The 288,358-nt window shown below is 44.2% G+C and overlaps 1 protein-coding gene and 3 long non-coding RNA genes across 9 annotated transcripts; 2 read left to right on the forward strand and 2 right to left on the reverse strand.

Moving 5' to 3' along the window:
- Positions 1–353: 353 nt before the first annotated feature.
- Positions 354–174,230, reverse strand: ADAMTS9 (ADAM metallopeptidase with thrombospondin type 1 motif 9). Of its 5 annotated transcripts, none has more exons than XM_077325060.1 (40): positions 173,922–174,229; positions 172,367–172,776; positions 167,479–167,641; positions 138,476–138,762; positions 136,959–137,042; positions 136,650–136,774; positions 134,103–134,143; positions 133,882–133,987; positions 127,623–127,769; positions 126,664–126,805; positions 123,764–123,868; positions 111,092–111,237; positions 105,780–105,961; positions 103,940–104,076; positions 100,488–100,605; positions 99,841–99,936; positions 90,114–90,277; positions 89,849–89,978; positions 88,185–88,311; positions 81,164–81,374; positions 79,763–79,927; positions 79,178–79,342; positions 76,837–76,956; positions 75,219–75,323; positions 74,917–75,084; positions 71,685–71,975; positions 70,383–70,544; positions 67,998–68,174; positions 41,595–41,762; positions 32,540–32,713; positions 24,114–24,284; positions 19,294–19,488; positions 17,943–18,075; positions 15,926–16,020; positions 14,736–14,830; positions 14,500–14,633; positions 13,294–13,385; positions 10,524–10,628; positions 8,590–8,684; positions 354–6,157 (listed from the first exon to the last, which is right to left on the reverse strand). In XM_077325060.1, exons 1-39 carry the CDS (start codon positions 174,025–174,027, stop codon positions 8,595–8,597), a joined length of 5,832 nt encoding a protein of 1,943 aa, XP_077181175.1. In that variant the 5' UTR covers positions 174,028–174,229; the 3' UTR covers positions 354–6,157; positions 8,590–8,594. The 5 variants fall into 5 exon arrangements, 3 of the variants coding, with proteins under 3 accessions (XP_077181175.1, XP_077181174.1, XP_077181176.1); XM_077325059.1 differs by having other exon boundaries at positions 123,764–123,871; XM_077325061.1 differs by lacking the exon at positions 41,595–41,762 and having other exon boundaries at positions 123,764–123,871; positions 173,922–174,230.
- On the forward strand, positions 27,853–55,136 carry LOC143831738 (uncharacterized). 2 transcript variants are annotated; one of them, XR_013228951.1, is made up of 5 exons: positions 27,853–28,077; positions 32,571–32,730; positions 49,114–49,251; positions 52,093–52,171; positions 54,535–55,136. It is a non-coding gene; the product is annotated as an uncharacterized LOC143831738 (long non-coding RNA). The 2 variants fall into 2 exon arrangements; XR_013228950.1 differs by having other exon boundaries at positions 27,859–28,077; positions 52,118–52,171.
- Positions 170,506–187,750, forward strand: LOC143831739 (uncharacterized). Its single transcript, XR_013228952.1, has 2 exons — positions 170,506–171,093; positions 186,537–187,750. It is a non-coding gene; the product is annotated as an uncharacterized LOC143831739 (long non-coding RNA).
- A 49,952-nt stretch (positions 187,751–237,702) lies between these two features.
- LOC143834544 (uncharacterized) lies at positions 237,703–265,021 on the reverse strand. Its single transcript, XR_013229808.1, has 3 exons — positions 264,850–265,021; positions 253,770–253,904; positions 237,703–237,909 (listed from the first exon to the last, which is right to left on the reverse strand). It is a non-coding gene; the product is annotated as an uncharacterized LOC143834544 (long non-coding RNA).
- Positions 265,022–288,358: the final 23,337 nt, after the last annotated feature.

Consider the following 288,358-nt stretch of genomic DNA (forward strand, 5'->3'; position numbering starts at 1 on the left):
ATGCCTTACTACTCTGCAGGAATGCCTGAACTCCTGTGGTTTCAAATCGCTTCCTAAGTGCCAGGAACAAATATGCCACTTATTTATCACTGATCATGACTAATCAATGAGCCATTCACCAAACTTTGCTGGGTGGGGTGACTGCACAACAGAATTTAACACAAGCCCAGCTTTCATATCACAGGTATAAATAAAATTAAGCATGTGTGACGTCTCTTACAGCCCAATGGCACTGCAGGATAGTCTGAATTCTCTCCTTGTTTTGCCTCATCAATTCCAGGTATGTGTACCTTCTGTGTGCAAGTGACCACTAGTGACCAATAAACGATTGGCAAGCATATATCTATAGCACATTCCTTTAAAAGACTTTTTTTTATTAACCCCATGAGTTGTCTTTAGGATAGCACATAGGTAATGATAAAGGATGTTGGAAAACAAAAAGGACCACACAAACCTTTAAGAAAAAGACTTTTTTCGTCTTCCTTTTGTAGAACGCAAAAGAAAGCAAGCAAAATAACAAAAGTGCAGTCAAAAGAAAGTATCAATTTTCATAAGAAAATAACGGCATTGGTACAAGAGAACAATGAATATATTTACTTTACAAAAATTGTTTAATCACTCTGTGGTCCTCCTTTTTGAAGTCACCCTAACAATTAGTATCTACCAGCCATTTCCTTACATTTTGTTTCTTCGCCCGAAATCTTTTTGTACGAACGATAACCGCTATGATACTATATGATGTAAAGGAATGTGTAGATTTTAAAAAATAATATTTCTTCGTATAAATACTCAGTCACTTCATAATTGAAAATAAAAAAGCAGATTGCAATTTCCTAAGCATCAATTAAGCACCATCGTTTCTGTCCTAATGCTTATAGTAGTGCAATTTTCCCTTTCCCCCTACAGATGATTTTTAAGGAATGAGTAGTAATTGTTTTGTTGAAATGTCTGCACCTTTGACTGCATCATAACAGTTTCTTAAACAGAATGTACTTTGAAATGGTATTTTTGGCATTTTCTCAAACAAACAAAAAAGTATGTAATCTTTAAAAAACAACAACATAGGAACATTCAGATCGCCTGAGATTTGTAGTCGGTTCATGCAAAATCTATGCCGAGAAGTCAATGTTTTCCCCGGTGGAGCCAAATGAAGTGCAACATAATCTGAATGGCAGAAATCCAAAAGTTGCAGCTAAGCAAAAATGTTATGAGTAAGGATGAATGTATGAAGTTGTCTTAAGATGGAGACCACTGGTCTATCCAGGTCGAGTTGTGCTGGCAGCACTTTTCCTAAATCTTCAGAAATGGTCTTGAGACCCTTTAAACTCAAGATGCCAGGGATTAGACTCAGAACTTTCTGCATGTAAATCTCACGTATTACCCCTGAACTACTTCTTTCTCCATAAACAGACTGCCACAAATGAAAACTGCCCTATACTGAGTTGCCCAGCAGCAGGACTGGCCAATATTGTATTTTTTGACTAGAGGCAAGTTTCTAAAATCTCAGACAAAGATCATTTCCAGATCGTTTTAAATGGGAAATGGCAGGACCTGAAATGCTGTACCATGGAGCCATGAGTCCCTGCTTCACATATGCATGGAATGTTCCACCACCAAGACAAATTCTATGTTTCTTCCTTGGTGGCAAGTGGAATTGTGCAGAGGACATGAGCACTGGCAAAACCTAAGGTAACCAGCCTATGTTTGAATCCCTATAAAGTCAAGCATAGCATAACCTGATTGTTCTGATGATTTGGGGGAGGGGGAATGACAGCTGGCAGTAGATAGGTGTGTATAGCTTGTTCATTGCAGAGGCTACTCCTGATTTATGACTGGGTCAGCTAGACTCAACAAAGAAAACAAAATTGCACTTACCTGTAAATGATGTTCATCAAGTGGTCATCTGTGCAGCACACAAGCGACTATGCATGCACAGGCCTACCATGGAGATAACTCTATAACCTCAAGTGCTCCCTGCTTCCTCCCAGAGCTGACACTTCTGGGCCAAACTGGCCATGTAAATGGAGAGAGGCAGTGGTCTTCTCTCAGTCTTCCTACTGCTGTTATGAAGATCTGAACCTGAACACACAACAGCCACTGGCAAGGAAGGAGGGAGGGATGTGTGCCTGCACAGAAGACCACTTACAGAACATCAGTTATGGCTAAGTGCAAGAATATTTATGGCTTCTCTGCAGTCTCACAGGGAAGAATAGTAAACATACATAAAAAAGAAGAAAAGCTGTGTATAAATCAATTAGGAAAATGGAACTGATTAGTAAGTACGAAGCTTATAAGGTTTTTTTTTTTAAGTTTTCCTAATTGATTTATATCATGCTGTTATAACACAGCTTTTCTTCTTTCCTTCCCTTTCAGACGTCCATAGTGTCCTGAGAATATAATATAATTTTATGTAAAGAAGCTAACTGTATATAACAATTCAATTATCTCTTGTATTTTATGTATGCCATTTTTATTTCATTCCTGTTCACTGCAGTAACGCCTAAACATGTCTCATCAGTGGAGGCACTGGTATGTATGGATGCATGCACTGATTTTATTAAGGTTATGCTATAAGCTTTGGGTTTTTAACTTTCATACTAGTACTAAATTTTAAAATTGTGTTCTACCCTACAGAGGCTTAAATTATTTCCCCTTATTTTGACATTTTAAGGTTCTCGGCTCCAGACAACACAACAGCCAAGTTTTATTTATTTTATTTAAGGTGGTATGGAATCTCTCTCCCTTTGCAAGGGCATTTGGCTCTCAGTCATTCAGAGCAGGGCCTCTATTCACGCTACCCACATCTCAGGAAAGCAGAACATCACAACAGATGCTCTGAGCAGGGAACGTTCAATAGATTCTGCGTAGTCCATAAATTCCCATTCCCTAAGGACAGTTTTCCACCAATGGGGCCAGCCATCTGTGGACTTGTTGACTTCCCTTCTAAATGCCAAGTGCACTCGTTTCTGCACCATAACAGCTCCGGGGCCTGGTTCTCTGGCGGATGCCTTCCAAGTCTCCCGGCAAAGGGAATTCCTTATGCCTTCCCCCCACTGCACATACACTACAAGGTCATCTCCAAGGGCAAGCAGAGAGAGTGCAGGTCATCACCATTGCCCCTTTATCATGAGCCAGTCAGCTGCCTCTGAGGATGAAGAAGTAGAGGAATTAGAAGCTGCACCAGTGGAATGCCCATCTGAGCAGCTAGATTTACAGGCAGAAGCCTCAGTGGATGAGGATTGTTCTCTCTGGCAGGAGACAATGAGACAAAAAACAGTTTGTTTCTCATCTCCAGGGTCTCTTGAGCCAGCAGAGTGTCGTAGACGAAAGGTAAGATTTACAGCTCAGGAAAGACGCTGGAGCACCATGCTATTGGCACAGCATGGCTTGATCTTGACTCCTGACACTGAGTTGGTGCAGGACCAAGGACTCAAAGAATGAAGAATACCAGGGTTTCAGCAATTAAGATATTAAAAGCAGAAAAGTGGCTGAGCTATTTGTGGGAGCAACCTTTGCAAACCACCACTCTGTCCTCCAAGTCTCTTGGTAAAACTGAGCAGTGTCTGTGTCTTGTTACTAATTGTGTTTATTTTTCAAGGAGAGAAGTGGATAAAACATAATGGACTGGTTAGTCATGCAGACAACTTCCCCTTCTCAGTCTCTTCTCTGACAGGGCTAATAGGCAGCTTTCAGTGATGCTTATTCTGGGTTTTCCTGCTTTGGTGTGCCTGAAAATAGGAGGAGCTGGTCCTGATGCTGAGGAGACTGGTAGCTGTATTGTGTATAAATTGGGCCCCATGTCTCAGGGCTTGCTTGAGGTAGCTACAAGGAGGGGGGCAATTAGGCTCAAAGATCTGGTAGTGAGTTTGTTCTTCCTCATCTGCTCTATAGTAGCATCTATTTGGCTTCTGAACAGGTCTTTGCCTTCAAAAGGCATGTTCTCCACCTTCACTTTGGTATCTAACAGAAGGGCTAATGCACAAAGTGAGGCTTGAAGGGTTTTTGGGTCTAGTCAGTTCCAAGGTCTTGACTTGTATCTCTAATAGTTGGTCATCTGATAATGGAGGGGGGCAGCAACTGAGGGCAAAGGTCTCCCGCATCTCGAAAAGAGCTCCATTGGAACTGGTGAACTGGTCAGGGGGGACCAGCATTGAGGCAGAAATATGCTTAGACTTCTTCCTCCTCTTTGCCAGTGGATCTGAAGTTGCTCTTCATACTGCGGATGACTTCACTCCCAAAGTGGTCATTGGATCCAACAAAGTCGAGATCTGCACATATGCAACAGAAGGCACTCGGGCCGCTTTCTCTAGAAGAGGGTGGCATTTTTGGTTGGGAGAGATTGCACTCCCAAAGTCTCAGTGTGTGACTCCCTCAGGCACAGCATCCACGAGCTGTGATCTTCAGCCTGGGCTGTCTTCATGCCACAGTCTGCAACTGGATTGCAGAACATGCAAAAAGACACCTACAACAGCATTCACTAGGCTGAGTTCAATAGCACAGATTCTCTCATCATGGAAGTAAAGAGAAGACTGTTTCCCCTTCCCAGTCACGTGGCTGGCTTGGGCTGGAAGAGTTGGCTCTGTGAGGAAGGGGGGGAGCACTCCATCTCCAACCTTCAAGGAAAGCATGTCAAATTCACAATTGAATCCCTTTTTCTAGATGGATCTCATTGGCAACCCTAACCAGCTAGATTAGCCCTGCATTAGGGCTAGGATTTTTGGGAAGAGTGAAATCTTTGTCTCTCTCTTTTTAAAAGTCCATTTAGTCCTTGTTCTTGGACGCATACACCCAAACAGGAGACCAAGGTGAACATTCACACTGAGCACAAATATCAGCTTTTGACATTAGTCTTTAAAATAACATTTGTATGTTTGCCAAATTTTGTTTCAGCTCTCGTTCCCCTATATGTAATTTTGTGATTCCATCTTGAATTGAGCAGCTGCTCTTATGAATGGAATGAGGGAGACAGAACTGAAAGCCTTGCTAACAGAAACATTTGTTTTAAATGACAGAATTCATTGTTGGAGATAATGTATGTTTAACCTTAAGGTTAATGGATAAGCCTAGCACAGTTTGACGACCACCTGTCATATACTAATTGCATCAGAATCTTTCTTACTTTAGGGAACCCTTATTAAGTTTATCTGTGCTTCAGAAACTTCCCTGTACATTTGTAGAGGATGCTGGGACATGTTCTTGCTCCTAGACAGAATATACCCTAGAACTCCCCTATGGCTACACATGGCAAAGGAAGAAATATGACTGAAAATACCCCTGAGATTGCACACGGCAGGCTGCGTTCTCATTTCATCTGAGGAATCCCTGGTATCTTGGGGAAAGTGTTTTTAAAATGTGACTAGTTTAAAGAGAATGTTGGAGTTTGCCTTCAATTCACCCAATCAACTTTTGTTCCCTTTGGATTGCCCCATGGGATGTGGCAAAGGATTTGGCTTTTCAAGCCTATGTGATAATAATAAATACATTATGTTAGCACCAGACCAGTGGCTGTTAACACCGGCCAAAAGAGGTCAGATGGCATTACAAAACAACTAAGTCACAACGATTGTTAAAAGCCATGCCATAATGTATGTTCACGGAGTCCTTGTGTAGCACAGATTGCTTTGCTGTTGGCTTTTTCATTGTAAAAAAAACACACGCGTAATAATCACATTCTTTTCTTCACAAGGAATTAGCCTCGAAATGCCAAAAATACCCCAAGGAAAATCCATAGCACCTTGTAATGATCAGTGCATCTGCTAACCGGAAGAGAAATTACTGAAGGAAAGTAAACCATTGGGTACAGTGACAATAAAAGTATCACTTTTGTCATAATGCTACATATAATGTAGAGTACGTAAAATGCAGTGGTTTGACTGCAGAGTTAAAAACTTTTTTAAAAAAAATTAAAAAACAGGATAAGCAGCCTTAATATAAACATTTTACGTACAAAAATATTAAATCAAAAAATAAATAATTCAAAACATAAATATTATACTTTAAAAAATTAAGAATATACAATATATATACACACACCCACGCACATATGCACACACACGCTCAGACATACACACAGTGAAAGGAGTACGAAAGTGGAAGGCAGAGGTATTGCTTAATCATCCTTCATCCATCTTGCTTCACCTCCTGGCATTTAGAGAACCTGGGAATAAAATAAAATGAACAGCTCTTGGTTTGGGTTTCCAGTGCCATTAATATTGCTTTCCCCTGGACATTTCACTCTGGAGTGGCATCTGAACCAGGGGATTTTTTTTTTTTTAACCATCAACTCCTAATTCATCCACTCTCTGGGTTTCCCCTTGCTTTGCAGCGGTCCTTCCAAGCCCGGTTCCATACAAACTTTTGTAAAAGATCACAGTCAACATGGGGTTATATGTCACATGGGTGAGCCTGTGCATTTTTGCAGGTCCCGCTCAGATTGGCAACGTTTTCCTTGCTCAGACTATTGCCCATTTTCTCCCACCACTAGAACAGTACTCAACTTAAAAACACTGGCAACTGTTTTTCCCAGCTTTAATTTTTTTTAAAAAAAAGCAGAACCTTTTCATTGTGAAGATAAATCTTTCCCTTTATACCTCCACAATGAAATGAAACTTACTTGTTATAAAATGAAAGAGAGGATTTCAGACAACCTGGTAGATATATAAGTATAATAAATAAATAGATAGATAGATAGATAGATAGATAGATAGATAGATAGATAGATAGATAGATAGATAGATAGTTATAACGCTATAGCACTATGTCAACTGCCTGAAATAGCCCTCTGGTGGTGGTGGTGGTGATGGGGATGGTGGCTTCAGGGGTCCAAGACCATGAAAGCATGGGGGAAACAGCCACATGGATGCTCTGTTGCCAATGCACATTCATCTGTATTTGCTCTGGCAATGACAGCCACACCAAAAACTTACTGCCAAAAATATACAAGGACAGCCTCGTTTTGCATTTCAAGCCCACATATGCAGGAATGGGCAGCCACCCCCTCCTCTGCCTGGTAACCTTACATTGTTTGCTTAGGTATGTGGTTACCATTGGAACAATCGTGCCCCCAAGACCAAGTCCTGCTCATTATGTTCAGGTGACTGCCCTCGGATTCCATATAACTGACACTGCTGCATGGGCATGAATCAAAGCCGTGCGTGGGGATGTCAGTTATTCCCAGGAATTTCTTTGTGTTCCCATCATACTGAGAACTGCCACAACCTCATCATGTAGCCCCACACATCTTCTGATTCACACTTGGCTGTCTCCATCCTGTTGCATGCATGCCAGAACTAATGCACAGTGGGAATTCAGTGATGCAACAGCAATGGAAAGGACCTGATTAAACCTCCACCAAGAATCCAGCACATGACAAAGGGGGCAATGGAGGGTTACAACAGCTTCCTTCGGAGCGCAGCAGTTTTTCTGCTGCTAAACACCTGCGCTCAGAGCCAACTGCATTTTTACAGGCAGTTACTGTCACTCTGTGCAAAGGTCCAGGTATGTCACTGGATTAGGGCTGGAACCATTAAGCCCAGCTGTAGGAGCTCAGTTGCCAGCACAAGGCACAGCCTGGCCAGCACACAAAGCAACAATTGCAGGAGTGTCCCAGCCCTAGCAGCCTCTGAAAGAGCTGATGGAAAGGTCACCTGACTCTCCTTTTCCTCCTTGGTCTAATTTTTATCCTGCCTCTCTCGAACCAGTCATCTTGGGGCTGTGTACCATCTTAAAAACATATATCATTATCATTGTCACAAACAGTAAAACCACATAGTACTCAATAAATATAACTTTAAAGCCATATTAAAAATTGGTTCTGATCAACAACCGAATTATTTGTACTAGCCCCATCGGAGAGTTGGGAAGAGAGGGGGAGAAGGGGATGAGGGAGCCCAACTTGAGTGTACTGAGAGGTTTTCCATTGGCCTCAACTGCAGTCTTGGCGCAAGATCTCCATCTCGCAGTCCCTGTGAAACTCAGTGAGAACTCATTCCACCAAGCAGGGGCCAGGACCGAGAAGGCCCTGGCCCTGGCTGAGGCCAAGCATACTTCCTTCCGGAAAAAGGAAATATTAACCACTATTTGAGACTGTGATAAAACAGGGACTTCAGAAACAGGAAAGGAATAGGTAAAAGTCACTTGAGAAAATATGTTCTCCTGATGCCCCAGAGACTACCTGCATTGCTTCTTGCAGCAAATGAATATCATATACAGTGCTTCTTGTAGCCAAAAAAAGGAACTATGTTTGGGATCTTCAGTATTGATGCTTGTATGTGACTGAGACCATTGCTTTATCTTCCCTGTATCAATCTAGTTCAGTATATCTGCTGTAGAGGCCAGCTACCAAGCACATTAAGGTTCCCCGTCATGTAGATCAGGGGTAGTCAACCTGTGGTCCTCCAGATGTTCATGGACTACAATTTCCATGAGCCCCTGCCCCTCGGAAGGATGGAAGGCTGAGTCAACCTTGAGCCGGCTGCTGGGATTGAATCCCAGCCTCATGGGCAGAGTTTTCAGACAGCATGTCACTGCCTTACCACTCTGCGCATTCAGTACTTTCCTAGTAATACATTTGTACCAAGGAGAACTTACCATTGCTACAACACGTGGACATCGAGGCCAGTTCCAGATGATGGAGTACATTTCCCACAGTAACCACCACATTTCCCTATTACTTTGGTACCATCCTAAGGATAAAATACAAAGAGAATTTCAGAAAGGAGCTACATCCTTTGAAATGCTATCAATCTTGACCCAAGGATAACAACGGAAGATATATGTGGTTCTAACATATTTTGCAACAAGAAAAAAACAGTTTTCTGATGTTGATTTTCTTTTGACATTTCTCATAAACTGACCCCGAAATATTTTAAAACGATGAGCACAAATTAAATATTCTGAGCATTTCCCCTATATTTCAACTGATATCAAAAGTTTAGCTCATTAACCATATTTAATGTATGCTGGAACCACAACAAAAGTCATCTGTACGTCCTGTGAGTCTCACGGCTATGCTGACTTAGTATGTTTTTTTTTTAATATTTTGATTCTGCTCAAAAGGAAGAAAATATATCAAAGCTGTACCAAATGGAATGCAAGATTTCGCTGTACACTTCGGTGCTGTCAAGTTGTGGCGTACGAATCTTTTGAGCTTGATACTATTGATCTGTGATGCCCTGACCACCTCTTATAAACACCCTAGCTATGTTGCGATATCGAAACTTCAAGAGCTGTGCTTCAAAGGGGATCTACATAGAGCGGGTGTCCTACATTGATTGCTTCTTCCCTTTTGTTTTAATTTGGTCAGATGGGACTTTCTTGGCCTTTGTGCTGAACACTGCTCTCCGCTGCTTCAGATTTACTGGAAGAACTTCCCTTCTGCACTCTCACTTCTAAAATAAGCCAGGTTGGTGTAGTGGAGTGACAGTTTCTAATCTGGAAAACCCACTCCTCCACATGCAGCCGGCTGGGCGACCTGAGGCCAGTCACAGTCCTTTCAGAAATCTCTTAGCCCCTCTTATCTCACAGGGTGTCTGTTGTGGGGAGAGGAAGGGAAGGTGATTGGAAGCCGCTTTGAGACTCTCCTTTTTCTTCTTTATATTTGTATTAATTTTTTCCCACTTGCCTTGGCTTCTCTGTTTCACTTTTTAAAGCCTGAGATCATTCAAAAGCAGCTCCAGCACAGCCCCTGTACTCTTGGAATTCTGCCTGGAGCCCAACGTGTGGCTCAGAAGTTGGATTTCTGACATCATTAGGCCCAATTCTCACATTCATCTCTGACCTGCTTCAAATGGCTCTGAGAACTTGAGTCAGTATGAAACAGTGCATCCCTGGTCAGATGAGAAGCTTTTGAGCAAGCTGTGATGAGGGAACGGCTGATCCAACTTCCTGCTTATTAGTGAAATTCACTAAATGGTATTTGTCAGGTGACTGTTCCTCATCTTAGCCAACTCCTGTGGATTCCTGTCCAGTGGAGCAAAAATCATAAAGCTTTCTGCGCTCTGAAAAGTATTATGGAAAAAATGGGCTTTGTATAATTAATGTGTCTTAAATAAAGGCTTCTAGTACACATTGCAACTGGTTTCACGGAGAATTGGTGGCGGTGGTGGGAAGCTAGACATTTACGCATAAGGAGGCAATGGAAAGGGTAATCTCTTCACTACTTTATTATGCTCAATAGAACCACTAGAGCAGACTCCCTACTGCATATTTCCTGAGGACTCAGACAACTAATTAAAGAAGTGTCTGCACCACTGTGCTCAGTGTTTTTAGCTTCACGGTTAAGCAGACCCACTAATTAATTGCAATAATACAGATCAAGTTGAATTTACTCCAATCCACAGCTCCAAATCCACCAATTACGGACCTTGCTTTGCAGATCAGATGCCTTACATCAAGCTTCAAGAGGTGGTTCTGCCCCCGCCTCTCCCCATTCTTAATTTTAAAAAATACTGTTTATAAGATGCAAGGAGGTGTTAGCAGGTATAAGCATTGCATTTAGATTGAACATAATAACTTCCTCTTACTGGTGATTTTATAATTTCTGAAATGGCATAATTCCCTTGGGAAAGCCATCTTGCGGTTTGCGTTACGGAGAGGCCAGTTCCAGAAAGGTTGAGGCTAAAGCGTCCCTAAATAAAGAAAGGGAAAGGAAACAAATTTGATCACAAACGCCTCCTGAACTGACTGCTAACTAACAAAGTGCACTCTTGCTACAAAAGTGTGCATCGAATTCTGAATGGTGTTAACGCTACACCCACCTCCCCCCATGTACCCACAAGCCTTGGTGTCATTATTCTAACAAGATCTCCCTGGCAATGTTTTCAATTGTTCCAAGCCCTCATAGCGATTAGCACATACTGTACAAATCACAGCAGGTGTGAGATTAAGCTCCTTTCCGGCAAAAGGCTGCTTTGCTGCAGATAGCCAGCGGAGGGCATTCTTGCCCTTTGCCTTGTAAGTTCCATTTTTTAAATATGTTCTGCTAGTGCTGGAGAAAGTCAAACATAGCTGGTACCCATATTGGAATCACTGAAGAAACAGTGGGCCTTTCTTCTCTTCTTCTTAACCTAGAGCAGGCATTCATTTTTAAAAAAATTATTCTATAACTAGTAATCAAGCACGCTGTAAAAAAAAATACAGCGGGCGCTAGGCAAGGGCGCTAGGCTTTGCGCCTCCCGACGCATCAGGCCGCCGGCAAGGGAGCAATTGCGAGCCGCGCTCTGCGCGGCTCGCAGTTGCTTCCTTGTCAGCAGGGCGGGAATCGACTGGGAACCACCAGTTCAATCCAGTCTGCTAGAAGCCAGCCCCCATGGACACAATCTTGCTTCACTCCCTCTGCTGTTGTCTCTGCCCAGAAGGCAGAGCAACAAAAAATAATCTAGCAGACGATGCATGCCCTTTATGTTTTCCCAAACTGTGGAGAGTAGGGGTGCTGCAAATTTCACCACTTGTGTGTTGAAGGGGGATCAATAGGATGCAACCAAATCACCCAACTTCTTTGACTTGTGCCAAACAACCACAAAACCAACTGAACAGGTTTGTATCAGGCTGTTTGCAAAACTGCACATGCACAAAGAAAATGCAGATTCAACCCAATAGACAGTCGTTAGCACTGCTAGGGACCATGTAAACAAACACCGAAGAACAGTATTTCATTAACCCACAGCATTTATTTATGACTGATTTATATGATTTGTTACTGATTTAATTTTCTATTTAAACAGCAGCCTGCTTGGTGGAGAACTTGGGCAGCAAGGATGGGGGGGGGGGGGGAGGAGTTGTAGGGCTGTATGAATCACAGAATCATAGAGTTGGAAGGGACCTCCAGGGTCATCTAGTCCCACCCCCTGCAGCATGCAGGAAATTCAGAACGTCCATGTGCAAAAACCATCAATTGTGCTGTACTGTACTGTACGTTTGTTTATTTATTCATTTAGATACTGCCCCTCTCAGTAAAATTGTCTCAGGGCAGTTTACACATAAAAATTCTATATACTAATCCAGTATAGTCAGTCAATTACAACTAAAACAATTTTAAAAATTATGAAGGGATACAGCAAAGCAATATGACAAATGACCACGAACGGGTCATCAAGCAAGTTGAGCTGATCACAGAAAAATCGCAACCAGCAAACACAGTGCCAGTGAAACTTCAGGAAGCCTTACGCAATATGTGTGGCTTGCCACATGGTTTCAAAAGAGGCCTAGGGGAGCAACAAGAGAGTGGCAGTCATGGAGAAGACAGCCAGGTGGGATGGGAGGCCGGTGAAGATAGGCAGGACAATGCTCTATCTCAAATCCACTGCCTGAGTTGGTCTCGTTGACTCTGATATGGAGAAAACAATCCCTTCACGGTGCAATACGGCAAAAGACTGTACTAAGGAATACAACTAAAAGATTTCATACTATAAACTGAAGGGTGTTTATCATAACCACAGGAATAATATGGTTGTGTAATGGGACAACTGAAAACCCAATGTCATCAGCCAGCACAGACCAGATTTCCCCACCTGAAGGAAATGACTGAAACCCAAAATTACTCGGTGAGCCAACTTGGTGTGTGGTTAGGGTTGGGCGCTTCGGCATCCGAAGCAGCCAGTCTCTCCCGGCGCAGCGAGCACTGAGCCGCGGGGGAGAGGGGAGGCATGGGTGTCTTTGCGCCTGCATGTATGTGCCCGCCGGCGTTCTGACAACTGCATCTCCCCTCCCCTCCCCCCTGGGGCATGGTGCTGTTGCGCCGGGAGAGACTAGTCGCTTCGAGTGCCGAAGCATCCAACCCTAGTTAGGAGCACGGACTTCTAATCTGGCAAGCTGGGTTTGATTCCTTGCTTCTCCTCTACAGGCAGTCAGCTGGGTGACCTTGGGCTCGCCACAGCACTGATAAGGCTGTTTTGACCAAGCAGTAATCTCAGGGCTGTCTCAGCCTCACCCACCTCACAGGGTGTCTGTTGTGGGGAGAGGAAAGGGAAGGAGGCTGTAAGCCGCTTTGAGACTCCTTTGGGGAGAGAAACGCGGCATATAAGAACCAACTCTTCTTCCTTCTTTTACTCGTCCCCTCTCAGTCTCAGCTTGGACTAGCAAGTTCAGCTTGACTTATCCACAACGTGCACAACCGGTGTTTCTACTAACAAAGCCACACCATCTCAGTTAAGGAAATGTACGGCATGTCACAACTGTCTCTAGCGACTGGACACTGTTGTCCCCGTTTCGACAGGTGTCTAACAAAGGGCAACCACACCAAGTGAGATGTTTGCGTGCATGGCTCTGTCCCTTGCAGAGTTATTGTTGAGGTACCTGTGGGCACTTGGCTGCGCTGTAGCAATCCCCAGCAGTGGCGAAAGGCACAGGTCGTCCCTCGAGCGTCTGTGCAAACTGTAGATCAGTTGCTGTGAAAAATATTTGGCGAAAAGCAAAGAGGTAGGGGGAATGGAGCGTTGGAGGAAGGAAAAAGAAAAAGAAAAAAACCCACATTTGATCATTATTAACTACAGTGTGCTTGCTTTCATGCATTAATCTTGCGAATCCAGTGGGATCCTCGCTGAATAATCATGTTGTCAATTACATGTGCCACTCGGCAAGAAATGTAAACAGGTAGGCTTATTAAAGTAACGATTCTGGGGGGGGGGGCTTTCAGCCTTCAAAACAGAGGCATTCTAAAGAGGCAGGGGCACCAATCTTTTAAGTACAATTTCACACCGAGGAAATATGCTCCGGATCACAGACACAGCTGATATTTCCCCTACCTCCCGCCGGCTTCTTTTTTTTTTCCCTTCCCTTTGCCTTACGTTTTGCATCAGGTTTGACATTTTAGGATTATCCTGGGAGAGATCTGAAGAGCAGGATGACATTAAGAAAGGCTTCTCCTAAAATTTGGTTTTGAGAATGGCAGCAGCGAGCGTTGACTTTGGTCCCAACAGTGTTTAAAGAACGGCAGGCTACGGAAAGGCCTCCCCTTTGGCCTTACCCAAAACTCATTTCCACCCTTTCCCCACAGGGACTGTAGGCCCAGCTCGGGATGAAACAAAAAAACAAGCCATGACATCATTGCTAAAGGGTGAAATCTGCCTTGGACTGCTGCAGCCTGACCTCCGTTCATTCCAGTGGGTCTTGAATCTGAAAGGAGCTCTGAGAGTGTATCCTGCTACTGTACAAAATGGAGTCAAATACGAGGCAGAACGTACACAGCAGCATGCTTTGAATGCGGGGTGGGTAATGAATCTCCCTGGAGACACGGCCAACTGAATGTGCAGTAGGGTGGAAGAATTCAGAGCCACGAGACCTTTCTACCCCCGCCTTGCCGGAACTGAATAATAAAGTACTCATTATTGTGATTTTAAATGGCCCTACTTTTCAAGTGCAGGGCAGTGGAACATAAAATTTTAACCCAGGCAGTGCAGGGACATGGCTCGCTAGACCAGCTTAGTTTTAAATAAATAATAGGATGAGAACAAACAAACAAAAAAAGAGACCAACTAATGATAAAGCCTTGCTGTTACTCACTTATTATTTGCATAGCGTTCAGGTCCAGCCTTACTCTGCTGAAGGCGGAAAACCCAGCTGCTGTGTAGTCTTTCCTACACTGGCAGTCTTCTCTCCTGCTCCCGTTATACGGGCATTCGGTCGGGTTGTGTAATCTGAATCAAAAGAAAATCCCTTTTTCTACTCATGGCAGGAAATGAGACACCAGGAACAGAAAGCTGAGGAGCATCAAACAGGGGACGGATGGTGGTTCTTACCTGTAGCTGTAGACTTCAGAGAAGTTCTCCGCTTCGCCGTTTGCGAGAGTCACGTATTCTTTAGGCCTGTCAGATTCCATGCCAGAACAATATATCTAGGGGAAACAGGGACGCAATTTCATCACTAAGCCACTGGATTAGAAAAGCAGGAGAAGGAGCATGCCAACAAGGCAGACGTCACAGCACTACCGGATTACCTGTCAGGCAGGTTCTCAAAACAAAGCAAAGCAAAGAATCGTGGCATCACAAACTAGTTTCAAGATGCGTGCCCCCAATTAAAACACAAGGAATTAATAAGTGCCAATAAAAAGAATGTCGGTTCTTCTTCTCTAGAAAGTCTTCTTGTGGAAATGTATTCATTTCTTACATGTCTCTACCGCCCTCCCTTGAAATCAGACACCCTATTGGACAAGACTGCTTCCATCTCAATATTGCTTGAGTATTCAGCAAGAACTTTCCATTTCTGATGGAAATACACAGCTGAGGCGGTGCAGAAGGGGTGATCTGTGATGTAATCAGGCCTCCCTTTCCTTTGATTAAAAAACTCTTTTTGGCCAGAGTTCTTAAGCATGACAGTCAGTACACTAAAAAGAATAAAATACGTAACGCAATAAAATATTTCAATATTTCCAGTGCTATTTTCACTATCACTACCATGATAGTGCCTCAAAAAAATCATTGTTGTCAAAAATCTGGCAACTGATTTATTATTGGATTGGTACCTGCTCAAAGAAAAGACACAGCCCAGGATCCGTCAGGAAGCTGATAACTGATCTACGTAGGCATGAGCCAAACAGGACAGTCCACTGATCATAAAACGATCTATAGATCATGAGACGATCTACAGTCTCTGTGGCCAACGACTCACAAGAGCAGATGATGCAACAATGGGTTTTTGACAAAATCTCCCCTCAGTTCTGCAGTTAGCAAAAGTCAGCTGAGCATGGAAGCATATCTGTGATTAGGGTATTTTAGAACTTTAAGTAGGAGGGAAGGGCTGGAGAGGGGAAATCCCTATTGCAGAAAGAGAACATATGTGCCTTGAGCATGACAGTGTACTAACACGATCCAGATCCCTTGCCCTTTTCTCAGAACTTTTGGGTAGCTCACAATCAAGCCCTCAAGCTTTCTTGAAGTTCTGGAATGGTATAACCTGCATTACAAAGATGTACAAGGTGGTTCAAACACACCTTTAAAAGCCTTCCTTTGACTTTAAGGTAATAGTCCCCATCTTCATGGATGCCTTTGAGAGTTTTTACGTCCTTGCAGCTTGTTGGTAGTTCACCTAAATCAGAGAAATGTTAGTAACCAAGTAGCAATGGAATTAGTGTGATGGACTGTGGTTTAAAATCAAAAACACAAAGCTGGTTTTGCCCAATTAAATGTATTGTTTCATTTGTTCTATGTCTCTAAAGCCTGCAAACTTCCTGGCTGGGGGCTATATGGAAAATCCCTCCTCCCACCCATAACAACAACAACAACAACAACAACAGAAGGCAAAAGTCTGCTCCAAAGAATTAAATGCAAGCCTAGATAATACCACCAAATCGGAGCTGAATTTAATACCTATCTAGCCTGTCTAATTAGCTAAAATAATCATGCTTCTTTACTCAGTAATAACCCACCATCTATGAGTCCTGTCTTGGTATATATTTTATAATATATACAATTCTTCCTAGTTTCTGTTCTGGGGATATCATGCTTTCCTTCTGCAGTATTTTGTTACAAAAACGTGGATGTTTTACTAGCTTGTAGGTCTGTCATTTAAAGCAGGGATAGTCAACCTGTGGTCCTCCAGATGTTCATGGACTACAATTCCCATGAGCCCCTGCCAGCATTTGCTGGCAGGGGCTCATGGGAATTGTAGTTCATGAACATCTGGAGGACCACAGGTTGACTACCCCTGATTTAGAGCCTCTTGTGGCGTAGAATGGTAAGCAGCAGAAATAATGTCTGAAGCGATGTCCATGATGCTGGGAGTTCGATCCCAGCAGCTGGCTCAAGGTTGACTCAGCCTTCCATTCTTATGAGGTCAGTAAAACGAGTACCCAGCTTGCTGGGGTGTAAAACGGTAATGACTGGGGAAGGGAATGGCAATCCACCCTGTATTGACTCTGCCATGAAAACACTAGAGGGTGTCACCCCAAGGGTCAGACATGAGCTGGTACTTGCACAGAAGATACCTTTACCTTTAGGTCTGTCATTATATGTATGGACTGCCTAATGCCACCTTCCAAAGGTGGGAACTGTCACCATTCATCTTGATGCCCCATGAACACAGGAAGAGAAGCTCGACATTGCAGAAGTGGGTTCCTTCTCAAACTAGCATCACTTCAGATCCTAGAAGAGGCAATGCTGGCACAAGATGAAGCCATGCTACAAACTCCTCTTCAGTGACTTCTGAAGCTCTTTCATGATGGAAGAACAAGCTGTGTAGCAATGGCTCTTGCACTACGAAGGGACTATTAGTGCTGTGTGGTATATAGTTGTGGAAATCAAAGCCAGAGTGACTAAGTGTAGTGTTATGGCTAAGAATGTTGGATTAGGAACTGGAAAGCTCTGCTACGACTCCCCCATGTGCCATGAAATTCATCACTGGATGACCTTAGGCCACTAACTCTCATTCACCCTGACTTACAGGTTGAGGTTTTTGTTTTTTTTTAAGAATAAAATGGCGGACAGGAGATAATATATACTTCCCTAAGCTCCTTGGTGGAAGGGGAGGACAACACAAAACACCAAATAAATAAATAAATCCAACGCAGTGCCTGAAACTTCATTAGCTAGTGAAGATATGTCCTTTCTTACACCTGCACCAGAAACTGGTATATATAGGCTGGTCCTCACATGTGCCTCTTCAACAGAGAAGCCCTTTTCTGGACTATACTAAAATACAAATACAGGGGGAAAGGTAGTGAACCTCACCAAGGTTACCCCTGCAACAGTGCCATGAGAGTTTCGGAATCTTTTCCTTAACAACAATCAGATTTCTGTGTGCTCCCCTCTCCCAGCTCTAGGCATCTCCTCTGCTTCAGCCAAACACAGCAGCACCTATTTCACATGAGACAGCTCTCCCCTGGGAATGTGGCATTCCCCCCTCCTCCCACTATAGGGGAACAGAATGGCTGCTGTTAGTTAGGGGCTAGTGCTAAGGCTGCACTAAAGGGAACGTTTCAGCTATTTCCGGCCATTTGGAAAGCCCCTTACATTCGTGAATATTGTGGCACGTTCTTCTCTCTTCAGGTTTCAGATCATCAAGGCATAAATCGCTTGCCTGGTCATCGTTCGTAAGGCACTGAACTGACCGGTGCATTACTCCAACTCCACAAGTCACTGAGCACTAAAATCACAAGAAGAAAAAAACACTAGCGTCAGTTTCATCCCTGGGAAAGAGAGAGATACTTCGTACATATTTTGTATGTTTGGGCAAAGGTTAACAGTGGCTCCCGAAAACATAACCAAGAAAGTAGTGCTTGTATTAAATTTTGAAATGATTAAAAATATTATAATAATAACCGGGGGTGGGGAGAGAAGGGGGTGTTTTTCAAGTGGCATGCTGATTCTAGTATGCAGGGCTGAAAATGGCATATTATCAGCAATATCTGCCAACAGAAATATCTGTAAGGCACATCTCTGTGGCTACCTATGCTCAGGCAATCCAGTGTGCCGTTGAAAAGAAGAGACCAATGGAGGAATGCTAATACCATGTTCCTGCAGAGAACCCCCAAAGTAAACTTCATTATCAGGGACTGCATGAAATCAGGACAGGTATTGGGGTGCGATGCTCTGCACAATGTCCAAGGACATAATATACAGTCAGCAGACTCAAGCATATCTTAATGCTATGTTTTTTTTTTGGGGGGGGGGTGATTAAGGGATCAATTAGAGCTGTCCATACATTTAAAAGTTTCAGAAGGCTATGGACCTCTGCTGTCTCAGTTACCAGTCCCGTGACATCCTTTAACCCAAAGCCAGTGTGGTGTAGTTAATAGTGGTTTCGGATCTGGGAAGTCTGGGTCTAAATAGCCACTCTGCTATGAAGCTTGCTGGGTGACAGTGGGCCAATTGTTGTCTCATCCTCTTCATCAAGTTTCTTCTAACGTTGACACGGGAAAGATTTTTACTTTTGTATCCAAGCTACACAATCCATTGGACACAACAAGATGAGGCCCTGTTGAACCCTGGACAACTCGCGGAGGTCCTCACACCATAAAAGGAAGAGTTAAATGAAAGGGAAAGGGGCCTTGTAAATTGAATTTGGGTTGTGCACCAGGAAACTTCCAAGCTCCTAGAAGCAGAGTTGGCATGCATTCACATGAAATTTGATCATCCCTAGTTAAACCTCCCTGTTCTTCCTTCATCAGTTGTCCAAGGGGCCATATTGGAGTAGTATGGAGATGATGGGTTATTAGGAAAAGGAAGCATTTCTTTCTCTTTCTCTGTTTGCACAGGAAATACTCTTCTGCCATATCTGGCTGTTGTAACTCTCAGGATAGGTCAGGCTGCATTAATTTTTTTAAAAAAACCAAATAATAAAAAAGAAGTACTAGAAACATACACTTCCCCAATTTCCAACTCTCCACATTGCCAAAACTGGACATTCACCCAGGTAGCATGAGTCTACATTTGGTGGCTGTATGCCAGGGCAGTTGATAGTGTTCTGATAACCATACTCATAATGGTCCTTCCCAGTATAAATCTCACTGCAGGAGACCAGCCGTTGCCTGTAGCCTTTTCCGCACGTCACGGAACACTGTGAATAAATTTAAAAAGAGTGCTTTTCGTAATATTATACATAGATGAAAACATTATTTTATTATCCACCAGCTCCAGGTTTGTGAAATTTTATGGACAGCAGGTGTTTTGGTAGGATTTGGGAATTATACAGCTCCATGTTTCCCCATTATCTTTTTCCTGATCTTAAACACTTTCATCTTCCATCAGTTAAGAACTTATGGCAACAGATAAACCGCCACGCTGACTGGGCTGTCAATTATGAACTGTATTCGTGGTTAATTAAAAAAAAAATCTGTGCCTTCTCCCATCTCTGTGTGGGCAATGAAGCGAGTGAGAATGGAAGGATGTAGCACACGGGTTAGACAGCTGTTCAGAGCTCCCTTTCTTTCTTCGTTACATTGTGCATCACTATGATACCTTTAGAGCCTCTTGTGGCGCAGGGTGGTAAGGCAGCCAACATGCTGTCTGAAGCTCTGACCATGAGGCTGGGACTTCAATCCCAGCAGCCGGCTCAAGGTTGACTCAGCCTTCCATCCTTCCGAGGTCGGTAAAGTGAGTACCCAGCTTGCTGGGGGGTAAAACGGTAATGACTGGGGAAGGGAATGGCAAACCACCCCGTATTGAGTCTGCCATGAAAACGCTAGAGGGCGTCACCCCAAGAGTTAGACATGACTCGGTGCTTCGCACAGGGGATACCTTTTCCTTTATGATACCTTACTGTATGCTCCATATTGACCAGCATGGGTGGAAGACATAGAAGTAGCAGCAGCCCTGGAGCCTTCTCTCAATTTAGATTTATGAAAACCTCAAGTCAGTTTCAGAAACTAGGACAGCTGTTCCAAAAGGGAACACATAAGGATCATAAAAGGGATCACATATGTAGGATTCTGCTGTGCATGGCTGCTGGCCTAGGCCACCAAGTCCAATGGATGCCAACTATTCAGGCATAAACATAAGACAGAATTTTGAAATACATCATGTTTTTAATTGTAAAGGCAGTAATAGTGAGGCAAGAGGGACCGACTTGTAATGAAATAAGCATGGTACTTGATTAGGAGCAAGAGAGAGACTGGCATTACAAATTCATTAAACGTCACAGCATCACCACTTCAGACTGTATCTTACAACCTAGTTAGTACCCCTCACTTTGTCATTGCTCATTTCCCTTCCCTTGTTAAAGTCACCTTTCCTGTCAAAATAATGAATGAAGCACCAGAAATATATTTCTTTTCCTTCCCAACTCTCACAAATAGTTCCAAGAGGAAGGGAGGACGATACATCTTTGACACACTGTGCCCTCCCCCCAACTAGTTCCCCAGTTCTCTTGGACACAGCCGGAGCAAGGTAATGTGACAAGGAAATGTGACAAAGTGACAGAATGCTGTGGACTGGCTAGTATGCATAGACAGAAGATGGGTTGGAACCAAAATGTTATTTTCTTCTGATGGGAGGCACATCTGTCAGTGGAATGGACATTTTCTAGCCCCCTCCTCCCCCATGAACAACCCACTGACCTTCCTGAAATGCTATTCTAGGGAGATAGGGGAGCTCCAAGAACAGCATGAGATCTTGAAGACTGAAGATCTGCAATCAAAGATACCGCCTGGGGTTGGGAGTAGCGTTGCAATTCCAGTTTGGGGAGCCCCTGGAGATTTGAGGGTGGAGCCTGGGGAGGACAGGGACTTGGTCCAGTGCTATAGAATCCCTCTCTAAACCATTCATTTTCTCTAGGCTAATTGATCTTTGAGTCACTATGGTGGGGGAGTGCGGAATGAAACCGGGCTCGCCAGATTATTTATTTATTATATTATATACTATATGTTTATTGTTTATTTATTATATTAGACGTCCGCACACCCAGCCATTACACCAAGATGGCTCTAGTGAGGTCTAGTGATGTCAGCAGCTCTCAGAACTTCTGGGAAAGGCTGCATAACCCCTGGGGAGTTCTTGCATAATGCCTGGGTCTCCTGGAACCAGGGTTGGGAATTCTCATCCTATGGTTTCCTGCCAGCATAAAATCAGGGCATATTGGCTACGCACCCTGGCCACACAGCCAGGAAAACCCACCAACAACCAACTGATGGGTTCATTCCTCACAAAGAAACAGAATCAAAATGGAGGTATTCATGTTGAATCAGATAGCCTTTTGTAATTTTGTCTTTGCCAGCGTTTCTGGTAAAGGGCCAGAAGCCAACAGAAGGGCAAGGCCAAAGGCCAAACCAGGCAGCAGTATCTTTCTATGCCTCCCTAACTGAACAGACTCTTATATTTCTGCCATCTGTCGTTTGCTTATTTACTTTCCCCCCCTTGCTGCCCTTTCCCCTACTCTTCCACAAATAAATTTACAATTAGAATAATTTAGAGGGACAAAAAAACATTATGCAAAAAAGACCACCTTCTGGGGGGGGGGACAATTTATTTTGGGAACTCTAGCAGCATTAATTAGTACAGAAACTTAGCTAGTTTCTCCTTTTCCATATTTAAGGCCCACAGCACTCATCTCCTGCCTGTAATCCAGAACTGCGGCATAAAGAAAGCGAGAGAAGCCGTGTAAATTTCAAACATTCATCTGGCTCTTCTCCGTTCCCTTTCTTGCTACCATATATCTGCAAGCATTTTCTGTTTGTGATTCAGCTCCACTCTGCTCTTTAATTCCCCCTGTTTTGCTAGGTCAGCAAAAGCGCTGTCACTGCAGCTCTTTCAGGTGTGAAATGCTCCTTCTTATGATGCAGAAGGGACAGGCCTGGATCAGACGGTTTCCTTCTATGCTCATGGCGACAATGGAAAGTAGCAGTTTTCTATTGACAAGTATGTTCAGTGTTGTGGGACAGGGCTGCCTACACAAATTGGCTCCAAAAGAATGAACCCAAGCCTCATATTTACACGGGGAACTGGATATTTTTAGTTGGCAACTAGTTTGTTTTATTTTGAAGTTGTTATTGTTTGCTTAAAAACACACACACACTAATTTTCCAGAATAGCTGAACCAGTCACAAGCACGCAATGCATGCAACTTTACTGCAACCTTTCTTCCAGCTCCCCTTCCATGTGCCCCATCCATGGGCACCTCAATCTGACAACCAACTTTCTTGGTTGCATAATACTGAGTACAATGCAGTTCTCTGTCAAAAGACAGAGAAAGGGTAAAAACAGATAGCAGAAAGGGATGGCTTGCAGGTGCCCACCAGTTATTCACTTTATTTTCCCATGGTCATCCTGAACTCTTGTACCTTTTTGGTGTTTGCTGCACTTCTAGGCAGAGTTAAATGTCTCCAAGTGTGCAAAAATCTGTGACTTTGCTTAGGATTGTTCAGCTATTTTCAATACATTAATGCTTAACTAATGTCGACTACTGCTTTTCAGTGTAATTGTTTTATAATGCAAACTTTTTTTGTTTCTGAAACTATATTTCCTGATTGACTTGTTTCTTCTGGGATGCTTTTGCCTTTCAGAGGGACTGCCAGACTGTCAAGGTTAAACAGCCAGGAGCATTATATACCTGTTTTGTTCAATTTGCATTGGCCGGCAGGTAGCTGGGTGGTTAATTACATCTCTTGAAGCCCTGAAAGGTGTGCAACGACAGTATTGCCTCTCGTGTAGAGCTGCTTGGGCACAAAGACTATTGAGTCAGTAGCCCTACTTAGTCTGGCTACAAGAGAAGACCCTTTCTACCATCACACCATGACACAGCAATGATGGGATGTTTCCCTGGGATGCCGTTTCAGAGATGTGGTATCACAGTCTACAGCAGCCCTTCTGAACCTTTTTACCACTGAAAACCCCCTAAAACATTCTTCAGGTTTCAAGAAACACCAGAAGTGGCACGATCGTGTAGAATGTGGTTGGGAAGAATAGCTATGTACACACCCACCAGAGCCCTTTCCCTTCCTACCACCTTCAGGACTGTCACTGGCCATTTTGGGAGGGGTGGGTGGGTCAACATAACCATATGTGGTCAATATTATTTGATAAATGTTTATCAAATTAAAAAAAAATATGTTAAAAAAACTCCCACCCACTTGGGAAACCTTTCCAGGGTCGCTAGGAAACCCCAGAATTTCATGAAACCCTGGTTGTGAAAGCCTGGTCTATAGGTATCCCTACAGTTGTTGAAAAGGGTCATTTGGGGGGGATGTCATTAATAAAAATTTAGTTACGGAGGGTCTTTGACAATAGGTCTCATTAGCTTGCAGTTATGTTTTTAAAACCTGTGACATTCAGGTTTTATGTTGCTTTTAAATGCATTATAACAAATTCCAGTTTGACTTCTAAAGGCCTGCTTGGCTTGGGCTGTGGACTCCACAGAGTGTCTCCCAACCTGTTAACATCAGTGGATGTCTATGAACCAAGTTTCAAAAGCAAGGAAATGGGCAGAGGCATTTTCAGGAGCTGCTCCGCAATCATAGAATTCCTTCCTGTCACGGGTTAACTGGGAGCCTGTTTCCCATCGCCAAACCCTTTCATCCACTTCTCTTTCCATTTCCCCCCCAAGTTACATTCCCTACCACAAGTTCATTTACTGTCAAAGAAAGAAATCCACCACCAACAAACGATTTACTCCAAGAAAATAAGAGGAAGTAGTATATAAATCAACTAGCAGACCTTATCCTTTTCATTAAATCTCCAGGAGACACGTACCTCCGACCAGTCCCCTGTAATCCAGATGTACTCGCACGGTGGTAAGTTGCAGCTCTCGGCATCAGGAGGCCTGCTGCTTGGATCACAGTGGAGCCCATCCGCTTCTTGTCTGTTTCGATCAAGGCAGGTCACTTTGCGGTATCTGGACCCGTCACCACATGTTTTGCTGCACTGTTAAGAGAAAGAGGGTGGTTGGTGGCCACCTGGAGGCATTTACGTGGGTGGAGGAATGAAAGAAAGGGTTTAATGAGGGGACACATTACGCTTTTTAGAGAGATGCTTCTGTATACTGGCAACTTATTTTTGAAGTGGCACTTATTTTCCACTGATCTGCCTCTTAACCAGGATTGGGATGGGGATTTATACTGAAACCAGTTGTAGGGTGACAGAAAACGGAGCATGAGATAACTGAATGACGCCTAAACTAAGCATGCAGCTAAGTGGTAAGCAAATCATAGAATCATGGAGTTGGAAGGGACCTCCTGGGTCATCTATGCAGGACACTCACAACCCTATCGCTCATCCACTGTAACCTGCCACCCCCTTGAACCTTCACAGAATCAGCCTCTCCGTCAGATGGCTATCCAGCCTCTGTTTAAATATTTCCAAAGATGGAGAACCCACCACCTCCTGAGGAAGCCTGTTCCAGTGAGAAATGATGTTATTATTACTGTATGTCTGTATATTAAGAGACGTTCTCCTATCGCTCTAGGTTTAATGTGCGACCAGCAACACAAATTATAACAAATAATTATCACATTATTTTAGATTTCCGCTGAAATCCTATATAAACTTCCTGGGGTGTAAGTGCAATTGAATCCAGTGGTGCTTACTTCCATATAAATATAGATATGACTGAGGTGTCAGTTCCCTCATGACACCTAAGGAGGCCACAAAATGTAGTCCTTCCTGAAGGGACAAGTTACATATAATGCTGGAGCTTTATAACTGGACCCCAAGATGCACAATTTGGCTCTCCAAAAACAGTTGTGGAATAGGGGTGGGGAAAGGAGACACCTGGTCTGGTTCATGGCTGCTGCATGGGGAAATTGGAAATGGTCCTCCTTCCCATACCTTCTTTCAGTTGCCTGACGAAAGAAAAAACTAATATCCACAAGATGTCTCCCCCCGCCCCCATCAACCACTTGAGGTAATGCTATAGAAGGAATTTTTTGACTGGAGAAATGGAAGAGAGAGAGTTTATATACCCCTTAAATAGGGCCCAGCCCTGATCTTTATTTCCCTATGGCTACATTTTAGGACAGTGGTTCTCAACCTGGGGGTCATGACCCCTTTGGGGGTCGATCAACCCTGTTCCCAGCAGCAGTGGACTCAGCGACCCCAAATGGGTCGTGGCATTAGGAAGGTTGAGAACCACTGTTTTAGGACAAGATTACCTGCATCAGATTCCAACCGAAAATAGAAATGGGATATTCAAACACCATAGTCTCGCTATCTGTATCCCAGGCACGTCTAACCAAGTTAATACCTCTGTATTTTAATGATCACTAAATTATCCCATAATGTGAGAGCTTGCAATTATTATTAATTATGATATTAAGCTAGCTGGGCAATTCAGTTTTACCCGTGTACTGTACTATATTAACTGTCAAAGTAAAAACGGCGTGGATTATAGAAATGAGATAGTATGCAGGAATTTGCCAGACTTCGAGCAAAATGCAGGCAGAAGAGATTTCCTTCTTTCCTGTGACCTCCAAGGCCTTTCCCCCACAGCATCCCTCAGCCTGGAATGTAGTACGGAGTCTGGAAATGAGCAGCGTTTAAAGTGAATGTACATCCTAGTCAATGTGGGTTTTCTGATTTCTCGATACAGAAAGTACAATGCACTATCTAATGAAAACAACTGATGCTGGATCACAAGCTGTTTCCTAAGTATGTTGAGCCGTGTGAAAAGTCTGCAAGGAAATTGTGAAGGTGTTACGGAGCAGCTGTTGGCCTCAATTGCAGAATTCCCAGCCTGAGCTTGGGAGTCGGTGCTTTCGGTAGCAATGTTGTTATACACTTTCATTTAGAGACAGAAGAAGGAGGATCACGGCAATGGCACCATCAAATTTTAGTTGCAGTGTTCATATGAGCTGCATTTTCTCTCCAAGTTTCACTTGGTTTGCCATTCACCAGAAGATTTCCAGTGATGCAGCCGGTTGCGCCTCACATCGGTGCAGGAAAGTCCACAAACACCGTCACGATCCTGATATGTGAAGTCACAGCTGAACACATTTCCAGTGATGTTACTGCCCAGAGCATGGTTAGGATTGGGGTTGTGTGCTTTGGCTCGGTTTGACCGCCTCGGTGATCACCGAAGCCCGAAGCGGCATGTAGGAGGCCAGTGCCGCTGCACAGAGAGGAGGGTCGGTGGTGTACCAGTCAGAAGCCGCGTGCAGCTGCTGTTTGGTGCGCTGCTGCCGCCCCTCCTCTCTGTGCCACGACGCTGCTGCCTTGGGCTTCAGTGATTGACGAGGCAGCCGAACCAAGCCAAAGCGCACAACCCTAGTTAGGATCCTTCCTGGAAGCTGGCAAGGGATTGGGAGTGGGATTTTCTAAGGGAAAGAGAAAGGCCCAAGCCATGTTGCCAATGCCACACAGGAAGGGATGTCATTACACTAGAGATTTCTACCATAGATTTTGTATCCAAATGCCAGAGTGTCGCCCAGAAGTCACTAGTGTGGTGATGTCACTTCCTGTGAAATGCCTGCAATGTGGCCGTTGTCTTCCTTTCTCTACTGATAAGTCCCTTGACCAGGGGTAGTCAAACTGCGGCCTTCCAGATGTCCATGGACTACATTTCCCAGGAGCCCCTGCCAGCATTTGCTGGCAAGGGCTCCTGGGAAATGTAGTCCATGGAAATCTGGAGGGCCGCAGTTTGACTACCCCTGCCCTTGACAGTCATCTGATCCCTGATGGGGGAACAGGGCCTGGTGGAGTGGGAACCCCACTTCCACTGGGGGATCTGGCAATCCTAAATATGTTCTCCCCACCCAAACAAAAGGGGTAGGGAAGTATATATGGGAGTATATTTCAAGGAAGTGAGATCCAAATAGTTGAAGGCTTTAAAAGTAAAGAGTAGCACCTTGGATTGAGTCTGGTGATACACACATATACACAGTAAGTACAGCTCTTTTGGTCAAGGCAAGAACTGGTTCCTACAGGAACACCCTATTAGCAGCAGACATCTCCCCTGAAAAAAAAAGTCAGTGGAAATGGGACTTTGGATTCAATGCCATTTCCAGACCAACTCCAAGAACAGTCTCATCCAGAAATGAAGCAAAATAAGCTCATCTGAATTTTACCAGGACTGTGAACAAGAGCAGGGAAAACTGAATCAGGAAGAGACAAACATTTAGGCACTAATGAGAGCATAACCCTGATTCCAACAAGCCTTTTGTGTCAGATTGGATTTACTACCCGCTGGCTTAATTCAGCCTGTACTTAATAAATTACAGGCAAACTATTTTTATTTGCAAGCAAGGTAGCGTTCCCTCCCCTTTTGCAGACCATCAGCCAAACCAAAAAAGAATGGCTGTCTTATCTATATCTATAAAGGACCTGGAATTCAAAAGTCTGGATTTTCATTTAATTAGTGATGATTTATGGGGAAGTAGATAATCAGGCTTTAAAAACAATTTTTAAAAGACATTCCTTGCACTCTGTTCCATCACATGTTAGAGATTTGGGGAGGGGGGGAGAGTGCAATGATCGTACAAATACGCCCACACCCAGCATAGGGGGGGAGCCTGGAAAGTTTTTGAAAACCAGCGTGACCCATCAAACTTTCACCTCCCACAAAAGGGTTGGCAATGTGTGTGGGGGGGAGGGGTATCTAATGCTTTCCAGTTGTAGAAAGCTAAAGCAAAAAATGGTGAGAAACAGCCAGAGAGAAAGGCAGAGAGAGAGAGAGAAAGGCAGGGCAGGAGCTGTGGCTTTGCAAACTAATTACTCCAATTTGGTAAGTCCAAAAAACACATGTTATTTGATGACCTACTTTTTGAAAAAGGGCTTGCAAATGAATTACCTGAATTAGTTCTGATGCGTTGTATTTACAGCATGTTTCCCTACAGGACCTCTGCTGAAGACTGATGATGCAAAGTCAAAACTTTGTTTGTTCCTTGCCTTCTACAGAAAGACGGTTCTGAGCTGCTGCCTCTTACTGTAGCCCTGCTTTGAGTCATGATGTTTCACAACTGTCGAAATAATATCTGTTTCCGGAAGGGTTTCTATTAATCCTCCCTTATCTTTATATGTAACTGTAGCTTCTCTGGATTTTAAGCTAACAGAAAGCAAAGAGAATTTCCCTTTCGAAATTCTCCCCTAGGTCCACAATATGCTCTGTGTGTGTGTGTGTGTGTGTGTGTGTGTGTGTTTGTGTGTGGGGGGGTTATGCTGGGGGCTTCCGATTGCATTAATGCAACATGTTGCGGCAAGTCAAGGGCGAGATCATTGTGTGATAGAAGATTAAAAGGAGTCCGTGGAGGCGGCTGCCTCAGCCTTGAGTATGCTTTCTGCTGTCTGTGGGTTGGGCTCAGAATCTGGAGAACCAGGCACTGTGCTTGTTTTTTTATACGGTTCACTCCCCTCCGTTAACACTGAACTCTATGATTCTATGAAGCTCATCTCAAGTGAAGGCGATGAGAGAAAAGGGCACGGTCACAAAACAGTGCCCGAGATGCTAAGCATGAAGTTGTAGCCTTCACAAACTTATATGGGGCGGGGGGAGGCATCAGGCAAAGGATCCAACAGCCTCCGCTCAAAACTGTGCTATGGCTTTGGTGGGTCACACTTACAAAAGGTATACTTTTTGTCATCTGTTGCTTATTTTGAGATGTACGAGGCATGAAACGAGAACCAGCACACACCTCCTGCTCACCATCCTGCATACATGCAATCCAGACCCCGTTTCAGTAAAGACTCACACATAGAAGACACACAAGTATGATCTATCTGGGGAGGAGTTTACAAAACACGAAATGGGCAACAGGTCGAGAGCACAGAAAGTGTAGTTTTTCCCCCCACAGCCTCCTTCCCTGAACTAGCTGATGTTGACTGATTTGCTGTGAAACCTTGACTGGGAGGGAGAAGGGGGTCAATATTAATCATGCCAGACCTTGTGAAACCACAATGCTGAGAACTGTTGGATATGTCATTATGTTTGCATTATCCTTATTATTAGAAATAGGGTTCTTTTTTTTTCTTTAAAAAGGCCTACAAAGAAAAGTAGCTCTACACTGGTTTTGAGAATGGCCTTTGTGTCGTTCCCCCTCCCCTACTTACCTACATTTTATAACTACACGGTCCTTTTATGTAACCTATCCGTGGGAATTAATGTATATAGGAGGGGGAGTGGCACTGCGGTGACAAATCTCACAGCAAAGTCTGCCCCCAACATTCCTGTGTTTGCTTCTTGTAAGTGTATGCCTTACCTTTGCTAGATCGCGAGAAGCCTGACAAAACCTGGATATGAAAATGCAGGGGGCTTGATCACAGGGAGAGCCTTGATCACAGCCCCTTCTAACGTATACGAAGATTAGGACCACTGCACACTTTCAAGTGAACACGTATACATTAGGGATGGACCCTACTGCCTTAATGCCACTTGCTAAACATGGTCAGTTTCAATACAGGCACCCTACGTATGTAATGGAGTACACTGAAGAAAAAGTGATAATCATTTTTTTTTGCAGTTGAGAGTAGCTGCCCGCTTCATACATAGATCAAACATTGCCAATAAAAAAATTTTGCTTCTGAAAAAAGGGGCATTTATATCCTGCTTTTCACTACGCAAAGGAGTCTCAGAGCGGCTTACAATCGCCTTCCCTTTCCTCTCCCCACAACAGACACCCTGTGAGGGAGGTGAGGCTGAGATAGCTCTGATAGAGACTGCTCTGTGAGAACAGTCTCAAACAGGATTGCGTCTAGCTCAAGGTTGCCAGCTGGCTGCATGTGGGGGAGGAGTAGGGAATCAAACCTGGTTCTCCAGATTAAAGGCTGCCGCTCTAATCCACTGCACGATGCTGGCTCTCTCAACAAACAGACTTCCTGATTTGATTTGTGGATCAGGTCGCCAACGTTAATCGTTTTTGGATGCATCCCCGTGTTTCCTTCAGAACTTAATGTTGAGCATTTGCCCGAACAACCGTTCTGATGATCTAACTGGCACTTGTCCCTGGCTATGAGTCCATCTTATATGCCCTCCTGCCAACTGAAATGCCCTGATGCAGGATTTAGCAACAAGCAGAGCCAATAACCAACCCAACAATCCCCAAGTTGCCTCCTAACAATCATGTTTACTGCTTATGGGGTATTTTCGGTTGTCAAATACACCTCTATTGTGATCCTTCTTAGCTTACAGCATCTAATGTTTGGGAAATAATATGCTGCAAATTCAGGCATTTTTCAAAGCATAGCCCTTATTGCAGCTAGACTTGATGTACAGGCATGGAAATACAGAAGGTTTATGGAGAACAAGAGCAGCCACAGTGTTTGGGGAGAACACAGAAGGAGATGTTATTATATATGCCCTGTTGGTGATTAATACATTCAGTGCTATTGCCCCTTCTTCCTATCCCAACTTTTTAAATATATATTTATTATGTTTCTAATAAGCACTGTAGAAGTGCTGTTGTTGTTGTTAGTTGCGAAGTCGTGTCCGACCCATCGCGACCCCATGGACAATGATCCTCTAGGCCTTCCTGTCCTCTACCATTCCCTAGAGTCCATTTAAGTTTGCACCAACTGCTTCAGTGACTCCATCCAGCCACCCCATTCTCTGTCGTCCCCTTCTTCTTTTGCCCTCAATCCCTCCCAGCATTAGGCTCTTCTCCAGGGAATCCTTCCTCCTCATGAGGTGGCCAAAGTATCTGAGTTTCATCTTCAGGATCTGGCCTTCTAAAGAGCAGTCAGGGCTGATCTCCTCTAGGACTGACCGGTTTGTTCACCTTGCAGTCCAAGGGACTCGCAAGAGTCTTCTCCAGCATCAGAGTTCAAAAGAGTAAATTCTTTGACGCTCAGCCTTCCTTATGGTCCAACTTTCACAGCCATACATTGCAACTGGGAAGACCATAGCCTTGACTAGACGCACTAGACGTTGGCAGGGTGATGTCTCTGCTTTTTAGGATGCTGTCTAGATTTGCCATAGCTTTCCTCCCCAGGAGTAAGCGTCTTTTAATTTCTTTGCTGCAGTCCCCATCTGCAGTGATCTTGGAGCTCTCTGTAGAAGTGTACAGAGATACTAATTCTACTGGAACTGAAGACAAACACCAGAGCCTTAAACAGGGCTTTTGTAGTGGGAACTATAGTTATTCAATCATTGCAAGCCATGGCCTGGTACCTTGGGTTGGGGACCACTGCTATAAATGATATCATCCTGCTCATGATGTCAGTGAGGTTGTGTTTTTTAAAAGATTATCTGCAGCCGCAAAAGGAGCTTCCCTGCCCTGGCCAGGGGTTTGACAAGCTTACTGAGCAGTCACAAGTGTCCTAAAATGCAATGCTACTGCAAATTCTTATGCCCTTATAGTGTGCTTGGTAATAAAGCACAAATTCACATGCACGAGAACCTCTCATACTGACACGCATTACTTAATCCTCACCAACTTTCAACCCTTTTCTCTTCAAGCTGAGAATGTTTTCTGTGTTCCCCCTTTTCAAAGGGGATGAGTTCTTGTGAAAAGACCGTGCAGAAGCTCACAGGTGCTATGAGACTTTAGGACTGGCTCAGAAAGGCGTGTCTTCTCTGATACAGATACGTGCTGTGCAGTTCTCATGTAATAAATATGAATATGCTTCAGGAGAGCTCACAGGGCCTTCGAACAGTAATACAAGATGCTGACTTACCTTCCCTGAGAAAAATAGTAATAGGTATCAGGCTAATGTTTGATTCTGGTGACTGATTCTGAGATTAATTTCCCTCCCCCAAAATGTGCACCATCATTCACAGTTCGTCATAAGCAGGTAAACCTGCTACAGAGTATAAATCTGACTTAGTCTTCTGCATTTTTTACATTATACTTGCATGTACGAAGCATTAGGAACGCCTGTATTTCCAAAAGTATTACGTCTAAAGGCCAATTCACATGACCTGATTAGATCTGAGCTAATCCGAGGAAGTGAAATGGCTGCGCAAATGCATCTCCTTTGAAACAATCTACAGCTCGCCCCACATTTGCAGAACGCTTGCTCATCCAACACTTAGTAGCTTGTCAAAGGAATGGGAAGCGAAGGCTGAGTTGAATTGTGAACACTGTGCTTCCTGGCAACAGCATAGTTTGAGCTGACCAGCTATTCCATCCATCACTGTGGGCTTCACAACGCCCCCTCCCCGACCCAACAAATCATACAATAGCAAAGAGCTTCAAGAACCCGTTTCCTCTAATGTAATCTGTGCTCCCAGACACGCACTGTTATCTACGTACCTCTTGCCAATCTTCTGTTTCCCATTTGTAGATGGCGCATTCAGTCATTTGGCATTCTTGTTCCGAAGCTGGTCTGCTGAGCTGGGCACATTCGCTTTCCCTAATTGTTTTGTGACTGCCAAGGTGGCAGAAGACGCTTCTCTGCTGAATCCCTCTCCCGCAGGATACCGAGCACTGACGAAATATAAAAAGTAAGTGTCAAGTATCTATTTTTTTTTTATGGTGGGTACAAAAAAATATCTCTCTATTCTATGGCAACTGATTTCAAGTTAGAGGAAGAATACTAAGAAAGGTCCCCGTCGCTGTCTGCTGGAAATTCAGCAACACTACTGACCAGCAGTTTTGAGCAGGGCACAAAATGCAAACCAGATGCATATTTAGCTCTCCCCAAAACTGGGATGCATCCAAATATTTATATTTGGTCCCCATTTAATTCACTTGAGTCATTTTACCGGTTTCACCCTTTTCCACCATCTTAAGGTAAAGGTAAAGGTATCCCCTGTGCAAGCACCGGGTCATGTCTGACCTTTGGGGTGACGCCCTCCAGCGTTTTCATGGCAGACTCAATACAGGGTGGTTTGCCATTCCCTTCCCCAGTCATTACCATTTACCCCCCAGCAAGCTGGGTACTCATTTTACCGACCTCGGAAGGATGGAAGGCTGAGTCAACCTTGAGCCGGCTGCTGGGATCCAACTCCCAGCCTCATGGGCAGAGCTTCAGACTGCATGTCTGCTGCCTTACCATTCTGCGCCACAAGAGGCTCTTTTCCACCATCTTAACACACCCCAAATTACTTTTATAACTCCCAGTCATAACACTGTGCAGGACTGGGTGCAACCACAACTATATTTCTAAAGCTTGAGCCTTAGTGTAAGAAAATGAAACAACTGGCAATGAGCTATCTTTAGTGGTGCCTGGAACCTATTGACTGAGAATGCCACTCTAGTCTGCTTCTGGATGGGAAAGTCCTTGCTTTTGAGCCACAGAATTCCCTCTCTTTCCCTCTAAGTGGAATTCTTGTGCCACGGAATTTTTTCCAAGGGAAAAGAGACACCCTGACCTGGGTGGATTCTGCACACAATAGATAATGCACTTTAGAAGTAGATTTTCCTGTTCCGCATAGAAAAATCCAGCTGCCAAAGCATATTGAAAATGCATTATCCTATGGGTGCGGACTCTGCCCTGGACGCCCTGACCGGGGTAGCCTCACTCAGCCCTATCTTGCCAAAATTCAGAAAATAAGCAGCGTGGTCCCTGGTTAGTAATTGCATGAGAGACCCCAAGGGAATCCAGTGTTGTGAGGCAGAGACAGGCAATGGCCAACCAACTCCCAAAGCCTTGAAAACCCCACAGAGTTACTATGAATCACCTGTGCCCCCCCTCCAAAGTTCTACAGGACACCCACCCACACAATATTTTGCATACACAATGTGCTTCCAGCTGTAGAATTCCAGCAGATTTAGTCAAGGTACACCTATATGTACAGAACTCCTCATACATATAAATACCATCCAGCCTAACTTCACAAAACAGCAACATTTTCATGCTTTGTGGTAAATGACATTTCATGGTCATTTGCGTAAAGTTTTTCATGGGATTATGAATGCCACAGTCAGCTTCAAGTAACCATCTTTGCTGTGGTGGGGAAGAAAGCCTCTGATCTGGAGAAGTTCAGAAGCAACAAAAGGTTAGACAGATGTTGCTATTCCTGCGGAATAACAAAGCCTTGCTCTTCAAAGGCTGCCACAGGTGAACCAATAGGATCACTGCCTTATAAGATTCCCGGGAATTCTGCCTCTTTCCTCCCGAAGGAAGGATATAGATTCTCCCAGGGATGGCCAAACTGTGGCTCTCCAGCTATCCATGGACTACAATTCGCATGAGCCCCTGCCATGGGAATTGTAGTCCATGGACAGGTGGAGAGCCCCAGTTTGGACACCCCTGCCAGCAACTGGTATATGTCCAATTATCCAGCTAGCAATCTGCCTGCTCTCCCCCCCCCCCCCCCACTTTCCCATTTAACTGACTCTGGATTTTCTTATTTTTAGGGACATATTCTGCCTAATGCTAATCTCACTGAAGCCAAGCTAAACATTGTTCCAAGCTAAAAGCCAACAAATCCCAACAATAATTTGTCTAGAGACCCTTGTTTTTACAGCCTCATTAAAACAATTAAGTAGAACTTGATAGTGATAATGTTGGCAGGCCAAAACACTCTTACATGTAAGTCCCACTGAGGTCTTTTATTCATGGGTAATGGGCTGAAGAGTTGTCGACAACATACCGAAAAGTACACATGCAGCCCAATTATATCCAATCGTTATGCAAAAACAAAGTCTTCTTGGTTCAACGGCATTTACTTCCTAGTAAGAGTGCATAGGATTGCTCTGCCCTCGTGTGCCAACAGATGATATATGGCTCATCAGTACCTCTTAAATTGCAGCTTAAGCACGTGTAGAAGGGGATAATTACTTTTACAGAGGAAAAGGCTTTAAAGTCAAGATGGCGCGACGTCTTTTAGCTGACATTTAGCAAGATTGAAGGTAATAGTTTGATAGGCCTCGTTAATGCGGGAGCTATTAAGCACCCATTTATAATCTATTAATGTAATATCTATAAATGCTCTTGAATTTATAGGGCATCTGAAACACAGGCACCGTGGGTAGTATTCTGCCGTTTGAGAGTATTACTTTGACAGCTCTTGGGATCCTGAGAGGAATTAGCAACAAGTTTATAAGTCCCATGATGTCATCACATTTATCGGAGCAAGTCTCAGGCCACAGCTGACAGGGCAGACCTGTTGAGTTTTCAAGGCAAGAGCTGTTCAGAGATGCTTTGCTATTGCAACCCTGAACTTCCTTGGTGTTCCCCCACCCAAATACTGGCCAGGCCGACCCTTCTTAGCTTCTGAGATCTAATGAGATTGGGAAAGCCTGGGCTATCCAGGACAGGGCAATTATTGGTTTCTTGCAAATTACCCTTCTTTTTTTTATGTTCTTACATTCATAACTTTCATTGTGTGTGGATTTATTGTGAAAAAAGATCATTTACTTGGGTTGGGGACCCAACACTTAGCTTCAGCCACAACACAAAACAGGATTTCTCCGGCACTGCAGCTCTTATCGTCTGTGTGCCCCATAAAGGGAGCAGGCTCCAAGAACAGCCGATTAGGGACATTCCTTAGGTTATAAATATTTATGAAAGGCCAGTTTTGTGTAACTTGGAAAAGTGGAGCACAATGCAGCTAGAATTCTGTGCTGGGTGATGCAAATACTTCCCATATGGTGTGGTGCTTTCCCTTGTGTGATTAATAACACTTGTTTATTCTCATGGGATGATGGAGGGGTGGATTCAAAGAACGAGGGATGTACCACGAAACACTAAACTGCAGCTTATTTTGAAAAGGATTTTAGCCCTTGTTTGTGATCTACAAGTGTTTTATATTTGCTGTGATAATACACAGTGATACATTGTGGCTGAAGCTAAGTGAAATCAAAGAAAACATCCTTATTAGTCCTGCCAGGAAGACAGTAATAACGCCTTCAAGACAGATGTCGGAATGCACCATGGCTATGTCCAAGGCTTTTTCTGGCAGGAGAGATCCAAAGGTGTGGCTAATGCGGTGTAGTGGTTTGAGTTTTACACTAGGAGAAGAACAAGTTCCAATACCCACTTGACCATGGAAATATGCAGGATGTCCTTGGGTTAGTCACATACTGTGAACCTAACCAACCCCATAGGGCTGTTGGGAGAAGAAAATGGAGAAGAAAATAACGTAAGCTGCTTTGGGTCCCCATTGGGGAGAAAGGCGAGGTATAAATATCAGATAGCTCAGAATTCATGTAAATTGCTCCCTTTCCTGAAAGCAGAAAAGGGCAGGAATGATCAGGGCCACCAAACATGGGTTGGGAAATTCCTGTAGATTTGGTGGTGAAGCCTGGGAAGGGCTGGGTTTGGAGGATTCAGAAGGATATAAAGTCTGGAGACCAGCTGTAATTCCCCAGGGTTCTGGCCCCACTTGAAAGTTGCCAACCCTACATACCTCTCCCTGTATAAATAGTTGAAAACCAGCTTTTGGAGAAAATGGTGGCAAGAAGTTTTGATATTGAAGATGACGGCTGACGTTACATAGATGAGGCAACAGATTCTATACGCCTACATTCTTCTGCATCTCTCTAAAGATGTCACTATTCTCTGAAAACTAATTGTGGCCACTTCAATTCAGGGATCCTCTTATGTTTTGTGGTGGGGAGCTACTGGCTGTTTTGTACCCCTGTCCCCCAGAAGTACTTTCTTTTAATTAATCAATGGGAATTAAAGGAGGACTAGATGTAAGGTTGGTTCGTTATACTGGAGATTAAATCATGAAACTCTCACTGCGTAATTCTCAATGATATATAATTTGAAATTGAGTAAACGTTCCAATTTATGTCTGAACACATTCAACCCCCTTCCCTAAAGAGAATCAAGCTTCTGGCGTTGTAAGAGCCCATAAACAAACTGAAACACTAGGCAGGGGTAGTGAAACTGTGGCCATCCAGATGTCCATTGACAACAATTCCAATGAGAATTGTAGTCCATGGACATCTGGAAGGTCGCAGTTTCACTACCCCTGCACTCGAGGCTATCACTGAGTCCAGTTCACTTAGAAAGTGAAGAGCCGTTAACTGGCATGATGCAATAATCAAAAGGATTCTGTGGTTGACTTAAAGCAAGAAGCAGGCTGCTTTTGGATAAAGCCCCAAGACAGATACTCATTCAACGGATGAAGAATGGTGGGCCGCAAACACAGCACTAGCAATCTGACTACAGAATATGAATGAGCAAATGGCAGCTCCAGTGACAAATGAAAGCTAGATTATCTGTCCCGCGATTCTGAAGGCATCAGGCAGAGTTTTTGAAAACAGGGAGGAATATAAATCCATAAACAAACAAAAAACAAACAAACAGAGGAAGCTGGTCTTTCCAAGCAAGTCTTTGGCAGCTTCTCCTTCCCTTTAAAGTGGCATTATTGTCTGTGTGATGTGAAGGAAGCCTGAGACCTGGCCTACCCCCATAGAAAGAATGATATCTTATGTCTGGACATACTAACAGCTGATGGGGTAGAGTAGACCTAGCCTTGGAGGTCCACCTAATAGCAGTTAGTCTGCCTCTTCCATTCCTTCAAATTTTAAAGTGTCCTTATATTCTATGGGGGGGGGGTGTTGCTTTCTGCTCATGTATATCCTACTGCATACGCTTAGTTATGCATGCTTAATCCCACGGGTGTCAATGGGTCTAGGCATAATCAACCAGCTGCAGGAATGCAATTGTAGTCTTTAATTGCCAAGTCATAACAGATTATCATGGGGTATAAATCATACTATATCCTTATTAACTGGGATTTCTTTTCAAATTGGACCCAATCATGTGAGATAATTTTTAGATATTTTAAAATGTCTGCTTGTATATATGCTCAGGCATCTGACAGACTATTATGCATTAGCCAGCATGATTTTATTAGGTACAAAAATTGTTTTCAGAAGATTAAAAAGAGGCACAAATCTTCAGTAAAGCCTCTGACCAAGAATGGTATGCTATTCAATAGTCTCTGAATAGTTAAGAACAAGATCCCGGGCTTTAAAAACTGAACTCTGTAATCTGCTTAACATATATGAATGTTGCTGAACTTCCATTCTATAACCAAGTGAGAAATTAGGGAGAAATGTAATAACATTTTCAAGTACAGCTGAACTCAACACATTTTAAAATGTATTGTGGGTGTGTGATCTGGTTCACTTCAAAAGCCAGACTATCTATCTATCTATCTATCTATCTATCTATCTATCTATCTATCTATCTATCTATCTATCTATCTATCTATCTATCTATCTATCTATCTATCTATCTATCTATCTATCTATCTATCTATCTATCCATCCATCCATCCATCCATCCATCCATCCATCCATCCATCCATCCATCCATCCATCCATCCATCCATCCATCCATCCATCCATCTATCCATCTATCCATCCATCCATCCATCCATCCATCCATCCATCCATCCATCCATCCATCCATCCATCTATCATCGACCACCACTCCCAAAGGCTTGTGGCGGTTTACATATGCCCCACTAAAAACCCCATTAAAACCCATTATAACCCCATTAAAAGGACTATAACAGCAACAATCAACAGTAAGGAAATATGGCAGAACCCTCAACCCCCCCCCCCCCATTCATCTACTAGAGGGAGGCGAGGGGAGAGACAAATCAGATGGTTTCCGTTGTTGGCACTCGTAAAGTCCTGTCAATCATATTTATCCAGCCTTTGCTACAAACAGCAGAGAACAGCGTGCATGGTTTACTTCCCCCATTCTGTTCCCTGTGAAGTAGGTCTTTAGCAGCGTCTCCCAGATCTGAGACTGGCACTTTTTACCATAGCTGGCTCATTCCTGCCTTCAACATCATTAGGAGGAACTACGTCTTAAATTGGACAATATTATGACTGAATGTAGGAAGAGCTCTGCTGGATCAGACCAGTTGTCCATTTAATCCAGCATTATGTTTTACACAGGGGCAAGCCAGTTGCCCTGGAGAGCCAAAAAACAGGGCATAAAGGCTGAAACCTTCCCCTGATATCACATCTTAGCACTGGTATTCAGCGATCTGCTGCCTTTGTAGATGGCACTTCCCTTTAGTCACCATGACCATTAGCCATGGATATCCTCCACAAATCAGTCTAACCTGCTTTTAAAGCCATCTATGCTTGTGGCCATCACTACATGAAATAGCAATAAATTCAAAAACTCATTACTTGTTGAGTAAAGAACTATTTCCTCTTGTCTCTTCTGAACCTAACGCTCAATAACTGCATTGGGTGTCCCCAAGTTTTAGTATTACAGGAAAAAGAGGAAAAAGCTTCCTCTGCCACTTTCTCTACTCTCTCTCTCTTATTTCATAATCCACTATGACAGTTCCTGACAGTTAGAGCGGTTTCTCAGTGGAACAGGCTTCCTCAGGAGGTGGTGGGTTCTCCATCTTTGGAAATTTTTGAATAGAGGCTGGATAGCCATCTGAAAAAGAGGCTGATTCTGTGAAGGCTCAAGTGGGTGGCTGGTTACAGTGGATGAGCAATAGGGCTGTGAATATCCAGCATAGTTCAAGGGGTTGGACTAGATGACCCATGAGGTCCCTTCCAACTCTATTGTTCTATGATTCTATGATTCACTATCATGTGTCTCCTTAGCTATCCTCTGTCCTAACTTGACAAGTCTCAACTTCTTTAGCCTCTCCTCAAATGAAGGACGATCAGGCCCCTTAATCATCTCAGTTGCCCTCTTCTGCGCTTTATCCAGCTCTGCAAAACCGTCCTGGAGAGACAGCAAACTAAACCATACAGAGTATTCCAAACAAAGTCTCCTGCTTTCTGCTTTGACTGGCTTCAGCAAGATTGGAAGAGGAAACCAAGGCACTTCCATTCTCACAGAAACTGGGCCCAAGGCAATTTTGCTTTCATGCTGCCCTTCATCCCCATAGCCCAAAGTCAATGGAGCTGTCAAGAAAGACTCAGAGGAGCTGAGAAAATCCTATTAGGCGCTGGCAGCTGACCAAAAGCTGCCAACTGACATTCTTGGCTTAGCTGAATCAGTGTCCAAATAACACTCTCTTCGGCGCACCTTCCTTATCCTCTCTGCCTTTGCCAGGTCTCCACCTGTGCTCTGCCTCTGTGTAATCCGTAGCCCACTGAAGCTTCCCTCAGCGATGGATAAGGAAGCCCAGCTATTCAGCTCAAATCGGGTGGCTTATGTGCAGAACCACACCTGACTGCATTCTAGGCTGTTGCCTAGCAACCACAGGTCCTGATTTCCTCTCGCTAAATTCCAATTATAAAACGAGGGCACCATATTAGCCAGAGAGGCCCTAACTTTCAAATAATAACTGGGATGGCCCAGGTATGGATAAATGAGAGACTGGAGGGGATTATGGAGCCGTGAGACTGGTCTGGCTGAAGCATACACATCTCTTTACTTCACAAAACCATTTCTCATAACTCCTCTTTATGCCCTCGGGCGTGTGTACCTTCAGAGACTCACTTCCCGCTTTTCAGTAACATATTTACCCAAGAGGAAGGTGACCCTGAAAGTAAGATGATCCCTCTAAAAAAATAATATACAAAAAGAGGTTTTTAAATTACTATACACAACTGTATCTTATATGTGAATTTAATATGGGCCTCTTCCACATGTGGAGAAAAACCCTAGTTTTTCATTCAGGTAAAGACAGTATCCAATTATCAGATTTTTGATGCAAGGGTAGATTATAAAATAAACATACTTATGGGAGGTATTAAATGAAAAATTAAAAGACAGATTTCCAAGTTTCTGCCATGACTAATGTATGAATCTTCATATGCCACAAGGTAGGAGTCCTTGTTTACCTTTTGACTGATGCAGCTCTGTCAGACTAGAAATGGCCGTGCAAAGAAGACTTGTGACACAGTCTTGTATGATTTTGTTTGTCTAACTTGGTCTGAACAACTGTAACAATAAACTTTGATTTTCACACAGACTCATACGAACATGGTCAGAGAGGCTCTAGCCATATGCACGCCATACGCCTTGAAATGCACAAACACTCAGTGAGGACAGCCATCTTAGCTTATTGCTCCAAAAACCAGAAAAGGAGTTTTACTGAAGTAAGAGCTTTCCTGGGCAGTTAGCCATATTAAAAAGTGTCAGAAGACTTGTATTTTAACCTCCCAGCAATTAATTGGGGAAACAACACAAACAGTAACATGTAGCTCAACAAACACAGCAAAATTATTCACAATGCTGATCCATCTAGCTGAATACTATTGGCTTTGCCTACAATAGTTCTCCAGAGCCTCAAGCGGAGGCCGTCCCCAGCCCTCTTACCTGCTACCTGTTTGCCCTAGAGATAGTAGTAATAGAACCTGGAAGTTTCTGTTTGGCCAGCACACGTGCTCCCGTTGGTCTGTACCATTATGTGACTAACCAGATGTTTAATACTCATAGTGCTTGGTTGAAAGATAGGATGTCACATCTTACCTGTCCCCAGTCTCCTGTTTTCCACTTTGGGCACCTGCCACCTCTACATTTTTTTTGCCCATTTGGTTTATCCAGATGCTTACAAAGATCATTTTCCAAATGCTTCCCATCCTTCGACAAGCAATAAACATCTCGGTACCTCTGCCCCCGGCCACAAGAGACAGAACACTGTAACGTAAAAGTAAAGACACTTGTATCTTATATCGCTACACCCTTATACACATTTAGAGAAAAGTACACGATACTGCATTTTGGCAGTGCAAAGATGAAAAATAAACCATATGGCATAATTTCACCAGAAGAGGCGGAAAAGAACATGGTGGGCATTGCCTAGGATGATCGTCACCATCAACAGCTGTGTCCCAAACTCTACCTCACTCATCTTCCATCAGTTTTCAAATAAACGTTTAATAAGGTATGAAGCAGAAAAGAAGAAACAAATCCACCGGTACAGATTTAGTGCAAAGAAATTCTTCAAAGATGCTGTATTTTTAGACTCCTTTTGAATTGGATGTTTTGACTAAAAATGTCAAAATTTTCACTTTTTCTCATTTATGAGGGCATAAAATTATGAGTGCCTTGGAAAAATATATAGGGCTAACTTTTTTTGCAGTTTCATACTATAACAAAACTAGGGAGCAAAGCCTGTCTAATTATTATGAAGTAGGTTTCAAATGAACAAAGTAATATTACATAACACACTGTGTAATTTGCAGCAGACCCAGACCTCTAAATTGGAAACTAGACTTGGTAAATTCCTGACTTTCTTGCTTGCTTATTTATATCTCAACCCAGCTAGCTTGAGGCAGTTTATATCCTTATCCATGGTGCCTATATATATATGTGTGAAACTGGCCTCAGGGAGGAGCGAGTCCAGCTGCCCGAGTTAAAATAGGGCTGCACCCTGATTGGCCCTGCCCCTGCAGCTCCCGCCTTTCTCATCCCTTGCCTCACAGACACGCCTGGCTGCTTGAACCAGTGCATCTGCAAGTCCCCGCACTTGCCGGGCTCTATGTAAACAGCCATGGTGGCAGGGGGGGGGAAGGGCTGCCAAGTGCACCCGCCGCCTCGCAGACGTGGCAGGCTCACTTGGAGGGCTGCGAGAAAGCCCGCGTGGAGGGAGGGGAGGGGGGCCTTCCCTTCCCTGCCGCCTGCTAAGTGTTGCCGCCGCCTCCCACAGGCAGCAGCCACACTTGGCGTGCCGTAGGGAAGCCTACGTGGTGGAGGGGGGGAGGGGGAGAGCCCTTCCCTTTCCTGAGACCTGCCAAGTGCCGCCGCCTCGCATAGGTGGCCACGCTTGGAGGGCCATGGGAAAGCCCCCACAAAGGAGGGGGGGAGTCATTCCCTTCCCTGCAGCCCCCCAACTGCGCCCATCACCTCCCAGAGGCGGCAGGCGCGCTTGGAGAGACGCAGGGACGCAGCAGGCATCAGCGGAGGGGAAGGGGGAGCCCCTTTCAAAGTCTGTTCTTATGAACGGGCTTTGCAGCTAGTTAAAATATAAAATCATTAAAAAGCAATTTACACACAATTGATACAATTAGGTGGCTGAAATAATTAATACCTTACTGTCCCCCACTACTCTTCAACTCTTCAGCTCATAGTTGTAATGTCTGAATAGATATCCCTAGGCAATGTTGGCCTAGGAGGGTTACCGATTTCAAAAAGAAGGGTGGGGGAACCCGATCTTAATATCCCGGTTTCCAGCCTGGCCTTAACCAAATGCCTGGTGGAAGAGCTCCGTCTTGCAGGCCCTGTGGAACCCAGAGAGCTCCGACAGGGCTCTCAGCTCTTCCGGGAGCTCATTCCACCATTTTGGCCCTGGCCCCAGTTGAGGCCAGGCACACTTCCCGGGGACCCAGGACAACCCGCAGATTCATACCCACAGAGCGAAGAACCTTGCAAGGAGCATAAGGAGATAAGTGGTCCCACAGTTAAGTAGGACCCAGGGAAGGACCATGTCTTGGTGGTAGAACATCTTAGTTGACTGCAGAAGGTCCTATGTTCAATCAGCAACACCCCCCAGTAATAAGATTAGGTGGAATATAAAGCAAAAGACCTCTGAGTCCCTTGAGAGCTGCTGTCAGTTAGAGCAGACAATACTGACACTGATAGACCAGTGAATCGATTCAGCTAAGGCAGCTTCATGAGTTCAAGTGATATGAATTGGTAGAACATATAGTGCAATATAGTTAAGCATATCCCCAGGGAGTCTAAGTGACTGTCCCTAGTTTCAATTGAAATGTACAAAATCAGGATTCTTCTGGGGGCACAATTGTGGGCAATCTTCTATTTTAATACAAAACAAGAAAGCACTTCCTTTGTAAATGCCTAGTTTTTCTGCTTTGGCCCAGATTCTCAACTATCATTTAGATTTATCTAGACATGCTCTTCTTAAAATGTTGCTTTCCTTCCAACTGTGAGTGGTGAATCATTACAGGCCTAGTGTTCCTCGGTAATTCTCCTCCAGCTCCCATGTGGCCAGAATATGCGGTCCATGTGCCTGGCCATCTACAGCTGAGTTTCTTATCTGACCATCACAGAAGGCCAACAGAAGTATGTATTTAACCTAATCTTTTGAATCTTGAAACATTTAAAGATATAGCACTATGGGCCCAGATGCTAAGCCCCAAATTGCCAGAGCACAATTTTTTTTAAAGAAACCATTTTATAAATTTATTTATATTTCTGTCACCTCCCCTCAGTTTCCTGCTCAAGGCAGCTTACAATAAAAATACCCACAGTATTAACAACAAGCCATTCGAAACATAAGCAGCACAAAAGCTGCATAAAACAAGCAGATGCTGGTAAGACAAAAGCTTCGAAGACAAGCAGATGCTGCTAAGACAAAAGCTGGTAAGACAAAAGCCTCAGTAGAAAGATATGATTTGTCCTGGCACCTAAAGGAGAATAAAGTAGGCACTAGGTGAGCCTCAAGGTGTTCCAAAGGTGAGGTGCCACCACAGAAAATGCCCTGTCTCTAGTGGCCACATGCCCCATCTCTGAAGATGTGAGCATGACTTGAAAGGCAGCTCTTAACTGGAGGGTTAGCTACTGTCCTTCAGGTATTATGCCCTCAAGCTGTTTAAGGTAAGGTTGGCACTGAATCTAGTCTAACTCCATAATCGTTCAAGCCAATTAAAACTAAAACACCTTTTACTAGGAAGAAAGAAAGAGCCTGGGCAACTATGGAGTCATGAGTTGATTCTGTAGTAGAAACTACTCACTGTCAATGCAGGAACCCAAAGAGGGGTGAGGGAGAAAAGGCAGCAGATGATGTTTGCCCTGGGTTTTCCTTAATGGCTACCTAGTAAGAAACTTATATTCTGATTACTGTGCCATATAGACTGGTCCTTTTGCAATTTTCCAACAGCTTCCAATAAGGGTGGCCTTTTGTTCCCTCTTTGCTTATTGTGCGTCAGTGGCCAACAAATCTTGCCAAACAATAATGCTTCATTGGCAGTCACTGAAGTTGGGGGAAGTGTGTATATGTGTATTTTTAAGTAGAGCTGGAAACAGAGATAAAATTACAGAACAAACATTTTCCATTATTGGTATCTACAGATGAAGGTTTGAAAACCTTCAGCAACGGTGACCAAACAGTGCTGGAATATCTAAATAGTAATGCGGCGGAGTAGAAGGCACAATGGACTTCATGAGCAATTCATGTCATCAAACCAGTTGCTTAATTAATTCAACTGTTTTTCAGTCAAGATGAATCAGTTGATAGGCTGGTAGAGGACTGGCACAACCAGCTCTCTGAAGCCATCAACGAGATCGCTCCCCGATGTCTTCTCTGCTCCCAACCCAAGTTGGCTCCTTGGTATGCCCAGGAGATGTGTGAGCAGGAACAGTGACTAGTGTGAATTTGGTGGAAAACTCATGATGAAGTTGCAAGAACGTCTTATAAGACGCTTATGAATGCTTATGAGATGACAGTGAAAGCCACAAAGAATGAATACTTCATGGACTCTATTGTCTTCCCTAACTCTTGCCCAGCACAATGCTTCAAAATGAATCAATGATTAACGTTGCTTATGAGTGGACCAGAAAACTAGCCACTAGCTGTGAGGCATTTGTGAGTTTTTGTGGAGAGAAAATCTTGTTGCTTCATCAGGATTTTCTGACCAAGATTGATGAAGTTGGGGGACTGGAGGCCCCTTGGCTGCCCCAAGGTCCTACCTTGGACTACTTCAGTCCACTTTTCTTAGCTGATGTGGACAGAGCTCTGGCAGCTGTTCAGCCCATCACTTGTGCTCTGGACCTGCGCCCCTCTTGGTTGGTGAAAGCCAGAGATGAGAGGGTGCAGACCTCACTTCAGGACATTATTAACTTATCCCTGACAACTGGGACATTCCCAGAGAAGTTAAAGGAGGCAGAGGTGAGGCCTCCTTTGAAAAGACCAATGCTGGATAAAACCATCCCAGCCAACTACCATCCAGTTTCGCATTTGCCTTACCTGGGAAAAGTAGTTGAATGGGCAGTTGCAGAACAGATACAGAGCTTTCTGGAGGAAGCATCACCCCTTGACCTTCCCAATCCAGCTTGAGGCCTGGTCACAGAGTGGAGACAGCTTTGGTCGCCATGACAGATTATTTCCAGAGGAAACTGGACATAGATGGGTTCGTGATTTACACCTCACACTGATGTTCAACAAGGTAAACCATGGGCTACTCACCCAGAGCTCAGCTAGTATGGGGCTATGGGACACTACCTTGAAGTGGCTATGGTACTTTCTCCAAGGTCTACATCACCCCTCACCCAGTTAATTCAGAGTTTTGAGCTTGAATGTCACCCATATGCAGATGACATCCAGATATACCTGTTAATGGATGGCCATCCATCTACACCCCCGAGTGTATTGGCCAGCTATCCAGAGGTGATGATAGATGGGCTGAAGTGGACCCAGCTGAAATTAAATCCAACTAAAATAAAGGTCCTCTGGCTGGGCCAGCAAGCCCCAGATGGGGCACTACAATTGCCAGCTCCTGACGGGGTCCAATTGACAGCTGCAACCACATTTGGGAGTCCAGGCCACAAATACTGCATGCCAAGTGTTTTACCATCTCGGTCAGGCATGACAGTTAGCACCCTATCTGTCGACATCCGACATAGTCTCTGTGATCCATGCAATGATCACCTTCAGACTGGACTACTTCAGTTCACCCTATACAGGGCTACCCTTGCATCCAGAAACTTATTAGGCATGGGCGGTTCAACTCAAATAAGCCCAGAAGTACCAGAACTATTGGTGAATTTTGTACTTTTTTGGCTCATGCAAGCTGAACCACTCATTCTCTGCATTTGGACGGTCCAAATCAGGGTGGCCAAATAACAATTTGACCACAATTCAGCCATCAAAATGCCCCCCCCCCCCAATTCCTAGGTAGTGCCTGAGAAGGCAGGGGGAGAGCATGTGCCGATCAGTTAATGACAGGCACTTCGACAGCTCCATTTAAATGCCTTCAGAACTGAGGAGGCATTTAAATGAGCAGACGGGGTGCCTGTCATCAACAGCTGATAGGCATGCTGTTAAACTGTGATTAACTGCAAACTGATCAGCTGATGATGACAGGTGCCCAACCCACTCCATTTAAATGCCTTCCCAACTGAGGACGTATTTCAATTGAGTGGATGTGGTCCCTGTCATCAACAGCTGATTAATACACTGAACTTCATTAAAAGGAAGTAGCCAGCACACTGATCAGTGATGATGAAACCCCAAAACGTTTTGGAATCAGTTGCATCTGAAAAGGTGAAGAGGTATCTGTACGCTTCAGATATGGCTTTTTCATTTTTGGCACAATTTTTTTTTTGCACATGCCTACGTCAACTACTCCAAAATGCAGCTGCCTGACTCCTCATGGGAATGTGATGGAGACCGCACATTCGACCAGTTCAAGTTGAAGACTGGATCAGGCTTAAAGCCCTCAACAGACTGGGACCTTCATATCTACAGGACTGCGTTCTCCCCTATGCCTCTCAAAGGTGCCTTCAGCTCACAAAATCTGCTGAAGATCCCTGTCCCTAGAGAGGTAAAGATGGCCTCAACCAAAGCCAGGGCCTTTCCAACTCTGGCACCAGCCTGGTGGCACAACCTCCCAAGAAAGATCAGGGCCCTGCGGGACTTCAAACAAAAAACCTACCTGAAAGGAAGTTAGGAACTAAAAGGTTGGATGCAAGGACAATGTAAATCATAAAACGATATAAACATTTATTGTGTGCAACTTACAAAATTAAGAAATTAAATGCATACGCAACGTCCATAGGCTATTCATAGAAAAACATAATATGCACCATGCAATTTTGAACCTTAAACTTAAAACAGTTCTGCAGGACCTGCAAGAAGGAATTGTTCTGCCAAGCCTATGGTTGAGGCCTATAAAACACCAGTTTCTGGCCTTCCCACTCATGCTTTTAGCTACATTGGTAGATAAAATTATAACACTGTATGCCACTAAAGTATTTTACAGGCAATTTTACCATCTTCCTACCTCCTACTCTTGGGGAAGGCATATACTCCTAAGCAAATACAAGCTGGCACCAGTAATTATAACTGTAATAATTTTAATAATTTTAACAGTTATAACTTACTGTTTTTAGGACTGTGATTATGTTTTATCATTATAGATGTTGTAAACCACCTTGAGCCCATGAGGGAATGGCAGTATAAAAATGTAATACATAAATCTACCTTGCAGGAATCTGTTTTTCACAGGGGACATGACTCAGTAGCACAGAAGATCTCAGGCCTGCTGTGCCTTCAGAAGATCTGTCTCTGGTACCTCCAGTTAAAAAGTTTAGGTTGTACATTAAAGACCTTTTTGTACTTGAGAATCTGGAGAGTGGCCGTTCGTCGAAATATACAGCACTGACAGTCTGACTTAGTATAAAGCAGATTTCATGTAGCCATGTGAGTTAAAGACAAAGGAAACCCAGCCCCAAATGTACAATGTTGAAAATCTTATCAATATTGCCTTTTATAGTGCGGGTTGGCAGACTGTTATAGCCTGTTAATTACATGTGTAGCTAACAAGAAGAAGCTCAATAGATGTTTTTTTTTTTTTTTTACACTTGCCAGCTCCAAAGGTGGCCAAGCAGCCACAACATGACACTATAAGCCTAAGCAAAAAGGAAATCAGCAGGTAGGTTGGCTGCACGCTTTGTAGTAAAGCAATAAAATCCAACCTCCTTCTGCAGGTTCATTGAACTTTTTCAAATGTGACCACTTCTGGCATGCGGGCCTCTGAGTCATTCTGGTTTTCAGATTAGTCTCCACCAAAAGGTTGAGGAATCAAAAGGGGTCTGGACGCAAAACAAGAATGTAATATGACAGTTCTTTGCCGAATGGGCCCCTTACTCAGCATGATGCAGGGAGCAATTCCATTTGGATTTCTGCATTACATGTTACACAAGTCATTGCATGTTATATCACAAACACTGTCAGCTTAATTCCTTGGCACAAACACATTTCACTGTAGTTTAATCAAAGTAATGTGTTTTTTTTCCCTTTTCTTTTTAGAATGGAGTCAATGCAGGATGATGCAGGCAAGCAACATCTAACAGGCCTCAATGTCTCTTTCTCTGATGGACTGGGATGCTAATCAGTCCGAGGCTTTAAGATGCAGTAGGAAGGTTGTTTTATGCTAACCAGAAATTGGTAGGTACTGATGACTGAAGCTGGAATATCCGTAACCACTTTCTGGAGATTTAGACAACTGTCAGGCTAAGTGGATCCATTGTATTCATCATGCCAGTTTTGAAACAATTACAATAGGATTACTGTCAATCCTTCAGTCTTTTGTTCTTTGCAACGCTGGCATTTTCATTTTACCGCCACGTACCTCTTTTATAGAAACCCATCTATTTTCTAAAGGAAGCCTGCCCAAGTTGTGTGATAAAAAGGACCGCTATGACTATTACTGAAAGGTTGTCAGAAGAAATTTCCTCCTGGCCCTGCCACGGGAGCATTTTCACTGTTATCAGTTATTATTAAACAGCTGACACACTTCTAAAATAGCCACATAATATGAAATATGTGAAACCAGCAGCCTTATCTGTATGCATTACAGGAGATGTGCAAAATATTGCTAGATTTTCTGGGTGCATCCAGCGCTCTCTGCTCAGAATATAAGAGCCCCGCTGGATCAGACCAGCCCTCCGTCTAGCCCAGCATCCTGTTTTACTCAGTTGCCAAATAATTACCATGGAGGGCCAACAAACCGGCTACAGGAGCGAGGGCATAGGAAACAAGGCTTTCCCTTGATGCTACCTCTGCATATGGTGGTCCCTCGGACTCACCCTAGCAAGTAATTGCTGATTAATTCATTGACGGATTCTAAGTCCACAGGCAGTGAATTGCAGAATTTTATCGCTCTTAAGTCTACTGGTATTTCGACAACTTATTGCCCATCAACTTCTTTGAGTGCCCCAGAGTAATAACTGTCACCATCCCATGCACAATTTTATAAACCTCTTCTCATGTCTCCTCTTAACCACCTACCTTCGAAACTGAAAAGACTCATTCGCCTTCCATCACAGGAAAGGTGCTCCAATCCCTTCAATATTTTGGTTGCCCTCTTCCACAATTTCTCCATCTATACAGTGGCCAGAACTGTACCTAGATTTGTCAAATGGGGCTGTACCACAGCTCTATGCAAGGTCATTCCGATATCAGCTTAAAAATATATTGTTGTGATAACCCCCAGCATGTGTGTCCCCAGCCAATTTTTTCACCAAGCTATCCACTGTAACCCCATAATTCTATTGGGGAAATGGCATAAACCAGAATTGTCAGCATTTTACAATATACTGGGATGAGTGCAACACATAGAGCACAATGAATTCAGATGGAGTAGAAACCTAGATAGCTTACAGTACCATGCCAAGCAGAATTACACCCTTCTAAGTTCTTTCATTTCAGTGGGTTCAGAACTGTCTAACTGCTTAGGATGGCAATGAGGTTTGACCATAGTTAATGCAGGATCTGAAGAAAAGCCCTGACGAGTTTCTGTCTGTATATCAAGTCAAATCGTGAAGCCAAAAAAATAAAACAGACATGTAGAAGACTGGAAGGTAAACGTATTAAGGACTGAGTTATAATATTTATTATGTCCTTTGCCTTTTTGAGCACTGTATGCTTGGAATGACTCTATTCACCTTCAGAAATGTAGCATTTCAAGGGTAAGAGTTCATCTAATTGTACCTAAAGTGCTGACGCTTTCAATTTAAAAGAAGAAGAAGAAGAAGAGTTGGTTCTTATATGCCGCTTTTCCCTACCCGAAGGAGGCTCAAAGCGGCTTACAGTCGCCTTCCCATTCCTCCCCCCACAACAGACACCCTGTGGGGTGGGTGAGGCTGAGAGAGCCCTGATATCACTGCTCGGTCAGAACAGTTTTATCAGTGCCGTGGCGAGCCCAAGGTCACCCAGCTGGTTGCATGTGGGGGAGTGCAGAATCGAACCCGGCATGCCAGATTAGAAGTCCGCACTCCTAACCACTACACCAAACTGGTTTAAAGGTTTGGATCTTGTGATCTTGGAACATAACACTTGGTATGGAAGGGGACTCTGCCTTTTCCAGTAGTATCACCTAGAAACACTGTTCCTGAGTTGCAGTGGATTCTCAGGAACAGTACTGAACAAGATATTATGGTCTACACTGGCTGGTCTGATAAACTGTTCACCTTCCTTTGCAGACAGAAGTGCCCATGTGCTGGCACAAATAAATTGTAGTGCCCCAGCATCCCCACCCCCCAAAAAAAACACGTTATTGCTTTTTTAATATAATGGTGCCCATACCAATGCACAACAAAATAACATATTAATCAAGAAATCCTCCAAGCCCAAGTGAAAAACAAATCCTCGCAATTTACATAGAAGTAACTGTGCTGTTAACACTAATAAATACCTTTTAGGGAAAAGGCATGATCTGGGAACAAAGGACCAAGCCCTATGAGGAAAGGAGGAGGGACTGCCGGGAGCTCCCTTGCCTAGCGCCCGCTGTATTTCGCATACAGTGGGCTTGATTACTAGTAATTCTATAAATGGTTATTTCATTTAGCTTTTTACATATATATTCGGCTTTTCTACAAAGCTCAAAGTAAGTTCTAAAATAATCATATAAATAATACAATTGAAATAAAATCAGTATTAGAAAAAGAGTGAAGATATCACACTGCACTTACTAAAACCAATTGCCACAGTCGGCCACTTGCTCACTCCTAAAGATCCAGCAACTTGCTGGAGGATGCCTTTCCAAGTTCCTTGAGAACAGGCTATACATTTTAACTGTCCTCTAGGCAATAATTTCTAACATACCTATGGTCAACAAATTTAGTCCTGAAACCACCTCTGCATGCGAAAATCTTAAGATTCATAAAATATTTGTTTATTTAAAGAATTTTTAATTAATGTAAAAGTAAGTTTGCAAGATCATTCAACAAATGATACAATCTTCCTTGACCTTCCCTCCTCCCCCACCACATTAACTCTTGTCAACAGTTGACTTCAAGAATTGTTTTTGCAGCTGGAAACGACACATCGTGTTTGTGATTTCCATCAGTAACAACTCTATAGTGAGGTAAGCTTTGACCTTGGGCTTCTTGAATATACAGAGAAAGGACAGATCAGAGCACTCTTGTGGTTATGTGTGTTTGAAATACTTTAATAGCAGGAACAGAAGAATTTACCATCTCTTTCCAACACACAAAACGTCTCACAATATTATGAAGTTAGGCCTCCCAATTGAATTCACACCCTGAAGAATTACCGTTGATCTGTTCCTTATGCCATATAGTTTACAGAGACCTTGAGGTCAGGTTTCAGATCTGCTTGTTACTGCTGAATTCTGTGTAGCAAAAAGCCATTCATGATCACTGAATCTACTTGTGAAGTAGACTAAAATATCTGTATCCTAAGGAAAAGCTTCAGAACAACTGAATGGACCTCCTTGCCTAGGCGTTACTCCAACCATCCGAGCCTGGTTCCATCTATTGTGACCCCAAGCTCATTGGAGAGGGTAAAATGCCAGAGCATGTGCTTCAAATGGGTAGCTGTGTTGGTCTGAAGCAGCACAACAAAATACGAGTCCAATAGCACCTTTAAGACCAACAAAGCATGTAGAGTTAAATTATTTTGGTTAAATTATTTTAAAGTGATTAATTTTAACATTTTATTATAGTTATTGTATGGGGATTTTATTTCTGAAACTGTTGAAGGCCACTCTGAGACCATTTGGAGAGGAGCCGCCTAGAAGCTCAATAAATCACATTACAAAGCCAAGATAGAATAAAACCAGACTATCAGAGTACATGGGCAAGGCTGGGGGGGGGGGGTCAGATATTTGCTGATTATTTGCAATAGCACTATGGCTCAAGAGATAACAAATTGTATTTGGGCAAACAAGATGCAGATTCAAATATCTGTATAGCCACAAGGCTTACAGAGCAACCTCAGGCAAATTACTTTCTCTCTATCCAAATTACCCAGAGAGACGGATGTGAGCAGAATTGCCTAGCACAGTAAAGTATGATATATAGATTATTTAAAATTTTAAAAATATATGCACTGTGCCATTAATTTGTACAGCTGTTCCACTTAATATTTCTGGTAAAGCTTAGGAGGAGGAGCTGGTCTCATGGCTAAAGTGCCATTCAGCGCTTAACACCTAATCAGGGTCCCACCCCTGAGTGCCTCCTACTCCAACTGGCTTGCCTGTCTGTTCAGTGGCCAGTCAAACACCTTCTTGTCCACCACCCCCTCCTCCTTCCACTTCCCTCAGAGGCTGCAGATCCCTGCTGCATGAGAGCTGCCCCTGTCCTGTGACCTCCAGCCTGCAGCCTTTCCAGGTCCTTGGGGGAGGCAGAGGCCATCCACAGAGTTCTTCCACCCCCCACCCCCCAATCCAACACCCGTTGTATTCCTGAATGCAACAGGCTCTGTCTCTAGAAGGTTTTATAAAGTTCAAATTCAAATATGAATATCCAGAGTAAAACAAAAATAACCAAGGTTTTTTTTTTGGGGGGGGGGACAGTTATGAACAGTGCTGCCTGTGTCTACACAAGTTCGTAAAACTGGAGTAGTCATCCACTAAAGGACGTGTTATGTTATATCACAAGTGGCAGAGGCCAAGGTCTGCAAGTATTAGTTAGTTTAGCAATTTTACTCCACTTTCCTCCCCTACAGTGACCCGAAGTAATTTAAAACATTGTTCTTGTCTGCCCCCAGGTTAGGCTGGCAGAGTGACTGGTCCAAAGTCACCCACTGTAAAGTGGGGATTTGAACCGAAGTCTCTGAGATTCAAGCCCAACACTCTGTATTTTGCATATGGTATTATTAGAAACAGAGGACCTTATTTTTTTGGGGGGGGTCTCATTCCCCTACCTCATTTTTTCTTTCCCTTCCTTGGCTACAGCAAAAAAAAAGATATTTTTTCTAGCTTTTACATCTTTAAGCACAAATTTGTTTTATAGTATATTTTATTTCAAGGTACCCCCCCTTTCCCACAACAACAGAAACTAGATTATTACTTTATCACAGAGTAATCAGGATTCAGAAAAGAACCTAAATGCCACCCATATATACCTTAATCATTATGGAATCTCTTAATCAATGTATCAATATTCCCTCTTCCAAATCAGTGTTCTGCCATGTTAATAAGAAAGGAGGTACCTGCTTTGATGTAGCAGTGCTTTAATTCAAACTTATAGCTAAATGGAAATAAGCTTCTCTTCTTACATATCCATAGAGAGAGAGAGACTTTGCTCATGGCTTTCTATTCCCCTTTACAATTAAAACTCTTTTGCTTTGTTTTGAAAAAGTGAAACATGGGAATTTTACTACTGAGATAGTCTTATTGAAGCTGACATGTTTGTACATATTGTCAGTTTTCATCTGTTTAGATGCTGTGATTCCCCCTCCCTTTGTCTCTCTCTCTTGTCACAGAGTAGAAAACCGGCTTATTGGATGGGGAACGGGCAAAGGAGGAAAACACGAGACCAGGATTGAAGAACATGGAGAGATGCTAGAAGCATCTTGAAAATGCAAAGCACACTCTCATCCAGACCACTAGAAGACCTCTGCTAGTTTCATAATGTATAGAATCAATTGCCATACTTCCATGCAGCCAAGAAAGCTAATGAAGTCCACTGGAGCCACCAAATTCTTGCCTAAGGACCCCAACACTATGCCATGTTCCTTGTACAGAAGTCGTGATAATGGGATTCTTTTTTTAAAAAGTGGCCACTGTAACTTCAGTTGAAATCCATTAATTATAATATTGTGACATGCATGGGCTAAACTTAAAAAAAAAATCCCCTCTAAATCCATTTCATTTAACTAATACTAAGTAGAAAACATGTTCTGAATTTGTGGAACTAGACATAAAAAAATCCATCATGGCAGCTAACATTTAGTGACTAAAAAGTTAGTATTTGTGACTTTTTAGAAAAGGTAATCTTTCATTTATTCGTACACAAAACTTGCCCAGGCCTAAGGATTTAGGGAGATTCATTTATTAAGACTACAATAAAGCATGATTTAAGGTATGTGTGTTGGACTCCAAGACATGTAGGGATTCAGAAATGAAATAAGCAACACCCAATCCCTGGATCTTTGGAATGTGACTTGAAGGCTCCAGGTCCCTGGACTTTTAGCATGACAAGCTTCCCATGACCCATCTGCATCAAGAAGTCTGTTAATAGTCTCCAGCAGTTGAAATCTGTACATGCATGTGAAAGGCATATTTAAGTACCGCTCATTATAGCATTCTGCTATGTCTCGGTGGATAGTTGAAGCATGCCGAAATGTATCTAATACATATTAAAAACCCTGTACCTAACCATGGGGTACAATGAGCAGATTCAGGAGACATGCAAACCCTAACTGCTCAACCCAATTCAGTATAGGACAGTAGAGCAAGTAGGGGGAAGTAGATGAGCAAACGAACACTTAGGCTTGGATCAGCTCAGCAGTTCTGTGGAGTGAAGAACTTCTGGTCTGCACAACATTGACCTTCTTTCTTCCCCTTTTACACTATAGCTCAACATGCACTTGAATTGCTGCTCCTAAATGATGTGACCCCCCACCACCACCAAGAGCAGTGTTTCACAGGCTATTTTGGGCTACAATGGGAGGGGAGTGGTGAAAAACTGGATCTATGTGGGCAGAAATCCTTCCATCCATAGAAATACCACTGGATCCAAGCATTTTATTTCTGAACTTATATGGGTCTCCTATAGATCCAAGCAATAATTATACATACAATGCACAGACATTCATAAAATCAAATCCAAAACACAACTCAAGAAGCATAATTAGAAGGAAATAGATAAAACAGTCAAATTCCAGCGGGTAACTGTGTGGGTCTGAAGCAGGAGAACAAAGTTTGGGTCGAATGTGCTCCCACACAAGAGATTATCTGTAACATCAATAAAACCCGACTGGGGTGGTGGGAGGAGATGGCACGCGGTGCTTACCTGATTTGCCTTCTGTCCAATGAATGGCCAATCAGGTAGGCTGCCCCACCCCACCCCTGGCTGCATTCTCCTCCAACTTCTTCCATGTGGAAGAAGTCCCAGCCTGCTCTACTGGATTGACTGGCCAAAGGAAAGCCAGCCAGCAAGTGGGAGCTGGGAAGGACGGAGAGGTCCTCGGACTGCAGGCCCAGGTCAGGGGAGGAGAGAGGGAGGGAGCCCCCACCAGTGCTTGCCCCCACCCTGAGCAGCCCTGCCGCAGCCTCGCCAGGCCTCAGTGGGGCTGTCCGGCTATCGCACATTGTATTTTTTTCTGCAATGGGTTTTTCTGCTAGTACCTTGACTAATACTTGGCCTTAAAGGTGCCCCTGGACTAAAACTTTGTTCAGCTAAAATCAAAACAGCAATAATTAACCAAAAATGTAAGACTGACCACAGCGCAGTCCCTATAAGAATGTTTTACTTGATAAAGTCAATAGAGCCACTCCCTCTTTAAGGGAGGAAATTCCCTACTTCAGCTACTACAAAGCACTGACCTAATCTTTCATAGTGAGTACTTGACCAATAGATAAAACACGGAGCAGAGGTTTCGCTATTAGATCCTAATGAGGCCCTCATACTGAGGAAGTTGCTGTGTAGAGGACGCTATGTCCAGGTCATCAAGACTTAATATAAAGGAGTAAATTTTTTACTTACAGCGAGTCTAGAAATTGACAGGAAGACATGCAAATAAAAAAGTGCGAGTGATTCTTTGCTCTGACCAAAAACAAAGCCATCTCATTTTGCATCAGCAACCAAAGTTTCCAAGCAGTCTTCAATGGCAGTACAGGAGTCAGTACAGAGCACAGCACAGCCTTGGTATAGGTCAGTCATTTACATTAGAGAGTAACTGATTTGATGTCGTCAGTTCAGAAATTGATCAAGGCCTGAATAATAGCTTCCAAACTTTAGGCAGGGGTGTGAAATAAAAGTGGATCAAGAAGGGCTCCCAGAATGCTGGGGGGTAGAAGGCAATCTACCAGCAATTTATCGTATGGCATACAGCCAGGAGATCCTAAGTCTGTCTGGCAACCAGGCAAGAGACATTCAGAGATGGTTTGCCTGGGATTCCTTGAAGGTCACCTTGCAAGTGCTAGCCAGGACCAACCCTGCCACTGGCCAATAATCCTGCCACTAGATGTTTTCTTTTTTTTCTTTTCTTTATTTTTACAAAGACCACATAGTGCCTCTTTAACTTTTTCCTTAAATGTTACCAAAGAAAAATACTCAACAGCCTCCCAAGGCAGTTTGTTTTATTTCAGAATGACTTTTAAGTATCATCCCCCCACCGACTGTTTCATATAAATCTATCTGCCTGCAATTTGCATCAATTTTCATTTAGAATAGAATCATAGAATCATAGTTGGAAGGGGCCATACAGGCCATCTAGTCCAACCCCCTGCTCAACGCAGGATCAGCCCTAAGCATCCTAAAGCATCCAAGAAAAGTGTATATCCAACCTTTGCTTGAAGACTGCCATTGAGGGGGAGCTCACCACCTCCTTAGGCAGCCTATTCCACTGTTGAACTACTCTGACTGTGAAATTTGTCCCCCCTGATATCTAGCCTATATCGTTGTACTTGAAGTTTAAACCCATCAGTTTGTTCACGATTTACATCAGTTTGTTCACGATTTCTTAAGTTAACTGATGCTTCGCCTCAAACGAACCTAGTTTACACACCAATGTGGTTCCTATTCAGAGTGCTTCTTATGTGACTTTTGAAAAATAGGAAATTTGTGTTGTAATGCTAAATTTAGCTCCATAGATGTGTGCTCTTCAAATTCATGTTAATGATACGGGAGGACTTGTAAATTTAAAACATACTGCATTTTTCAGAACACTTTTCTTTCCCTCCCCTTAGCCCTTAACCTAATTTACTTTCCTGTTTCAAATCCCTTTCCAGCTTTTTTTCTGGATAGGAATCATTTTTATGCTAGAATTACTCTCTCTAAAAATGACTTGCTGACTCCAAAGCCAATGACAGGCTCTTTATAACTAACAATTTCATCTCATTTGTCCACAAGTGCTTTTTGCTGAACTGCTTAGCCTAAACTGCAGCTTACTACAGAACCCCTCTGGATGTTGTCGATACAGAAAGCATTATTAAAATTCATTTTCATGGCTCTTGTAGTACAGTCCCTAACAGAGTCACAGCCTTTTCCCTTCTCAACGAGGCAGCGGAGAATTCTAAAGTGTGGGCAACCCGCACTTCTCCCCCTGCTCCTTGGGTTGTCAATCAATGCAAGCCACCAATCCCTTCACAGCGATTGTTTTGGGGACTCAAACCTCCACCCTCCCTGAATCCCAAAATTATTTAAATAAAAATACACATCTGCATTGCTACAGGATCCCACAACAACAATAAAATATTTCCTTAGATCCCTTTATGGGATACTTTCTATAATGGCCTCTCTTTATGTTCAGGTAGAAGATTTGTAATAGGCTGGCCATGGTAAGTGGACCCCCATGATTGTGTGTTCTCAATAAAGATATAAAACTCAGAGCACAGATGCCAAGCTAATAGGGAGAGGGCTGCTTCATCACATGCTCCCCCCTTCTTTCCCCATTCATACCACTGCCAGAAAACACAAACAGGAATGTGTTTTAGCTGCTTGATCCCAGTATTACCGTGCACAATGAAGAGAACATTTTATTTGTACTGAAGACATGTCGTTTTGCAGTCCTGTAGCAATGTGGACCATGCCATTAAAAAAAACTGATCTAGAATTGGAGAGTGGAGGGTGGGTGCAAGGGCGGGCAAAATGCTCCAAAGACTGTCATGCCTTCCTCCCTTCAGACGGGCTCATCCCTGTTTGCACCCTGATTTGCAGTGCAACAAGAAAGGGAAATCTTCTTTTGCAATTTCCCTCATCATGGAGCAAACTCATGAAAACTCATGCCAACTCCTGCACAGCTGCGGGTTGCTACCGAGGTTATGTGGAAGCAGCACTAAAACCTGTGGGCAATGAGAGGCTGTGCAGAGGTAAATTCCTCATGCGGAAATGGTCAGGCTGTGATCATTTTCAGAAAAGGTGCTCATAAGCAAATAAAGAGCAACTTCTCCATACGTGCAGATATGCTGCTATTTTGGAAACAATTTAACATTAAATTGGAGGCAAACCTGCATTTGGATGACTTGATTTTTCAAAGTGGGTTTGTTTTCTTGATGCAACTTGTACTTCCTCACTAGAGCCCCTCCCCTATCCTGCACTGCTTTGAGTGGATCCTGTGACCCTGGAAGTCAAAGAGGGCTGCAACAACAGTTAGGAATGCAGGGAAAACTCCGTGTTCATTCCAAGAAGTGGTGGGATGATCCTGGCCAATAATATATACACATTTCAGAATTCACAGTACAATTATTCACCTTTGGGTTTTCTTTAACGAAACATGGTTGTTGGGAAGATAAAATTTTAAAAGAAGCATGCAGAGTGAGCTCCTTAAGAAAAAGGGTAGAACAAAAACCCCACTAGACAGGTAGTATTCTTTATGTCAACCAGCATCGTGGCCTGAAAATCTTTAAAATCTGTAAAAGGGAGGAAGTGCCAGTAAATTCCGAGTTCCAGACCTAGGCCTGTTTTGCTAAGGAGAACTAAGAGTTAAAAGAGTGACCCACAAAAACACACACTTCACAGGTTTCATCAAAACCGAAGTCAAATACACTTGGCAATTATGCCTTTCTTGCTTGAGGACTTGTTCTCTAATACATTTCAAAGTGGAAGAAAAACTGTGGTTATACAGCAAATTACTGCACACAAGTAACAGGGTTAGGCTGGAGACCGAGGAGGTCTCTGAAAGAAGGAAAGAGAAAATTGCCTAGTTCCTATGGGCATTTTAGTGCCGGAATGAAAACAGAGAAAGACCCAGAGCGATGTGGAAAGGATGTATAGTCAGTGCTTCCTGCCACTGATGTGATTGTATAAGAACAGAATTACCTAGGGAACACAGAAGTAACATTGGAGCGGATGAGAGTTACCTAGAGTACCCTTGACCCCATGCCTGGCTACTGGGGATGGGCAGCCCGCAGACTAACCCTTTCCAAGCATTTGTTTCACTCTGGCTTAACTCTGCCAACGTTCAGATATAGCAATAAACTGGAGTTTGTTCATAAAAGCTAGGATGAAGTTTGAGTCCAGTGGCACCTTTCAAACCAACCAAGTTTACACCTGGGAATCTGATGAAGTGTGAGTGCATACAACAGCTACCACCCAGAATTAAACTTGGTTGGTTTGAAAGGTGCCACTGGATTCAAACAGGCCTGGGCGGGCACAAATGATATATTGAGAGAAAACACCTGTAAAATGCAGCATCTGGATGGCCGTTTCAAGCATTTTTATCTGGCAGGAAGCCCGGATGAAAAGAAATTGCTTCCTGGTAAGTAAGTTTAGGATGGCAGCCCAAGTCCCTCAATAAATATTATTCCAAGGGCTGATGTGGGTTTTCCACATTCAAGGGTCACAGTTCCCAAATGGAAATTATGTTTAATTAGGTTCATTTTGGCCATCAGTTGCCACTTGGGTCTGCCAGGCTTCTGTGGAAAATATGCAATGTTATATCCATTAGCTGCCACTTCGCTTACGAATGTCTTTTTTTTTGCAGAGGTGTCTAGGAGCCAGACTCATTTTTTAATCTCCAAGGATCTGTACGTTAATTATCACATCTCTTAATTACTGTCACCACAAAGCCTTAATCCTAACCTGTTTTCATCGTTTCTTATTAATGCTAAGACAACCTAAAATGCCAATGAGTGTGCATGTGCGTGTGTGTGTGTGTGTGTGGTGATCTCTGTGTATGCAAAGATTTCACTGTAACTGGCTTTGGGCTCCTTTTTTTAGTTCCCCAGTTTTATTCTATTCATCTACAAACCTGGGGTCTCTTCCATCACTAAAGGTCTATTAATGTGATATGAATATTACACTAGTTTTGAGGAAAGCTAGCAGATGATGCTCAGATTACAGAAAGCGAGTAGGAAAGAAAGTGTTTGCATTTAGAAGAGTTGGTTCTTATATGCCACTTTTCTCTACCAAAAGGAATCTCAAAGCGGCTTACAATTGCCTTCCCTTTCCTCTCCCCACAACAGACACCCTGTGAGGGAGGTGAGGCTGAGAGAGCCCCGATATTATGCTTGGTGAGAACAGCTTTATCAGTGCTGTGGCAAGCCCAAGGTCACCCAGCTGGTTGCTTATGGGAGAGGAGCGGGGAATCAAACCTGGCTTGCCAGAAGTCCATCCTCCTAACCACTACACCAAGCTTTGTCTCTTAGTTGTCCTTGAGATCACCTTTCACTGTCCCTCCCATTCTTCCCTGGTTTAACCAGAAGGACTTCGTTTGCTCTAGAAAGCTGTAATTTGGCCTATCCCTAACAATGAGGATGGAGGTGGATCATTCCAAAGTTAGCTGAGTCCCTCCAGGAAAGGGGAGCAGGACTGAACAAGAGCTGTTGGGAGCAGTGCCTGGCAAGCGAAGAGATAATAAAAAAGAACGGGAGCTCAGTTTGTAGATGACAAGTATCACAACCAATTTCTAAGAGCCATGACAACCAGGCATCTGAGATTTATTGAGCTCATAACAAATTTCAGAAGAGATGAATAAATTGGCTATGCCTCTTGCAGATTAAGCTGTAATAGCAATGCAGACCATCATACGGACATGTTTAAGCTTCTTTTATGACTGCACTTTAGGGCTGCCTCACACATTAAAGGTTCTTGTACAGCAATCAAGTTCTGTGTCTTGGATTCTTGCAGAAGGAAAACTGTATGTACGTATGAACAAGTTGCAACTGACTTATGGTGACCCCAGGAAGGGATTTTGAGGTGAATGAGAAGCAGAGGTAGTTTGCCATTACCTTCCTCTGCAGAGGCTTCCTTGGTGGTCTCCCTTCCAAGTATTGAGCCTGCTTAGCTTCTAGGATCTGACAAGATCAGGCTATACCATGCTGCCTACCCTTTGACGGGGAAACCAGAGAAGCCAAAAAGGCGAAGAACACAACCTTCATCAACAAACGGACAGCCAGTCAACGCAATGTGGAGAGGAGGGAGGCACCTACAAGTATTTGTCTTGCATTTTACACTTAAGGCAAAGCGCACGCTGCAAACATCCCTGTGTATTTTCTTTCTGCTAGCCCAGGAAACGGATGTGACTGATGACAATATCAAAGGAAGAACCAGATGTACCACTCTGAGCTCCTAGGAGGAAGCATGGGCTTGCGTGGGCCTTCCTCCCTTTATTTTGTTTGTTATTGCACCATTAAAAGAATAAAGGGAAAAAAGTAACACAAAGCACTGATAGGCACATAGTTTCTTTGTGTATGAATGTATGTGCAGATATTACAAGACTCCCGTAAGCAAGATCGGCATTATTTTCATCCACTTTTTATGATGGAACCATTGAGGCTGAAGGATAGCAGTTTCTTTAAGGCCACTTTGTGAAGTCATAGAATAGTTTAGGGCTTACCTAATTTCCAGTTTAGCAGTTTCACAAGGCAATCCTCCTAAGTACACTGAAGACAACGGGCTTACAAGGGTGTAGCTCTGCATAGGACTGCACTGTTAGCCACTGTACTGAGCCAACTGTGTGCCACAAGACTGATTGCACCTCCTATGGGCCTGTATGATACATGTACACTTGTCTCCTGCTCCTGGGAAGGTAACAGCGTGTTAATTCCTCCTGTATTATCCACAATTATAATGTGGAATAATGGAATAGGCCGCCTAAGGAGGTGGTGAGCTCCCCCTCACTGGCAGTCTTCAAACAAAGGTTGGATACACACTTTTCTTGGATGCTTTAGGATGCTCTGGGCTGATCCTGCATTGAGCAGGGGGCTGGACTAGATGGCCTGTGTGGCCCCTTCCAACTCTATGATTCTATGATAACTGGAGAACTCATCTTTCTTCAGAAAGCTCTATGCCACCACCAGCAATCTAAATGGGGCAGACCTTGCCAAAGATAGCCGAGCCTCTCCAGTCCAGCCAGGAGAGGAGAAGGGAAGTAAACAACCACACTTGGGAGCAGGAGCAGCCAAGTTAAAAGGCAACAGAAATCAACAGGTTTACATTTGTTGGCAGTAATAGGCCCCCAAATGAAATGACCGGTGCCATTTCAGGAGCCATTTGTTGAGTTATAGTCTGGCTCATGACAAAGATCTGAAGAGGCACACAGGTGAACTAGTAGGTCCTCAAATATGCAGGCACCTTGACATTACCATGTCACACAAATGAATGAATTCCTGGAAGAAGATCTGAAGGGGAACTTTAACATGTTCCATTGGGGAAACCTCACTGAATCACATTGTAAACTATCTGTGATGACAGTGCAGTATAAAAACACCGAAGAAATCATTCTACAACGTGTCTGGATGATTACATTCTACTTTAATTTTGTTTTCCTCCGTCCAACATTCAGACATGGTAAATGTAATGAGACATTTATATAAAATTAAATAACAACAAGTTGAAAAATAAATACATTTCATTAACATAAATACATAAAGAAACCCATTCTGCTGAAAAACAAACGTTTCAGCCAACACTATACTCTTGTTTCAAAAGGGTCTGAAAACAATGACAGTAACACTCCATCTGGTACAGATGAAGTACAGACATCTACAGCAGAAAGCTGGTGATCTAAAATGGTCAGAAGAAAGTGTGGCAACATAAAACTAAAAGAAGGCTTCCCTCCACTACCTAGAATAGTAGCACATGGTATCAAAACGAGGTAGACAAACATTATTTGGTTGCACTTTTCAGGTCAAAGCAAGCAATTTTTGGTTTAAGCCTTTAAACATTTTTTTCCCCACCCATTCAGCCTCAATTGTATCATCACGATCCACTGACAGTGCAATCCTAAGCAAAACGGCTCCAGCCTACGCCCTGTGGAATCAATGGTTTTATGGTGGAGCAACTCAGCAAAGGATTACGTGATTAAACTCTCTTAGAGTTCAGTTGCATGTGGAATGCAGAGATCGGTCGTAAAGAGAAAACGCTATCGTGATACGCGAGAAAGTGGCTCAGCCCTGCAGACTTTTCTCAGGAGGGAAATTTTTCACATGGTAGGATGGCTGGAATTCGGCAAATACTCTGGTCACAAGACTCTGCACCGGGGAGTCACAGGCCATTAATGTGAAAAGAGACAAGGTTTACCACTCCCCTAGCTGTAAAGAATGAGACCAGAGCCTGACCTGGATTGGGATCTACTGCCCTTAGGGATCAGCTGTCAGTGAACAGTAGATCCAGATTTTAATCATTCCACTCTCCATCCCTGAACTGTGAGTGAGCAGGAGAAGAGGGTGGAGGCACTGGAAAGCTGGTGATCATCCCTGGAGAAGGGCAGGAGGACGTACAACTTTGGACACATCTCTTTCTACATCACAGAATCATGTCCAGTCTGTTGAAGCATCCCAATCTCCATTATGTACATTATTTATTAAATGTTATGAACTACTGAAATTATGTTTAACCAGATCATAGCAGACAGGTTTTTATAAAACCACAGAACTTGATTTAGAAAGCCATCTGATTTAACTGTTTTGCACTAAAAAATTTATCTCTAACTTGCGGTTGCAAAATAAACTGCAGATTCAACGTGGGTTCATTCTACACATTAAAAAAGACACTGTAGTTTAAAACTTGATCCCCCCCCCACTTCTTTTTTTGCAAAGCTTCCAATTATTTTTAACCACCTGGGATGGTACCAACACCTGGTATCATTGCTTCATAAGGAATACTAGATTAAACCCTTAAGATTTGGGTTTAGTAGCACCTGAAGAGACCAACAAGATTTTCTGGTCATTAGCTTGCAAAGGTCAGAGTTCCCTTCATCAGACAGGAGTAGGAATAAAAACCACTCTCCTGTCTGATGAAGGTAGCTTTCACTCTCGAAAGATTATGTTGGTCTTGTAAGGTGCTACTGGACTCAAATCTGTTCTACTGCAGATCAACATGGCTACCCGCTGAAACTGGATTTAACCCTATATTTTCAGTCCAGAGGGTAAGACAGTGAGGAGCAACTGCACAGTCAAGGACAATCAAGCATGGAAGAGACTGGTCCAGAAGAACTCTAGGGCAGCTGTCCCCAATCCCCGGTCCAGGGACCGGGACCGGTCCGTGGATCAGTCGGTGCCAGGCCGCGGCTACTCCTTGTCCTCCTCCCCGGCTGCTGCCTCAGGGGCTGCCCTGCCACTCTGCCGCCGGCTCACCTTTGGTGCTCTCTGGCAGCCGCCATGGCTGGTGCGCCCCCTAAGTGTGCCACTGCGCAGCTGCTGCTGGCAGCACCCCCAAGTGGGCGGTGGGAAGTCAGGGGCACCGGCGGGAAAGCAAGTGGAGCAGGGGCTCAACCAGCAGCGGCAACGTCCCTCGGAAAAAGACTGCCCCCCCCCCCCCCGGGCCTCAGTAAAATTGTCAAGCGTTGACCAGTCCTCGGTGATAAAAAGGTTGGGAACCACTGCTCTAGGGTAAACTGGCTGGAATGTATCTATTGTCGATAATCTCAGTGGTTAACACACACGTGCACACCCAGATGCATGCAAATACAATAGCCTTTCTGCCCCTTGTCCCCTTTGATTCATGGAAATCTTCCAAGGAAGCGTATTGACATGTTAGCAGCAAAGTTCCAGGACATAATTTGGAGAGAAAACCAGATGCAGGAGATGCCTAGCTACGTTCCTAGCACGCACGGTTTTTAGCACCAACTTCTCCCTCAGCTGAGAAAGGGATACATTAGCACCTCAGAAGAAGTATTTTACAGCACTGTCCCTTGTAATGATAAAGCACCATGTAGATATTACTGAAACAGATGTACGGTTATTACAGTTTGCTGAGGTATGGAATTAAAACGGTCCAAGACGTGCCTCGAAGGCTAAACACAAAGCACCACGCCAGCCGTTGGACTACGGAGACAATGTATGCATAAGGAAATGCCTGTATTGGTCGAAGAGTCCTCTCTTAATAAAGTGCTTTAGCGACGAATTAAGAACTTCTAAGAGATACTGAGAAAACAATGTTATTTGGAAGCTGATTTGTGAGAGTTTTAAATGGACATGTTGCTGGTTTTCATTCTGGCCACTGTGGTCCGATGAAATATTTGATGAGGCTATTTGAAAGTTCTCTCTAGATCAGGGGTAGTCAGCTTGTGGTACTCCAGATGTTCACGAACTACAATTCCCATGAGCCCCTGCCAGCAAATGCTGGCAGGAGCTCATGGGAATTGTAGTCCATGGACATCTGGAGGACCACAGGTTGACTACCCCTGCTCTAGATCACTCCTGCCCTGCTGTTTGCCATTTGCGTACCCAGTGATTACTGAAAAGTTTTGCAAGATGAAACAGCCTGCCTGGAACTGGTATGTCTTGGGTGGATCTTACAGAAAGAGGGCAGCAGCAGCCAAGATAAGATACCTCCCCTTTCGTCTCCATAAATATCAGAATGAAGAGTCACTACAGAAAGAAAAAAGAGATTTCTTTCTCCGGGCCAATGTACGAAGAACAGGGGCAGACATGCTGAGATCCATGGATTGCCCCAGAACATTGAGGTCCTCTTTAGTGTTCAGCCGCTTTGGCATACAGCTACGTAGCCAGGATATAATGCACTGGGAGGGCACATGTGCCGCTATGACTTTGGTTGAGGTTTGGCTGTGATAAAAGCTGCTTGCAAGTGAAGCCATTGGAAGTTCAAGGAGGTGAGAGCAAGTGGTCGGATTTCAGAGCATCTGTGCAACCTTACTGGAATGAAGGGGCCTTTGATGCTCTTACAAGGCCTACGGATTCACAGGGCATGGATGCTTTAAAGTAGGAATACACTGCTGGTATTTTACAGGTGTGCTGTGTGTTGCATCAATACGGAGCCACCCGCAAGAATGCCTGAATTTCCAGAGACTGCGTTAATGGAGTCTCTCCCGGCAATAGCGACCAATGGAAAATTGTTTGATTGGCGTCTGTCTGTTTAGCTAGCAATGACCTTGTGACTGGGAAAGGTTTCAGACCTTTTATCTTTGTGCTGGCCGCAGACAGCTGCACTCAGCAAACAGCTGGACATGTTTCTCCCCTGCGACCAAAAGCACCTGCGGTAGCAAGCAATACTTCTCAATGAAAAGCATCCAGCTATCATGTGGTTGTTAAAAGGGCACTGTGAACACAATCCCACTTGTGGTCTTTGCTGATAACGCGCATCAGTCCAGTACATACTTAGACGAGATGTTTCTCTCCAAATTTCAGGAAAACTAATGTCCTGCCTATCATCATTTCCCGTGTTCCTTCAGGCAGAAGCATTTATGTCATTCCTTTTCATAATTTAAAAAAACAAACAAACAAACCCAGGATGCTCTCCTATGTTACCTAGGTACATGAGTGTGTACTAAATTCTGAAATAGCTACAGAGACATGGCAAGACAGATGGAGGCAGCTTAGCACTGGAATTCTCTCATAACTATAGTACTTTTATAGAGGACTTGCAATAGCTGTTTTTAAAAAATGAAGATTAAATGGTCCTTTTTAAGAGAGAGAGAGAGAAAAAAAAAGCTTTTCAGAAACTGAATGCTGAAATGATTCGTGTTTGCTTGCAAAGGGTTCCGTCAGAATGGAGATCTGCCGTGTGCAGCACTGGCGACCGGCTCATGAAAGGAACAAACTTTGCTCTCAAGCAGGAAGTGCCTTTTTAAAGCGAACGGATTTCCTAGCTGAAGCCCTTCCTGAATGTCTGTTTCATTGGCAATGCATCTGTTTCATTGGCAATGCATCCATGTTCGTTTTAAGTGCAGTTTTCTTTTTTAAAAAAACAAACACCCGTCCGCGCCCCCCCCCCCCCCAATACTAGCACCGCGACTTTAAGGACACTCGCTCCGTTCCTAGGAAATATCCGCAAAACGATTATCCCCCGCCCCAGCACAGAAGTATGTTATGGTCGTACCGAACTCCAAGGGCCCGTGTTCCAGGCGGCCTCGCGGGGGCAGTCCTGCATATTGCACTGTTCGCGGTCTGGCGGCTTGTCGAGGATCTCGCAGCTCAGATCGGTAAATCTTTCCCCGTTGGGAAGCTGGCACACGACCAGTCTCGTTCTGGTTCCCCCGCCACACGGTTTGGTACACTGCAAAAAAGGCAGGAGATGCGGATCACATCAGCAATGACTGGGCTTGCTTACACGATGGCTCCTTTTCTTCCGTGATCCGACAGAGTCGATTGGGGCGGCTTTAAGGGGTGGTTCAAGTGAACACGTGAAGCTCCCTTCTACTGAATCAGACCGCTGGTCCATCAAGGTCAGTGCTGTCTACTCAAGACCGGCAGTGGCTCTCCAGGGTCTTGGGCAGAGGTCTTTCCCATCACCTGCCAAGTGGTCCTTCGAACTGGAGGTGTCTGTATCTGAACCTGGGACCTCCTACATGCCAAGCAGATGCTCAACGACTGAGCCACAAGCCCCTTCCCTTTGATCCGTATGCACCAAAAACTAGGGGGGGGGGGGGGGACGGATGCATTTATTTATTTAATTTATATCCCACCACTCTTCCTAAGGAGGACCGCAATTCTACTCTCCTCCATTTTATCTTCGTAGAATAGGTTGATAATGTGACCCTCAGCCAGTCCCACCTAAGAAGCTTCCAGGGTAGAGTGGGGATTCAAACTGGGTCTCCCTGAGTCTAGTCCAACATGCTATCTACAAAACACAGGCAATCCTGTTGGTATGTTCCCCCCCCCGCAAAAAAAAAGGGGCTTTGATTCGATTGCAGGGACATAAATTGTTTTCATACCCCCCCCCCCGCCACAGGAGGGGGGACTGGAAGATGTATGAGGAATCGTCACATTTGTAAGATCTGTGAGAGAATTAGTGTCCACATTGGTGCTCATTAAAAATTCTAAAGGAAGATGAGTCCTAGATTAGGAGCATGGGGGATATAATAAGAAATTTCCATAAGGCTATGTCCTCTGAGGCTATTCTTGCATTGTGGAGAATTTTCTCCAGGCCAGGTTGGATTCTGGAGATTTTTGGTGGGGGGGGGGAGGAAATCACTTGAGCATGCAGGGGGTTGGACTAGATGACCCTGGAGGACCTTCCAACTCTACGATTCTATGACTCTATGATTCTAAAAGTTTCCATGGGAAATGTACAGAAAGATGCTACAAAGAAAGGGCTTTGTCCCCTCCCTTAGTTTCAAAATCCTTCCAATGCTTAAATCAAAGTGCTATCACATTTGCAATGACAGGAGAATTACCGAGTAGGATAATAGGAGATTTGGATAGCTGATGCTCTGATCACAGGGGTTCTCCTGTAGGGCTTTTAGCTGGCTCAGTTGTTGATTGCACTCACAGTCCTTGATCAAAAGCTCCACAGGTGCTCTTCGCACACTCCTGGAACTCTCTGCGACCTCCTCCACTCACTGCCATGAGGGTGCTTTTGTCTACACAGCAGTCCACCCACCGGCACCTGAATCCTCTGCAGATGGCAAAGTGATTCATCCCCCAAATGAAAGCGTTCACTTATTAAAATACATGAACAGACATCAAGCAATTGTAACGGTTTTAAATTAGACATCAGACATTTAGGCCTCTTTGCTGCTGTTTCCCAAACAAGTCCTGTCCTTCACAAAGCGTCACCTATGGAAACAGACGCTTTCTCCCACCCACAATCCCAGTGCTTTTGCTACTCCTGAAGACTGCGATCTTTTTTAAAGGAAGAGATGAAGGACATCCACATGCAGCAGAATGTTAAATAGCATTCTGTTTCACAACAGAAATAAATAAATGTTATACCCACTGGTTCTTATATGCCATTTTTCTCTACCAAGGGAGTCTTCAAAGTGGCTTCCAATTGCCTTCCCTTTCTTCTCCCCACAATATATACCCTTGTGAGGTGGGTGAGGCTGAGAGAGCCCTGATCTTACTGAAGAAGAAGAGTTGGTTCTTATATGCTGCTTTTCTCTACCCGAAGGAGGCTCAAAGCAGCTTACATTCGTCTTCCCGTTCCTCTCCCCACAACAGACACCCTGTGAGGTGGGCGAGGCTGAGAGAGCCCTGATATCACTGCTCGGTCAGAACAGTTTTATCAGTGCTGTGGCGAGCCCAAGGTCACCCAGCTGGCTGCATGTGGGGGAGCGCAGATTCAAACCCAGTTCACCAGATTAGAAGTCCGCACTCCTAACCACTACACCAAGCTGTGTAAACCGCCCCGAGATGGTATGTCCGAGAGGGGAAATATATAAACCCTTAAATTAATAAAAATAAATAATGTGTCTGTTATTAAAATAACAATCATAACAGTGATTTTTCAAAAAGAAGATGAAGTAGGTAACATTTTCCTTACCTCACCCCAGCTGCCATAGGCCCACTGAGGGCAAGGCCCCGATTCACACGATCTCTGCTCATCTGGTTTTGCCCTTCCATCACAATTACTGGCAGTGTATCCATTTTCATCCTGGCACACCACAACCCGCCGCTGAAATCCCCCGGCACATGTACTGGAACACTATAAAACATGATTATCAAAGGCTAAGAAAACTCACTGGGTCAACATTTCTAGGTACGGCATGTCTTCCATTTCATTCTCTTGCTTAAAACCCCCACCCCTCTCGTCTCCCACCTCCTGTCTCAGCTGTTTCTTCTGTCAACTCTCCCATTAGCAGCTGCGATGGCATGTTAAAAATACAAATATATCTTAAATGTAATAGGGTTCAAATATTTATCTAAAGACAGAGAGGGATCTGAAAGGGACTAAGAATGATCAGGCAAGATATTAAAGCAGGATGTCCTCAACCTTTTCCAGCCTGTGAGCTCGACAAAACAGTCACCACAGTCCTTTAGTCTAGCTAGAGGAACAAAACATATAATAATTTTGACTCAAAACAAAATCAAACAAGTTTCTAGCTTTTCTTTGGGGGGGAGGTGAATCAAACCTGGGGGCATGCAGAAGAATCCCTTCAAACGCACAGCGGTGAGAATGATGGTTGGACAAGACCCTGCAACAGCTGGTGACAATGGACTAGATCAGTGGTCCCCAACCCCCGGGTCCGGGGACCGGTACCGGTCCATGGATCAGTCGATACCAGGCTGCGGCTCCTCTTCATCCTCCTCCCTGGCTGCTGCCTAGGTGGCTGTCCTACCACTCTGCCACTGGCTCACCTTTGGTGCTCTCCAACAACCACCATGGCTGGGGCTCCCCCTCGGCATGACACTGCGTAGCTGCTGCTGGCAGCACCCCCCAGTGGGTGGTGGGAAGTCAGGGGTGCTGGCGGGAAAGCAACTGGAGCAGGGGCTCAGGCAGCGGCGGCGACGTCCCTTGGCAAAAGTCCATACCCCACCCCCCCGGGCCTCAGTAAAATCATCAAGCATTGACTGGTCCCCGGTGGTAAAAAGGTTGGGGACCACTGGACTAGATGACCCAGGAAGTCCCTTTCAACTCTTATTATTCTGTGATTCTATGAGAGCAGCATTGTTTCTTTCTTAGGTTGTTATCCTTTTAGCCTTGCTGACTCCCTTCAAACCCCAGATCCCTGAAATTATGAAAAAGCACGCAAGCTTACTTATGGTGTCTTGGTAAGTGGGCAGGATAGGTACAGCATATAGCCAATTCACAGTGCTATTCAATATATCGTCATCAGCTACTTACTGCTCCCCACGGCCCAGTTCTCCACTGACTGCCTCCGTGACCGTGTCCACGGCCTTGGTTTCGGTTCAAGTTTCCACCTTGGTTGTTCTTCTGACGATAATCAGGATAAGGGAAGGGATGGATTGGCCTACTGTAGTCAGGGTTGATCTGCTGGCAGGATGGCATAGAGCAATCTTGCTCCGTTGCAGGGATGTCCTCAGGATCACACTCGCTGCTTTCAACAATCTGGTCATTGTAATCGATGCAGACGACCTGCCGAGTCACTTTACCTTGCCCGCAGGTGACGGAGCACTGTATTAGCAGCAGAGAGAAAGGGAGGTTTCACCCTTAGAGATGAGATACAGGTTTTAAAAACCATACGAAACTGCCTGTTTGTGGGGAACCAGTGTGGCTTCACAATGTGACTATCACGCGCCTTTTGAATTCAAAGAGTTAGGAGAGCAGAGGGCGACATTCCACACTGCAGCATATGCCTTGGGGTCTCAAAGACACAATGCAGCTGCAAGTTCCTTGAAAGTGCAAGGGGGCCTGACTTAGATAGGGACTGCTTAGTGCAGTGGCTCTCAACCTGGGGGTTGGGATACCAGGGGGAGTCACCACCACTGTTGCCCCTCTTCCTTCAGGTCCCTGGGCTCGGCCGCCAGCCGATCCAGCAGCGCCTCCAGTGCGGCGCAGTCTCCTGCCAGACACTCCAAGTGGCGGCGCAGCTCAGTGGCTTTGGGCTCCAGGTGGCGAAGCTCCTGCAGCTGTGCGCCCATCCTCCCCAGGCGCGCCCACTGGCCACGGAGTGCATCCCACTTTGGCGTCGCCTCCCCGCGGGAAAAAAAACTATTTATATACCATCGTTCTTCACGCCAGTTTGGTTTTAATTTCTGTGAAAGAACACTTGCATGATTTTATGGCTGGGGGTCACCACCACATGAGGTACTGTATTAAAGGGTCGCGGCATTAGGAACGTAGAGAACCACTGTATGCGGGAGCTCCTGTCTCTTCTACTCACCAGTTTCCCAAGCTAAAACTGCACCAAAAGAGGGGGGGGGGTTGTTTGTAATTATGCCTCATTGTGCTGTTCTGGCTTGAAAAAATGGTGCAGAGGGAGAATGCAGCTCTCCTCCTCCCCTTGCCACTAACAAACGTGATGATGGGAATTCCATAAATGCGATTTGGATTGTAACTGCAGTACAACAGTAAGATAATGCTTTCCCCCGACATGAAATGGCTCGGTGAAGCCCAACAAGGGAAACAATACAGGTACATACACTGGTATCTGTATGTTTTCCCAGTGTAGTAAACTGCAGATCTATGGGGGTCATTTTTGCATTAGGAAAACATTGTGTGTGTGTGTGTGGCGGGGGGGGGGGGGAGCTTAACCTTATTAACCACACTATCAGCTCTCTATGTAGGAAACACCTGAGTGTCTCCCTCCTTGGATTGCTCTGAGAAGCCATTGGCCCAGAAAGTCCAAATTTGAATGAAATTTAAAGGAAAGAAATCCCATAACAGTCAATGAGCAGGTTCTAATGTGGTGAGCTGGATTTGATTCCCTGGTCCTCCACATGCTGGGTGACCTTGGGCTAGTCACAGTCCTGCTAAAAACTGTTCTCACAGAGCAGTTTCTCTCAGAACTCTCTCAGCCTCACCTACCTCACAAGGTGTCTGTTATGGGGAGAGGAAGGGATGGAGATTATAAGCCACACAGACTCCTTTGGGCAATGAAAAGCAGGGTATACAAACTAACTCTTTTTCTACTGGGAAACAGTGTCTCCTCTCTCCACATGCCCCCATGGTGCTTTTGTGCCCCCTCTACAGGTTCTATATCTTTGGTCTCAAATTTGCTTTGCTGTGATGGTCTTGGGAAGATTGCAGTAAGACCAAGGTGGTATCCATATGGAAAGGGAAAGTCTACATCTTCCCAGTCCCACCCACATTATTTTCCCTGCTGCAATTGCCTTTGATGGCTACCCCAAAGTGTTACTCCCTTCTCTGATTGCAAATGGCAAACCTCACATGACTTATTCATGAGTAAACATTCCAAGGGGAGAGGCTTTTCCTGGGCACCCTGAGTCCCAGAGGGCCAGCCGGGTGGTTGTTTCTGAGGCTGCTGTAGCCCCCCACCTCCAGAAGGCATGCAGAGATTGTCCCAGCTCCCCCCATGTTCTCTGAATTGAAAGAGGCCAGGGCAACTTACTGACATACTCTGAGGCCAGCTCCTCTTCCAACCAGCAAACCTCTGAAACCAGCAGGAAACTGGAGGTGAAAAGCTGACTCCTTATTAAGCCCTCCTTGGCTAAAGGATGACTAGTGATTGGGGCTACACTACCAGGGTGAACCATTCCTGGATGAGGTCCATCACTCATGAGTAAACTTTCTCAGGTCAGAGGCATTTCCTCGGCAACCTGGATCTCGGGGGTTGGCAGGAGGCTGTTTCTGCTGCAGCCCCCCTCCCCCACCCCCAGAAGGCTCTCAGAGGCTGCCCCAGCTCCCTGACCCATGTCCTTCAAGTTGAAAATGGCCAGTAGGCCAGGGCAACTTACTGGCAAAAGGGGATGCTGTGAGGCTGGCTCCTCTTCCACCCAGCAAACTTCTGAAAGCAGCAAGAAGTTGGAGGTGGAGAGTCGATTCCTTGTTAAAGCCCTTCCTGGCTGAGGACTCCATCCTGATAGGGGCTAAACTACCAGGGCGAGCCATTCCTGGGTGAGGGCCAATCAGGTAGTGGCAGGAACTGACAAGAAGTTGGAGGTGGAGAGCTGATTCCTTATTAAGCCCTTCCTGGCTGAGGGCTCCATCCTGATTGGGGCTGAACTACCAGGACGGGCCATTCCTGGATGAGGGCCAATCAGGTAGTGGGTGACTTGTCAGTTTGGGTTTTATTAGGTTTACTGATGATATCCATGTTTGTCTCCCCATGGGGACCCAAAGAGGCTTACATTGTTCTCCTCTCCTCCATTTTACCCACACAACAACCTTGCAACGTAGGTTATGTTAAAGTGTATGACTAGCCCGAGAGCATTCAATGAACTTCTAGAATAGGATTTTAAATGATCGTAGATCGTAGTCCAACATTATAACCACTGCACCACGGTGGCTCAGTGTGTGAAATGACCCTAAGACAGGGACGATGATTCTGAATTTCCTTGATTTCCTTCAAACGAGTGAGTGTGATAAATGGGATATAACAAGGAACAAGAGGGACAATTGGGAGACATTTAATTTAAACAAGGAAGTTGCTTACAGAGCTCCATTCCATGGCCTTCCACCGTCCACATGGCGTTACAGTGCACACTTCCGTCGCTGATGGCTTTGGAAGTTGAAAGCAGGCAGCCTCGTCAGCCACAGAGCCCTGATCATCCCGACAGCTGACATATCTCATCCTGGTGCCTTTCCCACACGTAGTTGAACACTAGGAAAGATTGACAAGAATGCTGATGGGAAAGATGACCCATAAGAACATCACACTGCAGACATATGGCTGCAGGGTTCACCAAGGGAACCCAAATGACCCCTGGCACCATACAGCTGACCAGGTTCACGTACTGGAGTCCAGGATCCAAATCTCCACTGCGTTCTGTGGCTTCCAGGCATGCTTTCTTTTGTTTCTGGATTGCTTGGGTGAAGACGGCAGGGTGCTGTTTCACAGTCCTGTTTCACAAATGAGAATACACGTTTTGTTTTGTATTGTTTTTAAAGGTAAATTGAAGAGTATCTGCAACAGTGTTATTAGGAAATATTGTGTGGGACTCCACCTGTCTTTAAATTGCTTGTTTACTATAAATGGTTACTTGAAGCTTAAAGGTAGATGTTCCCAATGCATTTTTGCAAATGTAAAAGGCGGCAGAAGAAGAGTTGGTTCTTATATGCCACTTTTCTCTACCAGGAGGAGCCTCAAAGTGGCTTACAATCACCAATTCCTCTCCCCACAACAGGGGCCCTGTGAAGTAGGTGGCACTGATAAAGCCCTGATGTTACTGCTCTGTAAGGACAGCACTATCCGCGAGCCCAAGGTCACCCAGCAGGTTGCATGTGGAGAAGCAGTGAATCAAACCTAGCTTGCCCGATTAGAAGCCACTGCTCTTAACCATTACACCAAGCCGGCTTTCCAAAAGGGCAACGTTTTTTTAATCCACTTGCCTCTCGTCATTTCCCAGAAAGAATTGCAAGGCCTTACAGATCCATGCACGCCAGCTGACTATCTCTTGTTTCTACCAGTTACTGTACAAAAGATGACACACAGAGACCTGCAAAGAACAATGTGGTTTCTCATATGGACAAGACAAGACAGCAATAGGGAAGAGGTACTACTCTGAAGACAGGACAGCATCCATATGATTTAGTCCCTCATTGCTTCAAAACAGAAGCGCTTTTCTTAGAAGCATCTTCTTTTCATATACCTCCCCAGGTTTAATCAGATCTGCCCTGTACCTGGTTCAATACATTTTTTCCTATCAAGACTGCAGTCCAAGAATGTTTGCACACTTTGTGAACAGGTATGCCGAGGGACAGAAACTAGCGCAGAGGCATGAAGCCTGTTACAGGCAAGGGGAGTAGACGCACAGTGGAGATGGAAGGAAGAACTAAAGACACGGACTCAGCCCAGCACAAGTCACATGGTCTACATCTTTCCTCTAGAACTTAGTTCATAGTAGAGGGAGGAAAATCAGCACATCAGCAAACAGGTTATATGAAAAGCCTGCTCCCATATACGGTTGTCATTTGGGTCTGAGCATCAGGCAAAAAGAAATGTAAAATCTACCTGTGAAGATGCTGCTGTGCTAGCCAAAAAAAAAGAGGAAGAGACATTATTATTATTATTATTATTATTAGATTTATAGCCCGCCACTCCCTTGCGGCTCGTGGGGTTTGTGCTTGGTCAGACATCCTGGGAGCAAGCCAAGCCCCAAGTCATGCTAGGAAATCAGGGGCTCGCCCTGTTCCTAGCTGGAGGCTGTGCAGGACTGGGAGGTGATGGTGGGCATAAACCATGCTCATCACCCTCTCCCACACTGACAGCTTCAGTGCCCGAGGGCTTTGATGGTTTCCAACTATGGTGAGTAAAGTTGCTTACTTCCATGGTAGGATCTGAAGCGCTTCTCCACCCCCTCCTATTATTATATGAATAGAGAATGCTGTACGTTTTCTGCCTCAGCACACCTACCTGTGTGTCCGTGGGCTTGGTGGCAGCGTTGCACTCGTTGTCATCTACCACAGAGACATAGGCGCCGACCACACATTTCACTGCTCTCATCTGGTAGCCCTGCCCACATATCGCAGTGCACTGCAACATGGATCGAAAAGGAAATAAAGGAAACAGAGGTGTATCTTTACTGCGAACAGAAGAATATCCATTTGATACCAGCTTAACTCTCATAATATTCCCCACCACCATCCTCAAGAATCTTGGGAACTGTAGTCTAGCGAGGGTGCCAACAATGTGACATTAGAGAACTATCACCTGAGGAAACTTGCAAATACTGCTTTTCTTAAAATCTGGCACTCTTCATGTATTGCCTTCAAATATGCATGTATTCTGCAGGTTATACTGTCAAATGTCTTTGTTCAGTCAGAGGTCACACAACCAGAGGAGAACATGACTGTGACAGGAAGACATGATCGGTTGAACAGAAACATGTTTGGTTGGGGCAGGTTTGTCTTACTTGCTTTCAAGGTATGATTCAATTGTAGGATTTGCTAAAGTAGACATTGAAAGAGATGAACAAAACCCATAAGAGGTCTTGATAATAAAAAGTCCCGATCCACACAAAGTGTGTTTTTAAATACAAAAAAAGGGCTAAGTCAGTTCTAACTACTGGATACAATGTGAAGTCTATGAAAGATGAAGCTCCTGCAGGGAGTGAGGGATAGTAGTGCTTCTCTTTTGATGCTTGCTAACGCCACTTTCCAAGTATAATACAATGCTCAGGCTTGCTCCCTCTTTATTCCCTCTCTTCCAGTATCTCTTCTTGGCCTTGCATCTAGAACTCAGATCTCTCCAGCCTATCTGGAAACCACTTAAATTCAAACACTAGCTGAGGCCTGGGGAGAACGCAGGCCTTGAGTCAGGAGACGTTCCACTAAGTCTAAACGAATGCTTATGTGGTTAATAGCCTAAGTCAAGGGTGGCTAAACTGTGGCTCTCCTGATGCCCATGGACTGCAGAGGCTTATGGGAGTTGTAGTCCAAGGACATCTGGAAAGACACAGTTTGGCCACCTCTCTCTTCCTATCTAATAACGAAACTAGCAAAATTATACTATGTTCTCTTTAATGGGCAACATCTCCCACCACAGGTCTTTATGAACAGAAGCTCAGTCAGAAAACAGTTGTAAGACTGATGAAAAACTCCCTTCCGCTTCCAGTGCTTCTTCTCAACAGGTTATCTACCTGAAGGACATTGCGCTGCCTTCTTTTGATGGCATTCAGCTGATCCTTACTGACTCGTTAAAAGCCTTGGGGTTATATTGGACCCAAAGTTATTACTGGAGAAGCAGGTTAATGCGCCTGCAAATAAAGCTTTCTTCCAACTCAGCCTAGCCTGAAAGATGACCTGTGACCCTGACTTGGCTGATCTGTCCACCTGCATCATGCCACTGCAATACTGAGACTAGACTACTGTAGCAGAGACACTGGTCTCCCCACAAAATCAAGTTGAAAATGCCAATTAGTGCAAAATGCCACACTTCAGCTATTATCAGTACACATATTACCCTGGTCCTGCAGGTATTCCTCTGGTTGCCCATCAGTTACTAGGCTCAAATTAAGGAACTAGCTATCACACCCAAATCCCTTTGCAGCTTTGGACCCTCATAATTGCAAGACCACCTGTGCCCTGATGCTCCACCACAACAGCCTCACTCATCAGAGCAGTGCCTTCTGCAGGTGCCAACCTGCAAAGGGGCAAAATCAACAACTGCTGTACGTGTATCTTCTCTGTTGTGGCCCCTGCTCTAGGGAACAGCCTGCCTGAGGGGGTCAGGAAGGATCTGACTCTCCTGGCTTTCCATAAACCGTGCAACATTGAATCATTCAAGAGGATTTTTCAACACAGGAACTAATGCAGCAAGAAAAACAAACAAACAAACAAACACACAACTTGAATTCTATATTGATGTTTGAAATTCAGGGATATTGGGAATGTTGAGATTTTTGTGACCAAGATACCCGAAACAAAAATAACTAATTTTTTTTGCACATGCCTACACAGGAGAAAAGGAGGGGTGATTTCAGCCTTCTCCCTGTGTAGTTTGCCTGATAAAAACAAAGACCCACAGCTGTTTGAGACTGAGAACATAGCACAAGGAGAAAAGGGCTTAAACCTCTCCTGCCCTCGTGGTACCAACTTAAAACCCTTCCCGATTTTCAGAGAAAAATAAACAGCAGGAGCTCTGTTCAAGGAACTCCCACTGTCACTTCTGTTTGAGCCCTCCGTACTGAAGCTTACTTGGCAAAATTTAACCACATTAGCAGTGAAAAGAAAAGGGAAAAAATGGATTCAAATACCTGGCCCCAGGGTCCCACTTGCCACGCAGCACATGCCTGTTGCTGACAAGCCTGCATGGAATCAGGTTTTGAGTCAGGATTGCAAAGCCTGTCGCTTATACGTTCGCCTCCAAACTGGCACCAAATCTGCCGGTGTTTGTGCCCCTTTCCGCAAGTTACCAAGCACTGGAAGAGGAAATTAGAAACTTTAGGCCCCTGGAAGCAGCTATTACCAAGTGTTGCAGGTTAAGAGTGTAACATTCTCCAAAAACGTTAACAAGGCGAAAAAGGTTCACATGCGAGGATTAACATTTTGGGTCCCTGGAATTCAGTATCACAGCCACAGGGGACCATGGCATAACAATCATCCACATGGCAGTATGGCAACTTGGGAAGTTAGCACCAGAGAACCCACATCACTATTAAAACACAATAGAAAAGAAGGTCTGTTAGGAATGGGGAAAGGAAAGAGGGAAAGAGGAACAAATGATTTTAGCATGATCCTTTTACTCATGATGTTCCCATGTGGCCCCCACTGTACTACAAGTTCCCTACTGTCAAAAATCGACTGTGCTACTTATCATTTTAATGTAGGAAGAGCCTTACTTCTGACCAATCACCAGTTCTCCACTGTGGACACGAAAGTTCGTTGCAGCGCTGAACGGTCACCTTCTCCTGCTGGCTGCATTTACTGTCTTCCAGAACGTCGTTGAAGGTGTTCATGCAGACGGCCCGGCGCCTCTTTGTGCCACCTCCGCAGCTCTTTGAACACTTTTAGGAAGGAAAACAGAGCCAATAAAGAGAAGAAATGCCCACTTCCCAGCTCTGCAGATCATCTGGTTTCAACCTTGCAAGTGTCAGTGAATGTCCAAAGGGGCATGGAACACTGACTCCTGAAAAACCCAGTTATAAGGAATGCCTCCCTAAGACTCTAAGCAACTATCAAATAAGAGCATTTCTATGCATTCTTGTAAGTCAGCCTTTCTCAGGGTTTTTTTTTTACCATTACCCTGAAATATTCTTTAGATGTTAAGATGTTAAGAAACGACAGACAGGGCACTATGCTGGAGAATATGGTTGGGAAGCCTAGCTGCGTACATGCCTCCCCCCCCCCCCGGTTGATTACCTCTGTCTGAATGTACACAAAGGCCCCATATTTGTGGGACTGCCTCTCTCCCTATATGCCACTGCAATAACTTTGTTCACATGAGCAAGGGCTTCTGCAGGTGCACCCCCTGCAAAGAAGAAATATCAACAACTGCTTGTACATTCTCTGTTATTGTTCTGGAATGGCCTGCCTGAGGATGTCAGCAAAGTTCCTACATTTGTAGCAGTTTCCAAACTACGCAAAATTATTTTTACAAATGTAACTGGACTATACCATACCAAACATGTTTTAATGAAGGGATAGGAACTGTAGACTACACTTATATTACATACTATCTGTGGTTGTGTGGATGATCCTACTATATAATTTCCACATTATTTAACATGACACATTAATAGTTGTGCTTTGTTTCAGGTCTGTTTAAGGTATTTGCAATCCTAATCACTGGCAGTCTTCAAGCAAAGGTTGGATACACACTTTTCTTGGATTCTTTAGGATGCTTAGGGCTGATCCTGCGTTGAGCAGGGGGTTGGACTAGATGGCCTGTATGGCCCCTTCCAACTCTATGATTCTATAATCCTATTGCACTGCTTACAGGATATCTCATTTTCTGGACCTTATTGACTTATATTGTCCTTATTGATTTACACTTCTGAAGAAGTGTACAGTGACTTGGGAAACCTCATACCCTGCCATAAATTTTGTGTAAGCTGCTACTGGACTCTTACTCTTCTCTATTGTGGCTTATACTATGTAATAATCCACTGTAGGTATCAGTGAGAAAGGCGGACTAAAAATAATGCGAATAATGAAAAGCTTTGGCACATAATTTCAATCGTTTTCAGCTATTTTCCCACTGCTGTGCCCAGCTGTATTCGTCCCGCAAACCTTTGCCTTACTTCTGTCCAAGCTGAGTAACGCCATCCGCCAGCATGGCATTCTGCTGAACATTTCTCCCTCGAGCTTGGCTTGGGGATGCTGCTGCAGTAGCGGTCGTCAAATTTCTCTATTTTCCCTTCCAACTTGTTGTACTTTGCGCAGGAAATCTCCAACATTTGGTATCCCAGCCCACATTGCGCAGTGCACTCGCTCTTTCTGGCAATATGCCACCTAAGCACAACCAAACCAGGGGGACTCATTAGCAGAGCCGACCAGTTGTAGGTGCAAAACAAAGCTGGCAAAGATTGTTATGAAGGAGTCCAAATTGGAAAACAAAAGCAGTAAGGAGGAACAAAGCCTTTTACTCTCGTGTGAAATACTATACTACTTAATTTACGATCCCCCCTTTCCAAATGTTAGCTGTTTATTACATTTGGCAACTTGCTCTTTCCTTTTACAGAACTCAAGTATTAAAAAAAACAAACCCTGGGAGAGTCAAGGTTGTTGCTGATGGTCATGCAAAATGTGCAGTTCTGTCTATGGAGTATAGAGTTCCGTTCTAGACAGACTGGCATGGCTCCCTATCTAGTTAGGGCCCTGGGAGCAGGTGCTCCTTCGGTGCCTTTCTATTGTCAGGTTTACCCTGTAAGGGTCCCCCACTTTTTCTGCAACAGCCTTCCACAAGAGGCTTCTTGGGCACCTTCAGCCCCCTGCCCCTATTTTTCAGAGGGCCTTCTTTAATTAAGTGATTGCGGACGGTCTTCATTCTTGCATTTTTACCATTCTGAAAGTTGAAATAGAGCTGCCACAGTGCAGGTCACTGATTATTCATAGGATCTCATGAGATTTCTTTCTTTTTCTTTTTCTTTTACAGTTTTTACACCCCAGCCCCAATAGTTGCATGGCATTTTAATTTTGTGAAATGCCCAAATGACATAATAAAACACCATCTATACTTTAAAATAAATAAATAAAAGCAGGTATGCATCTCTCTTCAAAGGCAACACTCAACAAAAACAAGGGCATCTACACATTTAGGAGAGCCAGTGTGATGTAGTGGTTAGGGTGTCAGACTAGGGTCTGGGAGACCCAGGTTTGAATTCCCACTCCTTCATGGAAGCTTGACGGGCAACCCTTGGACCAGTCATTCTCAGAGATTGTGGCTGCTGTGAGGATAACATGGATCTGGGGTGGCACTCAAAGCAAGTATAATGATCTCAATATATGAAAAATAGAGCCTCTTGTGGCGCAGAGTGGTAAGGCAGCAGACACGCAGTCTGAAGCACTGACCATGAGGCTGGGAGTTCAATCCCAGCAGCCGGCTCAAGGTTGACTCAGCCTTCCATCCTTACGAGGTCAGTAAAATGAGTACCCAGCTTGCTGGGGGGTAAACGGTCATGACTGGGGAAGGCACTGGCAAACCACCCCGTATTGAGTCTGCCATGAAAACACTAGAGGGCATCACCCCAAGGGTCAGACATGATCTGGTGCTTGCACACGGGATACCTTTACCTTTACCTTTTTATATGAAAAATGAACATGACTTTTTGGACAAGGTGCTAAGTTCAACACACGTGAAACAATCAAAAAAACATTTTCTGTTCATCAGCTAGCTTTTAAAAGGCTAGAAGCAAGCTCTGACCCTGTTTCTTACTCTTCAACATGACATCACTTGGGGGGGATATTGTATACGTGAATTGCCTTGAGCATGTTTTATTTACAAAGGGCAGAATTATGTGAGCAATTTTTCACAAAAAAATCTTTATATTTGTGGTTTTCCTAGATAGCATCCCCACTTGACTGTCCCCCTCCAGATCTTACACTGGCTAAATTTAGTTATTCACTTCATTCATACCACACCTCTCTTTCCTATGGGGATCCAAAGTGGTGCACATCATTCCCCACAATTATGTTAGGTTGAGAGTCAAGATTGCCAAGCAGGCTTCCCTGGCAGAGTAGAAATTCAAACCTGGGTCCCCCAGACCTTAATAAGAAACCCAAATGTTGAGCAGTGAATGCATATTAAAATTAAAAGATTTATTATTACATGCCCCCTAGGAAGATTAAAACATTAAAGCATAAGACATTGTCTGTGCAATATTTCACATACAGTCTCAGTGGTTGCACATGGTATGAACATGGACCAAACATGTTTTAAACCCAGGTCTTCATCAGTGGTCAAATAAGCTATATGCACACATATAATAATATAGTATTACAATGAGACCTGGTTGGTGGCATAAGAATCGCAATGAAAAATCAATGTAGATCATTTTCTTTTTGTTTACACATGAGGATGCACGCTCAGGATTGAAACTTGGCCCTGAACAGAATGGTGATTCATGATTACTTTGATTTTTGATTGTGAGCTCCACGTCTGAAATTATTTGACCACTGATGAAGACCCTGTGGGTTGAAACGTTTTTGCTTGATGGTCATTGAGGCTATATGTGCAATAATGCACAGACTGTAACATTATGTTTTATTGTTGATTTTAATCTTAATCTGCACTTAATAATAAATGTTTGTATTTTAATATGTATTTGCTGCTCAAGCTTTAGGTCTCTGAATTGTTTTCTCAGGTTGGGTTTTGGTTCCTTTTGTTTTTCATCTTCCCAGAACCTAGCCCAGGGGTGACCAAACAGTGGCTCCCCCAGATGTCCATGGACTACAATTACCATGAGCCCCTGCCAGCAGGAATATTAGGTTGAAAGTCTATGACTGGCCCAAGGTTGCCAAGCAGAGTGGAAATTCAAAGCTGGGTCTCCCAGATACTAGTTAGCAACTCAAAGGTTGAGCAGCGAATATATATTTGGGAAAACACCTCTTCCCTTATATGCATCCCGATTTGAATCATGCATGCCTGATGACATTCGACCTGCCCTCCAACAGCTGCATTGGTTGCCAGTGGAGTTCCAGGGCAGGCTCAAAGTGTTGGTACTAACTTTTAAAGCCTTATACAGTCCAGGCCCCATGCAACTGAGTGACTGCCTCTCCCAATATGTCCCCCAAAGTAGCGATCCCCAACCTGTGGGCTGCGGACCACATGTGGTCCTTCGACTAATTGGAGGTGGGCCCCGAAGGACGCCTTCTCTCCCCCCCAGCCCTTTACAACACACTTCATTGTCGTGGCATGTCTGTATCTTATTTTGAAGGGATGTTTAAACATTACCATAGCGATCAGAGAGCGTTAGGGCAGTGGTTGAGAGTAGAGGAGTAAACTACCCCCCCCCCCACCGGGCCTTAGTAAAAGGCGTTGAGTGGTCCCTGGTGATAAAAAGGTTGGGGATCACTGCCCCAAAGAGCATTAAGCTCTGCAAACACAAACTAGATGGTGATCCTTAGCCCTAAAGAGGCATGCCTGTCCTTGACCAGAGCCAGGGCCTATTGGTCTTGGCTCCAGCCCAGTGGAATGAGCTGCCAGATGACATCCAGACCCTGATAAAGCTGTCAAAGTTCTGCGGGACCTGTAAACCAGCACTCATCCACTATGGTTGAGGCCATGGTGGCTTTGAGTAATGTAGGCCTTTTTCCTTTCCTCTACTTTTCCTCTCTATGCTTCCCCCCTCCCCTTGGGTCATACTTTATTATTGTAAGGGGTAAACTGGCTTGCTGGACTGTGATGGTTGGTGAGAGGTGGAGCACTATCAGAATTCGGTTGTGTTTTATTATGCTTTTATAGTGTTTTACTCTGTTTAAATATTATATGATGCTTTAGCTGCTGTTGTAAACTGTCCTGAAAGCTTTTTTCTGGCACATATGAGATGCACTCTCTATGCAGAGTAAAACAATAGCCGAGAGTGGTGTTCCTAGATATTACATACTTTAGGTGGTGGTGTTCCAAAAAGAAACACTATAGCCAGTATTTGTTGGGGCTACACCTCACAGATTTCCCTTGACCAGCCAGCTATACTTCATCATTGGTTTCAGATAAGAGTGCATTATTTAATATTATTGACCACTGAGAAAGACCCTGTAGGGTCGAAACGCATTTGGTCTGTTCGTGTGCAATTAGATCTGTATAGTTTTTATACAGTTCCTGCATTGTTTTTAACCCAATATTGGGGCACTTTAATAATTGTTAACATTTTATATTGTTTTATAGCTCAACTTTCAAATTCCTGATCCTGTAAACTGTCCTGAGCCTGCCCCATGGAAATGGCTGGTATATAAATTAAATTCTAAATAAACTGCATTCAATGTTTATTATCTGGGTAGACAGTTACTGGGGAGAGAGACTAATACGTGCGTGCTGACGCTAACAAAATGTTTTCAAGTTATCTTCAAATAGCCCCCGCCCCCCCAAAAAAAATCATAGAAGAAACAAAACAGGGACAGCAATTTAGCAGAGACAAGTACCACAAAAAAAAGAGAATGTCCTGGTAAATAGGGGCATTTGGAATGTATGCAATTCTGGTTGCCAGATGGATGCACATCTAAGTGGAAAAGGAGTGTGTGTGTGGGGGGGAGAGTACACTTTGGAAGTGTGATATTTATTTTATGGATCTGCAGTGCTCTGAAACAAGATGCATCATTTATGTTCTGAAGGGCTGTGATGTTCTTTAAAGAAGGAAGAAGGGAAAACCCTTAAAATAGGGAACCCTATTATCCCTTCAAATGGAAGGCATCTGGCATCCCTCAGCATAAGTGTTATGTAAACTAATAGTAAAGGTATTTGGAAACAGTTTCCACTCAATTGCAAGCTGTTCAAACTGCAACAGATTTGTAAACTTCTGAGTTCTATGTTAGGCAGACTAAGAACATTTTGTCTGTTCTTATAATAGCCAGGACTGAGAGCCAGTCTAGATGGCAACTTTCCACCCCAGTTGATTTTCTTTGGGCAAGTTGTGGGGAAAAGTCTTGAAAATTAGGACCAATCAACTGCAAGGTTTTGGTGAGGAATAGCTGACCATTCTGAGATGTCTGGTGCAAGAGCTTATGAGATGAAGGGAAATTTCTCTTATGTGTCAGGCTCAAACAACACTTGGTGGCATTCTGGTTAAACCCAGGTCTGGGTGACACTGTGAAGGCACAGTCATTTGTACTGGCAATACCATATCCACATGGGGGTTTGAGGCACATTTTCCTTCCATCAACCATCTTCTTCCCTGCATTTTCCCTGTCATGCCATTGGAAAGGGGCTTTTCAAATTTTTTTTATTGCTTTAGCCTTATAGCAATTACTCATTATACAAAAAACCCCACAAAATCTTTCTGGTGGATGGGTGACAAGCGGCTGATGTATGGATAATAGTGTCCATGTGGGTGGTAACTTAAGATACATTAACGTTGCTATCTAGATGGGCTGCTAAGGTGCTTGTTCTTTCTGAAAAAGCTGTAGTAAAGCAGGTTTGTCTATGCCAGAGCTGCTCCGTCCTTTGGGATTCATACTTGTTCCCTACTACAGAAGTTTTGAGGTCGCTTGGTTTGTGCTACCAGGATATTCTTTTCCAGCCACATATGAGATTGATTTCCAAGAATCTGTTTCTTTGTTATAGAACTAAGTGTAGGGGAAGAGAATAAAAGAGACTTTAAATATTGTATAAGATTAATTAAATGTTCCAATAAAACATTATCATCTGTTAGCCTGCAAGGCCAGTGTGAGATGCTGGATAATCCCTCTAGGCCTGAGGGGGGGGACTCCATCATCACCCCACTCCATAAATGGTGGAGTACAAGGCGGGGGGAGGGGATCACCCATGACATATTATTTTTATTTGAAGTCGGTGAAATGCCTCTAAAGACAAAGTTGTATTCACTCAAACGATCTAGTATGAAAAAGTTTTGAGGATTTATTTTACAGTTTTCTACCAGAAAAATGAGGAAATTTGGGGAATGTTGGGGAAAAATTTCTATTAGATTTTTTTTTCTTTTGGAACGAATATGTCTTATGATAACACAGTGTGCAACAGTATGCAACTCTCTCACCGTAGCAATGGATGCATTTGTTGTTTAACGTCCTTAAAATGTATGGAATTTTAACATGCTAAATTATAAATGAGGCACTTTTGCGTTCAAGAGGCAAAACAGGTTTAGATTTGCTGGGAACTTAAGCACTGTATATATTTCACTATGCCGGTATTTGTTCACCTTCCCAAAAATACCCAGCTCCATCACCACCAACAAAACCTGCCTGGTTCCCAGCTGTTATCAAAGACTTCAACATTTCTAGAAATTTTTATCCGTAACCCCCTTCTTTTAATTTTCCAGTACCCCAACCCTGCCTATAATACCAAGAGAAGAACCATAAACATAACCATTGCCTACTGGTACCTTGAAACAACTTCATATTATGCAGGAGTTTCTGTCTTTTTGATGCTTAAAAGCAGCTGGTGTATTTTTGTGCCCCACGACCACAGCGCTAACAGATGCATAGACCTCATGGGTCATCTAGTCCAACCCCCCTGCACTATGCAGGACACTCATATCCCTATCGCTCATCCACTGTAACTTGCCACCCTCTTGAACCTTCACAGAATCAGCCTCTCTGTCAGATGGCTATCCAGCCTCTTTTTAAAAGTTTTCCAAAGATGGAGAACCCAACATCTCCCAAGGAAGCCTGTTCCACCAGTGAAGCTTCTGTGGCAGAGTGGGGATTCAAACCTGGGTCTCCCAGATCCTAATCCACCACTCCAACCACTACGCTACACTGGCTCTCAACCACAGTGGGGAGGGGGGGGGGGAAGAATGGTACAATACAGCTCAAAAATCACCATATGACCATTTCCCTCTACACATATTCTTGCTAACCTCCATTTTCTTGTTGCTCAAAGAAGAACATTTCCCTGAAACTTTGTGTTAATTTCCTGAGATGTGAAGAAGAGAGAGAACAGAGAGTCACTGTACTTAAGCCAAGTTTCCCTTGGTCAGACCATGACAGCAGAACTGGCCTCCCTACAGGCCAAATGGAATCCATATCCACTTAATTGTACACTTTGATGATTTTTAGCACGTGGCATAAAACCAGAAGTATAAAACCCAGAGAAAAGTCAAGCCTAAACTATACAAGGCAAGATGTAGAGATGAATGAATATGGGAGCACCTTAATTCACAGTTTGTGTTACACTGCTCAGTCACTGGATCAGGTTGGGGAATTCCCACACATCTTTGGTCAGACACCATGAGTTGATCAGATTCTCGGGTACAAATAAGTTTCCTCTTTCGTTCTCCTAAAGGGGGGAAAAACAATAAAGACAGTAGGATGGAGGTTTAGCAAAGTGGGACTTCACATTGTTTCTCCTCTAACCACTAAAAATGCTATTCTTTGGATCATGTGACATGCATGGGCTAAAGTCATGTGGGACAGTGACTAGAAATTGGGCAGGTTGGAGTGAAAATGCTGGCTAGATCCAGCATTTGGTTACATCTCCACTGATCATGTTGGCCTTGCTTTCTGGCTAGGACTTTTGTTTATGGTTCTCAGTAATCAAGGGATCCTGCTGGGGTTAAAAATAAAAAGCATTGTGTGACCACAAAAGCATTGTGAGAACCACATCTGCCAATACTCTGAGCCACATTGACTTCCATCACCAGCATGACCTCTGCATCTAAAGGAGGGCGGCAGCTTACCCCTTTCTCCAGCAGTAGGTGTTTCAAGCTAGGACCCAACTATCAGCCACAAGCTCAGCCAGGCAAGGTACTACATGGTGCAGGTACTACATTGGGGAATAGTAAGAAGAGCCATAGGTGGCATATCCAAGAGTCACATGTGGGGCCCAAGCTACTGAGTGAGTTACTGTTGCAATAAGGATTAAAAAGGATGTTATGATTCCCTCCCTCCCTCCCTCTCTCTCTCTCTCTCTCTTTTTCTTTCTTTCTTTCTACATTTATATACCGCCCTCCCCTAAGGCTTTGGATGTTAAGAAGAGCAGGAAGTATTTGGGTCTCCTGTTCTTTGATATTGTATAGAATGTTTGGAACCCATCTTCCACTGCTGCTTTGTATCTGAATTGTGGTCCCTAATCTTAAAATAGCTTGAAAGTCTGATTCCCTGGACAGAAATATAACTTCTAGTGCTCTGGAGCAGGAGCCCTTGGGTACCTGGGGAATCTGGACACTGTGCCAGGGATACAGCCACAACATGGCTGCACCACCTTACCTTTAGCCACACAGTGAAGACCCTTGTGCTGTGGAGGCAGCTGCTGCCAAAGTAATGATTTAAAAAAAAATCACAGTCAGTCAAGTCTCCAATGACCAGTCAGAAGCCTTGTTGGTCCAAAGTCCCAGCTGGTCCCGCTGACTTTCTAAAAATACTCAATGGGCACCAGGAAAGGTGCTGGAGGAACCATGGCGCCCATGGGCACTAAGCTGGCGACCCCTGCTCTAAAGCTAGGTCCCTTGTGCTGCATGTTTCCTATCTCAATGGAAGCTGTTCCTTGTGTGCTTCCTTCCAAATGCATAGAAGCAAAACTGGAGGGCACATTTTTTGTTGGCTGCCTTTATGCCTTGAGCAGAGGTAGGAAAGGAGCCGGAATGGTCAGCCATGAGCTCCTGGTCACTTTGCCTAATATTCTAAGCATGGGCTCAGCATTATTGAGTGGCTTAGAAGACATCATTCCATTGCGACAAATCTTGGGAAACCACAACACTTTCATTACATCAGAAGCTAAACACAAGAGAAAAGAAACACATTTGTCATCACCGCCGGAATCCAAGCCAAGCCAATAAATAAAGAGAATGATGCAAGAAACCCTAAAAGCCACATACCTTGGCACACTTTACTGCAGGGCTGCCAAGGGCCATAGATATTCCAATAAAACTGCTGAGGTTTATCTTCAATGGGGATATTGAATGTGTATCGAACATCAGGGTTATATAAATTGCCCACTGATAAAACCTGAAAGGAGGAATTACGGGAAAGCATCAAACAAATTGCGGACCTCAACTGCTTTCTCTACCCCCCACCTCCCAAATCAAAATAAGCACAGTGGGATCCGAAATATTTGCTTTAAAAAAAAAAAGTATTTTTAACCTGAAGAACTATTTCTTGATCGATACGGTATGTAGAATTGATTCGTTCGATGTAAGAGTCCGAGCCACTGTATTCTATCACGGCATTCCCAACTTTGATTTCCTTTTTAAACATGCTGACAACATAGTCTCCATTTAGTATGTAGCCTTCGTTACCTGACAACGCTGTGTGGAGGGAAGGAAACAAACAGACAAACAGAATCAATGTAATTTGCTCACACAGGCCAGATGTGATGCCATCTTTATTGAAAAACATTCTAGAGCCAATTTATCTAATGTTAAATGAGTTCAGGAACACAGCCTCCAAACACAGAGGCTTACAAAACAGAATAATACCGGAGGGGCAAAGGGATCCCATGGAGAACCTATCAATATACCTAAAATCAGTCAGCTCACCCTCATACAGATCGCCAATTGTGTCTAAACTATTTATATTATTCATTCTCAAATTCATCTCTTGCCCCTCACTTGTGTCTTGGGGTGGCTAACAAGAGATGATAAACTACAATACAATTAGCATACACCGAAAACTGTTATCGATCAAAATAAGTACACATCCAGTAACTGAATAAAATGAACCATTTCCCAACCCCATTTATCCCAATGTAAGTTCACCCAAGTTCACCCAGGAAATTCACAGTGTTACGGTAGAATAGGTGGGGGGGTGTAGGGACAGGCCCGACAATATCTACAACAAGGGTAGTCAAACTGCAGCCCTCTTGATGTTTATGGACTACAATTCCCACGAGCCCCTGCCAGCATTTGCTGGCAGGGGCTCATGGGAATTGTAGTCCATGGACATCTGGAGGTCCGCAGTTTGACTACCCCTGATCTACACTGTTGTAACTCGCAGTACTTTGCATAGGCTTCAACCAAAGGCTTGGTGGAAGAGCTCCATTTTACAGGCCCTGAGGAGCCGCTAGACTTCCAACAGGCCCTGATCTCACTTGGGAGCTCATCCCACCAAGCCGGGGCCAGGGCTGAAGGCACTTCTTTGGGGCCTAAGATCATCAGCCTGTTAGTGCTGGCTGATCGTAAAGCCCTAAACTGCTCCTTAGATACGCCGAACCAACACCTTAAACCTGATCCAGATTTCAAGAATTGGCATTATATGGATCCTGCATGGTGTTTGCGTAAGGACCTGGGCAGCCACATTTTTAACCAGTTGTAATTCGCAGAGCAAGGATAAGGGAGGGCCCATGTAGAGTGAGTTACAGTAATCCAGCCTAGAGGGAACCATTGTGTGCATCACAATGGCAACGTGATCCGGGGCCAGGTAGGGCGCTAGTAGCATAGCTTGGTGAAGATGGTAAAATGCCAGCTGAGCTACATTCATGACTTGAGCCTCCACTGATAATGAATCCAACTATAGCTACAGACTCTCCAACCCCCTGCAATGTTTGCACACACTGAGACATTACAAAGGGATCAATTATGGGAATGTAGGTGGCATCTAGGATTTCTGAGGCATGAAATAGGAGACCATCAAGGACAAGGAGAAGAAGGTGGCAGCTCTCAACTGGAGCCAGCACCAGTGGAGGCAGAGATGGGACTTCCTCACCCACATCAGTCCTCCTTTTGTAGAGATGTATTCCCCACTCTATAAGGCCTACACACTGCAAATAACTTGGACATGTTTGCTTAGATCGCACTAGAATTAGTACATGTTCCCAAATAATCCTGATCTAGGAATGTTTATCACTGGCATAACTTTTAAGCATTCCAAACACATAATATCCTGCAATTTTTACACCAGCCATGTAAGGTAAGTCAGTGCTACTATATCTATAATGCAGATGGGAGACTGAGGATGAGAGACAGAAGTGCCTTTCAGACTGCATCTGGAATTTGCATTTTTGCATGTGCCACTTATGATTACGCTGTTAGTGGGTTCAGTTCACACCCCCACATGGGTTCCATCTGTTCCGGTGTGTGTGTGGCTGCGGAGGGGGGCGGGGAACGGAAACGTTTGAGCTTCTCAGCAGCCTTGTTTCCTCCACCTGTCTTCGTTACATGAGTAGCTCTGCTTACTCTTGTGTACAACACCATAGGCTCTCAATCACTCAATCACCTGGCTCTCAAGAACTCAGTCTCTTGGCCCCTGACATTTAAAAAATGAAAACATTTAAACCATGTAACCCCCCCCCAAAAAAAAAGAACAAGAAAAGGGGGGGAAGGGTTTTCCCCACTGAGAAGAAAGATGGGAAGGATCAAGAGATGATCTGGTGGAATTTATCAAGAGTAGCACCATTAGCTTTGGCCTGTCTACTCTTGTCTAAAGCAAGCGAGGATATGATCCTGGCTTTCTCAGGCTGGAGAGAGAAGCGACCAGCCCCCACTCCCACCCTCATATATACCCACACACCAGGCAGAGCAAAGAGGAAGGCGCCCTTAGTTTGAATGACTGCTTGTTTCATCGCAGGGACCTTCAATTGTTGAACCATTACTCCACTGTAAAATCAGAGTCCAGGTAGCACCTTTAAGACCAACTTAAAATATAAATAACCTGCCTGCCCTTCCTGGATGGGTTTTGGTGGGTGGGTTGTGCTGGAAGTCATCAATGTAGAAAACCTTAGTTCAGATTATGATTAGAGGCTTTGTTGCGAATACATTTCGCTTCGGAAAAAAATGTGTGTGAGAAACCAGATTTATAAAAGGGGGAGGGGGAGCAGTGAGAAAGAGATGAGATGTTTAAGAAGTGGTCTGAACACAAAGAAAAACACATGCTAACGTCAGGTATTGCAAGTGGATTTTTAAAGCAACGTGAAAGGTGCCAGACCAACCCTGTTTACGGCCATCTATTGAATTTATGGCGCAGGTGAAATTTCAGCCAAGGGCTTCCCGACTCACAGCTCAGACTGTTTTTCACACGCTATGCCAGCTCTCAGCTGAATGAGTTGTTTGATGAAATCGTCACAGGTCTGGGGTTTGGTTTATGTTTGCCCCAAAACACTAAATTGCGAAGCAGACAACTGTCCATTCCATACAACTGTTCTTGCTGATACAGCTGTTCTTGCTGATACGGAAAAAGATCATATAAATAAGAATGCTTAAATACTATTCTCCACGCTTTGTCATTTGTAAGGAATCTGTGCTCTGCTTTTCCTATGGTGGATCATGCTATCAATTCTCCTACACTTGAGTCACTGGCCCCCAAATGCCGTTCTCAAAGAATGCCGGCTGTAACTTTAGATGAGTGCTATACATGCCATGTCCTCACCCGGATTGCCCAAATTAACCCAATCCAAGATCTGCATCTCAGAAGCTAAGCAGGGTCAGCCCTGGCTAGTATTGGGATGGGAGACATCCAAGGAGTACCAGGGTCACGATGCATTGGCAGGCAATGGCAAACTACCTTTTAATGTTCGCTGTGACACACCCACCCACAGGTAGGGGCCCACAAGAAACTTGTGAGGCAACTGTTCCACTCCCCCCACCTTTGCTTCCTTCCCTCTCCCCTACTTCTCTCTCATGACCTTTCTCCCATCCATCACTCCTTTTCTTACTCTCTCTCTCCCGCATGGATATCACTTCTTGTCTCTTTCTGCCCCCATCACGCCCCCAGACTCCCCCCTGCTTCCTCCCCGTCCTGTACAACAGGAACAGTGGTGCTCCCAGCTGCCAAACTGCTTCCTCCCCTCCCAGCACAACAGCAGTAGCCGCACCAGTTCTCCAGGAATCAAAACAGATCTTCCCACTACAGAGATTAATTCCTCCTAGGGTTGCCGGCTACAGGCTGGGAAATTCCTGGAGATTTCGGGGGTTGCCTTGGGATGCTGAGGATCCGGGAGGGAAGCATCCGCAGCAGGGTACAATGTCATAGAGGCCACCCTCCGAAGCAGCCATTGTCTCTTGGGGAACTGATTTCTGTCATCTGGGAAATAGTAATTCTGGGTGATCTCCAGCCTTGACCTGGAGGTTGGCAATAACAGTTCTTGTGGAGGAAATGGCTAGTTTGGAGGGTAGAGTCTATGGTAGGGGTAGTCAAACTGCAGCCCTCCAGATGTCCATGGATTACAATTCCCATGTGCCCCTGCCAGCATTTGCTGGCAGCGGCTCATGGGAATTGTAGTCCATAGACATCTGGAGGGCTGCAGTTTGAGTACCCCTGGTCTATGGCATTATCTCTGTCCGATATCCCTCCCCAAACCTCGCCCTCCCCAAGCTCCACCCCTCAAATGTGCAGTAATTTCCCAGCCTAAGTTGGCAACCCTATCTCCTTCCTACTCAGCATCCAACCTAACTTTATTTGCCCCTCTGTCTTCAGCCTTCCATCTCTAATCCTGCCCCTGCAGCCTCTACCTAGGAAGTCTAGGGACCACTGTGGCACAAAGCAGTTGACATTCGTCTCGCCTCCTTTTTATGTGCACAACAACCCTGTGAGGTAGGTTAGGCTAGGCTGAAAGTATGCGACTGGCTCAAAATCACCCAGTCAGCTCCCACAGCAAGATGGAGATCTGAACTTGGGCCTTGCAAAACCCCACTCTGAAGCGTGAACCACTGCACCACACTGACTTTCATAGGGTGGCGGCTGTTGGCACCCAAACTTAGTTGAGTCAGGCAACTCAGGTGGTATCCACTCACCTGGAGAGTGCTGCCAGACACAGGGTTGCCAACCTCCATGTAGGACCTGGCAATTCCCCCCAAATTACAACTGACCCCTAGACAACAGAGACGTGTCACCTTTGAGAAAATGGCTGTTTTGGAGTGTGGACTCTGTGGTGTTAAAGCCAGCAAATGCCTCTCTCTTCTCCCTCAGCTGCTCTAGGCATTTCCCAACAAGGAGCTGGCAACCCTAGCACGGCCTGGTCCCAAAGTTCACTCCCTCAAAGGCCAGAAAAGGCCTGGAAAGGGTCCTTTCTTCTCTCTCTTACTGACAGGACCAAGCTTGGAATATTATGGTTGCCTAGCAGCAGCCACTGAGGGAATCTGTTTTCAAAATCTACAAGTGCCCCTTTTATCATTTTCAGTCTTTTAAAGATAACCAGTGTATTATTCTTTTAGACATCACGCTTTCCTGCAAGCCTAGGGCCCTTTTCAGGTATGAAGAAAGATTTCAGTATCCAAAGAGCACGGCTTTACTATTAGAATATAAGGTTTCATTTTTTATACACGCAAATTCAAGGCAATAGAAACTTTTTACACTGCAGGCAGCTCTCCTGTGGAACTCTTTTGCCACAGGCTGGACAGATTTAGGGAGTCTCATGGGCCTTTGCCCATGATAGTCAAATGACACGATCAGGCTCAAAGGCAGATTGGCTATAATTGTCAGATGGTGGGCAAGGACTGTTTTCTTCCTTTTGCCATCTGACCAGCCCCTGTTAAGAACAGGAAACTAGACTCAATGAAGTGATACAGTCTAACTTCTCTTAGGTTAGGTTTATACTAGTGTAGTGGTTAAGAGCAGCGGCTTCTAATCTGGCGCGCGGGGTTTGATTCCCCACTCTTCCACATGCCGCCAGCTTGGTTACCTTGGGCTGGCCACAGATCTCTCAGAGCTCTCTCAGCCCCACCCGCCTTACAGGGTGTCTGTTGTGGGGAGAGGCAGCAAAGGCAATTGTAAGCTGCTTTGAGACTTCTTCAGGCAGCGAAAAGCGGGGTATAAAAACCAACTCTTCTTCCATTCCTCCTTTGGCATTATTTTTCAAGCAAATGGAAATTATGGGAAAGCCCACAGGAGGAATTCAGTTGCTTAGAAATAGGAGCACAGGTGAGTGAAGGATGAGCACTGCATTTTCAGGCTGCTGCCACTGCGTGGCAGCCAAGGAAAGGCTCTGCACACTGTCCAACTGGGTGCCATGAAGGGGTCCAGACTGCACAGTGCAAACACTGCAGTGCCGCATCTGGATTTTGCATAGAGAGACAGTATTTTATTTTTCGTATCTTCCATGGCAGGTGTTCCTTGCAACCTGGGAATGAAATCTTCCAGAATGGTTTTCTAAAGACCAAACCAGCTCCTTGCGAAGATATCCTGGGCACCACCCAAGAGATGAGAGAGACATCGGGGCAAGTACTGGACACAACGCAACTCACAGTCTGAGTTCTGGGGGACTGTGTTTTCCGCATTTTGCAATAGAAACACTTGCTGGGGCAAAGCTGCAAGGATCATGTGCCATTTCCATGCAGGAAAGCTTCTGACAGGCCCTGCGTTTCTCACCCAGTGCAGCTAATATTCCAAGACCACAAACACCCTGAAGCTTTGACACTATATTTGCTATGCATTTTCATCAACCCAAGTAAAACCATCTGGAACAAACCATTACCTAAATATTATTAGTGGGCATGGGCATGTTTGCATGCCTGATATTACTGTCCTCCAGCCATATGTGTGTAGTGATGGTTTCCAAATTTGGTTTCTGCGGGAACCTCTCGCGCAGAGAAGGACCAACTGGCCGTGGAAGACTACTGTGCCTTTGCTGGGCACACTGGCAGAGGCTAAAATGCCTCGTCCCTATGGGCCTTCAGGAAGAACCCTGAAAGCTGCTGCAATATGCGAGTCCTTTGTGTGGCCGTGTGAACAATGCCAGCAAGCCAGGTTTTCTTTCTAAAGAAAACAAAAACGAATGCTAAATGCCACCTATCCGTTCAAGCTTCCCCTGGTTGCATTCCGACACGGAATCGACACTTCCGCCAAACCGGTTTGTCTAAAATCCCAGGACCTTTTTTTGCTTCATCTAGTGGTCCATGCCTAAGATGCACAAATCAATGTGCATGACAGGCTCGGAGGTACAAAATCGAGAGGCCAGAAACATGCACTCTTAGCCTGTACTACGCTCATATGCACAAATGCCTAGACATAGGGTAGTCAAACTGCGTCCCTCCAGATGTCCATGGACTACAATTCCCATGAGCCCCTGCCAGCTGGCAGGGGCTCATGAGAATTGTAGTCCATGGACATCTGGAGGGACGCAGTTTGACTATCCCTGGCCTAGACTATGCAATGGCTGTATTCCTTGGTAACATACCATGGACAAAGCCATTCCCTCTCTCTCTCTCCCCCCCCTTCTGTCACACTCAAGCTTAGTGTGGAAGCCTGCCCCCTCCTGCTCACGCACATCCCTCCTCTGCTCTTAACAAACTCTTGAGTTTATAAAATAAAATAGCTGTGCCTTTAAACAGACCTTAAAAAGCAGTGTTAAAGGAGGTTTGGCCGGCGTCATATTTTGCGTTTTGTTTCATGCCAAGCTTGAGCTACACACAAAAATGCCAAAAAGCCCAGAGCTCTAAAAAAGCTTTCTTAAAAAGGGACGGTTTCCTGAAAACAGCAGTGTGCCGCACAACTTCACGCTAATGCGATTATGTAGTTAATTTCCTAAGTTAGTTTCCCCACCATTTCACCCATCACAGCCACTGCAATGCCCTAAAGGAGAGCTCTGCAAAGGACCATGAGAGTTTGCAAGGGAGAGAAGGAACTGTGCATGGCCCTGACATGGGTCAAGGAGAAACTTTAATCACACGCAGAACATGCCGCTTGTCAGTTCTGTAGCTGTAAGGACCCTTTCGGTGCAACCCTAAACAGACTTATATCATTTTTAAGCCCACCGAGTTTCAAGAGTGTAACCCCGTTTAGAACAGCACTGAAGTCCTTTCACTTAAGATGAATTTGTGACGGGAAACAGTGACGCACTCTAGATCTGCAGACGTGATCAAATTCTATCTATGGAAGGATGGCCAAGAACAATAGATGGCAATGGAAAACACTGCAGGAAATCAGTGGCCAGCCTCAGTTCTCTCCTGGGCTGATCCTGCACTTACTTTGTTTTTCTGTTGTGGATCCTGCTGAATTCGGACTGATTTGAACTCAGGTCTTCCTCTATTCCCCCCCCCCCCATCGAAATGGAAAGTGTTCTGCACTCAGTTGGGAAAGCTCAAAGCAGGGAGGGGAGCCAAGTGCAGCAGGAGTCGAGAGGATTGGAGACATCAGAGGAGGGGGAATAAATCCAAGAGGCAAATCTCTGCTGAGAGAAGTTAGGGCTTCTAGAGCAGTGGTCCCCAACCTTTCCGAGGCTGGGGACCGGCAGGGCATCGGGCCGCGCCCCTGCGGACCGCGCCCGCGCGGGCCACGCCCACGCCGCGCCCGCGGGCCGCGCCCGCGGATCGGGCCGCACCCGAGCCGCGCCCGCGAGCCGCGCCCGGACCGCGCCCGCGGATAGGGCCGCGCCCATGGGCCGCGCCCGCGGATCGGGCCGAGCGGGCGTGGCCCGCACGGGCGCGGCCCGGCCCTGTTTCCCTCTCCCCGCCTCCCGCAGTAAGAAGCTTCCCGGGCCGCAAGCTTGCGGCCTGGGAAGTTTTTTACTGCGGGGGCGGGGCGGGGAGAGGGAGCTGCGGCCCGGTGCCATGGCCTTTGCGGCCCGGCACCGGGCCGCGGCCCGCAGGTTGGGGACCACTGTTCTAGAGCATAGTCACTTTAAGTCAAGCCATGCAACTGGGAACCAGGAAGTCTTTGAACAGATGCTCTCACCAATCAGGGAAGACTGCTTTGCTACAGTGCTGGAGGCACGAAGCAGGAAGTTAATTCGTAAAAAGCAGAGATCTGAACATTTACTAATGCTGGTTTTTGAAATATCAAGGATTATATCCACTGCGGGGGAGAGGTAGGGTCACTCCAGATCGATCATGTATGTTGGAGAGGGAAAATTTAAAGCACCCCAAATCAAAGTGGAAATCGAATTCAGTGTAGATGGCAGGGATTTATTCGAGCTGACAGTGGGTAAAAAGCCCCGTGCAGACTACACCCTGGATAAGCAACACAGAGTACATCTCCTTGGACAGGGCTTTACAGATCATCTGGTACAATTCTCTTATTAAACTCTTCTGTAGGTATCTTTACTATGTTGTATCTTACTCCCACCTTTACCACTCTGGGTTGCCAGCAGGTCTGGGGGGGAAATGCCCCTTTAATAATGGCTGGGAAAAGACCAGTGAGGCTTTTCACATCATGGAGGCAAAGAACATTGAAATAAAGCTCTGTCCTCTTTGACAGGATATTTTCCTACAAGTCTTTACCTTATACGAGGTTTGGACTAACGTGTTAAGAGTGACTCATTTTGTTACCCTCATTGTGAGCCTCCTTCCTTTCTATGTCTGGGTGCTTTGTGGAATAGTTTTTTTATAATCACACACAATTTTTAAAAGTATTTTAATGTTCTGGCTGTCTGCTGCCTTGAGGACCCTGAACTGGGCAGAAAGGTGGTTAAACTATTCCTATATTATATATTAATTAGAGCCTCTTGTGGCGCAGAGTGGTAAGGCAGCGACATGCTGTCTGAAGCTGCCCATGAGGTTGGGAGTTCAATCCCAGCAGCCGACTCAAGGTTGACTCAGCCTTCCATCCTTCCAAGGGCGGTAAAATGAGTACCCAGCTTGCTGGGGGGTAAACGGTAATGACTGGGGAAGGCACTGGCAAACTACCCCGTATTGAGTCTGCCATGAAAATGCTAGAGGGCGTCACTCCAAGGGTCAGACATGACCCAGTGCTTGCACAGGGGATACCTTTACCTTTATTATATATTAATAATAATACATGCAATAACCATATCAACAACAGCAATCAATATTGCTTTTCATATGGGAGCTTTCTGCCTTGGTGCAATGGGATAAGGGGCCAGGTGAGGTCTGGACCCTCAGATCTTTTCCAACTACATTTTTATAGTATATACAGAAAATCAGTCGTTGCACAGTGAGAAAATAACATGAATTTGCATCTGCTGAGTGCCATCATAACTTACCAAGGTAGTTATCATCTTCCGGTTTCCCTGAGTAACTATGCTGCCGTACATCAATATTTGTAGCACCAGCTGGTATGCGTACCACAGTGTTATAACCTGGAAAGAGAAACTCCAAAGTCAAGCTAAACTGTTGGTTGTTGTTTTTCTCATGGGTGATGCAGGAAACAAAATGAAGAACCATCATGCAGTATTTTAACTGGAGGGTCCATGTCTCAGAGGTAGTAAACATACTTTGCGTGCAGAAAATCCCAGATCAACAGAGTAATCCTCAACAGAATTAACATCTACAAGGGTGTAATGCTTTTTAGGGCTACCCCGTTAATCCTGAGTATTTCCAGTGATAAGATCTGCAGTAGCAAGTGCTGAGAAAAACCTTGCTCTGCCTGAGAATGTGGAAAATTACTACCAGTTAGAGGAGACAATACTGAGCATGGTGGACCAATAAACTCAGCATAACACAGTTTCATATGTTCAACTAAATGTGTTATTTAGAGTTAGTACGAAGCAACAAGAAAACCAAATATCTGGTAGCTGAGATGATTTATGCACGTTTTGGTGTTATGTTTTTTTCCAGGCATTATGTATGATTAAGGGAGCTACTGCTAATCCCCTTTTCCCTAGTAAAGCTTCCAGTGACGGGTTCTTACCATAGTGCACTGTATTGAATGTCCCTTGAATCGTCCTGCATGACGAATTATCACCACCGCATACACCACATTTATCTCTCCTGGCTTTGGAATTGAGCACATGATCACATCCAGCTTGCTTTAGAGAAAGAAAAGTTCAGAACTAGATTGAACAAATATGAAAACAGGGCAGAATTTACAGGGCTCCAAATTAAAACCATACATCTGCCAGCGAAGGCCTGAGACAGTCTCATTCATTCTTTTCTTTTCCAATATCCTCAGTTAAGCTATAATTATAACCATCTTCCAATTAGGACCTGAAAAATGAGTTTCCTGCAGGCCTGCAATGCGAAGTGCAAAACCACTTGGAAGGAAAGGGGGGGGGAGACAGGAGATGAGGAAAGATCCACAGAGGCAACACGCAAGATCAAACACAGTTGCACTTACCTGTAACTGATGCTCACTGAGTGGACTTCTGTGCAGGCACACATGGGACTATGCATGCTCAGGCCTGCTGTGGAGATAATTTTTTTCAAGCTTCTAGAGCTTTCTAACAGCAAAGGGCACTCCACCCTCCCATCTAGATAAAAGGTTTCCTATTTGAACCATCACATGATCAAGAGAGGGGGAACAATTTTCCCTTCGTCTTCCTATTGCCAAGGAGGGAGTGATGTGTACCTGCATAGAAAACCACCCAGGGAGCATCAGGTACAGGTAAATGTGACTTCTGGGCACTTCTACATGGGAAAATAGCAAGGTCTCTAGAGGAGGGTGAGGGCTGATCAGCAAAATATTGATTGTAGCCCCACTTTCCTACAGTGGCCACCCTTCTGGAATTCACATCAACCATATTCTGCTTCATGAGTGTGAATGGAATTGACCACACAGTCCCTTTGCATTTGTCCAACATGGAGAGACTGTTGAGAAAGGCTGAAGTGATTGCAACAAAAAAAAAAAGTGCCTTGTAAGAAAGTACAGCTAAGTCAGCTATAGCCAAGGGCTAAGAAGGCTTACTGAGCAAACTGGATAAAACCAGGGAAAAACTCTTCTGAGAGGTGAGTAGTTGGGAAGGCACGAATAGATTAAGCAGCCTCTCGAGGAACCTCTTGGATTGAGAAACAGAAAGTAACACACAGCTGTCTGCTATCCTAGTAAGCTGAGATAGCTGCCAAAATACAACTTTATACTGACAAAATCTTTCATCATAGTGACAGAAGATACCTTTAAAGGAGCTTTAACTGTAACCCATTCAGCAAACTGATCCTAGTTTGATCCATAGGAATTATGCGTTCTGGGCTTGAGGGCTGCTTTTCTGACCTGGAAAACCCTATCTGTCAAGTGACTGCACACTATGTAGGAGGAAGACTATTTCCAAAGGAATGTCCCCAGAGACAGAGCCCAGAGGGTAAAGAATCATGGTTTTCTGGGCCAGAAGTGTACCCCATGGCCTTTCTACCTTGAGTTTTGCAGCCATTTTGTGCAGAACAGAAACTGGGGAGAAGGCATGGTCATCTGGAGAGCCACAGTTTGGCCACCCCAGCCCTAGAGCCTTCTCCCACAGGACTACTTTGAGGCATGAAGCCTTGTCATGCCTCACCTGGGGGGTGACTGGTTGACAGAACTCCTAGGCCATGGTGTTGTGTGCCATTAAGCAGGAAGTGTGATCACTGGACTGGACTGGGCTGTTTTTGTGCCATGGTCATTAAACTTTTTAAACCTAGCCATCCTCGATGGTCCCGAGAAGGCAAGGAAAGAAGCAAAAAACAACAATATTTTGAAAGTCTATGCATGAGAGCAGGAGCTGTAGAAGAACATTCGTGCCAAGTAGCAGCAAAGAGAAGACTAAGGGAAGATTGTTTCCCCTCTTCCAATCATGTGGTGGTTTGGCTAGGAAACCTTTGATCCAGATGGAAGAGGGGAAGCACTCTTTGTTGTCACAAAACTCTAGAAGCTTGAAAAAAGTCTCTCTGCAGCAGGCCTGTGCAGAAGCCTACCCATGAAGACAATACTTTACAGTGTGTTGCTGGCAGGCTTTTAAGACCATATAAAATTGGCTAAGGATGTCATTTATAATACACCATTTCAGATGCCCACACTGCATAATGAAGTAACGTCAAACTTAGATACCTGTGTACCTGCCTCTCTGGCCAGCAAATTCCAGCTTGCTGTTGATCTTCGTCCTCAGAGAGGTGCACTTGGCCTTGAGTAGAGCCAGGGCCTTTTCTACCCTGGCTCCAGTCTAGTGGAATGAGCTGCCAGCAGAGATATGAGCCCTCATAGAGCTTTCTAGGTTCCAGAGGGCTTGTAAGACAGAACTTTTCTACCAGGCATTCAGTTGACATCAAGGATCACCTTTACCAGCAGAAAGGGCCCACAGCTGGACTCCTACTCCCGCCATCTTGTGCCTGGCATAACCACATTCCATCTACTTAGCTTCTAGGCACCAAAGGGATAATTTATTGGAGTGTTTGACTATTAATGACATGGATTTTAGATGATGTCGTTTAAAAGCTTACTACCCGTATGAGTTTTTAATCAATTGCTGTGAACCACCCCGAGACCTTTCGGAAAACGGCAGCCTATAAGTCAAAATATAAATAAATACAGTGTTGCAAATCTTCTCCTCCTTGCTTCTCTTTTCTCCTGTAACAGACCTCCCCCCCACCCCCAGCTCCAGCTCTTTCAGATTCAAGAACAAGGGGACATACAACAGAAATCTCTGCAACTTGTACCCAAAGAGCAATGCAATACAGTTTCTCATGTTATGTTTCCATGGTGGTTTCAAGAGTTCAGAAATGCAAAGAGAACAAGAAGCGCAAGCAATTCTTTTCCTTGCAGCACCCAATGTTAAATGTTTACAACTCTCTCACATTGGTGCGCACAAAGAAATCTCTCCAAATTGTTTCACAGGGGAAGGCCATGAAAGTCCAAACACTGTGGGGAAGCACAAGGAAAAAGAAGTGTAAGACATATGTAAATGTCTGTTTACTTCACTTCTCCATGTTACAGATGTCCACGAACTCCATTAATGGAGAGATTTCAGTCGCCAGATTTTACAAGCCCATCCCTGAATCATCTCAAATTTATATGCCAGATTCAGCACGGAATCAGTGTGAGCTCTCAGGTGCCTTCAAGCACCAGCAGGCGCCAATCTCCTTGCTATACACTGCAGTCTGGATGCCTCGGTCCTTTATGCAGCTAACGAATTCTTCTCCTCTCCACGCGCACTGAACTTTCTAATCATTTAGTGATTTGAGGCTTCGGCGAAACACATCAGATACGATGACAAGTCAGAGGGTAACATGAAACAGGACTCTGAAAAGGGAATCTTACAGCCTACGGTACTTACCGAGGCTCTTGAATTTAATATGAAAAGCATGGAGCAGAATGAATGGCTCATGTGGGGAGGAGCTCTGGAGAAATTCACCCTTATCGGAAGACCGCTAACCAGTTCAGCAGAAGGAAATACGTACCCGACAAAGTCCTTGAACACAGATGTCATTTGTGTCTGGGCCACAAGGGGTGCCATCAATAACCCTGTCCCTGAGCTGATAATAGGCCGTGTTTCCTGCCACTCTGCAGAAGAGCTTGCACCTGTCTTTCATTAAAACTGCCAAGACAAAAAGAATCAGGTTGTTTTGATGCCAGCCTCTCCCCTTTCATAGGGGGGAGAGCAGCCTTGTCATTCTCTCACAGCCCACGATGACACATCTCCTCGCTCAAAGGCCTATAGCCATGAAACAGCAGTAGCATCGCCTAGGGCAGAGAAGTCAATCCTTTTTAGGCATCTTGGTTATCAGGACAACAACTAGAGTGGGGAAACAGGTTGATGGCGGTTTCTACCAGGCAGCAGCTTGATGGGTAACTGGGTTGCAGGGGTCTGGCAGAATTTGACCCAAAGTCATGGCAAAGAAAAAAAAAAAGAACAACAAAAAGAATGGAGGGCGTAGGAAGTGGACTGCTTTAAGAAACAGCCCATTGAAAACTAACCCTGACATCTAAATAACAGACAGTCTTTATGGGTTCCAAGTTTTGGGCTAGATGGGGGGAGGGCCATAAACACTCTCCTTGGAGTGCATTGTATAACCTTTTCACACTCTTTTAAGAAGCCACTTTGGTACAGGTGAAGCGAAAACCTGCCCAAGTTCCTTTCTGCGCAAGGAATGGGAGAATGCCTTAGAGAAATGGATGCCTTGAACGTCTTAGTGACACAGTTTGGCAGTCATATGTATCCTGTTGGACTCTCATGATCAGACTGTCTGCCGATCACCAATATTCACTGAGCAACACGAACAATGGTCAAACAAATTTGTAGCAGCCTGCTGTTCAGAAGCTGATTCACAGCTGATCATGGCAAACTAGCTACATGGTGAAGATGCAAAAAGGAGAGGAGAAAGCATTTCCCCTCCCCTCCAAGCTTCACGAGGACATGCCCAATGCCTCTGAGCTCCCCTTTGCAAAAAAGGAAATGAGAAAAGGCTTCTTCTCTTCTTTTCTCTGACACTCAACCCATTGACAGTGTGGGGACATGAGAAGAAATCTGTTTCCTTTTCTCTACCCCAAACTGCAATACTGGGCTGCAGAGAATAGGAGCAAGTCTCCTTTTATCTAAAGGCCAAGCTGATATCTTGCAATGGGGAGAAGAGAAAGGCTCCGAGGTAAATTTCCTGTGTTTCAGTTTTCAGGGTAGGACATTAGAACTTGACTCCAAGCTGATCAGCTGAAATTTGGCTTCTGATGGCTGTCCCTTAGCACAAACAGCCAAGCAGCCTGTTGATTGTCTATCTGACCACCTGGTGCATCTACCTGGTGCCTGGTCTACCTGGTGCATATGATGTTTGAGCATCCCTATTCAACAGCCCATGGGGCAATCTTACATTACTGCTGGGAGCATCTCAGGTGGGTGATGGGCCCTTTGCCTCGATGTGGGTCTTGGCAGATTTCCCCATAATGTTGATCCTTAATATAAGATACATCCAGTTTTTAAAACAGAGAAATCACTATCAGGTGACTTCATCCTTCAAATCATTTTAACATTATAGGTGACCAAATTCTCAAAATGTGTAGTGATTTTGCAAACTATTTAGGCGAGAATTTCCCAGTGTATGGTAGCTTGCTATCTAAACATGTGAGGCTGCTTTCATGAGGCCAATTAGCTACATGAGTGTTCCTTGGAAAAGTCACTTCATTACAGCCCTTTCATCTCATTCCTGAGGAAGGCACACACCAAAAAACAGAAGGGAAGAGAGGGAGGTGTGACTACCTTGTGACATCTAGCAACTAGCTGCTAACCAATTTTTTTTACATACTTACTTCCACTATATTTAGGAACCCAGCGCACATTAGGAGGTAGACCGTTAATGTTAAAATGCTTGCCATCGAAGACCGCGCACTGTTCATCCCGGAAGTCTTTCTTTTGCTTAGAACACGGGTCGGTGTTGCAGGATTTAAACTTCATTCTCCGTCCCACGCAGTACTTTCCACCATTTTTTGGCCTTAAAAAAATAAATCAGAAAATACACACAGTTTAAAAACTACAAAACGATAGCAAAACTCAAAATGCACCAACATTCAACTCATCCATTTTTGAAATCACGACTCTTCAAGTTTTGCTTTGATTTAAATTTGTCAGGCTTTACCCACAGCCTGAGGCAAGTCAGCTGTTCCTTCCTTAGATGCAGGTATATTACCACCTTTGAAATACATCAGGCTGTTCCCAAGCCAGTCAGCCACAGTACTAAATACCACACTGTCACAGGAACTTGGTCTTCAGAAAGATGGACAGTTCTGCATCTGCTAAGTATACAGAAGAACGGAATCACCTCCATAAGGAATCCTGCCAGAGGTATTATTGTACACAGAGGATATCTCTGCCCAGAACCAGAGATGAAGATTTTAGAACCTCAGATGACTAACATACAGCCCACCCACCACAACTATCAGCTATGAGGCACCCCTTTGAGTGCCTGCAAAAGCAGAACAGCTCCTGCACACCTGTCAAATCTGAAGGATGGAGGGAAGCATTTGTCTTGGTGGGTGGTCTGGATTACATGGTAGACAAGCATTTTCACAGTAGAATTGGAGAGAGCTGCAGAACTCTGACTGGAAAACTAAACTGTAAGGATGGATGAGCTCTGAAACATGCCAGTGCCCAATACATGCACTCACTACAAAATAAATTTCCACCCTTCATTTCACAGTTGATGGTGGAATACTTTTTTTACTACACAAAGCTTACTTACATAGGATAAAATGCTATATGTTAAATAACCTTGCATTTATTTATTTATGATTCAATTTGTATCCTGCTACTGTTGTGCAGAGTGGTAAGGCAGCGACATGCAGCCTGAAAGCTCTGCCCAAGGAGGCTGGGAGTTCAATCCCAGCAGCCGGCTCAAGGTTGACTCAGCCTTCCATCCTTCCGAGGTCAGTAAAATGAGTACCCAGCTTGCTGGGGGGTAAGCGGTAATGACTGGGGAAGGCACTGGCAAACCACCCCATATTGAGTCTGCCATGAAAACGCTGGAGGGCGTCACCCCAAGGGTCAGACATGACCCGGTGCTTGCACAGGGGATACCTTTACCTTTTATTCTCTCATAGTGGTTTGTGGCAGATAACTGTTGTCTTTCACAATAAAATCCCATAAAATAACATAAGGTAAAGCTAACCCCTGTGCAGCTGGACATAGAACCCATTAAAATCCCACCCCCATCTCCAGTAGTGGCCTAAACTCCCTCCGTTCTGTTCACAGGCTTCAACAGCTACCTCTGGGGGCTGCTCAAAGGCAGCCTGATGTTCCAGTTAATAGAAAGTTAAGGCCTTGGGCAAAACTGGAGCGTCATCTTCACATTATTATAAATCCTCCACTTTCTCTAAAGAGGGCTCAGGGGTCTGCAAGACCCCCTTCACCTTATTTTGTCATTGGTAGGTTAGCCTGAGAGATAACTCATCATGGTTGCCTATAGTGGGCTTGAGAGTGAGGACCTGAACTCAGGCCTTTCAGGAAAGCTCTCTAACTATAGCGGCATGCTAACTTTTGGGCTGAAATTTAATATGTGGTCCGCTGAAACATAAAACTCTTCATGAATAAAGCAAGGCTCGTCTAACTCAAGAACTAACACTGGTTTGAAAGAAACATCTGCTTCTTAGAGGAAAGGGAACGTGTTAGTCTCAAGATACTTTAACACTATCTGAAAGTTTCCAAATCATGATGCTCCTCAAAACAGGGGTCGTATTATTAAAATGGCCTGGATTTTCTTATTTGAATTGCATTACCAATATATGGCAGCTGGGCCACATACAGTAAGTTTCCAAGGCAATCCTGTTTTCCAGTGCCATTTTTTTTTTCTGTTCGAGGCACTATAACGTATATTTCGAAGTGTCACAAAATGCAGCATGCTGGCTTTTGCCACCAAACTATCATCCATCAGCTGAACAGTGCCATAATAAAACTTCCTTTCAATCAGCAAGCGTGGGTTAAAACATACTTACAGCTCTCAAATTGATTTTCTTTTACAAACCTGGCTCAGACCACCGTTACAGGTTTCGGGAGAGCCTTAAAAGGCATGTGATGACTTGATATCATCATTTTCGGAACGAGAACAAAAACAAATGTATACCTTGCATTTGTGCATACCTTGCAAGGGCTGAAAGATCACCTTGAGAAAAGAATAGATTTCCATTTAGGTATTGCCCCTAAATGGAATGACTCTGGAACCCCTTTGTAAGCTGGAGAACTTTAAACATAAATTATCCATGGGCAGATGATTGTTTAGCCTTTTCTAAGGCTTAGCATCCTGTTTAGAATCTAGTTTTACTGACAGGGGACTTTTCAGGTGGGCAACGTTCCGCAGGGCCTGCAAGACGAAGCTCTTCCGCCAGGTCTATGGTTGAGGCTGGGGCTGCTGGGGTACATCGACTGCTCTCCCCTGGGCTTCTTCTTGAACATTGTTGACCTCCTTCTGCTCCACCCCCCCTTTTTTAGGAAGGGGGGTAGGAAGGGGATCTTATTATTGTACCGCCATGTTGTGACATTTTAAAGTCTTTTAATGGGAGTTTTAATGGGGTTTTAAGACACTGTAACCCGCCACGAGCCATTTGGGAGTGGCGGGAAACAAACAAACAAACAAACAAACAAACAAACAATAATAATAATAATAATAATAATAATAATATAAAAAGTTGAAGGGAGTAGTAACAGAGGAAGGTCCAACAGGACTGACTCAATAAAGCAAGCCACGGCCTTCCGGTTGCAAGACCTGAGTCAAGCTCTTAATGAAAAGATGTTTGGGAGGCTATTAATTCAGAAAGCCACCACCAATCAGAAATTACTTAATGGCATTTAATACATACACAGTGTTAAGTTTCAGAAACACAGACCTCAGGCGTGGTTTAGCCTGACAGGTGTCTTAACATAGGGCATGTAGAGAATACAGGTGGAAGACTGGTAATAATCTGCATCCAGCAACTTCATTTATCCATCAACGAAATCCGTGAAGCAGCAGTCTCATCCTCTGTACTAGCCCATTTTCAATAACCACCAAGGACACTAAGAAGCTACTAAGCATCTGAACAACTTATGTCTTAACTCTGCCCATTTTCAGCACCTCCAAGACAAGCTCGGGAGACATGCAGAAACAGACTACATGACTCGCATGAAATCCAGGGATAATGTGGAGAAATCAGATAAAACATCCCTTCCCTATAGGGCTCCAAGGCAGGGGCCAAAGCAGGCTCACGGCCACTCGTGGTCTCCTAAACGTATCTGGGTACATTTTTGCAAAAATGTTTTTCTTATTTCTAATCTGATGCCTTCTTAGTTGTTGCCTCCAGTATCAGGAAGGGTGTTCCATTTTCCCACTGTACAGTTATTATGTAAGGTATTTATATACCACACTTGAGGCTGTCTCTATATAAAATTAAGATTCAAATGAGTAGCCGTGTTGGTCTGAAGTAGCACAAAAAAATCAGAGTCATGCCTTGAATAAATCCCTGTAGGTCTTAAAGGTGCTACTGGACTCTGATTTAATTATACAAAATTAAATCATAGATGAACATAACCAGCAACAAAAGCTCCAAGCAGCAATATTAAAAGGCAGAATAAAAAGGTATTTATTTATTTATTATTTCAATTTATATCCCACCACTCTCTGTGGACTCGTAGTGGGATACATAAGACCAAAGAAGAACCCAAGTAAAACAGTCATAATCCCTAAAACCATAAAAACGCAAGAGGCGGCATAACCCCCATGTTAAACTAGCCACCTTTCTATCTCATAGGAACTCAAGGCAAGCACTCAATGCAGATAATATTAAAATATGTGTGGCCGGGTATTGCGTAAACTGTAAGTCATTTGGGTCTACTAATTATGTAGGCAGTTTTCAGCTCCCTCTTTATTCTTTGGAAAGAGAAAGGGGAAAAGAACAGTGACTGTCTATCTTTATATATTTATTTAATTTTAATCTTAAAACGTCTGTACCAGCTCTCCAATGAAAATGCTCTAGCAATTAGCAAAAAGATTACTTTTTGAATGAATGAATGAGATTCTGATTTTAGCGGGCATACACTGGAGTACGCAAGGTTACATTGTAAATGTGAAATCCTATCTAATCTAAATTATGAACACAATAGATCACTAGGAATGTCAGTAAAGATGGATTTTTGGAATTATGTATGTGTGCTCTTCTCTTGTTTATTAAGGACTTGCCCGTGAAAACTTGAGCTCTGATGTCAAGATCAATTCTCAGTAGTAAGGAAAAAGACACCTGAAGATGGCTAGAGCCATTCCTTATTTCTTCAAAGAATTCAGGACTGGACCAGAACACTGTGGAAACATGTCCCGAGGCCCAGCCCTGATAAACTCAGGCTGCTTCAGTTTAAGGAGCCCCTCTGCATGGGAAATCTTTCCGCACTGGAAATAGCACGCAGTTGTTATTTGTTTGTTTTCAACTATTTTTATAGGCTACACCGGAAGGTTTTTAAGACAGCTATCTCGAAAATAATCCCCAAACCATTAACGTTACCCGGTAATTCATAACTAAAAATAAAACCAGCAGCGATAAAAACAGAATAAAAAAGAGGCAATTCTCAGTTTAAGAAATCACATCAATGGACTCTTAGCAGTGAACTAAAACCACAAGCATGTCTCCTGAGGTATGCACAGCAATCTGGACAGTTTTTTTATCAAATGTAAATTGTTGCAGGATGACTCACAGACATCACTGAAAACCTATGCTTGACTTCACACCCCACATGCATGCGGCAAAATGCACCTGCACACAACTGTCATGTGCCTCTTTCTGCTTTCTCCATACAAATGCTACCCTTGTAGAAACTGGTTCAAAGTGGCATCAGCCCTCTCTTAGCGCCTTCATGTCATTTGTTGGGCTGAAACCAATCGGAACTAGATGGCCTGTATGGCCCCTTCCAACTCTATGATTCTGTGATTCTGAAAGCGGTAAGCTTAACCTGTGTTATGCAATACTTTTTGAAAACATTCCAGTTTTGAGATGGGAGATAACAGCCTACTATCATTCCCCCGGTTTTATAAAGGAAGGAACAATGGACTGTCGATCCATTTGCATCAGCGGAAATGGAATGGACTGTTCAGCACTCATGTACTTACTCAGGCCTGTTGCACTCCCGGACAGCATTCTTAATTCCCCCACCACAAGTTCGTGAGCAGGCTCCAAAGGGGCTCCACGTCCCCCACGTCCCGTCTATCACAGGCAGTTCTCGCTCCCTGGGCACACAGTGGCCATACTTGCAGTGCTAAACTCCAGACATCAGGTGAGGAAGAGCAGGAGAGAGAGAAAGAGTTTCACAACATGGTCTCACTGGTGCAATCTGACATTCTCAAATCCGCTTGAGATATGACTTCTGTTTGCATACATGCCACTTAAAAAAAATAAATAAATCTGGCAGCCAAAACCTTTTATATCTTTTATGGTGCAACTATGAATTCTGTATCCCTACACTGCAATCTAGCATACATGTGCTTGCATAAACAGAAGACCAATCACTTAGGATATCTGAAAGACAGATAAACAAGTCACAGGACTATAATTTCGGAGAGTGACTTGAGCTGCAGGTGCAGGGAGAACTTGTTCAGCTTTCTCTATGCTTCTGAAGTTCAGTGTGAGTGTAGAGGCAAGCCCTCACTATTCTCCCAAACTGTATTTCACCACATCAAAAGATCTGTGATATTTGTGGATCCCTGAAGATGAAGAAAAAGGCCATTTGTCTAAGTCCAGCACAGAAATATTACTACGGTATTAGGATCCTGGGAAGCAGAAGATTCTACTTCAGTATATTTTTCTATCTTCAGAAGTCCTGGGTGACAACTGCCTTCGGTCAGAGGCCAAATTTCTAGAATCCTTACATATACCAGTAAGTCTCTGGAAATTAGTTTTAATTGCTAGAAAAGGTATTTCCATCTGATCCTCCTTTGGCAAAGTTTCTAGGACTGAGACTTGTTCTAGATATCGATTTAGACTTGACACATAATATGCTTCCCTGAAGATGTTTTTCCTGTGAGTCAAAGGCTTCAAGAAAGGCCCATGACTTTCAATACTGGTACAGAAATCTTGGGATTCACATGGCTGTCTTGGTTAGGGTCTGACTGGCCCCTTATATCCTATAGATCTCAAGTCAAAAGCACATCTCAAACCAAGATTAAAACTAAAGAAAATATAAACTGCTTCTGGAAACCTTTCCAAACTCGGGATCAGAATATGCAGTTTGAGCAGAAAACTGAAAGGCATAACCAGATGTTATATAGGTATGACCAGAAGTAACTAAATTAGAGCCAGAAGAATCTCTTTGTTAGGAACTTGTTATATAATTATTTCTTAAGAAGAAGTAACACAACTGTGAGGACAGCTTTTGAATGTAAATAAAATCTAACCGTAGCTCTGGGTTAATTATGTTTTCTTTCTGGGGGGAAAAATCGTTATTTCATACTTCTATTCTTGCCGTGTTAATATTTTAGCATTAAAAAAACATAAATATACAATAAAAGCCTTCAACCAGCCCCTCCCCAGGCACTACAGACTAGCAAGGACAAGGAAGGTTACACAAAGAGTATAAAAACCCAAAATTACTATATTAAGCAAGATCTTGCTCGACAGTAATGTTGTTCCCCCCTCCCAATCACCAGTGCAGTTAATAGCATTAAATAAACCGCAGGGACTGAAATTCTTGTTTCAAAGTCCACAAAAGGAATCTTTCACTGCCTGCTCAGAACATGAAGACGTTGGCAACCGATACCAGGATACCAGCCAGTGGCATTTCAAACAGTGCTGAAAATTACCCAGACAAAAATGACAGATTCTGGAGGGCGAGACTGCAAAACTGCTTGCTATAGCTTCCCAAGCCATTCTTCCCTTCCAGGTAGTAATGAAAAAGGCTTCACAAACGGGGACAAGCCACTGAAGGCCGCGAAAACTCTGCCTAATGAGTAGAGATGGCAAGGATGTTGCTGAACCCAGAGGCAGAACTTATTAGCCTGAATCTTGATGGGGAGACCAACATCCACATTGATCCAATAATAGGGGCTTGCATGACAGCAGGAGACTGCCTGTCTTGCAGGCACCACTGAAATCTCAGAAGCGCACACACAGCAGAACACGTAAGAGATGCGTCTGCAAAAACTAACTGGGGAGAGGGATTCAAGATGTCAAGAGCATAGCTTTGCCAATGCTCCAAATGAAGCTGAAATGAGAAGCCACGGGGGTGGCGTAGGGGGGCAGGAAAGAGACAATGGCTGCAGCATCCCTTCAGAGATTCTTTTAGCCAAGCACTTTTTAGCCTAATAATAAAGGTTAAATACTGGGAAAGGTCAGTTAAAACCCATCTTGCTTTGGCATCTTTGGTGAAAGCGAGAGGGCCTCAAAAGTTAACTACACTATAGAATTCAGCAGTGGACTGAACCATCTGATCTATTCCAGTACTTGTAATGTGTAAAGAAAATGAAGAATGGAAGCATCGTAACCAACACTGGGTTCAAAGAGTTAGAGGCCCCAAAGGACATAAACAGAGCTCTGCTATCATTACAGAGCTTCTCTGCCACCCAAATTCCAAGCACGGCTCTTTGTGCACCCCTAAAGAATCCCTGCAAGACAAGTGGACCTTGGGAACGCTGTAGGGTTCAATATGGGAACAGCACATTAGAATCATAGAGTTGGAAGGGACCTCCAGGGTCATCTAGTCTAACCCTCTGCACAATGCAGGACACTCACAACTACCTGCCCACCTACAGTGACCCCAGTTTCATGTCCAAATGATCCCCCTCCCCACCAACATCCCGAGAATCCAGCCTGCCCTAGAGGAAATTCATCTACATTAGTGGAATGGGAACAGATGGAAATGCTTCTACCACACATGAGTATAAGAGCTAAGCTGAATTAATGGCAGAAACCAAGCCTTTAATAAATACACAAAATAATAACTATAGCTCTTTTCCTTACAAAAGTCAATGTCAGTTTGCTGAAGAAATGGAAAATGTTCAGGTGGCCAACATTCAGAAAAGGGCAAGGCAATGTGGAAGCAACTTGTCCACCAATGTGGAAGCAACTCGTCTTGTGTGCTTGCCATTAGTCCTTGACTTGTTCTGGACCTCTGTGCATTTGACCTCCTCGACTGTGACCTTTTGGGCCTCTTAGATTGGCCCGGTTTCAACATTAGGACTACTGGATACCCCCCTGGACTGTGCTCTGACTACACACTTCGTCTCTCCCTTGGTTACCTGTCTGAACCTGGACTGAAAAAGGAACAGTCAAGCTGCTGAGCCCAGTAATGTAGAAACCTCCTAAAGCTGTTGACTTGTGCCTATTTACAGATCCAGAACAAAACAAAAACAAACCAACAAAAAAACCCTCAAACCGTGACAGCTTGGGGAAAAGAAGTCCATCTGACTTTCTGATCAGCAGCTAGATGCCACAATATGTCAGCAGTAGGACAGGTACACAGAAAGTCAGACAAGTTAAAAGAAACCACCAAACTATACTGAAAGCATAAAGGACAGGAGGTTCAAGAATAATCTCTTTTCAAGTTAGGGTGGCTTTAAACCAAGTTTTTGCACTGCAAAATAATTCAAGAGGCTATTTTGTTGAGAGCTATCCCTGTCGTATCTTGCGGCCTGCTTCGGGAAATGGAAAGGAATTGCAGTCTGCTGAAATTCACTCATCATAAGGGTAAAATTATTCTTCCTTTCCCCTCCTCTTTAACAGTGAAATTGACTGGAACACCAGCTGTCCCTTTGCCAAGAAGGGCTCCAAGCCAAGCTGTGCCCTGACAAGCAGATCTCCTTGCATTCCGGTCTGCTGCTCGGAAGCCGGGGAACTTGCAATTATTTCCTGTCCTGGAAAGCTGCAATCCCACAAAGAGCAGCCCCACTATGGATTGTTCTCTCTTGTTCATCCAGAAAGCAGAAGAGTTGATGGGGTAAATGTAGCTATAAGAAGAGCTGATGATTGACAGGAGGCCTATAAAGAGAACTAAACTCTGGGCACAGCAAGGTGAAGGAGCCAAAATCTTAGTGCTGCAGCATCATGCATCTGCCTCAATAGAGAGGCAGCACCTCATGAGTAGAGGCCTAATCGGGAATGCTTCTATCTGCAGCCATGTTCACTTCCAAGCAAGTCAAAAGTTCATATTCGGTTTTGGTATTAGTAATGCAGCAAACGCAGGGCTATTCAAACAGGGCTATTCAAGCATATATGATGGTGGTGGAAAGTGCCATTAAGTCAAAGCTGACTTACATAGAATCATAGAATAATAGAGTTGGAAGGGACCTCATGGGTCATCTAGTCCAACCCCCTGCACTATGCAGGACACTCACATCCCAATCGCTCATCCACTGTAACCTGCCACCCCCTTGAGCTTTCACAGAATCAGTCTCTCCGTCAGATGGCTACCTAGCCTCTGTTTAAAAATTTCCAAAGACGGAGAACCCACCACCTCCGGAGGAAGCCTGCTAGGGTTTTTCAGGCAAGAGATGTTCAGAGGGGGCTTGCCACTGGACGTAAAGCGCCACGAGCCTGCTATTCCTTGGAGATTTCCCATCCAAATACTAGCCAGGGCCAATTCTAATTAGCTTCCAAGCTCTGACAAGGTCAGGCTATGCGGGCCGAGGCTACAGTGCACATACGCTAATTTTAATGTTGTAAGTGCGTGCAGCTATTCATGTGACTGTCTAAATGAATTTTAATTTTCAATCCGTGGACCAATGTCCTGTAAAATCCAGGTGGGACATACGTACTGTCACTGAAAGAGCACATTAGTGTTATGAGAACAGCATAATCTGCATAACCACGCAATCTGTGTATGTCCAACATACACAAATTGACCGCATGTAGGCTGAACAACTTGAAAGGAGCTACAGCAGCCTGATTATCCTTTCCGTACGCCAGGGAGACATCACTAGTAACACCGAGTAGCCAATCAAAACAAAAAACAAACAAACAAAGAACCCACTGGTCAATTGTCCATCTTTAAGCATCTAGTCCCTGTTGTCTTATGTCCTGATATCACAACGTTATACACTTCTCGTCCTGGCACAGCAATCAAGAATATTACACTGAGTCAAGACAATGAAAACGTAGCTGGTTCTTCTGTTAAAATGAAACAAAAGGCCAAGGGCACCTTAACGACTAACAGTGTATAAACTGAATTATAACCTTCTGGGTCCACTGAAGTCAATGGGCTTAGAAGGGTATAACACTGCTTGGGACAGCACTGTAACAACATCCTGATTTTTTCTAAGGCAAGCCTCACTTCCTCAGTCTGACAAAGGTATGCTCACGCTTGGAGAAATTTTGTTAGCCTTTAAGATGCCACTGGACTTCTGTTTAATTTTACTAACAGAGGCCAAACATGATTGCCCTTCTGAATTAGGTTCCTGTGTCAGATTCTATGAACATCTCTAGTTGGATGCTTCACACAGAGCGACATTCCCTCTGCATCACGGCTATGTAAGTGCACATCTCTGCTAATGAAGGCAGCAATCTAAGAATTCGAGATCTGCAAGATCAACCTCCTACACTTAACTTTTTGCTCTGACACTGAAGTGCCACAGCTGTCACAAGCAGAGATGCGCATGGCATCAATACAGACGGCGCTATCCCAAAGGCACAACATCTTGCAGAACAGCTGCCATTGTGCAGCAAAAACATCTAACACCAATCATGCTTAGCATACAACAGACCACTCAGCTCGTGAGAGTGCAGAACCCACACATCACGATGCATTATGCACACCATAAAATCTAACAGTTCAAGGCAAAAGCCTCATCTGAGGAGCTGTTATGTTACCAGCCAGATCCCTCCTCTTGCTGAGGGGTGGTTTATAGTTAGAAAACCATAAACAACCTTCCTAAAATCTAATCACAAATGTAATAAATACAATACACTGCTCAGTCCAAAATGGCGCAAAATGACTGCCAGTCAAGGACAAACCTGGTCATACTGCTTAGAAGCACAAGAGCCGCAGGCCAGCTAATGACCTCCTCCCCACCCCAGAGAAAGCCGCACAATTTAGGACATGTACCTATCACCTCATTGAGGACTAATCTCATCAATGCTCAGCCACACTTCCCCTCACCCATTTACCCCAATTAAGCAATACCTAGTGCTAATAACCAAACCTGGTAGCTTTATCCATCTAGTATGTAAAGGGCCATCAAGCACCATTTACACTAAAGTCCCACTCAGGTAAACCTATCAAGCTTCTCCCAAATCACTGTCCACATCTGGAAAAGCCATCAAGTTATTGTTTCTGGGGTAAATATTAGGGGAGGTTATCCCCCTCATTTCGGCTCCTTTAAAGTGAATTTCCCCTCTTTGGGTAACAGCTGGGTCAATGAAATCTAGTGGTGATTACAAGGGATAACTGGGAGGAGTAACAAACATCCTGAAAGAAAAAGTTACAGTTCAACTAGACCTGAATACACTGGAAAAGTGTGAACAAGATGCAAAAGTGCAGCTTTCTACATCTGAGCTACAAAAATGAGAAGCATTCATACTGGATGGGGGACACCCGTCTGAGTAGCGGAGTATGTGAATGAAATCATATGACTATAATCTAAATATGAGCAGACAGTGCGAAGCAGCAACAAAAAAGATTAATGCAGACTTGGGGTCTAGTAACAGAGGCATAACTTCTAAATCACAAGACATCACAGTCCCACTGAACATTGCATGGGTGAGGCTGCACCTGGAGTATTGTGTGCACTTCTGAAGGCCTCACTTCAAAATGACTGTGAACAGAAGGAAGCAGGTGAAAAGAGCACAACAAAGATGACCAGGGGCCTGCAGATCAATCCCTACGAAGAAAGGCTTAGGGAAATGCTCTGCCTGGAGAGCAGGAAGTTAAGGGGAGGCATGATTGTTCTCTTTAAATATTTGAAAGGCCGTCATTTAAAGGAGGGCTGGGAGTTGTTCCTGTTGGCAGCAGGTGACTGAACTCACAATGTTGTTTTAAATTATGGGTGGAAAGATAACAGGTGGATATTAGAGTAAAAAAAATTACAGCAAGAAATATGGACACTAATGGACCTAGAAATCACTGTCTCCCCTTGTGAAATGCTGTAAGGTGCAATTCTCTTCCCAATGTTATTTAACATCTACATGCACCCCTCTGCACAACTGGTTTGAGAGTATGGGTGGGGTTGTCACCACTATGCTGATGACACCCAGCTCTATCTGTTGATGAGCAGCAGGCCAGACACACCCACTAATCCCATCAACTCCCAGCTGCACCTTCCCCTTCACACCCACCTTCCCCTTCACACCCCTTCACACCCAGCAGCTGGCCGGACACACCCACTAATGCCATCAACTCCCAGTTGCACCTTCCCCTTCACACCTTCCCCTTCACACCCCCTCAATTAGGTATAACTAACAACCTGCCACACTTCAGCAGTCTCCAGTCCTGAAATTTAGGGGCTGTCAATACACATTCATATCTCTGACTCTACCCCATTAGAGCAATCACAGATATTTTTTACCACCAGGGAACTCATCACGAGTAATGTCCCCACTCCAGAGACACCCTTCATATACTTATGTTCTTATTCAAATACTAATAATGTCATCAACACATTGCTTTATGTCAACCATTTCTCTATAAAAACAGGACACCTAGCACTATTCTGTGTGTGTGTGTGTTGTCTAGGATAGTGGTTGCGACCTCCTGGTCTGGGGACTGGTACCGGGCCGCGGTTCCTCCTCGTCCTCCTCCCCGGCTGCTGCCTCAGGGGCTGCCCTGCCATTCTGCTGCCGGCTCACCTTTGGTGCTCTCCAGCAGCTGCCATGGCTGGGGCTCCCCCTCGGAGTGGCACTACGTAGCTGCGGGCAGCGCCCACCAGCAGGCGGCGGGAAGTGGAGCAGGGGCACGGGCGGTGGCAGCGACGTCCCTCAGCAAAAGACTCCCCCCCCCCAGCCTCAGTAAAATTGTCAAGCATTGACTGGTCCCTGGTGATAAAAAGGTTGAGGACCACTGGTCTAGGATTCTCTGCACATGCCAATGTTGGTGTGGGTTTGCCTTCACCTTCTGTGTCTCTGCACCCCAACCTCTGTTTGGGACCGCCGCCTCCTCCCATTGATTGTTTGGCTGCTGCCTCCTTGGACTTCTCCATGTCATTAGGGTAACTACTGCTTCCCCCACCTCCTCAAAACTATTCCTGTTCGACCCTGCTTTCCTTCTTGCATGTATGATTCAGAGGCCTTTTTCTTTAATAAAACTTTCCAGTTATTCTGGATTGGTTTCTTCAAGACTTTCTAAGGGAACAGCCTGCCATACATTGGTGGAGATCCCATTATCCCCCTCTCTTGCTAGCTAAATTCCCCATTCCAATATCTAATTTGGATAATATGCTGATGCAAAACAGTATGCGTGAGAAGCATTAAATAAAAGGAATTCAGCATTCAAATGCCCAATGACACTTGATTTACTTCCCTCTATCATAGCACTCTTGCACTTTAAATAAGTCCAGTAGGCCAAAGGAATATGCCTGTTTAAAGATGATGAGGCTTTTTATGGGCATGTTTCCTATCTGTTTTGGTCTGTGCCCAGACTAGCTGAGAAAGGCCATAATTCATATATCCATTTTCAATTAGGATAGTTTCTCCAACGCACTGAGCTCAGCTTTTATGTCAGTGCCTTGTAAATCAAGATGTTGCCATGAAAGCTGTGCACTACTTGCGCCGGATTAATTCTAGGATAGTACTCCAGATTGCAAATGGGACTCGAGCAAATCTACTGCCTTTGCTCATTAAATAAATGAGCTTTAGGATGGTTAGGGCTGATCCTGCGTTGAGCAGGGGGTTGGACTAGATGGCCTGTATGGCCACTTCCAACTCTATGATTCTATGATTCTATGAAATAGTCAAACTGTGTTTGCATTCTGTGGTTTTGTCCACGAGTTGCATTTTTTAAAAGTAGCCTAAGATCATATTTCCAGCGTTGACATGCACAAGACCAGAAAGTATTTAATCAACATGACTGACCAGAGAGATCTGAATACATAGTCCATTTAAATTTGTGGATTGGTTTTAATGGTTTTAACTATGGGCTTTATTGCAATTTTTATCTGGTAAACCACCATAAGCCTAAGGGAATGGTGGTATACAAGTCAGATAGATAGACAGATAGACAGACAGACAGACAGACAGACAGACAGACCGACAGACAGACAGACAGACAGACAGACAGACAGGATTGGCATGTTTCAGATGCAACTATAAATGACACAATAAAGGTGTGAATTAGTGAAAGGGCTAGAATTAAGACCTGAGAGTCAGGAAGCTGTCCCAACCATGAATTTATTAGACATTACATATGCCGTTCTGTTCTTGCCTTCTGCAATATGGTCACAGATTCAGGAATTCTTCTAAATTCTCCTGAATCAATTTTCTCTTCATATTTCAGAATTCTAAAATGACTTGGTTGTTCTTCTGGAGAGAGGACCAGATATGTTCAAGTCTTTTTTTTATTCCTGAATTTTGTATAGAGCACTGTGCATGCACAATTTGCTAAAATCCTTTATCCCCAACTCATTTGCACCCTTCCCCCACATTGTCAAGGCACATGTACACTTTGATAAAAACACTGCAAGAGATCGGTCTCAACTGCAACCATTCTATGGTTGTATCAAGAGCTTTCTTGTGTGACCTTTAAAATTAATATAGTACCAAAGTTTGTGTATTAGTAAAATGTCACACAACTCCTGATGCAGGCATACAAATGAGACTACATCATGTTGGCTTTTCTGCAGCAATTTATATGCACATGCTACCTTGATAACTGGGGAGGGTGCAATGACAAAAAGCTGCAAAGTCACACACCACGAACCCCAATTTTGAAAATAATTTGCCACTTTTCTTTGGCTAAACCAAGCTTTCTCAACAGGGGTTTCATGAAACAAGGGAATCTCTCAGGGGTTTTGCAGATTGGATAGAGTTAATTCAATTTTTGTATATTAATTATTCTTGTTAAAGTTTATGATAAGACCATATATGGTCATGTTGACCCCCTTCCCCCATGGCCAATGATGGGCCTGCAGAAAAAGCCTTCCTGGCCAAGGCTCTTAGCATATGGCAGCAACTGGACTTCAGAGGGGTAGGTATTCTCATTTTAACTTGACAGTGTTGGGGGTGGGGGGGGTGGCATGATGTTGGAAGGTGGGGGACAATGAAGTGCTCTCTCCTGCACTGCAGCTGCTCCACCTTCAGGTGAGGATGGAGAGCTGTGCTTTATTGGGCCCTTCCTTCCTGGCTCCTTCCAGCTGCTCTTCAGGGGGTTAAAGGGGAAGCACTGCAGCCACCCCATTCCTGGTACAGCTGCAGGAAGGGAAAGGGTGGACAGGTGAGGGGTTTGTCCTCACTGTGTGCCCAGGCAACCCATTATGAGTCTGCATTTAAAAAAACCCTTAAAAGCCATGCAGGGGTGGGAAGTTGTTTGCCCCAGCTGGCCAGGGCAATAAGGCCTGGGCAATTTTGCAAAGCCTGGACTGACATTTTTTCATTTATTGAGGGGGAGGAAAATGAAGCATGGGGGGGCACACATGTAGGTGGATGAGGGGGCATCACTGTGGCTATTGCCCCCAAAACAGGGGAAGTTGTCTGCAATGCATGAGAAAGGGGGCCCAAATGCCCATCCTGATTTCTGCTTTTCCCTGCTAGCAAGGGCTGGCCACCCCCAGGAAAACTGAGCTCATGGCTGCCCCTCATGAGCTAGCCTGAGCCCTGTAACCGCAGGAGCCTGCTAAGGTGTATGTGGGAACCACCACCTTGCTTACTGGCACACCTGGAGCTTGGTGAAGAGGGCAGACAGGCAGGAAAAAGTCAAGGCTAGGGAGGCCACTCCAGAGATAGCAGCCCAGCATGAGGAGTGGGGGAATAATGGAGCAGAGGAGTCCTGCCCCAGCCCCGCTTCCGGCCCAATAGAGTAGGCTACTGGGCAGTGATGAAGGGTGATGTCACACCCAGTGGGAATGTCTGGGTGATGTCACTTCTGGTGACATATACCTTCTGGGGTGTGGCATGGGGGTGTGGCCTGCTGACATCACTATGGGGTTTTTCTCAAAACCTGAAGGATGTTTCATGGGTTCCTCAATGATAAAAAGGTTGAGAAAGACTAAATGGATAATAATGAGCAGCACAGAGCAAGATTCTAGAACACCAAAGGAATTAAATGGAGGAAACATGAAGGACTGTTGTAAAGATCACTGGGAGTACATGTATACGATTCTCTGAAAACCCTTTACATGCTCTATAAACACTAAGCATTCTTATTAAATTGTACTAGGCAATCAGTGGGCAGAGCATTTTGAATTATCTATGCTGTGGTCATAATTCTCTGGACTGATGACCTTTTAAAAACCTAGCCTTCAATTGTGCTTCTCAATGTGCTTCACGCCGGCACAAGCCACTGACACTAGGAGCATGCAAGCCTACCTACATCACATTTACAAGGTTGGGTCTATTGGACCTGAAAAAAATTCTGGATTCCCCAAAATTTCTGAATCCCAATACCAATACAGTATTCAGATCAGGGAGTTTTCAGAACGACCAAAGAAGAAGAAAAAAGGTGAGTGTGGGAATTGTACACCTGGGCAGGGAGCTGGTACAGCTGATCATCACGCTAGCTTCCAGTGCGGCCCTATTTATTTACACAGGGCTGCATAAAAAGCCAACTTGAAGTTGTGCTGATGAGCAGCCATCAGCCAGCAAAGGTGATTCTCAGGCTGGTTTCTAGTATGGTCCTAAACTGAGCTACTTGAAAAGTCAGTCTGAAGCTGAGCTGGTGGGAAGCAGTCTGCTCCCCACTGGTACAGCTGATCTTCTGCAGTCCCTTTAAACTGTAAAGAGACTGCAGTAGAGACCTGGCTAATAGCAGAACAGGCCTCTCCACTGATTTTTGGGTCTACCGGGTAATTCCCCAAAGTAGCTGGGATTTAAGGGATCCCAGATACTTTTGGGATGCGGAAATATATCTGAAAAATACCAAAAATAATGTATTTGGGGGATATATTTATTGTTTGGGTAGATCCCAAAGCATGCCTCTAACCGACTCTTAAATCTCACCCACAGTAATGTCATCCTAAGCTTTAACATTACTACTAGCACTCCCAGGGCTTTCACATTTAAACTGGATCAAAAATTAGATTAGCATTAATCTGGTTCAAAGAGAATTCTTCATAGCAGCATGTTGTATGACCACTAAGGGGACAGAGATGAAGTACACCTCCACTTTCAAAATGACATGGAACAGCTGATGCCCCACTCCACAGCCAATTAAAAAAAAAAAAACATCTTGTTGACACAGACTTGGAAGCACACAGGCTTAGATGGACCCTATCTGGAAGCAACTCCTGAACAGCAACCACTATCAGAAGGATACAGAGAGTTTCAAAGTATCAATTCACATCAGAAATTTCTAATCTGTATATTTATTACGACCATCTTGCATCTCTATTGGAAATATGGGGCTTCCGTCTTTTAAACAGAGATCATTATGGGAACAATGACATATTAGCTGCGAAACAGAAAAGGTGGCAGCCACTAGCACATCTGTATAAACATTTCATGTGTGCCACGTTCCATGTAAACACGGTGGCGTGGAGAGGAAACCTATTATATATGAGCATTCACCTGCAATCTGATCATTTTCAAAACTCTGGTCTCGAGGCAACAAAGCAACTGAAGGCTTTCTGACTAAACATTTGCTGAGACGAATATGAAAAGAACTCTGCTATCTACTTGGGGAAATGCAAGAAATAGTGATGGTGCCAACCAACCTTTCCTTGGCCACATTCCGTCCCATCAGCCCATGGGGTGTGTTGAGTGCGACAGCCCTTGTGTGCTCCGTCAGCATTGATGCACCAAAGTCTCCTGCACTGCTTCTGCTTAAGTGATTTTAAAGAGTCTGAGCATTAGTGAGTAGCCTGTCTGCCATATGCTAGAGCCCATAAATACATTATACAGTATCTCCCTGATGTAATTACCATTCCAGAGAAAGGAAATGTAAGCAATGAAATAAGGGAAGGGACCTTGGCTAAGCTTGAGAAGGCAGGCTCTTATTTTAGGAGGTTTGACAACCCTTCCAATGAGGAAAGTCTAGGAATTTTCAGTATAGAGAAAAAATATCTAAGGGAAAGCATGATAGAGGTTTACAAAATTATGAATGGGGCAGAGAAAGTGGATAATATTAGAACTCAAATAGATTCAGAACAGACAAAAGGAAATACTTCTTTACTGAACCAGTAACTAAAGTGTGGCCATCACTATCTCCTCTGGCAGTGAATTCCACATTTTATTCATTCTCTGTGTACAGGAGAATTTCCTTTTGTCCACCCTGAACCTACTGCTTATCAACTTTGGCATTTTGGGAAAAAGAGAAACATTTCTCTGCATCAACTCTCTCTATTCCATGTATAATTTTATAAATCTCTGCCTCCCCTTCGTCATTTCTTTTCTAAACTGAAAAGTCTTAGGATCTTCAAATTTTCCTCATAAGGAAGCTGTTCCAATTCCATAATCTTCTGAGTCACCCTCATCTGTACTTTTTCCAGCTCTGGACTTACAGTGACCAAGACCCATTTTGCATACATTGGATAATGCATTTTCAATATGCTTTTGCAGCTAGATATTCCTTTGCAGAACAGGAAAATCTACTTTGAAAGAGCATTCAAAGTATATTATCCTATATATGTGTGTAAAGGTAAAGGTATCCCCTGTGCAAGCACTGGGTCATGTCTGACCCTTGGGGTGACACCCACTAGTGTTTTCATGGCAGACTCAATACGGGGTGGTTTGCCAGTACCTTCCCCAGGCATTACCGTTTATCCCCCAGCAAGCTGGGTACTCATTTTACCGACCTCAGAAGGATGGAAGGCTGAGTCAACCTTGAGCCGGCTGCTGGGATTGAACTCCCAGCCTCATGGGCAGAGCTTTCAGACTGCATATCTGCTGCCTTACCCACTCTGCGCCACAAGAGGCTCTTTAATCCAAATGAAGCCAGACCATAGATCTATACAGGGACATGACAATGTCGACCATTTTATTCTCAACCCCTTTTCTAAGAATCCCTAGCATAGAGTTTTACCACTGCAGGACGCTGGGTTGACACTCTCATTGAGCTATCTACCACATGCCAAAGAACTGTTCGCCTCTCAGTTTTAGCAAGTTAGCCTAAACTTGAAGTTGGGATTTTTTGTCCCGGTGTGTATCATCTTCCTTTTAACTTACTGAGAGGCTTGAAGGAGGCAGGGATCTAATCTGGGGTGCCCTGAAAATCAAGTCCCCTTCTAATATTGTTAGTTGATTGCTATGACAATCTTGCCCTCTTCCCACCCCCATTCACAGAATTTTCCCTTTGCTTCTTCTTTTTGTGCAGCAGCCGAAATATTATATTTTGATGATTGATGTGGCTCAGGGACTTGCTAATATTCTACTACCACATGAGAGGTTTTTGAAAGTTCAAAATAAACAAAATATTTTATTTAATTTAGAAGGGAAAAGGTCAGGTGGAATCAGGGGTAGGATGCATGAGGTAAACGAATAATAAAAAATGCACTAACTTTGTAACCATCCTAAATCCAGATAATATGTTGCCAAATTGTGTTTGTGCTTTTTCACAAGGTCTTGAGGATAGATACTTTCTTTTCAGTTTCTGCTTTCTCTCATAAGCATATGTTTCTGAATTTCACTGACACTTCATGTTTAGGATACAGGAACATAAAACAAACTTCCCCAAATCCTTCTCTCCCCACTCCTCTTTTTAGAGCTATTCCCTTTTCACTAGGCAAGGATTATATCTCTTGACCAGAAGATCTGTCCCTTTGCGGCTTGAATAGAGACCCACTGTGATCTACTCACTCCTTCAGCCACTTTCCCAGCCCAGTCAGGGCTGAACTTCCTCAGCTGTAAGTTCCCAACTGTCATGTCTTTACTGACTTTCTCCGCAGAATTCGATTTGAACAGTCTGTCTTTCAAAGGTTCTCAGAACTGATGAGGAGTTAAACCCTTGACAGGCCATCACGTTTGCATATACATGTAGAGGAATTTTTGACTTCCCATAAAATATATCTCCTTCACATACTCATCTAGACACATTCCACATTTTCCCAAGGGCTGCTGTATGTGTATGAATACACATGAAGTGTTGTCACTTCATGGCTTTCCATAAAAAAGCCTAAATGACTAAATGGCTTTCCCACCCAATCAGAACCCGGGGGGGGGGGAAGGGGGGAAACGGCTCCTATTATGCAATTTTGAGATTGTTTAACATGTCATGTTTACATGCATAGTTTGTGCTCTCTTTCAGATTTCTCCAGTCCAAATCCTATTGTATTATTTACTGGATGTCCCGCCTCGTTAATCCGCACTGAGTCTCAGTGAGAAAGACAGACTATATAAATAACATAAACAAAGATGGTAGTGATCATGTAGAGCAGAACCAGGATACTGGCACTACTCCAATTATAACGGCACTTGCGTGGAGGAAATCTTAGATACTGGGGGATTCAATTTTGACAGTTAAAAAGAACAATTTGAGTATGGCTAATAGGTTTGATCAGCATTCACTGTTCCCATTTTGAAGCTGGGCATGCAAAATCATGTCAATGTGTCTTATTCGAGATAAGCCCATCAGCATTTCATACTCAAGCGAAAGCTAAAGACGTGGAAATGCACTTACCATATATGGGCAAACCTTAGCTCCGGGCCCAAAAATTAACTCACATTGCTTATTGACATCATAAATGTATCCTGGAAGCTGCTGAGGCAAAGTGTACATTCTTGAAGAAGGTTCGTCAAGCAAGCACTCTCCATAACCAGTGCTGCAATGAAAAACATTACAGGCAACTCCATTGAGGCATTTGCAAAAGCGGATCAGAATCATTCCCCACAGCTCCTAAATGCCTAGCCAGAAGAGCCAACACAATGAATAGTAATATCCTGCAGGGTAGGCTGCCAGTTCTCACAAATGTCACAGGGAAAAGGCTACTCTACTGAACGGCTGTAACGATGTGCATTCTAAAATATTCTGATCTCCCAGCTGCCTTGAGAGAACTGCTCTTTAATTTAGTTAAACGGGCAGTTTCTGTCTCCTGTTTTTGTGGAGGAGAAAGCAGGGTGCCGCCAGACAATGTCAGAGCGGCTTCCACCAGACAAGGGAAATAATTACTCACTCTTCGCAAACACTCCCATTTACACAAGTCCCAACACTACAGTCACTGCTGACTACCTAGACACGAACCCCATTCTTCTGCCCCATTGGCCACAGATATATCCAAAAAGGGTGCTAATGCATGAAATAATTTAAGGCAGCCTTTCTCAACTTTTTTCCCTGAAACATTCTTCAGGCTTTGAGAAACCCCAGAAGTGGCACGATTGTGCAGAATATGGCTGGGAAGCAGAGCTGTGGATGTCCACTTGAGGCCCCTCCCCTTCCTATCCTCTCCAGGCTCATCATTGGCCATTTTGTGAGGGGGAGGCAGGTTGACAGGACCACAGACGGTCATATCATCCAATACACGTTCAATAAATTTAAAAAAATTAATTAACTCCCACCCATTCAGGAAACCCTTCCAGGCTGTCTAGAAACTCCAAGGTATCATGAAACCCTTGTTGAGAAAGTCTGACTTAAGGACTTACTCTAGAAATTCAGTGATGTATTTCCGGCTACATTTTGACCACATCCAGGGGTTGGTGTTATAGTTTAGAGTAGGAGCCATAACATGCTGCTGGTTTTTCCCACCATCTTCTTTGCATTTATTGTTGTCATCATGGGGCATGTTAAAGCTAAAGAAAGGCAAAATATTGGCCAACATGTTAGCACTGATTTTAAGGAAAAGAAATAAACTAACTCTGCTAATGTGTTTACAAAACTGTAATAGATATTTACAATAAAATAGTGCAAGATAGATTCCAATGGGAGAAATTTACAACAGGTAATTCAGTCTCATTCAACGTTGCCCAATTCCCCTCCTTCTATAGTGCTCATCCTATATGATTTTTGTCCATGCATAATCCCCAGGACAGCCTTTTGGGGTGGTCAAAGGGGACCTTTCTTCCATTTTCACTTGTTGTTGTTGTTAGGTGCGAAGTCGTGTCCGACCCACCGCGACCCCATGGACAATGATCCTCCAGGCCTTCCTGTCTACTATTCCTTGAAGTCCATTTAAGTTTGTACCAACTGCTTCAGTGACTCCATCCATCCATCCACCTCATTCTCTGTCGTCCCCTTCTTCTTTTGCCCTCAATCACTCCCAGCATTAGGCTCTTCTCCAAGGAGTCCTTCCTTCTCATGAGGTGGCCAAAGTATTTGAGTTTCATCTTCAGGATCTGGCCTTCTAAGGAGCAGTCTGGGCTGAGCCACCTAGTTTTACCATTTTCACTAGCTTAAAAATAAGTTGGATCCAACACACACTGTTGACAAACGTCTATGTCAGATTGTGAACTCTACTGCAAAGATTTGCGGTATTTGTGCATAAACAGACTGCTTTAGGCTTTCCAAAATTTGGCTCTGGGTTGATGTCTGGCACCATACAATGCTTTGACGTTGTCAATCTGTGTTCCTACATGTTGCTGTTCTAAAGTCCAGGCATGAGCTCTGACTGGTTCTTCAGCCTATTTCTATTTCTTGATTGTATTTTCTGATGCTTTTATGAAAGCTTCTTTGAGCATAGCAAAGAGATGCACATTTTTAGATAAGTAAATAAGATATGCCATGCAGCATGTAAGAAAACACTCTTTGAGTTACAGCTGTTCTAGGAATATCTTTATCAGTCACACGTAATGACCTATTAAAGTGAAGAAGGATTTTATCAGGCTAACACAAGGGGCTCTTCACTTGTTTAATGTATGCAGGAAATGATGTGCTGTTATAATAAAACCACTTTCATCCTAATTGTGCTTTATGTGCCTCAGGTCGCTACTCTAAACAGTGGCTGTCTTTATTCCAAGTGGTTTTACAATAGTTGGACTAAGTATCATTTCATAAGGTGTACTTGAGAAACCTCTTTCCCAGATATAAAATTAGGCCTAAGGCGGATAAACAAATGTGACGTCTCTGCAGTCACAAAATACGTAAATGGAAGACTGATCCGAGATTCCCTAAAGTGTTAAAAAAAATTGGTGGGGTGGGGGGAAAAAAATCCTAGCACCTAGTTCAGTCAGCCACTGATGGACTTTGGCTGCCATCTCCACCTAAAAATGTTTCCTGTATACAACTGTACCAATATACCAGGAAACCATACTTGCAATTGATTCCAGTGTATCACGCCTGTTTCCCAAACGCAATAATTGTCAAGGCAGCTGTATTTGAGATTTGCTAAAGGTAAAGGTATCCCCTGTGCGAGCACCGAGTCATGTCTGACCCTTGGGATGACGCCTTCTAGCGTTTTCTTGCAAGACTTAGTACAGGGTGGTTTGCCAGTGCCTTCCTCAGTCATTAGCATTTTACCCCCCAGCAAGCTGTGTACTCATTTTACCGACCTCAGAAGGATGGAAGGCTGAGTCAACCTTGAGCTGGCTGCTGGGATCGAACTCCCAGCCTCATGGTCAGAGCTTCAGACAGCATGTTGGCTGCCTTACCACCCTGTGCCACAAGAGGCTCTACTAATCAGCAAATCCTCATATGCGCAAATCCTCTAGGTGTAAGACTGAGTTTGTTAATGAAGCTGAACTTTTAGCTTCATTCACCCATGTGCAACATTATTTCTGGTGTCATTCTATTGCAGAGAGTTAGTCTCCAGGGATAAGGGTGACTCCAGGGAAGAATTTGGCCCTTCTTTTATTAACGTTTACAAAAATACCATCAAGCATCAATATCAATACAACCGCCCCACTAATATGAGGTGTGCAGCACATGATCTATGGAAGAATGCTGCAAATATGCCACACAGACAGAGCAGCTTAAACCGCTGTGCTAGCCGAAGTGGAAGAGAGGAAATGACCTGATGTGATCTTAAATTTGAAGGCTGATGAGTTTACATTTCCATTAAGCTTGCCTCCAGTGAACCAACTCTGCCCCCCTGTTAAAAGAACAAAAAAGGAGCTTCCTGTTTGGAACCCCTGAAACCCCTTTCCAATGAACGGAGGAAAGCTTTGTTAACCACGGGCAAGACTTGATTCCTAGGAATTGCTGTTAAGAAGTCAAATGACAGGAAGGAAAACAACCTAGGAGCATTTAATTAAAAAAAAAAATAATACAATAAGGAACACAAGTTAGCCCAAGGTGAGCTATTCTAATCAAGAACACTCCATCTCACTAATTTCAGAGGAAAGCAAAAGGTTTTTTTCTCCCTATTTTTCTATCAAAACTAAGAACTGAAAATTCAAACATGGCCAGGGGGAGGGAAGGGATTGCATAACCGCCCGTCTTCCCATAGCTCCTGAGCCATTTGCCTCCCTTATTTATACATCCCCTTCTCCCCTCCACGTTGTGTGCATCTTCTGAGCAAGATGAGGGAAAATACTCATCTTACTAGGCTTTTTTTTTTTTTTTTTTGCTTTCTTATCCCCCTTGCAGATGTTGATTCCCCCAGGTTCTCTTACTCATCCAGACTATCTAGAACAGGGGTAGTCAACCTGTGGTCCTCCAGATGTCCATGGACTACAATTCCCATGAGCCCCTGCCAGCAAACGCTGGCAGGGGCTCATGGGAATTGTAGCCCATGGACATCTGGAGGACCACAAGTTGACTACCCCTGATCTAGAAGGCAACCCCTACACTAATAGTAACCAACGTTTCACTTATCTGTAACTATCGCTCATGAATTATTTTCTGAGGGGGCACACATGGAGACTGTGCGTGAGAGGTCTTTACAGCCATGCAGTAAGGCAGGGGGCGCTGTGTGCCAGAGCCAAAAGCTTGTTCCCAACACAGGGACTACTTGCTCCTCAGCAGCAATACTCCCAACCCACAGTACCTCTAACACTGCTGAAAATGGAGTATACAGCAGGGCAAGAGAGACTTTGTTTTTATCATCTGCTTAAGCTGGGATGAGGACAATTGTGACACACCTAGAGATTTAGCTGCCTTTTCTTTTCTTTTCTTTTTTTTTTTTGTCTTCTTTATCTTGGAAAGCATCTCATCTGAGTGTGGAACCCTTGAAAGCTCAGTCCTCAGCCTTACACCTGGTCATCCATAGGCATTGCCGTTGATCTTAAATGCATTTGAGGACGATGGTGCTCGCCATGACCTGGGCAGTCCAATCTACAGAATGCCATCCCATATTAATCTGCTGCTTTGAGAGCGTAATGGCCGCAGTATGCAAAGCTTTAGCGAGGGGATGCTCATCTTCAGGCAGGAGTTCCAGGAATCCAATCTTGTCTTGGATCCGTCTGACTCAATAACTGTCATTGCTCCTTTCACTGCAGGAATAGGGAAACGTTGTTTGCACACAATAGCAGCTGCAAATAGGCACAACAACATCTGATGAGAGTAATGACACAAACTCTCGCACCCTGGAGCTTGTGAAATTGTCACCCCATTCCTTAATATATCCTGAAGACATCATGCAAGGGTTGTGAAGGCTACCACAAAGGCATTTGGGGCTCAGACTGCAGCACCTCAGCCATTTGCTCCAGATTGGATGAACCTGGCCATGTAGTAAGCCTGCACACAATTCCCATTTGAGATAGCTATAGGCTGAGATCTCCGACCTGGAGATGGAGTCCTGTGTTCCTCCTGCAAGGTTGGTGTTGGCTCAGAAATGCAGACAGAAGTGCTCTGCTGGGAAGCCCATTTACATTTTTTCCTTTGTCTTGCCCTTGTCCTTCTTAGTTGGAGGCCCAGAATAGGCATGATAATCAAAGAGGAATGTGGCTGAGATTAGACCAGCTGAGACGTGGGTCTGGGAGGCGGCGCTGAATGTGTCGATTCTGACGGTGCAGAATTGGGAGCTTTCTCTGGGGCTGACTTGACAGAGGGATCCAAGGTTTCAAGGGCTTTCTTCCAAAAGGGTGCCTTAAGTTTTAAGCTTTATGGATGAAGCACTAACAGGCCTTACATGGGGAGACACAATGCTCCTCACCCAAGCAGAAAGGAGGTCTTGTTCATCAGTTTCGGTCATCTTTGCCCCAACTGGGAGCATTTCTTGAAAAGGACTTCCTGAGCCCCAGAAAGGACTCAGAAGCCAATATTGCTTCAACAAATCTTGAACAAATCCTCTCAACTGTAGCCAGAGATTCCAAAAGGACCTTTTTTTCGGTGACAAGAGGAACTGAGTGTGGGGACACTGCTGAGCAGGAGCACGTGGTCTCCAGGTAGGAACAAGTTTCTGGCTCTGGTGCATAGGATCACTGGAGACTTTTAGCTGTAAAGACCTATCTAATCTCATAAGGACTGCACAGAGGATTAATGATGAATAGCAGTTTCCTACCTCTGGGCCATGCATTCCTGCAGAACCATTTCTCCATCATTTGGAAGGACCTGCTAATCTGCAGTCATTGAAGACATCATACCACTTTTCTTGTGGACATAGAGAGGAACCACATTAAGCCTGGGAGATATTTCTCCATGGCTTTGACCTCTGGCTTGTTCTTCAATTCCCTGTGTTTCCTGTCTCAGGCTCTCTTACAAGGCAATCCTATGCATCTCTAGTAAAAACTTTGTAAGGTCATTCTGTCTCTTGGTCTCTTGGAGAAAAATCCCCCATAGTTCCGATTCCCTGGTTTGTTCCTCACTTCCTTGTGTTACCTGACCCAGGCTCCCTTTCAGGTCAATTTTATGCATGTCTAATTAAAACTAAGTGCTGTAATGTCCAAGGGGGTTTGCTCCCACGTAAGCATGCTTAAGTTTGCAGTCTTGTTCTTCTAGCCACAACCCTTGTCTTAATATGAATGAGGTTATGTGTTTCCCCTCTTCCTGCAACATGACTCTGATGTAATACAATTACAGATCCTAGGTCTGGGGGATGTTTTGAACATGGTGTTCGGTCTATAATGGTTTTTCATGTGATAGCAGAGACTATAAGAATTCACGTGTAATCTCAACAGGAATGTTGGAAGCAAGTACCACCTGCTGAAATTAAACTTGCAGAACCATTTCGATCTTTCTTTTGAACAGTGTATTCACTGATTTAGTAATATATCTGCTATTTACACAATTCATGTAATGTATTTGTTTCGTATGCTGCACTAGCCGATGGTTATTTTAAAACATTGTAAAATGAAATAAAATAAATATTGCTTTCTTATTTATGAAGTACTGGATTGTAAGAGACTCTTCTCATTCCCTAGGTTTAAAATGTGTATAGATTTTGTAGAATAATAACCTGTCAACCATTTGTAATGAAGTTTCATATGTAATGGAAATTTCCCAAGGGGTTTGGGAATACTTAATCTGGCATTTGAAATAAAGGATGCAAACAAGCAATGTCAATGAAGTTAATATAATCAAATATCAGCTTTGATGTATTTTGTTAAGTATCTACAGACAACTGATCTTGTGTCTCTGATGGATATTAATAGGCAACTGGCTTTCCACCTGGCTGAATGTACTCACTAGTAGAAAGGAAACTGGAAAGGAATATCCACCCAAAATTGAAATGTCAGCCTTCACTCTCCCCCTCCACTAGAACAGGGATCCTCAACCTGTGGTCCTCCAGATGTTCATGGACTACAATTCCCACGAGCCCCTGCCAGCAAATGCTGGCAGGGGCTCGTGGGAATTGTAGTCCATGAACATCTGGAGGACCACAGGTTGAGGATCCCTGCACTAGAATACCTGAGGCTGACGCAACAGCCATCATCGCTGAACAATCAATATTGAAATTCTACTTGAAAAACTGTATGTTTTGGTCAGGGATCGGTGTCAATTGCATACCAAGCAAACTATAGTTATATAGACTGATTTTGCAACCCATTGGTTTAAAAAAATAATAATCTGTGTTTTTACAGAACATACACATGGCCAAGTTCATGTGCAATCGTAAAAGCTGTACTCAGGCCACTGTCTTCACTAATCGAACAGCTCCGATACGGATCACAGACTGTACCCAGTTCAGCCAGACCTGAGAAATCAAAAGCAGAACAAGAAAAAGAGTTTGCTTTTTAAATACAGATATGCAAGATACTGCCAAGAATATGTAATCACCATAAAGAGTAAGCAAAAGGAGATTAGCTTACCTAAAGTATCACATTTGTCTTGAGCTCTACAAATATCCTGTCTGAAAGCAAAACAGACCTGGTGTTTTTAATTTCCATACAAGTTACCATTTAAACACACAATAATCAATACACACTATTTCATTATACTATGTTGGGCTCCTTATTTCAATATATATCCTGCCCAACTCCAAATGCTCAAGATGGCTACAACAGTTCTTACTCTTCCTCCCAAAAACTAACTAGCATTTTCAAAGATCTGCTACCAAAGGTCTAATACTTTCACAATTGCTTTGATTCTTCTATCACATGCATATTCCTGAGCATTATCATGCCCTCTTGAGGCACAAGCCTGAAATTCTGAAGCAGACCTTGAATACCAGGCATGATTTTAGTAAATTTCTGTGCATTTCTCTTAACCACTGATGATCTAAAATGCATAACAGAAACAAAGAAATACCATATATACTTGCATATAGGATGACCCACATATAAGCCGAGGCACCTAATTTTATCACAAAATCTGGACAAATTTATTGACTCGCATATAAGCTGAGGGTGGGAAATGTAGCAGCTACTGGTAAATTTACAGGATGGCCTAAGCACTTAATCCATGCTCCATCATCACAGGCTCTCCCATCCTGCCTCCCCCCACCAACAAATACAGAAAAGTCAAGGAGATGTATAGCTGCTGGTTTTTGTACCCTGCTTTTCACTAGCCAAAGGAGTCTCAAAGCGGCTTACAATCGCCTTCCCTTCCTCTCGTGATGCCAGACACTCTGAGAGAGCACTGACAGAACTGCCCTGTGAGAACAGCTCTGGCAGGAGAACCAAACAGTTCCCCCCCACGCCAGCAAACCAGAGCAGAACAACAGTACCCAAAGTTGGCAACCTATTACAACAAGTAAAACAGCTACCAAACTTGGAGAATGGACTACTCTAACTACAGCTACTGTGCCCCCGCACAGAACAAAACACTGAAATAAAGAACTGTAAAAATCAGCTTTTAAAAGAAGTACAACCCCAAGAAGAAAAGGCAAACAATGCTGCCCCTCAGATAAAAGAAGAAAGAAACACTAGGAGAAACAGTAAATCCCAAAACACCCCCAAAACCCACCCCACCCCACCCCAGAAACCAAAAGAATAGTTTGGAAGAAGTGATTAGGAAAAGAAGGGGGGGAAAGATCAGAATCCCTCAGTCAAAACCTTGATGTCCTACAAGTTACTCAGCTTTCAAGACCTTTGCAGAAGGCAATGCTACGATTGGCTGGGAGCAACAAGCTCAGCTTTCATGACCTTTGAAGAAGGCAGTGCTATGATTGACTGGTTGGGAGCAACAAGCTCCACTTGCCTATGCAAAAGGCAATGCTACGATTGGCTTGCTGGGAGCAGGCTGTTATTTCAATTATCCACATATAAGGGCTTTTTTCAGTGTTAAAAACTGTGCTGAAAAACTCAGCTTATACATGAATATATACGGTAATCTAATGGATCTTTCTAATCACTTTTTAAAATATGCTCTGGAGTAAAAAAACTCATTCTGTCCTAGTGGTAACTAGTGACGCCTCTTGTCAATATGACATTTGTCCAGACTGGAGTCTATGAAGGCAAGTGATAATGTCGGTAAGATTTGCATAATGTGGCTAAGGTAATGCATCGATAAACTAATGCATCAAGAAAGAGATCAGAAGTCTCATTGCTCTTCCAACTAAAAACAACTGGTGTTTTGCCATCGTAAGTGATCAGCATGGGTTTTGAGTACTGGATCACAGCCCCGAGTATTTATTACAATCCTCTAAGATTTAATCTACGTCCATGATTCCAAACAGATCCGAGTAGCATGTGCCAGAACTTACACATGTATACCTAGTTGGGTTTTTTTTTCTTTTTTCATTTCCACCCCAGCAGCTCCCTTTCAAACTGATAAATTGCATTGTTAAAATAGTCTATATGTCTAAAACACAGTTTGCAGTGGGGAGCCAGTCAGAGTAAAAATGAAAAAAGGGTGTGTATATGTTGGATTGCTGCCTATATCCACAGCTGTAGTACAAATGCTTGTGTATCCCATAAAGCCACTTCCGTGCTCTGCTTTAAATCCTTCCCCGCAAAACTCCCCTTTTCTTGAAAATCTTGTAGTGGGAAACGTCCCCCTTATTGCTTACTGCTGTTTAATAAAGAACTTTCACACATCACTAAAACCAGTACCAGCTGACCCAACAAGGGGGAGGGGAGGATCCACTGGAAAGCTCACATGGTCTTGTACCTATGAGCACATGGCAAAAGAAGAATCAATCAGCAGGATGGTAACCATTCATTCTAGAAAACTATTATACCTTAGGTGCTCTCCCTCCATATTGGGATTCTTCTGAAAACTAGGCATTACAATGCCATTCTAAGCAGAAGGACACTCTCCTAAACCCCGCTGACTTAAACTATCTTAGAAGGCACTGGGTAGCACTGTTAATTAGTTCTGTCTGAATATAATGAAGTCGACTGTTCAATCATGTCATCTATTAGGGTATTCACTCAATTCATTTAAAGAATCAAAAACTTTCCATGATGGCATACCTTGTCACCAGTACAGCAGTGTCATGTTTGGTTGGGTGGTGCTCATTTGGATGGTTCTGAGTTTGCTGCCACTGGCAGAAGTTTTTTAACGTGGTCTGGGCATTGTAAGATATTGAAGGCCCATCCTGGTTAAAACATGCATGGAAAGAGAATTAGTATGTCTTATACTCCTATCTTGTGTGGTTTAGGCTCTCCCCCCACCCCACATTGTACAGTGCTTAGTTACAGATACAACAACAAAACAAGTGTGTTGTACTCCCTGCGTTATGTCAAGTGGAGATAAATGAAATATCCCCCCAAGTAAATTACCTGCTCATTATGTATGACGACTAATTTCACAATAACAATATTAATTAAATTTCCAATGCTTGGGTCTTTGTATATCGAAGCTACCTGCACAAAAGGCAAATTATGGAAAGGTAAGGTTTACGGTACACAACAAAGCAAATCATTATCACCATGTTTGTTTTTTTAATTCAACTGTAAAAGATTACTACCCAAAACAAATCGTTATTTTGTTTCTTAAAAATCAGTGTCTACATAGACCAAATCATGGAGGTCAAAAGAGCCTACATCCAGTTATACCAGGGATGGTAACATAAACAAGGGACAAAATGAACTAGGGGTTTATTAACGTTATGGAGGAATTTATGGATTATATAGCAGACAATAGAAAATTGAAACTCTTTGTTTTGCTGTTTTCAATAACAGACATAACCAGAGTAAGAGACAACCAGTAGCCTAGTGTCATGACAGTGTTTCTCTAAACCCATATGAGAAAGAGATGCTGGCAGGTACCGTATCTTAGGACAGTGTTCCCCAACCCCCGGCCAGGCCACAGAGCCCTCGATACCGGGCCGCAGTGAGGGGGGGAGGGAGGCACGAGAGCTGGCGAGTGCTCTGAAGCCGGCTCCTCCTCCCCCCCCCACATGGCGTGGCGCTGGCTGCGTCGGAAACGAACGGGCGCCGAAGCACCCAACCCTACTTCATAACCAGAGAATGAATCTAAGGTTGAAGTGATTTAAAGCAAGGAAAGAAATGCTTTATAAACAGCCAGAGAATTTGACAGAAAAAAGCCCCAAGTTATAGAAATGTTCAAAGGTCTCTGTTAATAAACAAAGACCTTTGAACACTGCTAAATATTTTGAGCTTTTGCTTAATATACCATTGAACTGCAATATGACATATTGTTTATTTCCATAACCACAAAGGGGAGGAGAGCAGAACAGTCTATGAGGGTGCACCTGGATGAGACACAGATCTCCGGATGTTTCTAATTTTCCTTAAAAGAAGTGACAGGGGACACTGAATTTGATCAGGAGGGATCGGGTGTCTTATGTATTTCAGTTTATACTGTTATTGTGATCTAAGTCACACTGTACCTTCAAGATGCTATTTGCCCCACTTGGGGGGAAGGCAGCAGAGAAGTACAAGTACCCTGTGGGGAAAACAGCAATACAGGGGATGAATTTGGAGCTGCAAAATAGCATGGGGAAAGGGGTCAATCCTCCCCTTCCCAAGAGGTATAGCCATTCATGTCCCCCACTATTTTTAAATAAACTTGAAACTGTCAAGTAAGTGTCATCTTGTGTGGGTACGTATTCAACTGCATAGATGAAATTACATTTTGGGGTTTGCTTGGGGTTTTTTGCACATCCACAGTTTAGTATTTGGTCTCTTGAAATCTGTAGCTAAATTTAACTAGGTAGAATACACAGGAATCTCCCTATGAACGAATAAAACCATTTTCAGAAAAACTGAACATATTACGTTTCAAGTTAGTGAGATTTTTTTCCCCCCTCGCCAGTCCTGACTTTGATACTCACTATTGACATCAACGTCAAAATGTAGTGCTGCAAATTCGATCCATGGTAAGCGACCATTCGGCTATCTGCCACCACCATGACCTCCACAAATCGAGGGTAGGAGAGGAATCGCTTGGTTCTTCGGTGAGCATTTCCTCCCCTTGTGTTGCCAGTCTTGTTGCTGGACGCAGAAAACTTCTGTTGGGTTGTGCTATGTTTCAACACTTCTACATCGGATAATATACTAGCTGGGGGCCATCGTCTGGTCCTGCTTTTCCTCTTAAACTTCCTGTGGTTTTTTACATGTCCTGCAGAATTAAAAAAATAGACATCAGAAAACCTGTAAGAAGTATTTTAATAAGGCAGTGTTGCTACTCATAACCCAATGTCCACTGTGGACATAGAGCCCACAGTCAAGGTAGCTTTCCCATTTACTTAAGAGGTGGGATGAGTTTCAAAGGCAAACCTTAGCAGACAAACCAGTTTTGTATCCACTTGACATTTCCATTAAGCATTGGTGGGCTGTAGCCACTAGGTTCATGCACCATGTAAATATTCTAATTAGAGGATTACCATGATCTCCCCCCTCCACAAGAACAGAAAAGGCATAGAATAGTTCTTGAAAACATTCTTTCAATTCAAATTAAAATTTCTAGCTCCTGTGAGTGAAAAGGCATGCAATGTTTAGAGGGAAATAAGAACAGAACAAGTGTGAAGTGACAAATGATTAAGTGAATTATGCCAAATTATACCAAAATGAAGAACAGGTGATTGAGGTTAGTTATATCTGAGAATTAGGGTTAGGGAGAGAAATTACAGAAATGCGGAATTTGTACAAGTCACAAAATGCAGTTTCCCGTGGAATATTTCTGAATGACCTTTGCTCCCTTTCCAATCATGCACACAAATCTTCCTCTAGCAGCAATGGGACCAAGATATGTGCAAGTTCTCCGGATTAAAAAGATCTTTAAGACGAGCTAGAAAGATGCCATGTCGTCTTTCATGGCTCAATAAATTAAAATCTTGAAAAGCTGCTGTCCAGGATTGGTATCTTCATCCCTGAATTTACCTTCCAGGGGGAGGAGCAATAGAGCTGTAAAAGAGAGCCATGAGAGAATGGTGGGCAATGGCCAGCTTGCGGGGGGAGGAGGTGGGAGATGACATCTAAGATGTCCTCTGGCCAGATGAGTCAAGGCTTCCCCAGCCCATGTGAACATGAGGGGAGCAGATGGCAGCAGTGGCTGGGCATACCAGCATCTCCTAGCACACCTGCAAGGCTGGGTGTCAGGTCAGCATCCCATTCCATGTTTCCAGGTTGGGAAAGGGGTGCTGGAGCCACAAAGGTGGTCCCCCCAATGGCCATGGTGGAGGCCAGTCACCCAAGTTCCGGGGGGGGGGGGGTTGGTGAGTTGGGTGGGGTATTGCTTGTGGGGAGAGGGGAGATTTAAGCAGATGACATGAGTCAGGACAGGGAGGAACAGCATGGGAGAATCCCAGAGGAGCTGGGAGAGTGACTGGGCTGCAGGTAGAGGGAACAAGGTACAAGTAAGTAAGTAAATTATTGTCACAGCCTTGTGCCATAGCATCCAAAATAAAATAATTAAGACAAATACGTTAACAGAAATAGTTAGACTGAATTCAGATTAAAACTTAATATAAAAGTTTAAGATATTGTCAAGAAATAACACATGGCCATACATTTGTGCAGTTATACATTACCCCCTCTTAAGCTACATTAGAAACAAGCTGAGGATAAAATCAGAGGACACATTCATGCAGATTTTCCTTGGGAAATAGCAGGTGCAGGAGGGCTCTGATCAGAACCACAGCATAGAAAGCAGAAACAGTTAGCCCCATCCCTCCCCTCCCCTGATACCAGTACAATTTCCCGGATCTCAAACAGCCCAAAATCTGCTACCCTAACAATCTTCATGCCAAACTTCATCCCCACTGTGGAAGTGGGGGTCTTCTGAGGTTAGGCAAATGACAATGGGAGAGAACTACCTCTCCCAGTCCTAACCTAACACAAGGATTTCAAATCTGAAAATTATTGTGTAATTCGCCCTGAGACCACGAGGAGGTAAAGGTAAAGGCACCGGGTCATTCTGACCCTTGGGGTGATGCCCTCCAGCATTATCATGGCAGACTCAATACAGGGTGGTTTGCCAGTGCCTTCCCCAGTCATTACCGTTTACCCCCCAGGAAGCTGGGTACTCATTTTACCGACCTCTGAAAGATGGAAGGCTGAGTCAACCTTGAGCCAGCTGCTGGGATCAAACTCCCAGCCTCACGGACAGAGCTTCAGACTGCATGTCGGCTGCTCTGCCACTCTGCGCCACAAGGGAGGCCAAAAATTCAAACATAAACAAAGCCCCCATCCCTGAAGCTATTTATAAAGGGGAAATACCACTGGAAATGTGATCCAATCTACAGGTTTTACCAGAATTTGACTCTGAACCACAGGAAAGACTGGCAAGCATCCTGAATGGTGTAGCTAGGAGACATGTGCAATTCCAATATAGTCTCCACCAGAAACTCAAAGCTACAAACTCCACCAGAAACTCAGTCAAGCTACACTCTCAGTCCCTACTTCTGATAGAGGGGATAACAACCTACTGTTAGATGAATTGCAACAAAATACAGGTTAAATACCCGTATGCTCCAAATTGCTATCTAAATGTTATCTGCTATCTGCATGTCTTTTCACAAATTGCTATCTGCATGTCTTTTCACTCACAAGAGCCAAAAATTATTATGAAGAAATGCATGTTTCCTATTCAAAACCGGCTAGTTCCACAGATCTTTGGCCACTCTCCAGCAATTCTCTCACCTGATGCAGCACACTATTTCCATCTGTCACAATGACCGCCTACCAGCTTGACAAAGTGCTCTTTAAATTAGGAATGGAGGTTCTAGAACAGGGGTCTGCTGTCTATAGGCCTAGAAAATGAAATCTTTACAGTGTACTGGAGACAAAGAGCTTTATGGGATTAAACACCTTCTTAGAAGCGCTGTTAAGAAACGGAAATCATAGAGGTGAACAGTTTCCAGTAATCCAAGTGTGAACCATGTGCAGATTTAGATCAGTTAATAAAAAAGGCATGTTTAGAGAACATTTTGCCAGCACGTATTAGAGAAGCCTTTGTACCTGATTAACGAAACATTAATGGCCTGGCTTACTTCTCGTGTAAATGTTGAGTTGTAAAATAAGAGGGAGATAATTTCTGAGGAATATCAACTATGAATAACTTTAGAGGAAAATCAGCTTACCACTAGATGCTTGTCGACTTGCTACAATTCATTACAGAATCTGCTCTACAATACCACAAGGATGAAATTTTTCTAAGTTTTACGAGACAGGATCGCATTATTAGCTGTGATATTTTTCTATATAATGAACAAGGACCACCTGCATTTTTATTAACTATATAAAAAATCCACTAGCCATAAATCACAGTGATTAAGTCACACTGCTACGGACCCTGATGGAATTAAGCAGGTTCCACAGGGCCTGCAAGATGGAGCTCTTCTGCCAGGCATTTGGTTGAGGCCAGGCAGATGGAAGAGGAGATCTGCCCCTTCTGCAGCATCCCCAGCAAACAGGTTACATTATTGTTCTGAAGTTGTATCAGCAATCTGGGGGGAAGCGGGGCTGGTGTGGTGGGAGATTTTTAAGGCGCTGTTTTAGGATGCTTTGGGCTGATCCTGCATTGAGCAGGGGGTTGGACTAGATGGCCTGTATGGCCCCTTCCAACTCTATGATTCTAATTGTTATTTTATAAGCTGCCAGAAGCTGGCCTAAAAATGACAAACAAATAAATATCAGGTTTTTACACTATGAACCCTGCTTTTCAGATTGATTCCAGTGCATTAAGACAACCATACAGTGTGCCCTTGCACATATTTATTAATTGTGAGACCTCATGTTCGCCACTTCCTAACAATGGACTCAGAACAACCAGTGCATGGGCAGCAGAAACTTTATGGCTCATTAGTCAAAATGACAATTATCAACAATGTTAAAACTGTATATTTAATGATATGCAAATAAGCTTGCTTATGTTGGGGCTTTTTGATCTCTTGATTCAAAATTAGAAACAGTTTGTGTATGTATAAAAGTTTAAAGACTCCTATCCTAGAATGAAAGTTCAGTGGTAGGAAAATCAAATACAAAATGTTAGTGCTATGTTCTATCATGGATGACTATTATGTATGCTTCTAAAGTGTACTACCTTTAACAGATATACTTCTAATATATATTGCCTATGATGAACCTAAAGTTTATTAGCCGAATCTATTACTGGGTACAATGCACACATTCAACGTGTAATGCATTTAACACACACAAAGTTTACAAGCTCCATCAATTTAGACACAAACATTTCTACTTTAATATAGCAGTTTACCATGAGAGCAAAATCTATTACAAAATAGTCGGATTTAGACAACGACAACAGCTGTATCTAAAATATACCTACTTTTCCCTTGTATATTTATTACTCAGTGCTACAGTTACCTTAAAGGTCACCTTATTGCACAGCTGCTGGTAAATAAAGGAAGTATCACTTTTGGTATCTAGCACAACCAAACACAATAGGGTATATTAAATATTCTGCATGCCCACAGAAATGTTTGCTGAGGTGTAAGGAAAAACCTGCAGAAAACCTATATATGGAGACATGGTATCATATTATGGAATTTGGGCTAAAACTACGGTACATATGATGCTTGAGTTCTATGAGTGTAACTCCAGATATACAGATATATCCGCTCAAATTATAAAAGAGTGTGGGAATGCAATTTCCCTGAAGTTCTTTTCTTTGGAAACCTGCTGGACCAAGGTTGTACTTCTTTGTGAAGTAAACAGAGACCCCTGCTTCTTAGATTTTCGACCTGACAGACAAGAACCAGATGGAGATGAACAACAAAGATTTGTTTAACAGAAAATAAAGTATTTATGAGGTAAACATGATATGTGGATAAGTTAAATATATAAAATAGGCTCTCAAGTAAAGTAAATAACTCCTGAAAGGAAATCTGATTCCTCTTTCTTTGGGATAGATTACCTCAGCAGGTTCAAGGCAATTCTTTTCTTTGGCAGAGCACCTGACCACAAAAGCTACATACGCCAGCTAGCAATGATGGGCCCTGAATAGGATGCTTAATTGTAGCATTAAAATAAGCTTTCTTCCCTAAGCTGACCTCCAAACCCTAACTTTAAAAAGTCAAATAAAAACCTGGCTAAGCTGTTGCTCCTTTTCCAAGCCCCAAAATCCCTTCCTGAAAAAAAAAAATGAGTGACAGCCCAACTCTCACAAGGTATGTAGAACACATGCCTGCTCTGGGATCCTTGGTCCCTCTTACCTTCAACATTTTAAAAACATCATCATAATTTAAAAATATCACATTTCTAGCTACACACAGAATAGACCAGGGGTAGTCAAACTGCGGCCCTCCAGATGTCCGTGGACTACAATTCCCAGGAGCCCCTGCCAATGCTGGCAGGGGTTCCTGGGAATTGTAGTCCATGGACATCTGGAGGGCCGCAGTTTGACTACCCCTGGAATAGACCAATATAGAATGGATCAAACATGTTTCGACCCCGAGGGTGGTCAAATTATTCCAAGAAAGGCACATGTATAAAATCAAAGGGCTTGCTGGGTGGCAAAGAAAAATCTGTTAAGTGCCGCTCCAACTGGTCCTTCTAATGTAAAGGCTGAGTTGGAGCCCACCTTTTAAATATGTACTTCCAGAGGCCACCAGTCTCTGCTTTTGCCCAGCTCTCAATCATCAGTGCATTCTCACGTGTGTCAGGAAAAGGCGGAACAAAGATTGACTGCCACAACATATATCAAAGATACATCGGAACAAAAGCATAATGAAAGAACCTGGTTTATCAACTTTAAGGATGAGGAGGCTGAATAACAGTATCTTTGCCACGGAAAAATGTTTTACATGGCAGTGTGTCAATTAACAACTTGGAAAAGCTTAATAGAAATCTAACAGCGCATTACTAAGAAGACTTAAAGGGATATAAGTAGTGGAGTCGATGTAACTCTGCTTCTATGAATCATAGAATCACAGAGTTGGAAGGTACCTCCTGGGTCATCTAGTCTAACCCCCTGCTCTATGCAGGACACTCATAACCCTATTGCTCATCCACTGTAACCTGCTACCCCCTTGAGCCTTCACAGAATCAGCCTCTCCGTCAGATGGCTGTTTAAAATTTTCCAAAGATGGAGAACCTACCACTGCCCGTGGAAGCCTGTTCCACTGAGAAACCACTCTGACTGTCTGAACTTCTTCCTGATGTTTAGACAAAATTCTTAATTTTATCCCATTGGCTCTGGTCTTTCCCTCCGGGGGAAAGAGAGAACAACTCTGCTCCGTCCTCTACATGTCAGCCTTTTAAATACTTGAAGATGGATATCATATCCCCTCTCAGTCGTCTCCTCTCCAGGCTAAACAGACCAAGCTCCCCCAACCTTTCTTCAATGATACTGCACATATTGTCAAGGATTCTACAAGAAAACACATGCTATTTTACATCTGATGTGACCTATGTGTCAAAAAACAGCCGTAGCATACATATGTTGGGATGGGCAGAAACTGAGAAAACCTGGCTCAGGATGCCTGCCCACAGCCTGTCTTCCACATGTCAGCCCTTTGAAGAGTTCAGAAAATGGGCTCCAAGCCGCCTGATGTGCTAGTAGCATCTTCTGCTGGGGGGGGGGGGAGTTCGTGCTTATTGCCACAACCATTTGGCACAGCGGAAAGTGATGATATGGCCATGAGCACAGACCCTTCTACTACCTTTCATGGCACCAAACACCTGATCAAGCAAACTCCCAACCCAACTGTAGCTCAAGACAAGTTGATCAAGTGGGTCAGCTGCCAGAGAGGGAAACAGACAGGTAGGGAAGGCAGCAACCAGACAGGCACAGATTAATGGCCCCTCAGAGAAGCAGATCACTTGGGGAGAAGTTTCAAATTAGCTGTGGAGAGCTCAGCGCTAAAATCACCCCAAATCACTCCCTGAATCTGGAACAAGTCAGGGAATTGTTTCAGGGAGGCAGACTGATAAACACAGATCACCCTCCCCCAAGGAGGGGCTGAGAGAGTTCTGTGATTGGCTCAAGGTCACCCAGCAAGCTTCATGTGGAGGGGTGGGAATCAAAGCTGGTTTTCCACTAATGTTTTCCACTGCCCTTAACCTATGCTGGCTTTCATGTGCAGCACATGACAATGAAAGAAAGTCCAGTTCAGGTTCATAAAGATGGAAAAAAGCAAGTTTCTACAGCTACTTGGGAGTCAGCCTGGCTGAGGCAACAGGCAGTAACATGGTAGTTAATTATTTCACAGTCCTTTGCTAAGTTCATCAAATGTTAACCCATATACCTTCAGGCTGTAGGCTGAAAATGAAGATTTTACTGATTGGTACAAAGCCAGATGATGTTGACATTATGTTAATAGACAACAAACAGGGTTACCTTGCTAGACAGCACATTTTACCACAACACTGGAGGTACCAGTCAACAACATGGTCTCTTGCACACAGCCTCTTAGTTGCCTTCTCTCCATATTTGTCAACAGAGAGATGACATCTGAGCTAATGAGATGCCAGAATTCTGTCAGAAATGTTGCTTCCCCTCCTGTTTTAACAGTAACCACTAAAGTGAAAACTTTACAAGATCTAATACCTCACAATTTGGGCAGGGGGGATATGAAACAAAATTATTTGAAGTTGACATACTGAAGATGTCTGATCCGCCACTGCAACCCATGTCAAAAGTAAACATGGAATGTCACCAGTATTTGATAAGAAACAAGGGAAAAAATAAGCCAGAAAATGATAATGTTGATGCAGCTCCTTAGTTGTAGTTGTTAGCAATGAGTTAGGGAACATTATCCACATTCCTTGTGGCACAGCCATTAAACTGTACAGTGTGTAGTGGAGACATTCTGTTTGCTCAAAGAAATCACAGCTGTGTCCCACAAAATGTGATAGGAAGGGAAACCTTTTATTATGCAACCCTTTTGTTTGATCTTGACTGCAGAGATGTGCAACCATGTTCTTGCTCCTTTTAGATATCTTTTCTTATATCAGGGTTTTCCTACCTATTCTTAGAAATCAACAAAAAAAAGAAGTGAAAAGCCAAGATAGATCCCAGCAACCAGTACGTCAGACAAAATCTTGATAACTTACCCTTCTGACAGGCTGCAGCTTTTCAATTTCCTAGCAGCAGTTGTACTGACATTACAGGTAATATGAGTGACCCTTTAGTAAAGCTAGGCATTAATATTTGAGCCTAAAAAGGTGAGATTGCCAACTGCCTTTTAATGGGCATGCGTTAACAGTGCGTGTATGCATGTAAAGCGTTGTTCAGCTAGTGTAGCTGGGACACTCAGTTGAGTGTCCCAGCCGAGTTTTCATGGGCAAGAGACTAACAGAAGTGGTTTACCATCGTCTTCCTCTGCGTTAACAGTAACCTGACACAGAAAATGAGATGAATCTTTCCTCACTGTTTACCTCCATTGCAAAAAGATATATAAAATTATAAATTCTATATGCCAGAATTGTAAAAGGTTACATATTCTGTATAACAGATTAATGTTTACTTAGCAAATGTACATGCTGCCTCTCTACAGACCTGCTCCAATCACCAATACCATATTATCACTTTATGAAACATAAATTATTAATACTGTATAAAAGCAAGCCATAAAAAACATGAAACAAACTAGGACATAAAAACAGAATTAAAATATTTTGAGCATCGCCCCATAAAACAGTCCCCAGACTAGAAGCATATCATAAAACTGGGGGGGGGGTCTTTAATTAAAAACCCAAGGAAAAATGAAATGTTTCTGCCGAACACCTAAAAAGACGGAGGAGGAGGAGGAGGGAGGAGGAGGAGAAGAGATGGCTTATATGCCACTTTTCTCTACCAGAAGGAGTCTCAAAGTGGCTTATATAAATGTGGCTTTCCTCTCCTCACAACAGACACCCTGTGAGGGAAGTAAGGCTGAGAGAGCCCTGAAGTTACTGTTCAGTCAGAACAGTTTTATCAGTGCTGTGGCAAGCCCAAGGTCACAGATTCGAGGTCCGAACTCCTAACCACTACACCAAGCTGGTACACACCAGGTAAGCCTCAAGGGGGAGAGAAGATATTCCAGCGATTAGGTGCCACCACTGAAAAGCCCTGACCAGAGTAACTGGGCTAGACAGTACACAAGGAGGCAGTTCATTAGGACCCTTAACCCTAAGCTGTTTAGGGCCTTAAGAGTAAGAACCAGCACCATGAATTATTTCTGGAAACAGATATGCAGCCAGTGCAGATCCTTCAGCACACAGGCGATATGATCCTTGTATCCAGCCCCTGAAATTAGCCAGGCTGCTGTTTCCTGGACCAGCTGACATTTCCCATTATTATAGCCAACCCCTCATTTAAAAGCCTAAAAGCTGACTTCATGCCACAAGCCAGCAGCTCCGAAAGGAGAGTTTCACTTCCTTGCCCTGGTGACTGCTTTGAGATGTAAGGCGTTTATCTTCTGCTTCTCAACAAAGTCTAAGGCAGCTCATAAACTAATCACCATAAAATAAAATCAAAAGTACCACATGGTCTGCTGCAGGGCAAATTCGACTCCTGCTGGAAACAGGAGATGGGGAGGTACAAGGCGAAGCTCAGACACAAAAGGGGGCAGGGTTGAATCATCTGTAGGTACGAGGGTTTCATCAGGTGCTGTGCGGCTTGGCGTGCAGAAGTGAAAAAAGAAAAAAAAAACCCAAAAGCACATAGCTGCCGAAGGTCTACAATTCTTTATTGTTCCGACTTCACAGTAGTGACCCTAAGGATGCGGGAGAGGTGTTGAGCTGCTGAGTGAGGACAGGCCAACTTGCTAGCCAAAAAGGTAGCAGAAAGGAGGCATGAAAGAAAGAGGAGGAATGATAATTACCCCCTTCCCTTATAGTCAATTCTAAAGTTTTCTTGGATGACAAGGAAGTTTAAGACATCATGGAATGCAAGGTTGAAAATCCTGGCTCTTTCCTTGGGGCAGAGCTAGTCTTAAAGCTTCCATACCAACAAAGGTGTCTTTTCAGTTCAGCTTATCTCTACATACACCCATTATAAATAGTCTCGAGGATTTCAAAAGACCTTTTGATTTCCAGCTAATGAGAATTGCAAAGGCTGAAGATAGTGGAAACCAAAGATCTATTGCTATTGCTCTTAAAACACAGGCACAAGTTTGCCGCATAGGCTGCAGTAATCCAAGCTCTCCCATTCTGCTAATGCGTTCTGCCCTTAACGGTATGGGGCCACCCCTCGGAAGGGCTCCATTTCCATGCCCAGTCAAGTGCACAGTCAACAAAAGGGGGCAAGTCAGGCCTACTCTTTCTGCAATGTGGACTCTGAAACAGAAAACTTTTCACAAAGGCAAGACTGCAAAGAAAAGAGGGAACCGTGCCAGCCTTTTCTCTTTGTCCTTTAAGGTGGTTTTTAAAAAGCCTCTGTTCTTATTGCCTGCAATTCACTTGAGGAGGTGTGAATGTGAAGGAAACGGTGACAGGCACAGCTGAAACATTTCTAATGGCAAACTGGCAAATTATAGTGATTGCTGCTGTCAGGGCTAAGCAAAATAATAAAACAGGAAAGCATTTGGTGTACATTTATTTACTTTACAGAGAAACAGTGGATGTTCACTGAACTGTCCCTAGAGTTGGAAGGAAAAAATGCAGCCCTGTTCTTTTACTGACAAGGCCCTAGGACAAATTCTCTCCACAGTTACTGTACATGAAACAGCCCAAACTCCCAAGAGGCCAGCCAGAGAATCAGTCCATATTATCAAAAAGCATTCAGAAGTTTGAGGGACCAGCTTTTTTGGGGGGGGGAATGGGAGAGGAGAGTTGATATTCTTTTTAAACTCATCTTTATTAAATGGTGTGCCATCTCAAAAGCATACCTACTCTCCTCTTAAATCAGAGTCCAGTAGTACCTTTAAGACCAACCAAGATTTATTCAAGGCGTGAGCTTTCGAGTGCAAGCACCCTGACGAAGGGTGCTTGCACTCGAAAGCTCACGCCTGGAATAAATCTTGGTTGGTCTTAAAAGTGCCACTAGACTCTGATTTTATTGTGCTACTTCAGACCAACACGGCTACTCACATTTGAATCCACTCTCCTCTTGTAGTTCTAGCTGTATATTTAATTTGCTTTTTGTATTTACCTCAGTTCCAAGCCTTGTTTTACTGAGGTAGCAGAAATTCCATACTACATCAAATTATTCTAACCACTTTTTGACTGACTCCTCCTTATAAAGAGTTTGATCTTAAAAAAAAAAAAAAAAACATCGAATGCTTTATGCCTGAAGTACCACTGTGCAATTCTTTCAAGCTGGTTTGTCTCAGAGAGTTTTGATGTTCATGGAAGTGAAGAAAGGATCTCAGACAAAGCCCCAGCTTTTCTGTCACCTCCATTTCACCTTATCAGTCACTGCTGGGAGGGAGGGAAAGACTTTGGCGTCAGATCCTATGTATTCTCCCAGAGGCTGGCACCATGCTGAGAACAATTTCAATCTCTTGCCACCCCAGTGAGAATTGGAGGAAGTCCTTTTATTCCTGGTTACAACCCTTTTAGCTCTTCCTCAAGGAGGGGAGGCCTCTGATCCACCTTCCTACTTGTAAATGAGAGGAGTAATGTTAGGTCACTGGAGTGGCTGGCCTTTTGTGAATACTTCACCCTCTCTCTGAAAGAGCTAGGGCACACTGGGATTTTAAGCCCTCACATCCATTCTCTTGCAATCTCTGCTCTGATGTAGCTGTTTTAAAAGGCAAGATAAGCACAAGCAGGCGGGTATCCCACGGAGGAGTGGTGGAGTCAGCCTTAGCCAACTACACTGACTCCTCATTCCAACATATGAGAAAATAACTTCTTATCAGTGGCTGCAGCCAGATACAGACCGCGCTGCAATACCAAACAAAGGTCAAAGGGAAAAACGGTGTGGAGGAAGAAAGGAAGCAACCTGCATTACCCATTTAAGAAAAGCATAAAAGGTAAAGCGAGGAAGGAAAATAAGCAAGCACAAGGAAAGGTCAACCGATAAGAAAACAGACCTTTGAAATCATTGGTGACACGGAGAAGGAAATACCAGAAACCGCTAATTCAAAATACAGATGCTGGACGCAGAGAGCCAGCATTAGAGAATTAACAGCTAGAAAAGCAGTTGCATGGAAATGACAAGAGGCGATCAGATTAATCATGGAGGGTCCTCTTTGGCTCCTAGGACCACAGAGCTTTACATAAGATTGATTCCAATTTTTTGCTGAGTACTCTGGCAGATAAGCTGATTCATCAAACGCACAGATTTCCGAACACATGTCAGCCCCCAAAAAATGCAACACTAGGGCCAACCAAAATATGAGAAAAACGTGTCTGTCTCAAGATGGTACTGCTGTAAATTCTGAATGCCAGGAACAACAGGATTATGCAGTATTTGTACATTCAATTCCTCCAAATTTCAGCCGTAGTATTTGCAAGATCGGGACTTGAACACAGGTCATTCTGTATACAAAGGACATGCATATTCCCTGTTTTATTGAAAGCAATAATGAAAAAGATACCACTATGGAAGTTCCTACAGTGCAGAAGATAATTTTTTTTCTGTAACACTGTATCCTCTGCTTTTGCCACCGTTTTTTAAAAATGTATGAGACGTTCACAGCTATCCTATTCAGAGGGCAAGCGAAGTTTCTACAACCAAGATCCGAACACCCAAACTGACAAAAAGCCATAGATATCTATATGTCCTTAATCCTCCCTCACAACATAACTCTCATCTGTTGCTATACCTGCTCTGTCCTCCCTCCTTCCTGAGATTCTGAGGCCTTCCACCTCTTCACTGTATAGATCAGGGTCAAAGTAGAACCCCAAGGGCATATCTGAGACGCACTGCCATTTTAGAGAGTTTCCATCTGGGAACTACTTTAAAGGATATTGTCAGGGCCCTATTTTGGTCAGCACCAACATGGGGAGGGGACTGCCACCCAGTTTTAAGGCATTTCCAGTTAGGAACTCACTCTTTTAAATATGGCAGTACAACCTGGTGCATCTAATATGAACCTCAGACACAGTTCTGTTAATTCATCTTCTAGGCCTGTCCTATCACCTAGGGTTGCCTGCTAGGGCTGAGAAATTCCTAGAGATCTGGACTTTCACATTACCATTCTAATCTGGACGTTGTTCATTGTTGGCCCAATTTCAAGTAAAGCACTACAGGGAGGGGAGTTTCACATAGCCAATTTCTGTTCATGGGTCCTCTGAAGCGCTATGGCCATTTCAAACAGTATGGCTTTCCTTCCTGACCTTTTTCGCCACATGATCTTTCTCTGAGGTTGTTTTTCTTAAACATTCTAAGTTAAAAAGTACCCCTGAGATCAACTGACCATTGCAATCAAAGTGAGATTGGCTTCTGTTACTAAGAAACAAGAGGAAAGAAGTAGCTCATTGGGCTATGGGGGCTCAGGGCACCACTGATTGGAAGGCAGATGCTGAGCATCCAAAGCCGAATGAGCTACTTCTTTCCTCTTGTTTCCAAATAAAAGCCAGTATCACTTTGCTCTCAATGGCCAATTGATCCCAATGGTAGTGCTATAGCGCTATAGCTCAACTCAGAACATTTTTTTAAAAAACCTCTGAGAAAGAGCACCCGGTGAAAAGGGACACAGGAAAAAGGCAGCATTGCAGGAATTGCTATGGACATTTTCCACAGTACACAGTTTTTGTCACCTGTGGCTCAACCACACTTTCCTAACCCAACATGGGTAGATTTGACTGAAAAGGTACAGTATATGCTGGCGTATAAGACTACTTTTCCCCCCTGAAAAACATGCCTCCAAGTGGAGGGGTCGTCCTATACGCCGGGTGCACTTCAGTTGGGATAGACATAGCTGCCCATAGTGGCCCATAGTACTGTAATGTAATGTAACAAGCTCTATATTTTGAGTGGAAATGTTTGGGGGTCGTCTTATACGCCCAGTCATCTTATACGCCGGCAAATACGGTAAATAAATTCTGTTAGCAGCTGGTTACTAATACAGGCCTCTCTGAAATGACAGGAAAAAAATCTGTTACACACCAGGTACTAAAATAAAATACAAAGGCAGTTTGGGAAAAAAAAACCCCTCTCATACCTTAACCTGGCTCTTAGGGTAATTATTATGAGGGCGAGATAGAAGACAGAAGGAGTGGGATAAAAAGGGACTAAATAAAGGAAAATAGTTTCCTAGCGGTATTTATTTCTGCTACTAAGGACATTTAGCAAGTACAAGTACAAGTACAAAGTATTACCAATATGAAAGAATGGCGAACAGAAATATAGGGTACATTCTGGACAGGCAGAGACCTTCTGGAGAAAGCTGAGGGGAACTGCAATGGCAAACATGCGGAACAAGCTGATACTGTGACTCAAGCACCAACACTATTTTCTCTTGTATGAAACTGAATATTTATTAGTCGTGTGTTCAGTTCTTGGCAGGGCTAAGCCAAGCGTCCATGTGGTTCAATTTTCCTCTCAAAATTGGTATGTTGGACAAGGAGGAAAGTCTTTCATTGAAAAACTATGCAAATTATGCAAACACTGAAACTGTTTTGCTGCTTTCTTGTCCAAGGCCTGGATGCCAAGGCCTGCTTAGAGAGCACAGTGCAGGAAACCTCAAAGGGCTGTTTATGCAGACCACAGGCAGCTGTGTGATCCCTGAACTTGCCCAGAGGGGCCACACTGAGGGAAGCTCCCAAGTTTTATAATCCAGGCAGCCTGTCCACGTGGGCCAAACTCAGGAAAACCCCACTGATTCAAAGGAAGAAAAACTCTGCGCTGACAATTATCTTTTGCACCTTTAGCAGAGAGAACACCCTGGTGAACATAATGGGACTTCTTAATGAATGAACATGCATAGGATTGTACGGATATTGTTTTTTATATAGCTTTATAGAATTATATATGCTTTGCATTGTGTACAGTGAGAGCCAGCGTGGAGCACTGGTTAGAGCGCTGGACTAGGTTCTGGGAGACGCAGGATCAAATCCCCACTCTGCCATGGAAGCTTGCTGGGTAACCTTTAGGCCAGCCATATGCACTCAGCCTAACCTACCTCACAGGGTTGTTGTGAGAATAAAATGGAGGCAAGGGGAATTATTTGAACTGCTTTGGGTCCTCATTAGGGAGAAAGCCAGGGTATAATTAAAGTGAATAAATAAATACAAGAAAATTATCTATACGTGGCTAAAATAATCAGCTATTGAACAATTTATTGATAAAGATGGGATCAGAAAGAAACCTCCGATCATGGGTCCTGACATCTTGACAAGGATTACATACAAGAGTTTCCCCATGAACTTTCTTACATGATTTCAAACCAAGGGGTCCACCATATGCAAACAGCAGCGTGCATAAAGGGTACAAATCAGCTGGGCACTAGCTATTCCAGTATATCTCAAACATTGCGCAAATAGTCCACAATGCATTGACTCTGACTCTTCTGTACTAATAGATTCAGGTGGTTAGCCGTGTTGGTTTGAAGTAGCACAACAAAAATTGAGTCCAATAGCACCTTTAAGACCAACAAAGATTTATTCAGAAATGTATTCAAGAATACACCTTTGTTGGTCTTAAAGGTGCTATTGGACTCATCTTCTGTACTAAGTTAATTTGGACCACACACTGCTCCGATCCTTTTAAACCAATCTGACATAGGAGGTGGCTTAATCTTCCCCACGCAGGAGGCAATACAGATGCTGTAGTTAGAAACAGGGCAATTTCAAAATCTACTCCTTGGACTCTAGTTTTAAGATGATCCGATTGGGGTATCTCAGGATCAAGTGTAGACAAACTCCCCTTATTTGCCTCATGTACAAATTCCCAGCCCATGTGGAAATAGGCTCAAGACCTGCTCACGGACACATGGACCAAATAAGACTCCCATAATTAAATATGAACATTTTTCAGTTACAAAAAATGGGCAATTCCAGCTTCCGTATATTAGAAAGATGTTCTAATGCAAGAAAGGATAAGGAGGTGAGCAGCTAATCCTGTAAGAGGAAAAAAAGATAGGCAGGAAGGATATGTTAGCAATTATCAGATATTTTTAAAAATCTCCAACAGGAGTGGGGGGGAATGTTCACCCATTGCAAATGCCACAAGAAACAGTAGCTCTAAATCACAGAACTCTGATATTATGTGCTTGTTCCTAATAGCTTTTGTGGTACCTATTATGACACTGTCCAGTCTGCTTAAATGAGCACAGCTACTCTGATGGCTGCTGTCTAAATAACAGAGAGACCCATGAGTTAATCTTAATTTGTGGATTCTTTGTTTTGTTTTAAATGTATCTCTCATTGGCTGTAAATCCAATAGAGGTTAATTGCACAAGGTGGACTGGTGTTGCTGAAACTCTTCTGTAGCTGGTATGCAGCACATACAGTCCTGAGAATGAAGCTGGGGGAATGAAGGCTGCACGCATAACACTGAACATTGATTGATTGATTGATTGATTGATTGATTGATTGATTGATTGATTGATTGATTGCCTGCCACTCCTAGACTGGCTGGCTCCTGGCTGGTAACAGATTAAAACCCAACCCTTACAGAATCCTCAGCAGCGATAATTACTCTAACCCCTCTGCCCACTCCCATTACCCCATAGCTCAATGAATCCCCTCCACCCTATGCCTATGGGGGAGGTATAATATGATGGGGAGTCAGCCTGATGTTCCTGCTGTAACAAGGAGGGGCCCATAGATGGCTCAACCTCAACTAAATACCTGGCGGAAGAGCTCCATCTTGCAGGCCCTGTTGAACTGAGGAAGTTCCTGCAGGGCCCTCAGCTCTTCTGGGAGCTCATTCCACCAGGACAGGGCCAGGACCAAAAAGGCCCTGGCCCTGGTCGAAGCCAGGCGGGCTTCCCATGGGCAGGGAACCACCAATAAATTTGCATCCGCAAAGTATCACCCCCCTATGCTAGGTCCCAAGCCTCCTGCATTCTGGAAAACCACAAGATGATAATTACAGCAGACTATACCTACCATAAACTAGAAAGGATAAAACAAACCATACCAGTTAAAGGGTCGGTCTGTCCAACCATCCAAGGAACACATTTTGAAGGTACGTACCAGCACTCGGAAATAGTGATGTTCACAATAATTGGTACAGTAATTGTGAGAAAGCAGGTTTTGAAAAGAGCATCTCGTGTTTCACATCATTATGACCCTGCAACAAATCTAACCTCAATAATGAAAAAGATACCCTGAATCTATCCCCCATCCCATGTTCTTCCCTGGATCTCAAGTAGGCAGCCTAAACGATCGAGCACCTTTTTTCTCAACATCATTCCCCAATCCTCCCTTTCCCAGCTCAGGAAAGACACAACTCACAAACTCTGCAGTGAGCAATTTCCCCTCTTTATTAAAGATATATTTTTAAGCACGCCGCTCACTCCTTCTTCCTCCCGCCTCCTTCACTTCCCTGCCCATATCCCCTCCCTACAATAACCGGAAAGGTTGAGATCAAATTCTATTTCAAGCTATAGTTGAAAAGCTGTTCAACAGGGATGCTAGCAGGCAGAAGCAAAGGAGCACTCAAGCTGTCGCTGGTGTGTGCTTGTGAGTACCAGCTACGGCTCTTCCCAGCCCAGCAAATCATAATCCCTAAAAGCACCTAGCCCTATTTGCCAGACTTCAAATCAAGGACAAAGATGGGGTACTTTAGTAAGATTTGTTCAACATGAAAAAAAACCCAATTACTCCTAACTTGAATAACTTGCAAATATTATACTTCTGGACAGCAGTGATTGTCACTAGGCAGGGCTGTCATCATGGAAGAAGAGCTACTTTTTCACTTACAAACACTTTCTGCTTCCTCTCCCCACAACAGGTACCCTGTTTAGTGAAGCTGAGAGACCTCTGAGATAAGTGCTCTGCGAGAACCACTCTAAGAGAACTGTGACTGACAGGGCCTGAAGCAGCAACTGGCACGTCCCCTTGTGTTTTCTGCTTCTTAGGGTTCCGCTGGCTTCTAAAACTAAGTGAGCCTTATCATCTTCCCTTTCAAAACTATAAAAGAGCAGTGCTTATCAGTCCCTTCTCCAGCTCTATCTGTCAGGCTGGTAGCAACAATCCCCCAACCCCCCCCCAAAAAAAACTAAAAACACTAAAGTCATCTTCATAGTTTTAAAACTGGAAAATATTAGACTGTGGTATCAAGTCAGAGAGCCAGATAGGGTAGCACTACCGACTAGGAGGAGGGTTTGTTCCAGGTTTGTAGGGGATGCATACTCTAGGATAGCGATCCCCAACCTGTGGGTCGCGGACCACATGTGGTCCTTCGACTAATTGGAGGTGGGCCGTGAAGGACGCCTTCTCCCCCCTCCCGGCCCTTTACTTCATCCCCCCCCAGCCCTTTACAACACACTTCATTGTTGTGGCGTGTCTGTATCTTATTTTGAAGGGATGTTTAAACATTACCATAGCGATCAGAGAGCGCTAGGGCAATGGTTGAGAGTAGAGGAGTAAACTACCCCCCCCCCACCGGGCCTCAGTAAAAGGCGCTGAGTGGTCCCCGGTGAGTGGTCCCCGGCGTTGAGTGGTCCCCAGTGATAAAAAGGTTGGGGACCACTGCTCTAGGAGAATCCTTTCCATTAATTACAAATTCAAAAACTGTAAGCTTTGGAAGCTATGGAGACTGGAAACAATTTCACTTACTGAAAAATCAAATTAGCAGCAATGGGCTTATTTTCTTTTTACACAGCTGGATACTTCCCCAGCCATTTTGTGGGAGTCGACAGGAGGAGACGCAGAGCAACTGGGAAATAACACAATCAGTGATGCACTGGATTATTATGATTAGCCAACAATCCACGTCATTTACTACTTAGGCTGCCCAGATCTGCGAATCTTGAATATGGAAATCTACCAGCAAGTCCAATCCAATGTTTCACAGACTCGTTTCTGTACACTCAGACACAAGTAGTATATTCCTTTTATGTCAAGGTCAGGTTTCTGTGTACATTTACATGACGCACACAGACCCAACACTGAAGCGACTGGGAAAGACAGACATATATAGGCTTGCCGTGAACTTATTTCAGGTGGGCTATCTCCCGGGGAAAGCCCACCTACCCTTGGCTCTTGGAAAGGCAAGAGAAACAGGGGAGGGGTGAACATGACGATGGGCATGACTTACTGACATCAATCCATGGGCTACATATAGTCATCAATCACAAGCACTCTATGGCAATATAACATTTCTAGAATGGGCGTCAATGTGCTGATGTCATGCCTGGGTTTTCGTTCACTCGATATAACTTCTATCTCTTGCTCACCTCCCAAAGCTCCTTGGGCCACCACCTGGCATGATAGGGATCTGGATACAGGCTGAATAAGTTCCACAGCTGCTGGTTGACCTGCATTCTCAGTGGCAGCTTCTACCTTGTGGAACAGCCTGCCTAAGGCATTCAGGAAAACCCTCACCCTTCTGTTATTCTACAGAACATACAAAACATTGATGTTCAAGAGGACATACTGGAACTGCAGTATAATGAAGAGCCCAGAAGAGGACCTTTATAATGGAATAGGATCACACTCCACTGCTGCAATTCTTGTTGATATCACTTGCTTTTACAGTATTGTCTTTACCCTGTAATTCTCCTTCTTTACCATTTAAAGCATACCTTGCCTGAGTTTCCTGTTGCCACTGTTCTAATTTTGGGGCCCTAGTCCTAGTCGATGATTCTTTTATGCTATCTGACTGCACTGGTGCTAGCCTGTGATCTCTCTTGAGCTTCACTGAGAAAGGCACACTATAATTGTCAATTTCAGAGGAAATATTTAAAAAATATTTTTTAAAAAAATAAGAAAGCCCAATTAGTTTCAGGGGGAACACTCTGACTGCAAAAGGGATAATCATGTTACTCTGTGAAGTCAAAATAAAACAGAAGTCCAGTAGCACTTTCAAGCCTAACAGCATCATGGGATTTCGTGAGCCAGCTGAGTTCCTCAAATATTGAAATAAATGTTTATGCCGTTACAGATTTCTGCTTCATTTTGGGAAAACACAAAAAGTTCCATAGTGTTACTTAATCGGCATAACTACGTTTTTGGCAATTAAGCTGATCTTTACCTGCCAAGTTTCTGACCTATTGTATGATTCAAAGGAAGGAAATCATGGTTTACAACCCTCATGATTCTTAAGTGCATGGGATTATAAAGACTATATCCATGAGAAATTCCATTCTCATTCTGCAATAAAAGGTCTCTTACAAAGGACTTCTGGGGAGGGGGGGGGCAGGCGGCGGGAGAAGCTTGAAAACCCAATGCCCTTAATCCCCCAAATTTCAAATAACATTATTGTTTTTAAAGTATGCTCTATTTTATATACAATCCAATGAATCCAGTTTATGGCTCTAATGCAGGGGTGGCCAAACTGTGGCTCTCCAGATGTTCATGGATGCCTCATGGAAATTGTAGTCCATGGACATCTGGAGGGCCATAGTTTGGCCACCATTGCTTTTAGGCAACAAACCTATGCACACCTACCTGGGTGTAAACATACTGAACACAGTGAAAATTGCCCCCAAGTAAACGTGCATAGGGATGGACAGGGATAGCCTCTTGGAGGACATTGTTCTCCACCAAAGGACGACTGAAAAGAAGAAGGAAAGTCAAGGCCATCTGCCCACTGTGTTATGTTCCCATCTGCAGAGTCATGCCAAAGCAGTTTCTTTTGCAACTACAACTCCCCCTATGGCTTCACTTATTATACCATAGCCATAAGAACACCAAAGCTATTTAAGAAAGAATTATTGGACACAAGGTGAGCAACTCAAGACAGTTCAACAAGTAAGCAAGAAATGGCCACAAGCAACTTTTTAGAAACACAAGCCTAGCTGCATTTTAGCTTGCTCTGAGCTGCATTATAGTTTGCACAAAGCAAGTTTCACTGGTGGGTGGGGAGGGTAGATGTGAGTTTCCTGCCTTGTTGCTTCAGGTTGGACTAAATAACCTGGGGAGTCCCTTCCAATTCTACGATTCTGAGAAGCCAGTGTGGTACATTGGCTAAGAGTGGTGACTTCTAATCTGGCAAGCTGGGCTTGATTTCCTGCTTCTCCACATACGGCCAGCTGGGTGACCTTGAGCTGTCACAGTCCTGTTAAAGCCGTAGTCACAAGGAAGTTTCTCAGCCCCACCCATCTCACGGGGTGTCTGTTGTGGGGAGAGGAAGGGAAAGCGATTGTAAGTTGCTTTGAGACTTATTCGGGTAGTGAAAAAGTGCGTATAAAAGCCAACTCTTCTTCCTATATAAGGAATAACAGCAATGTTGTGGCCATAAAATTTAATATATGCATGATCTGTTTAGCATTGTCTGACAAACATCTGGGGGGGTGTATGTTAACTTTTCAATAGTCCACAGCCTCCTCCATTTTCAACTAATAATCAACAATTCAGCCTCTAAAGCAGCAGCAGAAACACATGCAAATGTAAAGCACAAAGCTAATTATAAGGGGCTACACTCTAGTCCAGTAGCACTTTAGTGGCCAACTAGAACTTGAGGGTATAAGCTTTTGAGAACAAAACTCCATCAGATTTTGCAAAAGGAGCTTTGACTCTCGAAAATTTATTCCCCCAAAATACTGAGCCATGCAAAGAAATTAGAACAAAACTGACAAGTGCTGAATCAGCCGGCCAACAAATTATATTCTAGCCAATTTCCAAACTCAGGTGTAAAGCCAGAAGTGGAATGAAGTGGCTGGTACACATGGCAAGGCTGATTGCATATGTTGCCCACATCTAGCCACAGCTGCACAGACTGGCTCATCCCCGCTGGGCAAAGTAAGCCGAGTGCCTGCTTGACACCTGGTCTTCAGCTCCTTTTTCAGTCAATGCAAATACAGACGGGAGGACAGAAAGGCAAGATTCCACTGGGCAAGATTCAAAAGAGCCTCTTGTTGCGCAGAGTGGTAAGGCAGCAGACATGCAGTCTGAAGCTCTGCCCGTGAGGCTGGGAGTTCGATCCCAGCAGCCGGCTCAAGGTTGACTCAGCCTTCCATCCTTCCGAGGTCGGTAAAATGAGTACCCAGCTTGCTGGGGAGTAAACGGTAATGACTGGGGAAGGCACTGGCAAACCACCCCGTATTGAGTCTGCCATGAAAACGCTAGAGGGTGTCACCCCAAGGATCAGACATGACCCAGTGCTTGCACAGGGGATACCTTTACCTTTAATACAGACGGGAGGACAGAGAGGCAAGATTCCACTGGGCACCAGGACCATCTTCAAATGGACAAGAGGGGCATTCCTTTCCAAAAATAAATGTACTTTGCACATACTGAGGAGCATCTACCTTGGTGTTTTGGGGGGTAATTTAACAATTCCCTTCAGGTGAACGGAATTCTGTACATAGAGGTATCAGAATTCGTGAACAAAGAAGTTGGCTACTGCATTTTTGTTTGTTTGTTTATTAGATGGATTTACAGACCGCTGCTCCCAGCAAGCTGGCTCGCAGCAGTTCACAGAATGAATATAAAAAAATAAAAACAAATCTTTCATAAAAACACCCCAATATTAACATGTAGAAGAAGAAGAAGAAGAAGAAGAAGAAGAAGAAGAAGAAGAAGAAGAAGAAGAAGAAGAAGAAGAAGAAGAAGAAGAGTTGGTTCTTATATGCCGCTTTTCCCTACCCGAAGGAGGCTCAAAGCGGCTTACAGTCGCCTTCCCTTTCCTCTCCCCACAACAGACACCCTGTGAGGTGGGTGAGGCTGAGAGAGCCCTGATATCACTGCTTGGTCAGAACAGTTTTATCAGTGCCATGGCGAGCCCAAGGTCACCCAGCTGGTTGCATGTGGGGGAGCGCAGAATCAAACCTGGCGTGCCAGATTAGAAGTCCGCACTCCTAACCACTATACCAAACTGGCTCTCCTAACCACTACACCAAACTGTACTCACTGCACACGTCATGAGATCACAGTTACAATGCTTGTTTGTTGTGTCATACCAAACAGAGATCACAGAAATAATGTTACATGGAAAATTCTACTTTATGCAACTATAAAACTATTTTCATGAGGCTATATAAAAGGTGATGCTGATAAGTGAAGCAGGTCTGTTCATCATCATCATCATCATCATCCATTTCTTACCTGCTGCTCTCAGAAATGATTTGTGTTGGGTTACAATAGAATAAACTCCCAATACATAAAAAATAAACAAGAATTTGCTCCGGTGAGGAGAGAAATAATACTACTCCTTAACCTCCCACTATACCAAATTTCTACACTCGTGGTCTTACCACCACATTGGACACAGTCTGCCAAATTCCACTGGCAGACATACCTCCAATACATGAAACTTGCACAGGTTTTGTTTTCTTTTTCTTCTATCGTGCTCCTCCAAGCATTTCAGGGTGATGTCTATGGTTCTCCCGTCCCCCATTCCATCTTCAAAACAGTTCTACAAGCCACGTTAGGCTGAGAAGGAACAACTGTCCAAGGTCATTTTATCAGTTCCGAGGGGCAGTGAGAATTGGGACCTGGGTTTCTCCAGACCCAGTCCCACACTGTGACCACTACTCCATATTTGTGGCAGCCATTTCCTCTCACAACTGTGCGAACCCTATCAGGCTCTTGCTCTTTCATCTCCCACCCCACGCCAGAGTGAACCTGAAGAACTGCAGATCCCCTATCCACAAGCCACAACCCTTAAGATGCTCAAAGTCTAAGAGGGTCTTTGAAATCCAAGAGTCAAATTACTTGCATTTAAGTGATCCAACTGTTCTTTATGCCAATGCTCAATTCAGTCAACCATAACATAAGGGGTAGTGTACCCAAACCACAGTCAAGGAGGGAAAGAAAGTCGGTGGCCTGTTACATCCTTCACTTCCAATCCATTAAGAATGCTACAGAAATAAAATCCCTCCCTTCGCCAATGAAACATAACACTTCATTCATTACTCCGGTGGAATGCTCCGAACCAATGTGTCAGAGTTATGGCAGCTACTGGAAAGATTCAGACATAAAAGATTTTTAGCAACAGCATGGAGCAAAGAGTTCAGAGAGCAGTAATTCCAAAACAAGACACAATGCCCCTAACAGGTCCCCTAAGTGTCTGGAAACCACTGTTATTGTACGCCACCATGACATACTAAGAAATATTTTCCGGATAACAGCATTGCAGAAAGCTTCATTTATAACAAAACACCAAGACGACATTAAATACGTCCCTTCACCACTGAGCTCCACCGCTAACGCTTTAAGAGATCCTTTGTTACTAACCCAGTAACATGGAAGCAACTCCTTCCTCCTGCAATTCTGCAAAAGTCATCACGTGGATCTAGCTGGAATACAACCACCAAGCTTCACGTTCCCAGTGAATTTATTTCTTTTTCTCTGGTTGGCTGGTGACTGTAACTAATGAAGTCAGTCTGCAGAAAGGGCTGCAAGCAAGCCGACATTCCTGCGATGAAGTTGACAGCTGCCACTGTTCTTCCCCCTCTTTCCCCCCTCTTTTTTGGGCAAGCTTCTCACTAAAGTGGAAGAGGCAGGGGTGGGCAGGGGGGGAGGCTGGCAGGATTGCCCACTGGGGGGCAGGGGGCGGGGGGCAGGGGGCAGGGGGGCAGGGGTGGGCAGGGGTGGAGGCTGGCAGGATTGCTCATTGGGGGGCAGGGGGGCTGGGGGCAGGGGGGCAGTGGGGGGAGGCTGGCAGGATTGCCCACTGAACACAGGGTGCTGCTCTTACATCCGAAAGGAGGTCCTCGTCAACACACGATAACAATTACTTAATCACAGCAGAGTCCATGGGAATTCAACAGTTCCTTTTCTAAAAAGACGCGCTCAAAACGTTTCTCTAGTGCAGGTTAAATCAATTAGAAAGGAAGAAAACTGGTGAGCTATGTAGCCCTAAGTAGAGCTCCACTATTATTAACCCACTGACTGGGCTTAGAAGGGTGTACATTGGCCTGGATCTGTCCTGGAAGCCTTCCTCTGTGATTAATAGATAACAATGGAAGGCTATTCCAGGCTTTCTTAACCAGGGTTTTGTGAAACCCTGAGATTTCCTGACAGCCCTAGGAGGGTTTCCTGAATGGGTGGGAGTTAATTAATTTTAAATATATTTTTAAAACTTGTGAAACATTTATTGGGTGATATGACCACATATGGTCATGTCAACCTGCCCCCTCTTCCCCAAATGACCAATGATGGGCCAGGAGGGGATGGGAAGGGGAGGAGTCCTGGGTGGGCATATCCACAGCCATGTTTCTTGAAGTCTGATGAATGTTTCAGAGGTTTCTCAATGGTAAAAAAGTTGAGTAAGTTTTTTTTTGTAATCACCCCCCACCTCAATTAAAAGACCTAACATCGCCAGGGTCATCTGCTGGAGTAATAACAACTTTGAGCAGTTGAGGGTCCGCGGGGAATCTAGAATGTTGATTTTGCCGCCATTGATTCTGTCTGGGAGGTTTATATATATATTATATTTTATGTAAATTGCCACAAGCCGGCCGGGCCAAGAGTGGTGGTCTAAAAATCCAAAAATAAATAAAAATAAAATGATGGCTCTCATTATTCCAGGTGGGGCAGGGGCAAGGAGACGGGGCAGGGGAGAGGGGGAAAAGGAGGATCCAGGCATTATTATTTCCCCCCTCCTCCGGATCCTCCCAACTACCTTTGAGTCAGTGTGTGCTCCATCATCCGATGATCCAGTCTTCCTAGGGTTGCTGGATGAATAGTGCCAGATCCCATGTTTCTTTCCAACTGTTCTGAGTCTCCTGCATGTGATCTCAAAGAAGGGAGCAGAGACAGCTGGAAGAGAGAAACCAGAGTGGCATAGTCCAGCAGCAACCCTTGGAAGAACAAACAATAAAAAGAGCCTTGTGAGAGGGGCTGTTCTCTCCTGCACTCTCTCTGCTCCCCTAGAACATCGAGGAGGAGAAGGAAGCTACTAGCCTGGTTTCATGAGACTCTTGTGGCACAGGGTGGTAAGGCAGCCGACATGCTGTCTGAAGCTCTGACCATGAGGCTGGGACTTCAATCCCAGCAGCCGGCTCAAGGTTGACTCAGCCTTCCATCCTTCTGAGGTCGGTAAAATGAGTACCCAGCTTGCTGGGGGGTAAACGGTAATGACTGGGGAAGGGAATGGCAAACCACTCTGTATTGAGTCTGCCAAGAAAACGCTAGAGGGCGTCACCCCAAGGGTCAGACATGACTCGGTGCTTGCACAGGGGATACCTTTACCTTTACCCTGGTTACACCTCTGCGTTACAATTCCAGTTGCCTTGTGGGCTTCTTTCTTTGCTTTAAATGCTTAAAATTACTCCTATAATCTGAAAAAGAACTACATCCTCATGTCCCTAAAGGAACACAGCACATCGAGAGGGAGGGAAAACTATAGCAGCTTATTAAACACTTAAGGGAGTATTTGAAGGTTGCACAGCTAAAGGCTGATTCTTGCCCACAACATATGAGCTCCGGATCACTGTTCAAAGGAGAGAACGCCAACTGCAGAACAGCATGGGACAAATGATGAACAGTGGCCCCGTTGCCTTGGAAACAGGCGGACGCATTCCACTCCATTCAGACAGAGAGAGAGAGAAAGAGAGTGCGCACACCAGTGGCTTCCCCAATGACACCCTGCAGCCATATCTGATTGGCACGACGTCATCATGTTTACAACCTGATCCTGTCTTAGCTAGGACTATATTCTGAACAGCACTGTAGCCAAAGCAGCGGGGGAATACTGAAGCTATGCACGGTCAGAAAGACAGGAAAACCCCAAAGGCACAATATGAACTTTTGCAGCAGGAGGGAAGATTTAGAAACCCCTGAAAATCCAACCTCTGAACCAAAACTTTTCATAGGGAAAAATTATTTGCAGCGCTGCTCAGCACAACACGGCAGTTCCAGCACTCACTTGCAAAGAAGCAAAATCATGGCAGCATTCGAACTGAATAGCTAACGAAGCAGGCGGAAACACACGCAAGCTTGTTTCGGACCGGTCTAAAGGAAGCCATCTTCCTGGGATGCTAAGTGGCAGGTAGGCAGCGCTGTTTCGAAGTTTGAAAAATAAAGAAGGGAACCGATAGGCGTAAAGCACTTCATAGAGGTCTCTGTCCAAAATATGATAGAGGATTGTACAACTATACATTTTGAACTTCATTATGGCTTTCTGTAACATAATGATTAGTGATGCACGTAATAGGCACCTGTAGTTTTCTACTGCTGCAAGACTTTAGACAAGATTGGTTCTTCCATTCCATCCATTTAAGGGCTCGTTAGTAGCAGGGAATCAAGGCTTGTTTGCAGTTTGGAGCGGCAATCTCTGTCTGTCTGTCTGTCTCCCTCACAGCAGGAGCCATAGCAGGTAATCAGGGGTCGTTTGCGGTTTGGCAGGGGTCTCTGTCTCTCTCTCAGGCATCTGAGAGCAAAGTGGTTAGTGTCCCCCGAAGGAGGGTGGGAGCTGTAGGGGCAGGGCCAATCAAGGTGCGCCCAGCTTTGCTGGCTGCACCCTGATTGGCCCTATTCCAACTCAGACACCCCGGACTCATTCCATCCCCCAGGCGGTTTCACAAATATTAAGAGAAACAATGGATAAGGATACACACACTCACACATACACACACACCAACTACAAGCTAGTTTAGAGGACAGGAATATGGGATCCCTGATTCAAATTTTAATTTATCCATAAAATTCAACTTCTCATTGAATATAAAGAGATAATATCAACTTACTTTACTAGCTAATGATTACATGAAACAGGCTGAGCGATGCTAAAACACTATGTAGCATGAAGCCCTCAATGGCCTTTGGCATACCAGCATTCCACCACTACAAAAAGACATGTCACAATTTCACTGTGCTACAATAGATATCTTTTCTTCTCCTTCTTGACTGTTTTTACCAGAAGTAGGTCTGGTTTTTCATCAATTCATTTCTCAGTATTAAAATTGCTAGCAAAACTATATAGAGGTGTTTTTTTTAAATCAAGTGGGCTTTGGCGATTGACATGGACAATTTAGAAAGAAGTGAGTTAACACAGGGATGCAGTCCTACCATAAACGAGATCTAACTCTAACAAGCTTTAAAAAAAAAAAAAAAAACAGAAATAAATGTGTTTGTGAACAGGCTCAACGGGAGACCAGAAGGACCTCAACATGCTTCAGAATGTATTTCAGGTGAAAAACACACCACACTTTAGTTTGAAGGTGAAAGAGGGCAAGTTTCCATATGCACAGCGTAAAAGACAAAAGGAGAATTCAGAATGCAAACGATGAAAGGTACAGTGGGAAGCCATTGAACTTTGCCTCTGAGAGATCAATAACATCAAAACTCAAAGACAGCCTATGTGAGCAATTCCACCAGGTTATTAACTCAGGAAAGCTATTCCTACTGGAAGTAAAAAGAAGAAGAAAGTATCTTTTCGCAACATAGACTACTGGGGTCTGCCTTGCTTCAAAATTATTTTACACTAGGGGCCAAGCCCATTGCATTCAGGAATACAACGGGTGCTAGATTAGGGGGGAGGAGTGGAAGAACTCTGCGGACGGCCTCCCGCTCCCCCCAGGACCTGGAAAGTCTGTAGGCAGCTGTTAAAGAACTCACCGGCAGGGGCAGCTCTCACGTGCCAGGGATCTGCAGCCTCCGAGCCTCAGAGGGAAGTGGAAGGAGGAGGAGGTGGTCAGGGGTGGGGGACAGAAGATGACTGGCTGACTGCTGGACAGACCAGCAAGCTGGTTGGAGGAGGGAGCACTCAGGGGCGGGACAGCCGCCCTGAGTTGGTGTTAAGTGCTTAAGCCATGAAACCAGCTCTTCTTCAAAGTTCTTACCAGAAATACATTGTGGAACAGATTTCTTAAAGTTTGGTAAGTTGCCTTGGGCCACCAGGTGGGGGTAATGGAAGCAGGGGAGAGACAAGATACAAACACTTTCATTATTGTAATTAGTTAAACTCAGACTGAACGACTGAGGAAATGGAAATGTCAAGTACCTGAAGTGTCACAGGTCTGTCTGTCCCTTAGCGTGTCTGTTGGAGGTACTCTGTGCCTGTAGACCACGTGTGGCTTGGTATGCTCTTCTTCATCTTCTTGCTGTTCCGGTGTCAACAGCGGTTCGACGAAATAGTCTCCATCGTGTGACCTGAATGTGCCTAGCTGAGGAGGAATGAGATACCAACAGAGAATCTTTTAATGGCACTCTGCGAAGGAGAGATGAGAGAAGCTACCGAACGTCCAGATCTTCTTTAAAAATATAATTCCACACAAGGGCTGTGTAAACATGGCAGGATTGCCTAGTTACATCAACTTGGCGTTAGCGCATACAGGCTCTGTCAAACACGCCTTTTTATCACCTATATCAATGGCCACTTCACACATCATATACAACTGCTCTGTTAAGTCTATGCCTATAATGTCTGTTTGGAGAAGAGTATACAATACAGTAGCAGGGCCATTTGCAAGTTTGGGTGGGCAAGGACACAGAGCACCCAGGGCCACCCTTCCCATCCTCTGCCTACTGGAAGGACTCCTAGCTAACTCTTCCCTCCCTTTCTCCCACAAGCTCATCCCTGTCCACAGTCCTAGCTTCCCATGCATCCTCATCTCAACCATGTTGGGCAGTGTATTGGCACTGTAACCATCCAGGTGCTGTTGCACATGAGCCATACACTCCTCCCTAGAGGTGCTGAGCAGCCAGGAGAAGAAGTGGCAGAGCACTTACAAGCCACCAAGAAGCAGGAGGGGCAAACAGGTGGGGGGCATGTGGGGTTTGCTGGTCAGAGTTGCCAATGCTGGGTTGGGAAATTCCTGGAGAACTGGGGGGCAGAGCATGGGGAGGGCAGGGTTTCAGCTGGAATGAGAGTACCACAGACAATAATGTCACAGAGTTCAGCCTTCAAAGCAGCCACTTTCTCCAGGGGAACGGATCTCTGTTGACTGGATGTCAGTTGTAATTCTGGGAGGCCTCCAGGCCCAGCCTGGAGGCTGGCAGCCCAGATAAGTAGGCCCTGTCAGCAACACTGCACCCAAGTAGCTGCCCCACCTTAGGGTTCTGATGCTGAACTGTACAGGTGTCATGATTGCCTGCATTTCTGTGCTGAACATATGTTCACATTACGCCATGCGCAATGTTCATGTTCTGTGACAGGAACTCCCTGCCTGTTATCTGACCCAAAATTGGAGAGGGGGAATAAATCTGGGCAATGACACCAGGAAAGTAGAGAAAAATTATACCTCTTCTGTCACACCATTCCTCACACTGCTTGAAACCTCAGTAGGAAAAAAGACAGGCAATCTTACTGTAGGTACAATCAGGGGTCATGGCGGGGGGAGGGGGGGTAGTGTGACTGGCAATGCTCCAGCATAAGTTTTTGTGTGTCACACCTTATTTCACCACATGTACCAGCTGCACTTGGGTTGCACATGATGAAATCAGCCCAAGAAAGCTTATGCCTTAAAATTGTTGTTGATTGCGAAGTCGTGTCTGAACCATCACGACCCCTTGGACAATGATCCTCCAGGCCTTCCTACCCTCTACCATTCCCCGGAGTCCATTTAAGCTCTCACCGACTGCTTCAGTGACTCCATCCAGCCACCTCATTCTCTGTCGTCCCCTTCTTCTTTTGCCCTCAATCGCTCCCAGCATTAGGGTCTTCTCCAGGGAGTCCTTCCTTCTCATGAGGTGGCCAAAGTATTTGAGTTTCATCTTCAGGATCTGGCCTTCTAAGGAGCAGTCAGGGCTGATCTCCTCTAGGACTGACCGGTTTCTTCACCTTGCAGTCCAAGGGACTCGCAAGAGTCTTCTCCAGCACCAGAGTTCAAAAGCCTCAATTCTTTGACGCTCAACCTTCCTTATGGTCCAACTTTCACGGCCATACATTGCAACTGGGAAGACCATAGCCTTGACTAAACGCACTTTTTTTTGGCAGGGTGATGTCTCTGCTTTTTAGGATGCTGTCTAGATTTGCCATAGCTTTCCTCCCCAGGAGCAAGCGCCTTAAAATTATGAACTACAAATGCTATAACACTTGTTTGGAAAAGAGTGTACAATACAGTATTAGGGCTTGCTAGTATTTTAAGATGCCCCTGAACTGCTGTTTTATTTCAGTTAACTAAGCAGGGTAGGGAGGGGGAAATGGTGCACTATCATGCTGAGAACATTGGGGACTAGACAAGTGACAGGGGCAGGGAACTACTACAGTAGTGGTCCCCAACCTTTTTATCACCGGGGACCTGTCAACGCTTGACAGTTTTACTGAGGCCCAGGGGGGGTAGTCTTTTGTCGAGGGATGTCACTGCCGCCACCTGAGCCCCTGCTCCACTTGCTTTCCCGCTGCCACCCTTGACTTCCTGCCACCCACTGGGGGGCGCCGCCAGCAGCAGCTGTGCAGTGCCACGCCGAGGGGGAGCCCCGGCCATGGCAGCCACTGGAGAGCACCAAAGGTGAGCCGGTGGCAGAGTGGCAGGGCAGCCCCTGAGGCAGCAGCCGGGGAGGAGATCGAGGAGGAGCTGCAGCCCGGTATCGACTGATCCATGGACCGGTCCCGGTCTCAGGACCAGGGGTTGGGGACGACTGCATTACAGCATTTAGCGAATTCAAGTGGGTAGCCATGTTGGTCTGAAGTAGCACAACAAAAATAGAGCCCAATAGCACCCTTAAGGTAAAGGTAAAGGTATCCCCTGTGCAAGCACCGAGTCATGTCTGACCCTTGGGGTGACGCCCTCTAGCGTTTTCATGGCAGACTCAATACGGGGTGGTTTGCCAGTGCCTTCCCCAGTCATGACCGTTTACCCCCCAGCAAGCTCATTTTACCGACCTCGGAAGGATGGAAGGCGGAGTCAACCTTGAGCCGGCTGCTGGGATTGAACTCCCAGCCTTATGGGCAAAGCTTTCAGACGGCTGCCTTACCACTCTGCGCCACAAGAGGCTCATAATAGCACCCTTAAGACCAGACTAAATGAACAACCATTATAATATAACATAACACATTGTTGGTCTTAAAGGTGCTGTTGGACACTATTTTTGTTGAGCATTTAGCAGAGAAATTCCCCTTTCTCAGACAGAATTTCTGGATCTCACAAGTGGTCAAGAGTGGACGTAATGCAAAATATATATATATTTGTATGCTTATAAAGGCACTGGCAGCTTAGGTCCCTCATGTGTATCTTCAACCAGCTCTTTTTTCTGCCATCCCCCCAGGAAAGACCTCTCTAAACAACTTCCTCCCCTTTCCACCTTAAGTTTCCAAGAGCCAAGGGGCTGGGAAGTTCCTGGACTCCCTTAAGGTCGATCTTCGCAAAGAAGTCACAATGCCAAAGTTGGGGTGATGCCTTCTCCAGGAGGAGGTGGGTGGGAAAGATTCCCTTCTTCCAGCCATGCATGTCTGGCTGGCCTTAATAACACACTCCCACCCCCTGCTGGGTCTTCTGCGCAGAACCCTGGGCGGGCGTCAGCCCTCCCTTCCCACCCACTGCCTCCGCCCACCAACTATCACAACAACAACAACAAGCCTGGGAGATTACTACAACTGCGCAGGGCAGCGCTGGAGGCACTACGTCTAGGGCACTGTCAGTTGGAATACCAACCACCAGACAGCCCTGCCTGGCCGGTGAGTACGGCTAAACCCGGGGCTTTACATCTCTCCCTCTGGAGTCGAGGAGGAAGTCAGGGGGCGGGCTGGGGGGGAGGAGGAGAATCTCTTTCGCTCAGTGAAGTTGGAAGAATACCTTGTCTCGGGCTGAAAAAAACGCCACCCCTTTGCCCCTTTCCAGTCAGCTAATTCTGGCAGCAAGACAAAAAGCTAAGAGCAGGATGGCAAACTTTGCAAGAGGGAGCCAAACGCAATGATGCCAAACACACGGATACTTAACAAGATCACAGGATCCTTCTTTGCTCTCCTGCATAACCTGTGAGACAGGAAGTAAGGAGGAGCGGCAGAAGTGACAGCTTCATAACGTAAACACACAAACTAGGAGGTAAGTCCCGGCTGAATTCTTAAACGGCTCTTCAAAAGGAAAGGTGATACAGGGCACAGCGTTACTGTGTCAGCAAGGCGAGAGGAGCCTCCTATCTGGAGTCATGCTTGGTCCCTAGACGGAGTGGGAAGGAAAGAAACAGGCAGTTTCTATTTTCCTCCCTCCACCTTAAATGTCTTCGGCTCCCCGGCGCAAGGCGCAAAGCACCACCCACGTTTGGGGTTCTGACTGAGAATCCTCCTCCCTGATCCACCCATCTCCCCCCCTCCTCCAAAAGCCGCCTGGGGTAACCCCACCTCCTGGCTTCCGTTCCCACTGCGATCTTGGCCACACGTCAGAGCAGTTCCCCTGCAAAGTGGCTTCGGACACTGCTGCCGTGCCAGGAAAACTACCTGGCTCTAATGGCCCTTTGAGGAACATACAGCATTTAATAATTACCACTGCCGGCTCCCGGAACTTCCCTGTTCTTTCCACCCCCCCAAAAAAAAGATAAACCTTTGATTTCCCCCCTCACCCCCCCCAAAAAAAAAGACCTCACTGATGCTTCTGCCTTAACTTTCTTTCCCACTCCGGCTGTGAAGGAGATGGACATGGCCGAAATGTCTTGAGCCGGCTTTTTCAAGACTGCTGGGTGGCTTGAAATGGAGCAGGGGGAGGGGTGAAGAACAGAAATGCTGGAAGTTACAACATCTGTCAGCACGAATCAACTTTTCCTCCTTTTTTTAGCGAACGGGAGTTTTATTGCCATTTGGCTTCCCATTCCCTGCTGCCCCCAAGAAGCTATAGGAAACAACGGATTTTCAGAGATAGGTGAATCTCACAAGCACCAAGAGTTTGCACAAACTGGCTGCTCCGTGCAAACAGCCGGTAGGAGAGTCCGAAGGAAACAGGCACGGAAGGACTTACCATCCCAGAACAGAGGCTGATCACGGCAGTGTGTTGCGGCTTCGTGTTGACATGGCCTCTGTAAAAGCAGTGCTTAATGTCGCTTGCCTCTTCGGGGTAAAAGTTTGTTTGGTTAATCCCCGGCTCTCCGAGGAAGCTGACAGTGAAAAGAGGGGCAATAAATCCCGATTGGGCTGTCAGGTTGAAGAAAAAGTGCTGCCCGAAAGCTAAGAGCTTGTAGTGGGCTTGGGTGGTGCTGGGAGAGGAGGAGGAGGAGGAGGAGGTAGCATCCAGGCCCCAGGAATCAGGGTCCAAAGGCAGGCTCCGCTTCGTCCTTTGAAAGTGGACCTTGGAAGGGAAAGGCTCTCCGAACTCATTCACCCGGGTCGGAGTCACTATCTCGTACTCGCTCAGCGCGTCCAGAAGTTTAGCTGTCGAAAAGTTAAAAGAGAACAGTTCCTGTGAGTAGACGCAGAGGCGTGTGCGAACGCCGGCCTGGGGGACTCTTTGGTGCTAACTTCTACCACGTGAGACAACAGCAAGGAAAGGAACCAGACGTTCTACTAACCGCTGGGCAAGCAGCATCTCCCCACCCCCACCCTGGATCAATGGCCAAAACTCTGGGTAAGACCTGGATTCGTGCCAGGCAGACCTGACCAGTGGTTCTTCTTCTTCTTCTAACGTGCTCATGGGCTTATCACCGACTTGCCTCTTCTTTCCTTTCCTCTGCACTCTTATCGAGCATCTAAAGCCAGGCCGCTGCAGACAGCCACAGAGGGCTAGGCTGCTTCCTGGTCAGGGCACTGGCCCATGAATCGCCTTGCAAAGGGTGCATGCACATCACAGTTCAGTTCTTATATAACCAGGCTGGGCACTGCAAAACAGCACGCCAGAGGACCCTTTAGCAACTGCACAGGGAGCTCGGGATCCCGCCTCCTACCACCCGCACATGGATGGACATCGCACCGCAGTGCTAATATAACAATCAAACCTCAGAAAGCACGGGAAACGTGGACATTTTCACCCCACACCCTTGCAGTCAATAAATCCTCGGCCGGGTTTGGAGAGAGGCTCAAACTAGAATTACAATCTTCTCTAGTTTAGAATTACAATCTTCTCTAGATGTAAACTTTTTTTTTGAGGGGGGGTCGCTTGCACTCTGCAATAGAGGGGGGGAAGGCCAAAGTTTGGGGACATACAGAAGTTTGCGGCTGCTTGGAGCAGAACTACACGTGACACGCCGGGCCCGGGGAGGGGGGGGGAAAGCGGCTGCTTTTTGAAGTTTGGGGAACAGCTCGCGGCTTTCAAAGCCACAAGCCAAGGGCTCTGGAGCGCGGCGCTGCGGGGCTCCGCGGCTACATTTTGGAGGCGGAGACTTGCCCACGCCTGGAATTACAGATGCTTCATAACGCTTAGGAGGCTTTCCTTTCCTCCCCCCCCCCCCCCACTGTGGCAGGCAGCGCAGCCGAACGTAAACCCCCCAGCCAAGCCAGAGCAAACGTCTCCCCCTTAATTTGGTTTTAATCCCAATCTGCTGCTGCGGCGGCGGCTGCTGCCGCGGCCGCCAGCATCTTACCTTGTCTCGGATGCAAGCCCTGAATCCGCGCGGTGACACCGGCTACATTCAAGAAGTCTTGCAGGAACAGCGTGCTTAATCCCACTGCCCATAACGCAAGCTGCATGGTGGTTTGTGCCGCTCCGTTGCAGCGGCCAGCCTTGCCACCACCCCCCCGTCTTGAAAAGGGGAGAAAAAAAGCAAAGGAAAAAAGTGATTCCACCCTTCTTTCGCCGTCTTGCTGCCGGGGGGGCGGAGAGGGGAGGGGAAGGGAGGTGGGTTGGAGCCAAAACTTCAGAGAGTTGGGTTTTTCTCTCTCTCTCTTCTCCCCCCCCCCTTCCTCCCCTCTCCTCCTCGGCTACTCTCTTCGCGCCCCCCCCTCTCCTCCTCCTCCCTCCTCCTCCTCTTCCTCCCACAAGTTCACTTTTAGGAAACGTGGGGATCGCGGCTCTCCTCTCGGGTGTCTCCCCGGGGCTCCGCGGTGGCCACAACTGCCCGCTCTGGAGAGTTGACCGGCAGGAGCGGAAAGACTCGAGCCCCGAGGATCCCAAACGCCAGCATAATGCAAGGAGAGGGGGCTGGCGAGGAAACGGGGGAAGCCGCGGCGGCACTTTCGGTGGGCTGCCTGCCTGCCTGCCTGCCTTCCCTCCCTCGCTCGCTCACGCTCCCCCCCTGTTTGCTGGACGGCAAGAGCGCTTGGGAACCAGTTTAGGATACCGGAGGAGGGGCGAGATCCGCCAGATCAAATGCCCAGAGATCCCGCCTCCCCTTAAGGAGGGGAGCGGGGGGGGGGGGAAGGAGCCGGCTTATCCTCCGTCCTGCGGCGTCGGAGGGGCATTGGCTTGGCGCACCGACCCGAGCCCTCCCGTGCGTTGTTGGGGGGCTGCCCAAAGGAATGATTGAATAAGATCATAATAGATTATGGTGGTGATAATATTATTCATAATAATGATCATGAAGGCTTTCCCTCGCCCGCCCCCAAGCTCTCGAGGGGACGAGGCGAAAGGAGCTCTGGCGATCGGAGAACTCCTAAGTCAGTGGTAGTCAAACTGTGGCCCTCCAGAGGTCCACAGACTACAATTCCCATGAGCCCCTGCCAGCAAATGCTGGCAGGGGCTCATGGGAATTGTAGTCCGTGGACCTCTGGAGGGCCGCAGTTTGACTACCCCTGTCCTAAGTGATCAGGGCTGAGGGAGCTCTGCGGCCCGAACTGGCCGCCGAGCGAGGCAGAAGAATCATTTTGAACCCAGCGGAGTCGCTCTGCTGCCCTCCGGTTTCCTTCCCCCTCCCCTTGGCGAAAGCTAAAACTGGCCTGCTGGAATGCTCCCCCCCCCCCCTCTGCCACAATTTGTTCGCCTAAAAAGAAGGAAGCTCCTTCCAGGCTTTGAAATTATAGGCAGCAGCCTGTAAAGCAGGCATCGATTGATCCTTCCCTGGATTAAGAGTTAAGCTGAAACAATCAAGCGCTTTATTTATACTTTATGGAGTGTGAAAACCCTTTGTCTTTTGTTTTTTTTTTCTCTTTTTGCTGAGGCGAAGCGGGCGGAGGGGGGGGAACCCTTAAGAAAAAGAAATGCCAACCGCCACTAAATCCTGCCTTACAACTTTAATGTTTTTTTAAAAAAAAAAACACTAAAATGCATTTCTTAATTTAGTTGGGATTCGTTTCACCTCACCTGAACAGTAAGATAGCATTTTTTCTTTATTTTTGTTTAAAGTGATTAAAACTGCACGGTATAGATTGGTTTGATGTTTGGTATCACAAAAATAACCCCCAACACTGAGTAGAAGTGGACTCCACTGAAATCAGGAGGCCTTTCTTCTGAGTGAACTGAGCATATGACAATCTATGGGAGCCAAAATTAAGTGTACTTCAGTTAAGATGGCTACCCCTATTTCTGACCATTCATTGATGTAATGAACTGAGAAATCCACTAAAGCAGTGGTCCCCAACCTTTTTATCACCGGGGACTGGTCAACGCTTGACGATTCTACTGAGGCCCGGGGGAGGGTAATCTTTTGCCGAGGGACGACACCGCCACGGCCTGAGCCCCTGCTCTGCTTGCTTTCCCGCCGGTGCCCCTGACTTCCCGCCGCACACTGGGGGGGGGGACGCTGCCAGCAGCAGCTGTGCAGTGCCACACCAAGGGGGAGCCCCAGCCATGGCGGCTGCTGAAGAGCACCAAAGGTGAGCTGGCGGCAGAGTGGCAGGGCAGCCCCCGAGACAGCAGCCGGGGAGGAGGACAAGGAGGAGGAGCTGCAGCCTGGTACCAACTGATCCAAGGACCGGTACTGGTCTCCGGACCGGGGGTTGGAGTCCACTGCACTAAAGAACAGTCCAAAAAGAAAAAGAATAATCACCATTCATAACAACACCACCCTCGTCAAATGCCATGTTGCTGATGGGCCATACTTCTGCAACAGTCCTCATGGAAAGAGTTGCCAACCTCCAGATGGTGGCTGGGGATTTCCTGGAATTACAACTGATCTCTAAGACAAAAAGAACATTTATCCTAGAGAAAATGGCAGCTTCGGAGGGGAGACTATGAAATCATGTCCTTGTTGAGTTTCCGCCACTCCCCAATCTCTAGACATTTCTCAAATCATGGCTAGCAATCCTAGGCATGGGAAACACCAGGATACAGTCGACGCAGAATCATCAAAATGATGTTTGTACAAGCTAATTTTAAGGTATGACGGAGTAACTATATCACTTCCGTCTGCACCAAGCCAAGCTACTAACACCCTACTTGACCCCGGAACGCCTAGCCATAGTAATCTATGTGATGGTCATCTCTAGACTGGACTGTAACTCGGTCTACATGAGTGTACCCTTATCCTTGCTCTGGAAATGGCATGGAAATTTAATAGACTAAACTAAACATCACTGCTCTGGCTAAAAATTGGAATTTTGCCAGCATAGCTATGGGATGTACAATGCAGTCCAGTGCAGGGGTCTGCAGATCTGAAGGGGTCTGTGGCAGCTCTGAAGTGGCATGATACGGGGGGGGGGGGCAGGCTGACTTGTTTCCTCCTCTTGTTTCCGGCCTACATGAGGCAGAGCCACCATACTAGTAGTAAAGTCAGGAGGGAGGGTGTATAAGGAGGTCTAAGGGTGTGGATAGTGGTGGTGGTGGTAGAGTTGATCAGCTGACATCACTTCCAGGGCTCTTTGAAGGCTGAAAAATTATCACAGAGGCTTCTTTATGGTCAAAAGGTTGAAAAAAGCTGCAGTAGTCTAAACACAGTGTGGTTTTGATTGGAGTAATTCTGTTTAGGAACAGTCAGATGTGAGCCTACCTTTGGAGGCTAGAACTGCTGTTTATGAAACCACCTTGACGACTGAAAGGTGACTTTAGTTCTAATATATCCATCATTATCTTTCCCACAATATCAAAGTCAGATGGGTATTTATAGTATAGATGCCTAGGCTGAAAATTGACTTACGCAGAGCTACCTGACAAACTTTATGGCCCAGCATGTGCTTGGTCCTTGACTTCTTGTGGCTGAACTCAACACTTAAATCAATCAGTTGTCCACGATAAGCCAGTCCAGGGTTGCCACCCTCCAGGTGGGACCTGGAAATCTCCTCGAATTACCACATCCCCAGATTACAGCTATCAGATCTGTAGGAAATGGCTGCTTTGGGGTCTATAACATTATATCCCTACTGAGCTCCCTCTCCTCCCCAAACCTGCTGCTCTACCCCAAATTCCACTTCCAAATCTCCAGGAATTCCCCAATCCAACCCTATTACAAATACCAGATTCAACTATGGTCTACAATCTAATGAATGAAAACTAGGACTATTAATTTCCGTGGGACAACTGTGTCATAATCCTGATTTTTCATAGTAAATCCAGTTGTTTTAAGTGGAATTTTTTCCTGGAGATTTTTATTTAAATACTGCCTCGGATCCCCATTGAGGAGAAAGGCAGAGAACAACTGAAGTAAATAAATGAATAGCTTGTGCTTCATGCTCTCCCAACTGAGATTATGCTACAATCCTAACTAGAGTTACTTCCTTTGAAACTCATCGACTTGAATGGGTATCACAAGGGTATAACTCTGTTTAGGATTGTGGTTTTTTTAATGGCGTTTTGACTGAATAATGCCCACTATAAATAGTTCAAAGGTTCAGCAATTTTATAACAAAAAAATGTTACAATAGCCAATGGGCATTTTTCTTCCTTTCTTCAAAGTCCAAACTCTTGATGTCTTATAATCAAAATAATTTAATCGGAGATTAAGGATTGTTTTGTAATTTTTGTGTTCGGTGCCAATGATGGCAAAGAAAAGTCAGAAAAAATAACTTTACGAAACAAAGAAAGCTAAAAAAAAATCAATTACAAAAGAGTTGGCAATTTTAGTCTTAGGGAGAGGGGGAATCTCCTTCTCCCTTCGGGGCTGTCGGCCTCTTGTAACACTTCCTGGAATTTATTAATTTGGCTCCATCTTGGTTTCATTCTGGCTCCACTCAGCACTTAATTTGGGCCAAGTCTCCCTAGGGGCCTTTGAGTTCATCTCTAGAACCTGCTTTCCGTGCTAAGAGTCAGTCCTGGAACATTCAAAACAGTTAGAGAGAAAAAAAACTTAGGCATGCACAGAGTGCTTTTTCCTTGCTATGAACTAAACACCGCCCATCTCCTCCCCTTTGCAAACAGACAGCAGAATCCCCAAGTCAAAGAGCATCACTTCCTTGCATGAAAAGTCCAGCTCTTCTATTTTTGGAAATTCCATCTGTGGGCCTTTCATAGGGATGCTAGTCTCCTGGTGGGACCTGGGGATTCCCCCAGTGTTACAGCTCATCGCCAGACTAAAGAGATCAGTTCTCCTAGAGAACATGGATGTTTTGGAGAGTGGACTCCATAGTATTATACTCCAGTGAGGTCCATCCTGCCCCAAATCCCACCCACTCCCAGCTGCACCTCCAAAATCTCCAGTTACTTGCCAACTCACAGCTGGCAACACTAGCCAGTCACCCTGTGTGGGAACCACCTTGTTCCAGAGCATTTTCTGTTGGAAAAGAAAGCATCTGGAGAAATGAGGATGCTGAGATTAATAATACTGTGTCTGCGCCAGTCAAGAGCAGGGTTGGTAACCTCCAGGTGTGGACAGGAGTCCTCCTGGGATTACAACCAGTCTCCAACCAACAGGGATAAATTCATCTTTGGACAGTAGACTCTATCCCTGAACATTGCCCTCCTCAGTCTCCACCCTCCAAATCTCCAGATCAAGAGCATGCTCACATGTAGGAGGCAGGTCTGTCTAGCTTCTGCCCAACCAAGCCAAATTCAGTCCATGGCCATGTATGGCAGCTGACCAGGAAAATGATAAGCCTCCTGCCAGAGATTGCAGAATATTGAGGTGGGGGGGAGAGTGTGTGACACACACTTGGCAGGCCCAATTCCTCTGTGGTTCATCTGACTGATTTTAGCTTAGACAGTCACTACAAAGTTATGGAGGCCCCGTGTAAGGATTTCTGCTTCAGCACAGTCATAGAATCATAGAGTGGCCATACAGGCCATCTAGTCAAACCCCCTGCTGAATGCAGGGTCAGCTTAAAGCAGGGGTAGTCAAACTGCAGCCCTCCGGATGTCCATGGACTACAATTCCCATGAGTCCCTGCCAGCGTTTGCTGGAATTGTAGTCCATAGACATCTGGAGGGCCACAGTTTGACTACCCCTGGCCTAAAGCATCCAGGGTGAGTATCTGTCCAGCCGCTGCTTGAAGAATGAGGGGGATTTCACCACGTCCTTAGCCAGTTGATTTCACTACTGAACTACTCTGTGAAATTTTTTCCTGATATCTAACTGACATCATTCTGCACGTAGTTTAAACCCATTACTGGGGGTCCTATTCTCTGCTGCCAACAGGAACCGCTCCCTGCCCTCCTCTGACCACTTTTCAAATACTTAAAGAGAGCAATCATGTCCCCTCTCAGCCTTCTCCAGGCTGAACATTGCCAAGTTTCTCAGCCTTTCCTCATAGGGCTTGGTCCACAATCCCTGGATCATTCTCCTCACTCTCCTCTGAACCCTCTCAATTTTGTCCATGTCCATTTTGAAGTGAGGCCTCCATAACTGCACACGGTACTCCAGGTAGGATCTGACCAATGTGGCATACAGTGGGACTGTGACATCTTGCAGTTTTCATGTGATGCCTCTGTTGATACGGCCCAAAACTGCACTTGCCTTCTTTACCACCACATCGCACTGTTTGCTCAAATTTAGCTTACAGTCCACAAGTACCCCAAGATCACGTTCACACACATTGCTACCCAGAAGTGTATCTCCCATCCAGTATGCATGCTTCTTATTTTTGTGACACTGATGGAGAACTGAGTCACGATCCCCATTGCTACATACTTCTTGGGAACAGTCTCTTTTACTGACTACACTCCTGCCTGCACTGACCTTGGACTGTTCTGACCATGCTTTTGACATCTACCTACCCTGACCCTTGATTGTGTTTCTGACCATGGACTGGGACTAACTGGTGTTGTTTTTACCTGGTCGTTCAGGGCACTTGAGCTGATATCCCAGTCTATGCCTTAATTCCCCAGGTGATGAGAGACAGCTGGCATGAACTGAGTTGTCCTGCCCCCTGCTTGCAGAAAGAGCCCAGTCCTTGCAATCAGCATCATTTGAAAAAAGGCATCACTGTTCGCATGGTAGTGTATATGTGAACACCTTCTCCATGCATTTATACTGGGCAGATGTCTCAACAATTGCACAGAGACAGGCATGGGACTGTCCCTGCACAGCACTGTCATCTACACTGGGCAACTGAGTAGGGTTGTTTCACAACTGAGTTGTGAAATCCTGGAGATTTAGGGAGTAGAGTCTGAGAAGGGTGAGGTTTACGAAGGAGAGGGATTTCAGTGGGGTGTAATGCCATTGAGTCCACCTTCCAAGGCAGCCAATTATTATTATTTGACTTTTAGCCCGCCACTCCCGGAAGTCTTGGGAGATAAAACTTCAGCAGTGTTTTGTTTGTCTGCTTTTTGGATTGCAATGAGGAGATGGGTGTGTTCTCCATACCTTGCCTCATGTTGAAGGGGTGAAATTCCCTTGATGGATTTTCTCAAATAAAACTCACAAACAGAAAAGATAAATCTCAGTCACCAATCAACCTCCTGCTTAAGTCTGCCAGCTCAGAGAGGGAAATCCCTGAAGATTTGGGAGGTTAAGTAGGAGGGCTTCAGCAGGGTACAATGCCATAGGCTCCACCCTCCAAAGCAGCCATTTTCTCCAGGGGAACTGATCTCTGTCATTCAGAGATCAGCAGGAATTCGGGAAGACCTCCAGCCTCCACTTGGAAACCAGCAGCACTTCTGCTGTCTGTCCTGATACTCGCCTGACAGCCATCCACAAATTTACCAGGTGGTAGAGACAGAAGAAACCTCCTTACCAATTTTGCCACTGCTTGGCCACCTAGAAAGATGCTGCAATGTAAGCACAAGGAGACTTGGAAAACACAGTGGGCTGGAGAACTACATTTCCCAGAACACTTTGCTCCTAGGAGGCCCCTTCCAGCATTTTTCTAGGTGCCCAACAGAGGGAGAGATGAGAGAAAGGGAGACTTGGTTATTATTTCTGTCCTAGTACCTGTTTGTATCAGGAGAAGCAAACGCTTTGGAATTCTGTCAGTGTGGTGTGCCTTAAAATGGCTGCAACAGGAAACAAAGCCAGCTCCCCCTCCCCCCAATCGCTTCCACAATTTACCTTCACTCACACAGTGAAAATCCTTGTGCTGTGGCAGCAGCTGCCAATTCAATTTTTTTTTTAAAAAATCTGCACAGCCAAACAAATCTCCAAAGGCTATGGGCACCACATTGGGGGTGCTGTACTAGTCAAACAGAGCATTCCAAAAAGGAGAGTTAGCCCATTTCCCGTTCCATAGCAGTAAGTGAATTTAGAACGGTGACTCTCTTTAGGATTTCACTGTAATCATGTGAATTGTCATCCGCATCCTGTCCCTTTCCCCGCACAGTTTTCAGTAATTTCCCTGTGCTAATGGTCCGTTCCCTGAAATTTAGTTAATGGTGAGAATCAGTTATTCGTTGTGGATAAATCCACAGAAAAGAGAGCAGCAGGATATAATCTTTACCGTACCCGCACTCGCTATGCTTGATTTCAGTTTATGTAAAATAACTAACACTATGTTGTTAGGTACTCTGACCAGATTTGAATCCTCAATCTGCCTCAGAAGGTTGGTGGATGACTTTGGGCCCATCATGTCCTCTCGGCCTAACCTACTTCACAGGGTTGGCAGAGCAGGGGAATGGCACAAGTAGGTGTGAATGGCTTAGTAATCAAGTAATGGGTTACTAATACACGTGAAGTTATCTCAAGTCAGAGCAGTCCTGTTCCACTTGGCGAGACGATACAGATGAATGGCAAACTAGGCCAAACTAGGCATCCTTTAAAAACACAATATTTTTTTACTTGGCCTTGTATTATCCTTCCTGGTAAACAGTCTTTATTGTAAATCAACCGACATAATGCTGTGACCCCAACTGCAGTGGTGGGGGCAGCGCGGTCATGCGCACAGGTGTGCGCACACATGCTCAACGATCTGAAGGTGGTGTGGAGGCGGCCAGTGCCATGGCTCCGTTGTCGCCGCCAGCCACAGGCTGCCACCACCACCACCAACCTGTCCTGGCGACCCTGCAGAAGGGGCCAGGCGACCCCAAGGTTGAGAACCACTGGTGTAAATAAACCATAACGGTGTCTAAGCAATTCTTCTCAGAATCCTGCTCAAGTCTATTCAGATGAAGTCAGGTTTTATACCCTGCTTTTCTCTACTTTAAGGTGTCTCGAAGCAGTTTTCAATCACATTCCCTTCCTCTCCCCACAACACGCAACATGTGAGGTAGGTGGGACTGAGAGAGTTCTGTGACTGGCCCAAGGTCACCCAGCAGGCTTAATGTGGAGGAGCGGGGAATCAAAGCTGGTTCTCCACATTAGAGTCCGCTACTCTAGTGATCTCCAACCTGTGGGCCGCTGACCACATGTGGTCCTTCAACTAATTGGAGGTGGGCCCCAAAGGACGCCTTCTCCTCCCCACCTTTACTTCATCCCCCCCAGCTCTTTACAACATATTTCATTGTTGTGGTGTGTCTGTATCTTATTTTGAAGGGACGTTTAAACATTACCATAGCAATCAGAGAGCGCTAGGGCAGTGGTTGAGAGTAGAGGAGTAAACTACCCCCCCACCGGGCGTCAGTAAAAGGCATTGAGTGGTCCCCGGTGAGTGGTCCCCGCCATTGAGTGGTCCCCGGTGATAAAAAGGTTGGGGACCACTGCGCTACTCTACCTACTACACCACATTGGGTCAATGGGATATATTCCCCACAAAGCCTTTTTAGGATTATGTCATAAATTTGGTTCATTTTAGTAGAAATGATCTCCACAGAATAACTACAGTACAAAAGATTAGAGCAGTATCGTGTTCATATTGTTGCTTTTATTAGCCTTTCCATTACTGAGTATTACAGTCCTATATATTTTGGATAGAAATCCAGGATTACTCTGGAATAAATTGATGGTTATACTTACAGGCTGACAAACAATAGGACTTAAAAATGCATAACACTGTGTAAAAATGATTTGTTCTTCAAGGCAGTTCCCTAACAAAATCACCCTGTACAATAAAAACGGCATCATAATAGAATTCAGTATAAACAGCTTCATAAACTAAACAAGATGGAAAATGTCGAATTCCAAGAGATCAAAGAAGCATAGAACTCTATAGCTGAGTGATAGAAGCCTCCTCCTTCCCTAGATCAACAATTTATAAGTGCCTGTGGGGGGAAAAGGTTCAGGCTGTGGAAGAACTTGATTAACAGACTCAGAGACAGCTGGTGGGATTGTAGTGGCACAGATAGGGTGCCACTACAAAGGTGGCCCTGTTCTTAGTGGTCACCTGTTTCACTTCCAAGGGCAGGGCCTCAGATGAAGATCTTTAAACAAAGACAAGCTCACATGGGAGCAGAGTGTTCTTTAGGCATCCTGACCCTGGTTCAATTAGAGCCTTAGGTAACAACCAATATTTTGATTTGACATCTCCCCTGCCATTCACAGTGGCTCCTGTCAATCAGTGATTAGAGATGCCAGCCTTCAGGTGGAACCTGGGGATTCCCAGCATTACAGCTCGTCTCCAAGCTACAGAGATCAATTCCTCTGAAGAAAATGGATGATTTGGAGGCTTGATTTGGTGGTATTGTGCCCTACTGAGGTCCCTGTCCTTCCCAGGCTCACACACACCTGCCACCAGTAGCCAGGGGGAATGGCAACCTTAGTGCTCAAAGTGACTCACATGAAAAAAATACAATAAAATCTAAGAGTAGATTTAATAGCAGTACAATAAAATCTAATAGCAGGCCATTAAAATCTATTTCAAGCCCTTTTGTTTTGTTTTCTAAAATAAGCAAAGGTTCTTTATGTGCATTAGATTTGATTCCATTTGTGGCGTGATTTTAAAAAAAATGCTTTGCCCATGTCAATCAAGGAAATATATAAAGAACAGAGGTCGGTATGATAGGTACTATTTCTGCTTGGTCTTTTAAACTCTCCCTGCCCCGAAACACTCAGTGCAAGTAATTTTATTAATACACATGTGACTGAAATAGGAAAATATTAAAAATAGATGTTGCCAAACACAAGCCTGGCGAAAAATGTTCTGTCCCTTGAAGTGTGACTTAATATGTTGAAATGGGTAGCTGAAGGTTTTCATGGCATTGAGGTAAATAACATGACCTAGTAAATGACATTCCATTAAAGTTCTTTTAAAGGGCAGGGATTTTTTTTTTCTCTCTCCAGGTATTTAGCAATCCTAAAAATTAACTGAAATAAGCTAACCACTGAAAAGGCCCCTTGCTCCTTCTTCTCTGCACAATATATACCTAGGTAAAAGTTAGCAATACAGCCCCATTTACAAGTTAGGCCTGCTGGGCAGGATAGGCTATAGCTAGGGTTGGGAAATTCTTCCTGATTTGGGGGCAGAGCCTGGAGAAGGCAGAATCTGAAGATGGAAAGGAGCTCATTGGGTATATGATTCCACAGAATCCCCCTTCCAAAGCTTCCATTTCCTCCAGAGGAAATGATCTCTGTTATAAATCCAGACCTCCAGGCACCACCTGGAAACCTCCATAAGTGAAGATCAGTTGAACCCACAAGGATAAAGACAGTGAAGCTATACAACACGGCAGTGAAGCTGTACAATTACGTTGTTTTACTCCACAAATAAAATTCTCAGCTCTTGCTCTGTATTCTATGAATTCCAGAGCCAGCCAGAACGAGGTCTGGAGTTTACACTCTTTTTCATTAGACCAAGCATTCATCAGTGGCTTGCTCCTATATACATAAATCATTAATGTCACCATAAATTCATTTTAAACCAAAAACTGTGTTCTATGAGGCCACCCCCTACATACCTTAATCCATATTTTCATTAATATTCAAAGTTCACAGGCCTAGAGCAGTAATTCTATAACGTAAGGTTATCAGTTATTATGTATAAACCATATTTGACGTGTACTTGCAACATAATTCCTGAGTGATAAAGTGTCTCTGCTTTGTATGCCACAAGTGCCAGGTGCAGCCCTTCTTATCTCCAGTTTAAAAAGGATTAGGTACAAAAGTGATGTGAAAAAACTTGGCGTGAGATCCCGGAGAGCCAATGACAGTCAGAATAGACAATACTAGGGTTAGTAGACCAATGGTCTGACTCACTAGTGATGGGGAAATTTGGTGAAAGGACAATTTGGACTTGAGGAGGAGAAAAAAAAACCCAAACAGCTAAGAACACAGGAAAGTCAGATGGATGACCTTTGTGCCCCAGTCTTCTGACAACTTCTCTGCCTCTGGATTCCAGATACAAAAAAAGAACAAGAAATTCAACTTCAGTATTCTAGCTTGGGCACAAACTGGAGAAAGTAGGAAGGAATAGCCATCTCTGTTAGCAGACCCCAAGCACTCCACTCTGTTTATTGCTAGTGCTGGTAATGATGTGGATTTTCTGGAATGGAATGGGGGGGGGGGAATGGAACTTTGTTTCTTTATATGGCTATAGCACGAAACTGATATGCTTAAAAAGAGAAAGGTTCATTTTTACCTACAATTGAAGCATGGTTGATAAAAATGGTAGAACTGGCTAAAATGGCCAAACTTACTGCTTTAATTAAAGTAAAGAGAACGGCAGTATTTCTAGCTAGCTGGAAACCTTTTATGGACCTTCTGCAAAATTATGGTTTATGAATTAAGGAGAAAATATGAAAGTATAGATTAGAGTGATTTTAAATTTTCATATACTATCATAGTGTAACATATAATAATTTGATTTATAATGGTCATAGATAAATTGGAAGCCTCTTTAATTCTCTTATTCTGTTTCCTCCTTTCTTTTACTTTTCTCTTTTTCTTTGGTAATTTTCTCTCCCCCACCCCCTGCTTGTCTATGTTGTCTTTTAAACGTCTGAATAAAAGTGTTATTTTTAAACTGTTTTTTGTTTGTTTGGAAGTGAGTTACTATATGAGAACAAATAGCACTTTGAAGTTGAAGCTTTTGTTCTGAGGGGAATCTTGATGTTATGGTAAAATTGTTTTTATTTGTTTACATGTGTTTTACAGATCCTCCAGAGGACAATCAGTGAACAGCTTCCAAAATTACTTATCGAATGATGAGGGCAACTTATCAGCTTTACGTTTAAGCTGCTTCCTCTCATACAGACACCAATACAATCACGTTGTGTATAGTCTGCTAAGCACTGTCTGTAAGCATTTCTTAGTACCACAGAGAGACACAAGGCTTTCCTCGGGGGGCTCTGTCACTTATGGTTTCTGTATGCTGAACTTAGCATTGTCAAGAACCTGGACAAAAAAAAATGCCGTAGCCCTTTAACAGAAGGTAAATGTGAAGAAATGATGAAGCTTTTCATGAGAAGGAGGTAAATAATATCCCCCCCATTAAACCCCCATGAAGCCTCTATTAAAGCGACAGGGCAGTTTTCTCCAGGCTCTTGGCAACCCTAGCTCAACTCTTAACCAATCTACCCACTGGATGACGGTCGTGGAGTGAACGCTGATCACTCCTTCTTTATGAATGGGAGATGCTGTGAGCAATTCCGAACACTATACTTGTATAGTCAACAGGAGGGAGTGTCTTCCGTGATATTGCCACTGGGTTTTGCCCATGGTTGCATATTCATCAAGGTGTTGTCAACTGTCCCTGTGATTTCTGGAGGGTGGTGAAGTTGACAGCAACTCTCTAGAAGCCACTGCTGGTATTGTTTCTACAGCAATTTCTGTGTTTCTGGCTTTGTTTCTTGCGCGTTAAGGAGTTTAAGACCACTTTACACTATTGATGGGAAGATGGTTATCAATTAATTCTAGTTTGACACTGATTTCGGGAGATTTGAGGTAAGCTTGCACGTTAATATAACATGGCTTACAGCAAAACAAGAAAAGGGATACTTCAGAATAATTTATTATCTTATTTGTGTAATTTTCTGTAGGCCAAGGTATTATTTATTTATTCATTTAGTTTTTTTGTACCGCCCTTCCATATGGCTCCATATAGATTTCCTGGGCCAAATCAGAGGGCTAGTAATTAATCATACATAGACATCCTAATGAGGGGCAGTATTTGAAAAAGGAAGAAATATGACAAATGCTAAAAAAAATTCTAAGCCCTAATTGTCTTTTGATTTTTAAGTGATTGTGCAAAGTCTGTTCTTTTCCATTCTCTGAATAAAGATTTCTCTATAACTCAAGAAGAGAGCATGCCAGGTTCTTGGAATGAAGCTAATTACTGAATACTCCATTAAACAGCATTTTTCTCAAAATATAGTAGTGACTTTAATTGTGGAAAAGATTAAACGCTACATTTAAATAATATATTTCTACAAATAAGGATGTCTTGATTAAATGACAATAATCTTTTAGATAAAGGGAGTAATTATCATTAGCCAGGTGTTTGGGCTTTTTTTCTTTCTATCAAAAGTATTTGATTGTTTGGAAAACGGATTTTTTGATTTGGTATCAAGGAAAACAACAACTCTGGGTTAAGCGTTATACTTGGCTATAAAGATATTATAAGCCTCCTACAGGAGGAATGTGATCTCAGGGTGGAGGAACTGACAAATGTTCCTTTGTTATGGAGATATCATTGGTTGCTAGGGTTTAGTTTTAACACGGATTCCAAGATCCTGCAGGGGTGGGGTGGGGGTCTAGTAAAATGGTCTTCTCTCAGAGCCAGATGAATCCAAATGGCTTTCTGATAGGTCTAGGGGATTTTCCTGTTGATATGGTTGGTGCTCCTTTTGATACCCTGGTCAGCCTTTGGAATTAGGAAATTACATGGGTGATTGAAACAATTGCTCCCAATTGCCCTTTCTGTCTAGATAGTCCTTGGTCTACTGAGAGGCTTCAGGTAATGAGAAGACAAGGGGGTGGCTAGAGTGACACTGGAGGAAGATGTGGGATAAATCCGATAAGACATAGACAAATGTTCATTTCAAAGGCAGTCATGGCAGCAAAGAAAAAGCACTTTTCTGCAACCATTGCATCAGTACTTTGAGGGCCAGAGGAGAGATTGTTTGGGTCTGGTCTGCAAGAGGAAGTGGGTTGCCTGGTGGCTCACTGCGACCATTTTGCTCAGGACTTTGAAGATAATGTCCCTCTGATCCATTCCAGCTTGTACTTTTAGTAGTGGAAGGGTCAGGTGATACCGGGTTACAATGTCCTATTCTTTAGGATACTTTTCATTTTATTCAGTTGGAGGATCCATACAGGATTCTTAGAAGTTTAACGCTTACCACTTGCTTGTGTGACCTTTGCCTTTCCTAGTTACATAAATTGCCCAGTGGGAAGGTGATGCTGACTTTCATTACTTTGGACAGCCATTTTGTCTGTTTCATGTGGCTATGCTGGCCATCAAGATGGAACCCAAGTGTAAGAGCACCTTCCTCCAGATGGAATCAGACCAAAATGGGCCTTATTCCCTTTTATCCACTGACCTTTTTTGTGCGTCAAAAATCTTCCTGGGCTTGCAAGAAGGACCCCATTTAACCCCTTTCTCCCAAGTCTTTGTCACCTTCCCCAAGCCTCTGAGTAAGACATAGCCAAGGTGTGAGCTGGCCAATTCATACCTTCAGCCAGGAGGGCTATTTGCATTTGCAGAACTCTGATGGTAGGGTACTTCTCAGAACTGTTGACAGATGGATGAAGCTTGAAACCATTGACTTCCTACCTGCTGCTTGTTTTCTGCTAACCAAGGAAACAAAATCAAGGGTTAGTTTTGTTTTTGCTTTTTGCAAAGTCTTATATTTGAAATAAAATGCATCCCTTCACATCATGCATATTTTATGAACAACCTGGAATCAGAACATGTTTAAGCTATCTCCCAGGGGTGGCCAAACTGTGGCTCTCCAGATGTCCATGGGCTACAACTCCCATGAGCCCCTGCCAGCAAATGCATAGTATAATAATAAATATAATAAAGATATAGTAAAGATATAATAAAGATATAGTAAAGACAATAGTAAAGACAATTTCAAATGTGTGTCTTAAAACTCAAAAGATCACAAGTCTGAAATATGTCACCTTGGGAATTCTTTTATGCTGAAGAAACAAACGCTTGGAACTAGCTGTGAACATCTTCAAACAACAAGACATTTGGTAGAACAAGATGAAATTCTCACAAGTGTAGGCGTAATTGAAAAAAGGAATAGAAAACAAGTTTTTTTCTACTACAGTTTTCCCCCACTTTGAGACATTAAAAAACTGAGAGATAAATTGTGGAATTAGGTTACTAGGTCTCCCCCCCGCCCACCAGCCACTGGTGGGGGAAGGAGGGTAAGGTTGCCCAATCTAGATTCAAAAACTCCTGGAGATTTGGGGATGGAGCCGGGGGAAAGGGGGACAGGGGGCTTAATGAGGTGCCATGCCATAGAATCTGCCCTTCAAAGCATCCATTTTCTCTGGGGGAACTGATCTCTGTCATCTGGACATGGCCTGTAATTCCAGGGGATCTTCAGGACCCAGCTGGAGGCTGGCATCCCTATATGGGATGGACAAATTTTGAAAAATGTATTATTGATCCAAGAGAGAGGTTAATTTTCAAAGCTATTATCAAATAATTATTGAAATGTTCTGTGTTAATGGTGATGCATGCCATTGTATTTGAACATCTAATAAATTTAGCTGACAATTTATTTTAAAACTATGCATGTTCTTGGCACCTAACTTTGTTGCAGTGCGAGGAAAAACATACCCTAAGCTAATTTGATGCGCATCTAGCAACTGTATACCCATATTAGCATTTTGGGATCTATGGCACTAATCCTAAACTTCTAAGAGCGCTCATAATATTTAGTGAGGCATATTCACAGGAAAGCATTTTTCAGATAGCACCTGAAGCACAGGAGAAATTATAGAGATTATCATGGCAATAATATCTTTTGATCTTGTCAGGATTATAGTAAGACCTCAGAACTAAACAGGAAATTCAATTAGTTTTTAATTTGTTGGAAGAAGCAAGAACTTTTATATTTCAACATGGAGTGGGATGGATGTTCCACCAATTAAGCAGTGGGAAATGAAAACTTGGCCTTAGTTGTTTGAAGTGAATATATTTTAAGGAGCATAATAAAGGATATTGGAAACTGGATCCCATTCATGCATTTTCCCCAGAAGAATTAGGAAAGAGGATTCTACAGTTGGATTGGTATGACCCCATTTAGCTTCTTAAACTATCACATTAGAGTTAATGCTTATTATTCTGTTTATTTTCTGATTAAATGAATTGCAGTGAAGCTATACATTTGGCATGAAAGTAACTTGTATGTACATAAAAAATAACACTTTTCTCTCCAGGTTGTTGGCAGCCCTGGACGGTGAAGAAAAAGCCGGGGAAAGAATATCCATATATATTATTATCAGTTTAGTCGAATTTAAATGTGACAAAATATCAGAATTTACCAGATGTCAGGGACTTCCTGTGCTTCCAATAGACAGCAAAAAGCAAAAATTTGGTAGCAGCAGGGTTTCATACCCAATGATAAGCTGAACCTGCCGAAATGCCCACTCCTCTGCAGCGGTTGTCAAGGTACAAACATGTTATTATCTTTTACATTTCGTCACCCTGTATGTAAATACATTTAATGTTGAGGTTTCTAAGAAGAATGAGAGCTGTGTATGAGGGAGTATTCTATCAGCCTCACCATAAGTAGAAAAGATAATGAGAAGAAGGGAGTGGACCTTGGAAAGACAAGGCATGGGGCCTTCAAGATTAACCATTCTGAGGTGTTTGTTTAGGTGTTTTAGCAATAGACTTTTTGTGGTACAGAGGAGAAAAAAATGGGGGAGCTCTTTTACGGTGTGAGAGAAACTTCCTGAAACAGATTTTCGTAACTCACATATTTATTTGTTTGTTTGTTTGTTTCACATTTATATACCACCCTCTCCTAAGGCTCAGGGTGGTTTACATGGAACTGAGAACTATACAAAGAACCATACATATAAATAACTATAACATTAATAGATTCAAATGAGTAGCCGTGTTGGTCTGAAGTAGCACAATATTCCTACTGTTATGATGGTCAGTTCTTAGTCTGACGAAGAGTGCTTGCACTCAAAAGCTCACACCTTGAATAAATCTTTGTTGGTCTTAAAGGTGCTACTGGAATCTGATTTTATTGTATAACATTAATATTATTAACTGATGATAACAGGGTAAAAGAACAACATTAAACAGTAATAATACAAACAGGTCCAGGAGCAGACAAGCAAGCAACATAAGGGAAGCAAAAACATTCAGAAAGCAGCTGCAAATGGATAAGAGAAACAGAGCCACACACACACTTATCCCTAATTTGAAGAAATGTGTCATAAAATGGTTGCTGCGGCCCCAGGTCAGGTGCCATTGTGAAGGGTGACAGCTAGGGTTGTCGGCCAATAGTGTTGCCTGGTAAGATACACGGGGGTAGTGACATGGAGGCACCATTTGTGCAATTATGTGAAGTCACTTCCCAGTTTTCCTCGGAAGTGATGTTACACCATTACACCAACAGTGGGGGGAGAGAGCTGACGTCATTTTTCTCCCCCTGGCTGACAGAGTGGCAGCAGGAAGCAGGGGCTGCTAACTCCTGCCAAGCAACCGAATTTCTTTTTGCACGTATATTGCAAAAAAGGAATTAGAGCGAGGCCATACTACAGGAGGCAGAGCCGCAAAGTGAAAGCCTAGGCCTAGTCTGCCCACAATAGATAATGCACTTTCAATGCACTTTAGAAGTAGATTTTCCTGTTCTGCACAGGAAAATCCGGCTGCCAAAGCACATTGAAAGTGCTTTATCCTATGTGTGCAGACTAGGCCCTAGACTGCACCCCTAAAGGTCGTAGGTGGAGAATCATGTTTTGGAATGCTTCCCCTAAGTTCAGAACTCCCTGCAATGAGAAGACCAGTAAGGCAAGCAAAGAGAGGATGGGGGGGGGGAGATAGAGGGGCTTTTTGCACGCCTTCAAAATCGCACAATGGTTGCCAATTGAAAACGCTATTGATTTGCCGTTATGCACAACGTCGTTGACAATCTGCCACACACCTGAAACCGATCCGCAAAAAGCGCTTCCTTGTAGCGCTTTCAGGGAAATCCCCAAAAGTGGATTCACCCTCCGGAAAGCGATACACTCCTGCAACCAATCTGCAACACTAGCGAAAAAGACCTGTGCGTTAACATTGTTGTGGTTTCTACAAAGTCCCTCCCCCTGGCTCTCTCCTCTGATCTTCCGGCGAAGCGATCGCCATTTTTTTTTCTCCGAGCGAGCGGGGATAAACGCACCAGCGAGCCTCTTTCTGTTTAGAGGCTTCCCCGGCTTCAGTCCCTCCCCAGAGTCACTAAGCACAAACAACACTTTGGACACAAACAACAGAGAAGCCCGTTTGCTGATGTATTTTCCCTTTATTTTTTACACGATCGGGCCCGAGGGGGGGGGGATTTTTTTTTTCACTCGGGTGGAGCGTGGCAACGATCAAACGACAGCTCAAACACACCTGGCAGCTGGATGGGTCTCTCCGTTGCAACGAATCAACACAGATTCGTTGCAATGGGTGTTTTTTTTTTTTTTAATTTTCTTAAAGGGAAAGGGGCTGTTTGGGAGCATGCTAACGGCTGCCCATTGGCTGCTTGACGGCCAGGGGCGGGACGAGCTTGGCAAGAGCGCTTCCTTTCTAGCGATTTTTGCTGAGACCGGAAGCCTGTGGGAAACGCTACAAAACGCAACTGGATTCCACTACAAAGGCAGGTATGCATAACGACGAATTCCACTATTTTAAATGGCGATTTTTCATTCAGCAACCAATTTGCTACAAAGATCCCGGTGCGGAAAGCCCCAGAGATTTTCTGCTTGTTGAGCTCATGTTCTGTTTAATGGAACTTGGTATGTAAAGCAACATTTGACACCAGCACCTACACCCAGCATCTCTTGTGGAGTTGTCCATTCAGCTGCCTTTGTGTTTTGCCACCTCGTCTTCCTGTGTGTGTGAACCATGCCTTAATTTTTACAGAGAGACACATCTGTCATTTAATTTAGATAGCTATACCTCGCTTTTCCCCCTAATGGGGATCGAAGGAGAAGATGGTTGGTTTACCTGGGTATCTCCTAGGATACCTCTCAAGATCTTCCTCTTCATGTTTACCAGCCATTAGTAAATGCTAGCCTGTAAGGTCCTATTTTCGTAAACCATAACATCCATGAACAAAAGTTAAAAACAAAGACTGAGAATAGGAAAGAGAGCAATCTATTTTAAAATCACTTCAGGCTGTTGGGCACCCTTTCTGTGCAAAGCCGTTGTTTTTGCTTTCTGACCTGGCTCAAGATGAAAGAGCAGTCCGTCGAAAGCTGAGGGAGGTCACACTGGCTCCGGACTTGTAGGATTCTCCTAACATCTTGCCCATGTAAAACGCTACAAAATAGGTGGACTTGGGAAACAGTATGGAAGGCTAGGGGAGAAGATAAAGGAATGCTGGAACTGAGCTTCTGGGTAGAGACCAGAAAACCAGCAGCAGTGGGCAGGCCAGAAAAACTGTCCATACAAAAACTTGATGGCATTAGGGCCTTTCTAATTAGTGATACATGTAGCCCTTTCATGCTTCAGCTAGGCTAACCCACGTCTTTGTGCATAAAGTTTTCCGTTGTTTGATTCTATAGGAATGTTGATGTGCAGCATTGCTCATGTGCAGAAATGGTACCACACCATGGCACAAATGGCACAGCAGAAACATAACCATTTGCCGCTTGCTGGTCCTTCTTTTCTCTTTTTAAAAGGGTTCTAATGGGAGCCAATAAGTGTAGCAGTGTGTTTTATTCATTCATTCATTCATTTATTCAGTTGTACTCTATCTTTCTCCCCAACATGGACCCAAGGCAGCTTACATGATTCTCCACTCAACAACCCTGTAGCATTAAGGTGGCAAATAAATGTAACAAATAAACATGAATCAATCAGGCTGAGAGAACGTGATTTGCTCATGGTCATGCAGTGAACTTCTATGGCATGATACTAGTCCAACATTCTTAACTACTACTCTTCACTGGCTCTCACTGGAGTAGGATCTGGAGATCCAGGTGCGAACCCCCACTCTGTCAAACGGCTCTATCCTACCTCACAAAGTTGTTGTGAGAGTAAAATGCAGGAAAGGAGACTAATGAATCCTAACTTGAGTTCCTTGGAGGAAGGGCGGATAAAAATGTGTGAAATAGGTGAGCTACAGAACTGGAGAGAGGTTGCACAGATAACTAAAAGGGGTAGAGCAGGGGTAGTCAAACTGCGGCCCTCCAGATGTCCATGGACTACAATTCTCATGAGCCCCTGCCAGCATTCGCTGGACATCTGGAGGGCCGCAGTTTGACTACCCCTGGGGTAGAGGACTGGAGGGAAATGGTGCATGAAACTGAAGGAAGCGACTGGGAGGAGGGTTGCTGTGGTGATGGTGGGGAGAATGGATAATATTCACCAGCTTGGCTCCTGCTGAGAGAGAGAGAGAGCCTCTGCAAGAAAGAATGAAGGCCGATTCTTAAATATTTTTCAAAATGTAGAAGCTTTATTGGCAGGAAAATGAATCTCTTCCTCCAGTGGGCATGCCCCATTGTAATTTGGAGATTTCTTCACATCCTGTGATTGTTCAATTGCTGCAAGATCCACACAGCAGCACTCCAGATTCCAAGGGGAGATGTCCGCTGGAGGAAAAACCTTGCCTTTTCCTAGGAATCAAACCAGTTTGGTGTAGTGGTTAGGAGTGCAGACTTCTAATCTGGCATGCTGGGTTTGATTCCGCACTCCCCCACATGCAGCCAGCTGGGTGACCTTGGGCTCGCCATGGCACTGATAAAGCTGTTCTGACCGAGCAGTGATATCAGGGCTCTCTCAGCCTCACCCACCTCACAGGTGTCTGTTGTGGAGAGAGGAAAGGGAAGGTGACTATAAGCCACTTTGAGCCTCCTTCGGGTAGAGAAAAGTGGCATATGAGAACCAACTCTTCTTCTTTTTCTTCAAACATCGCTATCTGAGTAAATGGAAAATGCAACTTTCCGAGAACAATGGATCAAGCTGAGGATACATGCAGATGTTCTCTTCAGCACGTGAATGTTGAATTTCTCACAAATCACACAACTAGGAAAAATCCCAAAGAGACCACACAGTACGGCTAGTGCCGTTTTTTTTTTAGGGGGGGGGGGAGATACTGACTCCAGCTCTATAAGCCTAGCACAGTTGCAGTAACAGCCATGTTGGTCTTTCCAGAAAACAGATTTGGTTCCCGTAGCACCAATAAAAGTTTCAGGGTATAGGCCAGCCTATGCTGCCCTAGCTGGCCACACCCAGGGGCAGGAGAGCCTGGGGTGCAGAGCCTAGCCAGAGTCTTCACCAGAGTAAAGCCAAAGTCCAGTCCAAGTCATTAGGAATCAAAGCAAGCAGAGTTAAGGGTGAGGCAAAGAGTAGTCGAGGGCAAGCCAAGGTCAAAGTCCAGATAAGCATATATTCAACAAAGTCAGTCCAATTACCAGATGCGTAGTCAAAAGCCGTTAGCCAGGAGTCAGAAGTTCGCAGACCAAGGAATCCAAGCCAGACAGGAGGGTTTCTACATAGGTTGTACCCACGGCAAAGAGCTGCTGCTGCCTCTCCTAAAAGCAGGCCAGCTAATTGGCTGCACCTGGGGGAGGACTCACTCATACTCCCCAGGAGCTATCCCAGCTGGGCCCCATCTACTTTGACAGCATGTCTGCAGTCTCTGGCTCCTTCGGCATTCAGCAAACACCATCCTTGTGCTTCGCCTGCATCGCTCGGGTGAGCTGTCAGGGCTGGAATGCATCTGTGGATGTACCAAAGATGCCTCTTGGGAAGAGCCTGGCTGACTTGTGCTGCCTTCGCCTGCTGCACATTCAGAGGCCCCTCTCTCTTCTGCCAGAGCTGGCTCAGCTGCAGGCCCTGGTTGCTGTGGCAACTCCTGGGAGACAGGAGGTGGCAGCGGGGGCATGGCACAGCCTTTCTCAACTTTTTTACTGTTGAAAAACCCCTGCAACATTCTTCAGGCTTCATGATACCCCAGAAGTGGTGCGATCATACAGACTATAGTTGGGAAGCATAGCTGTGGACACACCCATCCTGGGCCCCTCCCCTCCCCTCCCCTTCCCACCCAAACCCTTCATTGGCCATTTTGGGAGGGGGGAAACAGGTAAACATGACCATGGCATGGTCATATCACCCGATATGGTCATATATGGTCATATATGGTCATATCACCTGATAAATATTTAACCATTTTTTAAAAATATATTAAAAATTAACTCCCACCCATTCAGGAAACTCTTCCAGGGCCTTCAAAAAAAACAGAGGTTCACAAAACCCTGGTTTAGAAAGCCTGGTATAGGCTTTTGAGGGTCCCTTTATCAGACACAAGTAGAAATGGAGATCTGAATCGTTTTATTCTTGTCAGGAGGTGGGAAGGATGTTTTAAAGGATGCAAAGGTACAATGCATATTGTAATCAGTTTGATTAGAGCAATCAGTTTGATTAGAGCAGAGGGGAAATGTAGCCTAGCACAGTTAAGCACGTAGAGTTAGATGCATCCTGCCTAAGCTGTTGGCAGCATCTAATAGAACAAGTCTCGTTAAAATTGTCTGATGTGGTCATATCCTCTGATGTTGCAGAACACAGGAAACCCGGTGATCATATAAAGAAATCCCAGAATTGAACTGTTATATTTCACCACAAGCCTCGGCAAGAAATGGTTTCTTTTTAATGTACCCTCCCACCCCTTCTGGGCTTTCTGTAAAGGATGTGTCATAAGGGTCAGTTATTCTAAAGAAGAATGCCCAGTATTCAGATGTGTTGGTGTACTATTATGTAGTGTGACGGGACTGCGCTGACAAACCTGTTTATCCGACTTCCTTATGGCCGAAAAGAAGACATACATCCTGCCATGGTAATGACGGCCATCTGAATCACATTGCTTTTTTCTTTCTTCCGTCTTTAAAGCTAGGTCCAAAGTGAACGTAAGGAGGTCAAACAATAAATGTTTTTTTTTGTTGGTTCCAAGCCTGACCAACATATTTTTATGCTGACGCTTAGAAGAACTATCAACTGAGGAATGGTATTATAGATCAACCCCTGCTGTTGCGAGTCACAATCAGTTTCTGGGTGGTATAATATCTGATTGTTCAAATGTTGGGTTTTTTATTGGCCGTTTGGATGATATGCAGACAAACTTCTCATAGTTCAACATTTGTGAATCTGTGCAGATGAGAGGCCCTGAGAGACAGCAGGAAAATCTTAAACTTAGTGAACAGATATGCAACATCTGAAAGAACAAAGTCATAGTCCTAAATACAAACTCAGCAAATAACTTTTCTAACATGAAGGCTCTGTTTCCACTTATGGACAGGCTCAGGATATAATATTAGTGCAACGTTTGCATATACACAGAAAGAAGAAAAATTGATGGGTCCCAAGTCTACATCATTCTTGCTAGATGGGATGGGTTTAATTATTAGGTGAGCAACCTGATTCTGGGGCTATGATTACAAACAGTAATTGAAAACATTCAGGTATACTGGCCCAGTCCATAGTTGGGTTTGAACAAATGGTACTAGAACTATATGATACCAGATAAACATTTTGGAAAGAGCCTGAATGTGTTTGGAGGGCTCAAATGTCACTAGTGTCCATCTTGTATAAGTGGTATTTTATTTGTATTATTTTTAATGTATTTCATTGGTATACCACCCTCTTCTAAGGCTCAGGGTGGTTCACATCTTTATCTATGGTTCCTCTATATATTTGTGAAACAGCCTGAGGGGTGCAATCTGTCCGGCTGTCCAAGTTGGAATAGGGCCAATCAGGGTGTACCTGAATTGTCCCTGCCCCCGCAGCTCCCGCCCTCCATCCCTGGACTCTAGCCTCTTTGCTCTCAGACGCGCTTCAGTGCCTGGAGCCAGCAGCAGGTAAGGAGAGAGGGCTGTGGGTAAAGGGTCATGGTGGAGGGCCTGCTAACGAGGGTTTTATGGCCTGCTAGGCTGGGCCTGCTAATGAGGGCCTCCTGGCCTGCTAAGCAGGGCCTGCTAAACGAGGGCCTCCTGGCTTGCTGACTGCCTGCTAAGGAGCTCTGTCCTGGGCCTGCTAACGAGCTGGCCAGCCCCTGCCCGCACCACTTGATCCAGATGCGAGCTGCGGCCCAAAGCTACCTTAAGCTGCCTGGCCAAGGACTGATTATAATACATGGAAAGTAACAGTAATAATAATGAGTAACAGAGAATGCATTCTAACAGTGAACAATGTAACAGGCCCATGGTTGGTCAGATCTGTCGCATGGGTTCAAGGGAGGGAGGTTTGGGGGCCCAGTAGGTGTTGTTAAGTTTTGGTCAACCTCAACCAAATGCCTGGTGGAGAAGCTCCCTTTGGCAGGCTCTGTGGAATTGTTTTAGTTCCTCTGGGAGCTTGTTCTACCAGGTGTGTACCAGGCCAGAAAAGGCTCTGGCCCTGGTTGAGGTCAATCGGACTTTGGGCCAGGGATAAATAGCCGGTTAGAAGTGGTAAAGCGCAGAGCTCTTTGAAGGGTGTAGGCAGAGAGGTGGTCCTTCAGGTATACTGGACCCAGAATGCATGTGGCCTTAAAAGTAATTACTAAGACCTTAAGCCTGATCTGGAATTTGACTGGTAGCCAGTGCAGTTGCTGGAGGACAGGCCAGATGTGGGACCTCGATGTGCTGCCATGAGGACCCTGGTCACTGCATTCTGGTCACTGCACGACCAGTTGCCGTTTCCAGATAAAAGTCAAGGGCAGGTCTGCATTGAGTTGCAGAAGTCTAGCCTGGAGGTGTCCATCAAGTTTTTTTCTCTTGGTTTTATACCTCTTCTGATTTCGTTTTTGTAGTAGTCATTAGCTTGTATAGCCAAATTTAGATGATTAACTTCATCAAGTTCATTTCGTAGTGTTAAAAATATAAATAATGAATGATTGAGAGTCTGCTGTGCTTTATGTGTCCCTCCAAATCTGCCTCATGAACCTAATTAGGGCTAGTCTTGTCAGTGCAATCCTGAGGATTTTGGGATGTGCTTTAGGAGTGATCTCATTGCACTGAACTGCTGCCCAAGTCTGCTGGCCTTGTCTCACGAGAATTCACTGCACCTAGAATGCACTCGACACAGCTCAGAAATTGCACACACATATCCCCTTTTCTACCATGTGAGGACCCAAGGTGGCTTATGATGTTTCTCGTCTCCTCCCCACCTCGCCCCGATCTTCACAACAACCACCGCCCTGCAAGGTAGATGACACTGAGAAAAGCTGATGGAGCCAAGGTCATCAGAAATTGTTTCAGGATTTCTGCCTGCAAGTGTATATATCCAGGGGATTTCCACACCCGTTAAATGTAGTGAAATGCTTACCTTACATAGTCGTTATATTCCAGCCCCTCCATATGACGTCACCAACATCCAGTGTTTGGGCAGTAACTGGCTGGCTACATCCTCCATTCTAAAATGCAGGTTGGGGAATCACATAAAGTGGATTCCTCAACCTATTTGGTGCTGGCTAAGGGAGAGTGCCAGCTGGCAACCAGCAGAGGGAAGGTATGGAGGCTCAAACATGCTAAGGGTGCCTGCCTTGTCCCGCCCTCACCCACCTCCCTCTCCCTTTTTCCTGGGGACAAGAATGTGTTTTTAAAAATGTCTAACATCCTGGAGCAATGAATAGGTGGACAAACATGCAGGTGATGCCAAAAATAATTTCTTCCTAAAATTGAACCACAAGGCATGCCTCACTAAATCCCCCCCCCAAAAAAAAATCAGGAACAAGATTAATTTTTAAAAGTATCAAGACTCAAGATCCCATAAGGGGTGGTGTTCAAAAAGCACTGTGCATCTATGATTAGATGCATAGGCATTTAAACGGAGAAGTATGGATTTAAAAAAAAATAGCGGGCATCGTGGGACCTTTAAAACATGGAGAAATGAGATTGGTTGCCTGGATTGGTTGACAGGTGGAAGAGAGTTGCGTATAAATTACGTTTCTTTCTTCCACCATTTCCAGAAGCTGATGTGGAGAGTGAGAAGCGTGAAAAGGCGGCAGACTAGAGCGAGACTGCAAAAAAGTAAGGAGGGGCTAAAGGTAAAGGTAAAGGTATCCCCTGTGCAAGCACCGAGTCATGTCTGACCCTTGGGGTGACGCCCTCTAGCATTTTCATGGCAGACTCAATACGGGGTGGTTTGCCAGTGCCCTCCCCATGGGAGGGGCTAGGAGGTGTGATAATATTTAGCACTATACCATTCCGCTGGTGTAACGCTATTTTTACCGATGTGCGGAAATGCCCCCAGTGTTCCCTTCTGCTTTAGTCACCTTTCATGACCCCTACCCCAAGGTTATGCTCCTGTGCTGTTTCCCATTTGCTCACTGACTTCAGTGAGGCTTCTCAGATGGGAGATAGCCATCCCTTGTAAATATATTTTCAGTAATTGTGCCAGAGCATTTGTTATAAATCCTACAGCATCCAAGATTTTCATCCTTAGCCAGGAAGCCAAAAACCTGCAGGTTCTTGGCATACATGACATTTTCAAAAGTCTGCCTGCCAAGTGAAAGCTTTTGATCATCCACTGGTTGAAGGGTTTTAAATTTATGGCCTCTTTACCCAGTAGCTGGTCCTGCTGCCTCCGGCTTTCATTTCTTTGTTATCCCCATATCTCATGGCCCCCACATTACCAATACTCTGGGACTGGATGCCGTATATGTGCAGGAATGGAGGGACAGAGTACAGGCAGCTAATTTTAACAAAATGAGTTCACATGCTCTCCCCATTTCTGCTAGACAAAAAAAGAGAGACTTGTATGATGTGAGTGAACAACTCCTGAAATAATGGGACACAGGCTGGTTGCCATGAGGGAGACACGGCTTTGATGTTTGGAGACTCCATTCGTTATTTTTGCAAGGTGATAAAAATAAATTCATGATAGTCCACCCTTATAACTTGGGAAAAGAAACACATAGGCTTGGATTGACCATAAATTACCATAAAGGAAGGGATTTCTGTTAGTTGAATACCACTATCCTGGCTGGTTCTCCCGTCTGCTACACCAGTGGTCCCCAACCCGTGGGCCGTGGCCCGGTGTCAGGCCGTGAAGGCCTTGGCGCCGGGCCGCGGCTCCCTCTCCCCGCCCCCCCCACAGTAAAAAACTTCCCAGGCTGCAAGCTTGCGGCCCGGGAAACCTCTTACTGCTGGGGGGGGAGAGGGAATCAGGGTTGCACCCGCGCATCGCGCATGCGCACATGCACCATGCACAGCCAAAATCGCGCATGCGCAGCACTTTCGTGCATGCGCGATTTCGGCCGTGCATGTGCGAGGCGTGGCCGGGTAGTTGCTCTGCCGGTCCCCAGCCTCAAAAAGGTTGGGGACCACTGTGCTACACCCCAAATCCATTTGAGGGTTAAATTATATATGATATGAGTCCGGTCACAGGTACACCAGGGAAACTCACTTTTAAAACCACTCCACTGCTTCTTGCTGCTCAGAACACTGCGAGGGAGGAGGAAGGACTTCTGCCTTACCTCTTGCATGGCTTTATCTTGAGGAAAGACCCAGCTTTTTGCCCCCTTCCTCAGGCTCTCCACATCCTGGGATCACATGATCAAGGACTCCAGACCTGTCTTGTGTCTAGGGATGCTAATCCTTGGTTGAGAAATTTCTGGAGATTTGAGGGTGGGCCTGAAGAGGACAGTGTTTGGAGCAGAGTGGGATTTCAACAGGCTATGGCATATAGTACACTCTCCACAGGAAATGGCAATTAAGCGGGATCTCCTACCTAGAGGTTGACAACCCTATTTCATTCAAACCTATTTTGTGTTTTGTGCTCCTGGAGGTTCTCTGGCCTTGGAGTCAGGGGTCAACATAGTATGTCTGAAGCCATTGATTTGAATTCTACACATTAACAAATTAAATCAACAAATTAATCAACAAATTTAATAATGGTGATAATAATAATAGGAAGTCCAGGCTCATCAGATCTCAGAAGCTAACCAGAGTCAACCTTGGTCAGTATTTGGATGGGAGATCACCAAGAAACACTATGCAGAGGAAGTTAATGCAAACTATCTCTGAGCATCTCTTGCCTTGAAAACTCTACAGGGACTTCATAAGTCATTGTGATTTTTTTAAAGCTACTGTGGTTATCCCAGTAAAGACCTCAATTAAGAAGAAGAGCTGTTTTTTATACCTTGCTTTTCACTACCCAAAGGAGACCCAAAGCAGCATGCAAACATCTTCCCTGTTTTCACCCCACAACAGACATCCTGTGAGGCAGGATGAGAGAACAAGAACAGTCCTAAGCTAACTGTGATTGGCCCAAGATCCCCCATGTTAGTTGCATATGGAGGAGTGGGGAACCAAGCCCGGTTCTCCAGATTAGAGGCCGGTGCTCTTTAACCATTATACCATACTGGCTGGGTGGCAACATGCCTAAATAGATATGCAACTGAGATTAGGAGAGGCTAGGAGGGAAGCAAGGCCGTTCCCCCCCTCATACTGAGGACGGATCTGCTGTCTGGGATGGTCTGCCTTCTCTTGCCATCTCAGGGACAAAAACAGTTTGCTATCTTCACCCATGCCTCTTCAGCTCTGTGGAGAGATCTTGAAAGCCGTAGGAAGCTGCTATTACCATGTAGTATCCCTCTTGATATTGCTTGATCCTTCATGTGTTTACTAAAAAGTAAACCCTTTTAGGTTCAGGGAGTTGATTCAAGGAAACATGCATGGAGTTCTGTGGCATTTTGACAGGCCCACTCCTCAACAGGCTGTCCGGAGCATCAAATGAGGCTGCTCAGGTCAAGCTGGGCAGCCACGCTGACCCCGCCAAACAGCTGATGTTGCAGAGAGCTCTCCACAGAATCAGACAGGAGAGAATTTTGAAGACCTCACCAAACAGCTGATCCCTAGGCTGTTTAAGCCAAATTGCGTATCCCTAGACACAGCCTGGATCATGCCACTATAGCAACTTCCTTCAGCTTTGAGAACAGTATTAACTCAGAGGAAGTCAAAGCAGCGGGTTTTTCAGTAAAAAACTAGGGCTGTTCAGGTCACGAATCCTATATGATTTTGAGCATGAAATATTTTCCCAGGCACAATCCCTCTCTCACATTGACTTTCAGCACTAATTCATTCCTTAATGGACTGCACCTTCAAACCCCCATCCCAATGCCAAAATTAGGTCTTCTAACTGGAACATAAATCCAGTTTGGTTTTACACTGTGAGTACCAGTGTCCTGATGGCACCTAATAACCAATCCTTTACCCTCAACAGAGTTGGGCATGCCTTTTCTGCTGACTGATGTCAAAAGTTCAGATGTGCCTAAGTTCTATTTAGAATAAAGCTACTAGCAAGAGCCAAAAGTCTATGCTGTGAGTCAGGAAATCCCCACTTCAGGATTCACCATCCAGCCGCAAAGCTTTAAAAGTCTTAAAGCAGCATTAAAATTAGTCATTATTATGCACCTATCCCATGTTGTCCTTGTGAAGATCATTGAAGTAGACCGGTCATGTCACCCCTCCCATATTCATATCAAATATGGGGAGCACAACATGCACACCCAACCCTTTATTGGCAGGATTTTAATATACAGAGAGAGTGGAGCATCAGGCTACTGAAAGAATAAAATAGTTTCAGTTACAAAGAGAAACGTCTATGGAGAGAGAGAGGGAGAGAGAGAGAGAGCTCCTCCCACACACACAGCCAGCTGGGTGGCCTTGGGCTCACCACAGCGCTGATAAAGCTGTTCTGACTGAGCAGTGATATCAGCGCTCTCTCAGCCTCACCCACCCCACAGGGTGTCTGTTGTGGGGAGAGGAAAGGGAAGGCGACTGTAAGCCACGTTGAGACTCCTTCGGGCAGAGAAAAGCGGCATATAAGAACCAATTCTTTTACATCTTATCATCTGCAACCACTCATTTGTTCTTTCAACTGCTGTTCTGGAGGGAAGCAGGGAGGAAGTGTGGTCAAATGAGCAGGAAGTCCCCTGTTGAGCCAGTCAGGACACTGGAGAAGATAACGTGGAAATTACCAGGACGTTTGTACCCTAACTATGCTAAATATACATCTCCTCCAATCCCCCTTTGCAGGTCACCCTTATATATTCTGCTCGGTTCCGCACACTGCAGTTCTTGCATATTCCAACACCTTTAAACTTCCAGAGTCTTTGATAAAACCAACAAGAAGAGAGGGGACTCCGTAGACCAGGGGTAGTCAAACTGCGGCCCTCCAGATGTCCATGGACTACAATTCCCAGGAGCCTCCTGCCAGCGTTCGCTGGCAGGGGGCTCCTGGGAATTGTAGTCCATGGACATCTGGAGGGCCGCAGTTTGACTACCCCTGCCGTAGACAATCCCTTATCCACAACTTCAGTTATCTTCCTTAGTAAACATCATCAGCTGCTCAGAATAACCAAGAAGGATTCCCTCTACCCCAGTTCCTTTCAGATCACCCACTTGGAGTTATGATAATCTAATGTTTTTGTTTCTTACCTCAGGATGAGCACTTACAATATTAATAGCCAAGTTCCTGTACAATCAATGTGGCTGCGTCGTAAGTATGTCGGCATAGGCTTGTACTGTCAAGGGGTGATGTATCTGCAGGAACAAGTGAACTTGGGAGAGGTGCCCAGGTGTCTTTGCCAATAAAATTATAAATAACACCCAATTAAGTGCAAAAACAACAGATGCTTCTTGCTTCCAGCCAGAAATTGACTTGTGAAATGCGAAACGTATATACAGGCCCAGAGAGCTTTTAGCCTTATGGCTATGTATTCTTAGATTAATATTTCATAATGCATGTTTCCATAAACTAATCAATCAAGCAAGCCATGAGGAAAGTATTATTCCTCCGTTCTCTTTCAGCTGGAAAACCTGCAGCAATCGGATGCTTTGTTCAGAGCCACATGATCTCTCCATGACAGAGCACCGAGAGTGCCAGATTTCCAACTCCATACATTGCTCTGTTGAAAACATTGTGTTAAGACCCAGGCATGAGGAGCAGGCCTAAAATATGGGCAGTGCAACTTGGTCCTCTCATGCTGTAGTTTTCGAGCTATCAGACTTCAGGCTGAGGGATGAGTTGTTGCCTCATCCAGTCCCTTGCCAGCCCTTTGTTCAGTTGTTTGTTTAGTGTTCTCAAACCAGAGAAGAAAAGGATTTGGTGTTTTTCCACAGGAAGTCACGTCTTTTCTGTAAATGCTGGGCAGATATCACACTGGAGCAGGGGTAGTCAAACTGCGGCCCTCCAGATATCCATGGACTACCAATCCCATGAGCCCCTATCAGTGTTCGCTGGCAGGGGCTCATGGGAATTGTAGTCCATGAACATCTGGAGGGCCACAGTTTGACTACCCCTGTATTGGAGACTGAGGCTTCAGTATGAAAGGGAACAGAGTCTATTCATACAAAACATTAGTTTCCAAAGATGGAAAACAACTTGTGGAAATTCACTATTCCGGTTAAGTCTGCCAGGTCTTCATATCCCAAACCTTAACACTTAAGATGCCTTATTCAAATGCTTTTGAAGAGGTGGACTATTTACCACAAATTCTTAATGTGATGAACACAAATGCTAGTTTAGCGGTTAAGCATTAGGCTTATGACTCCAGTGTCCCCTAGCTGCCACAAGTAGGCACGTGCAGAAGTCTTTTTAAATGTCTGTGCGAGTATGTAAGTCAGCTGACAGCTCTCAAAATCAAATCCGCCGTCCAGAGGCTGTGTGGTCTCCCTAGGGCTTGGGACAGGGAAAAAGACGCTTCTGTTGGCCATGAGGAAATCACTGATTTTTTGATTCAGCCCCTGAAGTCCGGTTAGAAATGCAACAATACAAAGTACTTGATTATTGCACTGACACCCTCAATTTCTCCTCGCCCCTCACTGTAGCTCTGTCTGTACCAGCCTTGCTCCCTCCCCAAAACCACCACTTCCCCTGCCCTCCAGAATTTGGAACTACCGAACCCTTTGTGAATCATCTCAGACTTTCCTGATTTTGCAGCTCCGACTTCAAAGCTTAGGCCTGCTCCAACTTGGCTCCAACCTGCCTCCAGCCTGCCAACTTGGCTCTGACCATCTAGAATCACTATTTTCTCCAGATTTATCCCCTACTGCAGGCTCTGCAGAAACCTTTGCTTTGAACCAAATATGACACAGCTAGGGATGTGCACACCAAATAACTTATTTTTTTGAAAAAAGAAATTTGGATTGATTCGGCCCAACTCAATTGAGGCATATCCAAATCACCCAACTCACTAGCTTAGTATAATGATTTGGATCTAGCCAAATTGATTTGACTCCACAGCCATGCAGATTTCACCAAACAGCTGATGCTGCAGAGAGCTGTCTGTCTACAGCATGAGACGGGCTGAATCTGCACTGGGATTTTTATCCCCAGTAACCCTGAATTTTAAAAAGTCATCTATACGTTATTCATTTTTCATTTTGATATTTAGTGCTTTAAATTTTCCCTCCGAAACATCTATGATTGATCCACAGTGACACTACCTTTCCCCTTTCAAGATACCTTTAAGATTATTGTGGTGGGGGCTTATCACATAAGGTTGCCAGCCTCTAGGTGGTGGCTGGAGTTCTTCTGGGATAACCACTCTCCAGGTGACAGAAATCTGTTCACCTGGAGGAAACGGCTACCTTGGAAGGTGGACTCCGTGCCATTATACTCAACTGAAGTTCATCCCCTCCCCTAACCCCACCCTCCCCAGGCTCTACCCCTCAAATCTTCAGGTATTTCCGAACCCGGAATTACCACTGCTTCACAAAGTTTTCATTGAAAGTTTGAACTGAGCCTTGCATACCATTACTGGACTAAGAAATTATGGCCCCTGGCACATTTCAATTTATGCTTAAGCTCTCAGACCAAGACACCAAAGCCTGATTTGGTCTACCAGAAGTGGCCATGATCCCCAGGCTGGGCCTATGGCTCACAATATCCAAACTAGTGGTGAGCAAAGACTCTTCACACTCAAATCAATATTTTTACAGCAGATTGTAAATACGATTCTCAAACACTTGGGGAACAATGCTCCCTTTTCCTCAAGTGTCCTTATTCTAAATTGAATGGCAGAGATGTTGGGATTTACATTCTTTCATGACTGCTGGAGAACTGTGGTTTATTTATTTATTAATTTTTATTTGTAATTAGATTTCTATACCGCCCCTTTGGGGTTACCGACTCGATGTGGTTCACATCATAGAATTATAAATAACCTAATTAAAACCAACAATAAAAGCAATTTAAACAGTTAAAATTATTCTATATCTACATCAGCCATTATGTGCAAGGAAAGGTAACTCTAGTCAAATGCTGAGTGGTTAGCCTTATGGATATTTGAGGGTATGTTACTAATATTGAAATATTGACATAATGCTGGTAAATTCAAGTGGCTTGCACTTGAAAGCTCACACCTTGAATAAATCTTAGTTGGTCTTGAAGGTGCCACTGTGATTTTGTTTTGATATAATGCTAGTAAAATACACTTACTTTGACTTATTAAATTTTTTGTATTGTGGAACCATACTCACCAAAAGATTTTTGAAATTTATCTGCAAACAAATTAATTAAGGTATGTAAGGAAGGGTCTGCTGTTTATTTTGGGGCATATTGATTTGTGTATGCATTTAATAATTCATATAAATTGTATCCTTAGGAGCTTTGTCACTAATTAAAAATTATTGTTACTGAAAACGAGAGTGAAATTTCAGGCGTCATTCTGATGAAGCCCTTTGGTATCTGCTACATAAAAAAAACCTTTAAAACTTTTGAACACTAATGTTTCATTGTGCAGCCCTTGTTCTTTTTGTTCTTCCTCTTCATCTTGTGGGATCGACTACTTTTCAGTTTTAGACTCCCATTCCCACACAGGAACTGGCATCTCTAGATGGGAAGGAGACAAGGAAGCAGGAAAGAGGAAAGGCTATGGAGGTTGACAGGGAAGAGAAAGTTATAGTAACAAGGGAGGGAATATAGGGAAGATGAGAAGTCTGTGTGGACTCCCCTCTTATCACCAGTGAAGAAAATTATAGCTTAGGGTTGCCAAGTACCGCTTAGCCACCAGTGGGGGATGGGAGTAGAGCTGGCAAATCCAGATGGGAAATTCCTGGAGATTTGGGGTGGAGCCTGGGGGGAACATTGGGGCACAATGCCATAGAGTCCAACCTCCAACGCAGCCATGTGATCTGGGGGAACTATAGTCCGGAGATGAACTGTTATGCCCAATTCTCACCTGAGTTTGACATCCCTATTATAGCTGCTAAAACACAACGCCCACTTACAACCTGGTCCTGCTGTGGGGAAGGAAAGGATGTCAAGTGTTTATTAAATGCACTAAATTGGATGTCAAATATTTCAGTAGGTATGACTCCCACTTGCTTGGGATGTGTGGGGGAAAGGCCTAACTGATCTAATGCTTATAGTAGTTGTCGGTATATTGTAGTGATGAATGAGGAATGTGTCCAGCTTTATACTCTCAGAAACAAAACGTCAAAATGCATCTCAGTTAGAATTGCCACAAGTCCTTCTCATGACCTTGTGACTTTGCCAACGCTACAGCAAGTTCTGAGCATGTGTCAACAGCATCAAATAGCTCAAGTCACGGCCTCATGTGATATTGGGTGCCACGGATTACATAGATGCAAACCTGCACATAGATTTGAAATACAACCAGGGATGCCAACTCTGGGATGGAAAATTCCTGAAGATTTAGGAGAAGAATCTGGATAAAGCAGGGTTTGAGGTGAGGGAGGGCATTGGGAAAGTCGAATGCTTCAGAGCAGCTACTTTCTCCAGGGGAACTGATCTCTGTAGTTTGGTTACAATTCCAGATCACCAGGCCCCACCTGGAAGTTGGCAACCCTGGAAACATATAATTTTATGTTGCAAATGTAGCCGTTTAAGAGTGTGTGGGATGGGGTGAAGAGGAAAAGGACATTGTGTACTGGATAGGTTCAGGTTTTGACCCTGTTATTTGCATTCCTGAAGACTTTTGTTCTTCGACCTCAGCACAGTCATCCTCTTCACAGCCAAGTAAACTGGTCTTAGGGAAGGTAGCCATTTTGATAAACTGAGTTTACTCCTGTGGTTTCTTCTGGAATCCTGATGATGTAGGAGTGCTTACCCTTAAAATAATGCTTCTCACAGGCGTGGAAAGCAAATGGAACAATACAGCATCCCACCCAAAGACCGAGTTAATTTCCTGCTGGTAAAACGAGTAGAATTAGTTTGGTGGTCACACCGCAGCTGTTTACTGAGTCTTTCTTGGAAAGAGGGTCCTGACCACTAGGACAGCCACCCACCAATTTTAGATTGACTCGGCTGTACCGTTTGACATATCCTGTCAGAACTGGTACCCGAGAGAGACCAGAGTCTAAGATTAGAAACAAAACCTTCTTCAAAAAGAAATGAAATTACTGTATGTCTTGGCCATTAACAGAAGATACCAGATGGGTTTGGAAGACTATTAAACAGGAGAGAAGTTCTTCTGGGATGTCTAAATTAATCCAAGGGTTGTGTTTATGTTTATTACAAAGCATCTCTTTTAAGACAAAAACTGCCCACATTATCAGCTCTCCTCACTAGAAAAACATGAACCAAATAATTAAAAGAAAAACACAGAACCCAAATATTTTATAATTTTTTTTTTAAAAAAAAGGTGTAACAGTCTTCCTCTCACAGGTATGTGGAACACGTACCTGCTCCGGAGCTGTTTGGTCCCTCCCTCACACACACACAGACACACATACTTTTCCACCTTCCCATTTCTTCCTTCCTGCTAGCTTCCTCAACCTCCTCCCTGGTCCCTCCGCCCTTCCTCTCAGACAGAGACACATATTATTTATTTTATTTTATTTATTTATTTATCATACTTATATACCGCCCTCCCCGGAGGCTCAGGGTGGTTTACAAGGAACAATACATAAAACAGTCTATAAAAACATATAATAACCTTATACTAATAATTGTAACCAGATAACAGTACAACAGCACAATATAACAGTATAACAATATAGCAGTAAAACAGGTCCAGGGCTTATTGATGGAATTCTGAGGGGGGGCGGGGGGTGGAGCAGGGGCCCTTTGGTCGCTGTTGATTACGTCTGGTCTCGGCCAAATGCCTGGTGGAGGAGCTCCTTTTTGCAGGCCCTGCGGAACTGTTTAAGCTCCGACAGGGTCCTGATCTCCTCTGGGAGCTCATTCCACCAGGTAGAGGCCAGAGAACAGAGAATATAACAGAGAATGCTCTGTCCCTGGTCGAGACCAGACGGACTTCTTTAGGGCCAGGGATCCTTAGCTGGTTGGTGGCGGTAGAGCGCAGAGCTCTTTTGGGGGCATAGGCGGGGAGGCGATCCCTCAGGTACACTGGGCCCTGACTGCGTATGGCCTTGAAGGTAATTACCAGAACCTTTAGTCTGATCCGGAATTCAACTGGTAACCACTGCAGCTGGTGGAGAATAGGCCGGATATGAGACCTCCACGGTGTTGCTGTGAGGATCCTGGCTGCTGCATTTTGAACCAGCTGTAGTTTCCGGGTCAGGGCTAAGGGCAGGCCTGCGTAGAGCGAGTTACAAAAGTCCAGTCTAGAGGTGACTGTCGCATGGTGACCGTCTCACTGTGGCTAGGTGTTCCGGGGCCAGGTAGGGTGCTAGTAGTTTGGCTTGGTGGAGATGGTAGAATCCCAGCCGCGCTACCTTTGTGATCTGGGCTTCCATTGTGAGGGGAAGCGTCCAGAATCACGCCTAGGTTCCTGGTGGAGTGAGCTGTAGAGAGCTGCACGCCATCCAGGGTAGGCAGACGTGCTTCCTCGCATGGGCCCTTCCTACCCAGCCATAGGACCTCCGTCTTTGAAGGATTGAGCTTCAGACGACTCTGCTTGAGCCATCTCGTCACTGCTTCCAGGCAGCTGGCTAATGCTTCTGGCGGAGAGTCAGGGCGGCCATCCATCAGGAGGAAGGGCTGGGTGTCATCTGCATATTGATGGCAACCCAGCCCAAACTTCCGTACCAGTTGTGCGAGAGGGTGCATGAAGATGTTGAATAGGATAGGAGAGAGGACCACTCCTTGTGGGACTCCACAAGTAAGTTGCCGGCGGTCTGATGTTTTCTCTCCTATTGCAACCCTCTGTCCACGATCCTGGAGGAAGGAGATTAGCCATTAGACATTCCTTCCCCCCTCCTCCCTCCCCATCTCCCCTTACCTGTCTTGGCAGGAGTGCCTGGCCTCCTCCAGCTGTGCAGGTGGCACTCTGATGGCTGCACAGGTCGCAGGGTAGCATTAGCGGTGTCAAGGGCAGTGCACCACCCAGCAGCAGTCGTGCGAGTCATGGGATGGCCCCAGCCACCTTCAGGAGTGGCACCTTGCCCCACAGCAGTCGCGCAGGTTGCAGGGTGGTCCCAGCTGGCATCAGAGGTGGTGCCATACCCTGCAGCTGTCATACAGGTTGTGGGATGGCCCTAGCTGGCTTCAAGGGTGGTGCCTTGGCCACAGCGGCCCCACGGGCTGCGGGGTGGCCCCCAACGGCTTCAGGGCCCCTGCCTGTGCCTCAGCCAGTTTTGCCAGCCCCTCGACCATGGCTTTGGACTCCTCTGCTCATTGCCTCCCCATGTCTTCTGGCACGCTCTCAGGGGCAGAAATACAGACGTCATGTCCATAAGTGTTTCCGTTCCAGGGAGCGTGCCAGAAGATGCGTTCTACATCAAAAAGTTGGGAAGGAGCTCATTCCCCTATTCCTCTTCATAAGACAAAGATATTGGTGAAAAGATCCCACATTTCTTCCTCCTGTAAGTTTTATAAAAATAATAAAATTTAGAACTGAGAGTCAATCCAGACTTTTTCTAATACAGCACAGTGGTCTCATGAGATTGTGGTACCTCAGTTTTTCATCTGGAGAGGCATCCATTGGAGGTTACCTTCACTAAAATATGTCCCAACTTTCCAGCCCTCTTTCTGAGGCAGGTTGTTTTTATAGCAGGACATTTCCAAAGTATTGTACTAAAGTTTTTGCCAAGTGCCCAATGGGAAGTCACAAACAGTAACAGTTTGTTACAGCCAGCTTATTTCTTATTCCAGCCTGTATGTCTGAAAAGATATATTATATTGTGATATTGCGATACCACCCAGATTCATAGGTCTTTTGCCACCACTTGTTTCCTGGGGAAATCTTTCATAACAATATTTGGACATTCCTTCACTGCTATCCATATTATCTGAATGTAGTGTCTTTCTCATCTTTATTGCTGCAAATGGGTTTATTTATTACTTGAGCAAGATTTGCAATTCTTGGGTTAGATTTAAAAAATGCATTCATACCTCTTTTGCTTTTGGCATGTTTAAAATTTATAATGTCCAGTTTCTGGCACAACCTGCACAAACCAACAAATTTGCTATGTTGTGATACGTCATGCAAGGCTTAAACACAATATGCGCCCGTGTCCCCAAGTAATTTTTCAGTTGACTCCCACGGGAAGTACAGTGTTGTACTGGGAAATATTATCTAAGCCATGCTGTAAAACAGGATGCTTATCACTTCAGACATTTAAAAAAAAATCTGGGACACACTCTATTATGTATTATTTACATAATGCTATTGATGTGTGCAGTCTAAGAGGATGGTGATCTTCCCACTGTGACAGCTTGTTATGTAATAATCACTACTTTTCTGCTGCCACAAACATTATTGACACACATGTATCAAATGGCCTACATCAAAACTGATGCTGGGTTTGGCACTCTCAAAGGATGTTTGTTTGCTGGTTTGTTTGTTGTGTATGTAAAACACTCCGCATAGCTCTGTTAAAACAGCTACTTCCTATGCTTTCCCCCCCTTATTTTGGCTCAGTGAACACACATCTGTTCAGATTTTTCCTTTGTTATTCTCTTTTCCATAGTAAATTTGATTTGGATTTTATGTCGTGCAATGCGTTGTCTGTCCTAGTCCATTTGTTAATGTATGTACACGTACATGCCTTGGATGTCCTCTCTTCTTTGCTTTTAGCAGTTTCCTGACGCCTTCTCCTTATGCTTCCTGGATACAAGCCACCATCTCTCTCTCTCTCTCTCTCTCTCTCTCTCTGTTTTTTCATCAGTAGTAAAGGGAAATTTTCCATTACTTCTTAACAATAACAATAAAAACAGAGAAATAATAAACACTTTGCAAAAGTTTTAAATTCCGGGTGGTATAATATTTTCTGGAAGAGACTAAATTCGTGCTATGTCCTCCTTGTTAGTTCTTCTGCTCTATGAATTCGTAGTCTTCCTGCATTCTTGTCTTAATCCACGTAAATGAGGGCCAAACTACATTATCTGGAGTTATGTGATTGGAACACTCGATGTGTAGTGTGACCCCAAAAAGCCATACTGTACCCCACCCGCCAGGACTTGCTCCACAGTATTTACCTCCCTGCTGCTTCTCCAGTTCGAAATGCCTCCTGCCCCTTTGAATTGTGTTGAGTCTCACTAGTGGGAAAAAGACTATTCCCCTTCCCCTATTGGAATTTAAAACAGCAGGTGGGGCATTTCTGTTTGAGAAAATGATACAGCACAAAGAAGAAACCCTTCCTTCCCCAGTGAAAGTGCTGGAAGGTGCTGTCAAGTTGCAGCTGACTTGCAGCAAATGTCTAGGGTTTTGAAGGCACGAGCCATTCAGAAGTGGTTTGCTGTGGCCTGCCGCCAATCACAGCTCTGGATTTCTTTGGTGGCCTCCCATGTAAATACTAACCAGGGCCCATTCTGCACACATTGGATAATGCACTTTCAATGTGCTTTGGCAGATGGACTTTCCTGTGCAGAACAGGAAAATCTACTTCTAAAGTGCATTGAAAGTGCATTGCCAATTGTCTGTAGAATAGGCCCAGGGCTGGCCCTACTTAGTTCCTGAGATCTGATGAGATCAGGTTCAACTTGGGCCATCGAGATCCCAATAAATACGAGGCCACCCATGGCTACTTTTTAAATAGCCCAATTACACATTTGGTGATCCAGTCTGCTGCCTCTTTAATCGATTTTAGAAACGTTCATGCATTTGCTGCCCACAGGTTTCTCCCCCTCCCCTGTCGCTCACACAAACATCAGAAGCATCCTGGAGAATTCCCGAGGTATGTGAGAAAATCCAGTGTTTAAATCTGGCAGAGGTTCTGTGACTGTGGAGAAAAGGTCCAAGCTAGGAAATGCATCTCCCTTACCTTGACAGCGTGTAGCTAACAAATTCATGCACCATCAGGACAGAAATTTGGATGTGATCCTTGATGTCTTCCTTTCTGTGGAGGCACTGGTCACTGCTGTAGCTCCCCGGGCATTCTACCATCCAAGGGGACTGCCAATGACTGACCAACCTGATGGTGGATAGTGATGGATAGGGGAGAGGATGGGGAAGCAGGTAACTGTAAGTACTATTCATGGATTTAATTATAGTTTTATAGCTATCTTATGGATATTTTAGAGCCTCTTGTGGCGCAGAGTGGTAAGGCAGCAGACATGCTGTCTGAAGCTCTGCCCAGCAGCCGGCTCAAGGTTGACTCAGCCTTCCATCCTTCCGAGGTCAGTAAAATGAGTACCCAGCTTGCTGGGGGGTAAACGGTAATGACTGGGGAAAGCTTGCTGGGGGGTAAACAGTAATGACTGGCAAACCACCCCGTATGGAGTCTGCCATGAAAACGCTAGATGGTGTCACCCCAAGGGTCAGACATGACTCGGTGCTTGCACCTTTACCTTTGGATATTTTATGTTGAAATTTGCCCTGAGCTCATTAGCAGGGAGAAGGGATATACAAATTGTATTATTGTTAATAATTATAGACAATAAGGGTGTGAATCTGCCAAAACTTGCCTAATCAGAATGAAATATACTCTAGGAATGTTGAGAGGAATTTGAGAGACAGCTAAATGGGAAAAGACGTCTCTTCAGGCCCCTGAGAGCTTGCAGACTCCTGTAAGAGGAGTGCTTTTGGGCCTGGGGTGGGTTTTTGACATTGTTCCTCCTCTTGCAATTCCCACCTTGCCTTTTAATACCATGTCCCATTGTTGCTCGAAATGAGCAAGGACATCTTGCCTTCTCCAAGTATATGCCAGGCTAGACTCATCTCATCAGAACTTGGAAGCTAAGAAGGGTCAGTCCTGGTTAGTACTTGACCACCAAGGAAGTCAAGGGTTAGTATGCTGAGCCAGACAGTGGCAAGTCACATCTGAATGTCTCTTGCCTTGAAGACCCCCAGGAGTCACCATGTCACCTGCAGCTCAATGGCAATTTTAACCACCACCACCATTTCACAGCTACCACTTAATCGGTCAGAACTTAGGCCTTTCAGCTTAAAAGAATGCGCAGAGCATCCGGAGGAAGCTTGTTTTGTGACCGTATAGACCAGTGGTTCTCAACCTTCCTCATGCCGCAACCCTTTAATACAGTTCCTCATGCGGTGAACCCCAACCATTAAATTATACAAGTGTTCTTTCACAGAAATGAAACCCAAACTGACCAATGGTGTGAAGATCCATTGTCCATGATTGTATATAAATTGTCCCCCCCCCCCCGGGGTTTCTCAGTTCAGTTCTGCCACTTGTCTCACCTTGCCAATCTCGCTTTTCCCCCGCTGCTCCAGACAGGTGAACGCTCTATCACAATCAACCCAGCAAGGCTGTTATGTGGATGGTACCCCCCAGCGAAACTGTTTGCCCTGCCACGACCCCTGTGAAAAGGTCGTTCGACCCCCAATGGGGTCCCAACCTCCAGGTTGAGAACCACTGATATAGACCTTGCCTTCTGTATAGCTGCAAACATAAGGCTCAATTTCAGTAAGCTGAGTGCAATTTTTATTTTACATTATTTTTTGCTTGTCATTATATATGCAGGGGGGAAAGGGGGAGGCTACGACCACACCAGCCGGAGGAAGTTTTGTTGTGTGACATTTTGGACCTTATCCTGTTTCTAGCTATAAGCAGAAGCCTTACATTGCTGTTACTGCTTCTTTGTTCAGTGACATGCACAGGCAGATTTAAATATAAGGCAACAGGGATAAGGATGAGCAGCTATTTACAGCCTCTCTCTCTCTTGAGACATAACTAAGGATGTAGCATGAAAGACAAGCAAAGAGCACTCAAAAGATTACCAAATGGAGCATTAATGCCTGTCTAAATAGGAAATGAAGGTCAAATTTGGCATCCTTAAATAGTGCACAGATTTAGTCTACAGACCAGCAAAAAGGGGGGCGGGGAAATAAAGCTGACTACCTAGCAAGTGTAAATGACAGAGGTATAGCCAATTGAGGGACTTTCTGTCTGCATCATCCAGCCCTGTAATTGTACTACTCCCCCGTTGTTAATCTGATTTCTAAGCTCTTGCAGCTTTCTCATGGGGAACTTGGTCTTCTATATCAGGGGTAGTCAACCTGTGGTCCTCCAGATGTTCATGGAATACAATTCCCATGAGCCCCTGCCAGCAAACACTGGCAGGGGCTCGTGGGACTTGTAGTCCATGAACATCTGGAGGACCACAGGCTGACTACCCCTGTTCTATATCATCCTGAAATATTGCAGTATTTTTTTTCAGACAACAAAGGCAGTTTGTTTAAACTAATTTGTCTAAAATACTTACATCCTCCTTTCCCCTTGATTGACAGAACTCAGTTGTGTGACATGTGGGGAGAATGTGCAGTTTAATTGTGGTTTGTGTCAATCCACACTGGATGTACAAATGTGGTAAAATTCTCCGAACCATGTCAATGACTGATGCAGTCTTCCGCCTCCTTATGCAATTGTGCGCTCACCTTGATAAACTATCAAGTTGGAAATAAGTTGTTGAAGATTAAATACACAGGAGACCTGCTTGCATGACATATCCAGAGTGAAAATAATGCACATAGAGAGGTGGTCAGTGTAAGCACCCCTGTTTATATGTGAGCTAGGGTTGCCAGCTCTGACTTGAGAAATTCTAAGAGAGTAGCAGGAAGACAAGGAAGAATTTGGGGAGGAAGGGGAGCTCTGTGGGGATGTGGGGTCTGTCTAGGACAGGGGTAGTAAAACTGCAGCCCTCCAGATGTCCATGGACTACAATTCCCATGAGCCCCTGCCCGTGTTTGCTGGAGGGCCGCAGTTTGACTACCCCTGGTCTAGGATTTCTGCTGCTCCTAAACTCTGTGATATACCATAGAGTCTGCCCTCTGATATACCATAGAGTCTGCCCTCCATGGTCACTAATTTCTTTTGTCTGGAGATCAGCTGCAATTCTGGGAGAACCTCAGGCCCAACCTAGAGAATGGTGTCCTGAATACAATTATGAGAATGTGATTACAGTGCTTATGTACATCCCCATTAATGGGATTTTGCTTTTTTTCTAAAGCAATGGAGCCTATGTGAATGCAGTTTCTTGGCATATGGTCATAGTCATATTTTAGATGACCTTAAATTAACAGGGAGTGGGGCTAGTGTGCATGTTCCTGCTCTCTGTCTATATGCATTACTATTACTCTTGGTCCACTGTGCAAAAAGGGTTGCAGACCACAACATATTGACTTCATAATACAACAGTATGTATTCATTTGTTTGGGAAGTTTTCTATACCATCATGCCAAATGATGTAGAGAATTTGTATAATTGCTCAGAAATCTGGGGAGGCAGAGTATGGGTAAATTTCCTTCAGTATAAGCCAGTATAATTTATCAATTATAAATTATTTGTATATGGTAGTAAATCTTGATGGATTTTTTTTTTTTTTTTTTGCTTTCCATGCAGAGCCTTTATGACGGTGGAGGGGGCATGAGCTCTTTAGTATGGAATTTGCCAGTATAAATTGAAGGAATTTGTAATACTATTACTGTTTAATTACTATTATTGATTTGGGATGCGATCCCTACATCTCTCCTTTAAATTATTTTTGAAGGTTGTTTGCCCTATGGCATGATATCAATCCTGGAAAAATTTAGAATTAACAGCACACCTCCCAAGGAATCACCATTAACTTGATTTTACTGTAGAGTTTTCAATGATTCCTAGAGAAGACTCTGTCACTGATGGCTGTCCGCCCCCACATCCCCTCCTGAGGGCTCCTGCTATTTGCCAGACTGGAACAGGCAACCCGAGTACTGACCAAGAAGCATGAAACAACCCCCCAAGAGAGATCTCTTATTGGCAGTCCACTCTAAGTAGCAATGGGAGAAAAAATTGACATTGGTGATGTCGCTACATCTCTTCCAGAGAAAACCATAGAGTTCCTGGCAATTCCTTGAAACTTCTTGAAGAATAGGTGAGGTGCCAGATGGTTGGAGTGGGGCGAATGTTGTCCCCATCTTTAAGAAAGGGGAAAAGGAGGATCCGGGTAACTACCAACCCATCAGCTTGACAACTATAACTGGTAAAATTTTGGAACACATCATCAAACTGTCGGTCCTTGAGCAGCTGGAACCCAAAGGGTACTTGTAAATGGTTCAGCATCTTCTTGGAACAGAGTGACAAGTGGAGTACCCCAAGGATCTGTCCTGGGGCCTGTGTTATTCAACATATTTATAAATGATTTGGATGAGGGATTACAGGGGATACTTATTAAATTTGCAGATGATACTAAACTGGGAGGGGTAGCAAACACAACAGAAGACCGAATCAGAATAAAGGATGATCTTGACAGGCTCAAGAAGTGGGCTAAACTAAATAAAATGAAATTCAATAGGGACAAGTGTAAAGTTCTGCATTTAGGCAGGAAAAACTATTTACACCAATATATGATGGGGGAGAATTGTATTGGCAGTAGGATGTGTGGAAAGGATTTAGGGGTCTTAGAGCATAGATTGAAGATGAGTCAGCAGTGTGACTTGGTGGCTAAAAAGACAACTGGTATTTTGGGCTGTATCAAATGGAGTATCATGTCCAGATCACAGGAGGTGATGATACCACTTTACTCTGCTCTGATTCAGCCTCAGTACTGTGTTCGGTTTTGGGCACCACAGCTGAAGAGGGATGTAGATAAAATGGAGTGTGTCCAAAGGAGAGCAACCAAGATGGTGAGGGGTTTGGAGATGAAGACATATGAGGAATGGTTGAGGGAGCTTGGTCTGCTTAGCCTGGAGAGGAGACGACTGAGAGAGGATATGATAACCATCTTCAAATATTTAAAAGGCTGCCATATAGAGGATGGAGCAGAGTTGTTCTCTCTTGCCCCAGATGGACGGACCAGAACCAGTGGGATGAAATTAATCCAAAAGAAATTCCGTCTTAACATCAGGAAGAAGTTCCTGACAGTTAAAGCGGTTTCTCAGTGGAACAGGTTTCCTTGGGAGGTGGTAGGTTCTCCATCTTTGGAGATTTTTAAACAGAGGCTGGATAGCCATCTGACAGAGAGGGTGATTAAGTGAAGGTTCAAGGGGGTGGCAGGTTACACTGGATGAGCAATAGGATTGTGAATGCAGGGGGTTGGACTAGATGACCCATGAGGTCCCTTCCAACTCTATGGTTCTATGATTCCTAGAACTATCCTATGTCACTTCCAGGTTTTTCCCAGAAGTAATGAAGTTATGCTACTGACACCACACACACACATCCCACGTCCCCACCCTCAGTTCTACTCCACTCCACTCCACTCCACTCCAAATGGATTCTCTTAACACAGCTGGATTCACTCTGCGTATAGAGTTCATAAACTTTACTAAGAAATATGCAATATAAATGTTTTTATGGTGGAGATGATGAAGAATAGTGTAATAGCAATAGCGCAATAAATTTATACAAATGGGGGAATCGTAATTAACAGCAATGTCCTCACATTTTTCCACAACAATAAGCAAAGAGGAAGATGGTTCTGTAAATTATTTCTGCAAAAGGGAGGTGCCAGAGAAATTTAAAAAGCCAAGCCAAGATCAACTTCACTTATTTAGTCCAAGTTCTGATGACGTAATACAGTCCCAGAGCTGTGAAAAAATAAATAAAGTGGGTTTCTTTAATTGTTCAATGCACAGATTAACAATGGTTTAAATCTGGAAATAGTTTAAGGAAGTAGAGTTAACCAAATAATCACAGAGGAACTAATAATATCTTCAGAGACATAAGATTTATTTAGACTGTGATAGATGAACATATTTTTGATCAGTCTGCAGGGATGGCCTATGAAAAAGACCAACTGGTTCTGCTTGAGCAGCAACATGGCCTCCACAGTACTAAACGTTGTTGCACTGGGCCTCATACATATGGGGCTGATGGGCATCTGCATAGTTTGCTTTGAGCTGCTGTTTTATATGTGGGTGAGCGAGTCACACCCTTCACATTCGACAATCCCACTTGGGAATCCTGTGCAAGAAGATTTTAATGACGGCGTTTTGCAGGGAAAAGTTACTTTTGCAATGGGAAAGAAATTATCTCACATGTCGCAAGAAGGCCTGAACAAAGGGTCAGGGTCCTTGAAGGTGTTCAAGTGGAGAGCTTTGAACTGTGGAGTGAATGCCAAGCAGAGAGCCCCTTAACAAGCACTGCCGTGACAGCAGACACTGAGAAGCCCAGGACTGAATGTACATTCGAAGCTCCTCTTCCTTCTCATCATATTACATCATGCCATTGTATTTTCTTAGCCGGAAAAAATAAATATGCTTTTAATTTAATGCTTTCAAAATATCTACACAGAGTTTGAAAGCTAAGCGAGTTTGGCCACTGTCAGTACTTGGATGGGAAATCGGCAAGGAAGCCTGTACAGAGGAAGGCAATGGCAAACCACCTCTGCTCCTCTCTTACCTTGAAAACCCCATGAAATTCAATGGTTTGTGACTGGATGGCACACAATTATTACTTGGTAATTTGCATGAGAATCTATTATTGTTTATTATCTATGACATTATGTGCCCTGAACCTTTGGGAAAGGATGGATAACAATAACAATAATCTTAAGACTGAGCTGAGATACAGCTTTGTGTGGTGGTTAAGAGTAGTGGCATCTAAGCTGGCGAGCCAGGTTTGATTCCCTGCTCCTCCACATGCAGCCAGCTGAATGACCTTGGGCTTGTCAAAGCCATGATTGTGCTGTTCTCATAGAGCAGTAAAATTGGGGCTCTCACAACCTCACCTACCCACAGGGTGTCTGTTGTGGGGAGAGGAAGGGAAGGAGACTTTAAGCCATTTGGAGACTTCTTCGGGCAGTGAAAAGCGTGGTATAAAAACCAATTCTTTCATTATCATTATCATTATCATTATCATTATCATTATCATTATCATTATCATTATCATTATCATTATCATTATCATTATCATTATCATTAATAAATAACTAGAGGCAAAGCCTGGTGCCCCCAAGAATGCACTGGGCACTAGGCCTGGATTGTGGTCTTCATGGGTACTGGGAAGGCGACTATAAGCCGCTTTGAGCCTCCTTTGTGTAGGGGAAAGCGGCATATAAGAACCAACTCTTCTTCTTCTTAAGATTCAGTGGGGTGCAATGGATTCTAAATTCAAGAGCTGGATTTGATGCCTCCTCCAGTTGCCAGCAGTTGGCTTCAGGCTTCAGAAGGGTAGACATCACCAGCCAAGCAACAGACTATGTTAGCTAAGCTCAGTGAAAGCAAAGTTTGGAAGTGGGGCTTCAAAAGGGTACCATGCCTCAGAGCCCACCTTCCAAAGCACCCATTTCCGCCGGGGGAGCTGATCTTTATAGTGTGGAGAAAATGGCTGCTTTAGCAGGTGGATTGCATGGCATCATACCCTACAAAGGATCCTTGCCTCCTGCAACCCCACTCTCCATTCTCAGATCTCCAAGTATTTGCAAACCTAGAGCTGGCAACCCTACAATGTGACTTGATAGCACCCTCCGTCACCCTAGGTTGAATAGAGAGAAGTGCCTTACTTACAGCTCCAGTTCTGCAAAGATGCCAAGGAAATGATCAGATTTGTTGCTTCAGTTTGAAATTTGTTTAAGGAAGGTTCTTTTATACTCCTGGATGGATCCTTGACCACCGAACATGTTTGTCTTCTAAACAAGGGGAAAACAGACATCTTTTATGGTGTTTAACATGGATTGTTTATTGTACCATCTGTGGGCTTTTTTAACATGCCTTCACTGTCTCTTTGTTCTTTTTGTGATGGCCCTTTTCTGATTTATTTTGTTTTGATAATGGGCAATGTTGGTTGCCTTTTATCAGGGGCTGAGAGGCAGATCAAATCTTCCTTTGCCATTTAGAATGACCTCCTCCTAATCATGCCAGTTCTGTGACTCCACTGCTACAGGAAGATGAAGGGAGTGAACTTGGAAAAATATAAAGTGTGAGATTTTAGTTGATGTTGTTGCATTGTCTGGTGGTGTTAGTTTTATTTCTGTAATCTGACCTCTGAAATTTCTTTGGTGTCCTGCTTTGTTTGTTGAGAGGTCATTCTACAAAGAGAAGTACAATGTACTAATCAGTCACCTGCAACCCATAACTTTCGATTAAAACAAAGCTCATTGTGTCTTGCTGATACGTTTGAAAACTTTGGTGCCTGTCTGGAAATACCACTGAACAACAAAAGAAGTTTGAATTGAACTGGGTCATTTTATCCACTGGTACAAAGAGAAGAGGAAAGGAGAGGAAGGATTCTTTCAAGCCTCACTGATTTCCAGAGAAGAATTTAACATTCATTCTTCTGATTTGTCATTGGGAGGGAAGCCAAAACAATAATGCTAGCCTGTTGCCACCTTTGGGGTAGAGAAGAGATGCTTCACATAAAGGAAGGCACTACAATGAATGTTTGAAATGAGATGGCTGCAAGGGCTAACTGGGTTGGATCCAGCCATCTCCTGAAAAAGGAATCAATGGTCCCATTTGACCACTTCAAACTACTACATTGGGGTTCATGGGATTTCCATGGGGAAGAAGTACTGCAGGCTTCTATACCACTTTTCCAAAACTTCAGGAGTCTCACAGTGGCTTTCTGTTCTCTCCCCACAACAGGCACTCTGTAAGGTAGGTAGGTGGGACTGAGAAAGCTCTGAGAGAACTGTGACTTGCCCAAGGTACCTAGCGGGCTTTATGTGGAAGAATGGGGAATCAAACCCAGCTCTCCAGAATGGAGTCCCCTGCTCTTAACCGCTACACCATGCTGGACAAAAGTAATGGTAAGGAAGGGGACTGGGCAGGACTGAGGGAAGAAGCTGACAGGATCCAACCATATAACTTGGGCAGAATAATCCTGTGCTGTGCATACCCAATGCCTATGGTGGTGCTAATCTATTCCGTATGGGCATAGGTTATGCTGTGGCCAACAAAGTCATTGGCTTTGCAGTGTCTTCTGATCATCCCTGGGGTACCGTCTACCGCAACCTTGCCACTGTTGTCAATGGAGGCGTTGTGTGAAAGTGGTGGCAATGGAGCAGAGATGGTCTTGAACTGGAATGGCTATCCTTCCACTCCGGGCTCTGTCATTCCAGTTCCAGAGCAATCCGTGCCCAGAGATTGCCATTCCAAATTCGTTCTGCATTCGTCATTACTTCCATGTGTGGTGATGCAGTAGTGATGTGTTGCAATGGAGACCATGCAAGTCATTTGTCGTTCCTGGGCTGCCATTGTGCCCAATGGACACCACCCCCTAACCCTACCTCCTCCAAAAATAAGTCTGCCCACTGCATCCACTCCCTTACAGCCGTTAGCTCTGGGGACAATCCCCTGCTCCCTCGTTGTTACCTGCACAGATGTCTACCCCTGGGTAGCAGCAGCCTCCCCTTTCCAGAGCAGGCACACAGTTATGAACTGTATTCATTCACAATCTTTCTCACTCCTCCACATGAAGCTAAGCTGGATCACCTGGGGCCCTGACAGTGCTGTTCTGACGGAGAAGAAATATCAGGGCTCTCTCAACCTCACCCTACCTCAAAGGGTGTCTGTTGTGGGGAGAGGAAAGGGAAGGTGACTGTAGGCTGCTTTGAGACTCCTTTGGGTAGGGAAAAGCGACATATAAGAAGCAACTCTTCTTCTTCAGTAATATCAGGGCTCTCTCAGCCTCACCCACCTCACAGGGTGTCTGTTGTGGGGAGAGGAAAGGGAAGGCGACTGGAAGCAGCTTGGAGAGTCCTTCGGACAGTGAAAAGCGGGGTATAGAAACCAACTCCTCTTCTTCCAAGTGGCTCACATCATTTGGCAGATGACTGTGACCAGTGGCATGGAGCAGTATTAACTAAAGCCTATCTCATTGCAATGCTCCTATTTTTCCTTCACAGGGGAAAGACATTTATAAATGGTTAGAGGGAGGAGTGGAAGGTAGCATCTCCTGAAGTGGAATGATCTGCTTGGCCAGGTTATTTTGCTGTGCACAGTGGAGGGAAGGGGTCATGGCTCAGTGGTAGAGCATTTACTTGGCATGCAGAAGGTTCCAGGTTCAATTCCCAGCATCTCCAGTTAAAAGGATCAATTAGCAGACACTGTGAAAAACGTCTGCCAGAAAACCTGGAGATCCATTGCCAGCCTGAGTAGGCAATCCGGACCTTGATGAACCAAGGACCGATTCAGTACAAGGCGGCTTCATGTATACACTTTTGGTAAATTCATACGGCTCAATAGAGATAAGCTGGATAATATGCATTTTGAAAGTCTCTGGTTTAGTCCTTCTTTTCCCATAAAGGATATCAACTAAGTGGACTGGGAAAGACACTGAGAAGTGGGACAGCTACTGCAAGGCAGAGTTGACAGTGCTAGTCTCTAGGGACCCACAATCTGACCCCAATCAAAACAGCTCCTTCCGTCTCCATTTGGGGGATGAGCTCTTTTACCTGGGAGAAACAAATGTGTAGGGAATGGATTCATTTATGATGTTGACTCATGGCTATAGGGAGGATAAGACTGAGATCAGTTCCAGACCAAACAAGGAGTCTGGACCGTCAAGGGTAATGCAAAATGTATTGTTTAAACAGACAGAGATGGATACCGAATGATGCACGTAGAAAAATGTAGTAAATCAGAAAGCGTAGGCTGATAAGGAGCACAGCAATACGGCTGGGGTCCAAAGGGAATGGGCACAAGGCCCACTTTGTGAATTTATGTCACAAGAAGATGCCTCTGTCTTCCCCCCTTGCAGGTTTTGCTCCCTTCCAGGTTTGCTTTCTAGAATGGGGGGGGGGGGGAAGTCAAGCTGACCTCTGTTTTGCAGTTGGAGAGAATCCTTGAAGGCTAGAGGCGAGGAGGAGTCTGAAGCCAAGAACTGGCTGCAGTTATTTATAAACAGTTTAGAAGAACAGCATGAACTGGAGCAGGAGTGTGGGGGGGAAATTTCTTTTTGCTGTCTTTGCTGCTTCAGTGAACATCGCAGCGTGTTTGGATTTGCTTTGTTACATGCCAGCAGGCTTCATGTTAGACAGTAACGCAAGATCCAAAAGCAGCTCTTGATGCACATGCAGGCGGGCCTTGAAGTAGGCGTGACGTTAAGCTGGCATGACACCATTTGAGGCCCTGCCTAAGGTAGTCTTTATTAAGCGTTAGGGTCTCCTTCAACACGGTCATGATTACCTGTGTTATCTACGCCGGAAAAACCCAGACATTAGCTGATAGTGGCTGTGCCCATGGGCCCATGGCTCGTCTCCCACAAGCAGAGGCTGACGTTTTGGTATTCCACCATTCCTGGAGCATGGTTTTCGGTGCTTCCCACCTGGAGAGGTGAAGCGGCTGGCAATAAGAGAGACAGGACTTTTTGGAGGCAGCTCCTAACCTTCCAAAAGAAGAAGAGCTTGTTTATATACCTCACGTTTCACTACTCGAAGGAGTCCCAAAATGGCTTACAAGCACATTCCCCTTCCTGTCCCCACAATAGATACCCTGGAAGATATGTGGGGCTGAAAATGCTCCAAGAGAATTACTCTGCGAGAACAGCTCCAAGAGGACTGGGACTAGGCCAAGGTCACCCAGCTGGCTGAGGAGCAGGGAATCAAACCCAGTTCTCCAGATTAGACTCTGCCATTCTTTAGCCACTACATCACGCTGGCTATTGTTACTCCTCAAGAGCCTCTCATTTGGGAGATGACATTTTCCATCTAGGTCTCCTCAGACCTTGTGTTGTCTGAGACTGCAGGAGAGTCAAGGTCTGATGCTCTAACTGAGAAATTAGGACCTGGTTACAAATTGTTCAGATGTCAACAAATATGAGAGTATTTATTTAAAAAATTTTAAAGCCCTCTTTCAGCTCGATGTAGAGTTCCCGAGGTGGCAGACAATGATAGCATGTTTTAAAGATTAGAAATACACATAAATAGGGTCCATGAGAATCAGTGAAGGAATGCTAGACAAAGCAAAAATTTCTTCACCAGATTAATAAAGAAAAAAATTCACGGGGGAACTTGGTTAGCTCTGGACAATGGCTCTATTCTGTGGCTTTTTAGGGACTCATTGACTTCAGGCTTACCCGTGAGGTTTTCAGGATAAAAAATTAATCCTATAGGATCATCCAGGAATCTGTTTTATGATACAGGCTGGACCAAGCTGTCAACCTACCCCCTGGCCTTTGCCAATTGGCATTCATCAAATATGTCTGTCAGATTCCTATTAAATTTGCAAGGAACACATTTAGCATAATAGCTTCTTGAATTTGCTCTCCTTTACCTCTCAATCCTAGCCTCCTTGCCACCCAAATTTATCCCTGCCTCTGCTATGAGTGCTGCTCAGAGGAAAACATCAGTCATCTTTTTTTATACAGACATTGTATTACTATAAAACCACCGAGGGTCCATTCTCACTTTGGACTTGCCCAAGGGAGAGTCATCTTGCACTGGTAGCACGGCTTGCACTAGGAATCATCAGGGGCTTTCCGCACTCCTTCAAAATCGCACAATGGTTGCCAATTGAAAACGCTACTGATTTGCCGTTATGCACAACGTCGTTGACAATCTGCCACACACCTGAAATCGATCCGCAAAAAGCGCTTCGTTGTAGCGCTTTCAGGGAAATCCCCAAAAGTGGATTCACCTTCCGGAAAGCGCTACACTCCTGCAACCAATCTGCAACACTAGCGGGAAAGTTCGGTGCGTTACCATTGTTGCAGTTTCTGCAAAGTCCCTCCCCCTGGCTCTCTCCTCTGATCTTCCGGCGAAGCGATCACCATTTTTTTTTCTCCGAGCGAGCGGAGATCAACGCACCGGCGAGCCTCCGTTTAGCCAGTGAGGCTTCCCCGGCTGTAGTCCCTCCCCAGAGCTGTTTTAAGTCACTAAGCACAAACAACAGAGAAGCCCGTTTGCTGATGTATTTTCCCTTTATTTTTCACACTGTTTTTGGCTGAAAATCGCGCCCGTGAGGGGGGGGGGATTTTTTTTTTCACTCGGGGGGAGCGTGGCAACGATGAAACGGCAGCTCAAACACACCTGCCAGCTGGATGGGTCTCTCCGTTGCAACGAATCAACACATATTCGTTGCAACATGTGTATGTGTGTGTGTGTGTGTGTGTGTGTTTTTAAAACCTTTCTTAAAGGGAAAGGGGCTGTTTGGGAGCATGCTAACGGCCGCCCATTGGCTGCTTGACGGCCAGGGGCAGGACGAGCTTGGCAATAGCGCTTCCTTTCTAGCGATTTTTGCCGAGACCGGAAGCCTGTGGGAAGTGATAGAAACGCAACTGGATTCCACTACAAAGGCAGGTATGCATAACGACAAATTCCACTATTTAAAATGGCGATTTTTCGTTCAGCAAACAATTTGCTACAATGATCCCGGTGCGGAAAGCTTGTTATAGAACATATCAAATAAGTTTCAGCAAGAGTAATAATGAGCTTTGTATTGTTTTTACTGCTTGTTGCTTTTTATTCCCTGAATTATGTGATTTTATGTTACCCGCTTACTTGTAATTCAGTAATTCCCCAGACTTAGCATTTTAAGGCTTTTGATAAGGTTCTGCATGATATTCTTACTGGCAAGTTGGTAAAATGTGGTAAAGATCCTATTACTGTTAAGTGGACCGAGAACTGGTTGACAGATCGCACCCAAAGGATGCTTGTAAATGGTTTGCCAGCTTCTTGGAGAGGAGTGACGAGTGGAGTGCCTCAGGGATCTGTCCTGGACCCTTTGTTCAACATATTTATGAATGATTTGGATGAAGGGGGTGCTTATTAAATTTGCTAAACTGATACTAAACTGGGAGGGGTAGCAAACACACCAGAAGACAGAATCAGGATACAGGATGATCTTGACAGGCTGAAAAACTGGGCTATAATTAACAAAATGAATTTCAGTAGTGAAAATTGTAAAGTTCTTCATTTAGGTAGGAAAAATCAAATGCCTCACTATAAGATGGGTGACACTTGTCTTGGCAGTAGTAAATGTGAAAAAGATCTGGGGGTCTTGGTAGACCATACACTGAACATGAGTCAGCAGTGTGACTCGGTACCTAAAAAGGCAAATGGGTTTTTTGGCTTTATCCAAAGAAGTATAGTGTCCAGATCACGCGCGGTGATGTTACCACTTTACTCCACTCTGGTTAGATCTCACTTGGAGTACTGTGTTCAGTTTTGGGCACTACAACTCCAGAAAGATGTAGACAAACTGGAGCATGTCCAGAGGAAGGCTTCAAAGATGGTGAGGGGTTTAGAGATCAAGTCGTATGAGGAAAGGTTGAGGGACCTTCATCTGTTTAGCCTGGAGAGAAGACGACTAAGAGGTGATATGAAAATTGTCTTCAAATACTTGAAGGGCTGTCATATAGAAGATGGAGCAGAGTTGTTTTCTGTTGCCCCAGAAGGTCAGACTAGAAACAATGGGTTGTAACTAATTCAAAAGAATTTTCAGCTGAACATCTGGAAGAAGTTCCTGACAGTTAGAATGGTTCCTCAGTGGAACAGGCTTCCTCAGGAGATGGTGGGTTTTCCTTTTTGGGAAGCTTTTAAGCAGAGGTTAGATAGTCATCTGACAGCAATGCTGATTTTATTAATGGGTGGGCAGGAAAGGATGTGCTAATGTTTGTCTCTAGTGACCCTTCCTTGCATACCCAGGGAATTGCTAATTGCCACTGTGGGATGGTAGTTTAATTTCCTCCAGGCCAGGCTGGAGTCTGGAGATATTTGGTAGAGGGATCTCTTGGGCATGAAATTAGGGCCGCCATGGGTGGGCAGGTAGTTGTGAGCTCCTTCACGGAGTAGGGGGTTGAACTAGATGACCCTGGAGGTCCCTTCCAACTCTGTGATTCTATGTTTGCTAGCTCCTTTAATCTCTTGCTACAGTGTTGCCCAAATTTTTGCCTGCTCAAGCACAGACCAATGAAGGTATTTTCTCGAGGAACGCTGGCTTTTCAGGAAATGTCACACCTTTGAAGTTTGCCTGGCACCTATTGTACTTTCCTTTAGGTGCCAAGCCAAACTATTCTCCTTGTGTGTGTGCTAACTACCATCAAGTTGCTTCTGACTTGTGATGACCCAATGAATTAATGACCTCCCAAATATCCTATTGACAACAGACCTGCTGAGATCTTGCAAACTGGCTTCCTTGATTGAGGTGTTTAAAACAGATGACCTTGGCTTCCTTAATTGAATCAAATCATCTAATGTTGAGTCTTCCTCTTTTTCTTCTGCCTTCAACTCTTCCTAGCATTCCAGTCTTTTGCAGGGAGTTTTGCCCTCCCATAATACTGATGTTAGCCTCAGTTTAGTCATTTTAGCTTCTAAAGAGAGTTCAGGCTTGATTTGATCTAAAACTCATTTGTCTTTTTGGCAGTCCATTGTCCAATTTTCACACCTGTACATAGCAATAGGGAATGCTATGGTATGAATGATCTTGATCTTTTTTGCCAGTGATGCATCCTTACCTCATCACTTAGGGGCTTTACGCACCGGGATCTTTGTAGCAAATTGGTCACTGAATGAAAAATCGCCATTTAAAATAGTGGAATTCGTCGTTATGCATACCTGCCTTTGTGGTGGAATCCAGTTGCGTTTTGTAGCGTTTCCCACAGGCTTCCGGTCTCGGCAAAAATCGCTAGAAAGGAAGCGCTATTGCCAAGCTCGTCCCGCCCCTGGCCATCAAGCAGCCAATGGGCAGCCGTTAGCATGCTCCCAAACAGCCCCTTTCCCTTTAAGAAAGGTTTTTAAAAAAAAAAAACAGACCCTTTGCAACAAATCTGTGTTAATTCGTTGCAACGGAGAGACTCATCCAGCTGCCTAGTGTGTTTGAGCTGTCGTTTGATCGTTGCCACGCTCCCTCCGAGTGAAAAAAAAAATCCCCCCCCCCTCACATGCCCGATTTTCGGCTGAATGAATGTGTAAAAAATAAAGGGAAAATACATCAGCAAACGGGCTTCTCTGTTCTTTGTGCTTAGTGACTGAAGGGGAGGGACTGAAGCCGGGGAAGCCTCTAAACTGAAAGAGGCTCGCTGGTGCGTTTATCCCCGCTCACTCGGAGAAAAAAAAATGGCGATCGCTTCGCCGGAAGATCAAAGAGAGCCAGGGGGAGGGACTTTGTAGAAACCGCAACAATGTTAACGCACAGGTCTTTTTCGCTAGTGTTGCAGATTGGTTGCAGGAGTGTATCGCTTTCCGGAGGGTGAATCCACTTTTGGGGATTGCCCTGAAAGCGCTACAAGGAAGCGCTTTTTGCAGATTGGTTTCAGGTGTGTGGCAGATTGTCGACGACGTTGTGCATAACAGCAAATCAGTAGCGTTTTCAATTGGCAACCATTGTGCTATTTTGAAGGCGTGCAAAAAGCCCCATAGTTTTCAAGATAAGAGATGATCCAGGTTTTAACTAAGGGGGCCTGCCTCTTTTAGCTGAATGATAGTGTTCTCCAAGTCTTGAGGGCTGTTTCATCCATTTAATTGTTGACTATTCTGTTTGTTTTATGCTACTTTTATGCCCTCACATGTTTTCGTTGGGCTGACTCGTTCTTACTTCGTGGCCTGTGATGCTTGTGAGCAGATTGTGGAAAAGTCACAGGAATCCCTTCTGAATAAATAACAGTAGTTCCCACTTATAGAAAGCAAGTCGTTTTCAAAAACGAAGAATGAGGGCCACAAGCTTAGATAAAAGATGGCCACTGTGAGAAAAGTGGTCATATTGTCACATGACCTGAAACCCCAAGGATGGATCAAAGTTTGAGTGTGCAGTGATATGTTTGTGAGGTCACCTCACATAATGAAAAGCAGATGCTTCAAAAAAAAAAAAGGCTGATATTCTACTTTTTTCAGTCATTCTGTCTGGATCTTATACCCTGGATGAAGGGTCATAGGCACCTGAATTTCTTCTCTTTGTCCATGACAGCCAATCATAGGAGAAAAAAATGTAGGCTCTTCAGTTCTGCCGAAAAGCTGCATTTGAAATTCTGGGGAATGAACCATATGACAGTTGATTCTCATGACATGCCTTTGTGCCAACTTTTTAAAAATTCCCTAGGGTGGCCTACTTGAATGCACATTGTAGCACTGAGAAAGAGAGAAAGCCTGCCTCTTTTTAAAAACCTGTTCCACAGCACTGGGCACGGCGGTGCCCACCCCTCGTGACAGGAACCAATCCTTATCTTACAAGTTAGAGGCTACCGGAGCAGAGCTTGTGGGAAGCCACTCATGAAATCACTCATGCTGCTATGAGGTTTCCATTACCCGTGATAATGAAGTTTGATTTGAATTACCAGGAAGGATAGAATTTCTACTTGAACCTCTCCACCAAGCTACGGGGCTGATTAGCATGTTCAATTGAGCATTCCAGGAAAAGAAAAGGCAGTCTGACCAGTTCCCTCCAAAACACAGGTATTTTAAGATTAATTGGGCAATGGACCGGGAGGATATAAGGACAGCCAGGTTCCCATCGTCATGGCAACAGGCAAGAAACACACTTAAGTCATAGGATAGCATTTTATGCCTGCCAAATATAATTTTTATCTTGTAAAATCAAAGCCAGTAATATCAAGCAGGACAATAAAAGTAAGGCATCTCTGACATGCTGTCCCCATCACAGAACAGCCATTTATGAAGATTTTTTCAGATGGGCAGCCATGTTAGTGTGCGGTAGAAGGGAGGTCCAGTAGCACCTGAAAGACCAACAAGTAATACCTAGAGCAGGGGTAGTCAAACTGCGGCCCTCCGGATGTCCATGGACTACAATTCCCATGAGCCCCTGCCGGCGTTCGCTGGCAGGGGCTCATGGGAACTGTAGTCCATGGACATCCGGAGGGCCGCAGTTTGGCTACCCCTGACCTAAAGATTAGGGGGATGGAGCCTCAGAAGGGCTGGGTTTGGGGCATAATGCCATACAGTCCAACATCTAAAGCAACCATTTTCTCTAGGTGAACTGATTTCTGTTGCTTGGGCCAATTCTTCTACCGGTGGTGCAGTGTGAAATGTGTCCCCCTGGGAAACAAAGCAGCGGCAGAATGGTTCCACTATGCGGGGGGGGGACAGGGACGGACGGATATTTTACATTTTGCAGGAAAGTTGGATTGCATTCTACACAATCCTGCCAAACAAAAATGAATGCCCTGGTCCACCCCGCAGCACAGCAAAGCGCTGTGAAGCCAACTGGGGGCATTCTTTGTCCCCTCAGGGCCACTGTAGGGCAAGGAGGATAAGCCCTGTTGGCCCCTGCAGCAGGCTAAGGGAACTCAAAAGAATCCATGTTCCCAGGAGGGGGCCTGCCTGGTGGCTGCATCTTATAAAGCATTGCTTCTGTATTGCTGCCCTCTCTGCCCATGTGGAATTTGCCCTGATGATCTTTTATAATAGTGGGAGATCTCCAGCTACCACCTGGAGATTTGACAGTCATAGTGAATATAGAAACTTTCCCTTTAAAAATACTTTTTAAAAAATGCCAATAAAGGTACTCTGAATCAGAATCTTTAAAAAAATGTCTTTGGTGAAACAGTTAACTAATACAGCTATTTAAACACAGTATAATGTTATCCAGGGAATTCTGACCCCTGGTCATTCTTGAATTTTTGGGAGAATAGATATGGAAATGAGCTTGTTTTATGGTGTATTATCTGCCTGTAATAGTCTGTACACAAGCTTTCTTAAAAGCATCACTCCATGTATTTTGTCTGTGTATTAAAACTGTGGAGAATACATACTTCTAGGATGGTTGTAAATTTTAAGTTTCCTTTTTGGGGCATATATCTAGATACTTGTCCTATATGGGTAAGAAATATGTTTGTAAATCATAATACAGATTTTTAAAATCAATTTTAGTACTTTAGTATTACTATATAGTAACTCTGTTGGGTTGCTCATCATGTTAGTTCTGTAGTTTAGTTTAGTCCACTGAAGAAGCAAGAACTTGGTGAAATGAAATTCAGGTCTTTGTATGGACATCTGAAATACGAAATCAACAGCAATTTTGTAAAATTTACATGCATTTTTTCTAAGTAATTGAATAGAATATCTTTGTAAAAACATTTTTGATAACTGATTTTGAGTTTATTATACAGGGCTCTTTTGTCCAATGATTTCTGTTCTGATGTGTTATCTCCACACATTGTGCAACCCTCTTGTTGGTTGGTTGTTGTCACCACCTGGATGTTAGCAACCGTACAAAGCTCCCTGGGTCAGACACATTTATGAAGGACTTTTTGAAATGACCGAAAGGACAATGCAGGCCCTACCCATGCATTCTGAAAAACAACCATACAATTCAAATGATGGGAACAAAGGAAGAACCACTGTGGTGTTGCATTGATTCAAACATCATATGAGCCACCCAGGAATGCTCAGGTTCAAATCCCACTGCAGACATGACATTGGTTGGGATGCTTCGGTCATGTGCTCCTTCTTAGCTAGTGAGGATACAATACGAGAGAGGAGAATAAGGTATGTTACCTTGAGGTCTTTGGAAAAAGGGTAGAAAATGTCAAGGGATGACATATCGAACCCATATGTTGAAACTGAAGAACAGTTTTGCAGTACTTGTCTACATAAGTTTGAGGGATGGTAAGTTATAATACAGACTTTTCCTGAGATAAGTGGTATTGAAAATGAAAGACAAGTGTCTGGATTTGTGGAGAAGACCGCTCTTTCCAAAATACTCCCGCTAATATTAGACATTTGCAAAAACAGATTTTCACCGAGAAAATAAGGCCCAGCATATCTTCACCAGACTTTGTAGCTACTGCCCTAAACTTGCCATGATTAGGAGAAGGAAGGAATCCTTGCACAAATAAAGAAATTGGTCAAGATTTACAGATTTCCAGTAGCCATCAGTGCCTTAAAACAATGCTTGTTCTGGCTGGAAGCTCCCAAACATGATTAGGTGTTTTCCAAACTGCAGCTGCTTTCAAGATTTTCAGTGGAATCACGCTATTGGTGTAATCATTCCCCATCTACCATGTCACACCTGAGAGTCGTACCGGGTTTACATGTCTCACCCCAACCCAAGATGGTTAGGAAGCCCGATCCTGTCAGACCTTAGATGCTAAGCAAGGCTAGCATTTGGAAGGCTTTTGTATACAGATGTGTAAAATGGTTCTATTGTTTACAGAACACCCCTTAAATTTTTTGGGATTCTACCTAGTTTGGCTAACTCTGGGTTGGGATATAACTGGAGACTTTGGGCGTGAAACCAGGAGTGGGCGGGGAAGGACCTTAATGCAGTATAATGCTTAGAGTCCACCCTCTAGGGCAGTCATTTTCTCCCAAGGAAACGGATCGCTTTAGTCTGAAGATGAGCTATGATTCCAGGAGATTCCTCAAGTCCCACTTGGAGGCTGGCATCCCTGTTTCTACCCCAGTTCTTTGGTTTCCATCCAGTTGGCCTGGCCCCTAAGGATTCATTTCTTGTATGAGACGAAATTCTCAGAATAGTGAAAAGAAAAAGCCGTCAAGTGTTATTAGATGGCAAATCATTCCAGTCCTCCAGATGATCTAGCTTCCTACAGAAGTCAAATGGAAGATGATTCTGACTTTTGATTGGTATAGCAGCTTGCTGGCAGACACTTCATTATCTCCAACAACTGGGGCAAAAGAAGAAGAACTGGTCTTAATTGGAGCTACTAAACTAGACAAGTAAAATAATCAGGGATAATAAGTTGCAGATGTAGAACAATCAAGTTCAGGCCCTGGAGAGTTTCTTAATCCTAAAGCTGCCCCCGGATCATCTCTCTCCTCCCCTTTCTCTCAACCCCATCAAGAATAGATTTTCAAAAGCTATTTAGGCAATAATATCATGTGTGGCTTGAATGTCTCAGATCAGCATTAATTCTAGTCTCGTCTATTGTTCAGCAAATGAAAACATTGTGGTTCCTTGAGAATGTTCCATGTGCTTGACAAAGCTTGATTAAAACCCTCCATTTTTTAATTTCCCCAAAGCTTTCAGTCTTAAAAACTGCTCATGTAGTCTGAGCCAGTAAGGTATCACAAACAGGGGTGAGGGAAATCCTATTTCAGTGCTGCATCTAGGGTTGCCATCTTCCAGGTGGCACCAGGAAATCTCCCACCATTGCAATTGATCTCCAGATCAGTTCCCTGGGGAAAATGGCTTATTTGGAGGGTCGAGTCTCAGGCAGTATATCTAGCTGAGGTCCCTCCCCAAACCCTGGCCTCTCCAAGCTCTACAACCCAAATCTCCAGGTATTTCCCAACTCAGAGCTGGCAAGGCTAATTTCATTGCTGTGTTGAGAGAAAGCATGGAATGCAGGCCTTAAGTGGCCATTGCCAGAATGCAGAATGCAATTTTACTGTATCTTTAAATGCATGGTAGGTAGGAGAAGGGATGACGTGGATGCTTTTAAAGTCATAATCTCATTTACAAATGCTAAGTTGTTCTGTATAATTGTGATTCTAGTTGATTTAATATGTTCAAGGATACTCCATTTATAATGGAAAAAAACAAAACACACCATGTGGAGCTATCACTGACTGGCATACAAGATTTTCACCAAGGCCAGGAATAAATGAATGTCTAGGGTAGAGTCTGCACTTACTTTGTTTATTCCATTGTCAATCCTGTTGAATTCAATCGCTTTGAACTCAGATCTTCCTCTTCCCCCCCCCCAATTGAAACAGGAAAGTCTTCTGCATGTGGGTTAGGGTAGTTCAGAAGGGGGGGGGGAGCCAAGCCTCTTTCTTTTCTTGAAGGGTGGGGGGAGAGGAGCCAAGCAGGGAGCCTCTTTCTTTTCTTGGAGGGGAGGGGAGGGGGAGAAGATCGAAAAAGGCAGAGAAGGGAGAAAAAATCCAGGACCGACAGAAGTTGAGAGAAATTAGGGCCTTCTCCTTTAAGGCAAATTCGTCACATGACCACCTGTGGCCAATCAAGGGTCCTCTACCACGGAGGCGAGCCCCGATTCAAAAGAATGCAATTTTATAATATATTCAGGATTAAAAGCACTCTAAGATGTTGCACAATAAAGGTAGGGCCACTCCGGATCAATCCTACTTGCTGCAGAAGGAAATTTTAAATCACCCCAAATCCAAGCGGAAATCGCATTCTGTGTAGAGGGCAGGGACTGAATCGATCTGGGGTTGGAATAAAAGATCCGTGCAGTTTACACCTAGCTTCTCTACCGGCAGAAAACTGGTCCTTGTACTAAAGGGACTGATCATTCCTTATGCAGTCGCTTGTTTAGAGGTTAATGCATTGCTTTAAAACAGTTAAAGAGATTCTTGGTTTCCCATGTTCCTGTTTTAGGTAATGTCCTCCACCACTTCAAGTGGGAGCAACTTTGTAACAAAGATACATAAAGCAGTGTTTACTCTTCAAATCTGAAGATATGAAAACGAACATGTCATCATTCCTGCACCTAAATAGTAAACTGGTGGTCCTTTGCGGATGACAAAACTGCGCAATGGGGCCATGTTCTGACAAGACAAGGAATCTTTATATATAGGGGAGAAAGATACGGCTTCAGAAAATTAACTAAATAACATGTTTCACGTTGCATAGAACGATGCTTTCTATTAGGTGCCAGGCCAAAAAGCTTTTGTTCATCCCAGCTTTTAATTAAGGGATTGATTTTTTACAAACACCATTTTAGCCTGGAAACTGTTGTTTTAAGCTGTCTGTTTTTATGATCTATGTTTTTATGCTGGGCTGGGACTTTTTAAACACTGGATTTTAATTCCTATCTTTTAATGTTTTCTTTTTTATTATTTTTGTTTTATAAGCCACCTTAAGGCAGGTCCCCAGAGAGGTGGCATTAAAAAGTTCTTAATACAATTGTGTACTGGATTAAGTTCAAGGTTTTGGTACTTACCTCTAAGGTCATTTGTGGTCTGGGCCCTGCATATTAGAGGGACTGCGTTTCTCCTTATATTCCCCATAGGGCACTCTCCTCTGCAGGTTTGAATCTGCTGGTGATCTTTGGTCCCCATGAAGCATGCCTGGCCTCAACCAGGGTCAGGGGCTTTTCAGTCCCGACCTTGTGGAATGAGCTCCTGGAGGAGCTGAGGGCCCTGACAGACCTACCACAGTTTTGCAGGGCCTGTAAAACGAAGCTCTTCTTCCAGGCATTTGATTGAGGCCAGGCTAAGGAAGATCTGGGTTCCTCCTTTTAGAAGTCTGCTGGATGCCTGTCCATCTGAGCAGATGATCTCACCCGAGACGAATAGGTAGTCTGAACGGGGACTGGACTGTGGATTGGAAGGTAACAAATGTGACTGTGCTGTCAATACTGCATCATTTTATACTGACTATTTTCTCACGGAGGGCTAAAACATGAGTGGCCTCCTGCTGGCAAACACGGGATGGTAAACCTCATGTTTGCAGCCCTCCTCACAGGAGACCCCTCTCGCATTTCCTCTCTGCCCTGTTGTGGCTTTTTTGCTTCCTGATGAGGCTGCAAGGGGGAACAAAACAAACTTCTCCCATTGCTCCTTGGCTTATCAATCACAGCAAGCCACCAATCACAGCACAGCAGTTCTCACATGGACTGTAACTTTCTTCCCCCCCCCCCAGCCCTGAAATTATTTTGTAAAGGCTATGCAGTAATGCCACAACACAGATGCATTTTAATGCAAAAGTAACACTTCCACGTTGCTACAGAGAAATGCCAGAATTATACAGCATTCCCTACCTCTTTGCGATTTGTGGAGTTTTGGACTCTGTGTCTGGGTGGATTTGTGAGAGGTTGAACATGGTAACTGGAGCTCAAAGAGTGCTTGTGTGTGAACAGTAGGCTAAAACAAGCAGTATGCATGCCTGGATGATCGGGAGAAGGTTGCTTCAACCCCCACCCCCCTTTTCCCAGCTCATTCAGAAACGGGACTGTGTTTTGCCTGCCTGAGTTGTGAGAGGCTAAACATGGTCCCTGCAGACTAAAAAGTCATTTTTTGTAAATGGTTGGCTTAAAAACAAAGTACTCAGACTCCTGGATGATCAGGAGAAAGCTACTCAATCACCTGCCCCCTCCCTTTCCCAGCTTATTCCCCACCTTCAGAAAGCAGAACAGAAGCAGGACTGATCCCCAAAGAACCATGGACACTTTAAAGAAGGTTTTACCTTTGACAATGTAGCTTTGCTATTATGTGCAACATGGACCATGCCATTAAAAAAAATTATTCAGATCATCAAATGGAGAGGGAAAGTGAGGGTGAGGGTGAGACAATGCTGCAGAGACTATTGCGCCTTCCCCCCTCCATATGGGATTGCTTCTGGTTGCTCACTGGTTGCTTGCTGATGGGATATGAGATAAAAAGTGGGAAATCCACTTTTTGCGATTTCCCACATCCCGAGGCAAATCTGGACAAAACATGAGCCAGCCCCTGGACAGCCTTGGGATGCAGGTGACATCGTGTGGAGATGGTTCTAAAACCCAACAGCAACCAGGGGCTGTCCAGGGGCAAATTCCTCATGCAGAAACAGTCACAAATTTATGGGTAAACTACCTCAATAAATAATGTCAAAGACCGCTTTGATTCTGTATTCCTCCACATACAGCCAGCTGGGTGGCCTTGGACTCATCACAGCCCTAATAGTGCTATTCTGATTTGTGCTCCTGCACAGGAGCTGGGGCAGCAAAGTTCCACAGCGCTGCGGTGGCCTTTCTTTTGGGTTTAAGAATGCGGTCTTATGTTGGGACACAATACCATGTTCTTAAAGAAACAAAAAGTGCCCCAGGTGGCTCCACAGTGTGGCAGAGTCACTTGGAGTATATTTTGTCCCTTCCAGGATGCCTTATATCAGGCGAGGGTGGGGAGGAACCAGGCCTGGATGGACCAACACTTCCCTTCTGGATGGCCCTAGTTCCATTGACACATGGGGCAAAAACTGGAACACTGATTTATCCACATTCCCTTGCCCTGGGGCAACTGCGGGCCTGAGCTGGATCAGGCCTGGGACAGTGCCAGTGTTGAGCAGAACTGGGTATTTGCCCCACCACTGGATGAGTGGTAAGTCAGGACAAATTCCTGGTGCAGAAAATGTCAGGGTGCCTACTATGGTGAGAGGAAGTGAAGGCAATTGTAAGCCGTTTTGATACTCCTTCAGGCAGTGAAAAGCAGAGCTATAAAAAAACAGCTCTTCTTCATCATCATCATCTGTTTATATATTTATTCCCCAATTCTTCTTTCAATTTTTATCCAGACATTTGTTACATTCTTCTCTGGAGAACCTTTTATTTATTTATTTATTTTAAATGTAATTCCCTAATCCCAAAATGTTCGACTGATTACGGCTACATTTCTCATTGTTGGTAAGATTTTGTCTGGCATAAGATGTAACAGAGCATAACTGACTTCTGGCAGAGTTTCACATACTGCTTGTCAAATTCTCTCGTATCTTTGGGCTCTCTGTTAATGAATCTGAATCACTTCTTATGCCAGCACTTAGATGTGATTTGCCAAAGGAACAAAAAATGGTGGATTTCCTCCTACTCCTTTGGTTATGTTTTAAAGCAGGCCATAGTAACTTGTGACCCAAAAGTCTAACAGAGTTCACCGGCCATGTTCTATGGCCTGCAAAATATTTAAATCCTTCATGGTTTGGCAGTCCAGAAAGGATTGCCAAAACAGGACATCTATTTAGCTGCCACTGACATGTTGCTAAAAGTGAAATTGGAATCTATGTGAAATTGCAGCTATGTGATCAGGAACAGACTGCAAGAACCCCTCTACCTAATCTCTGGTTTGGGAAATACTAGGAGACATGGGATAGAGCCAGGAATGGGCAGGATTTGGAGCAAGGAGGGATCTCAGTGCAGTATAATACTATGGAGTTCACCCTCCAAAGCAGCTTTTTTTTTTTTCAGGGCCTGAAGATAAGCTATAAATTCCAAGGATTCTAGGATTCTACAAGCAAACAATGGATCTTCCTGCTAATGTGTGCTATTGTTCAGTTTCAGTTTAAACCAACTGGATCCAGCAGTCAGGATCTAGCCACAAACTGATCAATTAGACCGTTAGCTATGATCCTGGCATGTTTGTGTCTTGGTAGACGTACAGACACAATAGTTTTCAATCAGTTCCTGCCCTGCTTCTTTGCTAGCCCGATAAAAAGTGTTCAGGGCTCATGGGTGGTATTTTGGATACCTTTCTGATGTAAACTGATCAGATTAAACTTGCTATATTACAAGTTATGTTGGGAGATTTTCTGGCCTATAACATTGATGCCTGTTGCTGCTCAGCTGGGTGGCAAAGGAAACTAGCCAGCGAAATAGGGAAGTATCATTGTCATCCCTGGTGAGATGATGCAAGTTCTGGCATGCGCTAGAAGTGACGTCTTCACGTTGGATTACACTCTAGCATTCTCTTAAACTCTATGGTTAAAATGTTAGAGCAGTCCCTCCAGTGCAATATCATTTCTGGGTTGCACATGATGCTGCAACATTGTGCAGGGGACAAATGCCCACCCACCTACCTGTAACTTACTGCCTCCCCCAACTCTTGGCAACTCTATACCAGTTTCTATGTGGATGACAAAATCTATAACAGCCATGGATACGATAATGGTCTTTAGATCTTTATTTAAAAGCACCTTTTGTCTTTGTACCACTGTTTGATTTGTAATTTGTCATTTCAGATTTGATTTATAGTTTCTTATATGCTGATGATTGATTCCTTCATCAAATGGAGGACTCTATATTTTAACAAGGAAGAACAATCACTGAAGGCATGGGCAAAGCTTTTGCATGTGCATAGATTATAGATATATTGTAGTCCAGAGGATAACCTGTTAAATATAACCTTGGGAGAACTCTCTCTCTGCTTTGGCATAAACTTGTTTGATGGCTATAGGCACAGCAGTCTCTAATTTATAGGAATCTTTGTGTATTTATTTAGAACACTTTATGCCTCCTCTCTGTGAAATCAGCTTAGGGGCTTACAAATAAAACATTAAAAAAATACCAGTGGATAGAATTAATTCAACATTAACAAATTCTTAACACAGCATTGAAAAACCGAGCCAGAGAGCAGCATAAAACATCCGACAGCTCAGAAGAGTCTCATAAAAGGTGCTAAATTAGAATGTCAAGCAATTTACCATATTGAGCCATGGCAAGGCATCGAGGTCAAGGATGGAATGTTGTCCACCAAAATGGACAACCTGGCCTCCCAAAATCCCATTAGCTTCAAAGTATGGACTCCATGCTGGCAGGGATACTTTGGTCCAACTTTCAGGCTGGAGTATTATGACTGCCTAGTACAGCATGGGGTTGAAACAGTCCTTCCTCTATCTTTACCTTATAGTGCAGGCTTAATAAACCGTAAAGCAGTGGAACACTTCCAAATTAAGAATGTTTAGGATTACAATTTGTGTACTACAGCTGGCCATTTCCTTGGAGCCCTTCCTGCCTTGCCTCACAGCTGGCCAGCAACATTTCCATTCTCTTGCTTCCCCTATTCCCAGGATAGAAAATATCTCAGCAGGGAATGACATGCTAGAGTGCAAAGAGCCCTGCTATGGAGGAAGACAGCCGTCTCACTTGTTTTGTGCATAGGAGCAGACTCTGCTGCAAAAGGATTAGGGGATCATACCAGGCTAGCATTCTTTGCTGGTTTGGCGAAGGAGCAGAAATCCAAACAGGAGCAATTGCAGTAATGTGCTAAATTAACAAACAAGGAGCATATTCTAGAAGAGATTAATTTCAGTTACCTTTCCTAGAGTTGCCATTTTAATCATGGGAATGGAGGAAGGCAGCATAGTAAACAGCATGGGCAGTGGCCAGGGGGTTGGGGGACAAAATCTGCAAAGAGGGAAGGAAAAGACTGCAGGAAAATATTGTTAAATGATGTAGTACAGTTTACAGCGCTGCTTCACGCCATTGCATTGGCATTCCTAAACTTTAAGTCCTTGTATTTGATGGTGTGTCATAAACTGAATAATTAAGTGCACTATCCTTGAGAAATTTGCTACTTACTATTTGTCTAGGTTGCCACCCATTAGATTTGAATCCAGTAGCACTGTAGAGACCAGTAAGATTTTTGGAACGTAAGCTACCAAGAGTCAAAGTTCCCTTCATCAGATTTTCTCTCCTTTTTACCATTGAGAAAACCCTGAAATATTCTTCAAGTTTCAAGAAAGCCCAGAAGTGGGATCTCCAGTTCACAGCTGGAGGCTAGCATCCCCACCTCTGGTCAGGGGTGCCAGCCTTCAAGTGGGACCCGGAGAACCCCCAGAATGAAAGCTCCACTCCAGACAGTTCCTCTGTAGGAATTAGTTTCTTGGGACGGAGATGTGGGGGGGGAGGCTGTGTAGCACTCCCCTCTATGCACACCTACTCACACACACACACACACACACATACACGAGAGAGAGAGAGAGAGAGAGAGAGAGAGAGAGAGAACGAACACAAAGGACAAATGCATTCTTCCCTAATCCAATTGCAAACCTTATGAAGCACACAATCACTTCTCCATATAGGAAACATCTGAGTGTCTCTCCCCTTGGATTACTCTGAGAAGCCATTGGCCAGAAGACTAGACAACTGGCTAAGCAATAGAGTTATATCTCAATTCCTACCCACCTGGTAGCGCCACAGCGTTAGTGCTATTCGTTTGCTGACAACCATAGGCCTGACCTGACCTTGCTACAGCCACAGATATCTTGAAAACATATCTTGTGTTTGTATACAGGGTTCTCTCCCACATTGAACACATCCCTATAGCATCCTATTGGAGACAACATTATGTCAGGATTTTTTTTCTTTTCTTTTCCTGGGCTATCGCACTGCTTTTCAGTGGAGTTTCTTTTCAGCTGTGTAGGATTGCCCCTTTAAATTAGCTTTAATATAAATCACCAGGGACTGATTTAATAAGAATGTAAGCCTCAAGAATGTTGCCACAGGGACACCCATTCTTTTGACCCGGGTGTGGGTGTCTATGAGGAGATGAGACAAAGGCAATAAAAGGAAGGATCATGAAACCAAAGACACTTGAAGTTGCAGCTTTGTCATCAGCTGCCAAACAAATTGGAATAGCATGCTAATGCAATTATCTCCTCAAAAATAGTGTACGTTTTTGCACATCCATGTATGAATCACATTATTTCCACAATGCATTGACACGGGGGGGGGGGAGGCTAAGGCCGACATAATTACCAGAGGAGGAAAGAACTTCTAGTTTATGTTTTCATTAAACCAGAAGTGTTTTGTTGTGTGTGAAGATTATTATGTAAACAGAAAGAGGGTGGTTCATTACATCATCCTTGGTGGTCTTCTCAGTCCAGTTAGAGGAGAACAGTGGTAGAAACCATCTGAAGTTCTTGTACTGCTTAGGAAGCCAGGAGCCATTTGAATATATATAAGAGTCTGACCAGAAAGAAACCAGGGACCAAAGTATCATATGTATTTATTTAACAAATATTTATAAACTCCATCCTCTTCCTGGCACCATAAGTTCCATTCATGGGAACATTGTCATAAAGGGTTTAGAACGATAGTAGAAAGGAATGGTTCAGGATGGTACTTATATAAGGGGGTAGTTTACTGAAATGTTTGCTGTTGGCGTACTCTTGGTTTAACTGCATTGCCTCCTGCCATTTTGCTGCACTCTTTATGTTATGTCATGCTTTAGACAGTTTGTTGCTGGCTTTGTTTTCTGATTCGGTAATCGTAGTTCCATTGAATTGTTTGTTGGATAACTGATGCTGTTTTATTGCATTTTAAAAATATCACATAATCCATTCAGTGGGAAAGGTTGGGTATAAAGTAAATAAACAAATAAAGTAAATAAACAAATACCAAGGGCCATTCCGCACTCATTCAAAATAGCACACTGGATACAAATTGAAATCGCTACTGTTTTGCTGTTATGCACAGCGTCGTTGACAATCTGCAACACTCCTGAAACCGATCCGCAAAAAGCGCTTCGTTGTGCTCTCAGGGAAATCCCAAAAAGTGGATTCACCCTCCAGAAAGTGCTACACTCTTGCAACCAATCTGCAACACTAGCGGGAAAGTTCTGTGCATTACCATTGCGGTTTCTGCAAAGTCCCTCCCCCTAGCTCTCTCCTCTGATCTTCTGGTGAAGCGATCACCATTTTTTTTTCTCCGAGCGAGCGGAGATCAATGCACCGGCGAGCCTTCATTTACCTAGCGAGGCTTCCCTGGCTGCAGTCCCTCCCCAGAGCTGTTTTAAGTCACAAAGCACCAAGCAACACACAGCCCCGTTTGCTGGTTTATTTTCCCTTTATTTTTCACTCTATTTTAGGCCGAAAATCGCGCCCATGCGGGGGGGGGGTATTTTTTTTTCACTCGGGGGGAGCGTGGCAACGATGAAATGGCAGCTCAAACACCACCTGCTAGCTAGATGGGTCTCTCCGTTGCAACGAATCAACGCAGATTTGTTGCAACATGTTTTTTTTTTAAACCTTCCTTAATGGGAAAGGGGCTTTTTGGGAGCATGATAACGGCCGCCCATTGGCTGCTTGATGGCCAGGGGTGGGACAAAGCTCAGCAATATTGCTTCCTGGCTAGCGATTTTTGCCGAGACCGGAAACCTGTGGAAAACGATAGAAACACAACTGGATTCCACTACAAAGGCAGGTATGCATAATGACGAATTCCACTATTTAAAATGGCGTTTTTTCATTCCGCAACCAATTTGCTACATAGATCCTGGTGTGGAATGGCCCCAGAAGTAGTTGATGATAGATGTAATATAAAAATAATCACTAGTAACTGGTTATTCTGGGTTTTTTGAGCTGTGTGGCTGGGGTCCAGTAGTCCTAATGGAGTCCGTTGTGAGGAGAGGAAAGGTAAGCCGCTTTGAGACTCCTTCGGGTAGAGAAAAGCGGCATATAAGAACCAACTCTTCTTCTTGCTAATGAACTCTACTCAGAGACAGGAAATCCACTTCTCAATTCTTATCCATCCCCTGGGAGACTCCAAGATAAGAAAGGAATGTGATGCATTCCCCCCCCCCCGAAGTAAATAAAATGCTGAGCAACTGTTCACACAATCCACTATTTTGGCATAGTGATATTCCTATCTTGCCATGTTCTACCTCTGAATATTAGGGATGTGTACACACACAAAAATCCAACTCATTTGAGATTTGGCCCAAACTGATTTGGGTCAAAGCACACGAAGCACCCTTCACATTTCCAAATTTGTTTGACACTGAAAAGTTTTGGATGGTGAACATGTTCCCCTTCCCAGGTAGTATTTGGTGGAGCATTTAAAAATGTCTCCCTAGTGACTGATTATACATGGGGCAGAAAGGCTGGCAGTGGCAGGACAACAGGGGTAATTCCCAAGTATGTACAACGTTGCCATCATCCTGGCTCCTTCCCGGCCCTGGCCTGAATCAGGGCCTCAGATGGCTTCGACAAGGGAATGTGGATTCTTCCATATTCCCTGTCTTGCCATGGTGGCCAGCAGAGGCCCAGACAGGGCAAGCCAATGCATAAGGGAAGAGCTGGGCCTTTGAGGCATGGCTTCTCCACCATACCTACAGTGTCCCTGAAGGGATGCAAAATGCCCTGTTCAGCTTCGTGGTGCTGTGGAGCCGAATGGGGCATGTCTTCATCCCCATGATGGTGGGATAGCGGCATGCCACTATCCCACCATGCTGAGGTAGGATCCCCATGCCCCCCATCCCCCTGCCACTGCCAACGTGAGGTGTAGTAAGCCACTCTGGGACTTCTTCAAGTAGTGAAAAGCAAGGTACAAAAAACAGCTCTTCTTCCAGTTCTTCTTCGAATTAGGGTTGCTAAAGCAGAAAACTGCATTTAAAATACAGATAGGTGAAAAATATTTTAAACAAACACATAGCTATACATCTAATGCAGTGGTTCTCAACCTGGGGGTTGAACAACCCTTTCACAGGGGTTGCGGCAGGGGAAGCAGCTTGGCCAGGTCAGGGAGGTGCCATCTACACAAGAGCCTTGTGGGGTAGATTGAGATAGAGCATTCGTCTGTCTGGAGCAGTGGAAAAGAGCAAGATCGGCATGATGGGACAAGAGGCAGAACTGAACTGAGAAACCCCCCCCCAAAAAAATTATATACAGTCATGAACAATGGATCTTCACGCCATTGGTCCATTTTGGTTTAATTCCTGTGAAAGAACACTTGCATAATTTTATGGCTGGGGGTCACCACAACATGGGGAACTGAATTAAAGGGTCGCGGCATTATCAAGGTTGAGAACCACTATCAATAAATGCCTCCAGAGAAACATTTTAATCTGGAATGACCTACTGGTGAAGAACATGTGAGGAATAACAATGAGAACTGAGGCTGCTATTAAAGACAGATGTGGGTTTAATGATTTAATATGGTTTTAATATGCCATTACTTTTAACCTAACATCATACTGTTTTCTGATTTATACTGCCCTGAGCCAGCTTGCTGGGAGCACAGTATAGAAACTGAAATAATGAATAAATAAATAGAAGGAGAAGAAGAAGAAGAGGAAGAAGAAGAAGAGGAAGAAGAAGAAGAAGAAGAAGAAGAAGTTGGTTCTTATATCTTGCTTTTCTCTACCCAAAGGAGTCTCAAAGCAGCTTACAATCTCCTTCTCTTTCCTCTCCCCATTACAGACACCCTGTGAGGTGGGTGAGGCTGAGAGAGCCCTGATATTACTGCTCCATCAGAACAGCTTTATCAGTACTGTGGTGAACCCAAGGCCACCCAGCTGGCTACATGTGGGGTAGCGCAGAATCAAACCCAGCTTGCCAGATTAGAAGTCCACACTCCTAACCACTACACCAAGCTGGGTCTCCAACTTCTGATCCAAAAGTCTAACAGAGTTCACCTGCCATGTTCCATGGCCTGCAAAATATTTCAATCTTTCATCCTTTTGCAGTCCAGAACATATAAGCAATGCATTGTAGGACAAAACCTAAAATGATCCCTTTTCATGTCTTCACATTCTGTCAGCCCACTTTGACTTTTAGTCATAGGTCTGCATTGACATCTTCTGCTACATTACTTTCCACACTTGAGTGACCTTACATTATTCAAGATGGCCATGCTTCCTCTTCTACCTGAATACAGTCTTTGGAACAAAAAATCTTTCTTGACCTGGAAAGCATGGTATCTGATCTTCCTGTTTCACCTAGCTGTTTCCTTCTTCATAGTGATATTTCCACTGTAAACAGAGTTCTGTCTCTGCTGATGGACCTCCTGATGGCATCTGGGTTCTGGTAATTACCCAACCTTTGGTAATACAGTGTTGGACTGGGTGGACCATTGGCCATATCCAGCTTGACTTCTCTTACATTCTTATGCTTAACACACTGTTAATGCTATGTAAATGTCAAATAAGAGGAGACTTCACTTAACAAAATCATGGATTTGAAACTTTAGAAGAGTGGGATGAGTACTTCAGAGATGGAAACAGTACTGAGAGGGGTGCTCAACCTCCGAAGCCCTTGAGAGAAAAAGGAACATAAAACACAGCACTGAAATGCCCACAGAGTGACAAAAGTGTGGTTGTCCAATGTCTGTCACTCATCATTAATGATTGCATGTACCACCCAGTAGGTAGCCCTATACCGCTACAGTAGATATTTGTATACCATATTTCAGTCAGTGTGGTGAGATTACAGTGAAAGTGCTGCTTTGAGGAAAGATGTCTTCCAACAAACAGCAAATGAATCACATCTGTGCACTCATTGTTTGCAAAACCTGGAAGTTTGCATGTCATGAAGCTCTTCCCTTAATCTTTGCTCTGGCCTTTATTATATTCCTGAATGGACTGCGATTCCCTCATATACTGCCTTTTGGCCAGGTCTGTTGCCATCTTGTGTGCATGACTACCCTCTAATGGTGACATCCACACTTGCCTTCCGCATGGTATAATCATGTGGCTGATTTGTATAATGATGATGGATCCAGTGAATGTAAGAGAACTTTAAAAGGAGATGGCCAGAACCTGCTTCTGCTGTCTCTTCCCCAATCTTGACTCTGCAAGTCATTGTCGTGAGGGCCTTGTGATTCTCTAGAGCAGTGGTCCCCAACCTTTTTATCACTGGGGACCAGTCAACGCTTGACAATTTTACTGATGCCCGGGGGGGGGGGTAGTCTTTTGCCAAGGGACGTCGCCACCACTTGAGCCGCTGCTCCACTTGCTTTCCTGCTGGCACTCCTGACTTCCCGCCACCCACTGGGGGGTGCTGCCAGCAGCAGCAGTGCAGTGCCACACCGAAGGGGAGCCCCAGCCATGGCAGCCGCCAGAGAGCACCAAAGGTGAGCTGGCGGCAGAGTCGCAGGCCTTGTTATCCTTGTATGTTTAATGTTTCATTTGCATATTTGAGTCCCTAGGTCATCCAAGGGTTTCAGAGAATTATAAACAGTGCCTAACCACTCAGTAAGATCAGATAGAAAAATAATACCCAATCCATTTCAGTTTAGCCTTCCTTCCGGTATCTGTTCTTGAAAAACAACCATGTGGGTTTCAAAAATCTGCAGAAAACGTTATGCAAAAAAGATCTTTCCCCAAGATAGCAGACATACGCAACAAAGTTTCCTGGGGAAGCACCAGACAGAGCATGTTTCAAATATTTTGGAATTTCTCAGACACATCATAGAAGCGCTATAACTTGGAACAGAAATTTACACATTGAAGCTAGATTCATACAAATGCTGAGCAGCTAGTAATGAGCATTTCTGTCAGTCATTTCAGCATGTGTTCTGTGGAATAATTTAAACACAAGCAACCAATGTGTTTTTCAATTACATAAAACATTTCATGTGTCAGATTAGAGCTACATGGGGAGCTCCATGTTAAACAGCTGTATCTGACCGCTCGTTTATATCCTTCCCCATGTTCTGGGTCACATATTCTGTTCGTTTTAAAACTTGGCTAAAGGATCATCTGAATTTTATCCTGCTGGCTTGGATCCTGCATGCTTGGCAGGGTCGTAGCTTCCTGGCTGTACAGTTGACATTTTGCAGCAATAAGCAGTGAATACTTAAGAGAAGTAAACTTTCAAACTAATCCTTAGATCTTGTGATACTCTTCAAAAGTCACTTGATATATCATTTCCCTCCCAAGATATGTATCGGAGAAGCATATGCTCTAGGAAATAGGTCATTGAGGAGAAAAGATAGCGAAACCAATTGTTCATTTGTGAAATACTGCAAATATCTGCAACAGCCTGAACTGGATGGCTCAATACAGGCCAGTCTCATCAGATCTCAGAAGCTAAGCCGAGTTGGCTCTGGTTAGTATTTGGATGGGAGACCACCAAGGAATTCCAAGGTCACCATGCACAGGACAACAATGGCAAACGACCTCTGCTAGTCACTTGCCTTGAAAACTTTGTGGGGTCACCATAGGTTGGCTTCAACTTGACCACACTGGATGTTAGCTGAGTTTAAATATGCAAAGAGGTGTGTAAAAGTAAACTTTGGAGAGAGAGAGAGAGAGAGAGAGAGAGAGAGAGAGAGAGAGAGAGAGAGAGAGAGATAACTAACTGTGCTGTTTTACATTCATTCTGTCTATCGTTCTGGAAGCAAGCGAGAAGCAAGTCTTCAAAGAAACCAATCAGAGCACTGGAGGAGAGTATTTAAAAATGTCAGGAAGTTTGTATTCTAACTTCGCTAAATACACATCTCCTCCACTGCCCACTGTAAGATAAAATCAGAGTCCAGTAGCACCTTTAAGACCAACAAAGATTTATTCAGGGTGTGAGCTTTTGAGTGCAAGCACCCTTCGTCAGACTATGATCTTCTTACATGACGGGGAATAAGACCAACACGGCTACTCATTTGAATCTCTCAATGTAGGATAGTCTTTATATCCTTTTGAATCATTCACACTATAGGTCTTGGCAAAGTCCAACACTTTGGACAAGCACATATGTGTCTGAGGAATTGGTTCAGAAGAATTATACAGTTTCCTTGACTCTTTCTGGGTTCTACCTGATTATGTGCAATTCCAAACTGTCAGGAGGTGTGAGAAGGTTGCCACCATTGTACATTCTAGCCCTCAAATGGAAGATGATTATCTTAAGAGCTAACCTAGACATTACACCATCCCCAGGTCAGATCTGTGGTCAGACTCATGGGTCTGGAATCACTGAACTTGGACCCCAATCTAAACATCCATTCTCAATGTTTAATGAATATTGTAAGTCACCTTCAGCTGTGTATTATGGAGAGTATGGGATTTTAAAAATCTTTAACCACTCCTGGGCACCGAGAATGCCCCGGGTCGCCTGCGGGTAGCCGCGCCAGCCCCCAGGAAGCCTTCACCCTTCACCAAAATAAAACGGGCTTTATTTCTAGTAAACAAATAATTGGACAGCACTAATGGAGCTATATGTATTTTACAGAAAGTACTGTTCATATGAAGGAAAAATATGATCATTAGATTCTACATCAAGAGCTTCTATGATATAGATTCCTCAGTTTTCTTATCATGGTGCCTACACTTTTTTTGGGGGGGGGGCTTTTTCATGATCAGAAAGTACTGATAAAAGCAAATTATAGAATCCAGCTCTATATAGCTGAGGGCCAGAATTTTTAATATACTTTAGAGCAGTGGTCCCCAACCTTTTTATCACCAGGGACCGGTCAATGCTTGACAATTTTACTGAGGCCTGGGGGAGGGGGTAGTCTTTTGCCGAGGGACGTTGCTGCTGCCACCTGAGCCCCTGCCCCACTTGCTTTCCCACCAGTGCCCCTGACTTCCCACTGCCAGCTGGGGGGCGCTGCCAGCAGCAGCTGTGCAGTGCCACGCCGAAGGGGAGCCCCAGCCATGGCAGCCATTGGAGAGCACCAAAGGTGAGCCGGCAGCAGAGTGGCAGGGCAGCAGCCAGGGAGGAGGAGCCGCGGCCCAGTACCGACTGATCCACAGACCGGTCCCGGTCCCCGACCGGTGGTTGGGGACCACTGCTTTAGAGATTTTATAAGCAGTACTCATATGCCAGACTGCCCTGTGCCTACATCTTACTATATTGCAATTTTGAGTATTGCTATATACCTGGAGGATCCCCTCCCCCCCAAAAAAAGTTGTGGTTTTTTAAAATTTGTGTTCTATGCATAGTTTTAATTCTATCAGTACAAGTATGTGTGCACTGTGGCAATTAGTCTGCCCTGCAAGTGAATTCTTATTCTACAATGGTCATGTCCCATGATTCTTCTCTGTAATTCCTCCTCATTTGTTGACTAGTTGGCTGTTTCCCTGATGGGATACTACACGATTACTGCTCCAAGAACACATTTCAGAATGACTAAGAATTAGGAAGAGGGAAAAGACAAATGTCCCCCCGAAAGACTGCTTCTCCAATCTAAGCATCACACACAATGCCCAATCAAGTGTAGGAATGAGCATAAACTGGCTCACAAACAAAAAGTCTGTGATGAATTTTGGCACAAACATTCTATGAACTTTAATGCTGTTTGTGGAGGTTTGTGCCTGTTTGTTACCAGATACATTTTCAGATAGACACTCTCTCATCAATCAAAATGTTTACCAAAGTTCATCAAGTTGGAGGGCAAGTACAGGAGCATCTGGGGGAGGCACCCTGTGACGGTGATTCCTCCAGCTTGCACAGGATCTATTCTATACACTCCTGCACCTCCTGAACATGTGTCTGTAAAAGTGAAAGAAAGAAAGAAAGAAAGAAAGAAAGAAAGAAAGAAAGAAAGAAAGAAAGAAAGAAAGAAAGAAAAGCATATTCCTAGGGACATCTTGAGGGGATATATGGAGGGCAGGTAGAGGAGATTTCGCCAGAGATTACCTGTGAGTTTGGTCTCTCTAGCACAGGGGTAGTCAACCTGTGGTCCTCCAGATGTCCATGGACTACAATTCCCATGAGCCCCTGCCAGCGTTGACTGGCAGGGGCTCATGGGAACTGTAGCCCATGAACATCTGGAGGACCACAGGTTGACTACCCCTGCTCTAGCATATTGGAGGGGGGGGTCCTACCACCTTATGAACCTCACAAATTGAACTGGTTTGTGAGGTGGCTGAACATTTGTTATGGTTTGAGATTCACAAATGGGTCATGCCATGAACCAGACTGAACCACCTTTTCCTGATTCATGCCCATCCTAATCAAGAGTCAGTGTCTAAATTTTCCACTCTAGTATGATCACCAGATTCAAATGCTGGGGCCTGTTGCTGATTCAGAATTAATCTTATCTATGAGGCATAGGAGAGAAACTTTGTAGTGAGCTTCCCATCAGACGGTCGGTCCTGGAATTCTGCCCTACTTCTCCAGATTTTTCAGCAGGCTTTTAAAAATGGCATATTATCAATCTTCTTACTTGGGGAAAATCAGCACTGTTCCAGGTACTTTTTCATCTCATCCAAGCCAAACCACCCATTCCCTGCAACCAATTGGTCTGAATCAGGGTGGCTGAATTGCAATTCAGCAATCCAGCCATGAATCAGCCCATTTAAATACACCCCCCCTAATGCACCCCCCCCCCATAATGAGAAGGCAGGTGGGGGACAGTATGCAGTGCACTGTACAGCTGATAATGACATGATAATGACAATTCTGGATGAATCCGAAATGGTACTATTTTTTTTTTTTGCACATCCTTAGTTCTGTGCATTTTATTCTGTGGAGAGCAAAAAGAAAATACCCTTTGTGAGACCAAAAGTATAAATTGGGGATTTCCCCCCTCCCCAGTGTTAATTAACTTATGTGACTTCCTTGCTACCCTAATTACTCCTGGAGGAAAAGTCCTCACAGGCAGCTTCTGCACTTCTCCCCAGGGACTCATTTCACGAGCTAGACTAGGCCTAGAACTCAAGTTGGTTAATTAAATTGTCCCATAGGATGGCTTGCCCCCCTCTCCCTTAGCTGAGGCAACAGCTGTCCATAACGTTCATTGGCTCAGCTAACTAATCAACACTGTGGCATCTACCCACAATTAAAATTAATGGCCACATCAAGAACTGCAGTGAGCAATCAGTGTCGTTACTGTCAGAGAAAGCAACAATAACGTGGTGGCAAAACAGTGAATCGGTGCTGGAGACAGTAATGGGATGAAATTGGTGGTGCATTTTTATTGTTTGTGGAGGGCTTGTAAAACAGATGTCATGCCAAGAAAAATGGATTCAGCACCACCAGGCTAGCCTAGGCAACTCACCATATTTCTGCTGAGCAAAAAACCCTGCAATGCCATGAGTTTTATTCCCCTTCCAGCGGCAGGATGGTTTACAGTTGGCTTTGGCTTGCTGCTTATTTCACCGTAGTGGTGATCTTCAGGGCTTGGTTTATGGTCCTTTAAAAAAGGTAATAAAATAAGGCTCTAAATTGCCCATACATCTCGAGCAGCACAGATGATTATAAAACTGGGTGGAAAGAATGAAATCTGGTTGTCTCCTCCGAAGTGACTAAACTGTTGTCATTGGCTTATTTCACTTTTCAGACAAGTATGAGAACAAAAAGATATATTGACACAGAGCAGCACAGAGAATACAAATAGTATGGCCAGGCTTGTGCTTTTGGAATACTGCTTTTCTTTTAACATCTGACGCTTAACTTCTGACTGAGACACAAAGGCATCTCTGTCTTCCCATTCCTACTCTGTGTCTCAAGTGACCTCTCAATGTTTTCCTTGCTAGTTCTGTGAAATGCAATGTTTTCCTTGTTATGTTCATATTTGTAGAGATGGAAATATATGCTGTTCCTCAAGGGGGGAAACCATGAGAGAGCGAACTTAGTGTAGTGGTTAAGAATAGTAGGCTGTGATCTAGGGCAGGGGTAATCAACCTGTGGTCCTCCAGATGTTCATGGACTACAATTCCCATGAGCCCCTGCCAGCAAATGCTGGCAAGGGCTTGTGGGAATTGTAGTCCATGAACATCTGGAGGACCACAGGTTGACTACTCCTGATCTAGGGAACCCAGTTCTCCACTCTGCCACATGAAGCCTGCTGGGAGACTTTGGGCTAGGCACAGATCTCTTAGAACTCTTTCAGCCCCACCTACCTCGTAAGGTGCCTGTTGTGGGGAGGTAGACTCATGCTACTTGTAAAAAAAATAACCCATAGTCTCCAAACCTCTGATGATCCTAGTTGTTCTTCTTTGCACCCACTCTGAAGTTTCTATGTCCTTCTTATGAAAAGGCCTCCAGAACTGGAGACAATACTCTTAAGGAGGTCTGACTACAGGATACACTGGTACGATCATATATCATGTCCTAGACATTTTACACCCATTGACACACCCTTAAGATTGAATTTGCTTTCTTGGCTGCTGCATCTTACTGACTACTGGTATTCAGTTTGCCGTCCACCAAAACCCTAAAATCCCATTCACATTTGCTATTTCTCAGAAGAATATTTCTCAATTGCTTTATGTGCATAACATTTTTACTGCCCAGATGTAAAACCTTATATTTATCCCAGCTCAATATCATCTTTTTCACCTCTGCCCGTTTCTCCAATGTATCCAACTCTGTATTTTATTTCTGACTTCCAAAGTGTTTTCTACCCCTCCCAGCTTGACACAATGTGGAAATTTCATGAGGATCCCCTTCTCTCCTCATCGAAAGACGTAATTGATAAAAATATTCAAAATGTACATTTCCAAGTAAGGGTGTGCCTTTCAGAGGGACTGAGGCTGCAGCAATCTAGAAATGGAATGTTGACTCTCCTTCGTGGAGGTTAAGGGTTGCTATGTGAGCTTTTTTAGCCCACACTTTCCTAGGAATGGACATCTCCAAGCCTTGATTTCCATAAGCCCCAACACTTCCCAGTGAATATTGCAGGGATGGTTGCAGTGGTGGGACTATATTCCTCTGCTCTCTGCATGCATTTCTCATTGCTTTCTGTTCCAACCGTGCATTTGAAATCTCCAGGGAACTCCTCTATACGAAATAATCCTATACGGCTAGAATTGGATGCAGAGAAATCTCATTGCAGGGAATTTTGCCTTGTATAAAAGCCTCCCAGGAACCCATAATTCAGTTTTACAGCATTCCTAGTGTAGTTACACAATATATGAATTCTGGGTGTCAAACATGGTTTGCTGCCAGTCTCTAGTCTTAGACTGCAACACTTTCTGCTGCAGAATTTTCTGACAAATATATATATATATATAATTGACCCGGGCATGGGCTTTTCTTTTATGATCCACCAGCTTTAAGCGATGCTCCTTGCATTGTCTTTTCCCCACATGGCCAGTTTCCCCAGAAACCCTCTCATCACACAACCTCTTTCTTTTTTACAGGTTCTTCATAAAACTTGTACCAAGTAGAGGTAGTGGTTAAGAGTGGTGGCTTCTAATCTAGCAAGCCGGGTTTGATTCCCCGCTCCTCCGTATGCAGCCATCAGGGTAACTTTGGGCCAATCGCAGTTCTGTTAAAGCTCTTTTTACAGAACACTCTCCTCAGAGCTCTCTCATCTTCACCTGCTTCTCAGAGTGTCTGTTGTGGGGAGAGGAAGGGAAGGCAATTGTCAGCCGCTTAGAGACTCCTTTGGGTAGTGAAAAGCAAGGTATAAGCACCAACTCTTCTTCTTTTAAAAATTGGACCAGTCTTTGAGCTATACTCTCTTTGACCAAACAAATCTGAAGTGCTCAAGATCTCTCCTTAGGCTTGCCATAGCAACCACCTTAGAAAACAAAATACACAGCTTGGTAGATAACATTGTCTTTTCTGTAACTGATGGCTGAGGCTTCTCTATCTCCTGACCTATTATGCAGATTCTCTCTCCTTCTGAACCCTGGAGACTCCAGGGTGAAAAATGAGACTGTATCTTTATCTCCCTCTCCCTGGCTCCTTTCTGCATTCATCCAAGACCCTCTGCATTGCTTCCTTCCTGTAAGAATAAGTGCCTGTAACCCGGCCTTCTGTTTTGTACTCCTTTTTTTCCTAGCATAATTGAAAGCCATGTGCTCAGTGCTGCCTGACCGCCTCTCCCCTGTTGTGCTAAATAAGCACTTCAGGAAATGTCCCCATAGCATCATAGCATGATCTCAGTAAGACGTGAAAAGGATCTCAAGCTCCCAAAGAATAGGAGGCCAAGCAGGGGTGTAATCCTGCCTGTTGTTAAGTATGAGAAGTGTTTGTCCACTGAGTTGAAGACGACTGACCCACGAGTGACCAGGTGCAGAATCCATGCAATCACCATCGCTGATTATCTATCCACAATAGCAAAGTGGATGCTCACATGCTAATTAAAAAGGTAAAGGTAAAGGTATCCCCTGTGCAAGCACCGGATCATGTCTGACCCTTGGGCTGACGCCCTCTAGCGTTTTCATGGCAGACTCAGTACGGGGTGGTTTGCCAGTGCCTTCCCCAGTCATTACCGTTTACCCCCCAGCAAGCTGGGTACTCATTTTACCGACCTCGGAAGGATGGAAGACTGAGTCAACCTAAAGCCAGCTGCTGGGATTTAACTCCCAGTCTCATGGGCAAAGCTTTCAGACAACATTTCTGCTGCCTTACCACTCTGCACCACAAGAGGCTCCACATGCTAATTATGTAATGACAAAACCAGGCCATGCACATTACAACCCCATAGAGGGGGTTGTAAATTAACAACAACAAACACACTTCTCCCTGACAAACTCTTAAAATAGTTTTTATTGGGAATGTTGAGAGCAGTTTGAAATCAACGGGGAGAGGTCAAGCTCCTAAGAATGTATAGAATGTTACTGGGGAGATCTAAGGGGTGTTGTGGGGATTTCCAAATGAATTTCTCAGAAACCTTACCAGATCCCCTGCTTCTTGCTGGTGGGGAAGGGTTGAGGAACTCCTCCAGATTTGAGGATGGAAATGTAGCCTGGTAAGGACAGGGACTTCAGTTGGGTACAAGGCAATAAGTCTGCCTTCCAAAGCATCCATTACTCTCCCTCCGAGGAACTGATCTCTGTGGTTTGAAAATGAGTTGTTATGGGGGGGGGTCCCACCTTGAGGCTGGCCCTCATGGGCCTTCCCAGAGTACTTTGAGTCCCCAACGTGTACTCCAATAATGGGCATCTTAGGCACCAAATAAATGTTTAAAAGACAACCTGTTCTTGAAAGGTTGCTGTCTAGTAAAATATGGCACACAACGAAAAAGAAATTGGCAGAGGAGAGAAATTACTTGCCAATTTTTTTGAGGGTGGGAGGGATGGGACAATCAAGAAAGACTATGGAGGAATTGCAGATGTAAAAATAGAAGTTTCCAATGAATGCCTTTTAAAAAAAGAAGAGTTGGATCCTTAGTGGGAGTGTGTTCCAGACCGCAAGATATAAAAGGATGAAGCTGAAAAATGAGGCGTAAGAGACGGGATTTTAAAAGATTATTGTCTGTATGGCTACAAGACCAAGATATCAAGGAAGAATGAATGATAGCAAGGACTAATAATATCTATCTCATAACACACATAATCACAATGACAAATGAACTGCTACGAGTGGAACATGCCGTAATATAATTCACCTGTAATAATTACAAATGGTTTATGGGCTTTCTTAACAAAACAGTAAATGGTATGACTTGGAAAAATGTAGATATTAAGAGGTAACAGGCTGTGGCACAACCATGTAAAACTCTAATCAAGGGGCTGTATGATCAGTACATGGTGCTCAGGGGGGAAAAATTAACTGGAGACTGATGGGGATGCTACATAGTTCTGTAGAAGATCACACGCTTTGCATGCATAAGGCCTCTGATTCAGTTCCAACCAATTTAGAATTCAGGTAGACTTTGGCCCATCAATACCTGTCATTACTAGATCAGGGCTCTACATCCTATGGCTCCCGAGCCCAAAGTGGCTCACAATGGAACTAAATACCACCCTTTTAAAAAGAAAATGAAATGTTTATGTTCAGGTATAGTGCAAAGGTAAGAATAACCAGTATGTGAAAGAAATAGCATGCAAAGGACCTTAAGCAACACCTTGTTTCTTATGAACCTGCCATCTACTCCAGTCATCTTCAGAGAATCCTGCAACCTAAGCCTAGATGGGTAGCAACCTAAGAAATGATCTTCCTGATCATGATACCAAAACATGCCTCATCTATTGTTGTCTTCGCCAGTGGTGGAGGACTTTTTTGTTTGTCATGCCCTCAGTAACCGTTATTGGCTTTTACTCTGGATTTGGGTGTAATATTTTTATATGGTTTTCATTGAACAGTTGTATAGATACTTACTGTTTTATCCAAGGAGGGTGATGAAGTTTGGCACCTCTTGGGTTACCAAGTCCCCCCCCCCCAGGCCACCAGCAGAGATGGGGTGGGGGTCGGGTTGCCAGATCAAGGTTTGGAAATTCCTGGAGATTAGGAAGTGGAGCCTGGCAAAAACAGGGATCTCTGTGGCGTACAATCCCATAGAGTCCACCCCTCAAGGCATGTTTTCTCCAGGGGAACTGGTTTCTACAGTTTGGAGATGTGCTGTATTTCCAGGGGTCTTCAGGTCCAAGCTAGAGGTTGGCATCTCTACTTGCAGCACATTATATGTTCAGGTCAGAATAAACAATGCTAACATAATCACTCTCTGTGTTTGAAGCTCTAGTAATGGCAACCATGCTGACAATTTCTTACACTGCCCACCCCTTAAAATATGTTCACAGATTTGAATAAACAGAGCAGCTATTTAAATGAATTAGTTAAATACACATTGTAGTCTCATGTCTTCATTTGAAAAGGTGTGCCTAGGACAATATGTTTCCCCCTTTTGGAAATTCTGCTTTGTAGGTTTTTTTGCCATAGCAACTGACCTGAGCCTTGTTGGCAGAGTTTCAATTTACAGAGAGAGTGAAGCAACAGCCTGCTTATAAAGTAATTTTATTTATGAAAAGAAACTATATATAGAAAGGAGGAGAGAAGTGACCTAACTATCTAGCTAGCTGACATCTGCAGTCTTTATTTTTCACTGCTGTTCTGCAGAAAGGAAGTGCACTCAAAAAGCAGGAAGTCTTCTGTTGAACCAATCAGGACACTGGAAGATATAATTTGAAAATCGTCCTGAAGTGTCTATCCCATCTTTGTGAAATATACTTCTCCTCTGATGCCCCCTGCAGGACAACTGTCCCTTCCCCTCTCCCTTTTCAATCTCATCCACCAGCTAGCCATTTTGGATGGTATAAAGTACTGGAGGAGCAAGGAAGAGGAGGGAGACCCGTATGATTTCAGAATGCCTTGGTCTCAATCATAAGCCTGGTGAAACAGTGCCATCTTGCAGGCACTGATGAATTTTGACAACTCTTTCATGGCCTGGATCTTAACTGGTAACTCATTCCACCAGGATGGAGTGAGGGCCAGGTGGACATCTTCTGTGAAGATCATAATAAGACATTATTTAATTGTGTGGTGATTCTTAAACTTGACATCGCTAAGGGCCTCATTGTGTTGTAACATATTTTGGGGAGGAAGGGAAATGCCCTATATCAGTGGTCCCCAACTTTTTTATCACCGGGGACCACTCAACGCCGCGGACCACTCACCGGGGACTACTCAACCCCTTTTACTGAGGCCCGGTGTGGGGGGGGGGGTAGTTTACTCCTCTACTCTTAACCACTGCCCTAACGCTCTCTGATTGTTATGGTAATGTTTAAACATCCCTTCAAAATAAGATACAGACACGCCACAACAATGAACATAAGGAACATTTTATTTTCATGGAAATTTTAACTCATGACAATGGCAAATCAATGGGAACCCTGAGCTTGTTTTTCTGCAATGAGATAGTCCCATCTGGGAGTGATGGGAGACAATGACACCCAAAGTGTGTTGTAAAGGGCCGGGGGGGGGGATGAAGTAAAGGGCCCGGGAGGGGGGAAAAGGCATCCTTCGTGGCCCACCTCCAATTAGTCGAAGGACCACATGTGGTCCGCAGCCCACAGGTTGGGGATCACTACCCTATATCATGCATTTCTGAGCCTCCGTTCCAATTTTCCTGTTAATGTGCAATGGACTAGGGGATGGACCAAGAATCTGTGTGAGAAAATTGCCATCGAGTCTTTGCAAATCCTGGGAAATATTGAGGTTGGTGCCTGGGGAGGCTGGAGTTTAGGAGAATGTGATAGCATTTCTGGGTGACACTAAAATCCCCCCCCCCATTCTTTATGGCAAAGATCATAGAGATTTGGCAAAATTCCTAGAGCATCACAGTGGAGTCTATGTTCTTGCCATATTTTCCTTGTTACCCCATTTTTCAAGATTGGTGGTTTGCCCAACAAGGATGAGCCAATAGCAAGCTATAAATCTAATGTCACATCTAATAAATCAAAGCTGGGTGTGTGTGCATGTTAAAACTGACTTTGGGGACACATTTCCTCACAGGTTTATTTCCCTTAGTGTCACCAGGTCCCCTCTAGATCCAGACTCGGAGACTCCTGAAGGTTTGGAGCCTTGTACAGTGGGGTACAAGGCATCTATTTTCTCCAGGGAAACTGATACCTGTTGATGAGCTGTGATTCTAGGAGATCGCCAGGTCCTACCTGGAGGCTGACACCACTGATTTTTGCTCATGTTTGCCTACAACATTTTGTAAGAGACCTTTGTTGTATCATTAATTACTATGTTCCAAAAGTGAAATAGACTGAAAATCTTTCAGGTCAAAGCTCTAGTTGTTTGGACGTGTATGAAGGCAGAGTCCTTGGGCTCCAGATCCTCACAGTAAGGGAGTGAACTGAGTGGCTATGGGTCTGAATAAAAGAGGCAAGTGGCAATCACACATTTAAAATTGCTAAACCAGCTCATTCTCCTGTGGTTTTAATGTCCCTCGAGCTAAGAAGGGCATTTGAAAGATCCAGTTGCTTGGATACAAAAGCTAGGCTTTTTTGTTAGGAACAAAGCTGACAGTTCTTAAGAACAGCTTTGTTTGTCATGTACAGGAAAAATCAAACTGTTTTTGCCTAAAACTAAACCATTGGTTGTTGTTGTTGTTGTTTTTTACTTTATAACCACCAAATGTTTATATTTTCACTGCAGTTGCAATAAAAGAAAAAAAAATCTTATCTTGCAGTAAAAACAACAAAGAGTTTCAGCATAAGGACAGCGTCCATAAAACCATCTTGCCAAGTGGGCCTGCAAAATCCCTACATTGAGAGACACCACAACACTCAAAAATTTGTTTTTCTGGGTCTGGCAAGGTGGGGTGGGGGGGGGCAATCTTTATCTTGTACATTTCATAGAGAGAGAGAAAGATGAAAGGTTTGGTTTATGAGAATGGGGAGGAACGATTTCTCCCATAAGGGGTCTCAGCCGGCACACCATATACATATCCTTGGCACAGTTCCCTGTGATGGTGAGTCTGCTGGAATCTAGGCAGCAAAGTTTATTTCAGTAAATGTGAGTGTGATCAGAAAATGGGGCAGATTCCATATTGCAATCTGAGTTCTTTTGATGTAAGTACCAAGGTGGGAATTGTAAGTTGGGTGATGTAGGGATCAAAGATTTCTTTTAATGCCATTGACTAAAAGGTGCTGAAGAGTTATTGTTATCATATTAACCAGCTTAATACATATAGGCATGAATACACATGCATACTGACTCCCAGCACTAGGGCTGTCATACCTAGCACCATGCAATGCCCCCTCCCCTCCCTTCTCAATCTATTAAGCAGGGAGAGGATACAGTTTCATTGCTTATGAACCAAGGCATGCTGAATGCTAACATGCACCTAGGATGCTGGTCACCTGAAAAAACTTTTCAGGCCTACACATTTTTAAGATACAGCATACACTTTTTAGGCTGCAACCACCATCTTCAAATGTCAGATAGCAGTTCTGAAGAGTTTATTCTGCTTGGTATACGACAGTTACTTACTCAAATACAAGACAAGTTCCCCGCCCAGGTATGCCATCAAGAATGAACAGGTTGTCTTACATTTATGTACAAGTTACTGTTCTGTTCAGGAAATTTTGTGTTTGTATAACTTTTTAAAGGGGGTTGATTTAATTTCACGGTTGTCCTCCTTTCCCTACGTTTCTAGAAATTCAGTTTAATTTCCAAATAGTGTTCTAAATCTCATATATGTACTTAATAATGAACAACAATGCTTCATACTTTACTGGAAGATACTATTTGGTCAGAAACATATACACAAACTCTAATTTTTGAAATTCTTGTTGTTGCTGGAAGGGGGGGGGAAGGTTTGGTTGGACAATGATTAATCCAGATGTATTCCCATGAAGAGCCTCAAAAGACTTAAATCTCCAGTTAATCCAGCACGAGTAAGGGCAGCTGGGGGGGGGGGATGAAACCATCTTAGATACTCAAGATCCCAAACATAATTGTTATCATGTTGTTAATGAGCAAAGCTACAAGGGCTAATTCTCCAGTTACTACTGACTATGGTTAAGAAAAAGTCAGAGAAGAAAATTTTTATGTTCTTGTTGAGCTTTGATTCACTTTCAAAAATATCTCTCTAAAATACAAATAGTCCCTGATCTGGATAGCCCAGACTAGCCTCATCTCATCCGATCTCAGAAGCTAAGCAAGGTCAGCCTTGACTAATACTTGGACAGGAGACCTCCAAGGAATAGCAGGAGCATGACATGGAGGTAGGCAATGACAAACTACTTCTGAAGATCTCTTGCCTTGAAAACCCTAGGGTATTGCAATAAGTCAGCTGTAACTTGATGACATTTCCCACCACCACCAAGACAGCCAGCCCTCCTCTATCTACTCAACTTACTTTTGAGTAAATTGTAAGTCTGTGTTTGGTTGGTTCTAATGCTACTGCCTAGCTAATAAAGGTTCAAGTGGAAGTTGATCTTCTTGTAGACAGATCCCACATTCCTGAGTTGCCTCGTCCCTTGTAAAAAATCACCACGTCTTTGGTGGGAGGGCAGAGTTCAATGGCTGCTGGAGTTTTTTACATCCTTGCTCGTGAATGTCACCATGATGAAATTGTAACAATCCTTGGGAGTGACAGAAGCAATCCTGTAAACCCACATTCAAATACCAGCAACTGCAGGAATGAAGTTATGTCCCTGTGTCTAGGAAAGAACCCGTAACAAAGGCAGGTGAGAAAGTAAATCACCAACATTAGAAGACAAAAAAGAACCACCTAAATTGTGTCCTACTGCTAAGGAGGTTTCCTCCAACTTAAGTGAGTGCTTCTCCACTCCATCCACTTGCTGGAGGAACGCTGAAGGAACTTCATTCAGCCTAATGTAGGATACATGCCAGTATTTGGGGAAATAAGAGGAAAAAGTTGAGCACTAATATTGTGGGGTTGGAACAACAGCAGCCAAACAAGTTTGAGTTGCAGATAGGCAGGCACGTTCTAGCATTGAGGGAGACTGTAATACTGCAAGGAATCTAGTACCTGATTAATGAGGGATGGAATTGTCTGTAAGTAATTCTAGAAATGGTGTCCTAGTTCAGAGACATGATCTAGTTCCCTAGTTCAGAAGAAGACTTGCTGCACCAACTTCTATCATATGCTTGCTTTTCAGAAGAAGAAGATTTGGTTCTGATATGACGCTTTTCTGTACCCAAAGGAGTCTCAAAGAAGTTTACAATCGCCTTCCCTTTCCTCTCCCCACAACAGACACCCTGTGAGGTGGGTGAGGCTGAGAGAGCCTTGACATCACTGCTCGATCAGAACAGCTTCATCAGTGCTGTGGCGAGCCTAAGGTGACCCAGCTGTCTGCATGTAGGGGAGTGCAGAATCGGACCAAGCTCACCAGATTAGAAGTCCACACTCCTAACCACTCCTGGTTCTCTCTTTAGGAGAAAATAGAACATTGCTTGAAAATCCAGAGACCAGGATGCCTAGCTTTTGGAATTAAGAGTCTAGTGTGTGTGTGCACATGGGCACGTGCACGCATGGATGCTCACACGTGTGTTGCAGTATTTTGTTAAGACCTTGGTTGTAGCATGCCTACTGCAGGTATGACAACCATGATTTACCTTGTGATGAAAACCTAAAATTTCGTAACAAAGGATAATATTTTATCTCCCCTTTTTTTCAAATCCTCCCAAGCAAATCTGACATAGGGATTATAAACAACTCCATGCATAGCAGGAGCTGGTCTGAAAAAGATATTTGTCTTGAGAAGTTCTTTCAGACTTGGCACAGACAGCCATAAGACTAAGAAAGAAAACTCTATACATTTTGTGGGTGATTATATCTTTTCAGAGGTGGAGCTGTCCTGCTGGAAACATGAGGAAAACAGATCAGGTTTAGATAAAAGAGAACAAACACCGTTGCCATAAGGTTAACATTACATGGGGCCACAGAGGGGAAACACATTATGGAAGTATAATATGAGAATCTGTACCTGTTGACATTCTTCCTCTTATGGAACCCTCAAGTCCTGAAGGGTATGTAGAATGAAGAAATATACCTCAGTGGCAGCAGCTGTTGAATAATTGCCAGACTGGGTGTTGGATTCTCAAAACATCATGTTTTTTAGAGCAGCCTTCAGCTGCAGATGGTAGGGAGATAGAAACAGGACGGTCAGTTTCCTTAGAGCTCAGACTGTCTTCTTGTCTAGTACAAACTACATAGCAAAAATGTGTAAGGACCTATCACGACAAAGGGGAGATAATCTCAGAATTATCTGGAACAACTACTCTCGTAGCAAAGTAAGTGAGCTCTGGGGCACAAAGGTTTATCCAACATTAACTTTGTTAGCCTTTGAAGTATGATAAGGTTCTTTGTTATTTCGGATACACTGCACATGTCCGTTCATCTCTCCCTAAAGCCTACGGAAAACAATAATGCAGGTGCCTAGTCAAGGATCGAACGGATAAGCTATCATCTGTAGAAGGAAGTGGCTGGTGAAGAAGCTCTTCATGTAGTTTACAAAGCTGATTAGGTTTGGTTGGACTGCCACGGAAATTTCATCCAATATGAAACATAGAGGGGCCTTTGGAATTTTTGGCTTGGGAAAGACACCCAAGGAAATCCAAGGAACTAAAAGGTATCTTGATAAAGGTGCCAGTATTTTTCAGTGTTCCCACATATTCTTAGAATGATCTGTGAGCTGCAGTTATTTATTTATTTATTGTTAGATTTATATGCTGCCCCTCCCAGCCAGCCGACTCTGGCAGGTTCACAACAATGGAAAATTCAATTTAAAACCCAAACAGATAAGAACAAACAATCTCAACCCCCCCCCTCCCCACAATCCTCCCTGCCATGCAACGGCCATTATAACCAGTGAAATAGCTCTATTACGATCAGGGATAAATGTGCAATATCCTATTCCTCATGAAAATTGGGAAAATGAATGGCAGCTATTTTAAAAAAACCAGAATGTGTACACTTGTTTTAGATCATTGGTGTGAAGCCTGAGGGCTAGTTCACACATGCACTTGATATCCTGCCCTGTCCGTTACTCACAGGCAAATGTGAAAACTGACTCCTTTTGAAAAATGTGTTGTTTAGGAGATTCAATATCCCTCTTTGTGGAGTTTTAACCTATCATAGTTGTTTTGCTCACACTAATCACCCCCACTTCACGTTCCTTTCGTCAGGTGGTGAAACTGCAGTTGTGGACCAGTCCTTAATTGTGCCCACTCCTTTGTCTCCAAGCTAAGGCTACATTCCAATCCAGACCACATTGTTAATTCAGCTATTCCTGCATTTGATAATCTAGATGTGAACCTTGCACGTGGGGAAATATTTTGCCACTGAATTTCATGGGCCAGCCTTAAAGGATATACAATATTATTTTAAAATAATGGCCCTTTTCATTTCAACCACAACAACATAGTCTTTCATTCCAAAGTCACAGATTCCCATACATGGGAGGACTGTCAATTACTCCAGAAGATAGAGGCAGAGTTCAACGAGATCTGAACACAATGGAAAAATGGGCAAATGAGAACAAGATGCAATTTAATAAAGATAAGTGTAAAGTTCTGCATCTGGGTCAGAAAAATGAAAAGCATGCCTACTGGCTGGGGGATACGCTTCTAGGTAACACTGTGTGTGAACAAGACCTTGGGGTACTTGTGAATTGTAAACTAAACATGAGCAGGCAGTGTGATGCAGCGGTAAAAAAGGCAAATGCCATTTTGGGCTGTATCAACAGAGGCATCACATCAAAATCACAAGATGTCATAGTCCCATTGTATACGGCACTGGTCAGACCACACCTGGAGTACTGTGTGCAGTTCTGGAGGCCTCACTTCAAGAAGGACGTAGATAAAATTGAAAGGGTACAGAGGAGAGCGACGAAGATGATCTGGGGCCAAGGGACCAAGCCCTATAAAGATAGGTTGAGGGACTTGGGAATGTTCAGCCTGGAGAAAAGGAGGTTGAGAGGGGACATGATAGCCCTCTTTAAGTATTTGAAAGGTTGTCACTTGGAGGAGGGCAGGATGCTGTTCCCATTGGCTGCAGAGGAGAGGACATGCAGTAATGGGTTTAAACTTCAAGTACAACGATATAGGCTAGATATCAGGAAAAAAAATTTCACAGTCAGAGTAGTTCAGCAGTGGAACTAAGGAGGTGGTGAACTCCCCCTCACTGGCAGTCTTCAAGCAAAGGCTGGATACACACTTTTCTTGGATGCTTCAGGATGCTTAGGGCAGATCCTGCGTAGAGAAGGGGGTTGGACTAGATGGCCTGTATGGCCCCTTCCAACTCTATGATTCCATGATTCTATGATTCTATCTTTGTAACCCCTGCTCCTAACTGACTTGTTCATCTACAGGGCAATACAATGCAGAGTTTCACCCTTCCTCATCAGTAGGGTATAACGCTGCTTAGGTAGTCACTGCTAATCTCCCACCTTGTTTCCGTCATTAGAAAAGGTCTCTTTGAACTCTGTGGCTTACCCTATCAGCACCTCCAGGTGTAAAGAGTAGACAGGGCTATGGTCTCTTGGTTTTGACCTGCCTGGCATACTTCTGCTGCATATGTGATATCAGAAAATAGAAAAATTATAAACGTTAAGACTGCTTGTATCTATCAATCATATACTGGAGGGGGGAAAGAGACCCATCAGGGAGTCTAATACCAGCACCTACACAAGCTGAATACATTTTTTTGTCTTGGCTATGATTTTTAGAAAAAAATTGCTTGAGCAATTTTTAAGAACAAATACAACTGAACGACCCTATTCTAGATGTCAACAATGTTTCTTTACAAAGAACAGTATGTTCTGGTTAATTTAGTTTATGAGTCTTCATGCTCAGTGACCGCTCATGTCCATAGAGGTCTTACAGTAAGAAATCAGATTACTTATCCACAGAATCAGATTGCTAATTCATCCATGTCTTCATGGCCTATTTTTAAACAGGGCCAACACATGCAGTAAGGCTCTTTTCAGGTTTGTAGAATGATCTGCCTTGTCTGTACATGGCTCCAATCTTTGGATTTACATGTCCACAAATTGTAAATTAGATTTATTGATGATGATGATGATGACGACGATGATGATGATGACTCCATAGTGGTTATATGTCAAGGGTTTCAATAAGAGATGGTCTTTGGAGGGGCAGAGCCAAATGTCCATTGGTCCAATGGAGGCTGATGGAATGGGCTCCATGGCAGCCAATTGTAATGGCCACTGAGGGAAACAGTTCTGGAAACAACACAGTCAAGTTAAGGCCTTGGTAGTTTGTAATGGATCATGGGATTTTAAATGATGGGCAAATGTTATGAAAGAAAATTGCCAGTACCTGTTTCATAAAGGGTTATTGATGCTAATAATATTTTCTTATATCAATTTGTGTTCAGTAGTCTCAAGATGGTTTCCCGTTTAAAGGTTTCCAAGCACCTATAGGAATGAGGAAGTGTTATGTTCTTTTATATTAATTTTAATTAATGTGAAGGCTTACCTGTCCACTCAGATTCTGAATCAATGACTAGTTGTCTCATTGCACGCAGAAGATTTGGAATTGAGTTTTACAATCTCCGTTTTTACTTTGAAGACCCTGACAACAACAACAATCTAAAACTAGATACTCCCGAAGCTAAACATTCTGGTGCTGTGGATAGCTAAAAAGAAACCTTGTTGGAATCACTGAGGGGGTTATAAGTTTTTGAGACAGAGCAGATCCTTATACACATAATAATGTGCACACTCTTGCCCTTTAGAATCAGTGGTCTGGGGCCCTTGCTCCTTGTCTTATCTTAAGTGAATAAGATAAACTCTCCCCTCCACCCACAAACATCCTTTTCTTCTTTTCTGCCATTCTTTAAATATTTGAAAGCTGCCAATTTTCCCACGAGCCTCCCCATATCCAATTCCTTCAGCTGTTCCTCACAGCGGGCAGACGTGCACTTCCGACTGAGCCTCCAGCCCTTTTGACCCAAGATTGTTATATGTACATGGTCAGTAAGTGGTGTTCAGAGGTGAATTTCAGATATTTACAAAGGGCCTTCTGCTTTCCCATTGCAGTCAGAATGATAAAGTCTTTGGAGAGATAACAAGAGGACTTGGAGTCTGTAAACCAGATCTGAAATCAATATTGATTGTTGTGCCCCCAAACTGGCTTCTTTGTCAGTATCAGAGGAAAACTTCTCAGGAAAACAGGATTACTGTAAGATCCTCGAGTGACATATTGGGTTCAAGTCTCGGTAGAGAAAAGGCTCTCTTTAACTCATTCTCATGTGTATCATATAAAAGAGTGAATAAAGTTTATTTGAACACACTAGCTAAACAATCTGAAGATCTTTGTCTAATTGTCTGCTAATCGCATAATTACAAGCAGCAAGCAGAAGATGAGCTGAACTAGACGCTGTTTGAGCAGGGGTAGTCAAAGTGCAGCCCTCCAGAAGTCCATGGACTACAATTCCCACGAGCCCCTGCCAGTGTTTGCTACCCCTATATCCCTGCTGTTGAATGCATCTTTATTGGGGTAAGGATATGCATAGAAATGTTATTTAGGTTGCTTTTGGTTGGCTTTAGTTTATGAAATGTTTTAATCTTTTACATCTGCTTGGATTTCTTCTTTTTAAGTTCTTATTTAGTTCTTGTTTCAAAGCAAAATACTTTCTTTTGTTTGCCGGTCATTTTATTTCTCATATTTGGCTGGGAGGAGAATGCTTCTCCTAACCAAGACAGGCTTAATTCTTAGTTTTAGCCACATAGAGAAAAGGTCTTCATTATACAGGTTACCAAATTCTTGCTTGAAAAGCAATGGGGGAAAGGGTGTGTGACACCCCAATGGTGTACATGTGTGTGTGTCCTGTTAAAACACAACCAAATCAAGAAAGGAACTATCTCCAAAGCAGAGCCATCAATCTTAGCAAGCAGAGGACCCACAAGGACTTATTGTGGGGGGCATCCCATTTCCCCTTCTCCGCTATTTCTTCTCTCTCCCCCCTGAAAGCATCTTCCCCTTTCCCGCTTCCTTCTCACCTCCCTCCCAGAAATAGCATTCAAACAATGCCTAATTTAAAAAAAAAAAATTGGGTCCCCAATGGACTCTGGCTAACCAGCAGAACTCCCAGCTCTTCTCTCACAAAAATCCAACAACACCCAATTCTGTCAGTTGGTCAGCAGTTAAACTGCCAAAGTCTCCCTCCTCCTCCTCCTCCTCCTCCTCCTCCCCCCCCCTTGTCTACATTCCACTGTTTGAAAGTTATTGTCTGAGTCTCCTGGAGGGCGGAACTTGAAACTGCCTGTCATATGCCCATGTTGCTCGAATGAGATTCATGCAAAGCCCTTGTATGATGTGGGAATGCAGTATGGAAATGACCCTTTTCATCTGGGATATCTACTAACATTTCTGGTTGGAAGATGTCCCTTTCACAGTATGTCCCTTCTGTGCCCTTCTGTGCAGGTGTGAAAAGCAGATAGCAGGACAAGAGATTCACCGAAGTTTTCCAGAGTTCACCGAATTATTTTTTAGTGATTAGACTGGTTATATTAAAAGAAGAGTGGGGGCTTTCTTCAGTATTTTAAATATTTTCCAAAGGTTCATCCCAAATAGTCTGGCTGTTTCAGAACCCTTTAAAGGAAAGCCACTAGCCATGACCAGGTGATTATATTTTCTCATACACTATAATTAAAAGAAAGCTCTAGTTGTTGAAATATAACTATAGAAATAATGCAGCCTGATTGTTTATTCCTTTTCTCCTCTGCTCTTTACACCAAAGACAACAGAAGGTTTCAAGGTCATGCTGTAATATGGGCAACATCTCTATCTCTGTTTGCTTTGACAAATCTCATCACCATCCCGCACTTTTCATCTTCCTCTCCGCTTTTTTGTAAATGTTTTCTGTATCAATACATGGTCTCAGTGGACATTTCTCACAGACAATCCAAAGAACTGTAGCTGGTTTTTTGCCATGTGAGACTCATAAGTCAGTTGCATGGAAGACTTGCTTTTGTGAAACTTTTTACTATTTGTAAAGGCAAAGGTATCCCCTGTGCAAGCACCAAGTCATGTCTGACCCTTGGGGTGATGCCCTCCGGCGTTTTCATGGCAGACTGAATACGGGGTGGTTTGCCAGTGCCTTCCCCAGTCATTACCATTTACTCCCCAGCAAGCTGGATACTCATTTACCGACCTCGGAAGGATGGAAGGCTGAGTCAACCTTGAGCTGGCTGCTGGGATTGAACTCCCAACCTCATGGACAGACAGCTTCAGACAGCATTTCTGCCGCTTACCACTCTGCGCCACAAGAGGCTCTCATTTGTGCAGTCCTGCAAATCACAATGGTCGCAACCCTTTCCGGGGAGTGAGCCCCACTGACATTTACTTATGAGTTGACCTGCTGAGGGCTGCTTCTCGTGTCACCTTTTAAAAATATTTGCCCTGCCTTAATGTAGGCACTGATCCCACAAAACCAGAATCACTCCCAATAAGATCCCGGTTGAGCGCATGCTTTACCTGCAGAAAGAGTGAGTTTCAATTACTAGCACCCCTCCCCTATTTTAAGAGGATCTCTAATACAGATCATCCGCTAGGAGTACTAACATTGAATTGGCTCCAAAAGCTGACTCAAAAGGAATGTCTCATCCAGAACTGCCCGGAGCTGTTCACTAGCTACATGCTCAATTAACTTCTCTAAGGAAGAGAGATTAGAGACAGTTCTGTATGGTCACCCGAGCTTAACATATTGAATCCGCAATGGCCCCCTGGGAACCTTTGAACTCCACCAACTGTAATGTTTGAGGCGCTCTTCCTTAAGGGCAGCACTCAGAAGACATTAACGAGCTTGCAGGACATAATTTGAACACTGACGATTTGGAAACCGCTTTGGAAATACAAGCAAAGGAAACGCTTTCTGTATTTGGAAGTGTAACTAGGCTAACTGGTGCTTCGGTTGTAAGGAGGTCAGATCTCAGCAAGCTATTGGTGTTTATCAATATGGATTCAGGGTGTGTGTGTGTGGAAGGTTCATATGAGGGGTGTGAGCCCATAAACCAGGGGTAGTCAAACTGCGGCCCTCCAGATGTCCATGGACTACAATTCCCAGGAGCCCCCTGCCAGCGTTCGCTGGCAGGGGACTCCTGGGAATTGTAGTCCATGGACATCTGGAGGGCCGCAGTTTGACTACCCCTGCCATAAACAGTGTTTATATTGAACCATGTCATCAACCCAAAGATAATTTATCCTGGAAACTGCTTCAATTGTAATTTCCATAGCAACATTGTTCTGCATTTTGTGAGGCTTACTACATGGTGGAATTTTTTTTTTTTACACCTTCAGCCATCTCATGGGAGTTAGAATTTAAAGAAATCCAAGAGGCATAATTGACGGAAATGTTGTATAAAATGTCAAGGCCGTCGGAATAATGGCTTTCTTTTCTAACTAGATTACAGGAGAAAGGCAGTCTTTGAGGGGTAAAGGCGTGAACACATATCCTGCGAAACGTGTGGACCGTGGCATGGCTATGATACAACATTGTCTAATAGGCCAAAGTAAAAAGTGAAAGCTATTTTCTCATTTGTAAAGGCTAAGCGTTCTCTGTTGAAGGGCAGAACTTACACCCTTTGTGGCTTAGTTCCAATAGATCCTGAAGCATTAATAATTCCTCAAGTGATGGTCATATTGCCCTGTGAGTGTGAAGCCATGGAAATGGAGGGGGGAAAGAGGAAACCCCAGGTCATGTTGGCAGCATCACACCAATGATGTCCAGATGATGCTCTGATATTTGGGAGAAGGTTCTATGCTAGAAGCTGTTTTTACCATGGAGTTCCCCCCCAAAAAAAGAAATATCAGAGTGCCAGTTACTTTGCCTACACCAGCAAAATTACCTGGAGCTTCCACTTTTTTCTGACAAGTCGCCCCGTCCCCCATCATTTGTCAGGAGGGAAATGGCAGCCATACCTCTTCTGCAACAAACAGTCCCTAACCAGTTCTTTCTGAACCATATTGTTACAGTGCAGCCCTAGTTCCTGTGCAATTTCCTCTCAAATAATTCAGTTTGGCATTGGTGGTAGAAAACCAGGAGGGGAGGACTCTTCCTGACATCATTGGGCAGGTCAGTCCATAAGATGGAAGCCACAATGGACAATCCACATGGACAGACTGTTGCTGCTGCTGCCCATTTGCAGGAGCATAGAGGGAGAAGTGGTCCTTCAGATATGAAGCCCAAGCCTAGGGACTGAAGGGCAGCCAATGGAGTGACTGCAAAATGAAATACTATTCATTCTCTGTCTGGCTCCTGATAATAATCAAGCTATGGCATTCAGTACCAAAGTAGAGAGAGCTGAAAAACAGTAGCCAAGGAAATCTTCTTGCACTGACAGGCCAGGATGCACCAAGCGTAGTCCAGCTATAAGAACTTCTGGATATAGTTTATTAGTTGCACTGAAATAATATCTTGTTACAGACTGCCTGTCCCTTTTCCAACTTCAGCTGTGTAGTGGTGAGTCTAACCGCACAGGTATCTCTACCATCACTCTGCATAAAGACAATGTGCAAACTGTGTAGACTCATGTTTATGCAGTCTTCCTCACCATCCCTATGGACCTCCTGGTGATTCATATGCAGAAGCATCCCCTGTACATTCACACTGGTGATGGGGCATGCTGATTTTCTCCGTACATTCCATACCACTAAAGACTGCTTTCTCCATGCAAAGCCTTTTATTATGTTCAAGCTAAGCTGGGATTCTTGAAGGTTGTTGTTCAAGGTTGGAAGGTCCATCCCTAAGAGCCCTCTGAGCTATTATTGTTAGCACAAACTATAGCACAGTCACTGTTCTGTCACTGCAGGGATCCAGCCATCTTTTCTCAAATTAGCATTGTTGTTATCCAGCAGCTGCCATTCTGCTTGAGGAAGACCGGTGCATATCAAGAAAGTGCTTGGAAATCTTATGCTGTAAAAAAAAAATCAAGCTTGGGGAGCTTTGTGAGAGGTATTCTCCTCCAAGAAATATAAATTGTCACCTGAGAGCTAATAGATTACTACCAGCCATAGTGATTAAAGGGAACCTCCATATTCAGAAGCAGTAAACCTCTGCATACCAGTGCCAGGAGGCAATATCAGGGCAAAGACTCAGCCTTTGTGCCCCAGATGTTGGACCTCAGATGAGCTGCTTGGCTACTGTGTGAGACAAGAAGCTGGATTAGATGAACCACTGGACTGACCTAGTGGGGTTCTTCTTATATGTTCTTACCCTGATGAACTCACAGAGGTCCCCCAAAAAAGTCCCTTTTTTTGCAGGGGGAGAATCTGTGTGTTGCTCAAATTTTGTTAATTTTGGGGAGGTATTGATGGTTCCTATGTTCATAAAACCACAAATAAGTCTTTTTTAAAAAGCTGGCGAGATCAACATGTGGTCATAAGACAAAGACCCAAGATGTTTTGACTTGGAGGTGGCCTTTCTTCAAAGCCCAAGCTAACGCCGAGCAAAGCAATTACAGCTGGGCCATTTCCCATCACTGCACCCATTGAGGATGGAACCCTCAAATGGCTCAACTTGCTTAATAGCAGCATTGAGCTCTTGTTTGGGGATTAACAAGCCCTTCAGAAGAGTTTAACCTGCTCTGGCTTTCCTCTGAGCTCTTCCCCTACACGCTGGTCATTAACCACTTGTGGAAGAATCACCGAGTGGTTTCCTGGGATTACATCAGCTGTAATTAAAAACCCTAATCAGTCCCAAACAATGGCCAGCTAAATTACGCTAATTTATCATCCCAGCCCTTGAAAGGGCCTCAAATAAGTGGACAACAAAGAAAGGGAATAAACCCCCCCCCCCATGCAATGACAGCCCCTCCCCCCATGAACTGCCAGCAATGCAATTTGAGAATTTTCCTGGGATCTGACATGCTTTTCCTGTAACATTTGCACTCGCTTATGAGGCTGCAGCGTGGATTGGGCAGGGGAGGTTCAGGTGGGTAGGAACAATGTGTGCAACAATTTGAATTCTCACAAGAGGCAGATTTATAGACTTTTTTCCTAAAGAGATCATGATTTTCAAGAGATCATAAAGGAAAGGAATGTTAAAGCTGCCATCCAAGAGGCAACTCATCTCTTGGTCAGCTATTGAACATCTGTTTTGCATCTTAATTAAGGTGACCAGATTGTCCCACTTTTGGAGGCAAATTGTACTTATGGCAAAATTGTACTTATGTTGAAATTTAAAAATATATATATTACAATACTATTTTTACATTCTATGCATTCTATGAAAATTTTTGTTGCTCCATATAGACCAAATTTTTAATCAAGAACCCCCCCCAGTCAATGGTGTCCCGCTTTACCAATATTAAAATCTGGTCACCTTAATCTTAATTAAAGAATGGGGGTTCGTGTGAGCATGAGTGTGTGCACATGCACATGATAGTCATGTACTGATAATTGCAATGCAAACATTTACGCTAATTAATTCTGTAATATCAGAGTTAGAAATGTTCTAATTGGGTGCCCTTACCTGTTGGCAGTATATTTAAGTTCATTAGGCTTTGAGGTGCTAAATGCAGAAGTACCAAGAATGCTGATAAGTGATTCCAGTGAGAATTTGATGACAACAGCAATTGTTGCAGATGAATTAATATTTCTAGTGCCTGCATCTTGAATTCTGGTTAATAATATGGAAGATTTCCATGTTTTCTAGTCTTTTTAAAGTGTCCACAGCAATTTAAAATCATGACTTATTTGAGTCTTGCGAGCAGTCTCTGTGCTTGGTTGGGGACAGTGATATGGAATTTTGTTTATTTCATTCATTTATATCCTGCCTTTTACCCCAATGGGGGCCCAAAGTGGTTCACATCATCCCCTCCTCTGTTTTATCCTCACAACAACCCTGTGAGGTAGGTTAGGCTGAGAGAATGTGAGTGGCTTGAGGTCACCCAGCCAGCTTCCATGGCACAAGCAGGGATTCTAACCAGGGTCTTCCAGATGCTCCACCACAGTGGCTCTCTAGTGCCAAGTTGCACTTAAAAAAAAAAGAAGAAAGAAAAAGACCCCTTTCAGTTCTGGAATAACTGCTATGTAACAACCGACCAAACACTTGAGGATTTGGGAAACCTTGGTTGAAAAGGATATGGTGTAGACAGGAAGGTTGAAATTCTGCTGTGCCATCTGCGTCTCCAGGGCAGGAGCAATCGTGCCACCTCCTGGTGATTGGCATTGGGGGGGGGGGGGAGGGATGAGCAGAGGTCAACTCAAGAAAGCACCTCATTGTGGCCTGTTGAGGGAGAATGAAGAAACAAGAAGCCCTGACTTCTGAACACACCCATTAGAAGAAGCCTTTTGGTGAACTGTTGTAAGCTTCCACTTCTTAGGATAAAGGGTTATCAGCAGACAAACAGAAAAAAAGAGAACCTACAAGTATTCTTCCTGCTTTTGTGCATTAAGCAGTCGGTAAGTGATTCTCCCAAATGAAATCATGACTTATTTGGCCTCTTTTGTGCTTCCCTTAATAAGATCATGGCCCAGAAGGCATACTTGTTACGTTTGCTTTCCCTGCCTGCAGATTCTCCAGTGTTTCCTTTTAATGCAACTCTTTGTTGTCTTACTGCTCTGATCTGGGGTGGCTCTGCTGTTGAAAATACAAGCCAGACAACTTCATGATGGAGTATTCATCAGGCATATGGTCCACCTTGACCTTTGGACAGCAGTCTGTTCGGGGTGAAAACTCACCCAGCTTCTGAAAAACTAAGGGTGCTCTCCTAAGCAGAGTTAGAGCCTTTGAAAGCCATTGAAATCAATGGGCCTAGAAGGCTATAACACTGCACAGAATTGCGGGATAGATGGCAGAAACATCCACAATCAGGTAAACACTACGCAGTTACATTACTCATGCAGTACCTGTATCTAATTATTTAATCTGCATGATTAACCATGTGTACGTAAAGTCTACATGATTAAGAGTCTCGGTGGATTAATTCTCATTTGAAAAGCAATTTGTTCCTTTCAGACAAACATTTGTGACTGCAACACGGTTAATCCGAAGAAAAGGAAGCCTATTCTCTGATGGAAATATTACCAACGGATGCAGAAAAATGAAATGTGTGTGGCGATCCCTCCCTGTTCACAAAAGAATGTCTTAATCCAGCGAACTTCAAACTTTGTGTTCTCGACGAACCATCCCTTTAACAAGGAACCCTCGCACATTTGTCACGGCGTCCTTATGGAATCGGAGCACATGGTCGGACATCAGTCAAGACTACTGTACCCTGCAATGATCTCTCCTTGTAGTTAGAGACTTCAGCTGGTGCTCGGTGGAGCATGCACATCACACCCATTTTGCAGTCACTCCGTTGGTCTGCCCATCAGTTTTCCAGCTCAGTTCAAGATACTGTTTATCACATACAAAGCCATTCAAGGTCTTAGTCCTAAATATCCGTGGGAGTACCTCTTCTCCTATGCTCCACAGTACCTCTTCTCCTATGCTCCACAGCTTGGCTCACCAAAACAGAGCCTTCTACAAGCATGACTCTGCAAATGGGCAATAGCAGCAATTTCCTAGACACGTGCATTCTCTGTTGGGGCCCCCAACCTCATGAAATAGCCTGTCTGAGGAGGTTAAGAAGGCTCCCACTCCTGGCTTTCTGCAGACCTTGGTCAACCGATTTATTCAGAATGGTCTTTTTACACAGGTAATGGGGGCTGTGCTGATCTGGGTAGCCCTGTCCAGACAGATATCAGAAGCTAAGAGGTGTAGGCCCTGGTTAATCTTTGGATGAGAGACCATCCAGGAAGTCCAAGGTCATGACATAGAGTAATGCAATGTCAATATTGCATGATCGCAGTGTGTAGCACAAAATGCATGACATCTGATACATGTTAACTATTTTTTAAAAAACAACCCAATACTGGCTCAACCACCCTCCTCCCAACAAAAAGGAGACGTTGAAACAGTCAACGATGATGGCTCCCAAGCCTCTGTTTATTTCATAAGTGAATATATTTGAGGTAGAGCAGAGGAACTATGAAAACTATAAGAGCTATATGGAAGACTATTGCCAGAGTGACAACAATTGTGCCATTAAAATAGATTTGGAGGGTACCTGTGTTTTTCTACTGCACAATAAGCATTCGATGAAGAGAGCTTTGACTCTCAAAAGCTTAGGCCCTGAAAATCTTGTTGTTCTCCTACATGTTACTGAACTGCAATCTAGCTATATGCCACTAAGGAATCACAGAATCATAGAGTTGGGAGGAACCTCCTGGGTCATCTAGTCCAAACCCCTGAACTATGCAGGACATTCCCAACCCTATTGCTCATCCACTGTAACCTGCCACCCCCTTGAATCTTTACAGAATCAGCCTCTCCATCAGGTGGCTATCTAGCCTCTGTTTAAAGATTTCCAAAGATGGAGAACCCACCATCTCCCAAGGATGCCTGTTCCAGTGAGAAACTGCTCTAACTGTTAGGATGGAATTGAGACAGAATTTCTTTTGAATTAATTTCATCCCATTGGATCTGGTCTGTCCCTCCCGGGCAAGAGACAACAAGTCTCTTACAGCTATTTCATACAATTACACAGAGGCAAGCCCAGTATAGTCACCAAGTAGACATTCAACAAGGAGATGCTGCCGATCTGGACTTGCTGAAGAACATACCTGTACAAGCCACATAGTTCCATACATGCTTTTGTCCCACAGGAAAAGCCAGAGTTTTTTTTTTTAAGACAGTAAACAAAATTATGTAGGCCTACCATTAAAAACATTGGAGGCAGACACCTATAAGGGCAATGTGTGAAGCAATGCATCATTGCAGAAGCAAGTTTATAGGAACAGATGTACCAGCTGATATTCTACATGGGCACATTGTTTGGGCACAGATGTATTTGAAGCAACTGCCAGGTCAGCTCGTGCCAAACAAACCAGAACACAAAACCTGCGTTTGCCTTGCAAGGAAGTGATGGCTTTAAGCACCGTGTGATAAAGGAGACCTGAATGAAGCTGCTATTGTTCCTTGGGATTAAGATCGGACTGATTCTCCAAGAGAGGCTGAATGGAAGGGCAAACAGCACAAATGACTGTGCCAAGAAAACCCACACCATGGCTTTTTGCTAGTTGGACCATTCAGGGAATGGCAGCTGATAAGGTTTCCAGTAGCTTGAACTCTGCTTGGTTGTTGGTTGTAGAATGCTGCTGTAATCAAGGCGTAATTAAAAGTCTTAACCATTCTGTTGTTGTTTTTAATCTGGACACATTTTTCCCACATGCTTTAAGTGACCTGGGTCATCATTTAAAGACAAGCAGCCCTTCTTGTTTTACACGCTATTAGTCTGCTGAGGGATTCCTTTGCCGGGTGCGCAAAGGTCAGTGTACCCCAGGCAACATCTCTTGCCACAATCTCCCACAAATCCAGGATGCACCAAAACAAACACAGATGGATTACATGTTGCCTTATCTCAGCATTTCTTTTTGCCTGGTGTGCCAAAAAACAATTAAAGGCTTTTGTGTGCGAGTCGTGGTGAGGCATGCCTTATTAGTTAACAATTACCCCGTCAGCTACCTTGATGAAATACTTCATAACTGGAAATGGATTCAAGTGCATATCGCAAGGCTCTATTCTGTTCCTCACATGCTGGGGGTTTTTTTTGGGGGGGGAGGGGGGAGCTAGGGGCTCTGGGAAATATTACAAAGATATATTAAAAATAAAATAAAAAATATTCGGAAAGGGATCAAGAAAATATTTGAATGCCTATTTGTAGGTGTGTCTGAAATATTTCATTGTCCGCCATCTGACATTATGCTATTGTTCTGATTGTGTTTTAACGGGTGATTTTAGGGGATTTTATCGTAGTCGTGGATTTTGGAAATAGCCGCGAGACATTTGAGAGTGGCGGCATATAAATAAATAAATAAATAAATAAATAAAATGCAGGGCAAATCACCTTTAAGTGTGACAAAAGATATATAAATGGATAGTCAGAAATCTTGGTATTGAACAGAGGGCGAAGCAAGAGCAAAGTTGTCTGATACTTGCAAATCCTATAATTTTAAAAGAAGAGTTTGTTGTTTAAGATTATAAAGGATAGTATTGTAGCATTTTGTTTTGTGGGTAGATTTTCTGTGTCCTTCGGACCATGCAAACATATGATGTAACCCCCCACCCCCAATTGGCACAATCCAAGGAGCGTCAAACATGCCAGAAGCATGGCACGGTTCTTCTGGCATGAACAACGTTGTCCACAAACCGAGAAAGTTTCCAAGACTTCTTACAACTCCCTGGATTCTGGATATTACTCTTAATTTTTATACTTCAAGGGGAGGAGACAGTATCTGTAATTGTGACTGCAAATCAACTCATGATATATCAGAACCATAGCAAGCAAATTCAAGTCAAAAGCATTCCCTCTGCCATATGGTAAATCCATGCACCTAAATCCATGCATGAAAGTAACATGGCCTCTCCATTGATATCTTAAGCCTCAGACATAACTCTACAAATAATTCTTAGGTTCTTATGGGGACACCAGGCACCTTTGTAATTTTGAGTGGGAGTGGTTCTGCCATCCCAAAATGGCTGCTACGGAGGCAGAGACAAATCTCAAATGGCTGCCACAGGATGCAGAGCCAAACACAGTACCACCCGGCTTCCTTTGCAAAAGAATAAAAGAGGGGGAATAAAAAAGGAAGAAAGGAAGGAAACTTGGAGAATGGGAAGGAGGGACAAAGGAATAAAAAGAAGTAAAACCTGAAAGGCATACTGGGGGAAGTCCAGGTGCTTAGCCATTCTCCTGATCCTCCAGTGACTCTAAAACTTGTCATTTGAATGAACATAACCAATAAAGAGGTCTGCTTTAAAAAGGCCCCTCCCACTTTCTGAAAAGTTTGATTTGACAGATGCTGAAGAAAGTACTGGTGTGTGACATATTGGGACTGGGAAACCTAATCTATTTTAAAAAAACATCAGTTATTCTTGGGCCTTTAATGGCTTTTTGATGCAGAGAAGTCAGCAACTAAAGCTTTTCACGGCATAGAGATAATTTGAAAATTAGGTTCCCTATGCCCAGAATATTGATGGATTTTGAGTGGTAGAACCTATGGTATCCAGAAAAGTTAGCAGACTGTTTCATTAAGCTAGTTAGCACAGCACGGCATTGCTGGCTACTGAGTGCATGTTGGCCAAAAACAACAGCCAAAGAAAGCCCAGACTCTGGTTGTGCGATTAAACGGATATAACAACTATTTAATAGAGAACTCCATTCGAGTTAGGAAAGGTAAGAAAAGAGTCCCTTATTTATTCTAGCTAGTTGGATGGGGAAATGCTGAAGGCATCTGTCCACCCACCATGTTGCAGGTAGGCTTGTGGGGGGGGGGGGAGAGAGAGAAAGAGAGAGAGACAGAGAGAGAGAGATTTCTGAAGAAGCTGCAGGAAACACAAAGTTGTCCCTAAGAGACTCGGTCTAGCCTTAAAGGGACAGCATTAGAGAGACCAGAAAGGTGAGTGGTCATTGTTCTTATTCATATCAGGCTGCGGCAAGAGACAACACACAAGGCACAACATTCAACAAGTACAACTTGGGCTGCTCTTCTGCTCACTTGAATGTTTTCTTTAAAAAAAAATGCTCTGTGTTGCAAACTGTATGGCAACATCACTGAGAGCACTTTGGAATCCTGAGCGTCAGTCTGAATACTTTGAAAAATAATTGCTTCCTTATCTACTGTCAAATAACCCAGTCCATCAAAGCAAAGTTCTGAGATGAGCATCCGCAAACATTCACTTTTTAAAAATCTCAATAAACCCGTCTTTCTTCCAAACAGAGATGCAACCCAAAGTGGGTAGCGGAATAGGTTTGCCTGATTTTCTTTGCAGCAGATATAACCATTGTCAAAGGCATAGTAAAGTGGGGCAGTTCAAAAATTGGCAGCCTTAAATTCCTAAGCCTGTAGTAGTAAGAACATGAAAAGTGCCATGTAACTCAAGTCAAGTCAAGTCTTTATTATTACGGTACTAGACCAGTAGTCAAATTACAAGGTACATAAAAACATCTGGCATTAACAAGATAAAAGAATTATTGATATAACTTATAAATATTATAAAAGATAAAAACATTCCAGCTATAAGAATCATTCTGGTTTTAAAACTCACAAGCATTATCTCAAGCAATTGAGACTATCTCTACCTAAGTTGCTCCGAATCCAACCAGCTCTTCCTTGTTTTGATGGCTCTCCAAGCAAATCTGGCCACAACAGAAGTTATTTCTGTGCTTTTGTCTGACAACATGTCTGTGATTACCTCTGAGTCCATGTAACTCAACATGTTGTTGCATAGTACATTCACGATCCTTTTCCATAGGTAGCCACTTGCTTTGTCAGATTCTTCAGGGCAACTGGACACATGGACACATGAAGATGCCTTATATGGAATCAGACCCTTGGTCTATCAAAGTCAGTATTGTCTTCTCAAGCTGGTAGCAGCTTTCCAGGGTCTCAGGCAGAGGCCTTTCACATCACATCCTACCTGATCTTTATCTGGAGATGCCAGAAACTGAAACTGAGACTTTCTGTATATCAAGTGAGATGTTCTGCTACTGGTTTCATTCATTCATTCATTCATTCATTCATTCATTCATTCATTCGGATATGGGTTGACTCCTGTTAGTCATCCCCATCCTCGAATGCCTTAATTATTTGTTGAAAACATTTCTATCCTGACTGATGTTGTTAGACTTAAGGCAATGAGCAAGGCAGCATCAATGAACAACAAAGAGAGAATAAAATATGCAGTTCACCAAGCACCAGCAAACTCACGGCCAGATCTGCTGGGAAATGTCTCCCCCTTTCTGGATGCTTTCTGGAATAGGACTTTGGCCACCTCATGAGAAGGAAGGACTCCCTGGAGAAGAGCCTAATGCTGGGAGCGATCGAGGGCAAAAGAAGAAGGGGACGACAGAGAATGAGGTGGCTGGATGGAGTCACTGAAGCAGTAGGTGCACACTTAAATGGACTTCAGGGAATGGTAGAGGACAGGAAGGCCTGGAGGATCGTTGTCCATGGGGTCATGATGGGTCGGACACGACTTCACACCTAACAACAACAACATGCCTTTCTGAAAGTACCAAATAAGCAGCAAACATAAAGAGACGTACGATGGACCAGTGAATTCCAAACAGATCCCAGACTTTATGGATCTGATAGGAAGTGTGAACTATTCGCACAGGACATTTATTGCGGCAGACACAGCTGCGGCTCATGAAATCCGACGAGTATGTGGGAAAGTAACATGAGCCCGGCCGTTCAGAATGAGTGCCGGCTAATGTGTGACTCAAGGATCGATGCCAGCATGATTCTCTCCTTCATTACAGCCTTCATCACCCAAATGATTTGCAGGGAAACAGAGCTATAAATGAAAACAGGAACAGTGGTGCCTTGTGTGGTCACCCCCCCCTCCTTCCCCAGTACTCCGAGGGTTTAATTAGGGTTCCCAGTAGCTTTTACTGGGCCTGCTTCTTGCCTAAACGTGCAGAAAGGCGGAAAGTGATGCTTTCCCTGGCACGGAGACAAGGCTTCATCTGATTTCCTTTCTGCATGACAGGCAGCTGTGAAAGGCAGGAGAGCAAAGCTTGAGGCAACCGTAAAGCTTCCACTGAGCCAAGGCTGACCAGCCTCAGCCTCCAAATCTGGTTTTAATACCAGGGATTAGAGCCGGGGGATGTGAAATAAATTGGAAGTAGAGAAGGCTTCTGAGCAGGAGGATTTTTCTCTTACCATCCATCTTCCCTCACACCTGGGTGTAAGGGCAGGATTCCCCCTTGAAGTGTATGGCCTTCCCATCAAGGCCTTCTCTGTTTAGTAAACAGTAGGCCTGCGAACTTTGAAGTGGCCCCTGCAGCTCCCCTTTCACGGGCTGATCCACAGCAATTTGCGGGTGATCAAGTTGAGCTTCCAGGCCGTGAAAAGCGTCACCTGCAGATGTCTGCAGATCTGACTCTCTCTAGCAGGCATGAAAACAGGCTTGGCCACTTGACAATCCTATCACTCACTAGCCCCAAACCAGTAATTCACATCTGCAAATACCCTGCTGTCAGCTTTCCGCACTGCCTTATCTCCTGGGCATCCACAAAGCCCTTTCCTGGCATTGAGAGGCTTATGTGGCATTATAGCAGCGCCCCGAGTGTTGCTATGAAGGCCTCTTGGACTGACCGATAGCCTAGCTAATATCCTGGAGGTTTTACTGGACTAGCTTATAGCTGGGAGGTTTTACTGGACTATTTATTTTGGCCTTACTACCCGGGGGAACCATTTTGCTGCCTTTGTTTTATACCCATATTTTGTTCTTCAGGCCAGGAATTCTCAAATCCAAGCCACAAACGGAACCAGCTCTTATAAACATTTCAGCACCCCTCATTTCCCAGGTAAAGGCAGATGACTAACTTCCCCCCTCCCCGCCCAGTTCTCACCCTCTCTCTTCAAAAGCAGATTTCACCCTGCAAAACAGCCTTTTTGGTTGGCTAGAAAAGGGAGACTGCATTTGGGAGGGTACCAGACTCCCAGAGGTTCCCTTGGGTTTGTCTAGGAGGTCACTTGCAACTTGGTTACCAGCTCTGGGTTGGGGAATACCTGGGGATTTTGAGGGGGAATCTGAGGAAGGTGGGCTGGGGAAGAGGAAGGGAGGGACTTCAAAGGGTTATAATACCATAGATTCCAACTTCCAAAGTGGCCATTTTCTCCAGGAGATCTGACCTCTGTCATCTGGAGATCAGTTACAATCCCGGGAGAACTCCAGCCATCCCCTGGCACATGACAACTCTTGATGCTACCTGTTCTCTCCCCCCCTCCCAAGATCATCTGACATACAAGATCTGGCTAGTAGACATCATTTCTGTCTCCTGTTTGAGCATCACCACTGGATCTTCCATCTGTATACATATAAGGGAGTCTAAACTGTGATCAGTAGAATTTATGTCTAGATTGGTATGGAGAGCATTATGGACTTGGGTGAACATTTCATATACAAGATTCATGCTGAGGGTTGTATTCTCTGATCATGCTGCACACGTTGGCTGACTCTGACAGCAGAAATGCTTTCTCCTTTAAAAGGATTGCAGTAAAAGCAGGATGTGGCTCTTTTATAGACTCCACGGACTTTAAGGTAAAAATGACACATAGCTCATTAAACACTGTTCAAAAATCAATCCAACGATAGTGGTTTCACATTAGTGTTCTCACTATGTTCACAAAACACCTCTGGAATTATTGAATGTACCCAGGCATGAGTAGGAACTGTGAATTGTAGTAATTTTGCATGAGAAACCTCTTCACATTCCTGCCTTGTTTTTTTTTAATGGAGGAGTGCTCATCCATCTGAGCCGTTGCTTGAAGCATGAGAACGTGAGCCTTTTCCACACAATACATCTGGGTTTGCTCAGTGCTGGACGAAAGGCAAGAAGACAGAGAGAGGCCCCAACCTGTTGTTGTTATGTGCGAAGTCGTGTCCGACCCATCGCGACCCCATGGACAATGATCCTCCAGGCCTTCCTGTCCTCTACCATTCCCTGGAGTCCATTTAAGTTTGCACCTACTGCTTCAGTGACCCCATCCAGCCACCTCATTCTCTGTCGTCCCCTTCTTCTTTTGCCCTCGATCGCTCCCAGCATTAGGCTCTTCTCCAGGGAGTCCTTCCTTCTCATGAGGTGGCCAAAGTATTTGAGTTTCATCTTCAGGATCTGGCCTTCTAAAGAGCAGTCAGGGCTGATCTCCTCTAGGACTGACCGGTTTGTTCGCCTTGCAGTCCAAGGGACTCGCAAGAGTCTTCTCCAGCACCAGAGTTCAAAAGCCTCAATTCTTTGACGCTCGGCCTTCCTTATGGTCCAACTTTCGCAGCCATACATTGCAACTGGAAAGACCATAGCCTTGACTAAACGCACTTTTGTTGGCAGGGTGATGTCTCTGCTTTTTAGGATGCTGTCTAGATTTGCCATAGCTTTCCTCCCCAGGAGCAAGCGTCTTTTAATTTCTTTGCTGCAGTCCCCATCTGCAGTGATCTTGGAGCCCAGGAAAAAAAAATCTGTCACTATCTCCATTTCTTCCCCTTCTATTTGCCAGGAATTGAGAGGGCCGGATGCCATGATCTTTGTACATGTTTAGTAAACTTCAACCTGTACATGTTTAGTAAACTTCATAACCTAGATATGTACAAATATGCCTTTTATTGTTTCCTTTTGCTTGATATGTTGGCACTGTGAGCAATTTTATTTCTTTCATTGTCATTGGTACTCTCCCCAGTCAGTGGTTCTGTTGACAGCATTTTCACACTTTATATGTGCAACTGACACAAAAACAGGCATCCATTTTAATGGTAATAATGCTCTCAAATTTCAGGAATGCACAGGAAGAAAGATGACCTCAGATACAAGGGCTGCCGTGTCTTCCTGGTCACTGGGATTGGTGGGTGGGGGTAGGGTTGCCAGATCCAGGTTTGGAAACCCCTGGGGATTTGGGGGTGGGGTCTGGGAAGGGCAAGAATCTCAGTGGGGTACAATGTCATACAGTCCACCATCCAAAGCACCCATTTTCTCCAGGGGAACTTATTTCTGTAATCTGGAGATGAGCCATAATTCCGAGGGATTCTCAGGTCCCACCTGGAGGCTGGCACCCCTAGTAGAAATGGGCATTTTAAAAAGTCTAAACAATGTTTTTTTTATGAATATAAGAATATCCATAGTGTATTATAGAGGCAGTCAATGTGATTAGTCCCCACCGCCATGCATTCTGAAACATCCAGGGGTAGGGCCATGGCTCAGTAACAAAACATCTGTCTGGATTCACAAGGTCCCAGATTTAATTCCTGGTATCATTGTTGTTGTTGTTTTTAAATTACTTTCAAGTAACGGGTTATGTCACATGATCCCATGAATCTGCCTTATGTTGAATCCAAAGGATTGATCCTTCAGGGTCAATATTGCCTGTTCTGACAGGCAGCAATTCCCCAGGGTCTCGAACAGAGGTGTTTCACCATCACCTATTGCCTGATCCCTTTAACTAGAGATGCCAGGGGTTGAACTGGGACCTTCTGCATGCTCCTCCACTGAGCCACATCACCTCCGGAGACTTGCTGCTAGAGAAGACAATCGTAGATTTGAGAGTCCCGGAATAAGAGAGCTTCCTGTCAAAAGGCCTCTAATTCCCAAGTGGAGCCAGGCATGACTGAGCAGGAGGTTGGACTAGATGGCCTGTATGGCCCCTTCCAACTCTATGATTCTATGAATGCTTCTTCATTAAAATTAGAAACCCTGCACAATAGAATCCTAGTTTAATTTTCTGCCTGATGTGCTTTTTTTTTCCACATGGGATGATAATTGAATGACGTGAGCCTTTCCCTCCTGAAGTCTGAAATGGTACAGCCCAGACACTGGTTTACCATCTCAGTGATAACTAGTTTGAAATGTGACCATATAAATGTAGACAGCTTTCCTCCTCACTGCCTTGTTGCCAAAATTCAAGTACCAGAATACGCTACCCCAGCACCTGTAGAACGTGGCTTCCTCAAAGAATAAAAAAGGCTACTTTTTATCCCTTATGACGACAAAGATATGCTTGGAAGAAAGTGCATAATGCCTTGTAAAGCCTCAGAGGTCAGAAGAATTGTTCTGTGACTCATCTGAACAGGATAAATTATGCAAAGCAGCAAAAGGTGCAGAATACATTGCGCAAAGAGAAACTATGCATGTATTTATTTACTTACTTCATTGTAATCCCTTCCTTCCCAATGGGGAAGCAAAGCTGCTTACATGGTTCACCTCTCCTCCATTTTATCTTCACATCAGCTCTGTAAGGTAGGTTAGGCTGTGGGTGTGTGACAGGCCCAAGGCCACTGATCAAACTTCCATAGCAGAATGGGGCTTCAAACCTGGGTCACCTGTATGGGATAGTAGTCTGACAATGTGACAGTAGGCTTACCGTTTGCCTGCCCACAGCAAGCAAACACCCATCATTCACCATCCTTGGTCAACTGAGCAGTGGGGCATGGGAGCACATCATGGATGCTGTGAAGCCACTTATGGTTGCCCAGGAGAAATGTCACAGCCTCTGCGATGCTCCCTTTTTCCTCAGGTCAGCCTGTCCCAAAATTCCTGGGATCGGCAGGTGTAGGATTGGCATCCCTATGTGCCACTTTAACCACTACATGGCACACCCGCTTATTTTAAACATTTCACAAAATTTGTACAGACTATTATTTCTTTATTGTAGTGCAGAATACATAAACCTTTGAATATCATTAATTTAAACCAGGGCTAACCAGGACTGTTTCTGCACTGGGAACTTCACTGCCCCAGCTCCTACACTGGAGCATGAATCTGGGGCGGACAAGGTACACCGGGCCAAATGCTCCCCCATGTGGGGACAGCAAGAGGCAGGGCAACCTGCCCCAACTCAAAATCCAGCCTGCAGACTTGTGCAAAGCCTTCAGTGTGAAAGTGGTCCAGGATTCAAGCTTTGAATTTGTTTTGAACTCTGATGTGGCTT

The sequence above is a fragment of the Paroedura picta genome, chromosome 3 (genome assembly GCF_049243985.1).
Source record: "Paroedura picta isolate Pp20150507F chromosome 3, Ppicta_v3.0, whole genome shotgun sequence".
In the NCBI taxonomy this organism is placed as follows: domain Eukaryota; kingdom Metazoa; phylum Chordata; class Lepidosauria; order Squamata; family Gekkonidae; genus Paroedura; species Paroedura picta.

Bases quoted from the DNA above. Each gene is read 5' to 3' on its own strand.
- ADAMTS9 (XM_077325059.1), bottom strand. From the start codon at position 174,027: ATGCAGCTTGCGTTATGGGCAGTGGGATTAAGCACGCTGTTCCTGCAA. The intron at 104,077-105,779 runs GTAAGTATGTAA...TTGTCTTGGCAG, and splicing joins GGTTCCTAAATATAGTGGAA to TTTTAATGAAAGACAGGTGC. The intron at 89,979-90,113 runs GTTAAAAATACT...TCCTCCTTTCAG, and splicing joins ATCAAGAAATAGTTCTTCAG to GTTTTATCAGTGGGCAATTT.